Source organism: Accipiter gentilis, chromosome 10, assembly GCF_929443795.1.
Source record: "Accipiter gentilis chromosome 10, bAccGen1.1, whole genome shotgun sequence".
Lineage (NCBI taxonomy): Eukaryota > Metazoa > Chordata > Aves > Accipitriformes > Accipitridae > Astur > Astur gentilis.
Window position 1 is genome coordinate 37487396 of NC_064889.1, and position 288358 is coordinate 37775753.

Consider the following 288358-nt stretch of genomic DNA (forward strand, 5'->3'; position numbering starts at 1 on the left):
ACTGAGTGACAACCTATTTCTTTCTTTTCTCATCTCTCAGGTGTATTAGGAGCACGGTAAAATATTTCCTAGTTATAGAGCTGAATCAGAGCTTGATGCTGTTATACACTGAAATGTGGCAGAGGTCCTTTGGGATGTTTCATGGGTTTTGCCTCTTTTTTTCTTTGTATAAATAAAAACTTCTGCCTCAGCTGGAGTGTTTGCTATCATTGTTATTTTGCAGATTTTGCCCTTACCATCAGCAACCGCTGTGGGAAATTTTGAATATCACTTCCAAAAAGTAATTCACATTCTTTTGAGTGCATCAGAACAATTCTCTTGTGTAGGCAAATTTTCAGTCTTCGACTGTACACACAAAAAAAGCAGACAGACTCAGACTTTGAAATAGAAACAAAGCACTCAAACGATGTGGAAAAAAGAACAAACCTCTCTTGTACCAACTAAACAAGACAGCCTCTATTATTTATTTAGAGAAACATGGCAGACAGGTTTGTACGAAACAAAGTAGGTGGTTTTCGCAATGGCCAATTGACCCTGAAATTCCTTGCCCACAAGAACCAGCAAGAACCAGTGCTGGTGCGGGACACTTACATGGGCTCAGGGAAGTGAGAAACCTGGGAGAGACAAACATTGGATGTTACTAAACACAGACCACAGCTGGCTCAGAAAATTTCCGAAATGGAAAGTCCTCAGAAAGCGAGACATTCTTAGAAGGAAGTATCATATCCGCTTGCCTTTGTCTCACTTCTTCTCAGGTGTGCACCTCTGGTCCCTGTTAGGGACAAATCACTCTGGATGGGTTAGATGCGCCCTGCCTGAACCAGTACCACCACTTCTATGGCCTTTGTTTTCTTCTTTCATTAGAGAAAACATATTTACTGTATTCCTGCCAGCTGATGAAAAGTTACCCTCAAAAACCAGTTTTTTCCAGTCTTTTTGCATTAGAAGTATAAGCTGCGCATGTAGCTTTTAAGTTTGCGGGTAAAAGGAACTCTGTAGGTATGTCCATATGCAATCCCTTGAAGAGTAAAATCCGTCCATCAAAAACAGGTTAGGAGAGCAGAGTCACTACAACATCCTGAAGCCTTTTCCCAACAGTCTGCTGGAATCTCCAGTTTGCTTTTCTGACACAAAACTGGTACAAATGGAAATTACTTGATGCTGCTCGATTGCTGGAAACCATCAGTTTTGGAATATCAGTATGTCTAGCATCAGATAACTCCTGATATAGCAGGACAATCCTTACAGCTTCTTCATGCTACTTATGGGCCATGGCACATCATCTCACTGACCTGGAATTCAAAGTGAAATTTCCCACTGTTTCAATGTGAACAGAAAGGGGTGGTCTATTTTATTTACCATATTCCCACAAATCTTCTATTGAAAGGGATGATAATTTTGCAAGAGTAAGCTGAGTAGAATTTTGCCATGTGAAGATAAGCTGTAAATAGATATTATATATATTGTACTTCAAATTATTATTTTTGACAGTTGAACATCATTTGTCACATATACAAGGAATAGTAACTTTCATGTTGCATTTGGTTTATTCTAGAGAATAAATGTGAGAGGAAAACAAAGTCACATCAGCTGGAATATACAGGTTAACAACTTCTTTTTTCTGTGCCACCATTATATTATGGCATGTTGATGTAAAGAAAGCAGAATACCATTTTCAGTGGTATGGTTTCCAACTATACCAAATTCATCTGTGCTCTGCACCAGTGTTTACACTTATGGAAACACTAATAATTGAAATGACAGGAGTTTGGCTGGACAAACACAGCTTTAAAATATTTGTTTAATTTAGAGGAGCTGAAAAGAGAAAACACTGACGCACAAAACAAGCTGACATTAATTTCAAAAAAACCCCATTTTGAAAAGCCAAAGTGACAGTTATCTGAAAAAATGAAGTGTAGAGAACCTCTCTGCCACTGCGATGTAACACAAGGAAGGATTCTGTTTTCTTAGCATTTAACATTCATTCAACTCCCCACTGGAATTTTCATATTCCAAAAAAACCCAGAAACTGTCCTTTAATGACAGTATAGACTATTTTTGGTCTTTTAATCCAGTATTGTGGATTAAAGACTGAAAAGATTAGCAGACTAATACATATCATAACAAAGGAACATCTCCTTAGGTTGCACTAAGTAAGTGTCATGCTACCATTCAATTTCACAAGGTACGGTGACCTTAATAGCCCCAAATTGCTATTTGTGTGTAAATAAAATGCTACAGATGCTCTTTCAACATGAATTACATTTTAAAATAGTTTTTTTCCCCAAAAACATAATTTTAAAAATCAGACATCTCACCCGCAATGCTGCTAAGGAAAAAACAAAACCAAAAACAAACCCAGGGCATCCCATATGCAAAGGCCAGTGGATTTCATTCCAGATGTATTATGTCATGTCTGTGAGATAAGAGCTAGGCAGCTTGCTTTAAAAAGGTTTGGAACAGTGGTTAAGCCAACTTGTACAATGGACTAATATTATTCAACTTGACTATACTCTGAAGTCCATGGAAAAACAATGACCCTCTCGTTAAGAGCCACATGATTAGGTGACATGAGGGAGAAAAATAAGGTGAGGGTTTTTTTCTACAAATACAAAAAACCCCAAACAAAATATGTAGCGAGCATACATACACGTGCTTTCTGCGCATTTTCTTTCTGCGCATTTTCAACTCGTACCATAAATATTTTGCACTTTGTAGAATGCTCATGATCTGTTCTTCCCAAAACATCTGGACATCTTCTCTTTTCAAAACTTAAATTTACGAGAATGTCACTGATATCAGTTCTGGCAATGTTGGAAGGATTGCAATTTTATTTCATTCTGTTGCCAAAGTGCTGGCAGCATCTCAGCATCTCCCTGGGCAATTCAAAATCTCCATGTGCAACGAATAAAGGAAAATTGACCGCTGATATTTATTTTTGTCATTTTTACATAAAATTACAAAATAAATGCAAAACTCTAAGAAAAACCTGGCTAGACGATGATGCAGATTACAACACTAGAACCAAAAATTTTTTAAGAGATATACACACATGTGGAAATTGTCAAAGCAGCCAAGTGGCCTTCTGGAAATCAAAAAAGCGCTACCTTTTCCAAAGTACACAATACACCAAAAATTTACTTTAATAAAGTGAGCACTTTTAAAAGCATGGCCTTCATTTAGTTGCCTAAATAGAATTTGAGCCCTTTTGAAAATCTGATTCCAGTTATTGATACTGGCCCCTTCAAAATCTGCTTCCTCTTAGAAAGGCTTCGCCCTGGATTTATTGCTGGAGATTAGGGGCTGTCACAAAGTGAAATTAGTTTATTGATATCTTCCTACTCTCTAATGGTCCACACTATAAAAGTACCATACTTTGTGGTACAATATGAGTCTGTTAACAGGATCCAGACGCAGAAAAATGCAGTGTCATGAGCATCAGACACAGGCCACATCGACAGAGGTGTACGAGGAAGCTTCCACAGCAGCACGATTCTAGCAAAATGACCAGCTCAAGACAAACTAATATTTCCTATCGCATTAGCCCTAAACTCATCCACTTATGTTTGAATATTCAAGAACACACTTAAAAATCAGCTTGTAAAAGTCAATGGCCTTCCCTCTGGATCCAATGTTTTGTGAAATTTTCAGTTCTGAGACTACATTTTTAGCTTTTTCAGACTTGTCAGTCAACAGTCAAGTGAGGAATTCCCCCTTTTGGAGTAAATTTGCTAAGAATACCAGAATAAAAATATATGAGAAAACATTACAGTCAACATTTTGTGTTGATTAATAAAGATCTGTGAAAAATTCCCAATCTTTTGTTAATTGTATATAAATTGATTCAAATCAATCAACTTGTGAAGGTTTTGGTTTAGGCCATAAGTGAGATCAGTATCCACTTTCTGGTTATGCTGTGCAGGAGCTGAATCACAAAGGTGGATTTATTAATCTGGAACACTCTGGACTTCTGCCCAGAATGAACTTAACAGATGATATCCATGGGTTAATAGAGATCATAGGATCTATCTAGATTGAAGCTGTCAATTTATTAGGTGATACTAACGGACACCTCCAACACAGCCAAAGCGCATCGGTTCTAGGCTGCTTTTAAAGACACAAACTTTTTAATGAAGTTTTTAATGTGGATGAATATACCAAACGGCTTCTTCATTGTTGATCCTCTTACCTGTCATTTGGGAAAACCAAAGAACGGGAGTAAATAAAGCTGGTGGTAGCTGGGCTTTCTGATAGTATTACAGCTATGTGCCAAGGGAGGCACAGGCAATTTAAGAGCGTTCTTATTTACCCAGAGAAATTCTTTAGCGGAAGGGATGGAGTCTTCCTAGGATGGAAACTAGCAAGGATTGCTCCGCTGGATCACAAAGTGGTAAAATGCTAACGACGATTTCAATGTACTGAAAGTGTAAAGTGCATTCCCGCAGCAGTGTGCTTTCCTTGGAGAACTTGCATCACATCCTGACCAGGTCTGAACTCTCGGCAGCTTGTAAACAAGATGACAACCTCAGGCAATACATACATATATATATATAAAAATAAAAAAACAAGGGCAGATGCTGCTCTCACAGAAATCTGTGGCATCTGGCTTAATAGAAAGCAGAAGAAAAATGATGAAAAGAATCTTGAAAACTTTGTTTCAAGCTTGGTGGGAGAAGAGAAACAGTTTGGCTTGAGCGTGGAGAGCGCCCTGTCTCTCCCGACCTCTCTGTTACCATGGCTGGCTTCTTCCTTGAATGCAATTGTGTATCTCTACTCCTGCACTGAAGGAAAAGGCAAAAAGGTGGGACAAGGCAAAAAAGGGCAAGAAGGTCTGTGGTTCCATACTGTGCTTTTATGTCAACATCTTAAAAATTGTCCCTTGCGGATCTCTTCACTGCAGACTCGAACTCTCAATAGAGAATAATTTGCCCCAAGGCTTTGTAATTTAACATTCCTGATGAAGAAATTTAATGCAGGATTTTTTAGACAGAGTTTTGATGAATTTATCAGAGGAACAGACTGTTTCACAATATTTAGGTCACAGTAGAACTGAGAGAGAGATCCTCTGCATTTTCTGTGCAGGAAATAAGAAGGCAGAGAGGAGGAAGTAGCTTTAAAACGCTCTCTGGTTTTGTACGCTGGGTTTAATGTATGTGAAAACTAGAACACTTTCATGCCTCTGCGAGAGAGCATAGGCCTGCTACCACCTGGAAAACTTGTTAGTGCCAGCCCTCTGACATCTCAGATTAATACAGGATTGGGTATTTCAATGCTACACTTCCTGCAAACTGGTGGGTGCTTAAAGCGATTTAAGGTCTAGGACTAAAATGTTAATTATTTTGCTAACTTCAGAAAAACCATTCTGAAACACCAGAGGTAATTAGGACTGCAGTTTACCCCCAAAATATGCTACGAAGTGAAAATACTCTTTTTAAAGAATTATATAGACCCTGTTTACTTCTTACATCACTGAGGCATTCTTTCAGGTCAGTATCTGTTACTGTGTGTTTCCTGCCAACATCTCCAAACACATGAAGTAGACTTCCAGTGGAAAATAATACACTGCAAATGGATCTTGGCTTCTGGCTGGCTGAATATTTTGCTAATAGTGAATGTCTACACCCAAATTATCTATACATTAAATATTAAATGCAACTGATATATAGGAAGTCGGAATGGTCTCCACTTGTCCAGAACTGAAAGCAATTATTTTTCTTTAAGGCTAAAAATGACTCAATTTACCTTCTTACTTTTTATTTCCTATCTCTTCAGTGCAATGGAGCACTCACTTCAATATTGGATGTATTGAGTAGAGGTGATAAAAATGTTTGTGCAGTACATAAATGAACTTTGAACAAATATTAATAGAACTATCTTGGCAACATGAAGGGCAACGATTGGACCTGTGACTTAACACCTGCTCCCGCAGAGGAACACGGATACATCCATTAGCCATCTGACCAGCACCTCGTCATACTCCGGAGAGAGGAACGGGTGTACAAATGAAAACCCAGTTACCGACAGGTGAAACAAAAGGAACAGCATGAAGAAAGCTAGAATCCAAATACCTTATCCTCGCAGGAAAAGGATGAGATTCTTGGTCCAAGTACAGTCCCAAGGCCAGTTTTCATGCCAGAACGAGTGTCTCGGCAAGCAGGTGCTGGCACATAAGGGAGGAGTGCATTCAGGCCTCTCTTCAATATTCTACCTCAATGTCCCTAATCAATACATTCCTTTTGGTTTGAGAAACATCTGCATCCTGAACTGGCTGTGTCATGCATTTTCTTGTTGAAGAACAGTCATAAAATCTTGGGAATGGTGGGTAATGCAGACCCAACACTCATTGTCCAGAGGGACCAACTGCCAAGAAGTCTGCGGCAGGATCAGAGGTGTGACATATCCTACAATATCAGGGAAATGACAGCATCAACTAGAGCAGCAGACAGACAGATCAGAGGAAGGACATAGGGTCTGGCTCATGAGCTGGGGAGCTGTTAACTCTCACTGACCTTCAGTCTGTCTAGTTCTTGCAAACTGTCTGCATAGTATCTCTAGGAGAGACCAATTCCTGTCTGAAAGTCTTTGTCTACCTTCCCATTATCTTCTGTCCCGATTATTACAATGTCTTTTCCTATTGTCATGACAGTGCCAGTTGGCCCCTGGTGTCAATGAAGAATGCTGCTGTATAGACTGTTTTTCATCATCATTTTTCTTTTAGCATCCCTCCACTATTTTTTTTCCTCCTTCTCTTCCACGTGACATTTTTACCTTCACTTTTAAGGCCTTTGCTGGCTTATCCTCTTCCCCTCTCTTACTCCATACTGAAATCACTCTGATCAGCCAGTGATACCAGCCTCCAGCATTTAATTGCTATCTTTTCAAACACACACTCTTGATCTCTGCTATGCTGCCCTTCATATTTTTGTCCGGGCAACACCACTTCTGCAAAGCCAGTTTGTTCACATTCCTCCTGCACGTTCTCCTTTCACGTTACGCTAGCACAAAACCAGGTGACAATCCGACTGCTCTGATACTGATACTCTGCGTATCATGCTGGCCGATATCATCTCAGGGTGTTCTTGCACCAATTTCTCTGCTTGCAGCTACCATTTCTTTCCTTAGAATATAATACTATTTGTGGTAGAGACCACCAGTCTGCTCTGTATTTATGTGGTCAGTAACGAAACAAAATTCTGCTTCATGATCAGGTTTACAGGAGCTATAATAATAAATAGAACAGGTGTGAAAGGAGTGGGTTGGATGTGATGGAAAATAAGATTATATATATGTTTGCATACTATCACCAAATACAGGAAGAACTAGGTTGGTTTGCTCATGCTCTGTCAAGGTGAATCCACACAATAATAATCACATCTTCTCCAGTGACTGGAAAAGACACAGTTATTTGTAACATACATTCTAATGTTTCTTATTGCAGAGAAATATGTTTTCAAAAAGAATCACAAAATTGGCAGTTATTACGCAGTTGTGTGAAATACATACTTAAATATTCACTCTTCTCTCAGTTTTGCATGCAATTACTCAGTTTTACTTCCAATTTTAAGAGCAGTAAAGTTACCACCGACAAAAATCTATGGAAAAATTAATGTGCATATAATTTACCCCCCCAAACCCCCCTTTTTTTTCCCTCTTCTTAAAGTAGCACAGAAAACTTCCCAGTTCAGATTTGTATCTGTGTGGTATTTGGTAGAGTACATTCTGCCATCTGCTGAGCACAGTGAGAAATGCTCACATGGTCAACGTTGAAATGGGTAAAATTGTGCCCATCTATTCCTGTGCTATTTTAAACACAGAAAAGAATGTAATCAAAATAGCAAGCAGATCTAAGAAGTATTTAAACCAGAGGCAAGAAAGTTCATTACAGCCCTGCAATGTGTTGGGAAGGGAAAAGGTACTTCTGAAATTTGGTAGAGAAAGAGAAGAGGAAGAAGCAGGCTGTGACAAATGGAAAAATAATCAGAGGGAAATACAGAAAATGAAGTCAATTTTTTTCTGTTGATTTAGCAGTGGTACTTTGCCCTTTAGCACTGTGTATTTGGTAAATATTTTGAGCAGGACATTCACTGCATTTTCTTTCTGAGAAGAATAGCATGTTCCTAATTGTTTAATGTTGTGGCTAAAATTTGTGTTTTAAATGCAAACAGAGAAACTTTATAAAACAAAAATAAACAAACTATTTAAGATCACAGCAGTAATAGAGTTTGACATAACCTAGCTTCTCGTTAGAGCTTCAAATGTCCCTCACTCCCCCTCACAGGCTGTGAGTCAGCAGGGGAGGAGGATACTTAGATTAGAAACACCAAACTGTGGTACAATGATTACACAAATGTTATTTTGGTTGCACTTCAGATGCTCCTGCAGTTAAAATCTGCTAAATTAGGAGAACTGCAGTGATCAGAACCTCAGCTGATATCTGTGGAGTTTTGACTTGATGACCCCCAATCACAGCACCAAAACGAGTTTTTATACCACCCAAAAATACGATTTAAGTTTGCCCCCCTTGTCACAAACAAGCACAGTCAGAATCATTATTCCACTTTTCCTGCTGTGCTGGCACTGTGAGCCCCATCTCTGGTGCTTTTAGTTACCTGTTAATTGAAAGATGCTTATTGACGACATGAATCTGACCAGACTAGCCCCTGAAGCCTGAAGTCTCAGGCCAGATCATCACCTAGCAAAAACTGGCATGATGTTGGTATCATCACTGGAGGCATAAGACAATACCAATGTCACTCCAACATTAATCATTTTGTCTTAAAAAGATTTTGTTATAACTCTCAGGACTCTTTGGTACACAGAAATGTACACGCTGGTGTGATAAACAAAAGCTTCTTGGTGACAGTTCTATTATTTGATCCAATATTGTATTCTAAATATCCTCAGCCTCTAAAGATGCTGAGAAGATAATACTGTTTTTGAAAAAACATCAGTCCCAACAGGAGATGCTCTGCAGAAACAACCAGAGACATTTTCAGCAGAGATCGTGATTTGAATTCCTGCATTATGTACAAATGCAACATGTGATGGTTGTTTCATCCTTTATTACAAGCAACACAAGGAACCTTCTATCTTCTGTTTACTGGGTTGGGAATAAATACAAAGAGTTAATATGTAACCATCCTTTTGCAAATGCCCTTATTTTTTAAGGGAAGAAACACTGGACCGAGGGTCATTTGGGAAGCTCGGGGACTGGCAGCGATGTACTCCCTGGCACTGTTCACATGCGTAGTTGCTCTGAGCCACTGGGCTCTCGCAGCAAAAGGTAAGCGTCTTCCACTTTCTAAGGGCAATACTATCCTGAAGTGTGAATGAGGGAAACTGAAGAAAGCAACAGGATTTTAAAACCTTTAGACAGTTCTGGTCAAGCGTTTTGAAGGGGAATTTTCTCTGAAAGCTATTTCCTCTCTTTTTTCCCCTCTTCCATTCCTTCCTCTGTCTCTTCCTATGGTGAGGTGAATTGCTGTATACAAAAGCATAAAATGGAGGAAAACAGAAGAAATACTGACAGAAGTTGTGGGAACCAGGTTGCCTGCATGCTGGGGGGTATTGCACATGCCAGGAGTTAACCTCGCTCCATCCCTCTGCCCAGCTCCCCGCTCACCTCGCTTTCCCCCCCGCCGCAGGGGCTGCCTGGCACAGCTCTTGCCTCGCTTTCCTCCTCCTTTCCCCCATGCCAAAGGCTTTGAGCACTCTTTCATGTACTCTCTGCCTTTGTTTGCCGTTCATTTCTACAGCACAAGCTTTGTGTCCCGCTGTTCTCTCCCCACAATCTCCACAGGAGCCTCCCTCCATGTCCTTTGCAGGAGTGCAGTCTGCACCCTCCGTTCCTCCCTTGCCGCTCCCCTCCTGTTCTCACTCTCCGGGTGCTGAGTTGTTCGTGCTGTCAATATGTTAAAGCTCTTTTGGAATCAGAACTGCCTAATGTAACAGAGCGTTTGCCCCACTGAACAGAAAAATCGGGGAAACCAGAGAAAAAGAAATTTAATAATAATACTACTAATAAAAAAATCTCATTTCAAGCTGACCCCATCAAACTAGTTTAGATTAAAAATGAAATGCGTTAGTTTGCTTCTAAGTCTCACTTTTGTCCAAGGTAATTTACCATAATTGACTTACTTTGCAGAATACCTTCATGAATCCATTTTGAAGCAAAAGTAAATTTTAGTAAAAAAAAAAAGCGACATGAAATCTAACTGGGGCCATTGACAGAGCTGCCGAGGAGAAGAGGAAGAGCACACTTTTTTCTGGCTAGTACTTACAGCAGCCATCAGCTGCCTTAGCAAGTTACATACCTATAGATTACAGGACAGTTTAGCTCAGTGCAGGAACATGCTCTAGCCGATGATAATACAGAAATCTGTGCTTCCCTTTGAGTAATAAGAACAACTCCAACTTTCTGCCCAATTTCTTGTAAAGTGTCTCCTTTCCTCCAGTCTGTCCCAGGCCACCAGAAGTGCTATTTGCCACAATTGATGTAAACAAAAGCGTGTATGAAGTGGGTGAGCAAATAGAATATACCTGTAGGCCCGGGTTCATCCCCAATAATGGCCAAAGGAAGTACAGCTGCCTCCCGACTGGCAAGTGGCCTCTCAATACGCTGTTATGCCTACGTAAGTAAAACAAAGTAAATCCTACTCTTAGATTTTATGCCATGCATTGATCTGAAAAGGATATTTTATACTCCACGTGAGAAATCTGATGTACTTAAACTGATACACTTCTGTTCTCCAATTATTCTTCCCTTACTCGTTGGAAGACCACTGGGTGTGGGGGAGAAGAGGGGCAAGTAACAGGGGAAGTATCTTCCCATACGTGTCCCACACTTTCCCTTAAGCCTCTGCTCTCGGATGATGATGGAGATTGGACCCGGACAAGGTGAACCTTAATCTGATTCAGCCCAGCAATGCTTATACTCTAATGACGTATACTGCTTGATAACACCCGCGCTTACTGTATCCCTCATTATTAATTTTTATCATTTCATTGCATAGAGGTTATTTTCTTCAGACAATCAAATGTTAAAAATTAATTAATCACAAAAGCTTTGAAACAACTATATTTTGATAGAAATGTAGAATAGTTAGACTTATGAAATGTAGTACACTGGAGTGGAGAAACATGAAAGACACTAGGACCCCTTTATGATCAACTCATTTCCATTATCCTAGCTTCAGGCCTCATGAAATAATATTATCCTTTTTTTCATCTTTAATTAACAGCAAAGAGATGTCCCAGTCCTGGACCCTTGCCCCATGGAAAAATTGATTTTATAGACCTCCACTATCAGAGTTCTATAAGTTTTTCATGTGAACCAGGGTAAGCGTTCCCCTCCTCATGCTGTTAAATAAGTAACCTAAATCACAATATTATATTCTAGAATCACCTGCTGCAGTATTGCAAGCCAGGGAAATTTTAGGAAACTGCACATAAAAGCCCACCTCCACTTCAGAAACTAAAAAGAAAAAGTGTATTTGGTAATCCTCCTCTGTTTGGTCTTGGCTATAACATCCTGGAGCTTTGCGACTCCAAAGCAATGTCTTACAGATATGGAAACCATCAAAATAGCAAAGATTTTATGCAAAGATTTATTCTGGACTGCTTTCCCCTGCTTTTTAAATCCTCTTATTACATCATGAGATGAAATCCTACAGCAGAGAGAAGATAATCTCCATCTAAGTTGTTATGCTGTTCTGCTCTGGAGACTGAAAATTTTGTTTCTGTGCCTTTCCAAGCACAGGAAATGAAAATACAAGGTTAATCCTAATTTGGTCCCTAGAGCAAATACACTTTTACTCAAGGCTACTTGCTAGTTTTTAGAAATGAGGATGCATTTAAAGAAAAGCAGTCATGGTAAATGCAGGGAAATATTTGCTAATAACATCCAGTTCATTTTACTTAGGTAATTAATTAATAAACAGTGCTTACCTGGGAAGGTCATAGGTGAGACATAGCCTAGAGTTCACTGAAGAGTGTCAACAACCTCAGCTACCTCCTTCTTCCACAAAACAGGAGCAAGATAAGGGATAAATAAATTCAACTATGACAGCAAATGTAGCAATGGGACTTGATTTAATATTGCTAATTATAATTTACTGGTTTTCAGCTGTGTGATATTGAGCTAATAGATACACAATGAACATTCCTTTAAAACTCTTAAGTGCTAATAATATAAGCACAGAGGATGGGAGAAAAGCATTTAGAGTACATATGGAAATTAAATTGGGCTATCTGGCATTAAAATAAAACAATGTGCCTCGGCAACTTTAGCTCTTAAGAGTGCTGAGTTCTTTGCAATAGTTTGATCCTAATTGCCATAATTAGCTAGGAACTCCTCCCAAGAAACTCTAACATTTACATTAGCTATCACAGATCAATGCTCACTACAGCGTTAATCAGTTGTAGAAATTAGCATGTAAGAGAGAACATATAGTTGAAATGGCAAAACATCTTGTATCAAGCCTTTTGTCTGGATACTTGCAATACTTAAATGCTAACAATTTTTCATATTTGAATCTGAACTTCCTTTGAGGTTATTAAGTGCTAGAACTAGAGAAGGATTTCAGAACTAGACCCTTAATTCTATTAATGAGAAATGGTAACCTTTCTTGCAAAGAACAAGATTCTTCTCCGTGGTCGTTAAGCTGTATGATAACCCAGCCTTTTTGTTTTCAGTTACAACCTTGTTGGGACAAGAACGAGCCAATGCATGGCAGATGGAAAGTGGAGTGGAACTTTTCCACAGTGTCAACGTGCGTGCTTAAATACTAAAGAACTACTCTAGCTTTATTCTTATTACAGAAAGATTCCTTTACATTGCTCAGAATTACATATACTCCTATTCAGAGGCCTCCTATAGTGCTGTGCAAAAAACGGTTAGGAAATATCAAGAAGAATCCTGCATGTTTGGTTTTAGATGTGTGGGTTCTAGTTTTAGAGAAATACAGTTTAAAGGTCTGTACAAAAGGCCAGGATCAGGGATGCTATTTACAGCTGAGGGTAAGATGCTTATCCACTCAAATTCATTCTCCCTGTGTATAAAAAGAGGACATTGTCACGACTTTGCAACTGTTATACATGTTTTGGCTATAACCTGCCCTGCATAAACAATTTACTGAAAAAGCAATATACTGCATATTGTCTGAAAAATATAGCAAAAATAATGAATTATGTACTCTAAGGCTCCTGCGACTTTGAATCTGAACATTTTGTTTTGTTAGCTATGCTTCTGTAAAGGGTGGTAGGTTAATTTGGTTATAAGCATGTTGCTCCTGTGATTCTAGTAGTAATTTGATCTCTAATTTCTATGAACGTTGTGCTTTTCTAGCGGTGACTTGTGCACCTCCCTCGCTTCCTGAGTTTGGAGTCCTTTCTTACCGTCGCTTAAAACCTGGAAATATTTCTAATTTCCTGGACACAATTACTTTTGAATGTGTACCTCCTCTTGCACTTATTGGGAATGAGACAGCTACCTGCATGGCTAATGGGAACTGGAGCACCATTCCAGAGTGCAAGGGTAAGTTATTTTCATCAACACCTAAAAATATTCCCTAGAATTGTATATATAAAACTATATGAACAACCTTAATAATATTTTATTTTTTTACAACTGCTACTGCAAACATACAGTAGAATTATTCTGAAAGTCAGACTCATGCATGCAAGGTGATTGCTAACAAGATTGCACACAACATGGGATTGACAAAATATTTGCTGCAGGTATAAAGGTTATATAAACAAGACCTGCTAAACATAGTTTACAGTGGGGAATGAGAGCCTGGCCTCCAGAGCACAGCGACTATTTTATTCTGCTAAGTGCTAGGATTAATCTAAGAAGTAGACAACCTTACCCTTAGTCCAGAGAACTTCACTGCTTTCAGTGAAACTATGCCACGTTTCAGTAGTTTTTGGATATAACCACAGATTGCAATCGATGTGTATTTAAAACAAGTAATGTTTGTTTGTTTATTTGTTTTTTAAACTATCTTTCCTCGGGCTATATTTTCCTATGCAAGAGGCTGAAATGAACCACTGTGAAAGTTTTATGTATTTCTCGAAGTATATAGTGTGTCTTTTAGAACCGCAACATTGATAAAGCTGTTTTTGTTTTTTGCACCGCAGTTGTCACATGCCCCACTCCAACAGGAATAGAAAATGGATTCTTAGAGTTTGCTGTTCGTAGAACCTATCACTATAACGAAAGCGTCAGCTTTGGCTGCCAGTCCAGCTACGTGCTGGACGGACCTAAGCATTCCCGATGTGAAAAGACTGGAAACTGGTCCACAAAGCCAACCTGTAAAGGTATACACACACTACCTGTTAGAAACCATGTATCAAACTGAATTCTCCTAAAAGACCACTGCTCTGATTGTTAATGAGCTATTACACCTCTGTGCAAAAGCTGTCCTCAAAAGAAAACCAAAATAGTAATTTCAAGGCCCTGATAATCTAAGGCCACTCCCAACATTGAACATTGTATGACATGATGTATCTGAACTGACTTCAGTAATCAGCCACATAAATTTATTTTGTCTGAGTATTTCGTCTCCTCTTCCTATTTAATATAATTAGAAATTTTACTGAGGCTGGATTTTCACCAGAAACTTTTGACCCTATACTTAGGGGTCTGAATTTCTTCAGCATTGTAATACCAGTAGAAGTACTATATATGTGTTGGACACATTATTTTTCATTCCCAGATGTCACCGATACAGATTTCTGATGGGATCTGATCTACTCACTTTTCAAAACAGAGTTCTAATTATCCTTACGTGTTGCTTATAACTGGATTGTTTTACAGGACCATGTAAAATACCAGTTAAGAAAGCTGTAGTATTATACAACGGTGAGAAGAAAAGAGTTCAGAATGACCTCAAGGAAGGCATTCAGCATGGTGAAACTATATCCTTCTTCTGCAAGAATAAAGAAAAATCCTGTGCCTACACTGTAGCTGTTCCATGTGTGGATGGCAACCTTACTCTCCCTGCCTGTTTCAAAGGTATGAGCCAGGCTAACCATAAAACAGCTTCTGTTGGTGGAATAACGAGTACTTCAGAGTTGGGGGCAACGTGATAATTCATCTTTGAGCTCTATTTGACTGGCTAATTCATCTGCCTTGTACTAAAGTTACTGGTATTTAGGAAGAAATCGCCTGAGAGAAAGAGAGAATGCACAGCAGACTTTTCTTTTGGATAAGTCAGAGCCCTGTTCTGTTCTTAGAAGGTGTTATTTAGAGGTGGCCTAGCCCAGACAAAAGGCCATACGTAAAGTATTCCAGGATTTCATGAATCATTGGATCAGCATCTTCTACAGGGGAAAGGAGCCTGAACACGCTGCAGCCTTGAGAACCTGACTCCTTCGTTCACTCCCATTCTGATGAATTATTCCCATGTTATACTGATTGGTAACACGCTGGTCTGACTTTGGACCAAGAGTGTTTAAAAAGCAGCTGATAGCTGATACCTGTAGTGAGGAATTGATGCTGGAGGAACTGGTTCACAGGCACACAGGTTTTTAGAATAAACAAACAGACTAAATACTGAAGTTTGTTAGCAAGAGGAAATGCTTTGCACTTGTTTTATCAATATTCCTTGCATAGAATATTCCTTGTAAGTTTTATTTTCATTTGTAAGTGAAGGAAAAAACACAGCCTATGCATGATGAAAACATCTTTCCTCACATTTGGCTTGGCTTCTGATGGATATATCTTGGCTTTCACTAAAACAGAAATCAAAACAGTGTATTTCCTCTAATAGTTTTACTGTGATACAAAGATTGACTGCTCACCTAGCAGGGTCCATGAGATACTGTTTTCAGCTATCACGTTTCAAGAATTTAACGCAAGTTCTTAACTTGTTTTCAACAGAACGTGGCTTTTTTTCAACTCTTGTGAAGAAGGACCCATCAGAGATGAAACCATGTGAGGATCAAGCATGAATCAGAGAAGTAATACAGTACTAAATTTCTGCCTTACTGAGACAAAACATTACATATAAGGCAGGAAAACTTAGGTCCTGTAAGTGTAAATTTCCAGCCAAACTCCGGACTCTCTGCGAACAGACTCAGCTGTTTTCCCTAGCACCATCCCTACCAGCCTCTTTCACAAGCTATGGCACATTATTTCAGCCGTTAACTTTCACTCTCTTTTCTCTGCCTTCTTCAAAATCCCTGCAATACCACTTCTGTTTCCATATTTCCAACATTTATGCAACTGCAAATAACCTTCTCAATAGCAGTCCCTTTACAATAAAGTAATTTTCAGCCAATATTGTGTTCTTATTTAATATTACCTAATCATCAATCAAATCCTTTAGCTCTTAACTGATTTATACAGAAAGGCCTTCATCATTAGTAATTAGCTGGGTTCTGATTCCATTACCGGTCCCCTGTGATAGGGAGTAGACCTTTAATTATAGATAAACAGAGGGTCATCAGCCTAGGATTTTCCAGAATTTACGTACATAGAAAGACTGAGATTTCCAAATGAATTTAGAAGCCAAGTATCCAACCATGGTTTAAATATCAATAGCATCAGATAAAGGGTTCTTTTACATTTGCTAAAGTTAATAAGACTACTTATGTTTTTGAGATTCTAGCTTCACCTGAAACTGTTGGTTTAAATCACTGTTAATTTTTACCGCTGTTTCAATATTATGCAATGTAACCGATTCCTTTCAAAAAAAAGAGAATTGTACACCATTGAGCAATAGTAATGATTTCTGGTCATTAAGTCGCTTTGAAGTAGACTATTCTTCTGATTTATGAAACAGGTAGTTCACTGGTATAATCCAGTCTGGCAATTTTTGCGCCTATGTCTGTATTTCCATTCAGGAAAAAATAATTATAATTTCAACATACTACAAAGTGACAGAGAAATATTTGTTGTACACTTACGATAAATTGTCATGAGTCATATGTGGTTCCCTCTGAAGTACAAAAGCCTTCTCTGTGATTAGAAGTGGAAGTAGGCTACACAGTAAGCAAGCTACTGTAGAATTTTTTAAAAGGACCATTTAACATTAAGATCAAACTACTTGTAAGATGCTACAGCTACCATTAAAAAACTCTGAACATACTCTCATCTTTTTTTGAAGACTGCACATGAATATTTTAATAGTATGACTGATATAATTTGTTTCTATACTTCCTATTTTTAAGGAGAGATGGAGGCAGCTATTATTATTTAATACTTTGTACTCATCAGCAATTTAATTCTCTAATGTAGAGACAGACAGACAAGTTCACACTAGCAAGCAAAGAGGGTATTTCACTGGTACAATGTGCACTGTGTTTTGGTTCCTGACACGTTTAAGGGGGATCCTTGAATGATGTTTGACTTACAGGCCAAGGTATCTGTAACTACTTTTAACACATACATAGATCAGCTGGCAGGAACCCATCTGTTTGGAAATCTAGTCTAAATGTTGCGTGGATACATTTCTGGGATCGGGATGTTCAGGACACTAGCTGAGATACCAAACAGTTTAATATTAACTTGTCTTTCACAGCAAAACCTTGTATAGTTGGTGTAAGTAAAGTTAGCAATCACTGCCACAGAAGCGCTACTCTTCCCTGAAATGATTTGTATTTTGCACAAAAACAGCTGCCTCGGGAACATTCAGATTTTTCTAAGCAAATTTTCTCAGTTCTACTTACCTGTGCAGCAGGATAACTGATCATGTCAGCTAGCCCTGCTTCCTAGCTGGTTATGCAGTATTTGAATACTTGAAAGAATCACCCTTAGGAGCCAATGTTCATATGCTGAATTTATTATCTAGTCTCCCGAAGCAAGAAGAGGGAGAAAAAAACTGTGACCTGGTAAGTCTTTGAAGTAGTGAGGTATTTGTGAATCACAACTTTTCAGACATGAAAGGTTTGCTTAGAAAGTCTGAAAAATAATGTATTGCAAGTAGAGGTGTTCCAAAGGCTGGTACGAGTGAGTGAGTGAAACCTGTCTTTTTTTTTTTTCCTCCTGAAGATGTTTGAAACAATGCCTTAAGCTGTGCTCATGTTACTTGTGGCAACCTGCTGAGACAGTTCCAGAGATAAGAGAACATGGTAAAATGAGATGAAAAAAAAGTACTGAATGTGTTTTACTTAAATGAACATACTTTTACAATTCAAACTGGGAATTTGTTATGTATTCTGGTTGGGATATCTGTGTGTTCTATAACGGTGTATCTCTAGTGGTTTCCTCAGGAGGGTCAGCGCACTTCAGTACTCATCATGTCCAGGTTGCAGCTTTGGCTGGAGACAAGATCTCAGTCATTTCTTGAATCTGTAGTTTTTTCTTTCTTTTTTGGACAGAAGTTATGCAATTGTCAAATCAATGCAGGTAGGCTTCAACCTCTCTGGCCACTCTGCTCTGCAGGGGTAAGCAGACCCAGAAGCTGCATCTATTCCCTCAGGAAATTTCTCCTGGAGTACTGGTTCCAATTTCATTGGTTCTGCTCTGCCTCATGTTCTTTTTCACCATATACCAGCAAATTCAGTTTTTCAAATTATTTTGTGATGAGCACGACAGAGATATATTCAAATCTGAAAGCAACGTGCAGATACAAATCAATGGAAAACAACATACAAAAAAGTTGGCTTAGAAATTCCAACCCTTTTCAACTGTCAAAAAGCAGATTTGCAAGGCTGGGCAGAAATGCAAACCTCTCACCCTATCACCTGGCCAATATGCTGATGCTCTGCCCTTGAAAAACCTACCTGGAAAGAGTCACGTTGTTAAGTCCATTCAGCTTTCCATATTCTACCAACCCACAAAACTGTTGTCTGTCTCTTGTGATTTGGACTGACTTGGACAGGTTAATTTCATAATGATTACAAAATTCCCCATGACAAATCTGGGTACCTGAAGCGGTGATTCAGAGGTGAAAAGTTCAGCAAGTTCAGCTATTTGAGCAACTCAGCCACCCAGAAGTCTTACTGTGTTGCAAGACTCTATTTTAAAACAGATTAAAAGTAGCCATATCTTCAAACATATATTAAATGACAATTATTTAAATTTTGGAGTTTAAAGATAATAAATAATCTCTGTAATCTACTCATGACATTCTACCATGGATTAAATACGCCGCCACTGATTTCTGCACAACTTCTATGCACATGTTGATTTAATGAGCTATGTGCAACCTGAGCAGGCAAGCAGTGTAGCTGTCATAGGTATCACCAAATGAGCCCTAACGCAGAATCATTTCTGCTGAAGATTAGCTGAGAAATCAAAGAAAACAGCCAATTTTCTACTGTACATTTAAGAAATTTTTGTTTGATGTATATGTGCACGTGAATCAAGCTTAGAAGAGCTGAACAGTTTACTTGTTCGTGATAAAAGCAGTTTAGATGCTATACACACAGTAAAGCCAATAACAGATTTTGGGGAAAGAGAAATGAATCAAAGAGGTCAGACACTTGATTTGGGATCATACACACACACAATCATTTCACTGACTCCGGAAGAGACTGAAGAGCTGAAAAGACTAGGAGATTTCTCTAGTTGTTTTGGATTAACCAGTGGTTTTCTTGACATGGCTACAAAACAACCAGTGTAACCTACGTCTTTTGTGTAGAAATGTCAGGCATGCGCTTTTAAATTTTTCTGTTCCACAACACCCCCTCATATTCTCTTACCTTGGGATAGGACATAAACAACTCATGAAACATGAGCAATATTGAGCATATTAAATGTTTTAAGGTGAACTCAGAATCACTCTATTGTCTACAAGGATATACTTGAACAAACTTTACTTAGAAATGCTCAGAAACTGTGGATAAAATTGGCTCTGCAATTATTCACCCTGCACCTGCAATTTCGGTCTCATTTGATCCGCTCGAGTTTCTGGCACCCACTATGGAGCCACAAAAACATTGGTCAGACTCAAAAGCTACTTCAGGTTTATTGACCTTTAAATTCAGAGCGACAAATACTTTTCACTCAGCCTTGAGTGGAAGCATTTTTCTTCCCCAAATATTGATCATAATGAAGATATAAAAATAGATATAACCCAGATCCACCTAGCAGCAATTAAACCAAAGAAACACATCCCAAACAAGCCAGGGTTCTCTCCTCCTGCTTTTCCACCCTCCCTTTTCTCGTCCAGGCTCTCCCGCGGTGCTGAAGCACCGGGTCCGGAGGACCCCGAACCGACCCTCATCGCATTTTTGACATCTCCCGTTCCTCCCTTGGTGCTCCCTCAGGCTCCGCTGGGCCCTCTTGAGGTTTTTAACGGGCATGCATGACGGAGTGTACAAATAAAGATTTACCTACGTACGTTTTACTCTCTCTCAAGCCCAACAGTTTTTTCCATACCGCCTTCAGAGCAAGAGAAACTCCCCAAACCCACCCAGCCCCCCCCCGCCTCACGCCTCCCCTCAGCGCTCTCCTCACGAGCTGCGCCACAGTCACCGGCCACCTCAGGTTTTCCCGCCCTGAAGCCGCCGCCCGCAGCCCGGCCCTGCCTCTCGCCCGGCAACCGGCGGACGGCCCACGGAAACGGAAACGCGCGGGGGCCGGCAGCCGGCGAGGGCTGCCGGGAGACGGGGGTGGGGTCGGTTTGAACCGTTAAGCCGCTCGGGCCGGGCCGGTTCTGTGCGGGGTGGCCGGGACCCGCCGGCCCGGCCCGGCTCGGCTCGGCTGTTCCCCCGCTCCGCGGAGCTCAAGCGTGGGCGTCTGAGGAGAGTTAAGGTAAAGGGGGGTGTCCCGGGGAGCGGGGCGGCCTCCCCTGTGGGAGAGGGGCCGGGGGTGCGTGTGGGGTCTGGTGGGCGGTTTGTGGTATTAAATCCCGCAAACTTCCTCACGGACAGCGGGCGGCAAGGGGGTCGGGGTTGCTTCGCTGTGGTAAATCGCTGCAAATCGGTGCCGGGCAGACGCGGGTCTCCTGGTAAAGCGGTTTGATAAAGCAGCTGAAGGAAGGGAAGTAGGAAAAGGCTTGTTTTCGCCCTGCGGGGGGGGGGGGGCTGAAGCTCGGAGCCGGGCGATGGGCGGTGAGGGTCCCGCTGGTCGGGGAGAGCCGGTGTGTGTGGGGGGTGTGTGTGGCCGGGGCTCGGCGTGGGACCGGGGTTGGGGGGATAACGGGGTTTGTCTGTAGGGAAAGGCCCCGACGGCTTCAGCAGGCTGCCTGTTGTGTTCAGCTGAGGTTGGCAAAGAAAGGTGCTAACTGCAAGCTCAAATGTACAAAACAAGATGCGTGCTCCAGCTGGGAAGTTAATGACAGATGACCTTGGATAAAGAGCTCGTTTGGCTTTCTTTTCAGTAGTCCCTCGTTAAAAAACAATTCTGACAACGTTTGTTGGTTCTGTTACTTTTAGGTCTATTTGCTCTTTTCCCTCCTTTTCTCATGCTTCTAAAAAAAAAATAATAATACTAATTCTAAGGAAGAAAAAGATGGGAATGGGGCTATGACACAAATGCCTTTAGGTGTTTTAGACAAACTGTGTGTAATTGAATACATTTTTGCGTGGTTGACTACTGGCTTTCAAATCTAAACAAACGCATTCTTGTAGATTACATTGAATATCTGCTGTTTGCAAAGAATTGCTCTTATTTTTATGTTTATTTGAAGATAATAAAATACCTAATTTTATTTTCCATATTGTTCCAAAGCACGTCTTTGCATGGCCTGAGATGAATAGAGGCTAATGTGTAGTGGTACTTCATCTTTTCTACTTCAGTGTGAATAATTTTGCAGGTTACTTTGTGTTCACCCAAAATGAATGGTGAAGAGGAAATATGGGGAAAACTAGACGCTGAATTTGATCACTGTGTTGTGGATATGAAGCCTCATGTTCTAAAACTGCAGCATCGGTCAGGTAAATATGGTAAAATGTGCATATAGAGAAATGCTAATAACATAATTTTAGGTTACTGATAATTATGTGTACTTGTATCATTTTATCCAGACAATGTCTGATGTCACAAGGCACTGTTTTGAGTGTGGGGGGGGGTGTGTGTGTACAACTTCTAAAGCTGGATTTTTTTAGGTACCTATTGCTATTGTTTGAGCTTATCTGTCTTATCTTGGTGATATAAATGTGCTTTTGCATAAATACATTAATGTCTCTATTTAAAAAAATAAATTCAGTAGAAACTAAAAGCTTCTAAAAGGTGTTGTTTTTGAGATTGCAAATATTTTTTAGAGATTAGGTTTTAAAATCTTGATTTAGGAATGTGTAATAAATGATGTTTTATAAATCTAGTTATTAGAACAAACTGGTTATTGTTAAAGGCATGGACCCTACAAATTAAGACCTTGCTTTGTAAACATTTAATCAAATGAATAATTTCATCATCTGGTAGCAAAGCTTGTGTAAATAGAGATTTTTAAAATGAATGAAGATTTACTGTGTGTTTAAAATATTAACACTCAGGCAAGCTGTATGTTGTGGTTAATGGTGGCTCTTGCAGTGAGTTCAGAATTTCTGGTGACTTATGTGTTCTGTACTTATTAGAAACTGATTCCGAACATGCTATTTCCAGAAGTCATGTAAACTTCCGGTAAACATGAATTTATAGACAATATTTCTGGGTGATGTAAATTTGAACTATTGTTAAAGACTTATTTTTAATCTAGGTATTTAACCATTTTTTTCTTTTGGTTCAGTTGTTTGGGGTTTTTTGGTTTGTTTTGCTTTAAACTTTTGGATAGAAGAGAAGCATCTAAAAAGTTGGTGATGAGTAACAGCTTCTGTTTTTTCCATGTGTTTGATTTGATCTGAAAATGTATAGTGATTATGTATATCTATACTTTTAGAACGACAAAGATGTGCACTATGGATTAAAAAGCTATGCGAGCCCTCAGGAGCAGGCACAGGAATAGCGGGAAGGAAGAATCGGAACCTATATGCAAAACTTTTGCTCCACATGCTAAAGCGAGGTGTGCTGGAAGGTCCTTTTACCCATAAACCAGAACCGGGCATACTGAAAACTTTACCTTCATACATGGTGGGTGTAACTTCTTTATAAGACAAACTTGCTTAAATATATTCTGAAAATACTTTTAAGTCTTTGGTTTGGCATAAATGAGAAAAACAATTCTGAATGAACTGAGTGGAATTGCATGTGGTAAATACGGGCATTTATGTTGCATATCTTGTAACTGGTGTTGGAAAAATCTTTCCGTGTGAAAAACCTTTTATAAGACCTGTTTCTTCTTCAAAATTTGGGTTCTAAGAAGGCTTATAAAATAGTTGTTCTGAAGGAACAGAAAGATAATTTTTGTCTAATTCTTTGAAAAGTTGTAATAAAAGACTCTTGAGGCTATGTTTTGTCAGCAGATAGTTCTTGTGAAAGGAAAAATATGCTTAAATGAGGTGACTTTAGTAGTCTATCTTTCTATGAAAGAAAAGATAACAGTATTTCATATAGATATTGTTAAGCTTGCAGTTTGTTTTCTGAAGACCTGAATATACTGTGTCAATCATTGGCATCAGCTTTAGTGAGATAACAGTCCTAATTGATGCTAAAATTACCCATACTGAAAGAAGCAAAGTACTGGAAAACGTTTACACCATTGCCTGTTGTACTAATTTCCATGGGTTGGAAAGGTATGTTTGCACACCTCACTGACTTCATTGGAAAAAGAATTCTTATACTGCAGATATTCATGCAAGAAACAACATTAATAGTGTAAAGGAGATATTTGTGTAAATATATTCTAGTGTTGATTTTGCATTTATTTCAATTATAGTCAATTTATTTTGATGAACCAAATTCAACAAGAGTTCGGAGTAGTAGCCCAGACTGCTTACCTGACTGGGTAATGGGAGAACTAGGAAACAGTGAATCTAAGCAGGAGGAATCATGGAAGATATCTTCTAGAGAGGAATCCTCTTTAGCAACACCACTTACAACACCACTTACATATGGGTAAGATTTCTGTATTTGCTTTATTCAGTATTTGATTCATATTTAATAGTTGTTTGATTTCATAAGCTCTGTATGTTTCAATTTGTATGTATGAATTTATTGTACTCTCTCGTGGTCTCATCTTGAATACAGCATTTGTACTTAATAAACAGAAACTCTGGTAATGGCTTCTAACCTAATAATAACTTTTATACTTCTCTGTTATTACATTCCTCCATCATGTAATCTTCTCTAGCTTCTGTAAGTCTTCTTCCATGTCCTATAGCTCTATCCTCTTTCTCTTCCTCTCGTTCTCCTTGCCCTTTCAGTTACAGACACTTAGCATGGAAAATCAATAGGCCAAACTGATAGTTTCAGAAATTCAGAAGCAACTGAAGAGAGAGTTTTGGAGGTGATTTGGACTGGTGGTTACCATGGGGTTCTCGTGACTTGCACAAAGAGCCTGTTTGCTAATGTAGGAATGGTCACGGTCCACTTTTTTGCACCATTATCTCTCTTCATGTTAATACTTTCTGTAGACTTAGAGAGTAGGTAATAGCGATTGTTTTGACATTGTAAATACCTATCAAATAAGCTGGTATTCTGGTTGTGTTTTTCAGACCTCGCATATTATGGTGGCAAATCACAGTGGTCACAAAGCAAGAGGCAGAATTCATACAAAATTACTTAACTGGGAGAGGGAAGCACAGAACAAATGTGGACAGGCAGTAAGGAAGAAGTGATGTGGTAAAAGACTATGTAGATGCAGAAGACTCTCAGGCCAGATTTTTCTTAGATCAGAACAGTTGCTGTCCCCATGGAGTTCCTGTGCAGTCCTGTTTTCTGCATGCTGATGTATGGAAACTGGAAAGAGCTATTAACTAATGAAGCTGAGGTGGACTAATCTATACAGTTTCTATACAGTTCAAAATAAAAGGAACATACAGTAAGCAAATGACAAAAAACATGTGGAGAGTAAACATGTAAAAAGAAGAGTTGTAGTCTAAGGTCATAATGCTGAAAGGAGCTTTTATATCAAGTAGTTTTTAATGGCTTTTTTTCTTTAGAGAATAGAAATATAAACAAGCATACAGCTGGTAGATTTAAAGGATGTTCTATCACTGTTGCTCACAGATTTTTTTTTTTAGAGGAAACAGAATAGTGGCTCCCTGCAGATAACCAAGTGTTGCTGTTCTGTGACAAAGGAAGAAAAGTTAGATGCGTACAAAGAAAGAGGGATTTGATCCATCTTTTTGCGAGCATGTTAGTTCTTATTACACACTTATCTGCTTGGCTTGTGTTTCATCGTGGCTTCTTTACGAAATAGCAGCATTTCTTTATATTTCCTGTAAGCCTCATGAATCTTGGATTACAGAAGGTCAGACTGGACCAGCTATACTTGTTAAAACTTACGAGGCTAAAAATCAGAGCTGCTGCCTGTGGGATACTCTGCCATGTTGTTTTGTTCTCCTGTGCGGGGAGGATTGTTTGCAATGACTCTGTCCTTGTCTGAACAATCTCTCTGATTTAAAATGTTTTGATTTATATCATGCTGTCTACTACAAATACATGTGCTTTGTTGGTGACTAGCACCCCCTATGCCTAGATCCTGGATGTTTGTCATTAGGATAACGCAAACATTTAAGTATTGCTCATTTGCAGCTGTACAGCAGAATCTTGAGTATCTGTAGCTGCAGCTTGTTATGACAATCCATTGGACAGTCTCTCTCTGTACATTTGCAGGAGCCAGTAAGCTTAAGCTGCATCCTTAGTTCTAATCAGTTGGGTATAGAGCTGTTTATAGAGCAGGTAAAGGGATGAAATGTATCAGGTTATTAAGGCTTTTTTTCCTGTTGGCTTAGAAAAATGTCCCTGCAGTATTGAAGGTGTGCCAAGCTTGTCAGTTAGATGCTGTTGAGAATCATAGGCTTTTTTCCTGTCCTATTTCGTGGGAATCTTAGGTAAATTTTAGTTCAATCTACATTCTGTTCTTAAGTATTTACTTTCTTTCTAGTTTTTCTTATGCAGTGCAATTTTGCACTGATTATCAAGACCTATGTTCCTTTTTTTTTTTAATGTGGCTGCATTTCAATCATGGATGGAATTGCCACTGGTTTGCTCATTTTGAAGTTTAGTTAATGTTTAAATTCTCTGAAATCCTTGGTGAAAAAAATAACTCTTAGAGGTAGAGCGTGAATATTATTCAAAACTTAGTAGGCTCTGTACAAGAGGAAGTAAGTGTTTGCTCTACTTCTATATGAAACATATGTTTTGGTTTCATTGCATTATAAATACGCTCACAGGTTTTGTTTCAGAAGTTTAATGCTTTTTTTATGCGTTCACTTATTTTTTTTCATAAGTGGTTATCAGCTGTTCTTTTTATTTTTTAGGCACACTGATGTTTATGCTATATATCATAGTGCAGTCTTGTTTTCTAATTTTTCATCTGGGATTTGGATAGATGACAGATAGGCACTGTTGCAAGTTACATCACATTGATACTGAGTATTGCGAAACTTTTCCTCTTATGTATCCATTAACTATGTGTAATTCTAACAGTCATTTAAAAGGTTGCTCTTAGGACTGAGGCGTCTCCTTTTTCTGAGTCCTACAGTGTTAATACTTAGGGGTCTTCTGGTTACTTACACTCAAATGCTTTGTCTGATATGAGCCTGTGGTTTTGATAGCAGACTTGTGGTGTAAGAAACAAAGGTGGAGAGTGGAGAAATTGCCAGCTGTGTTACTATATTACTGCCTTAGACTTGGTGTTACAAAGATCTGTTGAGAAGAGCTGTCCAAATACCCTCCATTAAAAAAAATTAGGTTTGACCTTTTGAAAATAAGGAATGTATTATGCTTTGGAAATGCTTTTCGAGACCTCAGCTAAATCTGTGTTAGATAGCATTGAGCCATGTCAAGATAGCCGGCATAGATCTGATCAGATTTGTCTTGGTTGCTGGGAGTAGGACTATCATAGTAAAGTATCACTCTGGGTATTAGAAGCAATAAAGCAATATCAGCACAACTTTTCCCTATTAGGCCCAATCTAGCATATTGGTATCTCTGCAAGGCCGTATTGGCGGCATGAAAATACACCCAATTTCTCTGAATTCCTTACTTGTTCTCTCAGCTGGGGTGTTACTTGAGTGGGATGAGGCAGCATACTCCTTCCTCTGCATCCAACTGGTGCTTGTCCCTCTTTGAGGAAGGCTGAGATACCATTCTGCCTACTCTGTCCCTTGTATTCTTTGCCATATTTTTTCTCTCTTTGCTACCTGGATTATAGTAGAATATTGGAAATCTGACCCCTTTTCCCATTCAGTATCTGAACCTAAGATTCAGCTTGGTCTGGAAAAGTTCCCAAAGTCATGGATGGGGTAGTGAAGCTTTATTTCATTTACTTTTTTGTCCTGTGGGACTGCAGCAATACCTACATTGGTGATCAACAGATGGTTCCCAAGGCTCTGGTGAGTTCTCTGGAGACCCATATTGCATGCTATTTCATGCCAGCAGAAGCAAGTAAACATGATGGAATAAGTTACTGGTTTAAAGAAATCTTGAAGTGAAATTGAACTGTATGGGCATGGCTCTGCTAATGGGTACTCGTACCAAGAATGAGCTGTGTCTAAGGAAATCTGAACTGGTGTTGGCAGTGAGAAATTTTGGTAGCTCTGTAGATTACATAAATGAATCTTCACAGCTATGTGAAACTAATGTTAAATGTGTGAATTATGCAGGAAGAAATATTGAAGGTAAATGTTTCAGCTGTTATGTTTTGTAGAAATAACTTATTTAATACTTATTTACATGTGTCTCTATTAAGATGTTAGCTATACTCAACGTATAGATCCTGTCTGTTTTTACAGTTCTGAATGAGCTATCAGTGCAGGTAAAGATGTAAATATTTCTGGAATCTGCAGTTTGTAGAGAGAGCCAGCAGGTGGCGATCTGGTTACATTAGACTTGCTACTCAGCATGTGTATTAGGAAAACTGTCTCCATAGGCATGCAATATATGTAGTTAGTTGGATAAAAATTTTGCATTCCAACTGCGACTTGGTTCTTACAGACAGATTGCAACATTTTCTCAGGGCAAAATAGATAATGCCAGTGAGAAATGTTTGAGTAATTTTCTGATGTTTATTTATCTCAAGATTCTCTCCTTTAAAAGAAGCAAACAAATGGAAAGTTTTTTACATAGTTGTTTTTATCTTGCAATACATACTTCTATGTATGAAGATTTTGGATTTTCTGTAAGAAGTTTTTTATCTGGCTAAATAAAAAGTAGATAGACAAACCTTACTTGCAAACTAGAGTGTAAATGAATAAGCCAAGCCAGCTGGTGCTAGAAAGGTGTATCTTTATTTTGAAACATGAGAAAATTGGTTTTAGGAATGTGTAGTTTGGTTTGAACAGAAACCTGGTCTTTCTGACCTCATAGGAAAACTCTACCGTATGTTTATAGATTATGCCCGAAAAACATCGTTAAAGGTTAGTGTGTAGCTGTGCTGTACCAGGAAGAACCTGTGAGTTTCCCTTACTTTGTTCCTAGTAGGAAATTATTTACTAATCTCCTTTTATTACCAGCAAATTGCTTCCTTCTCCCATGCTAATTCACTGTTTTGGCTGAAGGAGGAGGTCACAGGGCTGGTGTCAAGACTCTGACCATTCTCCACTCACCTGTCATGGGAGGAAAAAGAAATAATCTTGTGATTTCTGGAGCCTGAATCATATTAGCAGAAGGCTGGAAGAGGGAGTGAATGGGTAGTATATGCTTGGTATGAGCAAAACTGAGGTCTATCCTTTACAGTCTTTTCAAATGCTGTTTACAGAGTCAAGTAAAGGGACTTCCTTTTCAGTTCCTCTTCAAAATAGCAAATATAGAACTGAGCATATATCTAGTCTTTTTTCCCCTATTTTGTTGATTTAAGAATACTACAGGTAACTTGAGTTGGTTTGAATATTTATTGATATTCCTTAATCTCTTAATCATAGGGGCATGAATTCTGTTTTCTTTCATTTTAAACAATTTGAGCTTTATTGAATTGTTCGGTAACCTGAGTATTGTTCAGAAAAGAAATCTGATAACAGTGCAGATTTACTGACAGGCAAAGATTTGTCTCTTTTTAATGGAAGATAACTTTGTGTTAAAAGAAATCTTGGTAAGAAATGCATCGTTTGGAATGCTAGAGACAGTCATTGTATTATTGTATTTCTTTTGATCTTTTTTTTTGCCTCTAAGACTTTGCTTATCTAAACTATTTACTGCTTTGTAATTGTTATTTTGCATCCATATATGTTGTTGGTATTTATTGGTGCTGGAAGGAAAGGTATGCTCCCATTTGTTATATTTCACTGTTCCCTGCTGTTTTGATGAAAGCTGGGGCGGTGTGCTTTATGAAAAGTTTGTCTGTGTTTATCTTCCTAGAAGTGACTAGTTTACATTGTACATGCAACAGTTGTCTTTCTGTTCATAAACACTTAATTTGTCTCAATGTCTTTTTGGCATAACTTACTGTCTAATTTGCTGCTGGATGGAAGGAATGAAAGGTATTTTAATGGCCTGAGTTGGTTTTAATACATTATAGCTAGTCATAGGAAGGTGAATGGGCTAACAGGAGTTTTTGATTGCTTTAATACGTGTCGATTTGACATTGGAGTATATGCTGAAGGGTGTTTTGCTACTGTTTTGGATCTTTTGCTATATCAACCTATCTAATAAAATCTTACAATTTTTATTTTATTTTGTTCTTTTCTTTCACTGTTTTATGGTTGAGAAAGGTCAGTTGACCAGGTGGATCAGTGAAGGTTATCTTCACCTATATGCTATTCTTAATTTCCTTTTGTTCCTTGTTTATGACAAAATTTTTCCAGAAAATCCCTGTCCACTCTTTTTTTCTACTGGACAGAGTACTTGTTCATGCTGTACTTGTATCCTGTCTTGTGGCCCTTTCTTTACCATCCTGCCATATATACCACTTTAGTCCCTAAAAGAGAGCTGAAATGAAATGCAACTAATACAATCTTTATGACTTGTTTCTTTGACATGTTATTCTCCACCCTGGCCTTTCAAGTCATTGCTTTTCTTCTGAGCTGTACGTGCAGTTCTTGCCCTTGTCTTCAGGTTTGTATGTTATGTGAAGATATACCTTTATTTAACCTCCTATTTTTTTGGTCTTAAAAGTCTTCTCCCCTATGCTGTGGCCAACCATCACCTTAATTCCTTTTTCTTTGAGTTGCTGGACTTTATCCTATGCTGTCTCATATGCTTAGCAGTTTTGTTTCAAAAACATTCTCCTAGATCAGCCTTGGATTTATTCTAAAAATCTGTTGGGAGATGTTGGGTCATGTGGTAACAGGAATGCAAAGAACACCTTTTAATATACTGTGATGTACATGATATTTCTGGTGTTTTTGTTGGTGTGGGGTTTTTTGGGTGTTGTTTTTTAATGGAATGCTGAAGGCTTTTGTTTGCCTTTAACAAGAATTTTTTCTTATTCTACTATTTTTGGTCTTTACAACTTGACAGTTATTTTCTCTTGTATATTTTAAAAGATTTTATATTAAGATTAACATCCTATGTGTGCCACAAGTTGTTGAAAATGAATTCTTTTCTTTCTGCTTAATCTTTTTGTTAATAACAGGGAAAGATTCAAGTACAATGAGAAGCCAGTATTAAGATCACATTCTATGAGTCCTCCTCACCGGACAGATGAAGATAACCTAGCCACACCACTGTCTGTAAGATGCTTCTCCTTTTTGTCATAAAATTTGCTCTAGTTTCAATGAATTGTTTTTGTATATCCCCATAAAGCTGTTGTTTCTAATTGCATGAGTCATGCTCCCTGTGTACAAGTGCAGACATTTGGGAAGGAGTAATAGGAAGGACTAAAGCTCATCAAAATCTGCCCTCTGCAAGTGCAGGGGAAAAGAATTTCTTGTAGGATGCTCTCAATTCATCCGAATGGTTGACCTCTGTTTAGTGTAGTGTGTTTAATGTCTGCTGCACTGTTTTCCGTAGGCTTGGCAAACTGACTGTATTGACATCATCTTGTATTTTGCAATAATAGATTAAAGAAAGCTGCATAGATGTATTTGGCTCTGTTTTAATGATGGTTGACCTCTGAAAGAGTGAATTTTGGATAGTTTGTTTTATCAAACTTTCCATAACTAGCATTATGGCTGATGGAAGGACACTAAACAGACTTCATGTAAAACGCTTTTAGTCCAAAATATTTAATGATATTGTATGTATAATTGCAAGCATTTAAACTGACAATTACTCCTGACAAATATGTGTTATCAACAAGTATGTTGTTTTCCTTTGTGAATGTGTTCTGTAGCCTTGTAGTGTCCAGTCTTTATTACTGGAAAGGTCTGTCTCTTGTGGTTCCTTCACCGTAGCCAGTGCATCTATAATAGCTCTTGTTCCTCCATGAAACACTGAATTTGCTGTATGTACGTTGTAGGTCTGCCCACAGTTATTTTTGATTGTATCAGAGGAACAGTTTAGAGAGACTGCAGCTGCAAGTGGGCTGTTGACACCTGAGCAATTCATATAGACTGTTCTTACCCTTCTTACTGGGCACAATCAAGAGCTTACGAGGACATGAAATGCAAGTGGGATAAACTGGAAGCTTGCTTCTGAGGTCTGTCTTTCTGAGGAAACTTGTGTTCTGCTATGCATTTGGAATAGAGGACTAGCAAGGGGATGCTTTATCATGGCAGGCTACAAAAGGTCTATGGGCAAAAATTGAATGTCTCTGCTCTAGGCTCTGGTTGGTATGGATGTACTTATGTGTGTGTTGATTGTATATATGCAAATGTAATTTTAAAAAGAAATGCCATAATTAAAAATAAAAAATAAAAACAAATGCTGGATTTACTAAATTTCTCCTTATTGGTTTCCCGTTTGTTTTACTTAAATATTTCTTATGGAACAGTTATTGTAAAGAAAAGAATTCCCTTCAGTTGAAACCTGGATTTGGGGCTTTAAAGGTTTTGTTTGGTTGGTTTTGTTGTTTTGTTTTGTTTATTTTTTTTCTTGTTCCTGGCTCTGCCACAGGCTTCCAGGGCAATGTTAGACAAATCATTGTGCTTCATAGTTCTTCAGCTCCGTATACTGGATTCTACTGTGATTACAGCTTTAAAAGGGCTTTTAAGTGAAATAATCCTCTCTTGCTTTGCCAAACGGTTTGATGAACGTTTGGCTGGCTGGAACAAATAGTATCTTGTTCTGTTGTCAGTGACGCACAGATGTTCTGGCATAATTCAGGCTCAGGTAGAGGAACAGGGAGTCTTTTAAGAAATGTTAAGATCTGCCTCAACCAAGTGTTGATTAGCTGAAGTCAAAGCTCCATTCAGTGTATGTTCATAATGAATGAACAGATTTAAAATAGAGGTACTTGCATGCCAATACACAAAGCTCTTGCTAACAAAACTTCATGAGACAAAGTAATTCATGCTTCAATGTTCTGTTTTTCTAAATAGTGTTATGTCTCAGTTAAGGAAAACTTTCTGTACCAGCTCCCCTGTTTGTTACATTAAATACAATCAGTAGTTACTGTTATCCTACAGGAAAGACTTCTGAAAGACATAGCCTTGAGCAACAGTAACTACAGTCTTACTGAATGTTGGAAATTGTTTCTGCAGAGGACCAATAGCCTTGAGCTGGGCAGCAGAAACTCTGTCCTCTGCTTTTGCAGTTTTGCCTACTGTAACTACCCCTGCCTCGCTGTGGTTTCCCTTATTTATTTATTTATTTATTTGGAGGCTGATCAGGTGATCTCTGAATTCTGGATTAGCCCCAAAAAGGTACTGTGGTGATGGATCATCTCTTGAATAAGTATGTTGCCAGAAGAACGGAGTATTTTGATTTTTGTTTAGTAAACTCACCCTTTGTAAAAGAGGCTGTTGCTTTGGAAATAAGTAAAATAAAGAACAACATTGAAGTGAGGAGGCAGGCTAATTTATCCTCTGAATTACTTTCTTAGCACAGTATCCTACTGGTAACTGAACTATTTAGATTAAAGCTGTCAGAGGTATCACAACACTGTTAGGAAGTGCAGTGTAGGTATGGCCAAGTCAATGAGAAGTTTTTGTGGTGTTTTTTTTTTGTTTTGTTTTGTTGGGGTTTTTTTAGACTATGTATCTGCTAGCTCTTCTGATATTTTGTTTGACTTTTTTTATGTTCCAGGACCATCGTCATAAAAAACCCATTTCTTTGGATGACAGTGACCTTGAAGCACGTCTCAATAGTTGGAATCTTGGGGTAAAATAAACAGAGTACATTACTTATTTATTCACTTGAAATGAAAACTCCTTAGTAATGTAGTCTGCATATCTGAGTTTAGTCAACAAAACTTCATGTAGGAATGAGTGTTTTAGAAATGAATTGCTAAAGCTTAGAAAGGTTAATTACAAATACATGTCATCATAAGAAAACATTAAAAATGCCTCATTTTTAAGCAATACTAATTTTATTGTATTTAATATAGTTACTGATAAATCAAACAAAATAATAATACCTGCTGCTCAAAGCCAACTGTCTTACTCTGGTAGAAATTCAGACTGTTTCTTGGTAACTTGGTAACATTATTTTGAATTTATGCTTGTATAAATGAAAGAAGAGTTTGGCTTTCTGTATATTTTTTTTTTTTTTTTAAGGAATACAGAGTTTGCAAGCCATTAATACAACTCAACATTTTTTTTGCCAGTTTGCCTCCTTTTGGAAGTGTTCAGGAGGCTTTTCAGTCTGTTAACCTCTTACCTTCCCTTTTAGTAGTTAGAATCTTTAGACCAGCTCTGTGGCTCTTATGGAAGGAATAGTGTGTCTTTGCAAATTTGCTTTGCTGAGGAAAGAATCTACCTTTGTGGAAGCTTCTGCAGTACTTTTGGCCTATGTTTGTGTGTGGCTTTGGCTTTAGAATATGTTTGTGAATATGGTACTTTTGCTACAATGCTGAGATTTGTCCTGACTTCGATATATCAAAATTAAAGTTTCTGAAAGAGAACCTACTGTGGGGATGGAACGAGGAGGAGTACTTTCTTGGACAGCTCAATAACTTCAGAACTAGTATTTATTGGATTTCAGAAAAAATGTAGAAGATACCTCCCCAAAGCTTTCCATATTTACAGCTAGGAGGACTTTAATCTGTATTAAAAATTTTTTTTTAGACTCTGCCATGATTTAACCCCAGCCAGCAACTAAGCACTGCGCAGCAGCTCGCTCACTCCCTCCCCACCCAGTGGGATGGGAGAGAGAATTGGAAAAAAAATAATAAAACTCATGGGTTGAGATAGGCAGTTTAACAGGACAGAAAGGAAGAAAATAATAATGATAATAATATGATAATAATAATAATAAAAGAATTGGAATATACAAAACAAGTGATACACAATGCAGTGCTCACCACTCTCCAACTGATGCCCAGTTAGTCCCTGAGCAATGATGTGCGTCCCTGGAGGCCAACTCCTGCCAGTTTATATACTGGGCATGACATCACATGGTCTGGAATATCCCTTTGGCCAGTTTGGGTCAGCTGTCCTGGCTGTGTCCCCTCCCAAGTCCTGGTGCCCTTCCAGTCTTATTGCTGACTGGGCATGAGAAGCTGAAAAATCCTTGACATAGTATAAACACTACTTAGCAACAACTGAAAACATCAGTGTGTTATCAACATTATTCTCTTACTATATCCAAAACATAACACTATACCAGCTACCAGAAAGAAAATTAACTCTATCCCAGCTGAAACCAGGACAGACTAAACCACTTTTGTAAACACTTCTGTAAAATCAAGTTTATTTTCAAGCTTTTCTTGGGATTTGAACATATTGTCTATATTTTTGGGCTGGTGTCACGCAAGGGGTAAATAGAGTGAAGCAGTAAATGTATTTTTATAAGGGGAGATTAAAAAATTGCTAGCTAAGATTGATGCAAATCTGTGTAAACTTGGATGTTAGCATGTACAAATTTAATATGTGGGGCTTGATCTATGTGTTGTCCCTGAGCAGTTAAACAAGTATCTTGGACCTAGATATCTTAGATGAATTTAAGTTAAATTTTAATTTAAAGCTACTGTTACAATAAGACTTTATTCCCTTGGATTTTCTGTGGTATTAGTCAATGACGATTCTAAGGTCATAGTGAAGTTCCTTCTCTCTGTAGCTATATGCCATTGTATATTGTTGTGTTGTTTTGTCTTTTTTAACCCTTTCCCCTGTACCACTAAATCTTTAACCTATTTGATTAGGATTAATGTCCTCATAATGATTTAATTTTATTAAGATAACTTTTATTTTATGAAAGAGGTCTTTTCTCTTTTTTTCTTTTCTATTTTCTGCTTGTTCTCACAGGTTGAGAGCTCACTCCGTTGTGTTTGGGAGAGAGGGCAGCTGATAGGAGGGGTGTGAGAGCTAGTTTCTAATGAAATACTTCTGCTTTGTTTTTTTAAAAATAAAGTGATGTATTTTCATGTTGTCATTTTAATCAGTTACCAAATAATCAGCCGTCCTACACTATTGTCAGTCCAGAGGGATATGACAGCATTAAAAAATCATGCTTAATACACTTAATGTTTTGCATTGATGGCTAAGTTCTCTTCAGTAAAAACATAAATGATAAGACAGAATGTTAACTTTTTTGTGTGCTTCTTGGTGTTTCTCTTGCTGTTTTGGTGCCTGTTAGCATTCTAAATGTAAATTGCTTGCTTGCTTTACTTCTGAGAGAGAAAGAAGTCTTGATGTTGAGACAATCTGGGAGCTGCCTGGCTGCTTTCTCCAAACTGAACGTGGAGATTAGTAAAAATGTTAGTCTGGGTGCATGTTACTGCTCCCTGGAGCTCCTTATCTTTTATAGAGTAATACAAGATCAATTTCTAGGACTTCCAGACTTAGCTGAATACATTTTTCAGGAACCGTAGTTTTGTAAAGTGGGGAGAGAGGATCTTCAGAAAGCTTTTCAATAGCAGTCAACTCCAATTTGCGAAAGTGCTATGCATGTGTCTGAAACAAACGTGCAAGCAGTCACTTGCAGATTTTGGATATTTGGGCTGTATAAATACCTGGATTTTATGAGCAGATGGTTGTAACACCTTGAGCTTTTAAAGCTGATTTAAGGGGAAGCTTGCTCATGGCCATTTTACAAATTGTTCCAATTGATGCTGACAAAGAATCTCTTTATATCCAGCATTTTTATATCGGTGTTGATCTGCCTGCTTACTTATCCCTGATTTTATTTGTTTTTTTATTTCTTTTTCTCATTGAAATTCCAGTTTGTAATCATGTTGTGTTGATAATGGATGGTTATTAAACTGTGATGATCCTCCACTGATATAGGAGCTCTCTTGGATAACAAATTGGCTACCGTGACACAAATCAGTTTTTCAAGTTTCTTCTCCAGGGATGGTAATTAAACAAATTGCTAGTGAGAGACTTTGTTTGCCTGGTAAGACTTGTTGGGATTTACCCGAGAAAGGGGACTTGAGGCTGTAAAAGAGACTTTTACAAGCGTTTGCTGTTGAACATTTTTTTCCTGCTATGGATTGTGGCCTCCAATGGGTTCTTGAAGGGTCAGGAAGTTTTGAGTAGAGTTTCATACTTAAAGAATAGTAATTATTAAAAATAGGAAAAAAAATGTTTACTAAAAAATGGCAGCACTTCAGAATCTGTAAGGTTTGAGTGTAAGATATGACTGCTATTATTTGTAAGCGTTTATATTGCCATAGGAGCATCTAGCTATCTTTTAATTACTAGCTGCATTTGCAGACTGTTTGAGAAAATTTATAAGTGATCCTACCTCACATACAGAAGACCCTTGCCCCAAAAGAATACTTCAGTAGCGGAGGAAAGTTAGGAAAGGAAATACAGAATGACTTTTACTTTGAACTGCCTAATATAAAGAACAGTTGTTTTTAAAAAGCTTTTCAAAATTTCCTTGGGGCTTTTTTTTTTAGTTTTACTTGTGTATCAAGGAATAAATGGTGAATCAAGATTTCTAGTCTAGCAAAGAATGTGTGCTTCTGTACATTTTTCTTGCAATGATGGGCACAGAGCTGATCCTGGGAATTTTGGACAAGTTGTTATACAAGGATTTTTCTCGGTAAGAGTCTTTGAAATTTCAGGAAGCTATTCTAATTTCAAGTAAGTATATATGGAGAATGTGGGTTTATTCCAGAATCTGCAAATATCTATATAGGTGCTCTACATAAAGGTGAGAAAAGCTTAGCATCTTCCAGTTGCTAAGGCTTCACTGTTCCAGTATAGGCTTGTCTGGATCACAATGACCGGTTATAAACTCTTAATTTATTTTTACCCTTATCTTTTGGGCTTCTACTTCTTTGATACATTCTAAATTTCCTCTCCTTCAAAGGTCATGTATTTTTAAGGTCACATACTGAATGTGTTTTCACTTTTTATGATATGCTTACATCAGTGGCTGAGATTTTTTTATCATTATTAAAAATATTGTGAAAATTTTGGGGAAATAATCTTATGATTTCTCTACTAAGCAGAGAGGTCAAACTTAACAGACTGTAATATGGAAGCTTCAGATATTTGTTAGTAGTAGTAAAAACATTTTCTACATAAGAAGTAAGACTGTTGCATTACTTTGCTAATATTTTTGCTTCTCATGAGTAATAAAAGAATTTTTCCATTTGCCTTGCAGCATTCCTGATTATCCCTATCAAACATTTTTTTGTTCAAGTTCTTTAGATTCTAGTCATGCATAGGTAAATGTTTAGAAAAAAAAAAGTTGAGTTTTGATTGTGATAAATTTGCCTTTCATACATGGAATACTAATATAAGCTAATTTTAAATACATTATAAAAATGTGGTTTTCTTAGCCCTTATTGACTCTTATCTAAACTGATGTGGGGACTATCCTTTATTTAAGTCCTCATGCCTTGAAGTTGCATTTGCAATGTAGGAAAGAAGAAATCCTTTTGTATTGCCATTTGAAGGGAGAAGTTTCAGAGCTAGGAGTCTAGACAAATGCAAGTAATCTTTGGTCATGTTGTTACTTTGACCTTTCTTTGTCATTCTTTAGCTATTTTAGAACATAATAAAAATCCCTAAACTATCTTATTAACAGCTGTCAATAAACTTCTGCATGTTGTTGCAAATTTAGTAAGCTTCATAAATGGGACATCCTCATCTTCCCTTTAGTTATGTCTCAAAAAATAATTGAATATTGTGAAATATATGTAGTGTCAGGAAAAGAAGCTTGCTGGGTAACAGAATTAAACCTACTTTTTTTTTTCTTTTTTTTTTCCTCTTGTTAAGCTTTTTAGATTGTAGACAAACACAGTTTTTGGGTAGAAAATCTAAGTTATGTAAAGGAACAATGATGAATTAAACCCCTGCATATTCTTACCTGACCTGCCTATATTATTTTTTTATGATGCTTCTGATACAGTTTGATTTGTCACTGAATTGTAGCCAATTTTAGGTGTGACAAAGCAACTCTTTTAAACATCCCAGGAAATTCAGCACTTCATTTTAGGTAGAAAGCATACAAAGAGGCTGTAACCTGGAGAAATAACAAAGGATTTTTTTATCAAGGAGAACATAATTTTTCATCACTGGAATTCAGCCAGGACAAGAATTACCTCTTTAGCTTTTACCACAAGTGACGTAGGATCTTCAATACAAAGAACTTGGACACTCAAGTCTTGCCCAGAAGAATTTAGCATGGGAGATGTTACTGCCTAATAAAGGTTTTAGAGAATTTAGTCCAGAGAAATTCCATGGTCAGTGGCTTGCATTATGTTCTCCTTTCTTGGAGAAATTATATGCAACACAGGGTTAAAGCAGATGCAAGCATGGAGAATTCTTGGGAGGCTACAGCAACAGTATATGTTATGCCTGTTTTGTGTACTTGGCTCACATCTGCCTGTGTCTTTCCAGTCTAGTTAAGCTCAACCATTTCTGTACAAACCATTTGATTATCTTTTGTTTGGTTTCTTAGTTTGCCTGCTTACTATAAACATACCTACTGTATATGTTGTGGCGTTGGAGGGCAGCAACACTGTAAAAACTTTCCCACAGTGAACTCCAAGTGGTGTTGTGACTTCAAAAAATAAATTCAACTTCCATGCTGACAAACAATCTTCATGTGCTTTAATGTCCTTCCACTAAGACTGCAGAAGCAGCATTAAAGTGAACTTCCCTACAAATTATGATGTTAGATAAGAATGTCCTTACTCAAATTTCCTGAAGCTACTCAGCAGTTATTTCTGTAGGGAACATGCTGGCTGGCTGGGTTTGTTAGATTAAAGTAAGAACTTAGGGCAAGGTTCAGTTTAGTTGTTTACCATTTCAAAATCTTAAGTGTTCTTAACTCTTTCATGTGTGTTTTTTCCATCCTTGTTTTGAAAACAATCACATTTTGTCTTTGAAGAAGCTTAAGGGGGAATGTGCAACAAGCCTACTGATCCAAATGTGGTTTTTTCCCTGAATCTTAATATATACAACATACCTTCTGACTCTGTTGCTGAACCATAATAAGCTACAGTCGTGCATTATTGAAGATAAGTATGCCTTGATAAACATCTTCCAAAGAATGAAATGTGACTTCGGGAGAGGTAGAATGGAAGCATAATATTAACATTGTCATTGTTGTGGTATTTGCTGTGTCAACAGACCAGAAACTTTGGTATAGGTTTCTGGACTATGACAGATATAATGCCTGTACACTATTTTCAGCCCGAGGGATGAAGTATACTTGATGTCTTGAGGATGAGTCTTGTAGAAGTACTTAGTGCTCCAAATTGTGCTTTTTCTGTACAGTCCTTGCTTTTGGCGTAAACTGTTTCAGCTCGTTTTACTTTTATCAATGCTTCACTCATTGCTTGCATTGGTAGCTTTGAAATTATATACTTCAAAAATGTTTAGTTTTGACTGCTTCAGGTGTTGTTAAAATAAATAGAAATTGAAAATACTGAAGTTAAAAATAATGGCTAGTTTGCCTCAAATTCAGTATTGGAATCTGGGTGTTTATGCAGATTTCTTCCATACCTTTTTCAACTTGGGTAAATAAGTATATTTTCATGAAGTAGATTATTTCAGTTAAGTAATAGGGATCTGTTGGTGGTGATCTGATCATCCAGAGCCTTCCCAGCTCTGGTTTATGAGGACTCAATTACTAGAAGGTGATCATGCCAGTCCTCACAAATTGTACCATGGTTTGTTGTCTGTTTGGCTGCCTAATAGAACAGGAGAATCCAAAATCTTTTCTACAAAGAAATTCAAAATGCCATTTTTGTTAAGAAGGGGTATTTACGAGTTACAGTTCAATTCTAGTTCAAATAAAGATGTCTTTCATGATGACATTTATTTGGTTCATACTCTTAAAAAAGCATGTGATTTACTGTTCTCATGGCAGTCCTTCAGTTTCATACATATGTATTTTGGTTTGTCTTTGACCTTTTGCTTATTATTTTTAAATTTGCATGTTTCTCATAAATACAAGCTTTTTTCTTTTTTCAGCATTCTTTATTGTGATATTCCCTCTTTAATGTGGTATAATTTTGAGAACAAGAAGTTTTGCAGAAGACCAGCATGAAAAGAATGAATGTTGAGGCATTAAATGTTTACAGATCAGTTTAAGTGGATGTAATCCACAACAAGTAACAAAGTGGGAACATCTAACTTCAAAGCACATATGGCTGCTGTTACAAAATCAAAAAATGCAAGGCTTAGGCCATACAAAGTATTAGAGACACACTTTCCTTATTTCTCATAAACAAGTAGGATATACCTTAGCTTTTTAGATTGGTTTTGAAATGAAGACTGTAAACAGCTTAATTTCATGGTCAGATAAACTATTTGAATTAATTGTAAATATTTACAATAATTTTTAGCTTTAAAAAAGCAAAACTAAAGGGTGATTGTATTCACTTTGCATGAGAGAGAAGGCTTTTGGAAAATAATGAAGCCTTTGAAATTTGGTTCTGCAGCCTTAGCTGTCTCAAAACTCCACCAGGTATTGGTGAAGGCTTTCAATGTTATCTGCTGCTTGGTTTTCTGGGGAGCTAGGTCAGGGTTCTACCTTGAATTTTTGGCAAGCCACCTTCAGTCCTGGGTAGCTGTACAGGTGATGATTAGGCATGTGGGATGGATGGGGAAGCAGGCGAAATGAGCTAGGAGGAGGAGTATACTACTAGTAAAAGTAGAGAATTTTTGATAGGAAATACTATTGCAGGTACAAATGTGTAGGACAATGAAAATCCTCCTAAATTTTTCTGGTTTAGAATTTCTGTACTTTCTACTCTTTCTCTCTTGATCCTCCCCCCCGTTATCTTCTGTGGATAATGCCCCATGATATTCTCACTCCTGTATCTTCTCCTCACTGATCTCCTCTTCTGTGTTCAAAATTATTATTTTTTTTTTTCAGTAGGTGCATATGGGATTCGTTTAGTCACTAATGTCTACCTGTGTTTTTTGAATGCCAATAGTTGTTGCATATTTAAAAAAAACAAGACACCCTTCCCCCCCTCCCCCCCAATAAAAACAGCCCAGGATGCTTTACGTGGAAGAAAGTTTAATGTATCTGTTCTAGTAAACTCTCTGACAATAAAGAGAAAGAGGTTATTTGTTAAATAATTGGTTTTATTATATTTTCAGCTATAGTATTAAAATATTAGATGATACTTTTCATTGAAATTGAATGTATGTGTTAAACATGCAAATATCTACAACTACTTCTGGGTGAGATATGACTCTTCAACAGCATATAGAAATCCTATATAACCTTTTAGGACAGGAAATAAATAATAGTACTGTATCAAATTGATATTTCAGAGGGATTAAGCTTCTTTTTCACTGATAAATTCAACACACAAATTTATTTAATAGGACTTGAGAAAGGCCGAGCATTTGATATATTTGTTATGCCTCATAGATCAATTTAATCTTAAAAAAAAAAAAAATAGACTAAATGTTGTAAGATGTGTATTGCAGTCACATTCTTATTCCAAATCTCACTGCCACATTTTACAAGATTATACCCTTGAAAGCTTTTCTTGGGTGTTATGCATTCTCTGTGATATGATGTTTGAGCCTCATCATCTGAGAAAATTAAAAAGATATAGCTGTCAGATAGGGGAAGTGGGTTGTGAACAATGTTTTGTATTCAGTTCTTAAAAATGGCAATTAAAAGAGCTGCTTTAATTATACAGTAGTGTTAATGAATTATTTCCTTATGTTTTGTCTCTATGGCTTACGTGTGTGGATATAGTTCAATGCACTCAACTATAATTTTTCCAAAATCACTAGATTAAATTCATTGTAATCTGTAAATTTATTCTAGCTTTGCACTGATTTAAATGAAAGTTTATCCAATAAAGTTGGAAATCTTTTGCTTAAGCTATGTATTTAGCTGCCAAATTCTTGTAAAACATGCATTGATGGAATTTTTACAATCACAGGAGTTTGGGGAAAATAAAGTGCAATTTTTGATCCATTTGCATTTGGAAATGCTAAGATTTTAAAACTTACTGAGTAGGTCATGTCCAACAAAATGATCCCTTATGAAGATTTGCTATTTCTATAACTTATAAAAGATAGTAGTATGTTATTGGACCTTTGCATTCTGCTAAGTGCTTTTCTTAAGGATCATTGAAATCTTCCAAATGACAAAGAATTACGCACAGGAAAATTAGTTTGTGTGTTACTTCTAGGTTACAGCCAAGTATCTAGAGATGGTGCTGTTTTGGTGACTTGCAGATAGTCAAATTTTCTAGCGAAAAGCAGTTCTTGAACTGGTCTGTATGTCCAAAGGCAAGCTTAAATCTGTTCTATTGTTATTCTTCTCATTGATGTAGTTAGTTACTGTGTTAAGTATACCCTCACTGATACAGATTACCTCTCAAAGTATGCACCCAAAGTTGTCCTTGCAAACTTTTTGAATATTTGCAGATATTTCTTACTGTTTGTAAGAAATAATAACACATTGCTGACATGATTACTTTTTCTCTAACTCGTTGTTTTTCAGTTAGAAAATCCAAGATATTTGCGAGAAAAAACTATGCCAGTGTCTTTGGTAGGTATTTATATTCCCTTGATATTTTATAAGGGTTAACAAACGTGCTTTATATTTTTCATTTCTGGCTAGGACTGATTTTACTTGGAGTTACTGCTTTGAACTTAATAAGTTGTTTTGAACTTCTCATTCAATAGATGACGCCCAAAATTGGCCTAGGAAAAAGTAGCACTTTTCGTGATGAACAGGCACTATTTCAGATGCATGAAAAAGAGGTAAGATTTTTTCAGTCATTTTAGAAAAAGAAAATTACACCCCAATTAGTAAGTTAGGGCGTTTTCTTTGGAAACTGGATATTCACAAAGCAGTTTGTTATAGCAGAGGATCTCATGTAAGAGAATTTTTGCTGAAGTGACAGGGCTTTTCATTAAATACTTAATGTATTTCCCAGTTACTTAGGGAATAAAAAAGACTTTCTGAACACATTTACGGTTCCTTTGAAGGAGTTTTTAGTGTAGAAGAGTTTGAATTCTAGGAATTTTCCAAACTACCTTTTAACAGAAGCAATGGAACCCTTGATTAAGTGAGGATTTTTGTTTTCTTTCTACATACCTTTAAAAATCTACAGATCTAGACCTTATTTCTATTAGGACCTACATTATTTCTATATTTGCCTCATTTAACTCCAATCCTCTTTTCATATTTTTTTATTACTTCTTTTGAACATTGTTAATTGGTGAGATTGCTGTCAAAGCTTGCCTATCTAGTTCTGTCGCACTGTGCTATTTTATTTTGAACATGTACAAAAGTAAAGTTCTGTGGTCATTTTCATGTTTTTCATAGTTTAAAGCAAGTTGAATGCCTATGACATTTTTGTCATAAATTACTCAGTTTATTTAAAACTTCCGTCATGAGATAAAACTCAGATATACTATGTTTAGCACATAGATATTTCAGATTCTTCTGAAACCACGTAGGCATTACATGTGTTTTTTGGGAAAGTCAGCGAATCAATGGTCTGGTGGACCAGATGTCAGAAAAGAAAATTCAACACGTATTACGAAAACAATTAAAAAAACCACCCAACCAAACCCAAACAAAACAATTAAACCCCCAACACTATTCTGTGCCTGCCCTTCAAATTTCTGTTTTCAGCCATATGCTCTTGGAAAATTATACCTACATAGGACTCCAAATATATACGAGTTGGAAAGGAAGGGGCATCAACTGTAAACCATGAAATCGTCCCTCCTTTTACATGGTATGTTGTAAGGATGTATATGAATTAGAACTGTCCTAAAGTTACATTTGAGACATTTCAGAAGACATCTTTAACCGAGATACAGGGGAGGGAAAGTTTGGTTTGCAGATACTTCCATTGTTAATAAAGTAATGTGTATGGAAGTCTGCTTTATGTTGATAGCTGTCAGTCTAATTTGATGTTTAAACAAGCAGCCTGACATGGCAGTTGCACGGTACCTGTGCCTTTTACTTTCTCTGCTCCAGTCTAATTTTGACTGTTCTTTTGTATTGACAATATTCAAGCCACCATTGCCTCAGGACGACGTGAGGTTTCATAAGATGTGAAAAATAGACCAAAAAATAAATAAATTGAAAGCACAATGTTGTCATTTAAATAATATTTTCAAATTAAACAAACAGGAATGCATGCCAAGTAGCTACATAAAATACTCAGCAAATACTTTGCTAGTTCAGTGGAAAAATCCTCTAAACCACACAGTACAAATCCAGTATTTTTTGCTAATGGTACTTGACTGTGGGCTAGTTTAAACTGGAAAGGTTATAGACAGTGTTTCACAATCACCATGTGTGTGCTATTAAGTAGAAAACTTAAATGTGTTTTCATCGTATTTTGTTTGTGAGGCTCAATTAAGAATAAAGCCTTTCTGTTTATAGAATGTAAATGTATTAACAGAAAAATAGTGCTGTACAAAAGGGTTTTGGTAAACCTTTAACTGTTTTCGACCTCTTTGTAGTAGAATGGGAGAACATAAAATAGGATAACTGTGGTTTTTTGCTTTTAACCTTTAGACCTTTGTTCATAAACCATTCCTGCACCTGTTTTGACTCTGTAATGCTAAACAGATGGCCATTTTGAATGATAACCACATCACAGATTTATGAAAATGTGAATATCATCAGGCAGTGGTTTTTAGTCATATTTTCCCCAAATACTTCTGACATGGATTAAACCATTTGGGAAACTGTCATTACTGAAAAGCCATGGGTTCAAACAAGGAAGATGCAACAAAACAGGAATAGATCAGTTTTCAGCAGTACAGCAAAACAGAACAGATGGCATGACTGGCTTATCTTGATAAATAGGAAAAAGCATCCCTTTGAACTTCACCTTTGGTCATCCTGAGTGCCACCCAATACTCCACGGAGCGGGGCGGGGGAAGAAGTTCATATTTGTGGTATTTCAGAAAACAGAACCAATACCACTGCTAAGATAAGGGTTTGAAATTCTTCTGGAATTAAAAAGCAAATTTTTAGCTATCTTAATAAAATATGATGTTTTGTTATCCTTTCTCTAACAACTAGTTTATCTGATGTATACTTGAAAGAAATTTTGTTGTTTCTTTAAAGAAGTTGTGTTTCTTAATTTTTCATTTTGTCAGTCTTAATTTTTCTTAGCATTTTTCTCGATTTCCTTCCATTTTATTTCTGTAAGCAAAGATATTTATTTATCTAGACTCAGCAAATGAAACCTAAACAAATCTGAGGCAAGAGTATTGGAAATAATTTTATCTTTTTTATTTTTTTAAATTGAAGGTTATAATTAACACCAGGAGTAAATTTGTACTGAGCCTATATACCAACTTTTAAATAAATTTTTTTATGCAAACTGGCAAGCTCGATGCTTTGTGCAGTAACTGTATTATAAAGCTTCATCTGTCTGGGTTAACTGCGAACATTGTGTGTTTCCAATGCTTTTGTTGACTGTTCTCCTGTCACTTTTCTGTTTTGATTTTTGGAAATCTAAAGTCTTTGGACACTGGAGCATGGGTGCTTTTCTAGCTTCTTGTATACAAAGGCAGTCCAGCAGAAATAGTTGTCTTTCCTACAGTCAGCTGGAGTAGTAGTTAGTGCAGTGCAATGGGAGGGAGGAGTACTTCTGGAGAAGGCAATAGGTGAATTTTCAAGAGGATACAGAATACCTGCAGGATTATTTCCACCAATTTGTCATGTTGGAATGAGGACTGAGGAAGAGAGTGTACATACCCAGGGAAAAGGAGAGATGAGCTGGGTAGTGAAAGATAACTTAGAGTGTAGAGAATGGGGGAACAAGACATCTTTTTCCCCTGAAAATGAAAATGCATTTTCATGGATTGAGGACCAGAAGTAAGATGAAAAGGAAGAGTGTTGGGATTTTTTTATGTATTCAAGAAATCTATCTTGAATATGCAGCCCCTTAATAAAACAAACCTATTTTGTTTGTAAAGATCATCAAGCCATAAATATAGTTTTACTGCACCAAAAGTGTTGGGATCTAGTGATATATTTACGTTAAGATAAAATCAGTGTGCTGCAGTGATGATGTTATAGTTAAGTCTTGGTCTGGCTAAAAGTGTTCAGAATTTAAGGTGTTGAAAGCAGCAGATTTAATGTGCTTCTCACTTATCTGGCAGGAGATTATAACTTGAAATGGAGAGAATTGCATAAGGGCTGTGATATAGATTTTTCCCCAAAAGGGACCATACGTAGAATGTGGAGGAAAGAAAGCTGTAGAACTTGGTAGGAGAATGAATAACACTTGTTGGTCTTACCATAGAAAAGAGGAATAAAAAAAATAGAACACTTGAAGATAAAAATATGTGTTCCTGCAGTTTGGAGGAGATGGTGATCAGTGAGCATTGCCCCTTTGGTTTTGATTTCTTCCTCTTAATTGCTCTGTTCTATAGCAAAGTATTTAAATACATGAATTAAACGTTTAACGCATGCCAAATTAAAAGCAATAAATAAAACTAATGGGGAGACAATATCCTAAAAGGAGGACTCTTGTAATTAAACTGAGCTTTTACCAATGTAAAATTAACATTATTGTGCTTTTAGCTACATCATGGATTTGACGTTTTTTTTCTCAGTGAAAACAGATATTTTGTTCATATCTTCCAAGAATGGTGACAAAATATATCAGTATTGTTCTTTTGTATATTATAATGAAATAAAAGGGTTTGTGTGCTCATGTGTATGTATGTCTCTACAGTTTAAATCTACTTGGTAGTTGGATATAGATACATATGTGTAAGGAATTGGGAGAGCTGAATACAGCTAAAGGAACCTACTTAGGCATGTAATGGGGCTGGTGATCCTGTTTATGCTTTTTAAGCTCAGAGGTATTTATTAATAGTAGGAGGAGAACGTTTTTGATGGAATTTCTGAAAGCATTTGAGTTGCAAAGGCATCTGTAGGTGGGTCCAAAACTTGAATCTTACAGTAACAGGAGCTTTGTGTGTTGGAAATTTTTTTTTTTCTGATCCCTCTGTTCCTTACTTCCACTTCTTTTCCTTTACTGTTCCCATTCTTTTGCTGTCCTGTTCATCCAGAACTGAGTTGTACTTCTGCTCATAAACATCTTGCTGTTTTCCAAGGGGTAAAAATTGTTAAGGTTTTTAATTCTGGTGAATATTCTTGTTAAAATGTAAGCATGCATGTTTGAATTCTGTTCACAAAAGTGTGGCCCACCAGAAGGGCAAGAAAATGCAAAAAGGCAGATATGACATAATTATTGCTTTCATAGTGATTTTCAGTTTTCCGTAACTTTTTTCTTGTGACAACTTGGTTCTGAAATACTGTTTTATTCCCTCTAAAAATATTCCAAGCAGCATGTATTATGACTTTGAATATTCTCTGGTTCATTTGAATTTTCTCCTTTTATCTACAAACCTGATGTCTATTTTGAATGCAGTGTCTGATTTATATTGAGAATTCAGCTGTAAACTGATTTTTCACCACCAAGTAATCATTCTGAATAGTAATCTGTTAGTTCATGTTTAAAAACGCAGCAATCTTGACTTCTGTTAACAAGATTCCTGGCTGATTAATGTCCTGTTCCTAAGAACACATGCAAGTTGTCCATTGTCTTCTGTGTGAGGAAATCGCATCCTGTCTTGCTTTGATAACTCTTCAGAATGTAATGTAATAAAACCCAAACCTTATTTTATTGCTAGACTGGTGTGAGACATACAGTGTATGTCAGGATGAGACATGTTTTCATAAACTGACTTGTGATTTATAATTTCCAATACTAATTGGTCTGGTCATGGAGATATATACGTACATGCACAGATACTTATTTTTTTGCAATAGTTTGTGAACTATGTCTTTAATTATTGCCCATATGTGCTGGAGACATTGAGAAAGATCAAAGAGGTAGGTTAGCAATTCAAACTAGTGTTTTAACCAGTAGAATGTCCAGATGGTTGCCAAGCAGCTGGGAATTAATCTTTTGCTGCATGATTAATCTCTACCTCAAAGTGTGTGTGTGTCTAAAGTATGTGTGTGTCTTTTTTTTTTTTTAAAGTTTTATTTTTTTATTTTTTTTTATGTGTATAGATCCTGGTTTTTAAGGGAGAAAAGACATTAGGAAAAGTAGGTACTATACACTGCTATTGCTGCATGTTGCACTGGTGAAATAAAGGTAGTACAGTTTTAGTGACTGTTTTAGCAGATCCTAAAATGAGTGTAAAAAGTTCAGTAGCTGCTGAAATACAACATATTTAAAGAAAAAAAAGGAATATCACTGGGGAAAAAAGTGTTGACGACTCAGTGTATACAGACTCATTTACTTCATTTACTTTCATTTAAAAAAAGACTATTTACTTCACTGGACTTGGCACTATGCAGAATTATATGAAGTTTTCAAGTAGTATATTATTTTATTATATTCAGATTTTACTAACTCCCTTTGAAATCAGTGTGATTTCTGCATGTTCACAAGGTTCAGCTGGGTTCAGTTTTCAGTGCTGGCAACTAAAGATGCAGTTTGCATTTTTGAGCTGTCTTTTATGAAATGGCATCTAGTAAGTTATTACCATGTATAAGCTTTCACAATTTCTAAACACATTTTCAACTTCTTTTGGTACTTACTGGTGTTAGTCTCTACTACTAGTGGCAGACATATTTGTTACATATGGAAGTGGGACACTTGCCACTCCAAATAAAGCTGCTAAGTAATATGATGTGCTGTAGTGCTAATATGCATGTTATGTTTATTAGCTATATAAAACATCCTTTAGAGTAAAAATACCATTTCAAGTTATTACAGTTGTTGGGATACAAAGCTGTACGCTTTTCTCCCTATTCCCACCACCCCCAACTTGGAAATCTATGAAAAATACATTGTTCTCTCTTGAAAGAGACTAATGACATTTACATATGAATAAGAACAATTGTCCATTCAATTATTTTTCTGTATACAGCAAATGTGTATTAATATTCAGTGTAATTTAAAAAGTCAGACTTTTCTTGATGGGATAAAACTGGTATGATTTGATTTAGGTCAAAGCCTTTCATTTTTAATGCCTAAAAAAGTGGGGTGGTGCCGTATTAATTTTTTTACTTAAGTGAATATCTAATTTCTCTTCAAAGAGTACTCTGTTAGAGATATTATAACTCAAAGTAGCAGTTGTACTATTTTTAAAGAGTAAAGATACAAAGAAAGTTAGATATGTGGAGAGAAGTATAAATGTTTGTTAGGTGAAATAATAAAGTCCAGATCATAAACATAGACTTTTGTGGAGGAACCTTTGAATCTGGGCAAAATGCCATGTTTATAAAGGGTCTTTTTACATTTTAATTTATGGCTTGCATGTTTCACTTGTTTGATACTGCTTTTCTTTCAGTCTGTCTCTGGTTTGTCCAGACTGTAAGCTCTTTGCAGCAGAGACTTTACAAGACATTTATTTCACCTAAGGCATTGCATTGGATGAAATATTGATGATATTCAATACAGAATTTGGAGTGGTTAATAAATGTTCTACTGTTTCAAAATGTAGTTATAAATTTATTTATTTTTTTAAATTTCTGTGTTACACTCGGAGGATGAGCACAAACGTCAGGAAAAAAGCCCAACGTTAATGTGAATCCCAGGTGGAAAACTTGCTTTTATTGTGTGCAATGTTCCACTAGGAAAAATATTATTTATGACTTCCTTTAATTTATAAGGTTTGTTCCTGAAGTCTGATAGAGCCTTGGAAATTCCAATCATGTAAAACCAGCTAGGTGGCAAAACTACACAACGCCATCCATCCTGCCCCTTCCAGGATATTTTTGGGAAATGTCTGCATCTGAAACAGTGAGAAACAATGACCCTTGCTACTTAAAAGAATCTCCTTTGCATATCACAAAAATTCTTTATGTCGAATACTCAAAATAGTCCTCCTTTATTCTATAGAATTCCATTTAGCAAGGGAACCAAGCTGAACCTTAGGGAGATGCAGCAGATAACTGCTTCTGTATCTAGAGCTCCTCTTGAAATCTTAACTTGTGAAGAAAAGCAAACTTCTCAGCAATGTAATTTATTTTTTTCTCAACAAAATGTTCATCCTTATACCTTGCTTTTTTGTAAGAAGTTTTGGTAGGGCTGCAAGCTTGTCTGTAGACCTGCACTGCTTTACCTTGCCACAGCTTAAATGTTCTCCTGGTTTTAGCCTTCCTGGTGTTTTATGGTGAACTCTTACGCACAAGGTCATCCACATCAGGTCTGGTGTTTTGTTCCAGACTTGAGACTTTTTCACCTGTTATCTGTCAGAAAGGTTTGTTCTAAGAAGTTTAAGTGAACAATGCAGGTTTGAGGGTCTTAACTCTTCTAGAAAATAACTTCTGCCTGTCTTCTGGACATTGATCACTAAACACTCCTGTACAATGTGCTCCTAGAATACCATCTGCACTTGCAAGGAAAGCAAATCCATTTGTGCTTTTAAGACCTGTGGTTGTATTTGATACTTTGCTTATGATATCCACGTTTCACTTTGCTATAGACCCAGAACATCTCTCCTAATGTACTTTGCTTGTTTTAATTGTCAAGATTTTTCCAGCTCTTGGCTGTCATGAGAAGGGAATACGGTGACCATGTTCATCAATGTGTGAAAAATGAGGTGTATTTCTGTATGCATCTTGCATGTTTTACCCTTCTTGCTTTCTTTTCATACTATAATGCATTTCTCTCTTCAGTTAAAAACACTTCAGGAGTAGATATGGATCTTCAAAATTGTTTGAGCAAGTGGGTAGAAGCTGCTTATTAAATACAATTTGCAATATTAAGTTATATGTCATGTGACAAGTGTGCTGGTTACAGACATAGGAATGCAATGAAGTTGGAAGTGAACAGTATTTTTCTGCATACTGTAAACTCAGTGCAAGTTTTTCAGCAGTTCAGTTTTGAAAATGGAAGATAAGTTCCAATATGATTAGATATTATATTTACTGTAGAAATTCTATTGAAACAAATTGTTATAAAGTATGAATTTGTTTCCTTTTTTTCACCACCAGTGGTTTTCTTTTAGATGTTTAGGTGGTTATTCTGACTCTTAAATTGCTTTAAATGTTACAGGTATTAATATACCTCAAAGCTGATCTTAAAAACTTTTGAGGGTACAATATAAGATAGAATAATAACGCAGTGAAAAAAGATAACTTGTTAATTATGATGTGAGATACACTATTCCAAATTACTCTTGTCTGAAGTCAGCATGTCTTTATGTATAATAAATCTTGAATGTTTTGCAAGTACAGTATCTCCTGCCTTGGCCTGCCTGTATAGTTTAAACCACTGTATAAATTATCAGGATTTATTTTTTTAACCCTGGATGTGAAAATTGAGTAAACACGATTTGGTAGAAAGTTCTAGTTGTTTGGTTTTGTTGTTTGTTTTGTTTGGTTTTTTTTTTAAGAAACTTTTTTAAGAAAGCATGTTCTTATGTGAGAATATCAAAGCTTTGCATTGTGCACTGATTTTTTTTTTTTAGCAGCTGCATAACAGCAAGACAAATAAGTTTTGTCGTATATTGTAAGATATACAAGTCATTGTTCTACATTGTTAGTTCTTACTTTGAAGTTCTCATTTATTGTTTACATCCTTCTCCCCCTTCCTCGCTTCCTCCCTCCCTCCCCCATATATTCATAGACTTGGAAAAAATCTGGCAATCAACAAGTACTGTTTTGTCAAATATCCAAAAAAAATCTCTGATGGATGTTAAACCTTCAGGATGCCACCTCTGGCCTAAGGGTTATCCCTGTAATGAAGACAAGTGAACAGTGATCAGTAGTTCAAAGCTATCTCTGATTAATATTGTTAGTCTACTTATTGATTTACTTTTAAATTGAGTATTTAAATATTTCTACAAATTTTTGTATATGATGACAAGGCAAATGTTTGTCTTCTGTCATGAAAAACTGAGATGGCACTTCCCCCGCCCCCCCCCCCCCCAAAGATTTATGACGGTTGCAGATTAAACTCTATTGGTTTAAGTTTGACAGTTATTTAAATTTTCATAGCACTTAACCTGTGCTATGAAAATACAGGATAGTGATACGATGAAACCCCATTTTCAGGTAACTATTTGCTGGTTTTGGTGGTGTTTTGTTTTTTTTAATTAGGAAGAAAGTGTGACTAGGCACATAAAAGCAGTTCTGTTGATACCACCCTCCATGGCTTTAAATAACAGGGACAGCACAGATGTTTGACATCAGTATTGTTTACATGGCCTTAGGGTTTAATTGCCTCATACTCTTTGTGAGGAGAATAAACAATGACAGAAATCCAAAGGAATGATGTTCAGGCAACAGCAAGGGCTGCATTTCATACATAGTTGCAAAGTTCTCAACTATAGCTAAATATCTACACTTTTTTTTTCTTTTTTTTTCTTCTGAATGGTAACATGCCATAAATTTAATGTTCTCTGCTGCCTCTTAACTGGTAATAAAAGGTATTAAAACTGATGAGCATAAGCACAGTGAATTGCTTCTAACAAGGTGAATGACTTTTCTAAGTTTTATCTATTTCTCTAAAACTTATGAAGGTCTTTGATACTGTTGTAGGTTATTTTGTTTCTCAATATGTGTTTAATAAATAAAGTAAAGCTGAAGTGCAAAGGGCACTTTATAGAGTCACAGCACATAAAGTTACAAAGCACTATTCCACAGGAAATTGAGACGAACTTAGCAAATGAGGTTTGACATTTGGTAACTACAGATATGTGGTTGACTCAGTTTGCACGGTTTTAATTTGAAAGATACTCCTTTATTGAAATTAGTATTTAATAATGTGTTTAAACTTTGAAATGGAAGGGGAGAAATTTTACTCCCAGTTGTGCAGTGATGAGCCCATTTGCTTCAACCCCAGCCTTAATGAGATCACTTTTTAAAATGTGTTTACATGACTCAATTTTTTTATCTACATATGTGGTGAGATTGGAAGTCTGCCTTACACAAAGGGTGGGTCAAAAAGCAGATTTATAAATGAAACCAGTACTCTAAGCTTTGCTATATGATGCTGTTTTGTTGTTGTTATGCTTTCTGGCTCTTCCAGCAGTTTTCCACAGAAGGGATTGTTAAGTGTAGGATTTTTAAATCAATATATCTTTATTTTTACAGCAAATGCTCAGATTAACACTTCCAGAAGTTGTGATGAAGATACATGTGTATCTTGGAACTAGGGACCGTTATAACATTTAAATGTTGTTGGAGATTTTTTATTTTATTTTATTTTTTACGTGTTACTCATTACAAACACAGCTTTCCTCTTAAGACTAGCTGAAAACTCCGTGTGCACATCAGCTATTGAATTTCAAACGCTTTAGTATGGGGCTTGTCACATTTATTTATATAGTAGGTCCTGAAGGGACAAAATTAAGTAAGCTGTGAACAAAGCAGACAGGGCAGGAAAATGTCTGGGGTGCTGAAACTTCAGAATTTCATATAGGTTTATAAAAGTTGAGGACCTTGAGTGCTTTTGAAGGTATCTCCTTTTCAGCCCTCAACTGATGAGAAGTTGGTCTTTGGGATTTTTCAACTAAGAGTTTTTTGTTTGTGTTTTTTTTTTATTTTACTTTTTCTTTGAGTATTAAAAATAATCTATTTTATTATTACAGTTTATGCCTCCATTAAGAGCTGCCTTCTGTATCTTGGATGCAATTTTCACATTTGTTGTTTGGTTGCAACTAGCTCTCCTTTTTGGCAAGTAGTCTCAAAATCTGTGAAATTTTAAGGGATGTCTGTTCTACTGGAAGTACTGCAATGAATTAATGAACTAAAATTGAGAACTAGTGCAAGTGCAAGAATGGTGTTAAGTGAAAGATTAATGACAAGGAGTGGGAGCCAATTTCAAGTACAGAGATTTCTACTGTCAACCTGTGGGAAAACAGCCTTGTGGCTGAGAACAATCACCGTCCCTTAAAAATATATGTCCATGTTTAATATAAGACAAATTTTAGAGTTTGATTTATTTTTATGTTCTTTCAACCTACAGTATAATAAAACGTAGACCAGATCTCAGCTGATGCAAACCGCCAAGGATTAATTTACATCAGCCAAGAAATTCTTACTTTATTAATGACTTTTAAATGTAATGTGTTTGTGCAGATATAATAGCTATATGAGTGCAATAGCTATACATCAGTAATTCATAAGCTCTTAATGTAATTCAAGTAGACTGGACTCTCTTTCATGTTTAGTTTCTAGTATTTGTGTTTTTACAAGACCTTCATTTTTTTTTTATGGAATGTCCATAGACTGTCTGTCTGGAATTGGATTACTGTGCTGCTTGCCTTTTTTTTTTTTTTTTTTTTTTTTTTAATCAACACTTATTTATCACCTGGTGCTAAGATTTTTCTTCTATAACGTCACTTTGGAGGGATATATACGTATATTTCTTTTCATATATACATATGTGTATATTTCATGAATAGAACATGTTTTTTTATTGTGATGCTTATTTTTGGATGATAAAAGAGATGGCTGACAGCTGAGAATACTGTCTATTTTCCTTGGATTAATTGCCAATCTAACTTTTTTTCCCCTGATGATTTGCATAAGACTGTGTACCTATTTAATTTTGGGAGATGGGTAGCCTCCTTGTATACAGTGTAATAAGCAGGCGTATACTTTGGGTATCAGTGGATGTGGAGATATCAGTGGATCTGGAAATAAAAAAAAAGGATTTTTGTAGCTCATGTTTTTAAGTCACAGTAATGTAGTGACGTTTTCAAGTCACAATAAACAGAAATATATAACACAAAGTTAATTTTTAGTGTGTTTATTGTTTGTATATATTAGATAAAGATTCATGCTTGAATGACTACTTTTGATAAGTCAAAGAAATAAAAATAGAAGCTGAATGAATAATGCTTGTTAGTTCCTTCACAGTTTGTCAGTTGGGAGTATTAAAAGTCAGGTTCTTAGCTGAGCCAACAAAAAGTGGAGAACTGAAAATAGCTGGATGGTGATGGGAGTCCAGTGTCCAGCTCCAACGCAGGTAGACCTCAGCACTATGGGCTCTTAGAACATCCAAAAGGCAAATAATTTTTTTTCTGTTGGCAGCAGACCACTTAAAGTTGTCTTCTGGTGAGATTTTGGGAATCATGGTCCAAGGATTTTGGTCTGCCCTTTCTAAAGTAATGGGGGTTGTTGGGACCCGTCACTGTGGGGAAGCTTTTCTGTCCACTTTGCTTTCTGAACAGTAGAAACGATTAAATGTGGAAGTGGAATAGCCTGAATCTGAACTCGAGGTGTCACTTCTGTTTTGTTTTTTTTTAGAAAACTCTGAGAAACACAAGATACCTATCATATTTGCAGAGTCCTGAAGACAGTGTTTAATGGCATAGTGAAACTATGCGAGAGATTTAAAAATACTTTAAAGATGAAAACTTAGACTATAAGTAAGAAGTGGCAACGTGTTGTTGTGCCGAAGGGGTTCAAGTACGCTACTTGGGACAAATAAAAGCAGAAGCAGGAAATGTATTTTAGCAATCAAATTCAGCAGGAATATCCTTAATCCCATTCTAAGTAACCTTTAAAAGGAAATGTGTTTATAATGTGAAATCTCTGAATAATAGAAAACAAACAAAAATAAACATGCGTCTGGGCCAAAGGACATTCTTTGTATAAATGTAACACCTGCCTAAAGAATAAAAGCAAGTTTACCACACTTGGTATATTAACAGAAATATTAAAAGTTTCATTCTTAAGTGTTTATTTAAATAAAGGACAATAGCTTTTTCTGGGCAGTAGCAGTTGGTTTTATTGCCAACTAAAACATCTTATAAATTCATTTTCTAAATAAATAATTTACGTTGAGATCTTTTCTAACAGTTTTATCCAATAAATATTAAAATATTGAGAAACTGAATATAGATTTTTCATAGCAATTATTTGTGACTTCCCATTGCCTTCTCATAGGCATAAAGGATTAATTTAAAAGTTATGCAAAGTCATCAGTGTAATTTATTCTTTAATTTGATTAAGATTAAGCTATATATCTGTTTATTTTGCTTTTAAAGTTGGACATGAAAATGAAAATAGCAGAAGGTAAATTTCACGAAGAAAAACTTAAATTACAGCAGAAGCACGATACTGATGTTCAAAAGGTAAGAAGCGTTTGCATTTTTTTCGAAGACAGTATATAAAACAAAATAATAGAGAGTCTGATTACAAAAAATAATTTGCATTTGTACTTTAATTTCTTCACAATTGCAGTTAATGTTCCTTTAAAGTAGGATTGTAAGTAACAGTTTGCATAAGCTGACAGGAATGCAAAATATTCTATGATAACATAAACTTAGGAAGGAAAAAGCACTTGCAGAAAGCAGATGAAAATACAAGGTGATTTGTTTGTTTGTTTGAACAAGACAACTTATTTTACCAGCTGAACTACTTCCATGGATCCCTATGCTGATGAAATCATAAACTTATGATTCTTCTTTTAGAGAGAAAACACTTACATTATAGAAAAATGTGAACAAAAATACTTAAAACAATTAAATGTTTATGGACAAAATGCAAAAAAAAACAGTAGGAAAAGCATCAAGTATATCACATGTGTTCCCACTAATACAGCAATAGTGCTTGCTCTCGTGTCTCCATTTTGACACTGTATCTTAAAGCATAGGCTGGTCAATAAACAGTTCGTTACTTACGTTATTGCATTGTTAAAGCTATATGTGGCTTTTAATTCTTCACAGCAATAAAGTGACACCAGATACACTTCCTTTGGGTTAAGTTGGATTTGTCTTTATTGCGTTGCGTAGCGCCACTTTTGGGAAGATTACAAAAAGACTATCAAAGACCATACTGTTACTTTAATACCATGTTTTAAACATGTGGGGTCAAATTCTGCAAGGTACTAAGTGCCTTCTGAAGCACTCTGATCCCAGGAACGTAATGGGAGTTAAATGCTCAGCGTTGGGATTGTGGTGACTTATCCTACTGTAAGCTTTGCATTACTGAGTACCTCTGTTTTGTTTCTTAAGACTGAGTCACAGACTTGGAGGAAGTTAGTTGACACAACACTATGACACATCAAAGCCTCCTGAAAGGATGTTAATATTTGGTCAGGTGCATATTTGGCTCATCTGTTCTCAAAGTCTGCAAGCATAACTAGCTAGCAAAGCTGAGAGTCTAAAGGAAACAGCTTTGTGAGAATGAGAAATAGTTTAAATGCTTTCTCATCCCCTGAGTTGTCATCCTTTTCTAACTGATGTTAGAATTCCGTCTTTTGAAGTTGTTTAATAATGTTGGATATTTTAGAAAAGGTTAAATAGTGTCGTATTAATCTTTAAAGACACAAAACATTTAATGCAGATGGAGTAATATTGTTTTAAGATGAAAGCTTCTGTTTGATGAGAGATTTGGGGCACTTATAAAATTTCTGTGACTTTAATGTTTAAGATAAACACGAAGTTTAAATTAAAATACTATCTCAAAGTGTGCAAATATGGAGCTTTTTTTTTTTCTCCAAAATCAGCATGTACAGAAATGTGGATGTAGTTACACCTCATATACTTGCTCTATTCTAACCCATTGTTTCTTGGAATACGTGCAAAGAATTGCAATTGGTGAAGTACAAAAGAGTGTAATGAAGTTCACCAATTACTTAAGTATTTCTTAAACCTGCTGAGAATTTTAGATGCTTTTAAATTGTATTAAGAACATAAACATGAAAAGGGAAACAAATCCTTCTATTTGCAGTAGTAGCACTGTGAAACTTCCAAACTCAACAAAAGCAACATTGGATTTGTCCAAGTTTAAGAGAAAACAAAAAGACCCCCCTAAAACATGAAACTCCTTTTAATCTACTCTACTGCCTACATTTATCTAAATCAATCCTTTGTTTATGACTTGGCAGTCTTAGCTGTGAAAATTACTTAGATTTAATCACTTAGTCCTTCAGGACCTAAGCACTTCTTGAAGGCAGCTCCTTTGACAGAGATCAGTGTATACTATTTTGTGCACTGGTTGTAGTTTCAGTTTTTTGGACTTTTGTTAAAGTATTGTGCATTTTCCCTACAGATTTTGGATAGAAAGAATGATGAAATAGAGGTATTGAAGTCCCTCTACAAAAACAAACAAAATGAAGCTGAGGAGACAATTAGAAAACTGGAGAAAAAAGGTGATTTTTATCTTCACAGTTGTTGTTTTCTGCGTGGTGGTATTCTAATACATCTTTCTTGTGGCTGTGGGCTTACGTGTTCCTTCTAGGTGCAGATGTCCCTTCCCTCCTTATTTGCAAGTCTTGACCTAATTTTTACTTTAGATTTTTTAGACGCTTGTCCAGTTGTCTTTGCTGTCCAGTTTCCAAGCCTATTTTTCCAAGAGTCAGTGTAATCTTATGTTTAATACTCACAGGTTTTATGAGAGTCACCAAGAAAAATTTCTTTGATACCGAAATATTTTGACCACTTATTGCAAACTTTTTGGAATCTCTGGCGCAAGGTTAATTTATTTTTGCATTCAGTACATTTTAATCAAACCACAGTGTGTTATTTATTTAGGACTATTGCGGCAGGAGATTTCAAACATGAGTAGTAGTCTTGAATATGTCATAAGTACGAAACTTGGCCTGAGTGTGGCTTGTCAGCAGTTTTTGAATGTTAGTTTCTTCCAGAATTCCTTGGAGTCCGTTTACACTATGAACTAAACCACAGTGTACAATAATACACAAGTTTGGTAACCTACATACAAAAAAAGGAGAGTTCCATGTGTATTGTTTCCTGCTCCTTGGCAAAATAAATTGTCTAGCAAGGGATCTGGTGCTTCTGTTGGTGGCCTGGTGGTTGCGCTCAGCTGTAACTGGTTGTGTTTGTCACCTACACTCTTGCTGGATAGTGAAAATCATCAGTCACTTTTGAAAAGTGAATATGCACCTGCTTTGTTTTCCACAAAATTTGTCAGACTGAATTCTTGATGCAATCACTTGCAGTTTAAGTTGGGGAACTTAATTTTGTTGTAGATCTTGGGCATTCAACCTTCACAAGAACCTCTCCTCCTAAGGGTGCACGTAAGCTCAGGTTTAAAATGTCTGTTTTCTTTAGGTTACAGAATTTTGTTGATGTGTCTTTACTGCTTCAGTAAGGAAAAATGACCATGAAATATTTTGTAATTGAAGTGGAGAAGAGAAAACACCTTGTAATATTTTAATGACACAGAATTTAAGTGCTAAATTTTAAAGAAACATGTGCATTATGTATTTTTAAGAGCCAAAAAACAGGAGAAAGCCAGGTCAGTTGGAAAACTGATGTAATCTGATTGTATCTGTTGCCAACACTGAGAAATCCCAAAGGTATCTCTTGAATGGTTGTTTATTTTCCCATTTTTGACAGTTCAGACCCTTGTTCGTGAGTCACAAGTCATCAGAGAAACAAAAGAGGAGCAGATTGTGGAGTTAAAGAAGATGTGTGAGCAAAGCAATGAGTCTTTGAACAATGAGTGGGAGAAAAGGGTAATGAATAATACTTGCTTTCTTTGAAAGACTCCTACAGCATATATGTGGGATAATACATTTTGTCACGTAAAAAAAAAATAATATAAGGAACACTTTCAATATTTTTTTTTCTTATGCTGATTTTATTTTTTTCCTGGAGTAATCTGCAAGACTTTTTTGCTGATGCTTGCACACCCACACCCATCCAGCTGGTCTCTCTGTTTCTGGGGTTCATCTGGCCCTCTTGGCAAGTCTCTGGATGTAATAGGGAAGTGTTTATTTCTGGTTGACCTGACATGGAATTTTAATCTCTGTAAACCTGCTGCTACCTGCTGCCACGGTGATTCCTTTGAACTATTATTTTTGCATTGGGTCATGAATTCTTCAATGTATTTTTATTTATTGTTACACTTAAGACAGCAGCAAAGCAGAGAGAAAAGCATGTTTATTGAAAGACAGCTTCACCTTTGTCCAGATTATTGTCAGTATTTGTCTTGCTTACTCCTCTCAGGATAGGGAGGGTCACAAAAAGGGCAAACCCACCTCCCTTCATAGATGAAGTATGCCATTAAATTAAATTTTTTTGCAGCCCTGCATCTGGAAGTGGTATTGGTTTTAATTCTTGTCTTGTAAGAGATAAATCATAAATCTTCTCCTTTGTGCTTAAGACCTTGAGGCTTCACTGTTAGGTGGGGGTTCTTTGTTTTATTTTTGAGAAGCATTATTTTCAGCCCGAGGTCATCCCACTTTTTGCAGTTACCTAGCAAGTGCTGTTCCTACAGATGTAACTGTCAACAGTGATGCCAGTGTGCAAACAAGAAGGCAAATTAAAATGCTAATATTAATTTTAACTTAATGAAATTACAGAATTGAAATTGGAGCATGTATCTTATGGAAAACTGTGGTTAGTGGGAAGTATGATAGAAATATAGTAAAAGTTAACAGTGCAGTATTTTTATACTTTATATGCTACTACTTCTGTGTATTTTTTCCTTTGAATAGATGCAGGTTATTTGAATAGATGTTGCTGACAATCATGCAAATATTACTACAGTCAGTTGTACAGGAGGTAGAGACTCCCAGAATTTTGGGTTTTATTTATATCTTAACGCACCTGGAGATTAAATATTTATTTATTTATTTTCCCAGATTATTTTTTAAAGGCTCTCAAATTCAGCAAATCTTCTGAACATGACAGTATGTACGTGATACTTATAATTTATTAGCATTCTTTCCTTTTGGATGAAAAATTTTGTTAAGCTACTGCACACTGTTGAAGTCTGTTAAATAATGGTCCGGATTCACAGACACCTCCATGATTTTGCTAGTCTATATGTTGGAGAGAAAAAAACCCATACTTGTGCAAATTAACCTGATTTTTAGCAGTGTGTTTAGAGTGATGCTTTCATTTTTTTTATATGGCAGCTTTCTCCTTCAGCTGCGAAATGGATTTGTTAGAAACTTGAGAAATACATAATAGCTGTTATACAACCAATACACCACAGAAGTTTTGTATGGTAATTTGACATGACATTATTCGTTACTATTGTACAGACAGAAAATTTATATTCGAGGCTGTTTAACTAGAAAGGGAGGCCACTTGTGTTCAGAATATAAATCAAGAGTTAGTAATGACACAAATAAGCCTTTCATTAGACAAGTAGATAGTCAAGACTGTCCAACTTCTTACAAAGTGACAGGCAGATAAACTGGCAGTGTAAGTATCTGGAGAGAGTATTAGTGTTTCTGTAATAGAAATTAATTTTGTGCAACAGTCAGTCAGTTTAAATATGTAAACAAATAGAATAGCAGAGAATGGCAAAAATAGGTATGTGTTTTAGTATTCTGCGTAGATAAGTTATGTCCACTATACATTTTTAAATGACTTCTAAGTTACCACTTTATAGAGTCATAGTACACCTAATCAGTGAGCGAATGATCTAGTTTTGTTACAAAGGACAGAAATGTTGCCTGCACTTGTTAGTTATTCTATTTATGTACTATAATAATATAATACTTACAAATGCTAGTTTTATATGCCACTCATTTGGTAATATTTTTGTGATGCAGCTTCACAATGCTGTGGCTGAGATGGAGAAGGAGAAGTTTAACATTCGAAAGAAGCACACAGAAGATATGCAGGAACTGCTGGAGGACACCAATGCTCGTCTTAGCAAAATGGAGGAAGATTATTTGGAACAGATAAAGTCAACTGTAAGTTTTTTGTAAATATGTCATGACAGCAAGTGTCTCTTGCAGTATTCAAATGTCATGCATTTGTGCAAAAGTGTACATAAATACTGTTAGGCTGAGAAATATTTTTGGTAGTGCAATGCAGTTGCTCTACCTTGGAAGAGAACAGTATCCTGACAGCCAGTCCAACCCTGGATTTTTGCCCCTGGATAAAATTCATCAAAGTACAGCCCTTCAATGAATATTACACAGATATGTATTTGTATTGAAGGACTGTTTCTAGCATTTCTCACTGTATTTGATTTGAGTTAGCAGAACTTTTGTCTCTATAGGTTTGTAGACTATAAAAAAGGATTTATATAGTACATCTATTTTCATGGCTACATGTGACTTCTTACTTACCCACCTCTTCTTCAAATGATCAAATGCTTCTCTTGGATTAAAGATTAAATAAAAAAAGATATTTAAAATAACTGTTGTATTATTCTAATGTATGCCTTTCTTTCCTACAATAATTAGAAACATGTAAGCAGGTGTAATCTGAATTTTGTGTCTGCCGTGTAAATGATGAAAAAGCAAAAAAATTAACAAATATCCTCAAGAAAGCATACTCTACTTTTTATCAGGATGAAGTATGAAGAAAATTCAATGAGTGAAAAGACAATGTCAAGCAAAATTTATTCCTTTCTTAATGAATGTTGAATTTAAAAATTAGCATTCAGATCATGTCATAGGTAACAGTAAATACAGAGAAAAATGGACACAGTCTGTCAGCGAGATTGAATTTAAGAACCATCAAAACTAGACAGATCTTGCTGAGCAGCTTCTGATTTAATAATTAAACAAGGTAGAGTTCAAGGCAGGGCTTAAGATGAAAGACTAGACTGTCACTGGAAATTAGTTTTCTTTTTTTTCTCTCTTTCTTTCTCTCTCCTGATTCTTTTTTTTTTTTTTGGGTTGGTATTTCAGAGTTTCCTTGTTCAGAGTTTCACATTGTCAAGAATGCCATTGCTGCTAGCAAGTGAAATTGGCTGAACAGTTTAACTAATACCATAGACCTGATAAGTGGGGTTTTGTGCACTGAACAAGTATTAACTTCCTTGAGGGGTGGCGGGCCAGGGAGGAGTTATGATATTTGGTGATATGTCTTTTTTTCTTTGTTTTTTTTTTTCTTTTTTCTTTGTTGTTGTTGTTGTCTTCAAAAAAAAAACAAACAAAAAACCCCCAAACAATACCCCCCCTAAAAGAAACCCTAACAATAAAAAAAACCAACCCCAAACCCAAACAACCCATACTGTGCAGCTGGCTTTGCATTGATGGAAAAATTTGCTGTACTCTGTTTGTGAAATATCTTAAGCCAGCTGACAAAGTTCAGGTGAGCATTCTGGCTATGGGATGTTCTTGCATTTGTTCAGGCTCATTTAATGATTCTGTGACAGTTGGGGCACTGACTTGAGATGACAGACGTTTCAGTTTTAATTTTACTTCAACAGAGGGTGAAAATACTGTTCCACTTCCCTCATCTTTGGACCTTTGTTAATATAAAAATAACGATGATATGTACATCCTGGAAAGACAGCTGTGTCTTATTTTTTTTGCTCCAGCCTCCTGAGGAGTTCTCTTATTTCCGTGCACATCAACATAACTTTAGGGAAGAGTGGGAATTAGTAGAGTAGTCTCGTGCTACCTGCCTTTTCCCACTCTGCTCACTTTTAAATTTGTTTATATTAGGAGATGAAGTTCTGGGAAAAAGATACAACTTTTGATAGATGTTTGTAATTAATTTATTGAACAGACATCACTGTAGTTAAATGATTTGGAGAAGTGGATTAGGGAAAGGTATACCAGAAGAATGCACTCTCTGTCTTGATATGGATTTGCTGTATTTCTGTGCACAACACTTTCCTTCTCCGTGTGCCTCCATTTTCCATTAACAAAATGGAGATGATATACTTACCTTACAAGAAGATTAGTGAATTATTTAGTTAGTAGTTTTTAATTGATTTGAAATACAACTAGATAGCATTCACACTGTTAATGTAGCATTTGTATTCTAACGTTCTTATATGCTCCAAATCCGTAGCAGATATTACTGTATCTTATTGTTTACATCCTTGGATATGGTTTTGCCAAAGTGCGCACAGAAAAGGCAGTTATTTAAAGTCTATAATTCTTTAGAAACCTAAATGCATTGCTCCTTGTTTTAGTTGAAAAAGTTTATATATATGTATATTTTATGTCTGTAAACATATGATGGTTGTAAAAGTATTCGGAACACTATTTTAGCATGAATGAGCTACAGATTTCACTTGATGCTATACAGTTTAATATGTCTTCTAGCTGACTTATAGCTGCTCATCACCATAATGTTCAGTAAAATCTTTATATATAGGTATACATACATACACACACATATATATATTTTTTTTTTTACTCAAATACTCTTTTCCCACATGTAAGTTGTACATATTGCTAGTAACACACTTTTTGGTTAATGGAAGATCTAAAAATGCTTTCCGTGTATTAACATCCATTATAGTTTTCTATAGTAATATCTGTCATCTCTCTCATTTTAAAAGATTTGTAGTTTAGTAATCAGTTGCACATATTGTTTTGCTTACGGGAGAAGACATGTTACTTTGGGCGGGGGGAATAGACATCCATATTTTGAAGATTATTATTTTTTTTTTTTTATATATATACAACATAGAATTTACTGTCATGATTGATGACAGCTTTGCTATTGTGACTCCTGTGTCTCTGGACCACCAAAGAACCTTGTTGCTCTAGGCTACTGAGTAACAACAGGGGTATACCCTAATTTATTCTGGTGTTTTCTCAACAATGACTTATTCTTTTAGAACCAGACGGTCAAAAAACTGGAGGCTCGTGTCCAGCAGTTGACTGTTGAAGCTGAAAATAGTAATTTACAGCGTCAAAAATTATCTCAAGAAAAGACTGATGCAGAACAACGTTACCAGGCAGTATGCTCTGAACTTCAGGAAGTGAAAGCAAGGTAATTAAATAGCAGTTGCTGGTTTTAACATTGAAGAATATGGAATTTCCGAAAGCAAACATTTATTAATTTTATTTCAAGAACTCAATGAATGGCAATTGGCATTAGAAAATTGTCACAAAAATGTGTTGGTGTAAAACTCATTTTGAAACTGACCCAAATGACCATCGTAAGGAGCATGTTATCTTTCCACTATTCATGAGCATTTCATTCTGTTACAATGAGCACGTGGTACAGGCAGACTTGCATACTCTGTAGAATTGATACTGAGCAGGTAAGATGCCAAAATATGAAAGTAATTTCCATATTCTGTTTGCTTCCTACTTGTAGGCATAGCTCACTTCAGAAGGACAAGGACCGTATTATACAGGAATATGAGGAGAACATTCAGCAACTACAAAGTAAATATGATGTTGATATAAATTTTATAAAGCAGGAACATGCTCTCTCTGCAGCTAAGGTATGCTTCCACCTATAATAGGCATTAAAATGTTGTTTATTTTTTAAGTGGTCTCCTCAATATAAATGAAATGCTTATGAATAAATCCAAGAAACTGTTCAGTTCCCCAAATTACTCATGTGCATAAGTGTAAAAAAACCCAAAAATTGTGATTTAATTTTTCATTCCCAAATTTGACTGAAGAATCATCTGAAGTTGACTGATAAATTCTGGTGTGTATTTCCATAGTTGATTCAGATAAGGTACAATTCATATGCTGATTTTGTTTGTGTGTCTGTAAAATTTCTGAATACCAGAGGACTTTAGCACACTTAAAGACTTAATGTTTTCGTAAGGCCTCTTCAATGAGGGAAGATATTTTTTCTAGAAATAAACTGTCTTGCAGGCCCCTTAATATGGAACATTATGTTAAAAATTTATGTGTTTAAGAAATTATTTTTAAATTCTGCAAGTGTGCATTCCACCCAAAATGTAATAATTCTGGTTTGTTTCTGTAGAAACATCTATCAGGTTGATATCTACCAATATGCATAGGTAGATTTATAGAATATATTTAACATAACTTTCAAGTTAAATAATTGTAGAAAAGGCTCATGTTTTGAATACCATCTGCTAATCCTTAGAGCCATAGGACAAATGGGGTCTTTTGCATTTATTTACTGGAATTCTAGGAGCTTTAGTGATACTAAGTTTAATTTACAAGGTATTTTTCTTTTGATTCTTAGTGCCAAGGATTTTTTTATTAGTAGTTATTTTTTTGTGGTTTTGTTTACATTTCTAAGTTAACCAGACACAGAAGTGATGTATCTGGAGTTGTAAACTCATACAGGTGGTTTTTTTCCCAAGATGATAATTTTTCTGATTTCCAGGCACCTTTGAGAAATAAATTTAAAAACGCAAAAGATGTATCTGTAAAGCTAATGAGGAATGCAACACAAAAGTTCCTTTTTCTGTTAAATCCCTACAGGCATCTGATGTGATTGAAGAATTACAGCATAGCGTGGCTCTATTAAAACAACAGTTACAAGATTCAGAACATCAAAGACAGCAACAGCAGAGGGTGAGCCCTGAATTTCTTACTTCTTTTTTTTTTTTTTTTACTTTTTCCAGTGATTTGAATGTTTAGATAGCCATACTAAAAAGCACTCATATATAACATGCATCTTTGTATGTATTTTATTCATAGAAATATATAGTGTCACCTTATGCTTAAAGGTTGATTTAGAAAGTATGACTAAAAGAGATCACTTTATGGGTAAGAGCATAATTTTCACAGGAACTTTTTCACTGTTGTAATTCACATGATAAAACAGTATAAACATGTATCAGTGGACTATAGAGAAGCATGTTGAAGAACTCAGAGTATCTTTTTCTTCTCCTAAACTGCAAACGTTTTTAAGTGATTTGAAAAAATGTTTTTATTTTTCTTGCTTTTTAACAGTTCAGTTCAATATTCCATTTTCTCATAGACGTTAATCCTTCTATCTCAGGATAATGAGTTACACATCTGTGTCATGTATCAATCCTGGTTTGAGTTTTGGCACCTATTTTTCCTCCTATGTCTTTCATTTCACAGTTGTGGTACAGAATGGCATTTTAATAGCTCAGGAGAACAAGTTGGTTTTTTTCCTCTTTAGAAAACATGAGTCATGACTTTTGAGATAGCTGGTTTTGGTTTTTTTTTTTTTTTGTGTGGATATTTTTGCTTTTGGTTGAATTTTTTTTATATGTCAGATTTTTTTAATGATGATATAAAATGGATTTTTAATTTTTATGGACTGCTCTATATAGTAGCAAATGTGTGTGTTGACTGACTGCTTTGAAATGAAAGAAAAACGTGATTTGTCTATTTAGAATACACATATTTTTCTTTGCAGGATCAAGAATACAAGCTTCAACAGGACAAACTTCACTTGGAGCGTGTATATGAGAAACAGGTAACGTTTTCAGGAAAATATATCATCTTAGCATATTTCAAATTTTGTTGTATACAGAAGCTAAAGGTTTAAATCTTGGAATCCAAGCATTTCACATGGGTTGGAAAAACAATTGGACAAATTCAAGGAAGATTTTAAGTACAGCTATTTAAATACAGAGATATCACCTCTGATTCTACGTACGCTTCATCTTGAAGCACTTTCCAAATACTGCCTGCTCTTTTAGACTTTAAACATCACTAGGTTTCAAATTAAACTTCAATTTTAGTGACTTTATATGTTCAACTCATGCAGTGTTTAGTAAGAGGGTGCGTTGGGTCCCTATTTAATTGAAAGAATGCTACTCAAATGTGTAATTTCCAAGTGTGGCAAATTTATAAAATAATGAATTGTGATCATAGCTACTTGTCACTTGGTAACAGCATTTGCAACATGAATTGCAGTGAGTTTTTGGTTGGAGTTCGTGCCTTCTGCGGACTTCAATTCAAATACTTTTTCATTCCGAGATATGTTTTGGTCTAATCTTAGCCTGTATTTGTCTTTTTAGACAAGTCATGGTTTTTATGAACATCGGCCTCTAGAAAAGCATAGGATTGGAATAATATTGCAGGTCTAAATAAAAATATATTAGCATAATTTTGATATCTTCTAGCTATTGAAGTATAGTGGACATTGATTTATTGCGATACATCGCTTTCTCTGCAGATAAGTACAGATTAAATGTGGCTGGTAATGTCCAAGTGCCATTAAATGCCTCACATCTACGCTATTAAACTTTATGATTCTGGACAGTAAGGTGGATGCCTCTGTATTACTTTTATGCAGTAGTGCCTGTCCTGTGTGAATCTTGAATGAGGTTTGAGGATCGTTAGCATGGGCTAAGAGCATGTCAGCGATCATTCTACACCAGTAAGCATGGATACTTAAGTTTAAACTCTGTATCAGTAAACAAGAAAGTAGGCCCTTTATTTTTAATAGATAACTTTACAGCAGTTTGCTTATTCATAGATTTTGATATAACTGTGTTTTTAAAATCAAATCTTTGAGAAAGGAGGAGGAAAAAATACACGTGAACAATGTATGGATATAAATCCATAAAATAGTGTAGATTGGCCCATAAAATACTAAAACAGGCTTGCCTTCAAGTAAAGGAATCATGAAGTCTCTGGTGCAATCTGTTCACTTAAGAACCTACCCATTATCTAATAATCTTTATTAGTCTACAGTGGCTATTGCCTGCTAGGATATTTAAACATCAAACAAATAATAGGTAGTAACCCTAAATGTCACTGTTTGATTAAATGTGCTTATCTTCTGAATCAGGAACCAGTTAGGCTAAATGGTTTTACAAGCGAAGGAAACACCTGCTTTTTATAAATAATCTACCGCTTGTTTTCCAAACATTCAGCTAAGCATAAGAACAGTGACAGATTATTCCTGAGAGCCATTCTCAAGCCAGCTGTTAAATACATATAATTTTACCAGGTTTGGCAATACCTTCTTTATCTTTACTCTCCGATGGACAGACAATAGGTTTTGGAGGCTCTTTCAGACAAGCTAAGTATTCAGACTTCCATGTAGTAAACATGCACACGGAACTGCTTACAGTAGAGAATCTCTAAATTTGTTTTTTCATTGGTCTATACTCTTATGCTTCTGGCTAAACACTTATTAAAACACATTTTTCTTCATCATAGTGACTTAATAGCATGTAACATTGCAAATGACTGTAGGTGAATAAAGGATTTCCTGTGCTCCCCATCCGGTAAAGAAAAACATGCTGAGTACCTCACATCACCACATTGTTACTTCAGCAATCCTAAAAGCAAAACAAACTCTTGTACTTATCTGCCTTCAGCAAAAAACCCTTATGGAAACCCATGGTATGGACCATGCCTGGGAGGTTGCCAAATTCTGAAGCTACTTTCCTGTCTTGATCCAGAAGTACCAGAGAAAAGAATTCTTCATAAAAATGGCTATTTCTGATTAGTGAATTTAGGAAGTGGGAGTCAGCTTTTGTTCAATGTTTTTTTGTGACTATATTGCTTTATAGGGAGAGAAGCAATTTCTCAGATTGCTAGGATATGTTCTTTGTGAGGTCTTGAAAGTTGCCATTTTCATTCTGTGTTGATTAAATACTGATAGGAATGAAAATAGTATTTCAAATTTAAATTGTAACTAAAATATACTGGGAAGAATGCAGATATTTAGGGGAGAATTAAAGGGCCTCAAAGTTTTTTGTAAGTGAGTATTTTTAGGTTATTTATGCAAGAGATCTGTTTGTCTCACGTCTGTGTGCAAATGTCTTTTAAAATATGTGTGTATAGATACTGCCTGGTGTAATGGCAGTTACATGGAGGAGATCTACTTGGAAATGCGCAGTTTGCTTGGGGAAAGGGAACGGAAGAGGGATAAGCAGCATGGCCGAGCAGATGAAAATGGAGAGAAGTGTGGGACCCCATGATGTTAGACGGGGTTATAATCCTCTCCTGTGTACTGAGGTCATGTTTAGTAATGAGGAAGATTTTTATACTGCAAGGTCATTCAAAGTGAATACATATACCAATGCTGATCTAGGTAAGAGATGAAGGGGAAGAGAGAGGAGGATGACGAGGGCAGCTTTTTTCTGTTGTGCGAGGGTGCAGAGGCTTTCAGGTTGCGCTAGGATTGATTTCTTGCTGCATCCATTGGGGTGACAGTTGACTTATTCTTCTGGATAATATAAGCACTGTAATTATAAGCAGCATGTGGTCACAGTTTACTATGGAATAATAATTGTTAGCTAAGATACTCTATCATTTTAGAGGTGTCTGTGTGCTTTTTGTGGGTTTGTTGTACGCTCGTACAAGAATGCTGTACCCCTGCATTTCCAAATGGTGTTTTTAATGTCTGGATGCAAAATGGAAGAATGAGAAGTTTTATATGATGATTCAAGCACTCTGGTTTGATTTCACCGGGTCAGGAGTTCAGTAGGAGTAACCCACTTTTCCTCAAAGTTTTACTTTTCTTAGGAGTATCTACCCTCAGCTAGTTAATGTTTGAGTATGTGTTATTCTAAAGTAATGTTACTTACTATCATTACGTTTGGTATTTTTATTGTTGTAAGAACTGATAAAAAGTAGTCCACTTTGGGTATTTACAATTTGGTAAGTAGGAACTCTGCACCATAGAGAATATGTACCATTATTTTAGGCAGATTTCTAGATGCTTTCCTGTATTATCCAAAGAAAATCTAGTTCCTTTTTATGTAATTACTGATATTTCTTTATTCTAGAGAATAATATTCATTTTGAGGAGAAGAATAGCTCTATTGGCTATATTCTCATACTTCATCTCCTCGTTAATCCTTATTGCATTTTATGTAATTTTGAAAATATATAGATGGTTATTTACATCAGTGCAAAAGAATTATGCAAAATAAATAGTTTTTATAATTTTAAATAACATTTTTTAAAATCAGACTTTGTTTTAGCTAAAATACGGTATTTTTTTTCCTTCAAATGGTAGATTCATGGCATCCGGAATGATCTTGATAAAGAAAGAGGGGATGCTCAGAAGAAAATTCGCAAACTGGAAGAGACGTTGAAGTAAGTGAATATGGAATAATCGTTGAGCCATCCCCAATGTTTTAGTCAAATTTATTAAATAAACTTATGCTTTGTCTCCTCTAGCTGCCTTCCTATAATTTGTCTGGGTTATCTTCCCATTGTAAAGCTGCATCTTCAGGGTTCTAGTCAGCCATAAAAATTAAAGTAAAGCAAGAACCAAGCCACCCAAATGGGTTGACTTTCAAGTGGTAGGAATAAAACAGAATTGAAGTTAATGATGTCAGCTGGTCTTGCCCTGTCAAATAAATGAAGCCAGCTTCAATTCAGAATGGATTCATAGTAGGCAAATAATCCAAACTAAAGACTAGTGGCTTTGGACTATTTTAGAGGAAGGGATAAATTTGAAAAACATTATTTATTTAAATTATATTTTAACTTGATTTCGTATATGATGTTTGAGATTTCTTTTTTTTTTAAATATCCATAAATTACAACTTTAATGTAGATTTTTTTTTTCTCTTTGATACCACATTTTTTGTGTGAACACCGGTTTTTCAAATGTAACTAAGGCTTGGAGAAATGATCTGCAGAAAACAGAAGACACTTTTCATTAAGTAACTTGGAACAGCTTTTTTGCTGACTTTGTACTTTAAAAAACTAATCAGAATGCAGCAAGTTTTGATGTTTTCTGAGCGGAGGAGTGGTTTACATACAGCAGATGCACATGTGACAAGATAGGCTCTTGTTATGCTGCTTCCATTTTTGATTATGTAAAATATTATTTCCATGGGTTTCTCCAGTTTAAATTCAAAGTTATTGAAATAATTTCTAGGGAAAACAGATTATTCTGAAACAAGCCAGAAGTTATTTGCTAAAACCGCTCAGTTAATTGTTACAATGTGTCTTATCTAGGCTGATAGAGGGTTTGTGAAGATACTTCTATTCAATAAAAGTCACAGGGCTGAAGTCTGTGTTCCTTTATTTCTATAATCTCTTAGGTATTTGGGATAAATAGAGACTATCTTAAATCACTACAGGCATTAAAAAAAATATCTAGCTTTTAATCTTCAAATTCTTTACCCTGGCTATTATTTATAATTTTGGGGGAGATGGAATTGTTATCAACTAAACTTAATCTTTTAGTATTTTAACATCTGATTCATTGATAATTTAGTTGCATTAATTATCTTCCATATCTTTCAAATAAAATGTCAGATTGCACTTACGTTAATAAAATAAGTCTGACTGTAAAGTCCACTGGCTGCTCAGAATTTATGCGCCATGTGGGTGCTGTCAGTGCAGAGCAAACATGGTAGTGCTTCACTTCAGGCGAGTATTTGTAAAGTGGGTTTGTGTGCTGTGGGTTTTGAACTTACTTTTAGTTAACAGCTCTGCACTGAGAAGCTCTTGCAGATAGCTGAGTAGGTCCTCATGTATTTCAGATATTCCCTAGCTGTACTTAAGCTTAGGTTTAACGTTTGGGTTAGAGTAAGGATTTGAAAGACAAAAGTTTCAAGACTCCAGTTTACTGGTAGATGTGTCAAGGCCCGCAAATTAAGATGACGTTGGCAGAGGCCAGTCCCACCCTTGTACTTTGGGTGAGTGGGTCCTTTGGGCAAAACTGAGGATGGGTCAGCCTCTGGGATCGCAGAGCCCCGGAGACTGCATGACCAGGTTACAAGTATGTCTGCACTATTTCCCCTACAGCAAGTGATTAATACCTGTTCCCAGTTTTCAAAGAGTCTTCTAATATAAGCTGCTTCCACTCACCTTTTCCCAGGTTCACTTCCATGTCCTATGGCACTCTGTTTCTGTTGTGCTTTTTAAAATTTTGTTTTCTTGATACAGGGTGGTGAAAATAATGTAGGGATTTCTAATATTAAATGATACATCTCTCTCCTAATTTAAAATGGAAAATTTTTTAATTTTGGAGATAGCTTACTCTAATAATGAGTCTATACTACTCTTTTGGTTGTTTTATAGCAGTGATTTGGGGTTAATTTTAAGATTAGTAATGGAATTAGTAATGCTAATAAGTAATTACTTTGTAATTGAATAGAAATAAAGATTAGCTTTCTTCTGTGTTTTTGTCTGGATGGAGACAGAAGTTGGCAGAATCATCAGGGTGGATTTATGCTCCTGAAGATTAAAAATATTGTATTTTCAGAAAAATAGTGCCCTAGTCTAAGCCCAGCATATATTCTGCTGGAAGGTTGTTTCAGGTTTCAACTCTGGTGCAAAACCTCCGAGTCTTGCATCGATACATTTCTGATCACAGATGTGTTGGTACACAGGACTGTTAAGAACAGACTCACATGCCCAGTATAGAGGAACTGCTAATCCTGCAAGGCTGACTTTCTGGAAACCAAGCCATTAATTTAGTACTGATGTTTCTGGACAATATTAAGATTTTACATGTATGTGCTTACATATGATATATACGTAAGTAATACGTAACAAGCAGTAATATTTTTGTGTCAGAAATGGATGGCTTCCTTATGGCTTTTTTTTTATTGCTGCAAAATTTAGTCCTTTTAACAATGTCTTGCTGTTAATATGAATACATAAGATCTAATGTCTTATGTGAAGATGCTTTATTTTGCTGTATTTCTTCAACTATTTGCAGAATCAAATTAAGTAATTACAAGCTAAGGCAGACACAGTAAACCTTCAGAAAACAACCTTATTTTCCTTGAGATGGGTGATAATATAGTTCACCATCTTCAATAAAAATGATGCCTTGTGGAATTGCAGCTCAGAACCCAGTAGGTGCATCAGTGATTTCTCATAAACTACTTTGATCTGAATGCACTTTGATTCTGAAATGGCCACAGGATTATATCTTGAGTAGCTAGTCAGCTGCAAACACATAGAAAGGGAAGTAGCAGGCATTTTAGTGGGGTTTTTTATTATTATTATTATTTTTCCAGTAGTGTGACAGCAAACAGTGCTATTGCAGTTTCAAACATATCCACACAGATGCATAATGAAAGTGATTTGAGATGTTGTGTGGAATAGTACAATCCACATTTCTAAAAGTATCCTTCCCTTCAAAAAAATAGTGTTGCCAGAGTTTTAATGCTGAATAGGGGCTTACATAGAGTATGGAAGGGTTTTTTTTCTTCTTCTGAAGTTTATGGTAGAAATATCTGTCAAAAACAAATCTGTTCCAAAAGAACTGCTCTAATACTCCTGACTATTGCTGGTGACTTGTAGATATAAATTTTATATTGAGTTTAGCAATGCATGTCATAGGTATTGCCTAATAGCAAAAGTCACTATAAGAAGTGCTCCAAGGGTTTTTCTAGAATGTCATTTAAACTGCATTTATAGAATAACAAAGTGTTCTTGAAAAGCTTCTGTGTAATTACTTGAGGGGGAAGATTGTTTCTCTAATCCCTTTAGTTTGTTTGCATAAAATGTGTCATGAGAGTGGGTTACAAACAGGCTAAATCTCTGCAGTTCTTACCTCTCTTATTTTAAGTAGAAGAATAGGAAATAAAGAGGTATAGTTATATTACAATTTGTCACACTACAGACTGACATGAATACAACAGGGGAAAAAAAAAAAGGAAAAAAATCTGTACCCACGTGTTGCTGAAGAAATTACATGGAAGAGAAAGAAAAGGTCTTCCTGTCTTTGTACAACACTGTTATCCCGAGTAGCTCTCAACTTGATCAGTTGTGTCTTGCTTTGTGACCTTTGGACACATATTTATTAAAAATATTTATTTTGCCACTGCTAATATTTTATCCGATTCTTTCATAATTGTAATTTACTAGGTTGTAGGGAAATACTTCCCATTTTATTGAAGAATTGAAATGTAGAAGCGTAGAGACTTGTGGCCATTTAGGGAACTGGAAATAGGCATGACCTTGATGTGGTGTAAAAATGAGCCTAGGACATGTATGTTAAAGACTCTTTGACCGTTTTTACTCTTACTTCCATTTCAGTGATTATCTTTGAAGCAACATTGCTTACCTGATCTGCACTTGAGTAATGCTCCCGACAGTTGTATTGCAGGTGGAGGATTTATGCACTTTTCCTAAAGACCTAACAAATGGCTTTTTTCCACAATAAATAATTGTGCTAAAAAATGAAATAAATAAAAAGGAAAAAAGGGGGGAAAAAGTGCTTTCATTATGATGGAAATTAAAAATTATAAGGTTAGACTGTAGTATTTATCACGTACCAATAATTTTATCAAGTTTAAAATGTTTCAGTGGTTGTGCTTCCTTCAGTTTGGACCTGCTCTGCACATTCTCTATGAAGATTCTGCTGTGTCTATAAGTAGCAGGTTTTAGTAAATATCTGTCTTAACTACTAAAGAAAATTGCATCTAACTTGTTTTCATAAAAAGATGCAAACATTCTGAGCTCTTAATGCCTTAGTCAGTTTGACATGTCAATCACAAATATTAAATTACATCTCTTTTCAACAGACGGTGCACTAAATACTGATCTCTGTTGATATTAGCACTCAAAATAAAGAAGCTGAACTCCAGGCCTCTGACTATAGAATTGTTTGAAAGCATATTGGAAGGTTCTGTTTCCTTAAAAATAATACCTTTCCTTTTTTTACTGTTTCTTTTGGTTCCAAAATAGCATTGTAAACGACAGACAACCATCTTCCTAGTCATTGTGAAAATTTCAGAAATAATTATAGTAGTAATTTCATGAACCATCAGTGAGAGTGCATGTTCAATGAGCACCTTGGAGATGATAAACTTATATTATGTTCACAAGTGAAATATTCAGAATTTAATGTTAGCATGGTAGTCATAGCAATGATCCCAAAGGCTTCCTGTGGAAGTATTACAGTTCTGTGCCAGGCATTATTTGCAGCCAGCAGAAGTGCATATACTTTAAGGCTGGCCTTGTTTATTTGCTGACAGAGAAACTTAGAACATTGTTGCTTAAGATCAGAGGTAAAAATCTCTTCTGTGATCCGAAGAAAGAACAGAATGGGCATGTTCATTATTATATACTCCATCACTGTATGAGGTATAACTGCCAGCTTGACCTACATCAAGGGGGATATCAGGTGTACAGGAGGAAACGTTTGTTTTATAGCATTTAGTTTGAAGTCAATTTGTATGTTACTGGAATCAGAGAATCATTTAGGTTGGAAAAGACGCTTAAGTTTGAGTCCTACTGTAAACTGTAAAATGTATTATTAGTAATAATATATAAAAAAATCCTAAAGATGAAATATTAAAGAAGGGAGGATTTGATTGTATAAGTAAATCGTTAGATTTACAGGTTTTCCGGAGTGTGAATGCAGCTTATATTTAGAGCACCTCCGTTGTAATGTGGTTTGGGTTTTGCCACTTCATTCTGGAGTCCATAATAGCTTTATGACTGCATAGATGCATAAAGTTTGTCTGTCTTGAGGTGGAGATTTTGGACTAAACTATAAACATGCATAAGACCCGAGCCTGTTATCATCTGTGACCTGCGTGGAAGTGCAGATCCCCTTGCTGCTGTTGGCTTGTCAGGATAATGGTTGTGATGGTTCTCCCATACTGGAAATAATTACAGGATCTGATTTAATGCTTTTTGGTTTGCGTGTCTCATACACAAATGAGTATTTCATTATGCTGCTGAAATATAGCTTTTCCAAGTTCTTATTCTTCTGTTCTGTAGTGTGATTGAAGGAAACAATTTTTAAAAAGTCATGTTAGGAGAAATGAAATGAACTGTTGCCTCTACAGGTGCAGACATTGTGACTGAACATTGAAGTGTCACAGAATGTGTGCACACTATCTACAGTTAAATGCTTTGTAACATTCTTCCACTCAATCTTTGCCCCCCCCCCCCCTTTTTTTTTTTTTTTTTTTTTTTAAAACCTGCCTATGGAGCCAAATCTCAGCACTTTGCAAGTGGTGGTGATACAGAGCAAATGTTTAGCAGCTGGTTTATTGAAAGTCACTTAATAAAATTGTTTGTTTACATAAGAAACTAGCAACACCTCTTTTCTCCATTGCTTCTCTACCCTTCATCTGAACTTGTTTAAAACTGTTCTGGGAAAGAAAGAGGGGCTAAACTTTCCAGAAACTAGCAAAGCTGCTTCTATGTATTAGAAAATTTGTATTTTTACAGCAGTTTGTAAAGCACTCATATACAGTTTTCACAGTATTTCGTGATTTGTTTTAGATGGTAGACCAAAACATTTCAAAGTCTTTTCAACCAAAGGCATGGTGTGAATGTGGTACATGTAGATAGATGTTCAATAAAATACAGAAATGAAAATCATTTATGTTTATTTTCCCATATATACTTGTGTATGTGCACGTTTTCTCTGGGAATCAAGGAAAAGAAGCTGATTTCTCTTTCGGGATGGTGCTGTGTAGTTTCTTCACTGTAGACTTACAAAGACGTATTTCATTGCTTTTCCTTATTCCCAATATGATAGCTGTGTCAGTTCTTTATACCTCCACATGCTGAGGTATTTCTAGAGACTGTCAAGTGTGGTTCAGTGATACTAATTTATATTTGAAATTTCAATTTTTGTGTATAGTACAGTTGTTACTACTACAAGGTTTTGTCTCATAGAAAGTATCTGATAGAAATGCATTTGCACTTGTATTTACTAAAACAAGTTGGAAAAATGCAGTTTTGGGAAGGAAATAACAATTTATTTTTTTTTTTACCAGTTACTCTTCTTAAAACCTTAGTAATTTCTTATTCAAAGGGCTTCTACTTGTCATCTCTTACTATGGTCTGCCAGTCATTTGGTTATTCTGAATCATTTGTTCCCTACCTGACATCGTCACCAGATGTATGGAGCAATGGAGCTGGAGTTCTTCTCAGGCTTGTCCTGAGGTTTTAAGCTTAGTACTGATACTTGTAAAGCCTGAGGAGAATGGCTTTGATGTCACACGTACTCAGAAGCAGAAGCTAGTGTCAGTACATTCTGCAAGAAGAAATCTAATTATAATTGTACTGCAACTTCAGCCTGAATCCCTGACAAAAGGGGCGCCTGGATTGCAGCTATGCAGAGGTTCAGTACATCCCCATCTTCTCTCGTTTTTACTTCCACAGGGTTTCCATCTGGTTTGGACTCGGGTGCAGGGGAATGATTTGAGTTTGTGATCTGCTGTTATGCTGCCATGAGTATTTTTGGTGAGGGTTTTTTTGGTGGGGTTTTTTGGTTGTTTTGTTTTGTTTTGTTGGGGTTGTTTTTGTTTGGGTTTGGTTTGGGGTTTTTTTGTTCTGAGACTGCTTGTCAGCCTCCAGCAGGCATTCTGCCTGGTGTTTTCCACAGTTCCACCTGTGTTGGTGAAATGGGGACAAGACAAAAATGGGAACAGGGTGAGATGGTCCTTTGCAGAATCTCTGTTCTACTTTTTCCTACAGCTGTGGCTGTGTAATGACTCATTTTCCACTGTATAGTTTTCTTTGATATACAAAGAGAAGGCCTGGATTTGTTTGGTCTGAAAGGCTCTTTTTGCTTTGTTCAGAATACATAAAAATACATCAAATTTTAGCACTAGAAGTTTTATGTAAGGGCCTTCTAGTCTTTGAGATTACTAATCTCTTGCAAAATTCCCATGGTGTTTATATAGTTTTTCTTTTCTCTGTAATATCATAAAAGGGACAATGTAAAAGAAATGAGGCTATGTAACTTTGAGATAAATAAATGATGTACATAATGATTCTGAGCTAATAAAGAGGGAAACAAATAAAGGGAAGGATAGATAAAAATGTGACGATAGATGGCAGGAGATAGAATAAATACCAGTGAATATAATTTTATTTTGTTTTGCGGCTTACAGTTGCATAATTGTTGGATCCCAACATTTAAAAAAAAAAAGTTAAATTTGGACTTTTCAAAATATACAGAAATTATATTTTTAAAAAACCTATGATTTACAGTGGATTTTGACAATTTGATTATACCAAACCCTTTGAGAACTTTATTTTTAAACAGCTTGTCCTTCAGAATACTATTGTATGGAATGTATTGTATGGACTTCTTGTAGTGGTGCATGTCATAAATGCCACTGCACACAGAAAAATACAACTGCGTGATAATCGTCAATACAATGATAAATAAATGACTGGAGTGACAGCTTTAACCGCAAATTGATTTTTTTTATTCTGATTTTTTTATTCTTTTTTGCTTTCTTGCTCCTCCAAGTTGAATCCAGATTCTGAATAACTGCTTGTTGTTGTTAATATTTTTAGGATAATTGCTTAAGCGTAGCTGTTTTCCTGTAGTTAATTCCATTTTTCCTTGAAAATGAAGTATTTGTGTGTGGAGAAATTCTTGTAGGAATGGAAAAGCTATTACTATTTAAAGCCGGAAATAATTAAAGAAATATGAGAAGGCATTGTCTTTAATTCCAAATGTTGCAATAAAGAACATTGTTAAGAGTTTATACTCGTGTTCATTGTAGTCATCATTCTCTTTTATTAAAATGTTTAGTGTTGTCTTGTTGCAACAGTTGCAATATGATGAAAAAAGCAAACTTTGTGATTTAAAACCAGTGGTAATGTTAACTGGCTGAAGAGTTGGGATATAATTTTACTCTTTAAAACAGGGCTGTGTTTTTTTGGTGGTGATTTTCCCCCCCCCCCCCCCCCCCCTCCTCTAAGAATCAGTGGAAAAACAGCCAGCTGTTCTCCACTTGGTGCTCTGTTTGAGCATCTGAAACCTTTTAGAGCAAAACCAGTCAAAGTTTCCAGCATATTGTAAACATTCCTTTAGCCCCAGTGAACATGCTGACATAACCCTCACTCTAGGGGGCACAATGTAAAGTATCAACAGAGGACACAAAAATGTGGTAGCTTTATTTAATAGCCTCACTTAAAAGAAAAAATAAAGTGTTCTGTTAACTATTTACAGCCTTTCATTTTCTTTCAGCAGTTTCTCTGGAGACCTACTGGCAATAATGAAATATGTATTTAAAGGAAAGCTCCAGTTGTACGAAAAAAGTAACAGTTGATTTTTAATCCTTGTCTATGGGACCATTATGTCCCCTACAATGGTTATAGAGATACCATATGACAACATCTTAATGTTAGCAACTATGAAAATGCTTCGATGTAATATCTAGCTGTATAAAATGAAAAGTATTGCTTTGAGGTGAACAGCATCAGTGTATCATGCACTTAGGTTACCTGCTGTAAATTGCTATTCTAATAATTAACGTAGTTAAAAGCTATAGATTTTGACCTCACTAAGTGAGTATAAAAGTAGTTAACGCAAATGTCAGACTCGTTCCCTTATTATTCCAAAAGGCTTCCCTTTCACATTAGTGCATCTTTTAGATTCAGTACAGTGTATTTCAAGACTATATAGTGATGAAAGAAGAGCCTTCAGTTGGCTAAAGAAAGTCTAACAGATGATTGAATTTAATAACTGATTTTTAATAAGCATAAAGTGTTTCAGGCTGTCACCTTTTTGGGGGTCAGTTAAAAACTATCTACAAAAATAGTACAGGGAATGACTGTTCTTTTTGTTGTTGTTGCCAGACGATTATGATTGCTAGACTTCAATTGCACTTGGTAATCTTAAGTTTACTTTTTGCTTTTTATGTACTTTGTACAACTTTCCCTCAGCTTCATCAACAACACAACCAACCTTCATTGAGGAAATAAAGTTAATATTTCAAACAGTACTTTCATTGAAAAAACAATGTGAAAATCCATGTCTACCTTACCAGCCTCTTAGAAAGAAGAAACTGATGAGCTGAGTAGATACTCATCATTCCTCAGTATCGAGTTACTATATTGTCCATTACAACATGGGTATTATTATTCTGAATCCTAAACTATAATAGTACAATTATTATAGCCATAAAAATAGTTACCTTAAATATGTAGAATGACAGAATGAAGACTGTATCCTTGTACCTCCTTGCATAGGTGAGTGATATAGTTGCTTTTTGGATTCTTTACTTGCTTAGTCAAAACTGGTATTTGGTGGTGTAGCCATCATTGTCTAAGGGTAGAATAGAAACAGGATTGGTGGGAAATAATTTATTTTATTAAAGGCTTTTTGACCCAGGCTGTTTTTATCGGCACCTCTTTGAAATTATAAACCTGGCATGCTTTAAGCTGAAGTAATTAGTTAGAGGTTTGATTTAGAATTCTGTTTTGGAAAAATCGGAGACAGTCTTAATACTGTTATTTCATACTCGTCATCTTTCATTTGCCATCCACTGTCGGCTCTGTCACTCATAACGCATCTTGGGCTGTTCTTTGTTAGTGTGAAGTGACTCTTCTTGCCTGGCTCTCCTCGTCTGCCTGGTGATGTCTCCCATAGTTTGTCCTTCAGGTGCTTTATTTTATTCGTCCTCCAGCTTTCTGTGCCACAGCACTGTTCTCTGATTCCTGTCTTTTCCTTCTTTGCACCTCTTCTCTGGGTATCTCATGAATCTATTTACTATCTGTGCTGCTGACTTTCTGGTCCACCTTTTAATTACAGTCTTGTCTGCTTTTATCTAAGCCATTATCTACACCTGTCTCTCTAATTCTCCCCTCCATGTTCTCCTTGTTGAGGTTTAGCTGTCATCTCAGCATGTAAAAGCCATGACTATTAATCTCCGTTCTAATCCTCCTCTCTTGATAATGGAGCCTCTGTGGCCTTTCATATATGTGCTGTATCTAAATGTTGGAGGCAGTTTCTGCAGCATTGAGCAAAACTATAACATTTTCCTTTCCAGCCACATTTACAACGCTTGCCCAGCCTTTCAACCCACATCTCATTCATCATTTTGCTGTTGCTGTTTTTATTCTGTTTACATAGCAGCTAGCACAACAGTACCCTGTCATTATTATAATGAGAAATAGTTATAATAATTATTAGTGTGTTTAACCAATGTCTATCTAATTTGTGAGCCATTAATTTTGAATGTAATGCATTATTCTTCTTATTTCACAGAAGTGTGATACTACACACGTGGAATATTATTTACTCTAAATTAATTAACGGCTTTAAGTAGTGGTTTAGCTTGTTAATGTTATCTCATGATTTATTTAAAACGTAAGTATATAGTTTAAAATAATAATTGTATCGTAAATATCGTTCATTGTTACAGCTTACTTGAAGGAATGCAGACCAGCTTTTTGATGTTAACGTCTTGAATGATGGAAACTGTAAACAATTTATAAGTGGATTCATGCTTTTTCTCATAAAGACGAGTTCATCTCGTACTTAAAATCGGGGAAAGAAAGATAAAATTGTTTGCTACTTTATATTTTTGGCTTTATTTCTTTGAAATGATGAAACAAGTTAGAATGCTTTCTAACAACTTCGAAATATTAAAGTGCCCAGGGACAGGATAGGGATGATGTTTTGAAGGCAATAAATATTTCAGCTTCACATTTCAGTCTTTCTTCTTCAGTCCTTTGATCTGGCTTTGGTTTAGTTATCATTCCGCTTGAATGACTTCACACTGTCTTTCTTCCTCTCCACACCAAAAAGAAGTGTTCTGCACATATTCCATATGTTTGGGCGTTCGTGTTGTAGGAGAGCCCTCGTTGTTCCTCATTGTTTGCTGGTAACCATAGCTAAGATGGGTGCATTTAGGCCCAATATGTAATTTACACAGAAAGCTGTTACTTAACCATCACTATTTGTTAAAAACAGTAGAGCAGGAAAAGTAATATTGTTTTTTGTGTATTTTAGAGAATTGGTATTACTCTGGAAGCATTTTTCTGTAACAATAAATAAACCAGTAACCCCTTCTTTCTACAAATACATGGTACTTTAGGCCTTAATACATTATTGATGTAGCCTGCATTCTAGAAATTAAATTAGAGGAGCTGTTTGCTGGGGTTTTTTTTTTAGCAGTTATCGCACCCAGCTAAAAAGTGGTGTCATGGATCTTGCATTTGGCTATAAATGGATAAACCGCTGCATTCATGTGGGGCCCTGCCAGTATCGGGACACCTCCACGTGAGAGTTTCTCTGGGATCAGGAGCAGGATTGTGGGTTCCCTTACGTTTCCGTATACAAAATCTTATATATGTGTCCATATACTGGATGGGTACTCATGTGTCTGTAGCTTATACACAAAAGATATAAAATCATAGAACTTCCTGAAATTTGCTTTTGTATGGAAAGATTGTGCATGTTTTGATGAAGGTTATGTTTTTAGCAACTCGGTAACGCTGTGTATTATGTTGCTTAGCGAGTTGTGTTCTCCTTTGGGAACATGCATTTATATAGGTTTTTCCAGATCTAAACTGACTATATAAATGGTGATAACTGATTTTGTTTCAATACAGATTAGTAAACGAGTAAATTTTTTTTATTTCTTTTGTCAACAAACAAAAAAGGAAGCTGTTTAGAAACAAACCCAGCAATATCCTTTTTCAGGTGCCTTCCAGCAAGCGAATAGTTTGCAGTTTGGAAGGTAGTGAAGCAGTTTTTCCTCAGAGGTATTAATATTTGGGGAGGGGAGGAAGGAATGGGCAAAGACTTGTGTAAGTACAGCGAATCTAAATACATAGGATCAGCACATATATATATGTGTATATATATATGTATATATATATATAAAATGTGGGATCATCAGGGTAATCGGCAGGAGAGCCTGGCCTTTCCGAGAAGAGCTCGGCTTCATCAGCAGGACTGAAGGCTCAGCCATTACTCTGCTTTTCCCATACCTCAACCTTTTGCAGCAAGATTAATTTCTATCTACAGGCATAAACCCAAAGTCATACTAACCTGTGATAGACTTAGACAAGAGATGAAGCCTCTCCCTCTTGTGGAGTTCATCAGAATCTAAGTTCCAGAAGCTTATTCAGTGGCAAAACGTATCCTTACCATAGAAATTCCTTGCTCTGCTTTTGTGCTCCGGTACAGTTAGGAAACAGTGGTCTGTTTGGAGACGAGTGGGTTTTCACTGCTGCCAGCAGTATGTGAAAACCTGGCAAAGAAATCACATATTCATGAATTAAAGCATGGTATAATTTTTATAAGAAAACATCAGGACTTTCGTGATACAGTTATTTTTCATACCGTGGAAAAGCTTTCCACACCCAGGGACCTTGTGTGCGGATTTGCTAATGGGATGTAAAACTCGCTGTCCACAGGAGTTGTCTACGTGTAGCTCACAGAGGTACACGCTTTGGACATGTGTATGCTTACATGCAGTCTAAAATGTTTTAATTTGAGGAGGCCGAGACCAAGACAGGTGTATCTCCTGCTCTCGTTCGCTGTTGGTCAGCCTTTGCTTTTGTACAGGGAAGGGTGAGAACCCTGCGAGTGACAATGCTGGTTCATACTATATTTGCTGGGACATCTTGGGTTTATTTAACCTCTCCTGTAAATCACTGGATTGCCCCGTGTTTTCATTAACTTGACTTGCAATGCTATAATGTCTTGCTGTGTTTAGTTGTTACCTCTTGGAAGACATTTTACTAAGCAAGGAAAATATTTATGATTAAGCATGAAGAGGAATGTTTATATTTTCCATTTATCAGTACACTTCAGAGTGCTGCTTTCTGAAATTGCAATTCTGGACTTCATAGTCAACTTTCACTGAGATGGTTTGTGCTGTGTAAGATTGCTAATTCTGTTGCTATATCCTTTACACGCTGAAACAAGGGGAATTTGCTGCTTTTTAAATTGGGGCTGAAGACTAAATTCACCCAATTTTTATACTCAAGCCGGCTCAGCTTTAGGGGATTTAAGTGATGTAATTGTATTGTATTCGGCCCCACAACTAGTCCGACTGAAAAAAATAATCTTCAAAGTGAATATTTTAGTGCTTCATGCAAGGCACATTGCTCAGTGTCTTGGGAAAAAAAAAAAGTAAAGCTTTTCTTATATTTGTGAACCGTGGTCCATTGTTGTACAGGTTTTCTAAGCTTCTGTACAAATCTTAACTGCACAAAAAGTAGAGAGAGCTGGCTCCCTCATCCTTAAAAAATGAAGTTTTATTCCTGCTTATAATGAGATGTTGCATTTATTCATGGGATTAAGTCCTTAAAAGAAAGGAAGGTGCATAAAACCAGGTTCCTAAAAGTTTACATCATAACATTTCAAAATAAAAGTATATTCCTCAGGAAGAAGATGCATAAATTCGGAGGCTCACTAACAGCGCAAGGACTGACATCTTGTCCTTTTATGTTTAGATTTGTTGCATTTCCATCTGACTGGACCAAAAATGTTGGTCTGGTGTCTCTTGACACTTATCTTATCCCTTATGTGGATATGTTTGAATAAGCTTCGGGTTTTGGTTTTGTTTCCAGTGTGGAGTGGAAGTATTAGATGTATTTTGCGGGGAGGGAGATTTGTTACCCAGTGCCCATAACTGAATTGAGGATCTTTGGGAGGAGAAGTTGAGGTTTTCCCCTCTCAGTGTTTCTTCCAAGGTAGCAGATGTGGATAGCGGTCCGTTGGTGACCGTGCTGCTGCCGGGCTCTCGTCTTCTCTTTCAGGGTGTTGAGCCATCCGTAGGTCTCAGGAGATAGCTCAGCCTCTTACATATTTTCTGCGAACTGCTGGTAGATTGTGTTGTGGGAGAGGGGAACGACATGCTCACTGTAATTCAATATCAAACAGCTATTAACTTAAAAAGTTCTATATTCAGCAAGCTCCCTAGTATGGAGGTTTCAGGGGGGTAATTGAGCCAAATGTCTTTGCAGCTAGAGCCAATGCATAACTAACTCATCGGGTAGTTCATATCATTTTTAGCCCTGGAGGCATCCTTGGTGTGCCCATTCTGCAAAATGGCTGAGGGTTTTTGTGCTTGCAATTTTGATCTTTTGGATCCTTTGTAGGTAGAAATTTAAATCCTAAATGGTCTTCTTGCCAGTTGAATTAAGACAAGGAAAAAATGTTGATTTTGGTGGTGTTGGGTTTTTGCTGTGTGGTTTGGTTGGGTTTTTTGTGTTTGTTTTTTTTTTTTTTTGTTATTGTCTCATAACTGAATGGAGAATATGGTAACTTAGATTAATATACAGATATGCTTCCCCCTCAAAGGAGTTTAGAAAATGGAATTGCTGAGGCAGTAGAAGTAAAGCATATCTGTGTAGGTGTGATGGATGCTCTCTAGCAAATGTGAAGAAAATTTGCACACGGTCTCTTATGAACAGAGAACCAAAAACCCCAAACAATTATCACCAAAATGTGATACAGGATTTTGTTCTATTTTGCTCCAGTTGCTGCTGGGTAAGAAAGGTATTTTCCTTCTTCTGTAGTGAAAATAGCAGTCTCCTTATGTCTCAATTATTCCGTCAGCTGTGAGTAAGGCACCAAAATAAAATATTTTTTAAAAAATCTGCATAATGAAAAAACTATAAAAGTAAACAGTAATATACTTAGGGCTTGTGGCATTTCTTTGATCTCTTTGCTAATAGAATTACCCTGCTCTCCTACACTGCAAACAGACGCTTTGTGAAGATGTAGGATTATGTTCTTTGTCCCATTGTCAAAGTCTGGTATGAAAACCACAGAAGAGGATGTGAATACTGTAACTTTGGGCTTGGCAGCTTCCTGACCTTTATAAAAGGCTTGCTCAGTGCTGTAATAGCTAGTTCAGTGCTGGCAAGGTGACAGACTAGATGAATTAGCTGGTCTTTTCCGTCTCCTATGTGTCAGATTCTTTGTTTTATATGGAAATAATTTCTGTCAAAATGGGAAATTTATCATGAGGTACTTCCCCTGCCTGTAAAATGAAATGTCAACCACAGGTCTGTGTGAATGTGTCTTCTGTTACAAACCACTGGTGGAGCCAGCTTTGTCCATTGATACCACCATTGTGTTCCCCTGTGTTTTAACACAAAGTCAGGCAACGCCACTGACCTGCAATGATAGCAACGTGTAATAGAAAGCAACGCTGCCTGATTGTCTTCCATGTGAGGAATCATATCAAAATTTCTTCAATATTTAGAGGTTATTAGGTTTTTTCTCTGTGATGTGTCAATATGGTGGATGCGTCCGTTTCAGCTGTGTGTGTGTGTATATGTATGTGCATCTATGTACCTAAAATGTTATTACATGCATTACTATTGATATACTCTGATGTCTTAAGAAAGCCAAACCAATTTCTATGTATGTATTGACTTTGGTATGTCAAATAGTATAGGCTGTTAATATGAAATATCTTTGCGTAAAGATTTAACATCTGTCATTACTTTAAAAGCTGAATAGATATTACGGCATTATGGGTTTCTAATAGATTAAGAAGGTACCATATGTCACGCATTACCCTGCTTTGCATTTTGATATATGTCAAGCAGTGAATAATCCTGCATATTGTCTAGGCAAAGATGGCACTGGGATAAATTTTTTGTTTGGTTTTTTTTTGTTTTGTTTTTTTTTTTAGTGGGAGAAGATGATAGTGCTAAAAGGAATTCATTTAAATATTGAGGGGGGCAATATACTTTTAAAGGTGAGATTAAAAAGGGGCGGTTATAGGGTGTGCAGTGAACCATTCAAGTCAATGCAGACTTTGAAGATGGAGGTATTGTTGCAAGCTACGAACATGGTGTTTAGGCGTGCAAAATTCAATGAGAGAAAGCGAAAATAACTCTTGCCTTCTATTCCCTTCTTCAAAGTATTGCTAAGGGAAGTTTGGCAGAAGCTGGGACAGGAAATTGAAATCTGAATACTATTTTAAACTGATAGGGTTAAAGGCCTCTCTTTTACACTAGCACACTTGTTCTTTTATTTGATACTTGAACTCTGAAAATTTTCTGTGACTTTCTAGGGAGAAGGAGGAGCAGCTGACTCGGGTGACAGAGGTACAGAGGCTGCAGGCCCAGCAGGCAGATGCTGCCCTGGAGGAGTTTAAGCGGCAGGTGGAGCTGAACTCAGAAAAAGTCTATGCTGAAATGAAACAGCAGGTGAGAAGGTCACAATGCCAGCCTTTCTGAAACTCTGTCTCAGTAGGATAGCATATTCTGATCTTATAATGCCAGAAACATGCTTCACTTGAGAGTGCTACATCAAAATCTTTCACAATGTAGTGTCTTTGCTAGCAAGTCAAAAAGGGATGTTAGCAGTTGTTTCATCTTTCTAACAAAGCCAGAATTGTCATTGTTATAAAGATATCTGCGGTTATGATACTGATTAGGGATTTTTCAGGAGTGAGAGTATAAAGTGTTAGTTTATACGCCCCTATGGAACAACGTTTGTAATTTTCCACTTAAATGTGTGTCTCTTCCTACTCTTTTCGGAACGACTCTGTCTTCCGTTAATGAGGTCTTGTAATCAGTTGGAGCCTAAACAGGGGCAGAGCCATTGTGGCTGCTGGCAGTCATGTGCAGAGGACAGAAAAATCCAGTTTTCTGTCCCTGAAAATTAGTAGCGGGAATTTATGTAAAAGATTTTAGCGTCTTAAATTTCTTATGGAGCAAACAATAGTTAAACTGTTGTCCCTGGGATTTTACAAATCCAGTACAATGAGCGAAATAAAGAACAAGCGACAGGTGATCAAAAAGAAGGGGCGAGAAGGGAGTATTTCCCTAACTTGCTCATGTGGTTGAAATGTCTCTACATATTTCAAGCTTGTAATTCTACCTGACCATATACTTGGTTTTCCAACCTCAACTATCATAACCAAACCTTGCTGGTGACAGCAGGATGCTGCAATTTGACATTGTAATGGATTTCTAAGAAGGTTGGCTTATAACTTAACAAATTATCTTTTTGTTGTTCTCCTGAAGATTTTTTTCTGAATATCTTCAACAAAAGTGAGAAATTAAGTAAGGCATTGCTGATATTTTTAAGACCCGTGCAGACCGCAAATAATAGAATTTGGAAATAAAAAAGCAAGAACAAACTTATAAAAGCAAGATTTGTTCTGCAGACTAGACCCATCAGGGCAATATGACATATCCTGCAATTTTAATCTAACATTTTCTCTGCTGTGAGATTGTTCTCCAACTTCTTCAAGATGTCTTAAAATAATATCTTATTTCTGCTCCAAAAGGGATATAGTCTAATTCTAGAAAGACTAATAATAGTTTCATTCACTTAAAAAACCCCCAGCAAACAAGACCATTCCAAAACAAAAAAATGTGCAAAAGAATTTGGAAAACTTGAAGTCAATCGTCATTTAAAAATGGCTGCAAATTTCTTTTAGAATATTGCTGCGTTCTGGGGAATTTTGAAAATAAATTTTGCTGTACTCCAAGAATCAGCCATGGGTTTGTTGTGTCCCTACCTGCACGCTAAAATATAGAAATAGTAAATGATATTGTACGATTGAGCAGTACTGTTCTACAGGAACCAAGGTTCAAGGAAATACATCAAAGAAACACTACTGAAGCTGTCTTCATAGCTTTGTCCTTTCTCATTCTTCTGCATGCACATACTCTTTAGATAAATCACCTGTTAGATTGTAACATATTGGAAAATTCTATTTTTTTCTGGTTAGGTAGAATGTATTACTTACAAAACAAAAACTGTAGTAGCTATAGCAACACTGTGCTTTTAACTACACTAGAAATGTTGGGCCTCTAAAACCAGTTTTTGGTGTGTGGTAAAGTTAATTATGGACATAAGTAGCATGGGGTCTGGCATGTTCCGTTCTTGTAATCAATATTTGATTCATTAGTTTGGATCTGTGGTATCTTTTTGCCATCTGCTTCCTATTTTGTCAAGCTTGTGATTTTTAAGAGTCACCTGATGCCCACTGATGGGCGAGCGGTGCATTTTTAACTATAAGACCTGCATTTTTTTCTAATAGTAACTAGCAAAAAGAGAAACAATAAATAGACTATGTCATGGTACTTTAGATCTAGTGTTTCCTGGGTTTGGCAAATGATGATCAAGAGCTGTTAGTGCGCTTGTAGGAAATCTGTGAATGTGACCTAACAAGTAAAGTGCAAAAGCCAGTAGAGTTAAAGCATCTTTGCATATGGTTTTACTATTTCACTTTTTAGAATGTTTTCATTCTCTTAAAAATAAAAATCCTTAAATAAAGTAACAAGATCTTTTATTTTTCTGGTTTTTATTGAGCTGAGTAAAAGATGGCTATGAACATACAACTTGAATAAGTTTGGAGGCAGAAGAAATTATTCATAAAATATTCATTGAAGTCCCTTTTCATAATAGCAGATAGTAGCAGTGAGGTTCAAGAGCTACTGGAGGGATAACTTGTTGCTTTCTATTCTATTTTTCCGCTTTCTATCTGGCCAACTGTTCCTAGTCCTATATCTTCTTCTCTTGCTGCAGTATTTTCCAATAAAATGCTTTTCCCACTCCGAGTACTGCCTTTTCTCCTCTTTTCTTGCCTTAGAAGTGATGTCCAGGCTGCTTGGCAAAGAGATCTGTTGAAGACAGAACACTCCCTTAGGCCAAACAGGATTTTGGCTTGTGTTTCAGGAATTCACGTGTTTCTTCTTTTGGTACAGCAGATGGACTTGTCGCAGCGCTGGTCCTCCTGACAGCTACACCCCTATTTTCTCATTCTCTCTCTCTCTCTCTCTCTTTTTAAGGAAGGCAGTTTATTCACTGCTTGTGTTGGGACCTAGATCTAAAAGTAATTGATGAGTACGCACTGCAGCATAGTACTCTGTGTGTGTGTGTGTGTGTGTGTGTATATATATATATATTTTCCCCTGGAAACATGCCTGATGTACAGCTAACAGTTGTGCGTTTGATACAAAAGCCTTTGTTAATTGAGTTATGAAATTGCTTCCTTGATGCTGTGTGCTGGAATCTGTGGGACTCATTATTCATAGGCGATGACTATCTTCAGAGAACTTTACTTGCAGCCAAATAATTCTCTTTTAAGTTATTTTACTGATTTAATGTAAACTTACTTTAAATGTGTAGTTTGTGCACTGGCTCGTACATGATTTCCCTTGAATTTCCACAGGCAATCTATTTTTGAGTGAAATATATTTGAGTCTTAAATATTGAGTCTAGAAAAATATTCACTTAATTTTGATGGGATGTGCACTACTGTCAAGTGAAAAACTGAGCCAATACTTTGTAATCAGGGAGTGGCATGGCATAGGTGATCGCTGTATCCTTAAGTAACTAATAATCCTGTAGTGACTGAATATTAATTTTCACTACATACAAATAGTGTAGTTATCATTCTCAGCAGGTTATATTCGCCTCTTTGATGGTTTGCAAACAACTGTAGAAACGTCAGACTGTTTCAAGCTATGCCTTTTTAAAAAAAATTAAATATTCCCTTTCTTTTACCATGTAGATGGAAAAGGTTGAAGCAGATCTAAGCAGATCAAAATCGCTCCGGGAAAAACAATCCAAAGAATTCTCCTGGCAATTGGAAGAGCTCAAGCAAAGATACGAGCAACAGGTCAGTCGGTTTGCTCCTTCAGGTGGAAGGGAGCAGGGACATCCTTTCATGCATCTTTTCCCGTTCTCACTGTGCATTGCTGTTCTTTGTATAAAGACAAAATTTATAGGTATGCAGAGTTTACACAATGGGGGATTGAGGGGGAGAGTCTATATAGAAAATATTTTTGTTTCCTCTTCGCAATCCTTTGTACCTCTGACTCTTTCAAATTGTTTCCCAGGCTTACAGGTGGCAACACCTATTTTCATAACGGCTCGATGAAATTATTTAATGCGTTATCTGTTTTTCTTCTCGTCAAGAAACAGCGTTTTATCCTTTTATCGTTTTTAACATGGGGAGTGTTCGTATGAATGCTTGTTTTGGCCCACTGATAGTGATTTTCTTTATTGTAGTGTAATTTCAGGGTTGGGAAACATTCAGGAAACATTTGGGTGGAGACAAGAAACTTGAGGTCAGTAGTGTTGTGAAGTGTAAAGGGAAAAAACAGAAATAGAAGTAGACAAATTATTGCATGATGTTGGCTTGAGAGCTACACAACTGAAACAGTCCATCAAACACTTGCATAAGGTGGTCCTGAAAGGTTGTCATGAAACTGAAGTGGCATCTGTTTAGTAACACCTGTTAAAGGATTGAAAATTTTTTTCTGGTTACTTTATAGCAATCATACAGTTAGTCCATAAGCCTGAAGTTCTCTCTTATCAATGTTGCATGGATAAAAGTTTAGATTTCCACCAGGGAATGTGATTTAATTTCTGTTTAACTTCTGTGCTGGTAAGAGGATGAAATACTGCAGTTGGCTTGTGGTACGAGATCTGCTCTGGTCTGTCTGGAAGGGGCTTTTTCAAGTAATTAAGGAACAAGATCACTTTGGTAGGTGTTGAGAGAGACCTTTGCCTGTGCTTGGGCAAAACACAATAGTGTTTTGTGCGTGGCTCTGAATAGAAGAGAGTTTGTTGGTTCAGATCAAAGTATTTTCCTTATCCTCACTCAGAATTGTCGACATTACTAATTGGGTTGCCATCTGACAAAGGGTGAGAAGCTGTCCTGTGTAATACTGAGATACGTCTGTGCAGGTGTTTTGTTCAACTGGGTGATATTATTTATGATTCTTGTATTTAATGATTCAGGAATAGTCTGGGTTACAGAGATACTGCGGGTTTTGTTTCATGCTTGCATTAAGGGTGAGGAAGTTTGACATGTCAATTAAAGGACATACTGGAGGGAGGACAAGGGAAAGTGTTGGGGTTGAGCATCCGCTTGAAGGTGGAATTTTTTATGGAATCTTACGTTCATGTCGTTTTAGTGGTATGGTTGGTTCGCTTTTTTCTTTACAGTTCTGATAATTTGTGGAGCATCTTTAAAGTCCAAAGTAAGCATTCATTCCAAGATTTTGTTCCCAGGTTTAGGAACACGATCTATACAGATAGATACTAATCTGCAGTTCATCAGATATAGGTAGGAACAGGAATGTCAGAACAAATGGTATTGCTTTTGGTGTACATGGTAAGATTTACCAAGCCATAGGTACAATCTTCTGCCAAATACTTGCCTGGATTTATGCACTAAAGGCAAATGATAATGCCTAGTAGCGTCACAGTTTGGTTTTTATTTGCTTTCTTGTATCATCATGCCTATTATATTCAGACCTTCTGGAGATTGGACAAAAAAAACCCAAAAAACAAACCAAGAAATGAATGTGATGGTTAAAACTCTTTTGGTGAATCTTTTTACATTGGTATTCTGTAACAATGTCGATATTGTGGTAAACATCAGTGGAAGCGTTTTCCGCTAAGAGGAGGTGTTTACTGCTTCACTTCTATTTTATTTAAGATAGCTACTTTTTACTCTAAGAAAGAACAGCTATATTTTATGAAACGTTACTGAAACCCAAGGAAATGCTTTCAGCACCAAACAGCTAAACAATGAGAGCCTCAGAATAATTTTTGGAAGAATTCTGTTTATGCCCTTTTTAAAAATTTATTTCTCTTCAGACTTCAATTGGAAAGTTCTTTGAAAGCTTGCAAACATGAAAAATATGTGACCCTGCAGATTGCAATGGGTTATCATTGTAAACGACATTCTTTTTGTATTGTCATTTTTGCAGTACAAAGCTCCTTCAGCCCAGCCACAGAGCAATATGAGCTCAGTTCTTCCACTCTTAAAATTTCCTTTCAGTAGTTCCAACTTCTGTTTCTCTGTATTACTCTCTATTTATGCTTCAGAACTTCTAAACCATTTTTAAAGCAGACTTTACCTTGCCTTGCTTTACCGCATATTTCTTTGGTTGTTACTTGGGGAGGAATAGACTAATTTAAACTGTTTAAACAGAGCAGTAAATTAGAATTGGTTGTGCATTTCAGCACGGCTCTAGCAGACTTCCAGTTGGGAAGCAGACACCCAACCAAAAAACCAGATACTTTAGCTATGTGAGAACTGTAGTAATTGCTTTGAGATGTTCTGCCTCAAGTCTCTGAATCTAATTGTCAAATGGAATTTTATACACAAAAGGAAGGCAAATTGATCTTCAGATTAGGTTGGCATGGTGAGTGGCAGAGGTAGCACTGACAGCATACTGGACCATTCAGTTGCCCATAAATTTAATCAAGTTGGTAATGAAGAACCAAATGAACTGATGTGTTATCCAGTTCTCCAATCTGAGAAACATCTTGGAAGTGTAGGGACTTGAAAGCTGTGGTTATACCTCTCTGCTTTATATGAATGGTTGCCTGTGCTTCACAGGACCCTCCTTGAATGTTGATTTCAAAGAGACTACTGGTGTGAACATGGACCATTGGTTGTGGGCCTGAAAGATTGCTCTGCCTGCAGATTGGACATACAGATTTATTACATATTGATATTTATCTGATACGTATATCAATAAATAACCTGATATATATTCATATATATAATTTTTATTTTCCTTGAAAAAGAATTATGACAAAACCCATACAAAACTATGGCAGTTAATGTTTTGTTAACTTTTCAAATGCATTGGAATCCATTAATAAAGCAAAGAAGACATTTCGGATCTTGCAGTGTTTGGTATCAGCTGTCAGGTGTCACTCCTGGTTCCAGCTTCATCTGATTCAGTGCCACTTTTCTTTTGAAGTATCCACTGAGAACACTGTTAGAGAGAAACTGGTGGCTTTTTTTTCTTTAAATATACTTTAGCTCAACTTTGTTCTACTTGCAGCTGTTAGATTTGAAAGTATATTTTGAAGAAAAAAATAACTCCAGCAGCACCACAGTTCCTATCTGCTGGGAGCAGCTGCTTTCGGCACTTCAAAGCCAGTGGACACCACAGCGAAGGCCTCAGCCTTTCCTGCCTTTGAAATGGTTGCAGTATCTATAGTTGGGCTTTATGGCACCGTCAGCACAGGAAAAAAGGTTGTTTGGTTTTTTGCACCCCCTCTCTTTTTTCTTCTTTTTTTTTTTCCTACTTTCTAATTACATCCTCAGTTTAGCTCAAAATACCTGGGAAGTGTTCCTGCTGAAATCATTTTCCACAAGCCCAAATGTTTGAAAGAGCACGTGCCCAAACTTTTCAATAATGGATTTTAGGCAGGCAAATTTGACAAAGTTAATGAATTTGCTTTTTTTTCCCCCATATCCACGTCTGTTGGGCACTTTCTGAGAGCTCATCTCTTGGGGCAAGCCGTGGTACCACGGCACAGCACTCGTGGTGGAACAGGGCATCATGCAGGGCCAAGTATGTACTCACCTTCATTTCAAGCAGATTTTCATAAATTGTCATGAATGGAACACTTTCAGTGAACTTTTGGAGAGCTTAATGTTTAAATGGTATTAGCTTGTCCCTTTTTAAAAAAATACAATAATAGATCACTCTGATCACTGTTACACCCATTTTTTGTTATAAATATTGGCTGAAGTGCTGTGACTGAGTGAATGTGAAAAGAATGAGATGCAAGATTAGTAAGAGAGCCAAAGTCTATGAAATGTCATTTTCCTAGCAGGGAGAACGCACTATGAAAAAGTGGAAGAATTACTGTGATAGCAGGATGGTGTTACTTGCTGAGTTATGTCCATACTGTCTGAAATTAGATGCCAACCTGGATGTATAAATAAGCCTTTTGTTTTGGTTCATCTTTTCTTTAATGGTGTTTATTCCATTTTAAAATAATAATTATTCATGCTTCCATAGCAAAGTGGAAAGCTATTACGTGATAGCTGAAGAATCTCCCTGTATCTCAGGAAATCCTTTCTTGTGACATTTATTGTTGGGTTCTGACTTCTGTAAAACTCTTGAAGGAATAATTAGAGTTGTCGTCTTGTCCTATTTAGCCAAATAGGGAAGAAACAGGACACTTTCAGAAATGTTTTATGGGGTATTTAACAAGATCACTTTGAGATGATGTTAAAGGTGAGAGAAATAGTCTACACTTTTAAGTCTGGAGCAAGACAAGGGTGTGGCTGAGCTTAAATATGCCTTTTATATTAAAGAAAGAGGTAAAGTGCAGAATCAGCTGGTTAAAAGTGAAAAAAGCATGGCTGTAATCTTACCTGCCAGCAGCAAGGACAAGTATCCAAGGTAGTGTTAGGAAATTGTTCTTATTTTAGCAGTGTGCTGGAGGAGAGGAAGATATTATCAGGAGGAGAGGAAGAATATTATTTAGGTCTTTCTGTATGTCTTTTATAACTTTCTAGTGAGGTTACTTTAAAGAAAAGAGTGGGGTTATCTTAGGTAAAATATTAATTTTATAATCACAACCATTGTTTTTATACCTAAGTGTGTATATTTAACAGCAAACATCTTGTTCAGTGCTAGCTTAATGTTAAGGTTCCAAGCACAATCTCATGCTCAGTTGCTTAAAAGTATTCTAAAGGGTTATTTAGATTAACATTTAATGGTTGGGCATCTCCCCTGATAATTTTTAACTGTTTAACTTTGTGCCAAGAGATTTTACTAGTGTTTCGATTATCAAGGGTGAGATGACGTTGTTTTGCTTTTGCTTAAAATTGGAGTGATAATTCCTTGAAATGCTGGAGGCAGGGTATTTTTGACCTGGGTGTGTTTTTAACTGAAGGTAGGATATTTCTGACCTGGGTGTGTTTTTTATTTTTTCCCTTGAAGATCTACTCAGGTGTATTTAGATAATAAACATTGCTTAATTCAGATATTCAAGAGTTCAGCAGCTAAATGTTCTGAAGAGTCTCACTGAGAATTTCCATGTCCTTTCCGGTAAATGGAGCCAGGACAGTTTGTGTATGAAAGTATGGTGTAAAGGCTGTGACCTCGAGAGAGACGGGGAAAATACAGTGTAAGTAAGGAACAGAGTAAAAAGTGGGGATTAAGCATTAAACCAAGAAACTGCTGTGACTTGGGAATGGGGCTTGGAAAGGAAGCTCCTCAGGGAAAGTAAGTACTGTCCGTGAAAAGAATTTGTGAGCAGCTGTGAAAAGCCCATGCAATGGAGCCTAGAGGTATTTAGGCTGAGAAATGTCATTTAGTCCCATGGATGAGGAGCACTGGAGAGCCAAGTCCTGCAGAAGGGGTCAGCTGGAGATGGGACATGGGCCGAAGGGTCCACTGAGCATGAGTGGGGTCTCCAGGAGCCAGCCTTCCTTATTACCTCCTGCTTTAACCGTGGCCACTCTGCCTTTCTGAGGTAGGAAGTAGGAAGGATAGATGCTGCTTCTACGCTAGATGCCTTGACTTTACAGTCCTATCGTGTTTATTTGGCATACTACTTTTAGCTCAATTGATCTTCTAGCCGGTAGTCTTGTCTTCAGAACTACTATAAACATCATCAGTCCTATCATGAGACACAGTCACCATATGTGCACCTTAAACTCTGACTCCAGTGTCATGCTCAAGCCTTCAGAGGCATTCAGCTGGACACACTGATAGAGGTAACAAACTTAACATTCAGCTTGCTTTGTCCCTGTACCTTTTCTCGGTTAGAGTTCCTGCCACCACACTTATGTCCTAGCTTTTCTTCTGTCCACATTCTTTCTTTTCTGTTTCTTCTAGCTTCTTTTTGGCTGCTTTGTTACCCACGCGAGTGAAGAAAACGTTTGCAAAGACGTGCTTGAAATATGGTATTCCTCAGACAGACCAATGTTCCAGGCGTTTCTTAGCTGTACTTTAAACAGTCCAGTTATATTCAGAGATTCACGATCCATTTTTAGTATGCTGGTTTAGTTATAAGGACACAGTCTTTGTAAAAAGCTTTGTTCCTTTCCTCTTTGTCTATAGTCTAAGATAATTGAAATACAGTCTGTTCTTGCATGGAGGCCAAATGAGCACGTTAGCAGAGGCTCTAAATTTTTCATGTCATCAGCAACAAGCTGCATAAATTTCATTTCATAAATTAATCTAGGATGCATAAATGTTTCCTTTGAACCATCCTAACACACAGATGAATGCCATTTGCACAGAATATCTGAGGAATAGTTTCTTCAATCAACAACATCAACTTTTCACTTTATGATATAGCTAAAACTCACAAATGGGAAAAGGATACGAATTTAACCTCCAAGTGAAGAGTGGGTGGAAGTCGTCTCGCTGTACCGTTGCTGTTTACAGAATTGTTAACCAGACAGATGGGTATTTACACTGTCTCCTTCAGGCATCTAACTTGTGTGTGATTCAGAGTTAAAAGCCTGAGCTCCCTGTATAGTCAACAGAATCAACTTTGCAGGGAGGAGGGAAAGGGGAGACGATTCCAGGAACATAAATTGGTGCCTGCAGTAAATAGCAAGTCAGGCTGCGAATGCCTGTGAAGTTGGTTCTCAGTGTTCAAAGGAGGTCCTTGGATAAACTCTGAATCCCTAAACAAAGACTATGTACAGTAAATCCTGTACCAGAGCCTGCTACAAACAGGCATTTGCAATGACTCAATGTATGTTAGTTTGAAAGAAATATTGCTGTTTGCAGACCGCGTTGTCTTTACTGGAGCAGGTGGGCTGGAGAAGGGGAGTGGGTCTTCCTGACATCGATCACGGCACTAAGTGTGATTTAATCGCAGGGATGCAACTTCATTGCCAGTATGTTGGTGATTTAAAAACAAATTTACTCATGGCAGGAGGATTGGGAAGATAGGAGGATTGAGGTGAGGTTTGTGCTGCCCATACTTTAAAAATATTAACATTCTGGAAGGCCTTTGTAAGTAAAAATTTACAGATCAGGCATATCGTTTTATATACGTGGTGAGACCACTCAGGTGTGTTGTTGTAGTGGGGAGGATAAATCAAACTGCAGTATGGATAATAGACCAGATTATGTCTTCTAGAGAATTTCTTGCAATACTTAGTTTGCATTTGAAATACAGTTATTAGTGGTTGATTATAAGGTAAAGTATAACAGGGAACACAGTCATGCCAATTAAATTATTGCAGCCTGCAATGAAATAGAAAGTAAAATGCATTCGCTATGCATGTACATTACCCTATATGCATTTGCTACTTCGGTGGTAATATGTGGTTCTGCACTGATGTATTTTTCACTGTCCCATTTGCCCTCGGCTCATTACAGCCCTTTTATCTTGGGAGTACTTTGTGTTCCAAATTATAGCAAAATCTCAAAAAAATGTGTACTTTTAAAATCCATTTAATTCATCTGCTGCAAAGTAGTTCTGGTATGCTCCCTTGCCTTGCAGTGAAGATTCCTCTTTTCTGTCCAAAGTTATGCTAAGCCAGAGCCCAGCATGATTAATACTCGATCCTCCAGCCTGTTATATCTGATTACTTTTAGAAGCAGTGTATTTGCAGAGATGGGTAATCCCCATATCCTCATGAAACACGCACATTTATTTATAGGCTTAGGAAATGGAAAATGCTAGATTTTACCAGAGTTGTAATTTGGGGATAGATCATGTGTTATATGCTGTGCTGGGCAGAGGTTAGGACTAGTTTTGAGCAGAGCAATGATAATGAAGACACCTGATTTACAAACACTCTTAAAGGCTTATAAGATGGAATTGCTGAGAAATAGACATGCTAGATGCATGCTGTAGGAGTGAGTTTAGTTCAGTTCTTTGCCATGACATGTGTAACTCATTGGTGGCTTCTCCAGCCCTTAGAAGTTCAGTCACGCCAAAATAGCGCTAATAAAATCATCCTGCCGTGCAAAACTATATTTTATATAGGTGTTACTTACAATATTTCTGGAATTGTGGACATAAATTTACATGAATTTTCATACTTTGGTGTCAAATGTTTATTGTAGCAGCTACATTTTTCAAAGAGGTAGTGAGCTAACTAATTTCCTTTCCCTCCTTTGGGGACTATAAAAAGAATTTCAAAGGCATACTTGTTCTTGAGAACAAGTTGAAATTGTTCTAAAATTGAAAAGCCTAAACTTAGTGTGTGATGTAAAAGCAAAAACTGGATAGTAGAAGGTCTTGTCTATATTAGGGACTTTAAAAAGGTATTTGCTGACGTTGATCATATTACAAGTATTTGGCTTCTGAAAATATCTTCTGCAATCAGTAGGCTGTTTACTGTAGATCTCTGTTCTTCAGATGTACAAACTGAACCAGCGTTAACAGCGGCATGATTTCACTTTAGGTCTTTATTGGATTGTCTCTCATTTTAGCAGGTTGTTCTAAAGCACCTCCACATTTGGCTGCAGTTAAGTCTGTCTGTGTTCGAAGGCCACCGCTGATCAGCAGCTGTGGTTGTCGGTGTCCTGCGTAGGGTGGGCATGATGGACATTGCCAGATTTGTTTGGCAGTCTGTGTGTATGTGTGTATTTATGCTAGTGAATAGCAAAAGGTGGTCACAGTTCTTGGATTAATCTTTTTTAGCTTTTTGTCAAGAATTTTGTCATCTTTTTTCAATTCTTTTCTCTGCAAGAGTAAGGAAATGTTAAATTTCAGGTAAAAGCAGAGATTTAAAAATAAATGGTGTAATTCTGGTGATGGCTTACTAAATCAGGTATTGGCTATGGCCTTGAATATGGTTCTATCATACTGGTGTGGAAAGAATTAAAAAATGGAGGATTCAGGCAAGAGGAGATCATATATTTAGAATACTTGTGCTACTTCGTAATAATAGTACTTCACGGTATAGAAGACCTATATGGGGTCAGTCAGTCCTGCTTGTTTTAGTGTCCAGGCCACAGCTGGAGATAGGAACAGATGCGCAGAGAAGAGAATAAGAGAATCTCGTCTTTGGGAGGGCAAAATGAGAAAACATCTAAGCCACAATGAATACGATCTGATTATGGTAATAGGGCGCCCACTATTATTTAATGAATACATCTTTTCAGCATCGCCCCTAATTCCCATTGTGAATATCGTGTTGCTTGTCTGAAATGTATAGCACCTAAAACTGTCTGTCTTCTAGACACTTATGTACTGAATTTGAGCGGACATTTTAATGTAATCTGATGAAGTGCTAAGCATCTAGGGGTAGATGCAGAAAGATCTCAACACGATACAATTTTTAAAGGAGGTGGTTTTCTTACATCCCTCAAAAAGGCACTTTCTACCTTAAAGAGGAGAGAGAATCCATACTGGTTTATGAAGAATTAATATAGTGTTCATGCAGCTTCCTGTGATGAAGTCCTGTTGTTGCTGAAAAACAGCATGGTGGTTGTTTTTTTTTCTTTTTGTTGGTATACATTAATTTTTCCCCCTTTAAAAAAAACCCCCAACAACAATACAAGGACGAGAGAGGGAGGATTGGAAGAGAAGCTGTAGTTCTTGGCAGCGGCTCAGAGAACAGGAGGTTCAGTGAGTGTTCACCAGTGCAGTCAAATGGCTACTCCATCACTTCACGTTATTTATACAGGAAGGCACGTTTTGTTGGTTACAAATGTGGGGTACTTGTTAATATTCACTAGGGAAGATGGGTTTTCTACGTCTTTGAACTTGAGGGAAGAAAAGGCTCTCATTCTCATCCTTCCCTCTCCTGTCTCTCCACCTCTGCTCCCTGCCAGAAATCTCTAAAAAGCAAACCCAAAACATCATGGAGAATACTTTGCTTTAAGCGGTGCGGTTTTTTTCTTCGACAAATTTGCCTTTTATAAAACGGCTCCCCTCACACTGCCATCCTTTCCCTTCCCACTGAGCAGACTGGGGGGATGCCCCTCCTGCATACAGAAGGACTGTTCCCTTTTAGCTCTTTCCACCTCTTAAATTCAAAACTGTTGTGTCTGTAATATAAATGTTGTAAGTGAAGAGATTACCAAATAAAACTAATTACTTTGAGTAAAGTGGAGACGTACATGTGTATCATGTAACTGGTTGAAGAAGCAGGATCTGTCCCTTGCCCCTCTCAGGCACATATTCCCTGTCTGCTGCCGTTTCTCATCTTCAGTTAAAAAAGTGAAAACCTCAATAATTGAAGTTCCTCACAACAAACTGTTGTACCCCAGACCTTACATGGCACAACCAGCTGAAAATCCAGCAATTAAGAAAAGAAAATGTTTGAATAAAAAGACCTCTCTTGATATGATTTCTTTTTAATCAGGTCTGATTTATGAAAAACCGCTAAACATTTTTTCCCTTAACTCAGGCAAAGGCTTTACAATTATTTTAGGAAGCAAGAACTGTTTCCTTTAGGCACACTAAGGACACTTCTACCATCTGAAAAGAAACCAGTTTTGTACACAAACCTTGGGCAAAAAACTGACTTAAAGAACTTCGTGTAAAGATCCCAGGCCCGGTACAGATAATGTATGCCTCCTGGGGGGTTAACTCCTGCAGGACGTCTCTTAATAAGCTCTTGAGTATTATTAAATAACGTAGCTATGTTAAACCGTAGAATATTGCATCTGTTCTACTTGCTCCGTTTTTGGAAGGACGCTCTCGGCTGCGGCACAGGTGACACATTTTACTTTTAAACCTGGAATATGCTGATCCATAGTTTGAGAAAGTGCTTTTTTTTTTTCCTTTTTTTTTTTTAAACTTTGCTTCAAATTTTAAACCCAAAAGCCATGCAAACAGCTAATATTATTCCAGAATTGAATGCTACAGCTTTAAGATAAGGTGCCGGGGCGCTCTCGGCGCACACACAGCCGCCTCCTCCCGTTCGCCTTTTTTTTTTTTTTCTCACGCTGAAAATAACCCACCATATTCACGATAAGAGCATTTTTTCTTTTTTTTCCCCCCTTTTTTTTTTTTTTTTTTCCCCTCCTTTCCACCCCCCCCCTTTCCGAAATCCACCAAAACTGAAGAAAAATCCAAGTGACTGTTCTTAGCAGCTGTGTGGCCCGGAGTTCAGTGGGGAAGCGGCTTCCTGCCGTCCCTATTCATCACCTGCTTCAAAGGCAGGCTGGCTGCTCCAGTGTGCAGGCCAGGTAGGGTGCCATTGTGCGCAGGCGGGGAGGATTAGTATCAAAGCTGCGGCAACCAGGCCCTTGGTCTCGGGCTGCCATTCAGTCTAGCGGGGAGAGGCTAAGACTGGCCAAGGTCACAGCATCCAGTGTGGTGCGGACTGGGAAAGGATCCTGAGAATAGAGGGCTTCTTATGAAATCATGGTGCAAGCTTGCAGCACAGCAGGTGCCCTTCTGGAACACATACATCTGTTTATGTTGGGATAGCGTAGCTGACAACGGGATAATAGAGCTTTGTTTTTGATAATTTTCTTTCTTTTTTTATTAAAAAAAAAAAAAAAGACAACTGTATACGGCAGCGTTGAGGAATATTCAAGGAAGAGCTTTCGCTTTGGAAATCATAAAGAAATCTTTAAAAGATTTAATTGCTGGGGTGGGGGGGTTGCGTGTGTATACTTAAGCGAAGGGGAGAGCAGGCTGCCTATTAACCATTTAGGATCCTCAGCCCTGCTGATGAGCAGCAGCAGGGTACGGGGGGACCGTACACAGAATGCGACAATGCAATTTTTTTTTTTTTTTGTACGCTCCGACATTTGTATCAACAAATTGGTTAAGGATGCGCTGGATTTGCTCGGTTGTCTCCATTGTTGGAATTGTCTGGAGGAATTCTGTCACGCTAACGGTGGCTTTTTAAAAGGTGAGGTAATAGTGACGTAAAAATAAAATTGCCAACTTGATGAAATTAAGGGGAAAATTAAGCTGTAGACGAGTTGTCATGACGACAAGGATGTTCTATTGATGAACTGTACTCCTCACTGTCCAATCAGATAGTGGAGCTGAAGCTGGAGCATGAACAGGAGAAGACGCACCTATTCCAGCAGCACAACGCAGAGAAGGACTGCCTGGTCCGAGACCATGAACGGGAAATCGAGAAACTGGAAAAACAGCTTCGCGCTGCCATGGCAGAGCACGAGAGTAAAACTCAAGAATGCAGGAAACGAGACGGACAGGTAATGATCAATAATGTTTGAAAGGCGTACGCTTATTAGAAAATGCTAATAATTAGTGTTTCCTGTTTGCCAGCATTGTTGGTGATGCACGCTGTGTGAGCATTTGCGAAACTGGCACTAAAACGTGATTTCGTTTTTTCTTTTTTCTTTTTTTTTTCCCGCTTTCCCCCCTCCCTTCCCACTGCTGAATAGGGCTTTAACTGCAAAAACCACAGGTAGCCAGATTAAAAATCCCATGGTGCGCTATAACTCGGCCTATTTATAATCTTGTCTCATTTTCTTTCATGATGGATTTGTTTAAGAAAAAAAGGTATCTGTTCTTCTCCCCCCCCCCAGCCCTCACACTCACCCCTCCTTTTCTCCTTCCTGGGCAAATCCATATGAATTATATCTGCTTCACTCGTATGCTTTTTTTGTTTTAAATCTCTGCAGGTAACTCACAAATGGCTTTATTTCATTTTGTTCATGTCTTTTTGTTTCAGTTTTGTATTCTAGATTTGCATTGTGTGTTTGGCTACATATGTCGGATATTTGATAAGATGTGGGTTTGGGGTTGCTTACCATCACGTTTATTTTCCTACACACACACGCACCCCTCCCATCCTCCATCTCTGTGGTCACTGTTGGAAGCCATTTGGCAGAATAACCCCCAGCTGGGGTAGCGTTTGACTCTTCAAACTTCTGGATGAAATGCACACTGTCAGCATGGAAAATGATCTTTATGAGTTTTCAGTTCAAAAAAACATCTTACTGCATTTTTTCAATGTATTTTATAAGGATGGCATGGTATATTTTCCTAAGACCCTATATTAAAAAGGCCTGTAATGGCAATATTTAAAAAATTAAGGTGACTTTGTAGTTTAAAGAGTATTCAGAAAATAATCTTTACTAATCAGCATTAGAATTAGTTATCGTGCATGGATTATTTTATCCCAAACCTGGACATTTTGGTAAGGCATCTTGAACGACATATGTTTTCCGCGCACCACCGCCTTCCCTATGAGATGTAAGACTCTGACATTGAGGCATTTTCACTTTACTTCCCTCTAGACTAGTAGGGTGTGTCTTTTACTGGCAACTAAGTGTAGCTAAGTGAAATTGAATATTTAATTTTTAAATTAATTTTTTTAAACCTTTGGACGACTCAGATTCTATCGAAATCTTGCTTAAGTAAGTCTTTTGGAAAACAAACGGCTTGTTGGGGGAGGATGGAGGGATATATCGCAGAGTCAGGACTTATTTCTCCATTTCCACCATTATGGTTTTCCAAGGAAAACAAGAGATACTTGGTGAGAACGCTTGGGAAGAGGAGGTTCAGGTGGCTTCTGAAAAATTAAACCTTGCCCTTTATTCCCCAATTTATTGTAAGAGTGAACAAAGACTTCAGTTGTTAAAGGGATTGGTTTTTATCTTTGCATTTTTTTTTTGGCCCAAGACAGATGCATCTTGTCTATATAGCTATTTGCGAGTGCCTTTTCAAAGTTGTATCATCCTCTCACCTGCCTTCCTGATGTTGTGTCTGCATACAAAGGCAGAGCTGTAGCACTCAGATTAAAAAACAGTTTTAGAATTACATAGATTTATTCTGTCTACACGCCAGCATTCATTACAATTAGTGTATTGCTCTGTATAACACTGAATACAAAGGTAAAGGGACTATCTTAGGCAAATTCAGAGAATCTGGGAGGTGCCTTGTAAGTATATCTTTCTATTTCGTTCTATTGTGGGTCATTTCTGGCAAAGATTGGAGCCCAAAGTTTGGTTGTGCTTTCTCTTTGCAATGGGATATATAATGCTGCTACAGGTGCTATGTAGAAAGCTGGAAATTATCGCAGCTATTAGGAAAATCTGAACAGTCTGAATAGCAAAAACTTTGGCCTTTTTACAGGGCTTTTCTTTGTAGTTTGAATATCCCTATACAGTCATTTGAACATTGCTGCCATGAGAATGGCATGTAAATCAGGGAAGAAAATGCCGTTGCTTTTGACTAGAAGAGCTGTCGTTTATTTAAACTCTGGTAAGAATCCATGAGTTTTCAAGGACGCATATTTTTTCCATTTTGGAAAATAAATCGCTTTTCGTTCCTTCTCTGGTCTTTGTATTAGAATTCACTTTTGTCTTTGCAGTGAGCTCAACAGACAATACTGGTGTTTCTTATGGAATTATGGCACATATGTTTAATAAATTTTTTTAAATCTTTGCATATGTTTACTAAAATGCGTGTTTTGGACATCTAACATGACTAATGGCCAATGTCCTTTGTGAAAAATTTGGCAGTCTCTTAACAAAGATATCGCAGTGATTTAATAAGTTTATGTAGACATAGCTTTTTAAAAACCTGTTAAATTTGAACCATGTTTGACATCAATAATTTTTAGGACTGCTTTATATTACAATGAAGGTGCAATGAAACAAGAGAAGAGGCCATTTTGCTTCGCTAAATGAAAAGTAGATTTGCTGGGTGTTTCAAAAAATTTAAATAATAATTAGTGTTAATCACATACGAGTAGCTTGGTTTGAAGGACCTATCTGTTCAATGTTTGGTGATTGATGTGAAAGCACTGTTATTAAAGGTACTCACAGTTATTCTTTCTTAAATTCTTTTCCGTATGAAAGAGTGGCAAATGTTTAAAATACGTATTTCTTACTATATTACTATAAAGACAGCTATGACTGAGCACTGCGGAACAATTTATTATACTGCTACTGGAAAGGTTAATTTATTTCTTTTTATTGCATATCCAAGGTCTCTACTTTCAGGTAGGTTTTCAGCTACTGTGAAAGATAGTATACAAAATGGTTAGATTTTATTCAAATATGAGTACATTTCTTAATGCTTTAATCAGAACTAAAGTATAAAAATTAAGTTCATTTCCAGATTTTAATTAAATCTAAAATGTTACTGTTTCTTTGAAATATAAGTTTAATATATTTTCAGGAAAGGAACTTGATTTAAGTGGATCACCTTTTTGTATTGCTGATGAATTTCTGCATAACAATTGCATTCCACTTTAGCTCTTGGATTTATCCATTTCTAGGAGGCTTGCTTTGATTTTTTCACCTAGGGTTGTAATGCTTGGGGAGGAGTAAATTGACATGTAGGTCAATAAAAGTCAAAGTAGTACAAAGGCTTTTATACCATGCTGTGTTCTTGTAGTCTTTTAAATCCTATACATTTTCTATGAACTGCCATAATATTGTTATTCTTTAAATAGTAGCTAATAATACAGGATTATTTTTTTTTTAAAAAGGGTAGTTTTGAATCACTACTTCTATTTAAATTACATCTTTTAATATTATCTGGATTTCCTTTAGGAGCATTTTTAAGCTACGGTTTGGTTGGTCATTCATTTGCCACCTCCCTAAATAATTTTAGTTTATACATTAGTACACAAAACGGGGGACTCCTTGGATGACAGAGGTCTTCCTTTTGTTTTAGTAAAAACAGCCTTGCTGCTGAATCGGCGATTTTCTGAAGCAAGGCTTCTGATTGCAGAGAATAATACATCTAGTTTGCTTCTGCGAAATAAGACACTAAAGTTAGGAAATTTTAATAACCGACGCCCAATGGGCTGTGGTGGCTGTGGTGCCAGTTATGCACTTATATTTTCCCTTTATTGTGCGGATGTCATTCTCTCCCCTGCATCTGACACATGCCCTCAACCAGCTCAAAGATTTTCATGTTCCAGCTGCTGTATAGAGTTGGATCATTTTCGTGCTTAGTCTTTGACCGTTGACCTTCGGGCAAGAAAGAGAAAAAAAGGTACCCCTGTAACTTCAAATATAGCACTTTACACTAAAGCAAGAGGAAAAAAAAAGTTTCCATGAGGAAACTGAGTTCTCTCTCCAGGTTCTCTTAGAAGATAATTGGCAAGTCCACTGTTTTCATCCATTCCTAATTGGGTCAGGAGTAGCTCAAATGCTGGGGCACATTTTGGCAGTATTTGTCCCTGATGTCACAGTATTTAATTTTAACATATAATGTTTATGCTCTCAGAAATGAGGCTGCTTTAAGGGAAGATCACTGGTGTTTGACAATGTCTTAGGGCTCTCAATAAACCATTATTGGTTGGGAAAGGAAAGCTTTGAACAGTTCTGAAGTCACATGAACACGCACATTGAGAATGGAGGCTGTTACAAAAAAGAGCAGGCTGGAGGTGGTGAGAAGAGTTAACAAGGTCTTTTTCTGTGGCCAAAGTATCCATTTCCTTTTTCCTCTCTTGCTTTTTGCACTTCCCATAATCACGTTGGCCTTTACCATCCCGGTTTGCTTTGCCTTCTCAGAAATCAGCGGCTCTTTCCCTGGTGCCCGATGCATAGGGCACCCTTTCACTTCTTCTCTGGCTTCTCCTCTTCAAAAATTTGCTTCTTTGTACTTGTAAATGGTTGTCTTTCTGCAACTGTTGCTTTGTGCCTGGTTTTGTTTGAATTAATTCCAAGCTTTTTGAGCCTGTGGAGTTAACGATAAAAAAAACCCAGTAATGATCATTATTTTCATTCCAGCAATGATCATTATTTTCATTCCAGCAAATCCTTGGTATATGTTTATGGTTCTGTATAGATAATTACTGTATCAACAAAGTAGGAGGGACGGAAGAGATTTATCTTGTCTCCGTATATGCAGTCAGTCTGAAGTGGTACTGTGCTGATACGTTTCACTGATGGAGAGCTTTACTAACTATTGACAAGAGAAAATACAGAAAAAAAAATTAATAGAAATACTGTGTACTTGTTTAATGGTAACTAAATACCCCAACACATGCACAATTTCTGTCTGTGTGTAAATATTGCTGTAGCAGTAACTTTTCAGCACTATACTAATATAGAAGGCTTGCGGGAGCGTTTGTTTCACAATAGGAGACTTTCTTAAACTTTGATCTGAAAGAACCTGTTGTTACTGTACAGGTAAATCACTGATCAACTCTTCTGCTTCATGTGGTTGTTCTAGTATCTCCAAACACCAGTTTCCACAGGGTTGTTGTTCTGGTATCGGTGGAAGCAGTTTGCTTGATCGTGTCTGGAGGGTACGGATAGATGTAGCCTGTGAAACATTCAAATGTTGATGGTGCTACTGCAGTCACTTCTGTATACAATTTTGAGTAAATAAATTCTATAACTCTTTTTTTTTTTTTTTTTTTTTTTCCTTTGACTTCTTTTCTCAATAGAAGCTGTCTTTGGCATGAGAAGAAGTGCATTGTTTGCTATGCAGGCTTTCTCTGCAGACAATGTAAATCATGGAGTTGCAATCTAAATATTTGTTTGTTATATTTTACTTGGAGAGTAGCTGTTGGGCTGACAGTCAGACTTCTGTAGACAGACAGCCGTTCTCTTTTAGCCTTTTCTAAACAAAAGCTTTTGGCTATATTGCAGCATGTTTAATTTACCACCAATCAACCCAGGGTAATGAACATGACTGTTGATGTAAAATATTTAAAGCACCAAATATTTGTTGAAGCACTTGCGTGGTTTCCCTTGGTTGTTTATAGTCTGCTGACTCAGGGTTGGGATGGATCCCACTGATGGAGAATATCTACTAAAATCAAGGACCTGATGATTGGTCCTATAGAGACATTCAAACTGGACTTCTAACTGCTAGTACTGCTGTGAAGTTGAGTATTCAATGAAATGGCCAAATGCGTCAGTTTCCTGGGGAAGTATTCAAATACTGTCTCATACTGGGCTCTGGTAATCATCAAAGCTAGTTTCAGCCAGACTTCAGTAAACGTAGAGGAGCTATGGGAAGAATTTGGGCTGTAGCATAGACCTAATCTTTGAGATTAGAGGAAAAAAATGAGCCTTTGCTCTAAACCCGAAGCACACGGTTCAGGCTCAGGGTTCCCTCCGTCGAGCACCCCCATCAAGATGAGGGTCTGGGCCTCCTGTGCACCTTCCCCTTCCCTGCTCCCATGAAGCCACCTTGCCACGTTTGTGGTTTTGTGTCAAGCACTCTTCTGGTCCCCCCTTCCAAGCTGCTGCTTCTGTTTGAGATGCCTTTCAAAAGACTGTTGAACAAGCTATAAACATCTGCCACTTCCTCACTTAATGGAACCATCAGGAACCATCAAAGTGTTCTCATGCTCTAGTGGGTGATCATCTATGATCTCTTCCACGTTTTTCCTTGACTGTCACTTTTTACGATAGGGCCGAAATTAGATAGTGAGGAATTCAGTGCAGGAGGTGTGACTTTACTTGCTACTCTGTACTTTTATACTTCAGGCTGTTCAGCATTTGAAATATTTACTGAAGACATTTTTGGGAGCCATACATAATGGTGCATAAATTATCATTTGCTGATTAAAAATGTAAAGTTAGCTTAGGAGAGAACTGACATTTTGCGCTGTCTACAGTGTATGTAAAAGAGAAAGCAGTTGCTATAGAAACTAGCTCATCACTAATACAAACTCTGATTCTGAGATGGAGTTCTTTTCAGCAAAATAGACTTTCTGTTTATAGAATATGAAATTGAATATATATGGTAGTTATTCTTACATTGTAATCAACATTTTATATTCATTTTTGTTTTAATTTTAAATATTGGCAGCTGAAAAGGTAGAGTATATAATTTCACTTGTGTAGGGGCAGGGTATATATCACATGGCAGTAATTTTATTTTATACCAGTACTCCTTGTTTAGGAAAAAGTGATTATTTCCTGCATATAACTGTTAATAAATACAGAGTAATTTCTCTGAGGAAAAAATGAGATCAGTCTTGCTCATCAGCAGGGTAAAGGATCTTTATGCCAGTTTTTAACACATACACTAGGTGTGGCTTTGTGTGTGATGGTTACAATGAATGATTAACACTAAGAGACAAAAAGCTATACATGGTGTGAAATTATTTTTAAAATTAAAGTTAAATAAAGGAATACTGAAGTCAGAAATGATCAAGTACGTTAGTAAATACAAAACAGGTGATAGTAACTGCTGCATTTGAGATGGTGTAACATAATTTCTAAGCAGAGAGGCAAAAAAATTGTGTTACTCTGCAGAAATGGTGAACTTAAAATATAAGCTCTTGATTTTGAATAAAAGGAGCATGCGCTTTATGTAAAGTTCAGTGTATGGCAAAGCCAGACTCTAAAGTTGCTTATTGATATTACTTCTAAGTGTAAGAGTCTAAATCATCTCTTTTGAAATAGTTTCTGTGATAGTAGATTGTTCCAAATATTACAACTAAACTTGTTTCATAAATGTCTGCTTTACAGAGAAGGGGATGCTTACTCACGACATTCATTATTAATGTTTTTTAGTTCTTTTGAAAATTGCTTTTTAGTGTTATGTTGTAATTCGTTTGCGAGAGTTGTTGAATAGGAGGAGGTTGACTTAGTCCATAGAACAAGTACGGCAACTTGGAAAACAGCAGTGATATCTACTTCAAACGTTCCACTGAATGGCTGAAGAGACATCCTCTAATGGGAGATCAGGATTCATATTGAAGTTTTTTTCACAGCATCATAGAATAGTTTGGGTTGGATGGGCCTCTGGAGGTCATCGTGTCCAACCTCTTGCTCAAAGCAGGTCTAACTTCAAAATTACATCATGTTGCTCAGGGCCAAGTCCAGCTGAGTTTTGAAAATCTGCAATGATGGAGATTTCACAACCTCCCTGAGCAACCTACGCCAATGCTTTGCTAATCCATTGTGAAATTTCTTTTCCTTTATATCCATTTGGAATATCTATTGTTACTATTTGGATCTGTAGCTTCTTGTCCTTTCACTGACACCTTCAAAAAGAGCGTGCCTCTGTCTTCTCTATAACTGCTTACACTTAGTTGAAGACAACAATTAGATTTCTCCTTAGTCTTCTGTTCTCCAGACTGAATAAACCTGGTTTGGTGAACTTCCTGAAGGTCCTAGTGGCCCATTCCTCCAGCTTGCAGAGTTTGAGGTCCCTGTGAATGGCAACCCTGTTGTCCACCATACTGACCACTTCCCCCCAAGAGATGCCAGCCGCAGTATGGCACAGGGTTCATTGTGTCCTGTCATCCAGGTCATTGGTGGAGATGTTAAGCTGTATCAGCCCTATCTGAACATTGAGAAATGCCACTTGTAGCTGGTTGCCTGTTGACTTCTACTCTTCAAACCCAGTGGTCCGGTTAGTTCTCCACTCAGGTTGTAGTAGGCCCTTCTGTTCTATGTCTCTTCAGTTTGATTGTACAGATGCTGTAAACGTCTGTATCAAAAGCCTTGCTAAAGTCAAGATAAAAGACGTTGACAGTTCTCTCCTTTCCACAAAGTCAGTCGTTTCACTGTAGAAGACAATCAGTTTGGTTAAGCATGATTTGCCCTTGGTATATGCAGGTTGGCTGTCCCCAGTGACCCTTTTATTCCTCACGTGCCAGGAAAGTAATTTCATGGACTTTTACTCCACAATTTTTTCAGGTATGGAGGTTAGGATATCCTGCCTGTGACTACCTACTAAGGTGCTATGTATTGCAAATTAAGTAGTTAAATTTTTTTAGTGTGTGCTTTTTCTCTTATCCTTTTCTAGAGAAAGATTAGCCAAAATCAATTTAGTCTCTCTTCCTTAGGTCAGCAGATGTTAATTCCATTCACTCACTGCCACCGTAAATCAAATTTTGAACAGTAGTCTAGCTGTTAAATGATTTATCTGATAGGAGAGATTTTATGATCCATTCAGTTCCTCAATTCAAAGGTATTATAAATACCAAATGAAAGAATGAAACACTAGACGAGAAATTATGACAATCTGTAGCTTGGAATGTTAACACCACTTGTTTTGGCAGCATTACTGGTCTTAAAACAATAAGATCCATATGGATGCTAATTTTCCCAATTTTGAGTAATAAAGACAACCTCTTTATGGTTTAAGTAACGATATTACTCAATACCACTGCAGGGTCCAGTAGACGGTTTCATGATGAGGTAATAAATAGCAATTTTGGAGAGCTGATTATTTGTATTTTTCTTTTATGTGGTTTCCGATGGGGGAAGAAGGAATCACAAAGCCAGTGAAAAGCCTTGCCCTCTCCTGTAGCTGACATACTTTGGCTGAAGATATGTCAGCTGAGAAATATGAGACCATCCCTAAAGCTCCGCATGCTCCCACATTAAAGTATTATAGAGAAACCTTCAAGTGGAAAACCAGTAACAAATTGCAGCTGAGATGCTTATGGCATACTGCACTGTCCTGGGTGCCCTACCACTGCTCTGCTTATTCCTCCGTATATTGCTTTAGTCAGGAATTAAAACGGAAGACTTCTCTGGTTTTCCTCTCTTTCAAAGACAGGAGCTATGAGGGGGGAAAAAACCCCCAAACCCCTATGATGGGTCATCTGTGGATCCGAAGATGATGTTACTGGCACAGACACAAGGCTGAGTACTTTACTGTTAAACATCTCTGCAGCTGTTTGCCCACTGGCCCAACCCTGGTGTCTGTAGCAACTCTTCGAAGTCCACTTCTCTGCCTCAGATGTTAGGAACTGGCTAACCCATCGGCTGGAGGGGTAGCCAAGTGCTCTGCACTCTTTCTGCACCGCTCCTCACGCCGGTGCTGTGCTCGGTGTGTGCTCTCCGCTCCCTCCCCTCGTTTCAGCTCCAGGAGGCAGTTTCAGATCCTCCCCTTCCCAGCTGCTCGATCTTCTTTTCTGCCGAAGCACCGACACTTGGCACGCCACCCCACGTGCGGTGTAGGCTGGGGTTTGTTTCCTGACGGTTCTGAGCAGTGAGTAACAAACGCGTCCCGGCGAGGGTCTGCCAACTGGGCTCCATGGGACGAGCAAACCAAAGAACCGGGGCAACGTGGCGCAATGCAAGGAATCCTGTTGGACCTGGGTGGTGGAGCACGTCGGTCACTGGTCGTGTGCTCTGGTCAGCCCCAGCGTGACCCACCTTCTCCAGGGAGTCAGCCCAGACCGTTGCCTGTCTCTCCTTTTCAGAACTAGGACTCTGTGTTTGGTCCTCGGGCAAGACCAGCTGCCCTGGCAGAGCCTTAGGAGGGCCCATGTAGTCTTTTGCGTTACTCAACATTTCCCATCCTGATTCATTATCTATCTCCTTGTCTCTTCTGCTGCCATTTTGTTTCTGTTTTCCCTCACACCCAGGTAAAAGCGGGGATTTTAGGTTCTGCATTTGGGGAAATTCCAGATAGAGAAAGTGTCATGTGTCCTTAGCTATAGGCTTTGGACATGCGCTAGCCTTGTATGTTCAAGCTTACAGAACTGTATGTGCCTTTTTTGCAATTTGTCTTTTTTCTTCTTGCAAACTTTTTTTTTTTAAGAAACAAATTAGAAAGAAAATACATTGTTTTAAAATACAGTGAATATTTTCAATATGAAGTCAGACAGCAGCGCTGTTCTTTGGTCCAGTCACCTTTGAAGAAATGATTGTCAACTTACTTTCACAAATACTGTTTCTTCATTTTGAAAGAGTGGCACAGACTCTGTCAGTGATTTAAGGTCTTTAGTGTTGATTTCATGCAAAAAAATATTTTTCACAGTATGACTTTAAAGTAGACTTTTTTCCCCCAATTACTCTACATGTTGGCAGCAAATTAGCTTTGAGGAAATATTGTGCACATCCTAGTTCTCTGTTGATGTACTGGGGAGTCATTCTTGGATCTTTTAGCTCAGTCAGACCAATGACTGACGTTGTTCATGTCTTCCGTTTCTGTAGATTTGAAAGACTTTCTTTTGACAGGGAAGGTGATGTGGAAAAAAAAGAAGCCAAAGTACAGGAAATGATTGGCAAAGTGATGATATCATCAAACGTTCAAAGACTTTGCAAATTGAAGCTTATTAGGCTGACATTTTGTCTTCTATTCAGCACTAATTAGAATCATGCCTGCGTGCATGATGTGGAAGGTACTTAATACCTGAGTGTTTATCATGACAAAATGACAGAATTCGATGTCAAGGATGCTGTAGATTTCTGTTTAATGGAGAAAACAATATATTTCAAACTGCAATTACATATCTCATAGTAATTTGTATTCATATGTATGAAAATCTTCCTGAAATACTGCAAATCAGAAAACTTTATTTTTGGCCCCTAAAATATTGGCCTGATTTGTGAATATTCCATTTTCAGGTTTTAAAGTTGTTCTTCAGAGTTTATAAAAACACTCATGTAGTTTAATAAAAAAAGAAGACAAAACCACCTGACACAGTGTTTTTACTTGAAACAGATCTGAAAATCCCACGAAGAGTGAACTCTGTCTCTTGCACGGGTGATACAATTCTTCTAAAGTTGTCTCTGTCAGCTTGAATTCTTTTGTAGTCTGTGCTTTCTGCTGTATTGGCATCTGTAAAATGAATTTAGAAAAGAGAAATAGCGAGAAAAGTGATTTTTGGAAAGGCAGCCGCTGCAAACACAGAGTACGCTGGAATATTTGAAAATAGCTGTGTGTTCTCCTACTGTATTTGGTATCATTAGGGATTTCCAAGTTCGAGGTGCTTGCCCTTGTCGAGGATGCATGCGTGCTGTCTGGGATAGCACACGTGACCAGTGTGGTGTTCTACATTTTCATCCTGGACCTTATGAAGTTGAATTCAGATCTTCAGTTAAGCCTCTTGTATAATACAAAATTAATATTTATTCAACAGTCCATGAAAACAACCAGCTGTTGGTTGAAATCATTACCTGAGTTACGGTTTCTAATGAAATACAGATTGATCATTGCAAAGTAATAATATTTTAAACCAAAACAAAACATGGATGCTCATAGGCATTACTGGTCGTTATGTGACTGATACAGCTGCCTGTGTGTTACTGTAAACTCCAGCAATCCTGTAACTAATAAGATGCTGACAAGTGGGAGTTTAGGGGCTGATGGTAATTATTTGTGTTGCTGGAATCCTCTCAGGAGTCTGAGTCTATGTTGCGTTAGTAAAAATATATAACAACAGCCAATTCCTGTCCCAGTAAGCTCACAACATAAATGTGCTTACAGGATATTAGAAGTAGGTGCAGCAAGGTTGAGGACCCGTGATAAACAATGAAGTTTATCAGCAGGTTGACATGGTTTGAGCAAGAAAGCAGAAGACACAGCACATGAGCTGCTTCCCTCGAGTGGCTCTACTAATGACATAGTAAAAATGCCTTTCCATGATTTGTCTGTAGCATTAAGAGACATCTAAAGTATATTGGATACTTGCCATGTCTGCAGTTGCTGCTGTTATCAAAGGTTTCTTATGTGACTGAATAGAAAAGTGTTTGACTTTAGGTGGGAGATGAGCACATGAAGAATATTCTTGTCTGTTCAAAGTTTGGGAACCCTTATAATGATTTACGTGCTTATATAAATACTAGTCGTTCATTCTATTCAAGCTACATTTAATGACAACTAACTGTAAGCCTTCTGAAACTATGTATTGTATGGATTTCTTTGTAGGAAAGCAAATTTAAAGAGTAATTTGCTATTGTAACTTTTGATCTGTTAGATACTGTTGTTGGGGAGTGGAGGGGAAGAGAATGGAACAGGACCCAAGCTGTCAATATACCATTGGTAATATTAGAGAGAAAATACTAGAAAATACTAGTTTTCCTGCTAAAGTCAATTGGGGGTGCGTGAGAGAGTTTGTGTGTTTGTATGTGTATATATATGTGTGTGTGTATGTATTATTGCCCTCTAATGGATAGAATCTGAATGGCTCAGCTTTGCATGCTTATATGGGTTTCTGTAGCACAACATTATTTTCAGGGTGTCTGATATTTCCCAGTTTAGAAGAATCTTGTAATATTTATTCATAAGTCCGGTACATCTTTTGTGGCTAACGTTCCTTTAGTTTGTAAAATTAATTTGAAATTCAGTAGAAAGTCCCACAGCTTAGAGAAGTGCTTTTTCTTTGTTCTCCGAAGTTTTATTTCAGCTGAATTATAACTGCTTAAAATTCACTATTTTATTTTCCTATTTTTACTATAGCGCTAGAATAATAAGTGAATATGAACAGAAAGTACCACGTGTGTGTACAACTGCAACATCAACAGCCTTTGAAGAGAAGTGGATAAGTAGAGCTTGCTCCTCTTGCTTTACTACATCCAGGGCGTGCCCCCGTCTCGTAACGCTCCCGCTGAGAGCCCCACATAACCAGGATCTGCCAGGCTCCTGAGAAGTGGGTGGGAAGTGGGAGTGAGCTCTTCATCTCACTTCTCTAGTCGACACCCCGGCTGCAGCGGGTGTTCCATGTGGCCACTTCCACCCCATCCTGCTGAGTAGCTTCCCGGCTGCTCGTGCATGTAGTTAATTTCTAGGAAAAGTGGCAAAAGTGTGTAATGTAATGTTCATAGGTTGAGGTTTCCAATCTTCACAAGATTCACGATAAAGTCGAGTGCTCTAGTGATGCATGGTAGATTAGGTTTTGTTTTGCTTTTTAAATAAAACTATCTTTGAAGGTAACTTTAGAATAACCTGAGAAGGAAGGCTGCAGGTTACTTGGAAATTGGATTTACAATTATTTGTACTAAAAGTAGTCCACTTCTACGTGTTCTTTATAGTGGAATCCTAACATAGTTGTATTTTTTCCTAGCAGGACTCTGTTTTCATTCAATAAACACCTTTGGGAGAATTAAATTTCAGAATTACATTTCTTCTCTCTGCAGCCATAGACATTTCCTTTTCAAAATTTCCAGCACTTGCTTTTGCAGTTGGGTAACTATACAGTGTTTTGAACACATAGCAGAACATTTGTTGCCAACAGCTTTCTTCATCTCCAGTTGTAAATGCGTGCGATTTCAGCATAGCAGTGAGTATCTGACAGTTATCTTCCTCCCCTCGAGAAGGTTCATGATGGTGGTGGTAGGCAGCACGGTTATTACAAAGAGGTTCCTGATGGATATAGATTGCAACGAGCCAAATATTCATACTTACAAAATCATGTAAATGTTCCAGGGAGACCAGCAACTGATTTCACAAAGCTCTGCTAAGGTACCTGCGATCTCTCTGTACATTAAGTTTTAGCCGAGTCCATCATATTCTATTTATGATCCCATTAACAAGCTGAATCTAGGTTGGAAGAGCAGAAAGAACTGTACATTAATCAAATACCCTTGTAATGACCGTGCTTTCATATGAATGACTTCTCTAAGATGTGATACAAGGCAAGGCATGCAGTACTGGCTTTTCCTGGCCCTCCCCAGGACTGGGGTGCTTCCCTGTGCTCTGCCTGCTCAGCTCGGCAGGCGCACTTTCACAAAAGACTATTGTAGTGATCTGAGAGCTTACTCCTGGGAGCAAAAGAAATTGTCCCTGGGCTTTGGGCTGCTACATTTTCCATTCGCGGTGAAAATAGAAAAAATTTGCATATGTTAACAGGGAGATGAAGAATATTGCAGGAGTGTCTTCTCAGCCCAAGATGGGGACTTTATCTGCATTTATAAATATTGGTGTTTTTCTTCTGAACGTGTTTCCTAGCAATAGGGTTTTTTCCAAGAAAAGTTGTTTTCCACTTACAATACGCTGGCAGCCATTGTTTGTATTGTTCAGGATCAATTGAGGAATTTTTCTAAATGTTATTTTGATTTGATGACTTTGTTCATCAGTGAATTATGAAAGCTCTGATTGTTTAGGGCACAAGAAGGCTACAATACATTACTGGGTCACATGCTCACTTAATGCATGCACATTGTGATGGCAGTAGTAATAGCACCATTAAAGAACAAAAGGTAGCAACACATAGTAGCTCTGTATCTGGCCAATCCCCTCAAATTACCATAAATATTTGAGCAATCTGAATAGTTTTGGACTCTGTAGTAAAGCTTTCCTGTTCTTATCTGGCACTGAAGGAATGTGGAATAAAGTATTCATTTAACAAAGTATAAAAATATGTATGCTATGCAGTTATAATCATATGTCATTAATCAGAAAATACTGCAGAAACTCTGACAAATTAAAAACACAAGGATGTGTCTGCAAGGGCTTTTTCAGTCATTAAAAAGCTGCTTCACCTCTCAGGCAAACTATTTAATGGCAACTTCTTGCTCAGTGTACTGACATCTTCAAAGGCTCTGACATCTGTCGGCCTTTGAACTACCATTAAAAAATATTATCCCATTTCCATTCTTTTATGCCCATTTTTTTAATTATAGCCCTTCTTTCAAGTTAGGAACATGGTTGGTTTAAATGATGCTGTCCTTTCGTTTTCAGCCACCCAGCTGCGGTTTGAATAAATTGATGTAGAATCAAAGGCGGGACTTTAAAGGGAAAAGGTTTGATGGACTTGGACTCCGAACCAGATGAGGTTTTATGATGAAAAGGGTTTAATCCCAGCACAGGCATCGCTTCTATCAGTCGAGCAGTACAAAGCGATTCATATATATAGGTTCACGAGAAATGATCTATTTTTTTTTTTAAACAGCACAGATCTCTTCAGGACTTGCAAATGTGGCATTAGCTAATATTCAGAGAGCTGATTTCCTTTCATCCACCAGAAGCTTATGATTATAGTACAGTTCTCGAATTGGAAATGAGAGCTGCAACACAGATTTAAAGCTATGCTGTCTGATTTGTATTCAATATACATGTCACTGCGGGACAAGCTAGTCTAGGCCGAGCTGGTTCAATAAAGGGAGAAGCAGTTTCAGCATCTGAAATTCTGGGGTGGGGGGGAAGGTACCAATTAATTCTTACCTGCTGTACCTGAGTATTGTGTCGGATACTTAGTAGATTACTATCATTTCTAAAGCTGTGCAAACAAACACTTGTGATAACGTTTCTTTGGCATCTTTTGCATCAGAGGCTGAGAGAAAATATGCAGCATTAATCAGTAATGGCTTCTAATGTAGTCATTTATATGGAAGGCAATGTTTGTTTTTCTGTGCATGAGTTTCAAGGAGGTTTAGCAGAGACAGCCTTGCTATTCCTTTATAGCAGTAGCCTACATTAATGTGGTAATTAGGCATGCGTATGAAGAAAACTGAAATCTCTGTCTCGACAAATGCATCAGATGCCATTTGTCAAGAATACCACCTCATGGTTTTTCAAGAAATAATCTTTCTAAGAGTTGCCTGACCTTTGTGCTTCGTGTTAGCAGAAATGTGGTACGTAGTCACGATTTCTTACTTTTACACAATAAGATTGTGTCCTTCGAAACAGTGATGCTTTCCAGAAAAGTAAAAGCAGTAGATTTCAAAAGTCTGCAAATGATGTCCTCTTAAAAGACTGTGCTTCATTGCGGTGCAGAAAGGAGACTGCTCCATTAGGTGCTCTGCCTCCAGTCAACAGTTTCTCCTTCAAGCCCTTCCTACAACGGTTGTTCCCTGCCAGAGTATTCGGTTTAGGAGTGATACATGGCTCCTGATCGCTTAATGCAATTTTGAGGTTGGTTTCGTTTTTGCGGGGGCTGGGGTGGGGGGGCGGATAGTAAATATAAACACTGACCTGTATAAATGCATATATTTTATGAGTTATTTTATTTTACTGGTATTTCATAGAATTTGCATGTTCAGTATGTATTTAGATTTTACATTTAAACTATACATTATTTATTCTAAGTACAGTATATTAAAAACAATTGTATAAATAAATCTGAAGAAATTCCTGCCCCAGGATGCAGTGGCCTATTTGTCATTCAGAAAATGAAGTGGCATCAACTGAATTCAAGGACAAACTGAGGAGGATGAAAAGGATAGAGATCAATGTAAAGGTGCCAGAGGAAGATACTGAGCCAAAAATACTCTCGATTCCAAGAAGAGAAATGTTATGCACACAGTTTTCATTTATTTTGTACAGATCCTCCTATGATTGATCTTGTCTTTCTGAACTGGTAGCTGTGGAGCGTGGTGCTTCCAAAAGGTCTCTGAACTCAGAGGAGCCACTGTCGAGATGATGGGTATAGCGCAACCAGCACTTGAGGATGAAGGTGCAGAGAGGGAGACTAGAAATGGCGTCAGCTGTATGTGTGTGCACAATGTACAGAACAGGTACCATCAGCTGATGCCTTTGACTCCAACCTAACACCTAGGTTGGACTAAAGACCTCCTTCTCTAGGAGTTTCATCCTCAGATTGAGGTGACAAATTTATCACCTCCTTCTCTAGGAGTTTCATCCTCAGACTGAGGTGACAAATTTATATGTTTGATCTAAGGATTGACACTAAAGATAGTCAACTAGAATATGCATCTTCCAATTAGGAGTTCATTTCAAAAAGGAGAAAGTCAAGAGCTACACATGCACGTCTAATTCTGCATCTTATTTGTGTAAGCACCTAATGTACAGATAAGAATTTACCACAGCTCATTGATTAACAGAAATACTGCAACTATTGTTACTGCCTTGCAGAAATGAGGGTTTTTTTCAAAGTTAGAAGCTGGTTATTTCTTCAAAATCTTAACCTGTGAGACAGGTTTTATTTCTGAAGCTAGTGGGTTCAGGATTTCTGCCCACACATATTGCCATTCATGACACCAAGAATGAGGACTTCATGCTTGGTTAAAGACTGTCATCTTCAATATAGCAGCATGACATTAGTAATGAGAGAGTTTCCTGGTGTATTAGGTTCTTTAGTAGAGCAGAACACTACACACAGGCTAGTGCATTTAAGTCCTCTTTAGTCATTGGCTCAGAGGATAACAGTGTTAGGTTTCTCAGTTGGCTTCCTATGATTATGCTAGCGTTTTGAAAAATTTATCTTTTTCACCTTGATTAACGGTCAGGGCAAAGCTTGGACAGTAGCATGAACTTCGAGTCTTCCTCAAGGCCCTCAGTGGCCTTTTGAGGAAATGGATAGTCATGGCAGATGACCTGAATGGGAGTTAGCATCCAAAGTTTGCATTTCTACAAGTATTAACTTCAGAACTTGAAGATGGGAGATATCTTATGCATGAACAGCTTATTACTTAGGCTTCGTATCTGCATCTTGTCTTATGTTTGTCCTGTCAAGTTTCACAGCTGATGCTGTTTCCATTACAGTCACCATAAAACCTTTGCAGGATGTGTGGGGTAAAACTTCTGGAATATTCAAAAGATGTATGCGTTTCAAGCAGTAATTTAAACAATTGCATCCAAAGAAGAAGCGTGTGATACTTTTCTGGTGGTGGTTTTCTTTTCTTTTTTTGGGGGTGGGGGGGTGGGGTGGGGGTTGTGTTTCAGCTTTCTTACTTACAATGAAGTCTTTTCATTAGTTGACAGGGCAAAGACATTTCCCATAGACAATACAGCCTGTACCTCTTCTGGGAACAAATTAGGAATTAGAATACATTTAATTTTGCTGCCTCATAGAGATGAATGTCTGTAGTAATCCTTAAATCTGTAATACATCATGTCTGCATTTAAATCAGAATTACATGTTGTTCAGGAAATGCTAATGCTTTTAAATTTAATACTTGGAAAATTTAAATGCAAAGGACACAGAAATACTCTCAGATTGATGGGTAGTTCTTCCCAGTCCGCTGCAGAGATCTTTAGCCTCCATTTCTGTACTCCATTGCAGAAAAGTCCTATCCTTCCTTAAATATCAGTAGCTTTTCTTCACTGTCAGAACAAGCTTTGCTCCAATGTTATTTGATACTGAATGTATCTTTAACATTCATCCAAAAGGAATATTTTCCTTTCAAATCCTGAAATACAGAAAAGAAAGCTTTATATTTTTCCAAAAAGGAAAACAGGGAAGACTAAACATACGTGTTTGGTGTAATTTTCATCAGTCATCGTTTAGGGATGGGTTGTTACAGTTTGTATGGTGCAGCAAACCTGGTATTAGATACAGATTTTTATTTATTTTTTTAGCCACTCTCTATTTTATCTATATTCTGCACTCACAAGTCATTTTAGGGGATCACTGCATTAAGCAGGTATTTATGGCTGATTTTTTTTTTTATCTCTATCATATTGAAGTTACATTAGTACAGTTATGTAGATTACTAGGTGCCCAGCTGAGTGTCTCCGTTAAATTTCTTAGAAGAAAGACACAAGGAAACGGGTCCTCCAACTAGTCCTTTCCGGGTAGCTTTCTTAGTAGTCTTATTTAAATCATTTTGTTTGTACAAAGAGAAATACAAATGTAAACACTTATTTCATCAGATAGAAAAGAAAAGAGAAGAGAAAGAAGGCTGGATGTTTTAGGTTTTGACTCACTAATCTATTTCAAAGCAAATACAGTAAATCAGGTAATAAGAAACTGTTCTGGATCTGTCTTCCAGGCAAGAGGGCCAAGTGTTTTCCAGGTCTTAGAACTGTTAAATGGAATTTATTTACATTTATCTCAATTTCAACTTGGTAAGTAATCCTTTCACTCACCAGTGCACTGTATTGTTTAGTTACACGTGTAGGCTTGACGTTCTTCATTTGACTAAAAATCATTTTATTAGGAAGGCAGTGACAATAACCAACCTACATGAAGTTCTGCTTTCTAGCCACTGTTAACTAAATTAGAATCAAATGGATTTATGTAAATTAAGAAATCAAAATAAGCTCTGTTAATTTTAAGCTCTTTGCGGAGCTGTTCAAATGGATGTCTGATTTTTTTTCTTTCCCTCCTCCTGCTTCCCCCCTCCCGTCTTTTTTTTTAAAGCACAGTTTGTAGCTTAAGTGCCATTTACATTAACTGGGATTTAGGCAGCTAGCTGGCTTCTTTAAAAGTCCAGATCTATTTCAGTGTACTCCTTTTGGAAAGAAAGATCAAAACTTGTGTTTTTCTTGATATCCTGTCACACACAGATTTTGAGAATTTGCTACTCCTTTCTCGCATGTACTCAGAGGTGTAGAAACAAGAATGGTGCTAATATTTTCAGTGTAACTTCTCCTGCTGGCATTTTGATTCCCGAGTCTTCCATATTTCTTTTCAGCCTTCAGAAGTACATGGCAAAGTTAGTGAACAGTTTGGGGGTTAGATTATGTATGGAAATAATGCCTAAGCATGTTTCTTTATAGGAATGACATGGATAGACTCTTTTAATTCATTTTATTGAAAATGGAGCTTAGCAGAAGGTAACTTCTCTTTATTGTTCTTCATGAGTCAACACTTCCATGGTGTTTCAGGAAAATGCTTAAGCTGTAGAACAGTAGTAAACAATATGCAGGAAGTGCCTTACTAAGAAAATTTAAAGGGTGCTGGACTTTTTGGGGGACTATGTTAAGTGCAGGGGAAAAAATGAAGTTGGTGATGGTTTGAATATGAAGAAGAGAGTGATGTTTAGCCTCCAGTAGCACTGTACAGGTAGGGTGGTGTTAAACCTGCCCCCACCCCTAACTAACACGCTAGTAGATACAAAATAAGCAGGGTTAGTAGGAATATACTTTTATCAGATTCATAAATGTTAGAGGCATTTTTCAGAGCATACACAGTGCTGAAACAGTCCAAGTAAAGAATCTTACAAAGGAGGTTTGACACTTAAAAGCAGCTTAATGCTGTTAAAATTAATAGAATAAATATGTAAGTTAGCAGCTCAACACCTCACTTTACAAGTCTTAGTGGATATTTTCAAGAGAGATGTCAGAGGTACATTTGCAAACGTGAGAAAAACTGGGATAGTGTTGAGATGGAGTTGATACACCTTTGCGTAAGCCTTGTAATATGGGGGTTCAGATTTTACACTGCTGAACAGCTAACATTTAATGTTAGTACTATGGTTGCCATCTGCACTGCTTTTGCATAAGTTTTTTTGACACTGAACATTCATCTGAGTCTAGAGAACTGCCACCCTTTGTACGCTATGCAAGTTAGTGAGTGCAACGTTGGTTTGTGTAACAGTTTTCCTACAAGAGAATACCTCAACTTGATATTATACAGCCTAATTTATAAACTGTGAACATTTGATCAATGAATGCGTTAATAACTTCACCCCATCACTGCAATGTAGTCATATATAGGATAAAGATGTCTTCTAGTTAGGATAAAGATGTCTTCTAGTTAAGAAGTTGTGCAATAGCACCAATGTTATGGACAGAATTTTTTTCCCCTCAAGAATGAGAACATATAGGCATGCACAAAATACTATATAAGCATATAATAAAATGCATCTCTTTGAGTATTGAAGTTTTAGCTTTGCTGATATTTTAGAGTTTCCAGGAAGTACTAGACCACTGATCAGGACTCCTTGTAATTATGGTGGTGCTAGCAGAGCTCCTGCACTTCCCTCATTTCCTCTGGAAGAGCTTGCCCAGCCCCATGCTTTTTGGAAGATTTGATCAGCGCTCTTAGGAGGTGAGACCAACCTGTTGGTCATTGAACTCTTGTTCATTTTCACTTCATTTCACACCATTTCATTTATCTGCTCCCTTAATTACCATATTTATGGGCCTATGTGTTCTTACCCAAAAGGCATTTAAACTTGACACTGTAATAGATTGTGCTGTGAAAGCTAAATAGCTATTGATTACTTATCCCTGCTAATTTGCGCTCTGCCACATCATTACCCATGTGATAATGTGTGTGACATTTGAGGAAGTAGTTTTCTTTAAAAATCGAATCTATCTTTTTAAGGATTCATAATATTGACAAATTGCTGATTTGACCAGTCACAAGAAAAATTGGATAATCAATTCTTAATGTCTTTTAATTGAAGTTGCTATGGTATAGAAAATGTTTTCAATATAGTTGGTTAAAATGGACATAGTTGTGTTAATTACAAAGCTTTATTTAGAAGACATTAAAAACTTGAGTTACTAGATTTTAATGACTCTTGCTAATTCAGAATTCTTTTAAGGTATCGGTTTAGATTTGATATCTCTTCAGGGTTAGATTGTAGCTTAAACAAAAAGATTCCTCTTTCAGCACTGCTGTGTACCCTTTGTATCGTTGTCCTGTTACAAAGGAGCCACAAATACAGCTGCCAGCTGGCTGAACTGGACAGTTGAAATTCATCTGGCATGGAGAAAAGCAGGTATGCTGGAACCAGTGAGTCCGACTCAACAGGATGCTTTGTGGACAGAAAGATCAGCGAGCTATTAGGACTGTGCCTTGGTACTGCGCTTGATTGCCTAACTCTTTTGTGTCTTAAGAGCAGAAATCATGGGGGTAGTTCCCTAAAACCGGAATGAGATCAAGTGTAAGACCAATTGTTGTAACTTGCTGAAACTGTAGTAGTAAGACTTGTTAATATAAACCAGTTTTGTTTTAAACACAAATCAACATTACGCATCTTTGAAGTTCTTACAGCTACACTTTTTTCTAAGCTTAGAGCTGCAAACAAATAATAATTGTTTACTTTTTTAGCATTCTTTTATGTTAGATGCATTGCTTATTTTTGTGATGGTAGAGAAACTTGTATTATCTGTTTCTCAGCACTTTATAAACCATTGTTTATTAATAACAAAGCTAAAGTAGTTCAGATTCCCACTTCCAACAGATGATCCCTTCTAAGGTATTTTACAGTAAACGTCACCAGTTGCTCTGTGACTGGGATGGGATACTTCATCCACCTCTTCCGAGATGTTGCACTCATCATGGGTGAAAAGGGACTCATTGTCACCACTGAATCACTGGGTGTTTCTACTTTGTTCCTTATTTTCCTTTTAATTCTTCATCATCAAAGTGAGATTTGTTTTTACTACAGACTTCCTTTCCTTTGACTGGACTGATCTCCTTTCAAAAATAATCCACCACCCGATAACAAATGTTATGTATACCTCATCCATCTCTGTCACATTGCGCCAGCGTAACAAGACACAAAGAAACAAATCTCCCTTTCAGAGGGGTTCAGCTGATGGCTTCACATCGTGCGCTGCTCAAATGCATGCACTAATTTTAATGTTCTTCCAGTTGAGAAAATACTGAGGAAGTATTGGCATATGGAGGCAGAAGCTGCATATCGGTGGTTCAAATAGGGCTGTTGCTTACAGGCTAGTATTTTAGGTTATTATCCTAGAAAGGATCATTGTGATCATCTAACTAAGCAGTTCATATCTGAGCTAAATCCGTGGAACTGCTCAGAGGTTCTTGGGTTGTTTTTTGTTTTGTTTTGTTTAAATGTCACATGCAAGCAAAATTAAACACAGCAAATTGAGACTTATGCGGTCTTCTCCAACTGAAGCCAAGGTAGCCCAGTGCAGAAAACTTTTGAAACTCAATTTGAAGACTTGTCATGATCCACTTGAGACAAGCTGTGGTCTTTAAAAGTGATGCACTATTTCAGCCACCTGAGTACTTTCAGCACTGAAGAGCAATGAAGAGTTATTGCAGCTTCATCTGTTGGGAGATGTTAGTCACTTACTGTAAAAACGGCTGAAGCAACACCTAAATGACTCTCGATCTGAGCCTCAGTAAGTTAAGAGTGGATTTGACCTTAACTCTGCATTGCCTTGTTTTTGTGACTTTAAAATGCCCTCAACATGATTTGAAGCTGAATATGGTGATGGGGTGGATGTGGTTTGGTGTGTAATACATTGGGAAGGAGACAGTAAAGTCCATGTATTCCATCACTGTGAGTATAAAAGATGCAGTCATGCTCCAGCCTCTTCCTTAGAAACTGATCCAAGTAAATGCTTCATGGGGTTGAAGTAGGAGCTCCTGAAAAATAAAGGGAATGTGTATATATATTTATTTTTTTTTTAATTAGACTGTAGTCATTCAGTCCATTTCTCATCGCTGTTGCACGTAATTGTAGCAGAGTTTCAGACATCAGCAACAAATTTTAATTTAAACTTTTTGCCAACTTTATATTTTCTTATGCAATTTACTTTTTAAAATTAAGAGCACATGTTTTCCTTCCAAATAACATGCAGTACATTTATTGGCATTTTAAATAGGCCAAAGTGAGTGAGCAACCTTCTTTTTTTCTTTCAAGTCTATTTTTTCCCTACAGGCAAATTGCTGTGGGCTTATGACCCACCCTTTTTATGACACTATTCCAGCACAGATATTCTTAGTTAGAATTCTAAGTTACTCCTTTGAAACAGAAATAGAAATCACCATCTCGGCTAGCAGTTTCTTCAGCTATGGGATTGTCATACATGCATACACAGACATACAAGTATGCCATATAAATTAATGTGAAATCTCTACCCTGTCACACAGCTTACGTATTTGTATTTTTGTTCCATTTGGGATACTCTGTAAGCTAGTGTTTTCCTTGGTTTTGTTTTTCTGTATGTGGATTAATAGTCATTTTACAAAATACTTTCTTTTTTGGGGAACGCCGCTATGGCATGGCCATCCTGTGGAATCAAAATGAACTTCTGCATGCTTTGCAAAAAAGATACAGATCTTTCTTTTACTCATACCTATACTTTCTTATACGCATACTGAAATAGAGACTATAACATTTTGATCCATAAAAGGCAGCAAATAGCAATAAACTTTGGACCTGTTATATACTGTGAAGTCTTTATTTCTTATGTTTAAGCCTTATGCTTAGCACGAGAATAATTTGCTGTGGTGGGGTGTTTAAGATGTGTATTTCTCACAGCAGCTCTTGTACTCATGTTACTGTTTGGACCATGCAAACAGTTTGGTAGGCATGGTTCACAAACAGATTTGAGCAGCCAGGAAAAGAATTTAAGAACCAATACTGAGAAAGAGGATTCAATTTTACAAAGAAACCAAGCAAGCATCATACCTTCAGATCTCAAGCATGAGAAGTGAGATTTTGTAATTGCATCTTTTGTTTTTCCACAGAATCATTAAGAAAAGACAGTTGCTCTTAAATTATATATTTAATGGATTTTTCACAACTGAGAATTATGTCACCTTGGTTTGTTTGGTTTTTTTCTAGTAGTACTAATTTGCCTACATTTAAGTGTAATAATAGTTTATTAAACCTGGCATGTGGAATAGCAGAATCTTAGTGATGGAGACTTTGGGATTCATTTCCTTTAGCAGTTTGAAGATATCTATGTCACACAAAGTTGTCTTATGCAGCAAGTTGTTCGGTTGTAAGCTGCTTCTGCCAGTGACTTTGTTTGTGGGAAAAAATAATCTGGCTGTGAGAACTAGACTTATTTTAAAGTAATTGACAAGAACTGTGTCTGTGATCCCCAATATAAGCTTTTTCCAGTCACTTTGGGGAGATTAGATGTTTCTTAACATCATCTTACTAGCAGTGAAGTTGCTCCAAAAGGACTCCTTTAATCATATTAGTTTCGCTGCCATCACCCTGTCTTCAGATTCTTTCTTCTTTCCTAATAGAACCAAATCTGCTTTTGCCATCTACTAGGTCCAACATTAATGCTCCTTTGCATATTAATTACTGTTACTTTACCTATAACATTCAGCCCACTGTCTTTTGGCTCCCCAGTTTTGAATCTGAAGGCTTGGAGCTGTTACTTTTTCCATGCGGCTGTAGAAAACACTATATTGTGCTATTTGATTTTTCTAATGGCTTTGTATAAGAATTATTGAATATAGAATGAAGTAAAGCAGAAAGGCGTAACAGTTGAGTCAGGAATTCATGCAGTCTCTATTTTGGCTTGTAATATGATTTATGAATGAATTTTCCCTCTATTATAAGAAGTTATCCATGGCTTCTTATCCTAAATATTTTATCAAACTTTTTAGGAAACTTCTGAGCAATGTAATGTCTTAGTTTCAGTTATACGGGGGAGGACCGAAAGTTTAAGAAAGTAGAAAGTTTTTTGTTTTAAAAAAGGAGGGGTGGGGGAATGGAAAGTGGTGGTGGAGGGGGAATGTGCTCTCAAAAAGAGATCTCGCAGATTACAAGATAATTGTTATTATTCCAAGCAGGACTTGCACTGGAACAGCTATTAAAAAACCCAAATGCTACATACGTCAGTTTAGAAATCAGACCGTGTCATCCTATAGAAATTGTAGCTGTTATCTTAATTGGCCTAGCATTTCTTTGGTTAAGTAAAAGCCAGTTAGGCTATCATTTTTTTATGATCTTGAGGTGAAATTATTTTCTGAAAGAATTATAAAAATATATTGTAGATTATAATTATATACTAAAATGTACTTTACATTTTTAGTCTGTATACAGATTTAATAAAAAACTAAACGTGTAGAGGAAAAGGTCAGGAACGGAAGGAAAGGATCTAGTGCAGATTACGCTATATGAAACACATGTTTGAGATAATTCTGATATAGATGAAGTATGTGGCCTGTGCTGTACTTCTGTATAAAAATGATGTGCTCATTCCATCTCTACACATACACACACAAAATTTTACCTTTAACATAGTAGGAAATAATGCCAAGGATTAATTAAGAAAGCATGGAAGTAAAAGTCAGTCCTGTGATAAGTTTCTGAGATGGTTAATATTATTTAATACGTGTTACAGCTGTGATAGTTGAAGGACACAGCTGAAGGTTTGAGGGGAGACAACATGTCTTTTATTACACCATACAGTTCAAACAGTTTGAAAAAAATAGGCAAACTTTCAAGCCTTGATTTTTCTCTCTCAGATCACAGTGTTTATAACAATCTGTCTTGGGGTATTAATGTACAAGGCAATATATCTGATAGTCATTCATTCCCCCACTTTGGTCAGAAATGAATGTTTCTTTTTCAACGATTTGTAGTACTGTGGTGCTCAGAGACTGCAAATAGGTGGTTTAGCTGAATAGACAGTATATTAAAAATGTCTAAAGAAGAGAAATAGTAGTTGGAGAGAGAGATCAGTTCAGAGCTCTAGAATGAGCAACTGTGTTCCAGGGCAATGGGATCATTAAATATACAGTAATTTTCATCAGATTTTCTTGTGAAACCTTTAATAAGCCTGAGCTGAGTCACCTACATCTGTTTGGTAGAACATCAGTTTCTCATCTCAATATTATCACATCCTCTATGAAAGAATTCCACAGAACCACAAAGTTTCTTGTGAAGCAGGGAGGAAAAAGGAGGAACTACTGTGTGAGGTTTTTTAGTGCAAATGCTAATTTTCAGAATTATATTTATGAATGAAAACTTACATGTGCTTGCGACATCACGCACTACAGTTAGCTGTAAGCACAACGGGTTACGTCCCAGGTACGATGCTCCTATATTTCATCTAAGAAGCCACAGAAGAAATGCAGTTAGAAAAGTAACTATATAAGACTTATATGCAAGTGTGAATCTAAAGTAATAAACGTATACTCTTACTACTCTGTATTCTGTACACTTGAGGAGTAACACAGCTTTACCACATATAACTTTCAGTCCTTACCCTTTCAAGTTCCCCCGCGGAAGGCAGGCGGTGAGCCGACTCCCTGCTGTTCTGCTGCCGCTCCATAGTCCCTCACTTCTGATGCCACTGCTGCCTCGCACAACATATTTTGCTCCTGAGGACTGAAGGATAATCTGTGATCACATAAAAGAGAGTTGTGGATTCTGAAGTCTGCGTCTTGCATTTTGAAGGTCGTGTGTCTTATCTATACTGTGTTTGCAGAGTCTTAAGGGTTCTCGGCGTCGGCCCGTGTCGTCCTCTCTCAGCATGCTCTGGTTCCCTCACCCGAAGGAGGACGTTCTTTGATATATTCCTGGTGCACGTTAGCACGTTATGACGAAATACAGTCTATAATCTGTAGCAGTGATTGATAAATGATTGGCGATACACTGATAGATCATTAGAAGGCAGCAGGTCATTTCTTCAGGAAAAAAAAAAGAGAAGGCATGGACATTGCACATAGTGATTACATGCCACAAACTGTATTTCTTCACCTAAGGGGGCATCCCCTCCAAAAAGGTAAATCTTGCTCCATCCGTGCTGTGGGCAGGGGGGAGCTGTATTCATCTGCACATAGGAAGAGAAGGGGACAAGCAATAAAAGAGGCCAAGAAAAGGGACAGAGAATCTTTTGAGTCTGCTACCTACGCCAGCTAACAGCCTGTCTGAGAAAATCAAGTGGGTTTTGATTTGTGTGTTTTTGTCGTGTGGTGGGTTTTGGTTTTGGTTTTGGTTTTGGGGGGGTTTTTTACTTTGTTTGTTCTTTATTTCAGGTTATCTGTGATATGGAGAACCAAATCCACGTGCTGAGGGAAGAGCTTATTCAGGTAAACGCTCAGCGGAAGCAGCAGCTGCTGGAGCTGAGCCATCAGTGGGAAGAGGAGAAGCAGAGGGCAGCTCGAGACCATGAGACAGCAGTGAATAAGCTGAAAGTGGAGGCTGAAAAAATGACATTAGACCTCAAAAAGATACATGTGGCAGAAACAGAGAAGGCCTTGGACAAGGTAAGAGGTTTGCATAGGGCTGCTTCTTGTGGCATGGCAAAAGGGGAGCAATCGCCCCAAAAAATCAGAGAGACAAAGTTTCACTGAGGTAAAATGTTTAGAGGTCACTTGAGTTGAAAAAACAGACGTATGCTGTAGATCTGACATCGGATGCCACAATCACGGCACGAGTATGGAAAGTTTTGTGGTTCTGTAATGAAAGACTTCTCTCTGAACACGCAGCGGCAGTGGTTGCTGCTGTAGCTGTTTTCCCGGAGAGCGGTGCCGGGACAGCCGCTTCCAGCCCTGGGCAGTGCGGAGCGGGGATGTCTGTGCGGTGCTCAGGAGCTGTCAGGGCTTTAAAAATCGAGAAGATTTCAAAGGCAAAGCCAGCCAAGGACTAGCCTACTCACTTCTTTGCTGGAATAGGTAGAGTAGAAAGGGCAGTTCCGTCTAACCAAGCTTTTTCTCCCTTAAAAAGAGGGAAAGTTCTCAAGGAGAAAAAAGTTCAGGCTAAAACTGCAAGGAAATTGGGTCTAGTTGCTAACAACGGCTGGTCTACTTTTGCCTGTGTGCATCGGGTGAGCAAGGACTCCGTGAAAGGCTTGAAAATAGAAATTAATGTTTCAGATACATCAAGGCTTCCCTCCCCATTCTGTTCAGTGGGGTCACTGACTGCACATCAGTGCTTGCTGAGCATCCCCTTGTACCGGTGTCTGGAATTCAAGTATTTCACCACATTAGGGATGATATGAGCTAAAACACGCGAGTTGTATTTCAAAAGCTAAACTAAAATACCCTACTTAACATTTATGGTTGATGCTGTGTATATGTAAGCAGATAGTTGTTGAAGTATCTTTTACATGCATTAATGTAATAAATCATACTTTTTATTGCAAAGTGATGTACAGTGGCACAAATTAACAATCTGCATAGACTGTTTGAACAGCCTTTGTGAAAGTGACATTTCATTTACCTGCGTCAGGTTCTTGGTCTGTAATTTTAAACAGCATTCGGAGGATTATGTTGGAAATCAGCCAGCCTGAAGCCATTAAAATGGCTGTGATCAACAATTCAGAATCTTTTCTGAATGTAAGGAAAGCTCCGCTTGGCATAATTATTTAAAGCCAAGGTCACAGAAAGTATTTAAACCTTTGAAATTCATCATTAAAGGATTAATTTTAACTCAGGAAGACATTGTCATTTTTGCTTAAAAATGGAATTTGAATCTCAATTCTTTTCTTTCTTTGATCTTTTTTTACATGTGTAGTATAGCAAAAGAAAAGTTAACTTCTTTACATCCTCAAATTAAAGTTACAAATAATCCTTCATAGGGCAATATCTTTAATAGTCTTGAATTGTCATTTCTGTCAGAAATACTATTTTTTTAATTTGTTGGATTTTTTCTATTTTTCAAAAAAAAAAAAAATTGCTAATTTTAAGCTATATTAGCTGCTATTGAAATTTTTGTTATTTAACCTACTTCCCTATTTTTTACCTCTAATCAGAAGAGCACATGTTGAGTAAAAGATAGGAGGGGGGAAATAGAAAGTATCTCTGTTGGGAAGTCTTTCACAGAGATGTGAAAATACCTTGCATTACCTTCAAATCTCCATTTACCATTCTGCTTCGTTTCTGTCTTCTAAATGTAGAGCTGTGGAAATGGGCCACAAAGTCCAAAAGTCAAAGTAGCTTAGAGGGCAAACTCCATTTAAAACTGGAAAGTTACAGTTTCAGCTAACTTAGTTCAAATCTTGATCCTATTAAGGTCCACAGAACTTCGATGAAGGAGATTTTATCCAAGGGGAGGGGAAAAAAAAGGCATCTTAATTGCAGCATGAGTCTTGAAACTTGTTTTTAAAGTCTTTTTATTTTCCTAGCAATTCTTGTTATCTTGAAATTTAGGACAATATGGGAGAAAAAAATGTCCTCTAAATTTACTTTTTCCTGCCAATTCTATAAAATTGCTTAAAAATCTGAGGGGAAGCTGAATTTCACTGTTTAGGCTTGAAACATCTGACTGTTGAGATTTTCTGAAGGCCAGTCCATTCCCAAGTGAAGGATCTCATTCCTCTGTAGTCTGTTTTGTGAGTAATACTGATTTCTGTGTGGATTGCTTTGTGTAATTGTGGACTATTGTTCACATGAACATGATGAAATACAAAAGAAATGGCTGTCAAGTGAAAAATTGAAGTAAAAATGGGCAGCAGGAGATATAGGATTCCTATGGTATTGCTCTCCCCATAACCCTGCTGCAGTGGGGATGGGAAGGAGGAGAGTGGGGGGCAGAGAGAGAAACAGTTTTCATTGCAAGCGCACTGGACATTTAAATATTTGATGGTATTTGGAGACAGCTTTTTTAATATTTAGGGACACACAATTTACTGAGGTCTTTAATTTTCTGTTGCTTAAAAATCTCAACTTAAAATATTACAATAAACAATGCATTATCTTTAATTTGATTCATTTTTGTTAGTGATTACAGCATACAATGCCAGAAAGTTTCTCGATAAACGTAGTACGGTAATGTTTTTGAACCTGTGATTCTAAAAGCAAGTATCTTTTGACAGTTATTGCATCTCCCAGTCACTAGGGAATGATGAGCGGGAAAATATTTAACAGGTTCCAAAAGACACTGTATAACCTGCACTATAGGAAAAATAAACATGGCATCTGTTGTTGTGGAAATAATAATAAAGGTGTATTGGGTTTGCGTGGCAAGGTTTAGGTAGCAGGGGCATTACAGGGGTGGCTGCTGTGAGAAGCTGCTAGAAGCTTCCCCCATGTCCGACAGAGCCAATGCCAGCCGGCTCCAAGAGGGACCCGCCACTGGCCAAGGCCGAGCCCAACAACAACGGTGGCAGCGCCTCTGGGATAACAGGTTTAAGAAGGGGGGGAGGGAAATCCCTGCATAACAGCAACTGCAGCTGGAGGGAGAAATGAGAATATGTGAGAGCAACAACCCCACAGACCCCCAGGTCAGTGCAGAAGGAGGAGGAGGAGATGCTCCAGGTGCCGGAGCAGAGATTCCCCTGAAGCCCGTGGGGAAGACCCTGGTGAGGCAGGCTGTCCCCCTGCAGCACATGGAGGTCCACGGGGGAGCAGATCTCCACCTGCAGCCCAGGGAGGACCCCACACTGGGGCAGGGGGATGCCCGAAGAAGGCTGTGACCCCATGGAGAGCCTGTCCTGGCGCAGGCTCCTGGCAGGACCTTCAGCCCTGTGGAGAGAGGAGCCCACGCTGGAGCAGGTTTTCTGGCAGGACTGGTGACCCTGCGGGGGACCCACGCTGGAGCAGGCTGTGCCTGAAGGACTGCAGCCCGGGGAAGGGACCCACGCTGGAGCACTTCATGAAGAACTGCAGCCCAGGGGAAGGACCCATGTTGGAGAAGTTCGTGGAGGACTGTCTCCCGTGGGAGGGACCCCACGCTGGAGCAGGAGATGAGTGAGGAGTCCTCCCCCTGAGGAGGAAGGAGCGGCAGAGAGAACGTGTGACGAACTGACCCCAACCCCCATTCCCCATCCCCCTGTGCTGCTGGGGGCAAGGAGGTGGAGAGAACTGGGAGTAAAGTTAAGCCCGGGAAGAAGGGAGGGGTGGGGAGAAGGTGTTTTAAGATTTGGTTTTATTTCTCATTACCCTACTCTGGTTTGATTGGTAAAAAATGAAACTAATTTCCCCATGTTGAGTCTGTTTTGCCTGTGACAGTAATTGCTGAGTGATCTCTCCCTGTCCTTATCTCGACCCACAAGCCTTTCATTCTATTTTCTCTCCCCTCTCCAGCAGAGGAGGGGAGCGATAGAGCAGCTTTGGTGGGCACCTGGCATCCAGCCAGGGTCGGCTCACCACAAAAGGGACAAGTCTGTAATTTTCTAGTGACCTTCCCTGTTGCAGGTCTTATTTTCAATTAACCACCACTTTCTTACAAAGCGAGCTATAGCTGACCTAAATATGCACATAACGAGTAGTGTTGAACCCGCTGTGGCCAAGCTGGGCACCTCTATGACTTCCCCGTGCCGAGAGCTGCCCCCTGAGCTGCGGGAGCTCTGGAGAAGGTGACGAGGGCTCTACCTGAACCGCAGTTGGAAGATTTCGGTGAGCCAGGTCCTTCTCACCAGCCTGGTCCATAGAAACAGAGTTGAGGTGATCCAGGAGCAGCTCGGCGTGTGCTGGGCTAACGCGACGCAGAGGTAGCTGTTCTTGCTGGGGCAGCGCAGCGGTTCATCCTCAGCCTTGCTTTTTGCTAGATGAGGTGCCACAGCCCGATCACACTTAATCACCTTATTGCTCACCTTTTAAGATGTAACGTGGTAGTTCTAACAGAACACAAACCCACCTTATCAGATAAGGATAACAAATTTTAATGTCCTTAAGGCCAGATAAGCCATGCTGGACATAAATCAGACAAAAATTCAAGATGATTGCATGGAGAATTTGAAACAGTACTTACCATGTTCTTAGGACTTCAGTACTTTCATAATATCTGTTATCTGCCTCTAACATAAAAATGACTTGAGAATATCTCCAATTTATTTCTTGTCTATTAGTTAAGGAATCTTAAATACCATTTCAGAAGAACACTTGTATTCAATCGTAATGATTTTTATTTACTTTTAAAGTAGAGATTTAATTTGCTTGCATTTCATTATAGTGATTATAGCATTTTCTGATGTGATGGTAATTTTTTTTATTTGAAGTCATACCTCATTATGATGAAATGAAACAAACTGTTTAAGAAATAAACATATTAAAGAATACATAGTACTGTAGTTAGGCTCCACTAATGACTAATTTCAGCAGAGAGACAGGTGTGTTATAGGTTGCATCAGCAGTACTTATGGCATGAACACTAATCAGCCAGGTGTAATGGACTGTACAAAGCTTAGGAACATTTTCAGGTTTGCCAGAAATTACTAAAAGCAAGAGACAAACTGCATTTCTAAGTGCGTGCAGATGTGAAGCTTGGCTAACACAACTGTTTGTAACATTCATCTGTGGTATTTTCTTGGCAAAGAAAATGAGCATGCAGAAAGCATGACCCGAGCAGATCAGTAGACATGCTAACAATGCTCCAAGGAAGCAACCTTAGAACGCTGAAAATACCTCATAAAAAAAGCTCTCTTTGAGCAACGCACATGACTAAATTGGAGTGGGAGAAAAAGAGTTTGGTTTTTTTTCCTCTCTACATAATTTTCAACATTTAGCTTTTTGTTGACTTATTTTCTATACTTAAATAGATATTTTGACTCATCCTGTTAAATCTTTATGCAGGTTCCAGGAACATCTAATTCTTTTTTAGTGCTGCTTTTCTTGTGGAGAAGTAATTTACATTTTTGTGTATTGACTGTACTGAACGCACAAGAGATTTGATTACAGGATGAAGATGTAGTAAAAAGGAAAAAAAAAAAAAGAGAGAGTCAAACACTTTAGTTTCTGGACCGCAATTCTTCTGATTTCAGTACAGTTATGAAATGGTTCACTCTGGAGAGGTGGGGCTCCAAGATGCCATGCAACCTGGCCAGAGTCATGCAAATCGTGCTTCTAGACTTTAATGATGTAGCAGTTAGTTGTACTCTGAGATTTCTGTTATTCTAAATAAGATTTGACATTTACAATGTTTTCTAGTATATATCTGTTACAATCTCTCCACCTACGTCTGGTGAGAAGCCCACATAAAACTGAAATGCCTGGGGAATTCAAAGTTAAGGTCATTGTGTAAGTGACCACTTCTCTAATTAAGAATAACTATTCTATATAGTAGTTATGCTGTAATATAATGTTTTTGTGACAGGACCTTTTTCAAAAATCTGTAGACAGTGTCCTATAATTGGATGCTTCATTTTTTCACAACTTCTACTTGCATACAGTTTGCAAATAAGGGACTGATAATGTGCCCTAGAGAGCATTTTGGTCCTTCCTTTAGCGTCAAGCTTTGTGATGCTGGATTAATTAACTAGCAAATACAGCCCTAGGTTGCAGTCCAGCTGGACATACTCATTGGGCGTATTTTCACACTGCATATGTAGGAATATCTTTAATTCACAATATCTGTTCTGGCACTATTGTCAGTACTCATACAGAGGATGTCATACTGTTCAGCACTGGCAAAGAAATAGAAGATGAAGGGAAAGAATATGACATTTTCAGAGATTAAAGAGATACTCTATTGAAAGTATTGAGATTCCCCTACACAGTTAAGTTGCTTCTGCTCATAAAGAATAAGCATTGCATGCATTAGCTTACGTTGTTGAATACCGTCTCTCTAGCTGTATTTCTTTGCCAACTCTACATTTCATTAACTACCAAAAATGGTTCCATCGTTGTATCTAAGACCTTCTGGCAACTGGACTATCTCTGTAGCAATTCTGTAGGTTCCTGCTTAGACTTCTTAGCATAATGGAGTCTTTGATCTGAGTGACACCTTTCACTTGATTAACTTGAACACTAATAGCCATACTATAGCTAGCTTCATTTCTGTGAGCATCCAGATGAACTATTTTCACACTCGTTGCAGCGATGCCTTGGTTATTTACATGGGGTCAAATATGTCAACCATAAAATGTGGACATGTATTCTTCCCGAGTATAATGATATCATTAAACTGGTATCTAATTATAATGTAGATGTATGTTTTTCTCCTTGCTGAATGCATTCAAGTTCTCCACCAGTTGTTGTATATGTGCCATTTTTTAGACTAAAATTTTTAAGCGTTTGTTTGAAACCATTACATAGATTCTTTTGCTTAGGCCTTAGCTATGAATAATCTAAGGAGCCTCTAATTCTTACCAAGAAGAGTTGGATGTTTCCCAAGTCTTTTAATTTTTTTCATTATAATCCAAGAACTATTGTCTATGATACTATCTCTCTGTTCCAGAGTAGTAATATTTCTGTTGGGTTTGTGATGTAGAGCCTGTGTACATTTACTTACATTTGGTTCTTGAACATTTCTGACACAGTGATTCACCAACTAATATTAATAAAAATGAGCATAGTACTTTGGCTTTGTTGGAGAAAATCTGCCAAAAGCCTAGAAGATCAAGAAAAAAGAAATGTACTTCAAAAAGAGAAAAGATTTGCGTAGCAAAGTTAGTCTATGTTACCACAAGAAGTGCAGGTTATTTAATCTGTCTTTTTATAGTACCCTTACAGCAAATCTTACAATAAAATTTTGCTCACAGATGAGGGGAGAAAATGGATTTCCTTTCTAGTGTGTCCCCTTTTGCACTGCTTCTCCTTATTCCTCCACAGAAAAAGAAGGAAAGATGAGAGTGGACCAAGAACATGGTTACAGGAATTGCATCATCCCTTTGGAGAGCCATTTGGAAGAGTCTTCAATCAACAGAGCCAAACATGAAGAAAAATATGGTAGAATAATCTCAGGGATATTTCACTAAAATGAGACTGAACAGAATTTATGGCGCTCTCCCTACTGGAGATATTTCAAAGCAATAGTCTCAGTTATTGACAGAGAGTTACTGTGCTTTTACCTCCTTTAAAAAAAAAAAAAACAAAAAACAAAAACCAAAGGCAAACAACTCCGAAGAAACAAACCAGAAAACAACAGGGAAGATTTCTGCTCGTCAATTGTATTTATAAATCTGGTTCCAGAGGTAACCAAGAATAGTTGGTATAATGTCACTGTGGAAAAAAATATGCATCCATGAGCATTAGGCTTACTTTTTAACATCTTCATTAATATTTGGAGAGATCAAGCACCACATTATTTGCGTTCACAAATAACGCCATAGGGTTAAAAATGAAAATGACTGATGCAATACTGTTAAGAAATGAGAACCAGACAAGAATAAGCATACTTGAGCTAAATGATAAATTATGACAAAATACAGAATTAAAAAGATAGCTTTCAACAGGGCAAGGACTGATATAATCAAAACTAGAGCTCTATCATACGGCCTGTCTTTCAGCGCACTTTGTTCATTCCCTGTAATGTTAATTATACTTGGTTAGTTGTTTGAGAAGTTTGGGTGGGTTTTGAGGGGTTTGGGTTTTTTTCAACCAACCGGTATTAATCTAAGGTGTCTAAGAAGTATTCGCGTGTGGGGTTTTTTTTGTCTTCTCTGTCTCTCAGTCACAAGTCTGTGTCCAAACACCACTTCTAGTTCTGCCACACCAGGGCACTCTCTGCTTTTTCTCAATTCTATAACTTCCAAGTTGTAGCCTTTGGTGTATGTTCATAAGACCAAGACTCACAAAATGATGAAGATGGTGGATAAGGTGAATGCTGAATTGTTATTTACCACCCAAGAACTTGGGCGTAGTTGCGGGAAACTAATAAGAAATTAATTTAAAACTGGTGAAAGAAGGTACTTCTCTAAACAACAGATAGCGAGCTGCTTGACTTGATTTTCATGGAGGTTGTGAAGGCAGATGTTATCAGCAGGTTCAAAAAAGTATTAAACAGTTTTAGAAGCAGCATGTTCATAACCAGTCACTAATGGGAATAAGCAGGGATTTAACTTCTAATATCCCCGACATGGGTGCCGGGGGAGTAGAAGGGGCCAGGTTTGTGCAATCTCTGCGAGCAGCACCTGGAGAGGACAGCGGGCGCGGGGGCCCCTCGCCCTGCCGCTGGAGGACATGCCTGATGTTTGTAGTACAACTGGTGTCTCAATCTTAACTTTCCTGGTTACGAAGTGCAGGAGGCTTTTCCAGTGGCAGAATGACTGTTCTAATTATTTTTTCAATAGTTTCCTGAGCCTTTCTCCACTATCTAAACAAACTGTAACACACCAACTTTATCTTGTAATACACAATTGCTTATTATTTTAACTTTATTTGATATTTTTTCAAGCCCAATTGAATCATTACCTCATTCTCTCCTTATTTTTTTCCGTAATACTATGTGTCTTGGAGAAGGCTGATTGCATGTAGGTTACAGTTTTCTCTAATTTACCAATTTTACTTATTTTTACATCCCAGGGTTCATTATAAACATGAGGAAAAACAGAAAAAAGTTGGCTATTTTCCAGTATGGTAGCCAATTGTAATTTGAGATTACTTTTTCTTTTCTTTTTCTTTTTCTTTTCTTTTTTTTTTTTTTTTAACAACTCAGCCAATTCATTCTTAGATTCTTTCAGAATTATTGAATGAATACCATCTGGTCTGGGTGCCTAGCCAGGGGTGAGAGGACAGATCCTACAACCAATGGATCCGGTACTGGCAGCGATCGCTACTGATTTCTTTGGGGCTTGTTCATGGTTTTGTTTATACAAACAGCAGTAACTGGTGTTTGTTACCTGGAATTAGTAAGTACTAAGTGGAAATTTCTCCTGCATCCCATGGCACGAGCTCCACGTTCTTACTTTTCTTGAAAGTTTCTGGGGTAATGCATCCCTCACCCAAAGACTTTCTCAACTCCCCCAAACCGAGAGTCAGCACAAGCCAAAGCAAAAGCTGCCCTATGGAACGTGTCCATCCCATCCCCGCTTAGGTCAGTATTTGGAGATCTGAATTTTTTTTACTATAGCTTTATTTAGAAATAATGCTCAGTTATCAAGACCAAACTAATATAAAACATCCTTATTGCGTATTTAAATTCTGGCACAATTTGAAGACATTGTTTACACTTATTTGCTCTTTCTTTACATCTTTATAATAGAGAAAAGCTGCAGGTGGCTTTTTTTTTCTTCTTTTTGGAGGGGAAGGAGCGTCTGGGAAATAGGGAAAGGGTAAAATGTTATTAGTCCTTCAGAGTCTTTAATGTGAAGAAACAAGTGTGTTCCAAAATGACTTGCTTACAGCTGCAGAACGTATCGTGGAGTAAAACCCACCTTCATTAAATGGGTGAGAAAGAATTCTAATTGTTTTGAAGTTCTTATGATCAGTCTGCATATGCTTCATTGTAATGTGATACTAAAGTGCCTCAATTATGATTTGTATATTTTGGTGCCAGAAGGTTTTTTTTCTTATGCTAAATTATTAAGTTCTGTCAGCTGCTGGGCTGTCATATAGAGATACAGTAAATCACATTATATTTTGTCATGGATTACACAGAGCAATAAATTTGGGAACAGAGATCAAAGTAGTTTCACAATCACATCTGAGTGTAGGAGGGGTGTTTAACTTGTAGAAAATCTGATTTAGGTGAAACTGTTGCAGTTCTTGTGTGAATTTGAAATGAATTTGAGTGTTTGCTTGAAAATGAATAAGGTACAAATCCCCAAAAGAGTTCTCCTGTATTTAGTTCAGAGGAGTTAATCCTGACCTACAGCTGCAGGATGGAGAACGGATAAATAATTAAACATTGGGAATGTTAAGAGTCTCGCAATGTCTTATTTATGTTTTTAATTGCTTTCATGATTGAGCAATATATTCCATTCTCTTTTTAATTGGGACTTTGCTGGACTTGCGCGTAGTTAGTCATCGGTACAGTAATGCTTTCTGGCTCCGTGAAGTTGTCGTTCTTTTGGGGAAGCTTTGTTGTATTTAAAACTACAAAAAGTAATCCAGCATAATCTTGCTAAGGAACACTGATTGCTTCAGACCATAGATTTGTTAGGGGATTTTGTCGTATTTTCAGTGTTTGTCTTTCCAACTGTAGAAGCTTAACTTTTGCTGGGCTCTCATCTAATGATGTAACAGTAATGCCGAGTTAACTTAGTAATACCGAGTCCGTCTCTTTGTTTCCCGTTTTCCTTCTATTTAATAAAAAAGGATCTATCTCAAAATGATACATACGTAGGATTTTTTTTCTAGTCATTATCTTCTTAACACTTGCTTGTTATTGCCACAAAATTCAACTTAAAACAGCAGTGGAGAATCTAAAAAATAAACATTGCATTCTTATCCCTTTACAGTCCTTTCAGGAGCCTTAGAGTCGCTCCTTGGCAAAAATCAAGGCATGTAAACATAGCTGATATATAATGATAAAGTGCATGGGTCTCAGAAATCTCCGATTTCTGAAAGAATCGTGTATTGTAAAGCTCAAATTAAGTAGTCTTTAACTGAGTCAAATCATGGATCAGTGTCACATCTTGGTACCGTTGCCTTCTATTTGTGGAGGAAACTTTAGCTTTGACTTGCATCTTCAAAGATGTTTAGCAGCCTATCCCTTCGTGATTTTACTGGGTGTCAGCTGTTTGGGTACCAAAACCATCTGGGGCTGAGTGATACAAGCTATTCTGTAAACTACTTTATATTAGAGTGGGAGAGAGAGACAGAGTGCACATGAGCAAGTGAGGTGCCTGTGTAGCAGAGGTGCCCTGTATTTCTGATGAATAATGGCAGCTTGTAAAAGCTCAAATCATTCCCGTTGGGTGCATGTTTTATTTGTTAAGGCTCTCAAAAAGAAAATGCCACCGCTTTTTGATAGGATGTCTTAAACCCACTTTAAATAACCATCTTAATTTAGTTGGACAGAGCAGAAGAAAAGCAGGAAATATTAAAAATCATAATCCAGGAATGTATTTGTGCTGTACCAGATTTAGGCATGTCGCTGCGGGAAGACTATGCTTCAGTACCCTAATGTGGAGGGTGTTGCAGTCTCAACATCTAGGTTTACTCGGTTCATCTTATTTGAGTGTCAAGCAAAAAAAGGAATCGTGCCATAACGTAAAAGCCACCTGCCTCCGAACTATTTTGGCAAAATGTCACAGTACATCTTCAGATTAAACTGTAATTTGCTGTCTGTCCTTTAAATGCCTGCTGCGTGCATCAGTACTGTCTTGTTTAAAGTAGAGTTAAGGTATTGAACAATTTCATGTGGCAAAGCTAGACTATTAATCTGCTGTTAAAAACTTGTGTTGTATACAACGCTTGCATTTTAGGCCAAGTCATGCAGTTGGTTTTAAATAAGGTGCCTGGCTCACTGCAATATTGAAGCGAAATCAGTATTAGTGATGCTGGGAAATAGGTGCTCAGTAAATCCATTTAGATGAAGCTAGTAATTGTGTACTAGTGTCAGGATGGCGTAACTTTGACATCAGTCACCATGCAGTTGGAGTCTCACAGAAGAACTTTTGCAGGAGTTTAATGTCTGTATTTAATTTCTCTACATCATTTCAGAATGATTAGAAATACACTGTTGGTTTAAATGAAAAGGACTGGAAATCAGTGTTTTCCTAAGGCACAAATTGCCAAGCAGTTTTTCAGTAGGCCCCCATTAAGCACAGAATTGCAAAATACTGCAGAGAGGCACTTGTCCATACAGTAGAGTGTCAAATTCATTTCTATTCATTCTTGGGCTTTTTTTTCCCCAATGAAAAGCACTTAGGACATGAATGAAAGGGGTTTTTTTTTCTCCTAAAGATGTATGTTTAAAGAAAGAAAAAAAAAAAAGAAAAAGATTTATAGACCTACAAAAGTGGAATGTAAAATAGAATATTAATAGGATTTGTGGGTATGACAGATTGGGATTGCTATCATTCATTTTCAAAACCCTTGAAGTCATTTGGTACTTGACTAATTATTCTGTTAACATCATTTTGGATATTGAACTATTTTTAATGGTCTTTTGGATGGCTCAAATTACATATTTGAACTGGTGTGCTATTTTCACTGTTACACAGAGATTTGGCTTTCCATTTGGTATCTGATTGGTGGGGAGAGCAGTAGGAAGAACAAGAGTATTGGCGTAGGAAGTCACCCACTGTCGGTATTAGAGGCATATAAAGAAAATACATGTTTCGGGCTTTGAGGTCAAAATGAAATTTTTATGTAGAATCAGGTGAACTTAAAAGGTGAGCTGCTAATCTCTGAAGTTTAAACAGATACTGTACAGAGTGTTTTAACATACTTAATAACAAAAATTGCTACAGTTAGCCATTCTGAAGGTCATTTTCTTTTGACATCTGTCAAATTACACAATCTTGAATTTTGCTACAAAGCATAATGCTGTCAAACTTAAATAGAAATATTCCAGAATATTTCTGTTGTTTTTTAAGGTAAATGGGCCCCATTTACATTAGTGCTTTGATGTTAAATTCTTTGCTGCACATCAGAGAACAGTTGCTTCTTCCCTGGAGCAAGTTTTCTTTCTTCTCCTTCCCCCACCCTTTGATTTTTTTTTTTTATTTTTTTTTATTTTTCTTTTTTATCTAACTAATTATGGAGGATCAGCTTATGTATGGCCATCATTTAGTTAGTTGCAGGCATTTTGAAAAATGATTACTTCATAGCTAGTACCCTAACCAGATTTCTTAAATCTACTTTTCTATTAGTGAATATGGGTGTACATATATAAACCTCTATTCTAAGAGTTATGTTTGTGGGGCTTTTGTTGTTTGTTCTTGTTTTGGGGAGAGGGAAATCAAATTGAAACACTACTGAATCAGTCAAAAAACTGTAAATCATATATAGATGAACAGGATTTCACTATCCATCCTTAACTCTTACAGATCTATCCACGCTTACGTTTCAACGTTTCAGGAGTTAGTTTTCCTATTAATTTTGTAGCATAATTGCAATCTAAGTCTCGATCCAAAAATCACCATTCTGAAGCTGGAAGATATGCACATATTTGTACTGTTCCAAAAAATTCTTAACGGTTGCACTTTTGATGAAGATTCAAGATGTCCTTAACGCCTTTACGGACGTTGATGGAAGGTGAAGTTGTCCGTGTGCCTGCCAACCCCATAGTGCAGCTAAAGTTGCTGTCGACACTGGAGGTGGCCGTACTGGTGAGCAGCCCCCAGGGCTGCTTAGGGCATGTGTTCCGTCGAGTGGAACTAGAGCTAAAAGTCCCCTCTAATACCTTTTATGCCTTAAAAATAACATATAAAAACTTTGTACTTAGGGTAGGACGCGGTATGCTTTTGCGGTGTGGTCCCATCGTAGATCCTTTGCTCTTCTATTCTTAGTAATGGTGTTTCATGAAAGGAGAAAATGCGAAGCAGACTGTGTTAAAATAGCACCCATTAATTCAGATACTACATCTGTAGTGCTAATACCATTTTTAATTTTTACGTGAAATGTTTTGATGAAGTTGGTGCAGTTTTGCTCAGCAACCACAATATGATGCTTTAAGGCTTGTTATAGAATTACAGTTGGTTTTTAAAACCAATTAACTGTAACAAGGACATAATCTTTTTAATGCAAAAGTCCTCACTGTAATATAAAATAACTGCATGTAAAATTGTCGTAATCAGATAATTTTAGCTAAAATATGTATTAACTGTGTGAAACTAAACAGAAGCTAATTTTTGAATCAGTGGAATTCATCTATGGCTTATCCAATTTAAACCTTTTTATTATAAAAAATGGATATTACAATTGATATTTCTGACAAGTTTTTGCCGAGTGTGAATTTCAAGAGCTACCTCTCCTACATGGAAAACTAGTTTAAGACCATTAACTATATTTGCAGTGCTGCCCATTGCTATAAAAAGAGTTAGACTTTAATGAATACTGGCTGACCCTCCAAATGTTCCCCTTCCAGTTGGATTCTTACTCATTATGTTTCTGAAATAACATGTAACCTGAAAGTGAGGGAATGCCCTTAAAATAATACAGAAGCAGCTTATGCTTCATACAATGGACGAGCTGAGCAGCCTGTTATAAAAGGAGCAGCCCAGGAAACTGCTGCTTGTGTACGCCATGCCGTTTGTAACCTTCTCGTTTGTCAAGATAAACGTAATATAAATCTTCCACCATGTTCACTGTACACAGCTATGCGTATTTACTTTGCTGTAAGTCATTCCTTAAAAAAAAAAAAAAAGTAAAAAGGCGCTTTTTTGTGTGTAGCAGTGCTATATGTGCCCCAGGGGAGTAGGTTTATGCCTCCCTAGGCTGCAAAGCAACAGCCTATAGTCAAGAGGTGTTAAATTAGTTTAGTCGCAGGTTTTAAAAAGGGAGAAGTTTTATATTTCTGCAGTAGAAGACGACAGTGGAAAAGAGTGTTCCTGTGCATCACCATGAATTAGATCTTTTCAGCTGACCAGTGTGCTATAACGTGTAGAAACCGTCTTCTGCAGAGCTTCGCTGGTGCTACCTGTGCAGTTTGTGATGATGCAAGACCTGTACAGTGTTACAGATGTGGAGAGAAAAGCTGAAGTCAGCAGGTGCCCATGGTTTTTAGTGCCACAGGGTCGAGATAGCCGGTTGTAGACACCTAGGGCCGGTCTGAATGTGGTTTTGCCATCTCCGGTGAAAGTTTTGGTAGCTCAGTACTTCTGAAAATCAGACCCCCCAGATAAGGATGTTTGGGACTGGAAGTAAATGCAAGAATTTGTGGTTTGTTGATGACTGGGAGACAACTTATAAATATTTTTGCTAATTGGAATTTTTTAAAGCCATTATAAAATAAGATGTTGTAATTGCCTTTAAATAAACCATTAAGATATACTTTCTTTGCCTTCAGTTAGGAATAAAACACTCAAATTCAGTATATCTTTCTTTTGGATCGCCTCTGTCATTTCTATCAGAGGTCATCCTGGTTCTACTCAGTGTGAATAAACAAGTTCTAATTTGTTTATGGAAGTTATAAGTGTGTTTTTAATTATTTATTGGGATTTCTTCTATGGGTTCAGGAGGTTATAAAGCTGCTTTTATGAAAGATGAAGACTTTTACCCCAGGCAAGTTGAGTGAGAGCAGCTGTAATGTGATCTTCTTAGCAGTGCCTTGCTGACTAGCATCTCTCCCTTTCTGGGAGTAACAGTAATTTATACTATTAGGGTAATTTATTTTTTACTTTTTTCCCCTAAAGATAAACTGGCAGTTTCAGTCACTTTATGATATGCAGTGGTGGTAAAACGTAATCTGAAACTAGACAACAATACAGTGGAAAGAGTGTTAGCATGGGTCAGCCCGAGTACAAAGAGAAATGGAGCATGCATAGAGCTGTCTGGCATAACTGCTTCTGTGTTACTGCTCTCTTTTTATTTATGCAGCCCCACAATATGCCCTTACAGTGTTTGTGGCACACTTTAAATGATAAATGTAGAAGAGGTGGAATTTAATTTGTCTGGTGCTCCAGAAGTCTTGTATATGCTGTTTTAAACCAGTATGTAGTGTGCCATTATCTCCGTTTATAACAAAAACCCACCAAAACATGTGTTCTCAAAAATTATGCAAAAATTTGGTAATTGGTTTTGGTTAACTTTTTTAGTAGGTTTCTTAGTACCAAAAAACAGATGAAGTATAGACCTCCATATGTTTCATAGTCTTGGAATTTGAAGGAATTCAAGATCTTCAATTGCAGTATCATGTAAACTTTAAGATTATTTTTAACTGGCTGTAATATACTTATATTAAGCTGCACCATCCATAAGTGCCTGGATTGTATAGGATGATTTGAGCCCTATCATGCTTGGTGGTGATTTGCAACACTCTGCAACGTTAAGCTCCTAAATTTATAGTCCAGTAAAATCAATAAGACTATTTGCTTGACTGAAACCCCTGGTGTTTGCAGAAACGGAGTTTCAGTCTTGCAACCGGATCCAAGCAGGGTTCAGAGGCTTCGGGGGGGGGGGGCCGTGGCTTCTGTGGTCCCCCAAAACAGGCGCTGGCACACAGGCAGCTGAAGGAGCATGTGTTTGTGTGCTGGACGCTGTGCCGTAAAACTAAGGACGACAGATCAAAGATTTGAACACGAGGTCAGATAGATTTTGAAAACTTAATCAGCTTAAACTTGCTTCAGAACTCAGCTTCGTAATATTCTGTCCCCCTAAGAAAATATTTTTCTTAGACACCTGTCCTCAAATTTTAGAGCCAAGAACGCGAGAACGCTTAGCAGTTCATCTGAGGACAGCATTTTGAGGCTGGGCTATCAGTATAATACCATGGCACTTTGCAAGAAAAACGTAGATCAGAACTGTGTCCTGAAATTAAATTGTATTTATTTTTTAATTATTGTTGTTATCGAATAACTGCTGAAACTAAATTATTTGAGGAAAAAACCTTAAGAGGTTTTTTTCCCCAGAATTGTAGAAATATTTGCTTATTGGATTCCAATTAGAGAAATATTTGCTTATTGGATTCCAATATGACAAAGCAGCCTTGTTTTCAGTTTGTTTTATTCTTCATCTTTGACTTGTGGGATTAAAAAAAAAAAAAAAAAAAAAAAGCTAGGAAAAGGAAGGAGCGGTACGTCCAAGAGCTCCCGGTTGGTTCAGCTGCGCGCTGCGTCGATTTTCAGTGTAATCACCACCTTTAAATAGGAAGAGACGTGCAATGGGACAAAAGGCAGTTGCAGACACCAAGCCAAGACATGAAGTTGTGTCCTCCATGTCGCGTTGTACCCTGGCAGCCTGTGCCTGGGGCTTTCTCCTTGCCTTTTCCCTCCGTTCAGAAACAAAGTCACCCTGATAAACTCATGTGCATGTTGCCTCCTTTCCCTGCCACGCACACGCTCACTCACTCATTTTTTTCTTTTTTTTTTTTTTTTTTAATCCGCAGAAGTCTTTATGTTTTTCTAATAATTGGCAGCAGAGGTACAGTTTCTCCCCTCTTTTAAGTGATGAATAGTTGGCCTGAGATCAAAGGCAAGCCCTTGCGGTTTTTTGGCTGCCACAAAAGGGCGTTGGAGTTGGCGCGGGTCCCAGCCGCTCAGCGATAGGCATGCGGATGAGGTGCCAAGCGGAGGGGTCGGTGGCAAAGTGTCTGTACACGTTCTTCGTCTGAGCTAATCTGGTTGCCTTTTGTGTGTGTTTCAGGCAAACAGCCGGCTGAAGCAGGCTGAGAAGGAGTACAGTCAGAAGCTGGCTAAATCCTCGCAGGTAGGTAGCGAGAAGGCAGGAACCTCAGGTGACGCCATTTGTTGAAAAGTGTAATTACTTCTGCTCTTAAGCAGAGGTCTTGACGAGAAGAGATGCCGTAACCGTTTCCCAAATCAAACATCCAGTGTCTTTCTTGCAGATTTTAACCTTTCAAAAACCACACAGCGTTAAGCTGACTAGAAGAAATGGGTGGGGATTTTCTTCAGTTCTAAATTTCATCTTTTGTATCTAATTTTTCATCTCCCGAGGACCCAAGAGGACCGAGTCCTCCCTCAGTCAGTGGGAAGGGAAGGCGAGGTGCCCCGTCAACCAGCACAGCTCATAAAATCAGGAGCAGTTGCACAACAAGGACTTGCCTTTCGTGTCACAAGGCGGTGTTTGCCCACACGGCCGATGGCAGGATGGCGGTCCCAACTGTGCCATCTTGGTGTTTATCGTTGCTCCTAGCCAGTTCAACATTTCTGCCCAAAATAACACCCTGAAGAGTGTCAGTGTCCTGAAAGCAAACCGGTTTTGACTTGAGTTTTTGTTCTTCAGAGTAGTCTTTTGAACATGGCAGATGAAAATGTGTGTTGAATTTACATGGATGCTTAAAAATGATAAGATGGGACAATTTTTAAATATTTCAGTTTTCAGTTTGATTGACAGGTAGTACTGAAGTGTGAAAAATGATGGAGATGCAACCAGAAGTTAAGCTTTTAATAATAAGAAAATTGCCACGAGGATTTATGTGGAGGTGTCATTCTTCTCATTCCTCCCAACCACAGCAGAATGCCTGCCTTTCACTTGCAAAGTGCCTTTTCAGCAATAGTAATAACTATGTAATAATACTCTTTTAAAAAATCAATAAAAACGCTGCAAGGAATGGTTTAGAAGCCTCCAAACTAGGCAGAGATGGTCAGTGAGATGATGACAAGAACTTGCGAACTTTATTACAAGCACTTTAAAATATTTTAAGCTCCTGATTTTAGCTTTTCAGCTACCATTGAGTCTCACTGTCTGTAAAACTTGTCCAAAACTTTGGCTTTAGTTATTTCAGTGAAATTTCATTGGACTATCACAGTTTTTCACACCACATTTTTTGAGACTCCATTTGTCAGAATCATTGTTAAATGTATTTTTACGTTATATTTCTGAAACCTAACGTGTATTTCCTGCACAGTTGTTTGCATACAGAGAGGTTGTGGCATCTCCATCCTTGGAGATAACTCAAAACCTGACGGGACATGATCCTGAGCAACCTGCTCTGGGTGACCCTGCTTTGAGCTGGTCCCTTCCACGATTGTGGAATTTATCACATTCTGTGATAAATCAGAGAGAGTGCTCTCCTAAATGCCTTTTTAGTAATTTGTTGAGAGCCTTATTTATAAAGAAAGAAAGAAGCAACAATAACAAAAGAAGCCCTGTTTTTTTATCTTGCCATCTGAACCTGAATAGCAGAAAATTGATAAAGCTCAAAAAGTAACATTTAATGCATACCAGACCTTAAGGAAGAGATCCCTTTAACTGCTAACTCTATTTTACCTTTTGTCATTGTCATTTTTATGCTATTGTCATGCCTAGTGAGTGTAATCAAAAGTCAGTCTTTCTATGCCAGACATAGTTTACTGTCAGAACAAAAATGGGTCTTGGTCCATTCGTTAAAAACTGGTGGAATACTTTAAGCATTTCTGAATTTTTAAACAAGGGGTGAGGGAAATTGCTTTAATTGTTATAGTGGGAACACCGAGGTAGTGTAGAGCAAGGTAAAAACTATTTAAGCTGGATGTCATAATAAATTCTCTCGGACTGAAATCTATTACCCTGTAAAATAGAAAAATTCTGAGACTTTTTTTTTAAGCTAGGCATTGCTGTAGCTAATACACTGTTCTCTTTACTAGGGAGGGATGGACCCAATGACCAGAACTGGCATTTCTCTGCGCTTTCTGTGGCAGACACAACACATACATCATATGTCAGGGCTATTTGGCACAATAAAGGAGTTTCACCCTGATGTCTGAATTTCTTTACTTTTGTGGGTTTGAATCAAATCCCTAAAGTTACTTGAACATCGGGGTTTTTTGTAGCTCAGTATTAATAATAGGTCAATTGCAACTTTTCTTGTGGTCATGTTGCTGACAACATCTGTCTAATCTTACTCTCTGTGGCCTCTTGGAACATTCACTTTTAACACCCACACAGAGAAGATATTTCAAGAAATTTCCTCTGAAGTTTATACAAAGTAAACAGATTCTTTTCTCTGAAAAGTACTGTACAAAGCAGATCTTTCTCCATCGATTCATGCTGAAATTTCCTTGTATGCATTTCAGAACTCCTATGCTAGTCCAGGGTCTCTTACCCAGTAAAAGCTTTAAATTTCACTTTTGTGTTATATTAAAGGGCTTGTTATTTTGTTTTCTTTTTTAAAAAGTGACAAAATGGAACATACACAAAGTGGTAGAGGTTTGCATGGCTTCAAGTTGTTATCTTAATAATGTGTATGATCCATCGCTTTCTCCTGCTTTCTCGCTGCATGTGTTACACACCTAGCAAAGCCAAATTTGTGCAAATTGTGTGTCATCTAAATGATGATCTGAATTGCAAAACCAGTGATACTGCTTAATTCTGCCTAAAGAGTTTCACCTATCCAGATAATCTCTAAACTTTGGCCCATTGATCTCATTAAGAGCAAATAGCCTTCCTTTTGACTGTTACATTATCTTTTTTAATATGTATTTGTTTTTAGAAAAGAAATACAGAAATATCCATGTAGGTTTTACTCATAATCTTTGTTACTCTCTGGGGTTTTCAGGTAGTAAAATAGATAAATAAATTTAGAGTAGAGTTTTAATCAGTCCTTTTCCCCTTCCCCAGTGGTTCTAGTACTTTCATTTGTAGAGTATTTCTTATTACGTTAGTCCTAGCCTATTAGCAGTTCTAAAAAACCCCCCATTTTTTCCTAAATAACTGTGATGTTAATAGAGTTAAACGTTTCTCTACTGATCAGGAGGCCATGCAAACACACAAGTCTGAGCACTCTGGTAGTCTCTCCCTGAACTCCCTGTGCGCTGAAGTGCTTTTAGACCTGGACTGTATTATGCTGTTGCAGCAGCTTAACCTTAAGCTTGAATACATACATTGAAGTCAGTGACTCTCCCATATGTTTAAGTGCTTTGCTGGGCGATGACTTACATGTCAGCATAAAATTCTGTAAACATGCCTGAAGGATCAGGTTTAGTTATGACTTTCCACAGTGATAAAAAAGGTGAAACAAGTACATTTCAACAAATCACGAGCAAATCATGTAAAAGGTCTAGTTTAAGGGTCTTGGACACTGAATCAGGTCCCTGCTGATTTGTCAGCAGAATATGCTTCTCTCAGCGGCTCAGAAATTTCACTATGAAGTTTAAATTTCAGTCCCGTATTTAAATTTGGGTTTTTTTCTCTCTGCAGTATCAAACTATAAAGAATCCTTCTAGAAAATGAACTCCACCATCACTATGTAAATTTGCAGTACTGGTTCCAGTGCAGTGGAAGACTGGAAACATGCTCTATTTTGAAGATCACAGATGTGCTTTGTTCTCATGAGTAAATATTTTGGAATGTCATAGTGGAAAACCCTTCCAAATATTTTGTGTTCAGCAATTTTTGTCATTCGCAGCCTTACTATATTCCTTTTCTCCGCGTGGAATTTCACGCTTGCCAGTGTATAATTTGCTAATTTCAAATATTTAGCTTGCACAGCAGAGTTTGCCAATGCCATGCTTGTACTGACCATAAAAACATGCAAAATACATGCCTTTTACTGAAGAGAGATTTAGCATGCTGTTTTCTTTTTAGATCATAGCTGAACTTAAGACAACCATTTCCTCTCTGACAGAGGAGAACAGCCGGCAGCAGCTTGCCGCCGAGCAGCGGCTCCAGGAAGTTGTACACAAGTTTGAAGATAAGAAGCAGCAGCTGATTACAGATAATGACAGAGCAATCAAGGTAATCTGGGGATTTTAGTCACTGATGCTACTGGCTGTTTGAGTGTAATTAAAAGTTCCGCAGTGGGCAGATGAATGCAGGTATCGTTCCTGTTCACACAGCGCTCACTAATTCCATTCGCTGGACTTTGACTTTGATGTAGCTGATGACTCAGGCTCTCCTTCCTCTGGCTGCTCATATGCCTGCATAAAACGTTTGGGTTTGGCGAGTCTAATCCATCCACTTCAGTCAAATACTTGAAACTTTCCTGTTCTTTCTTTTCATATTGACTCAGATATTTTAATGTATTTTCAGCACTTTTATGCAGCGCTTTCGGTACTTGAAAAAAAGGTGAAAAGTAGGAGAGCCGAGTTGCGGCACCTGAGAGCCAGCAGTATGGCACGGGCTGTGGCTTGGTTTTCACAAGACATTCTCAACTTTCATGCTTAAGGAAAGTATGCTCTTAAGTTCCATTGAAAACTATATGCAAAAATCTGTGCTAAATATGAAGGGAATAAAGTATTTTTTTATTTGTAACTTTTTTCCTACGTATTTTGCATCAGAGTTGCATTCTCTGGCCTTTTTCAAAGAAGCTTTAAGAGGCTGTGGGTTCTGAATATTCAAACTCTTCCTTGCTGCTCTGACACCCCAATTCAAAGTGGCTGCAGAGAATCCCACCTGCAGAAGAAAGCAGAATTATTTTTGAAAGCATTTTTCCTTTCAGAGTAGTAGAGCGCAATGGAAAAATTCTGAAACGATGTAATCTGCTAGGGTTGACAACGAAAACACTTCATTAAAAGTTGTATAGAAGAAGGAAATTCCTTTTTTTCTTCGTAGACGTTTACTAGTACAAAACAAAGAATTACATTGTTAAATCTAGAAACTCATGAAAAAAAATGAACTCCTACAGTTTTTCTAACTTTTTGTGCTGAAAAGAAACCATGGGAGTTTTTACATGTTAGAACCATCTGATGTTCAATTATGGTACAGTTAATGTTGTCCTCTATACTTGAATGATTTGCATAATGAAATTAGGTTGACATTACTATCTCATCATCTGCAGAGTGTTCTTTTTCCTTTCTTTCATAAATTCTTTAATGATTGGGGTTTTTTTCCTTAAGGAAAATGTCTGCCTTTATTTGTGTGTTTGTTGAGGAACGGAATTTTCTTTCCAATCATTCTTTAGTCTCTTCTGTCAAAGGTATAACCAGAAAAATGTTGGCTATAATCTGTTACCCAAATTGAATCACCAGGGGTAGTTTTTATAATCACTAGGGTCTGCAAATAGAAGGTAGTTAAATCACGTTATTTTGGGGTACAGGTGGATTTTTGCCACTTAGGAAAATGTACTATTTGTAGTTCTCCACTTTTCCAGTGGTCATCTAGATATAGAGAAACCCTGTGACAGTGGAATAGTCTTCCATATAGTCAGAAATATGCTGTAATTCAAGTTATCATGCATGATACCTTCTTGAGTTATATATTTGAAAAACATGGTTTAGACTGTTTACCAGCTTTTTTCTTAGCACCTGGTGCAAATGCTACTGTTGAATTTATGGATTCACACAAACTATGTTCAGTGGAAATAATTTGGCTGTTGGTAACAACAGTTTTTGAACACTAATGATTATAGGTTGTATGAAAATCCTTCTCCATGTAAATCTGTGTTGAGCTATTGTAAACTTAATTTTGATGTCATTACCTCACAATGTAGTGAAATACATAAAAACCACGGGGGACTTCTGCAGAGGGTTTCTGAGCAGCATCCCAGAGAGTTTTTAGCACTGGTGCTGCGAGTATGTTTTGTACGAGTTGGTCAGCTTAGGGAAGAAATTGCAGGAGCTGTTATGCTTGAAGTTCATGAACTTCATTTTGTATCATTAATATTGTACTTTTAAAAAAGTCTTCCTTTGAAATCACTGATTTAATGGAAATTTACTGAAAGCCAGATACCCAAACAGAAAATTCATAGGAAGGTGAACTGCTGTGTATACTTCTGGAAACAGAAAGAGGTGGTTTTAATATTTAATCACTAAGTATTTTTAAGAACCATGCATACTTCTAGATGAGCATATGCAGGAATACTTTGCTTTTTAATAGCCTGGGGCAAAAAAAAATTGGTGAAAGTGGAATCCTAGATGTCCTGTAGATGGGGAACATCCAACCTAGGGCAAGCTGAAAGACCTTCAAGGGATTATTAAAGAAACATTCTAAAAACAAAGCAATTCTTAATATAGCATAAGCCTTTGAGAAGACTTAATATAGAATAAGCTATTAAAAAGACTATCGTTAAAAAACGGGCATTTGCTAAATATAACATTGATTTAAACTAACATTGAGGAACAGATTGCAATTTCCTTTATATGGTATTGGGTGACTTCCTGTAAGACCTTCCAATTATTATTTCCTTTCAAAGGGAGAAATACATTTTTACAGAAACCAACTGGCTCTCAGAGAAGCTTTGGATTTAGTCACTAAAGTGATATCCAGATGTGGATGCCATAATAGATGATTTTGATGTTAATTCAAATTCCTGACTCTCTTTGCTAGAGATTTCTAAGTTGTTATTATTTCAGAATTGTATCTATCTCCTTAATCTTGATTATTTTTTAAAATAGTATCTTAAACATTAGTGAAAAAGAATAAATGAAACTTTTAAGAACATTTTCCTTCTTTTGATGACCTAAAACCCCAGTCTGCACAACCCTTTTTGGCTTCAGATGGCCTCAGTTTGGGCCAGTTTGAGACAAATGCTTAAAGTACTTGGCTTAAAGTACACCGTGATTTGTCTGGCCCAAGGGCAAGTCAAACTTTGTGCCATCAGAGTCATAAAATCAGGATAAAATTTTGGCTCATCACATTCCTTTCTCGTGGCTTATAAGGTAACCAATTTGGATGCCATCGTGTCGCAAAGTCTAATAGCAAAGACCTTGGCAGCAGCGCTCTGACAAGGCATCGAACAACCGAGCGGCTCCCGTCGCTGCCGTTCCGCTGCTGTTGAGTTTGTGCCTGTTGGGATTACGACAGTGTTGGCACAGAGAGCGATCCCAAAAGCACAGCTCACCCTTCAGTGCCGCATAGATATCTTTGCTTTGAACTTACCAGGACTTGTATTCTTTGGAGCAGAGTACAAGGACACTGCAATTGGCCTGGCGTGGGGCAAATCCAGCAAAGCTCACCTGGTCCCTCTGCCGTGCCTCGCCTGTGATGTGCTTACACTTCAAAGATCAGGAACCATTGGTTTAGACCATGGGATTAGTTGAGAGCACAATTATATTAATGCCCTGCAGATGCTTGGAAAAGCGGCTTAAATTGCCATTTCTGTTAACCCATTTGTGATGCTTCAGACCGGGATTTCGGAAGGCACCCTCCAGTAAGGGTTTGGGTGCTGAACTCCTGAGAATGTCTATGCAGGAGCTACGCTGGTCACTGAAGTGTAGTGTAAACTTATTAAGGCTAAATTTAAACTAGCTTTCTTGCAATCCGATAGCAATCTAGCCACAACAACCCGAAGCTCAATACAGTCAAACGGTCAGAGCATTTACCTAACTTTGCTGCTGCTTTTGGCAGTGGTTACTGGCTGGGCTTGGCGCTAGCATAAAGTTGATTGCATTGTAGAGATACCTTGAGGTTATTTATGAAATCCCAGCCTTAGTTTTTTTTTATGAAATCCTTTTGGATTCTGGGATTGAAAGTGCAAAACAGTTCCTGGGATTGGAACTGCAAAACATGTTCAGAGCATTTTAATGTAGAAGTTGATGGCAAGTGGGGACTCCACATCAAAAAGTAGATTCTGGAAAGAAATGGATGATGGAGAGCACACAGTGACAAACCCACAACAGAAAAGGGAGAAAATGGTGCTTTTTTGCCAGCGGAACCACATTTGTTGTTTGGCTCATGTTACAGATTCTAGGATTCTGTTTTATCCCCTGAATTAACACCAAAATTTCATTAGCAAAACATGGTTTGAAGATGACATATTTCAACACTTTGTGTGTCAGCCAGCTTATGATCAGATTAATTCTGTTAATAAATAAAACTTAAAAGATTTCTAGGAAAGAATGCCATAAAATAATGTTCCCCTTCGTGTGAAAAATTTCAAAACAGTTGGTTTTCTTTGTTATGTTTAAAAATGTTGAGAGGGGGAAAAAAATCAAAAGTGTATTTTATAGCCATAGCAGAACAAAGGAGAAAACTTCTGGTTTTAAATTGTCTGGGCCTATGTGGGCATTGAATATTCTCAACATCATCATATATTTGTTAGATGCTGTTGTATCTTGGAGCAAAAAGATAATTTCCTCTATGCAAAGTTTGGACTGAGGGTTTTATCAACACAGTGAAATTTTTCAACGCAACTATAACAAAATACTTAGGCTGCTAGAGTTATGCTTGAGTCAGTCCTTGTGTGGGCTACTCTGTTTCCTTTTATTCTGGAATACTGTCTCCACAGGGTAGGGCTTACACTGATATCACCCTACCCGTCTGCCACCCAGCCCACCTCTCCGGGCTGCCCGTGTCCCGCTGCACCAGGGCAACGTGCCCGGCCGTGTGTCCTTCTGGTTTGATTTGCATAATCCCCCCTCCCTTTCATGTTTGGTTCCCGCTAAAAGTAAAACAACTTATTTTAAACCTTGGGATATTTTAAAGCATTCAGAACATTTCTTTAAGGGCACCTGATATCTTTGTTTCCAGAAAGTAGCTGTCAAAATATACTGATGGTATTTACAAACGTCTCTAAAATGCAGTGTTTCAGAAAAACTGTGGTTTTAAAAATCCCGTGAACAAGCTAATTTTGTGTGTAGTTATATTTTATTATCAACCATGTTTATTAGCAAATTCCACTTGTAATTACAAATAATATTTTGTATTAAAAGAAAAAGCATGTTGGAACTATGGGAACACTAACTGAGTGACTGTAGTCCTGCCGAAGTATTTAGTCCATTGTCCTCAAAATACCTTTTGGAATACCACCATTGTACTCTGCAATAGCCAATGTTGGGTTTAGTAAGAAATAAATAATACTGATTTGTTGGTTTAAAAGTCCCAAGCAAAGCTAACTCTCAGTCTTTTAGATGTCCTTAATAGTGCTTATTAAAGGAGGAGAGGCATCAGAGAGCATACAACCTAAATTGAGCTGATCTAGAGTGAAGACAAGAAGCATTTTTGGTCCTGTCTTACAAAGGGGACACTGGAGGGCAGAGCCTTGAATTTGTCCCACGTTTGTGGCAAAGATAGAAATTAACTCAGGACTTCTAAGCTCCGCGTCCGTGCGTCAGTCGGTGCATCAGCCCTTCCACAAGAACAGTTTCAGGATCCAAACAGTAACAAAACCGTACAGTGCTGTATGGTTGGAGTGATTCTGGGAGCGAGATTGCCTGGTGTTAAAGCCACATCTGACAAATACACTTGCAGTCTCGTCAGACCCTTTTGAGAAAGCTGGGCCAGTTCAGTTCTTTACCTTTTTGTTAAGGCTGCTGACAAGTTTCCAAGCCATGGCAAATAAGGGGGGAACAATTTACATGTTCAGCACTTTCTTTGTATTTACAGCGGAAAGACTGTAATGGCTGGTTGTTCAGAAGGCTGTGACCATGTGTAACTGATAGCACAGAGGATGTTAATTAGGAAAAAAAAAAACCTGAAAGCTTAGTGTAAACTAAAAATGAAAATCTAGAACTTAGGCTAAAGTAAAGACATATTGCTTCAAGGACTTTTTGTTAAATGAGTCTTGACTTGCTGCCTTCTCCAGCGCAGATTGATGCAGTAGTGTTAGCTGTTATAATCTAGACTACAGTTGAATAGCTGCGTAATAAACTTTTGTCAATAAGACCCACATTATTTAAGCTTTTTTTATATAAGCTTTTTTTAAAAATATTTTATTGTATTTTTTATTTTAACTTGGTTGAAGGTGGGTTTTTTAGCTAAGAGCGCCTGTAAAAAGGAGATGAGCATTTCACTGTTGAAGCTGACACTGACTCATGTCTTACAAGACATCTGGTCAGAACATGCATTAGTGTTTGTGATGGTTCGATGGCCACAGACATGCCAAATTCTGTCAGTCATTGAAGATCTTCAGAGATGCGTATGTCACAAAGTTCTCCAGAGGGATGTCAAATCCCTCTAATTGCTTCTGTGGCTAAACATTACCATGATAAACTACATGGCATGGTGAAATAAAGAGTTTTAAGGGACTATCTTTGATGTTAAATACATGGAGTCATTTTTCATGGATCTCTGTTTGTCGCTGACTTTATAATATTACTAGTAACTCTGCAGTGTCTTTTATTAGTGGGGAATGACAAGGCACCAACATTTGTACCTTAGCATTGTAAAGCAGACATTAACATTTACCAGGCAAATAACATTATCTTGCTCATAATTTCCTATATTCTGTTTGATCAACAAAGGAAGTGGTGTCTTCCAAAAGGATAGGTAAATGAAATCTGCAGGTCTTTTATAGTTTTGCTTTCTCTTTTACATGGGGTTCAAAATCTGAAGCACCTGTTTTTCACAGTCTTTGTGTATATGAATACTGGTTTCACCCACATTCTGTCTGTTAGAGAAATGAGGGGTTAGCCCCAAGCTTTTCAACTGTTGCTCCTGCTCTCTCTCTCTTGATTCCATGACACGGTTATCTTTAAAAGGCTGTACGGACACATTCATTATAAATGATAATAAAAATAGGCTGGCTCTCCTGTTAAGGCTAGGTAGTTATTGATCACAAAACTTCTCTTTCCTTTTCAAAATCATATCTCTTTTTCTGTTGCCACAGAAATTATTTCATTGTCTGAAGCATAGTACCTTCTCTTCAAAATTACAGGGTTTCAGATGTTTGGCCAATCAGGCAATCCGAGTGGCTGAGCATCTGTAAGTACTTTATAATATCTTTGACATGCTTTGTGAGACAAAGAATTGAGTCATCTTTTTTTTCCTGCAGCAAGCTTTGCACTCTGGCATTTTTCTTGACTTTTCATGTCTCGACACATTGAAGAACTTACCATGGCCAACAGCAAAATCATACTTACAAGTTTTATAAAAGACTAGAACTAGTGCTTGCCTAGTCCTCTGAACCGCAGTCTAGTTTTATCCAGCACTTTTAAAAGTTTGTATTTTTACTTTTCCCTATGTTATCATTGTTGTCCTTGGTGTTTTGCTTTCCTTCCAGAAGGCACTTTGCTGCATAAAGTCCTTTTTATTCATTTTTAGCCCTAGAAGGGATGCCACCTTACCTCTACCAGTCTCCAAATTATGGAATTAAGAATTCCATAAATGCATAACAAAATATAAAATCTTATATACCTAAGTTATCAGTTTCTTCTAATGAGGTGGACTACACTAATTTTGCACTGGAAAAAATGGTGAAAAGGAATTCAAAACAAGCCATAAAATTCACTGCTTTTAGCTGACATGACAAGACAGGAGTAATAACACTGAATGGGTCCCTAGGCAATTAGAAAGGTACAGAGAAAACACTCTTATTAGTAAGTGTTAAGTAATAATGACATAAGTCTACACAGCTAATAAAGAAGGGCAGACAGTGTTTATAACTGATAGAAGAAAATGAAAATTAGCTTTTTTTTAAGGCTGCTGTGATGGTTACAGTTCACTGTTGCATTTCAAAGACGTTTTACTCTCCAAAGAGCACAGGGACGTTTATGTGGAGGAGAAAGTGGTGCTTAGAAAGGCAGAGCTGGGGAGATACCCAGAAGTTACGAGGCAGACTGCCTGGGAGGAAGAGCCTGTGCTCAAAAGTCTGGGACTTTACTGGAGAGGGAAGAAAAAAAAAAGAAAAAAAAAAGATAAAGATAAAAACAAGTGTCTAATGTCCTCCAAACACAGGGCATCTGTAAAACAGTCTGTGCATAGGACTCTGTAGACTTTCCAAGGGCTGTTCTTTGTTCCAGTTCCAGTGAGTTCCTGGAACGCAGCCTCCTTCCCTGCTCCTGGAACAGCCTTGACTGCAGGGCTTCTCCAGCCGTGTAGGTGGAAACACAATATGTGTGAACTATATATTCAACCAACAAAAGATTGCTGGAGAAAATGACATCTTCAAAGCAAACCTTCCGTAGTCCACAAACATTTATTACTCTGTAGTAAAGATTTTTAAAGCCTGGCACAGTAACACAAGCTGCAGGGTTTGGCAAATAGAGATTTGGGGATGTGGAGCTGGTCTACTTATCAACATGTATTTCCCTTAGATATCTTTCTTACGGTGTGGCTCATCCCAGGAGTGTGCCGAAATAGCACCGGATTGCACTGGCCGATTCCAGCGTGCCTACACAATTTCCAGTGTTTGTGTAAACATTTTTTTGCAAAACAGTATGTTTTAATATAGGTTGCTTTTGGTTTTGCACTAATCATGGTGCTGGCTGCTCTGGGGATATCAGCAGGAGAGACTCACTGAGGATTTCAGCTTTATGCATTAAAATGCTCTTGCCAAAATGAGTGTTGACTTTAGAAATCTTCAGATTCCATTTAGAATTTTCTGCTGGCTCTCCAGCTTTACATGTAACTGAAACTCAAGCAGATCAAATATCAGAGTGTTTTTTAAAAACTGACTGGCTAACACTTTTGAATGGCAGATCACAGTGAAATAGAAATATCTTTGTTAAACTTACCATTTTCATAATAGTTGGGCTTTTCTTAAGTGTAACAAGAGAAACCTGCTGAATCCGATACCTGCACACGGTAACTATTTACCAATATTTAAAGGCGGGGTAGCAGTAGAATCGAGTGGTCAGTAACACTCTTACAGTTTTTGGAAGGCATTGCCTTTATTTTCTACGACTAGAGTGGTTTTTTTCCATACAAAATGAAAATGCCTATTGTTTCCTTAGCATTAAAAGATTAGTGACAAAGAGCTACTAAAGGAAAGCAGCCAAAGCTGCCATATTTCTGCCACTTTCTTGCATCAGTGGAGTTGAGAATAAAGGAACTTTCCAAGTTACAGTACTGTACTTGAAAAGGAAAAAAGTATGCGGTGACTTTTATCTGTGTATTCAGTAGATCAGATGGCAAACTCACCCAGACAGCCTAGCAGGGGAGCAGCTTCTGCTTTTTTCAGTAAGCCCCGAGTGGTGTGAAGCAGCACCAAGTACGACATCAAAAGATACAAATCTGCATCGAGTGTAAAGTTTGGGTTTTCCAAAACATCTGTCTAATTAGCACAACTTGTATATTTGCGAGTTCTAGCTCTGACTTTCTCACAGTTTCATGCTGTGGCTTTTTCATCTCACAAATTTGTGTAAGAGGTTAAACCTACAAATACTGTCACCAAACCTGACCCTTCGGATCCTTGATATAAAACCTATCCTGTTTCCTTCTAGCATCAATCACCCCATTGTGCCCAGCTAGAAAATGTGAGATGTAGCTGTTAGCCAAATTTTTTCTAGAAGAACGAGATCATTTTAATTGAATGTTATTATCAGCCAGTTCTTGTGGTCTGACATGGATTCAAAATGAAGCAGTTCATCTGCTTAAAGAATGCGTAGGCACTAATATAATAACCTCAGTAAGTTTTCGGATGCCTCCATCCTAAGGGAAATCGGTTTGACTTGCCCTTCAGTGGAAATTTTGTGTACTATTGGCAGCCAAAATAGCACTAGAGTCCAGAAACAGAAAAAATTCTATTCCTGTGTATTGTACTTTGCTGCTTTTCCCATTAAAATTTGTATTGTAAACATTTTCAGTTAGGCCCAGTACACCTTGTTGCCTTGCCGTCCAAGGAAACTGTCTCTATGTGTTCATATAGTACATGTGAATATAAGAAGGTGAAAAACTGGTTAAGTTTTATTGAAAATATACATTATTCTTTGAGCCCTTTGCATGTGGATTCTGCACTTTTAATGTGCGTACTCCATCTTGCACTGGAGTTTGGGATGCCTTCCACAGGAATGGTTTATTGTTGCCGATTCACGCACCGTCTACACTGCGCTGATTCTCTTCATTGATGAACAGTATTTGGTATAGTAAATATTTCATTTGTTGACCCTTGAAAACATGCATGAAGAAGACGGAGGACTTGAGGCTGAAGCTTACAGCAAAGACTGGGAACCTCAAGGCTGAAGCTTTTTCTTAAGCTCTTCTGTGCAGGCATCAATAGTTTTGTATCTTTGGCCTCTTCAGAAAGGTGTGGAGGTCCTCCAGCGAGGACACTACTTTATACAGCAAAAGGAGTTTACCTGTTTTCTTCTTCAGAGGTCTGTCTATGAAATTATTCCCAGGAAACTGAAATACGTGTTGCCTACAGGATAAAATTTAGGACTCTAAATAAGCTTCTTGGCAACGTCCTCTTCAGAACTGCCAGATAACAGAGGACTGGAAGAGCAGTAAAGCAGGGATTAGTCAAGCACAACAAAAACCTTACTCCTCTGACACAACCACTTTTTAACTTCTTCTGTTACTAAAAATGTCTCTGCTTATTTTTAGTTCAAGCTTTCACAGCACTGAAGTCAATAACTTCAATTAAGTCAATATGTTCATAATTACGAAACCAAACCCTTCAGCACTGATGCATGTTCATGTATGAATCTAATCCCTGATACAACACAGTTATCTGTAGTAGTGGTGAAAATGCCTGTTGGAACTGCCTTCACCAGCTTGGCCAGCCAACCAGGAGACCCCAAATTTGTATTTCTGATGTTGAATATATCTCCTGCGTTTAGGACCTCAAGAGAAATACATCCTCAGTGAAAACCCCAGGTTACCAATTATGAAGAGTTCATTAAGATCTGCTGAAGTTCAAAGCAAAAAGGCCAGTTCCTCGCAGGTCAGGGCAGCTCTTTTAATGGTTCCTGCTTCGCCTCCAGCAGCAGCTCATCTCCAGAACCTGTTTATTTTCCTGCCAGGACTGTTGGCAGGTGAATAGAGTCACATCAGATCACCTCACGAGTATTTTTATGCTGGAAACCTATGCCCTGAATATGGCATTTTCCTGGCCCGGCATGGCATGAGATCATGGGTTTCAAGCCTGTCCGTGTTGGCCTTAGAAGACAAAACATGCAATGTACCGTTCATTTCCCTTTTTGAGATCTGCCATAAAGTCACTGCTCAGTTTTGCGCTGGGGTTTGCTCTCTTCCAGTTTAGACCATCGCAAAGCAATAATGTTTGCTGTGTGGGGAGGAAGGAGAGCATTGCTTGATCGTGTCCTGAAAACAAATCAGATCATCTGTGAAACAAAACTGAATGAATGCAAGTTCTTCTAGAACCAGATGAGGAGAAAACAAAACAAGTCCCTTTTCCTGGGAAATAATGAGTTAGGACATGTCAGCACCAAAGCTTCATGCAGATATACTGTGGTTTAGGAAAGCACAGCATTTGTGCTCTTGCCAAATGGGCAGTAGCGCTAGTCCAAAATTCGTCCGGGTTCCTGAGAGTCACTGTCTCAGGAGTGCAACATTTTAATTTCAATAGAAGGTTGTACTGGCTCTCTGTATTAGAACTGTTGAAAAGACAGTAAATCCTGAAGTGCTGTAACGTTTCCCTTTGTATTTTCTACACGACTGCTCAGGGACTGCCGCGGGTACCCACATGTGGTACCATGGTCCAGCCTGGCCTTTTTATTCCTCTTGCCAGCGTGACTCCCTTCTCACCCAGCATCAACCCTTCTACCGCCGGGATCTAACCTGGAGGAGACAGGGGAAGAGGATGCGCTTATTCAGGGAGGGATGATGCCCGCGGGCGAGTGTCCGATCCGTTGCACCCACGCCAGGAGCCCCTGGCGCTCTCCGTGCTGCTGCTCTCTTCCAAGCTCGTTATGTAAGAGAGGGTGAAAGTACAAACAAGAGAAAACTAAACATGGAAAGTGAGTTTGTTTGCTTACCGAGAAGCTTGGGAGTGGCAGAATGAAACTGTATAAACACAAATTCAGACTACCGAACGTTAGATACCTGCAGGAGCACCTGCACACTTGGACCAAGCCAGAACTCTGGAGGCAGCTGGAAGGAGAAAACCGAGACGTGTATTGGCTCTCGCTGGCTTCAGAAAAGAAAGCATTGCTTTGCTCGATATGTCTATATTTAAATGTCTTATATTTTTGTTCCTAATGTTACTATCATTCATATCCTTTACAGTTTTGCACTTGTAATTCAGCAAGGTAAAACAGCAATTACTGAAGACTATGTAATAACTTGAATCATATCGGTGGGTTTTAATTGTCTGCATACCTGGAAACACCTTTGACCACAGCTGTGCTCTAAGCCCCAAGGAGCAATTCATACCTGATATATTGTTTTCTTCCTCCTACCAGAATAACACATCACTTCTGCTTACGTTTGTGTAAATCTGAAAAGCGGGGACGACACAGGAAAATGTGAAGTGATTGATGGGCACAGAATACAGGGAGGCCTTTGTCATCACTGTTAGCATTTATACTTGCCTTAAGTGTTTACATGCTGCTTTCTCCTTTCCACTGTCCTCTACTGGGTCTCCCCTCCGTCCTGAATCGTATGGAAATGTGCATTTGCAAGTCAAGTTTGGCATTGCTGTGGACTCATTTGCTAGCACCTGTCTCTAATAATCCAGCCTTCGTGGTGTATGTGAGAAGGCTGATGTCTCTCCCCTCTCTCTAACTTGCTGTTTGCGAAACCTGCCTCTGCAGAGGACAAGCTTATTTGTGCTTCCTTATCAGATTCTGAAACTAGATCAAGATTTATGCAACTTTAACAATACTGGAATTCCTAGTTCTTTCCCACTGCACCATGTATTGTTTTTCCTGCAGTTTATGTCTCATTTGTGATGAGGTAAAGTGTGTGTGTGTGCACAAAGTGCCTGGAAAGCTCTGCTCTTTGTGCTGCGCAGGTCTAATGAGAGACGTTAGTATGTAGCTGCACAAATGAGAAACCGGTGGTGCTTTAGAACTTGATCTGTTTTCTGTTATTTTTAATGCTTTTGCATTTTAAAAATGTCATCCATATAAGAATATTTGGAACTACTTACATATATAAAAAAAAAAAGAGAGAAAATGAAAAGAGCCTGCCTGCCTTTTAGATGTGCCAAACAGGTTTGGCAGTTGTTCACTTAGCATTGATCAAGCATTCCTCAGCCAGTCAAACTCTTGTAGCATTTTCTACCTGCGCAGAAACATTCTCACCAAGCGTTTCTGAAACCAGAAGACACCGATTGGATTATTTTTCTTGTTCAGAGCATTTTGGATGATGACTGAACTGTATTGTGGATATTGACACTTTGGATTGACACTTGTCATTCAAAAGCCTGAAAGTCCTGTAGAAGATAAACTGCAGAGATTGTTTTGGCTCAAGGAGAATGGAAGTGGCTGTGCTGGGTCAAACTCGAGTCTATCTCTCTCTGTCTTCTGGGACATGGGATCTGATAGGAGATGCCCAGAAAAGAGTAGCAGAACAGGCTGAAGATTTAGGGACATTTCCTCAATAGACTTTCCCATTCTCCAGCAAGATGCAATTAAGGGAGTTGCTCTCTGAATTTAATAGTCTTTGATGGCTTTTTGTTCTGTGGATCTGTGTGGTTGTTCCTTGAGTCCTTGTCCCCTTAGCACTCATGATGGTCTGAGGCAAAACGTTCCCCTCTATATAGTTTCTGGGCTTGTTGTACCTTTTGGGAGTATTTTAACTGCCTTGTCATGACCTTGTGGAACTCCTTTGGAAGGAAAAGCAGAGGGATATCTTGGGGATGCTCTTTAGCTTCACAAGCAACTCAACAAAAACTTCTGCTGAGTGGCGCTGAGGTTCTCTCCTGTTCGTGCATTTCCACATGAGACTTTTCTGCCACAGTAGAAAGATCCACTAACTGAATTAGCACAGTCTTTCAGCCATCATTCAGCTCAAAACTGGGTCAAAAAAGACTTAAAAAAAACCCCCAAAACAACCAACCAACCAAAAAAAATCAACACACCATTGAAATCAGATCTGCTTTGTCACAACTGTGATAAGAGCTATTGACATTCTGTCAAATTATATCTAAGACACAGCAATAGCTTTGGCAAGTGTTTTTCCCCCCTCCCATCCTCTTCTTAGTTTGCCCATGTATAAATTACACCTAATTTGTTACCGGCATTGGTGAAATTATCAGCGTCAAAAGCTCAAATGTTGAGTGTTTGTTTCAAGCGCGGCCAAGCAGTTGCCTATTGCAGTGATGCTCGTATCGGGGAGTCTACCAGGGAGTCCGCAGTCGGCTCTTGCCAGGGCTGGCTTGGAGGGGCACAGACCCGCTGGAAGTTTGCAGACCCAAATCGTCCAATATGTATCAGTCCTCAGAGGTGCAATGAGTGTGGCTTGAATGTTTTAAATGATTGCTTTTAAGGGAAGCATAGACAATAAATTTAAACTAGACAAATTCTTCATTCTTTACTGATGATTCTAGTTCAGCAAAAAAAGGTTATGTTAGAGCTGAAGAAATAGGGTGGTGGGTATTCCCAGAGATGAATGATGCAGGAATTAGAGTAACACATTTTGAATAAAAAGCTATCAGAAACATTTAAATAGGTTGCGGAGCCTGACATTGTTCTTTGCTGCGTGTGTACTTGTTTGTCTACGTAAAATATTCTGTACTAGTACTCTAGAGCCCTAAAATAGAAGAAAAAACTTCAGAAGAAGCTGAAATGGATCTTACCCATGTCTAATTTTGAATAAAATGTGAACTTAAAGGATTTTAGAAATGTTTAGAAACATTGGCATTATGACAGCGAGTGTCTCTGTCATAACGTCATATGATTAACTAGATCAGAAACATTCTGGGATGTTCTGATCAGTTATGTTAATGCCTCTTTTAAAAAGTATAAAGCCAATGCTCTATAAAATAGATACTTGAAAAACAGTTTTCGTTTTCCTCAGGCTAGTGAGATTAGAGTTTCGTAATCTGTTTGACCAGCTGCAGAGGACATTCTTTTTCATTTTTTTCTTTTTAAGTAAATGAGCTTCATCTCAACGTGATTAAAAAAATAAAGAATCAAACTTCAAAACGTTCAGTTGTCACACATACTTTTAAATAGGAGCAATTGCATTATGATGTCTTGTTGCAAATATAATTGGGTTGAAGGTCATTAAAGACTTTGAATAGAAGAATTTCCAAGTTTCCAAGTGTGCATCCTCCCCTGTCAAGAATCATTGCATTTTTGGCTTACAGACATAATTTTAGAAGATAGTACTTTGCTGCATCTCACATTCTTACATGTATTGAGTGTGCAGGCACTGTTGAGTCAAGCTTGCTCTTGTTCAGTTCAAAAAGCAGTGGTTTGTCTTGTGAGTTAGTATGGTTGATTAAAGTTACTTTGAAAGGTGTAAAGACGTTATTAGATTTCTTCTTGTGCGTGTGTGTCTGTAAGAATGTGTGTTATTTTATGTAATGGGAGAACTCCAGCAATACTGGGCAGTCTGCTAGTTCATTGCACAAAATAAATAGTTTTTCTTTTGTTCTTACTGGGAATCAGATTGGCCTATTGACTAGAAAAATCTGAGCTTTTCATATTTACTTTTTAAGAGAGCATAGCAAAATAAGATGCTTTGTAAAGCCTGTTAGAAATGTTTATATTTCCAGGTCTTCATGCATCTGTGACAAGGAATGCATTTTAAGGAGACATTTGTAGAGCACAAGGGATCTACTGGAACCTCTGGTCTGTCTCCAGGTGTAAAGTTTCCGAACACCCACTTAAAGTGGCAGTTTGGTGATAAACCTCGTTGGGAATGAAGCCCCCGGCGGTGAAAAGATTGCCTTGTTCAGCAAGTGATTGATAAATATGCTTTATCATGAGTCAGGCGTTCCCTAAATCATTGCAGGAAATTCTGCTCAAACCCCTGATGTTTGTTTTTGCAGAGCTGTTGGTAAGAATACAGCAAGCAGCAAAACCAGATGTTTTACTACTTAATTTGCATTCACAATAGCAGTTTTTCACTAGCACAGCATACCCATTGATGCAATGTTCTAGACATTCTTATGACATTGCATCAAAAATTCAAGAAGTTGTCTGAAAATGTTGAAGCCAACATCAGGACTTCACAGGAAACCTGCTCCGAGAATGGCAGACTCCTTGCCGGTCCCTTTGATTGCCAAGTGTTTAATAAAAAGCAAATTAGGAAATGAAAATTGTCTCGTGGATCAATCAGGAGCAGCAGTTATGCCTGTTCAGCATTATCTGTCAGACATTAACCTGATTGGGAATGTTTTATTTTGTGTAATAGTCTCAAAATCAGACTGAAAGGTTGACTTAAAAAATACCTGATGTATTTTGTGTGTGCTCTGAGGCTGATAACAAACTCTGCAGTTCAAGTTTTAATAACTAGGGGGGAGCTAAGAAACTTCAAAAGGTTCGTGATAAATGTTTCTGACAATGCGTCAGCTGAACATTAGGCAGAATCTTGGTAAATCCTCTCATAAGTGGTTTAAAATGGAGTTTTGAACTTTTCCTTCATAAGAGTATGCTTAAGATGTCATGGTATCTTTGGGTTTAAAAGATTCATTTTATCTGGTATATGTGAACCATTGGTGTTTCTGTCTACACCTCCGAGAGTGCAAGAGGGAAAAAGTTCAGCACTCTTCTCCTTTTGGCAACCTCTGCCCCTGCTCTTGACCATGAAACTCATGGAGGCTGGAAAAAAAAAAAAAGCCAGTTTTAAAGGATGCTAACAAAATACTCCACGTAAATATTATAATAAATCTTTCGAGCTGACAAGCTTTCTGAATGACTTCATCGTGACAGCCCTAAAATGTCCTGATAACAGACAAAACAATGCTTGCACATGGCAACTGCTTGTTGGGTTTTGTGGTTCATTGAGAAAAGCAGATGAAAGCACGTTTATTACTGCTCTTTGAACCTTGCTTCCCTCCCCCTTGCCTATCACCTGAGCCACTAAAAACAAACCGAACACGATTCCTTCCTTGGCTCCCCATGAAAAAAAGCGCCTAACTTTACAATTTACACTGCTGTTTTCTTTGCATTTTTATCTTTGCAGGCCTTCCTCTGCCTTATGACATCCTTTGTGTTTCAAAAGAATTGAGTTTATAGTGCCATGCAGTGAAGCCCTGACTCAGCAAAATGCTTAGTCCCTTGCCTAAGTTTAAGCCTACAAATAGCTCTGCTGGTGCTATCAAGGTGTTTTAGGGATGCATGGCTAAAGACTTTGCAGGAAAACGGTCCTAAAACTTTGGTCAGCTCAACTAGGTATTTACAGAAAAATTCTGAAAACACATCAGTATTTTATAGGAACAAAGCAGGAAAAAAATATGCACGTTGACAATCCTAACAGTGCTCAGGGAATCTCCAAAAGACACCAATCCAGAAGAAATCTGATCCGAAGTGTTAAGGGACTGCTCAGGAGCTAATGCTGATGATTCAGTCAAGAGCCAGAGCATATAATGTACTGCCGATCAGCCTCTTGCCTGTAAGTCGCAAAAAAATGAAAATAGTGTAGCATTAGAGCCTACCACACTGGAAAAATGTATGCATATATGTTTCTTTTACGTTAAGTGACCTACTTTAAAAAATTTTCACTACTACTAGAGAGACTTGATTTTGTTCCTAGAGTCAAATTATTCCCTTCCTTCCTGAACCCCTTTCTTTCTTCCCACAGTCCCTCAAGGGAAGAAATTGTTATACTTCACAACGGCATCTCCTACTGGCAAAGCTCAGAAGCAATATAGACTGGTGCAAAAAGGAGCTGCTTGGCTTGCGTGAATGGGCAAAGCCCATGGCTCGGGTGGTTTTGCAAGATCTCCACTCCCATTCTGAAATGTCAGCAAAGTGGGCCAGACTTCCAAATGTGCCCAATATGTGGGAGTTCACATTATTCCAAGTGGGAGTTGATGAATTCTGTGCCTCTGGAAATTACCTCTTTTATCTGATTCCTGACCAAAGAAACCTTTATTTCATAACGATAGCAGAAAATGGACAACCAGCTCTTTTAGGCACACATTTAAAAAGGTATTACCATTTGCATTTTCATTCCACGTTGTAATTCATGTTCACTCTTCATGAAGTAGTGTTTAGTGGTTAAAATTATATATTAGGCATGAAGATTCCCAGATTTGCTGTTCTGTCATTGCATAGTAGGACACCGTGCAGACTGGTCTTTGCAGGACTCTCTACCACCCGTACGTGGTTGTTAGCAACTTCAACCAGGTAATGAAGTTGAACTGATGGTGAAAGGCTTAGGAGGTCAGTGGAAGGAAAGTGTTAGAGAGATGTAAAATATGGCTTAAGGTGTTTTACTTTCTCTTCCTGAGTAGCAATAAAGCATAAATTTTCTGTACAGTCATAATAGTAATTGTAATGTTACCTATAGGATGGAAGAATAATTTGTGTTATTAAACACCGTAACTATTTTCAGTATAAAATAATAGAGATATTTTCTTTTCTGTTGCAGTAATGTTGGCCCCTGCATATAGGTTGCGGAAAACTTTGTTTGCAAAAACAAAGCTATTGTTTTAACAAAAACCACAGAAATTTTGCCTTTCATATTGAATCAGTAGCATAATGAGTAGTGGAGCAATAGTTCAACATCAAAGGAGACTTCTTGGATATATAGTGTGTTGCAACAACAGCGAAAAAGTTCCCACCAGAAAGGAATTTTGCCATATGTGAACGGCAAACATATGTATTAGGTTAAAACCATAAGATTTCCTTTGCTTTACACCAAAACCAAGAGAGAACTGAAGTACAGAGGTTTTCAAACAGTCATGCGCTGGAATGCAGCACGGAGACCGAGCAGCGTCCGAGGTTCGGAGCAGTGTCAGTGGAAAAAAGCTCGGTGAAAACCCAAAAAGCATTGAGGATGCACCAACAATTTGGCTCAAACATCAGTATTTCACTTTTTAAAAATACACTTGTTTCGCTCTGACTCGTGGCATTACGTCAGTGGTCTTCCTAGATATATTTTCCCAATTTATTTATAGTAGGAATGAACCCAGACAAATTTACTTATCTCCATAAAATATTTTACTTTAAAATTACTTAAGTTCTGAGATTAATTTTGATGGGATACTTGGCCTGCTTTCTTTGAATAGGAGTTGCATTTGACTCTGTAAATTGTGAGAGCACCTAGCATAAAGGAGAAGTTTTTGCCCAGCCAGCACATACTTACAGCTTCATGGAGAGATAAAGGTACTCAAGATTGAATGTTTCTATGACAAAGTTTTAAAGCATCTCCATATATGTTTCTGGAACAAAATTTGCTTTAATTTTTGTTAACATTCGCATGGATTTTCTTTAGAGTTCCAGAGCTACGTTTTCTTCTCATGAACGGGGAGAGAAAACACATCAGTGGATGTAATTTGAATTTAGAAGGCACTTGAAGAGGGGCCTGTATTCAGGATTATTGTTGGCACATGTTTTGAGGATGTAAAGTGGAAGCCTTCCTCTGTGGGCATTAGTAAGGAGATAATTAAAACTACAGTGGGTAATTATGGTAGCTTTTATTACTGCATCTTTCATTAACTAATTATATTAATTTGGTAACGTTTGAAAAATTCTTTGAAGATGAAGAGTGCTCACTATTACTACCTTTAGTTGTTGTATTACTCTCCACTGGTCATAAATATTGAGGTCTTCTCTTGATACAGATGCACATCCATGTGTGCAGAGTTGCTGGTACAGCCAAGAAGAATTACGTATGTATATCAAAAAAAGACTCTGCCATTACCTGGCATAATCTGATCATGATGAGCAGGGACTTTCCTGCTGACACTTTTTGTTTCAAAGTGAAAATACATTGGGGGTTTTAACATTTTCTAGAAGGTTTTCCTTTCCTTGTGAGTGTCACTTATTTGTTCAACCCTCAGTACCAGAGAGATAAATCATTGTGATCCCAGACTTGCCACTGATGTGATGGGGGCAGGAATCAAGCCCTGTCTACTCTCGGGAACACACCAAAAGTAGGAAATTATTTCAGATTCGAGAAGCAAAACATCACACCTTTGTAAATACAGTATCTTCACAGTAATAATCAATACCAAGTAATTAAAGATAATAATGGTTTATGTAATTCTTCCAGAACTGAATTTTTTTTTTCAGGGAATCCAACACTTCTTTTTAAAAATATCCTGTGGGTAAAGGATAATCAAATCAGTTTTCATATATTAAAGACTAAATCCTTCATATATTCCTATTTCATACTTTTCTTGTGATTCTTAGAACTCTTTCTCTTACCAGCTTTCAGTTGATTTAGATTAAGCCCTGTAACTAATGCCAAAAATTTACTCCTGCCTTGAAAAGGGATTTTGTAATGCTGGCATCGTACCTTTTTGTCTCTCTATGGCTCCTTGTCAAAACTATATGCTTTACAAGTTGTTGGGTTTTGTTTTTTTTTTTTAAAAAACACCCTCTTTTGCAGCCTCAGTCTGGCACCCAGAAGTCAGGCTGAATTCCTCGGGTCTCGTGCATCCTCCCAGCATCTCTGTGAGCCGCACAGGCCAAACTCCGCACTAATTCCACATGTGCTACTCAGTTGTCTCCAAAGTGCCCCAAGTTACTATGAGCAGAGTTGGGTTTGAAATAAACTTCATTAAACTTTTTGCTGATGATAATCAAGCCACAATAGAATAATAGGGGAAAAAAAAAAAGTGCCTACCCAGAAATGCAGTTCAGATGTTCCTTTCTCCTTTCATATCAGCCAGTACCCAAACATTTCACGTATCTCAGTGACAGTGATGGACTCGTCCACCAGCTCCACTTGACGTCCCAAAATCTGGCCGTAACGTTTCAGTGGCATCTTCTCAAAGCTGTTACTTTTCTCTTCCATTCTTCTCGTGTCTCTCGATGTTGTATGCCACCAAAATGTTTACAATATGATTTTATTTTAGGATCCTTTCCATTTTTATAAATAAATCAAATGAATGTTCCTTTTATACAGCTGTAATTCACCCACATTGTTGCAGTAGAGCTTATTATCTCATTTACATTTTTAAGTGCTTTTCAAAGTGTAGGATATCTGGGCTGGAAAGCAAAACATTTCATTTCTTTGTTCTCAGGCCAACACAAAGCACTTCCAAGGTCAGGTATGGTGTAGACTTTCAACAGCAAACATGTTTACATGGCATTTGAAAGCCAGTTTAACTGAAAAAAACCCCCTGTCTTTATAATAGTGATGTAAGTCAACTTAGCAAAGCTGAGGGACAGGGATTAATTCTGTACCTGGAAAAATTTAACTAAATAAGTTAGTCTTTGTTTTCCGTTCAGGGAAAAAAGCCTCTGACACTTAAAAATTGGCCTGTTTTTTTTTTATTTTTTTTTTACCCCATTTTCTTCATCTCAGCAGTTATTAAACATAAGCTCTGTTACTCTTTGGGCAAAATCTGACAGTTTGAAGCTGTAGAATAAAAACTGCATTTCTAAACAAAACAAACCCCATTGTTGAATTTTACAAAAGAGATGTTCTGTGGTGTACCTGGGGTAAGTCGTCTGCTGTTTTTAAGAGTATTCTACATGACAAAAGCTTCTCTGTCAGATACAGAAAAAGATTTGAGGGTACTGAGTAGCTTCAGAAACAGCTATCAGCATTCAGGCTCTGGCCACTGCATATGAAGCTTTTTGACAATAGAGAGAATTTTCAGTGTGATCTTCAAAAGGGTGCATTATTCATGACATCCATCGTGATTCCTCCTAGAAAATTAAAATCATGGGCAACAAACTTGCTTACTTCTAATTACTATTTTCAGAGGTAATCATATGCAGGAATCTATAGCAACCATGAGATTTTGATGTTACTTTTTTTTTTTTTTTATGGCATGGCTTTGATCAAATACTGATCTTTTGGTTATACTTTTTTGTCCTTGTGCTGATAGGAAAGCTGAAATACCCAAATGAACATTAATTACTCATGGAACATCCTTTATACACAAAACTAGATTCTACAAAGTGACTGGCAGGAGAGCTGGCGTGCAACACAGCAATAGTCCAAAAATGGTCAAGTTACAGGTATTCATGATTGATCAGAGGAGTTAGTCTTTTTTTTGTGCTGTCCCAATGCAAAATGTGCCACCAGCCAGTTATGATGTGATTGGAAATGTCTGTAAACTCATATGGTATATTCTGGTTTGGACAATTGTTGAATGGATAAGTATAAGACTTGATCGTTTGCTACACTTATATGCTATAGTAAAAATACCTAATTTCTAAATTGTACTTAAGACATTGTCTGCTCTCATAATTAAAAAAAAAAAAAAAAAAAAAGGTGTGTTCCACGCTGGCAAGCACTATCTAAAGTAGGTGGACCTAACAAAGACTGTGTTATCTGAATTTCCCAAATTAAATTACTTTAAGATACATTGCAAACCCTCAGATTTAAAGGAACCTCTCATTTTATGCTCTGCAAAATACGTTTGTCTGTTGTAAATAAGGAAAGTAAAAATGGAGAAATTAAGGAAGATGACAGCGGTGCACCAGTTCTCTCCTTTGCCACCATGAGGTTGCTGTCTTTACCAGGAACAAGTTGAGATCCTGTTTTGTTTTCAAAAACTTGCCAATTTGTGTGATGGAGTGTGATATAAATCTGTTCTCTAAGACAAATATGTACATATATATACATTCGTACATATACGTGCTATCTCTTGACCATCTTCAAAGTCCTGTGAAAGAGTGAAACTTGCTCTTGAGCACAAGGAGGGAGTCCGGGTAGGACGACTGATGTGTAGCGAGGTTTTCTCCTTCCTTATTTTTCACCATACCAAGCTATTTGGACTGTGTAAGCTGATCCTGTGGAAATAGCAGGAGAAGACAGGTCATACTTTGTAGTTTATCCAAAATATTCCTGAGAGTCGTCCTGTACTGGTTATGTCTGGACATTTTGGAGTTACGGCAGGACTTTTGTCAAATTAATTGGGTCTTTGGTGACCTTTCTGGTACGTGGAACGGCTCTGCTCCTTATCACATTTCTGCGTTGCATGACCTGATCATTTTAGTTTTTAAATCAAACTATGCTTGTTTGTGTTTTACCTCACAAAATTAGATGTACAAAAAGAAAACAAAAATCCCACAATTCACACATACATTTCATTATATTAATGCAAATTCCTGGTACTGCAAGACTTGTTGAGTATTGAAGACTGGTTATATATTCAAAGCCTGGATTTCAAAATTTCTCGGAAGCGGTGATAGCACAAAAGTCCCTGGGCAGATCTGAAGTTCATGCTTGGGTCTGGTTAAATTTTTTGGCATCAGAACATGTAATAGTTTTATAGCTATAAGACTTTAAAGTTAATGCCTGGCATCACTTCAAAACAATGTGCAAGATCTATCATAAGTAGTCCTCTTATCTTATCTCGATAGCAATTTTATCCTGTAAATGATTTGAGAGTACAGTATCTCAGTGCTGTGGAAAAGAGCGGGGGGGGGGGGGGGGGGGGGGCCTGTCTGTTAAATCTTTACGCTGCAAGTACTTTTAATGATCCTGGTTTATGTACGGGTGTTCTACTTGGAGGAAGCAAACGTGAACTGTCTCGCATGTTCTGCAAAGCACACGAAGAGTCCATGGGCTCGTTGGTCTCTCCTTTGCAGGGCACTCTGCAGAAGGTCTCTGTGCAGCTCAGGTTTTTAAAAAGCAACACTGGAGGCATCTCTGGTGTCACTTATAGTGTATCTGCAGTGCGAGTCCCCTCCCAGGGCCAGTCCCGACTCTGTGCCACGCTTTTCAGCTGATGGGTAGCAATGCCCTGATTTCCTGGCGTACAAAAGATAACTCAAAATATTCCCTTTCTGCTGCCGTAGCCGCCTCTGTGTTGATGTCAATCTAACATCCACATTGTGCACTTTGCTTCAAGTCAGCACTTGCGGTTAACAATGCCTTTATTCAAGCTGACAACATAACTAAGCTTTTAGTAAATGTGTAAGTAAATGTTAAGTGTGTATTCAAACATTCAACAATGACTAGGAAACTTTAAAAAAAAATCTTTGAAACTTTGTATTGTTTGTTTGGTGTGTATCTGTTAGAAATAACATAGACTATCAGTTCCTTGGGGCATGACTGTTCTTTTGTTAAGCATATAACAAAAAGATCAAGGCTCTGAGGGACTGCCGTAAAATAAAAATAAATATATAAGAAGAACAATAATGACAGAATAAATTTGTCAATGCATTTTATGAGCTTGGTTTAGAAGTGATTATTTCTGAACTAAATAAAGACTGGATAGTTGTGGTAAAGTGACATGATCATAATACTTTTTATTTATTGCTATTTATACTTCATTTGTAGATCACATGCTACACTTTACTATGGGGCGGGAGGGGAGCCCCTCATCTCGGCGAGCATCCCATTTCAATAATATGGAATAAATTTTCACTGCAAATTCCAGACATGGTTTTCCAGAGAGAGGATTATTCTTCTGGCTTAAAGGAAAAGTTATTGGTACGCTGCAAAAGTGTCCTTAGGAAGCACAGGTCATACAAATAAGATGAAAACAAAAATCGGAGACAATTGCAAATGCAAATGCAATTGTTGCAATTGCAACATTTCCATTTCCCTTTCCATCTTTGCGGATATTTATTACATTTTTAGTACGAATTCTTGTAGCCTATAGTAAGATGGAACTACTAAGACTTAACTACTCCTGTTCAAGCCATGGTCCTACCTGTGCAGAAGAGCTCGACTCAATAAGGGTGGCCAAACTGGGTCTGTCGCGTCCTAGCAACTCTCATGTATGGCTGGAAGCAACTGTAGCTGAAGAGCTGTACTGATACTGCACTGTTTTCTTAATCAGCTCATTGAACGACATTACCCGTAAGTTTTTCTGCCATCCCGTGCTTCTCATGCGTGTTTTGCATCCGTTGGTGTTGTTTCAGGCCTTACAAGATGAAGTGGAAAGTTACCGCAATCAGGCGCGGGCTGCAGAGAAGAAGCTGCAACGCTGGGAGCTGGAGACCCACGAACAGGTACCGGCTGCTGTCTCCCCTGTCCTCTTCCCTTGGGCAAGGAGGTTCAATGTTTAAAAATAATATCTTGCTTCAAAGCAAAAGCACATATTTCCCTGCAAAATTTTCAGCTAGCTTGCTTTTCTGTTTTTTTGGTAATAAAAGAGAATTAAACTGTCTGAACCCTACAGGCAAATACTTATCTCATGCTCTCTATTTCAAGTTGGTATTTCAACTATTCTAGCTGTTAAATGATGCATTTATTTTGAACTGACTATAGTGTTTTAATAGAGGTTTCTGAGACTATTCTAACCTGTTGTTTAATGGCTTGTCTGAAGAGAATTATAATTGGGCAAAAACTGAGCTAAAAATAATCTCTATTCCTGATCTTATGCATTCATTGTCCTAGCATGTTGTCTGTAAACAGTTCCATATGATTAATAGTGCTAAAATTATTCTGGATACTTTCAGTGAAGTCAGAGATTTAGTGTGCTTCAAGCAAAATAGTGTATGTAGTTTACAGACTAGTATTGAAACAGAAAGTCAATGATCTGCATTCGAACCAGATTAAATTGAAACATTCAGGAAAATATACAGGTGGTGGATATCTGAATCACATACGACTTCACAGGTTTCTAACACAAATTGGGTTTTGCAGCATTTGAGAACTTTGTTTGGTGCTGAGTAAACTTTATCCGTAACAGATATCCTATATAAAGCATTTCTAAATCTATACCTGCAGGAATAGTAAGTTGGGGTGGTTGTAGGAGAGTAATAATCATTAATTTCAAATATTTTTTTCCCCAGTTGTTGTTGTCCTACTTGCACATGGGACCTGTCATTCCCCCTGGGTGTTTATGTTCATGTATTTCCTCTCAGGAGAGTCGGTGATTAGCTGTTCTGCTCTCTTCCCCCTCTGCCTCCCAAATCCAGATGTTGGGCCAGGTTCACCCTTAGCTGCACTGCTTGCAGCATTGGAGGAATTTGGTGTAATGAGTGAGTTGGCCTGCAAGCATTGCATTTTGGCTTGAAAGAGTCTCTGGAAAAGAAGGAGGAAAATTAGCTATTTGGTGCACGGTTGTCCCTCCTGGGGAACAGCACTGGCCTGCACACTATGAGAATCCTCTTCCAAATCTCTCTTTTTTATTATGTTTTTCTTTAACCTTTGCCACTGCCATTTTGCTTTCTTCCTGATCCATTTTGAGAGAGAATCCGGAAGAAGAAACAAAAAAATGACTTGTGAAATACAGAGGTAGAAGGCTAGACGTGCAGATTCACAGGATGGTCCCCCCTTTCTGCCTTCAGGGTTTTTTCTTACGTGAGCACCTGGTCTAAACTAACCTACAGCACTATGATGAAGGACTAGCTCAGCTGGTAATGTCCCATTCCCCCGTACAAATGGAACAGGAATGTCATTTAAATGACATTGCACCATCCAGCTTAGAGCTTTTCTTGCAATGTGGTAATATGTTAGCAGACTTATGGTAACGCTCATATCTGAGTTTGTCAACGGTCTCGTCTCTGCCATTCATCTGTTGGGACTTTCTGAAGAAGCTGGAGCCATCGAGGATGTTTTTGTTTAGGTGGCTTTGGTCTATTTTGCAGACAAACATTTTGGAAGTTGTTACTGTGACTGGTTAATCCATTAGTTATGCTTATCTTTGCAGCAGAAAAATGCAAAAATGACAGCTCTGACATATTTCCAGTTATTATGTCTTGGCCAGGCTACCTGTAAACATGTTCATCAAGTATTAACAATGGCTAACAACTCATCAGCTGATCAGGGAGTTGAAATGTTTAAGGCAGAAACTTAGAACTTGCTTTCTGCTTTTACCAAATATTGTCTGAATTGGAATTGCATAAAACATCAACATTTGCACGGGCGCTATTACAAAGGCCACTTTCCTGAGCTTTTTCATGTCTATAAATAAGGAGGAGAGAGGGTTAAACAGCTTCTGGTTTTCATTAAAAGGAAAAATCTTGTGTTTTGATTCTATAACAACAACAAACAAATGAATGAGACATGAAAAAACATTTTGTTGTGCTTTTAATTAAAAATAAAAAGCTGTTTCTCGTTATGGCTTGTTGGGTGGTATCTTAGTGCTCCATGTTTGTCTTTTTTCAGTGCAATGTCCTTATAACTCTTCGGTCTCTAGGAGTGACTGACAGATCCACAAAGCTTAACTCTTTGTTACAATAACCCTCTGGTGATTGCACAGAGTTAACCTTTTTTTATTATAATTCACTAGGGAGACAAACTATCCTATAAATAAGGGGGGGAAATACGTTAGAAGGACTCTGATGGCAAGCCCAGAGCTGTCTGGAGGCGAGCGTGGTGCTGCAGTTGAAGACGAGCTGTTGTTTTTATGGAGCTTTTTCATTCCAATACTTGGTGTTCTTGTATGAACTTGTGTTTACTCCTGTTTACTTCGTCAATCCTCTTTGCTGTGTGAGTAGATGCAATCACGTTATATCTGTGTTGTTTCATCAGTGGTGCAGTATGGCAACGTTATCTGAATGATGAGTTCCAATCCTGATGAACGTACGTTTGTCAAAAGTGCCTGGAACTTCTCCCACTTTGACTAACCTCATTAATTTTATCTTTTCCATAAAGGTTGTCCTGTCTCTGCTAAGCATGGTTTTCTAGGACAATGGTCCATGTGTTCAGTAATGCTACACTTCTAGATTGTAGTCTCAGAACTGTATCATCTTTCTTCATGTTATGATGCTGGATGTTTCCTTCAAAAATTAGATGTCCACCTTCTTAAGACATATGTAATGGTATTCATGGCAAGTGGCAAACCAGCAGTAAATAAAGTGTAACTCACACTTAATATATAGTTTTTTGTATGTAGGGGGTTTGATATATAGTCCCAAGACAGTTGAAGCAGTCTGGGAAGGTTCCAACGAAATTTGGGTGTGTCCAAACATTTTCCTTGCAAAGCAATGTTGAAGGTTCTTGTATCTCAGTGCTGCGTAACTCTGGGAACCGGCTTCCCATCAACTAATCCCATTTAGGTTATGTTCCTGTATCATATACTCTTGTAGTGCATCACTTGGTTGTCTCTGATACATGCCTAGATCTAATGTAAGACAAGATTTCTGATGGAAAGACCTTTCATTCTACTAAAAATGTTTCTCTTTCTTGAGTCATATGGCTTTGTGCAGTTGTCAGTCATAGTTAAAAAATCTAAATTGTTCATACAGCAGACTTTACATCCTGTGAATGTGTAATTAAAAATGACGCACATCACTGAGAGCTCAAGCATGTGCCTTAATGAATCCTGGAATTTAGGCACGTGCAACAGATTTTGCTGAATTGGGGCCTGTATAAAAGTTAATGGTAGTGATCGTCTTGCTTTATTACCCAGATTTCTTTAGACTACCTCATTCAATTTCATTTCATGTTCCTTTTTGTAAGGGTAATCACCCCAACACAGTATACTAAAAAGCTCCAAGAATCTCTCTTTCCAGAATTACATGCAATATTTTTTAATATTCCCCCCCCCCCGAGAAAAAAGCCCCTGTTCTTTTAATTTCTTGTTCTGATGTTTTTAACTACAGGGGTGGATTGAGTGCAGTGTAAAATTTCTAACTGGGGATAATAGAGGGAAAACTGTTCCTCATGTTCACAAACAACTGAAGTAGCAATGCTACAGATACTCAAATCACAGGAATACTCCTCCAAGCAGTCAAGTCACAAATAGAGTCTTAAAGGAGAGAGATTCTCTGAAGACAGAAAATCAATTATGTTCAATTCATGAATATTACTGAGGAAATGAAGGAGAATTCCAATGCAGACTTCCAGCCCTTTAATTTCTTTTTTCTCAAATAAATTATAAAGAGGGGAGAAAGGAGTTATCTGAGTAAGGATATTGTAGAAGTATTTGGAATAAAATGGAACAGCTTAGTTTGTTAAGTGGATTTCACTCATGTTCAAACGAAAAAAGAAGTGATAATTGTAAAAGAGCTATGATTCAAAAGCATTCAGCAAGTTTTCATTTTTAATGTTTATTATTCTGACTTGCTCAATTTTTTATGACTGCTGGATATTTACCACATTCAGCCTAACTTACTGTTTCCATGCCAACTAAATATATTTGTTCTCAGACGAATGCTGTGATGCATCATCCTGAAATTTTAGTTGCCGTGTAGCACAGAGAACTTCTAACATTTGCCACACCTTCTCCTTGATGGGAACAGTGCTACTGCCTGCAGATTTGTGGAGCTGGGAGTAAAGAATCAGTAAGAGAGAGATGAGCGACATGTGCCTGTGTCCAGGGTATGGTCCCAAATAGTTCATAATACAATGACGACTGGAGGATTTGCGGAATATTAATGTCCCTTTAGTTTAGGGCTTTTGGTCCGTGTTTCTTTTCAAACTAATTTTTAAAGATATCGTGGAGTTTTAAATGCAGTCAGATAAATTCACAGAAAATCTTTGCCCTCACTTCCATCACCCTGCCCTGCTATATATGCTCTAGGAAAAAACACGTGGAAGCGGTGGACTTTCCTCTGTCTGGAGGTGGGTGAACCACTGCAGGAAGGTTGCTGCAAACCCAACCTCTCTCCTGCTGCAGGTGCCCCAGGTAACCGCGACAGCCAGGCAGAGCTTCTGGGGCCCCTGCCTTTAATTTCCAGACTTTCTCAGAGGGTTGTCTTTCTCAGGACGTGTTAGAGTCATCTAAAATCAGGCTAGAAAGCTCTAGGGTAGGCATTTAAAAAGGAAAGCTTTGCTTTGTGGCCAGCTGCAGGTGAGGAGGATTTAGGCAGCCTTTGGTGTGCAGAGCCGAGGAGCACTTTGGAAACCGAGAAACAAACAGTTGGCGCGCGCTGGAGGCAGTGATGAAATTCTGCCATTTGCTCTGGTTGCTTCAACCCACGTCGCTGAAACGCTTCCAAAAATTTTCCCCCAGAGACCCATTTCTGCTCCCACAGAAATGGGAAGCCGAGTCTGGATTTGAATGATCTTAACCGCAGAAGTGATTCACAGAGAGCAGCCCTCGCGCTGTCACTGCCTGCGGACCGGGCGATTAACCCCTTGGGCGGGCAGCGCTGGCCCCAGGGCTCAGCAGGCTCTGGGGCGATGGGGAAGAGAGGGAGAGTCGGAAAGAAGTTTCCACCGTGACTTTCAAGAACGGCGACACCCAATCTTGTCATGTTAAAATAGTTCCTGCGTTTCTCTATGCGACCAGCACGGACCGCAGAGGATGTATTTGAAGAGCGCTTGTTTTTTCTGCAGCTGTGCGAGGGTGAGGAGGGTCCTTCTCCTGTCCATCCATTGCTCTGCCGACCCCCCACGCCCTGGGGTCAGGAGGGTACTCTGTACTTCAGCTGCTTTCCTCCCGTAAAGCATTTCATACGTGTATATATATATTGATAAAAGTGTAGGAGACAAACAACCCCCGGCTGGCAGCTGAAAATCTGCTGGTTCAATGTCTGCAGACAGCACAATAGAAAATTCCCTTTCTAACTCCTTACGGTGAACAAATTTCAAGTTTAAAACATTTTTAGTGAAAAGAAGATGCTGGAGAGCCACACAGAAGCGGTGAAGAATCTGATGTGAGTCGGAGCACGCTGGCCAGGCTGTTTGGCGTACGCAGACCAAAGCATCCATTTCTCAGTATGATATTCTCTTTTCAGATTTCCCAATCGAGGCTGATGGGGAAAAATCAGACTGATTCTGGTTATATCTCTCTAAGGGACCTTTCATGGATATAGGTGCCCCTATAGGTGTATGGCAATGTTGACTTAGGTACCATAAAATGACCACCGACATTATTTGGAGCCCAATTCTACCACTTTTACGTTGGTTAGTGTCTACCATACATGCAATTCCATTAATATATTCATTAATCACGTTAATACAAACGTGCCCCCCAATTTTTAATTAAGACTGTTACAATAAATCATAACTTCGCATTTTGACATTTTATAATTTGTGTAGCATTTTCTTTAACAGCCTACTATGGAAGGAATGCAGAGTTAAAGCGAAAATAGTAAATTATACTGTATAGCATGAAGTTTCAGATTAGCAGAAGGAGATAGAAGCTGAGATTCAAGCACAGAAAAACAGATTTGCAGGTGGGATTTGAAAGGAGCTGGAAATCAATGGAGTTGAAAGTTCCCGGGAGCTCCATATGGCAGGAACTGCGGGAGAGAAGGCTCTCACTAACTCTGCAACTGTCAAAGGGAAAAGAGGAGGATGATGGTGATGTACGTGTGGAAGTCAATGATCAAATGTTAGCTTTGGTAATCAGACACAACTGGAAAATACACAAATATATGTCTACTTCATAGAACAGAATGAATTACCGGAACGAAGTGGCCAGCTGGAGAAAGACAGTGAAACAGAAACTACAGAACAAATAGTTAAAAGAAAAAAGGGATTTTTTACCAAAAAAAGAATAGAAGCATATGCTGGCATGCAGGAATTAGAGAGTATTTAAAAATGTCAGTTTTCTAGCTCTTCGGCTTAAATGGTAGTGAATGAGAAAGAGATCTTTCTTTTAAGAGAGCAGCACATCATTTGAGAGCATCTGTGATTCGCTTGCGTATTATCAATTAAGGGAATTTTGTTCTTTCAGAAGTGTTTAAAGTAGGACTACAAGGGACAATGATGCTGGTATTTAATGCAGGGAATTAAAAAAAAAAAGAAGAAATGGGAATGCATGGAGGAGCCAGTCAGATGACAGAAGAGAAGAGCAGAGACACTTCATCTCCAGTGTGGGCTCTCAGCGATGAGTGCTCAATTAGTGAGCTGTGCCATTGATTTCTTCTAGGTGACAAGGTGCCTGGATGGAGCTAAAAAGGACTGGAGAAGGCCAGCTTTGTGCTGATCTTTCACATGATTTAAATGCGAAAGTATTATTTTGATTGCAATTTAATCGGCACCAAATGCCATCCACCAGAAGTCCCTCAGGGAAGCGCGGCCAGGGCTGTCTCCAGCACTACCCACCCTCACCCACCCATTTGTCACCCCACTCAGTCCAAAGCTGAGCAGACTCTTACCAACCGCAAAGCTTTCTAAACCTGACAGCTTGTTTTCCACTCGAGATGCTGGTTAGATTTTGGTTCTTGAAAGAGGGGAAACGGTGATAGGAAAAGTAGCTTCTGATTATTATCTACAAAGATTTGCTTGTTCACACAGTCAGTGTGAAAATACTGAGCCTGATCCTGCGGGCTGCTGAGTTTTGTCAGCTCTCGCTGTCGTTAGCGAGCACTCAGCACCTCCGCGTATCACGCACTGAAACCTTGACTTGCCGAACCACCCCGGGATGGAAAGGATTATAGAGAAGGTAACACATGCTGGAATGTAAAACTGAAATACATAAATACATTCCAGTGGTGGTGTCAAGGATGCTTATAGCTTTATTTCAGACTTAATTATCCGGATAGCGTATTAGGGATCGACAGAGCCAGAAATGAACACCATGTGTTTTCAGCTCTGGCCCGGCAGCGCTGGTTAGTGGCCAGACTGGTTTGGGTTTTGTTCCTCCGGGTCAGGGGGTGTGAGCCGTGTCTCCGCGTCCCCTTCGCCTCGCGGAGGGGAGGACCCTCGTGGTGCAATAACGACCTCTCCGGCCGATGAAAGGACGGCATCGACAAGAGCTGAAGGAAATAGTGCTCGGGGACAAAGATGGCATCTGCGATGAGTCATTTGGAAGGAGGGGGAAAGAAGTCGGGGATCCTCCAAATCCCAGCTGGAACAATAGCGGAGCCCTGGAGAGGGGGAGGTTGAGAGAACAGCGTGAATTTTCTAGCCACAGCATTCCTGGTTGTTCTATGGTGTTGACAGTGAAAGCTTTTATTCCTCTCCAACTCGCGTAATCCCAAGAATGCCGTTCTTGCCATGTGCAGCCCACTGGTGTTTTTTTTAAAAAAGCTTTGCTCGCCTTCCCTTCCTTTGCAGCTATGAATTATATAGACTCGGATTGCTTAACTACAAACAGAGGATTTTCCAGGTGGGAGATCTTGGTTAAGAAAAAAAAAGATATCGAAGTACGAGGCACTGAAAGAGTAAGGCCTCTTGGATGCAGGTTGGGAAAAAAAAAACGACTTGGAGCAGAAAGCTCAGTGTGCAGCGAGCAGCTCGGCGTAAGTGGAGGTCCCCGCGGATTAGTGAAACAACAAGGCAAAAATGTTTTGGACGCTCAGATGGTTTACTAGCTAAAGACAGAAAAACAAAGAGGACGGCTAAGCCACCAATTTATGTTTTATTGAAACTGTCAGAACAGACGAGGTTCTCCAGCAGTATTTTTTCAGTGGAGAACAACATGGTGTACACTTGACAAAATAACTTGCTCAGCTGATCTTGCTTAGTTACTGTTTTCAACTGAGCCAAATTCATGCAATTTATAGCATTCATTACTTCTCTTAAGAACTTGAGAACATTTGTATCAAATTGCATTCTATTTCTCTAAATCTGGAAGAGCAATATTTCAATGTACATTGCACAGTAAGAATAGCAATTCCCACTGCCTGAAATAAGAGAGTATGTGCACTAAAAAGCAGCGGATATTCGTATTTGATTATATTGTGAAATGACAAATGTTCAGACCTTGCTCTTCGTTGAAAAAAAGGATACACCGTTTGATCCTTCGTTAGGAAAAATTGTTTCAGAAGATTTCAAGCTCCAATTAAATATTCTTTTACAAAAGAAACCTGAGGGATCTGAAATTTAAGGAAATTGCAGTTACAGACATTGCCCAGCGTCCCCCAGGCCAGCTGATGGAGGAAGGGGCCCATATAGACTTGTAGCATTTTTCTGGGAGTAGGGCTACGCTCACTTTATGTTTAGGAGTGCTGAGAAGCAAAGGAGGAGTCGCTGCAATTAGGGAGAACACAAACATGCAGCGATTAATCATTACTTTGACATTCTTCGGGTTGTTGTTCGTTTTTTTGGTTTTTTTTGTTGATTGGGGATTTTTTTAATTGGGGTGGCATCGTAGTAATTTGTCCTTTGCTTGCCCTTTTCAAAATGCTTTCAGAAAATTAATTCAGCAGTCTTCACACCACCTGAATGAAGTTGACCTATGCAATATTATTCTTATTATTATCCTCCTTTAGAAGAACGAGACTTTAGTCTGAGATTAAATGATTTGCCTAAGGCTGAAGGAGTTATTTTTACCTTTTTGGTACCCTAACCTGTCTTTAGATTTATTACAGCAGATCTTCCGTGTCTTCTTTCAGAGATGTGTATTGCAGAACAGATGCGTAACCTTTTTAAAGAGATTCCTCTTTTAAACAGCATTATAACATACCGTTGTTTAAATAATACAGGAAAGGATTTGAGAGAGACAGGAAATCACTTTTCTCATCTTACTCCCCCTGAAACGTGGAGAAAATTTGATAATTAAATTATCCTAATTATGCCTTTTGGTCACTATCCTAGTGTTTCCTGGCACAGTTGGAATTATTATCCTTCACAAATATTATAAACAGGCAGAAATTAAGATACTAAAAAACCCACAACACCTTAGTTAAGTGAACTGCCTTTTGATTCTTATCTGACATAAACAAAATGTTAACTTCATGCCCTTTGAGACAAGATTTTTTTTTTTTTAAAGGAACTTGAACAACTCTTCTGTAGTCCCTTCATTTGCTTTGGCGATGTGTACTTCAGAGGTTCTTTTGCATTTTCATTATGCTCCTCCGGTCCAAATAAAGTAATTTACAGTTGAGAGATCTGGAGAAGATTGCATTTGTTTGGGTTTTTTTATTTATTTTTTTTTTTTTTTAATGAGACGGGGATTTTGCACCAGGGCCAGTGTGTTCTGGATGATAAACCTAGCATCACAGACCTCTCAGAAGTAAGAAGGGGAGACCTGGCTATCAGGAACCTGAATAAGATAAAGCATGATTATGGCTGTATAGCAAAGTGTAGAAGAGAAGCAGAATATCCTCTGCTTTGCAGGCTGTTCTTAGCACATGGACTAAAATGCATCTGGTCATCTTGAAGATACTGTATTTCTCCTGGATGTGCTGAAGTTGTGTCTTTCAAAAAGGAAGGAGAGTGACTACAGTGCAGCTCCGTCCCAATGGGACTTGTTCCTGATCGGTCCCGTGCTCCCATCTGCTTCTAAGCCAGCCCCACAAACATCCCTCTGGAGCTTTTAGAAATAACGAGTCGCTGCAAAACTGAATTCTCCCACCTGAAAACTCCTTGAAGAAGTAAAATTGAAACTCATCTTACGCTACTGAAAAGCGTTGGGCCAGGCCTGACCACTTGGTTTGGAAAGCTCAGGTTTGGATATTTTTCTTTTGGGCATCAAAGCCAACTTTTATCTCTTTGGAGAATGGTCAATGCCCAACTGTGACAAGATCTCATTGTAGTCTGTGAAATTATAACTTCCCTGGTTTTTGCATCACTTTGTAGAATTGTGTGAATATTTGTCTCCTTTTTTCTAATTTATTGTGTGACTAAGCATACGTGAGCTATGTGTGGCAACTTCAGCTTTCAGTTGTTTCTACTGACACCAAAGATGATTGATGGCAAAACTTTAAACCTCATATGTTAGCCACCAACCTGAATAAACAAAGACCAGTGTGGCAGCTTAATATTAAAAGCTATAAAACCTTCCTGGGGGTTCATGGATTAAATCAACTCACCAAAATGAATTTGCAAAAAAAGCTTTCTCAGGACTGAAGAAAAACGAACACAACAGTAAATGAAATGGAGCTATCCTCATCCAGCAGACTAAAGCCCTCCTGAGGGCTGAAGAATTGCAATTTTAAACATCTCTCAAGAGTGCAAGAGGAGACACAGTGTTTGTGGATCCTAGGGAGGCAGCTTGAGGCTATAAAAGAACAAAAAAGCCTTTAAGGCACACACAAAAAAAAAAAAATCCCTGCAGACATAGCTTTCATTGGTCAAAAATAAGCGTTAAAAATAAAAACCTTCCCCCATTAAAATTAGTATACATTAGCCCACTGTATGTTATTTTTCAGTTATAAGAAGTGATTTAGATTTTTGCCATGCACTATTTTAATCTCTTGGGTCAATAAACCTTGATAGTAACTTCAGCCAAAAATATCAGCATGTTGTTTATCATAATATGACAGGAAACAGCTGGGATCTTGTTTTCATCTTATTGTGATGCAATTATTAGTGAGCACAGTTGAAAGTAACGTATTTTGTCCTAGCAAGCAAACAAATTGCAGTTGTATCCCAAAGAACAGTTTTCACTGAAAAAAAAGTGCATGTCTTCTCTCTGCAATAGAGTAAGAAATCAGCCCCAAGCAATACTTCAGCTACCAGGGCTTGTTTCTCATTTTCTTTCTCCATTTTCAGCCGACCCAGTAATATATATCCATACTTTAAAGCACAGAACATATTTCTTCCTGACTTTCTAAGAAACACCTTTGTCAAAAGGCAACAATCCCCTTGCTGCTCTGCAGAGTTAATAGCAAACATTAACAGCGTTGTGAAAGCATGTATTTAGAGGACACTTGCAGATTAAACTATTAAAAGCAGTGAGGGGTTGAAAGAAGACTGTTGCACAATTAGAACATTATTATTTCACTCACAGGGCTGTATTAAAATTTTTGTTGCATCTACTGAGAATGAAACTTTCTTGACTTTCCTCTAGGGAAAATTGTAATAAGGGGCTCTTTCTCTGTGCCTGGCACCTGAGGACGCCGGTGTGAGTCCGAGGTGCTCTGCAGGCATGGCTAGATCGTGGTGTAAGGAGTTACATCGGAGTCCAGGCTCAGCTCCTGACACCTGCATCACCTGTAAATGCAGAGCTTGAGTGCGAGCCAGGCCCCTGCGATGGAGTTCCTGAGCTGGTTGGGTCACCCCACTATATTGGCAAGGTGATCATCCAGATCCTCTTACTCCTGAAATAGATCTTTATTATTCAAAATTCAGGAAATGAAAGCATTTTGCTGTTCTAGCTGCCTCTTTCTGCTCCCGTCTCACCAAGAACAAATGGAACATGTTTAATTAACTGAAATATATGTTTCTGCTCTATCAAGGTCCCCACCCAAATGAGCTGTTGGCTCAGAAAATATTTATCCTGGCAAAGCACCTATGCATAACTTTGTAAGCCTTTATAGAAATAGTAGCGTAGATTTATCGGCGTAACTTTCAAAAACATAAATTTTGATCACTGGCTTATATACAAGCAGAGTTCAAAAAAGGTTTCCTGTCTCACCATTTTTTTTTCTTTAGATTTGCATAGTGGCATCACTTACTTGCAGTTCACGAGGAAAGCGTCTAATTGCCTCTTTACATAGAGATTTGGAGATTTATTCTGCATGTCGGAATGGCTCATAGACAGAATTTTCCTAAAGTTTCATCAGATTGTTTTATTCCTTTCGTATTGATAATTGTATTATGCATAACGCATATTTTGGCATGACCTGCTTTTTCCGTACGATGGTAATTGGCACATCTTGCAGTGAACTTTGTGTTTGGTTCTCACGTGCGTAAGCATGTGCGCTCCTTGCAAGCTGGGAGCTGGAAGTTGTAACTCGTGCCTTCTTCAGATGTAAGACTGAGGTTTTGATTCGTGGTTGCAATGGTAGATTTAAGCAATTTGGTAACTAAAACAAAATTAGCACAAAATGACATTGGTGTGTAAATCATTGGAAAAAAGATTCAATTTGGAAGTTTAAAGATATAAGTTAATCTGATATTGAATCCCTTTTATCCTTTATTTACATATTCAGCTGCTAATCCAGAAAAACACCTAAGTACTTGCTTAATATGAATTAAGCGGTTAATCCTATCGGAAGTTAAGTACAAATGTGAGGTCCTGATTCAGCCAAGTAATAAACTGTGCGAGCATTCCTGCACAACTCGATGGACAGAGCTGAACCAGGGTCTCCATATTTTTCCTGGGTCAAGATTCGGCAAATACAACCACACTGGAGAGATACGAAGCACAATCCTTCCAGCTGATCTGTCTTCATGTAACACTGCTTTGTAACTGTACTGTTTACTCAGCATCTGTTGAGTAAGGTGATGGACTAAAATCTCCTCCTCTAGGTATAACCATTTTAGTGTGAACATCCAACCTTGTAACGTGTCTAAGATGCTCAAACCTATTTGTTGAAAGTCCCATAGCCTCAATGAAGTTGAGGAAGACACAAAGTGCAATGAAAAATAGTTGCATGGTGAATAAAAAAAAGTCCTTAAAAGCACCTAGAAGTTGAGAAGTTTTGTTAAAAAATCTTGGGAAACAGTAATTCACTTGTCTAAGGGAGTAAGGGGCAGATATCAGTCTCCTGACCTGGCTCAGATCCCACCAAAGACAAAAAGAAAACTTCTGACCATCTGTTGGCAAAATGTATGTCTGTATAAATGCTCTGTTGAGCTAGATTTAGGAATGATTATTGCTTCTTCAGACCACGTCCCAACAAATACCTTACTCTTGCCTTTTAATGATTTTTTTTCCTCCTGTCCATATATTCTTTATTCTTATGTTTTCTTTTCCCTTTCTTCCTCTTTTTTACCTCTTTTGCTCTTTACAGGTCTTTGCCAAACTTTCTTCTCTCTCCTTCCCTTTCCCTTGATATCACAATTCTGCATTTACCTGGAGTCCAATTTGGGCAAAAGAAGCAAAAAAGTTACTCACCAGCTTCCAAGAGTAGCCATTCATATATAAATTTCTTTTTGTTCTGTTACAGATGACCCATGTACGACAAGAATATGAAACCACACTCAAAGGTTTGATGCCAGCATCTTTGAGACAGGAACTTGAAGACACTATTGCGTCTTTAAAATCTCAGGTAAATTCTTATTATTCATCTTCAACTTTTTAGACTGGATAAAACCCATGTCTTCTAGACAAGATAATTTGACTATCTAAAATTTGGCCAAGAGTACTGAGTAAGTCTCAAAACCGAATTATGGCAGCACTCACATGCTTCTCACTCAGTCGTCTTTCACAAGGCTTTTCTCTAGTTTCCTCACCTTGAAAGCTACCATGTTGTATCTTTTGATCGCAGATTTTGCTTCAGCTGGCAGTTGAAAGTAGAAATTATGCTGTACTCAGTATTTGGGTTTTTTTCTCAACCTTTCAAATATAGCACACAGTTATCTCTCATCTTCCTTTCCCTGTTTCTCCTGAAGGAATCATTTAAAGGCTTCATGTAAAGGGTACAGAAGAGAATTAGAATAATTTTGTTTTCTTTCCAGCCTATGTAATAAAGCAAATGGGATATTTCTTTTTTAGATACTAGTCCAAATGATCATTGTGTTACTTCTACTTTTTCCTATATAAAGAGGCTTTAATATTCTGTAATGCTTTGTCTTTAATATGGCAACAAACTAGCTCATCTAGAACAATGCAGAGTCAATCTTATTTATATGAAATAGACTCTTAAACTGGCTAATGGAAATATCAAAATGTCATTGTAAATAGGGAACTACTGGTCAGTTGGGTGTGTTTCTTGTACATGGTTGCCGCAGAAGTTATTTGATGCTTTTATATTCAGTATATTAGGAGCTGGAAGAAAACAAAATGTCATCATTGCCTGAACTCACATGAGGAATGATAATTAGCAGTAAAGAGGGGTGATCATAGATGTGGAATGATGGTAATCCAAAGAAAACACTGTCAGTGTTCGCATATGGCCCAGTGCGGGACCGTGCATTTAAACGTGTTGGGAAGGACTGGGATCTGTCCTGGGCTGAACGGAAGAAATGAGAGAAAGACAGGGCAGTGCTGGTGACTCAGAGCTGCCCATGAGCTCTGGGAAGAGCAAAAGCCCTGAGGACACGGCATACTAGTTTAGGCTTGATACCAGCACACGCCTCATACCAATTTTCAGGACCGTTTTTCAAGCAATTATAGACCTACGAACTCTCCATTTCTCTTTCTTAGGCAATCTCTCTCCGTGGAGATGGTTGGTAATTTAATATACTTGGGGTTTTTCCCCCCTTTTTTTTCTCTTTACAGTGCATAAGGGTTATTCTGTAGCATTTTTTGCTATGCATGAGATGCTTCCCCTGGCAAAGTGTGCCCTTAATAGAAGTAGGAAATTTTTATAGGGAAAACTTTCATATTCCTATATGCTAGCAGTGACGCAACTTCAACACTATGGTTGTAAACACTCTGCTTACATATCAAGGGATACCTAATGGAAGTGATGCTCTCATTTAAATAGTAGTGGGAAATAAAGAGTTAAGGATCTACTGGGAAAATCTATTTAAAGTGGATCGTAAAAAGCTATTTTTAAAGCGTGGTTGACTATTAGCACTATCTGGTAGGAAGCGTAACTCTGGAGCTAATATAGGAATACCACACCTTTTAATGAGTTAAAAAAAAGTAGAATCTGATATCCACCTGCAGGGCTTCTATAAGCAGCAGCAGCATTTCAAAAGAGTAGAAGTAACTACACACATTAAAACCTGGGTGCTATCCCAGAAATACATAGCTGCTGGCTGTATTTCCAGCGGTACGCTGTCGTCGCAGACCACTCAGTAAGCAGGGCTCTTTCTGAAGCACAGGTGTCCTGGTCTTCGAAAATCATTGAAATTCCTGTTTGAAAACATCAGACAAGAAGGGCAGTGGAATCTCTGCACCTGTCAGGATTATTTATTGTTGGAGGAGGATGAAGAGGAGAGGCTGGGTAAAAGCACCGAGCAGTGATAAAAATAAACAAGAAGAAAGAAAATACTTGGGGCTTGGGCAAAGTTTTCTAGAAACGTTGCTAAATATAAAGTACGCTGCCCAATTGTCTGCTCTTGGTGAGTGGTCCCAAAGTGGCCACAGTGTATTAATAAACATTAATTTTCATACACTTGAAGAACAGGTGAGTACCTTCATCACGAGAGTGAAAGTGCAGGGATCAGAGCACAGGCATCATATGGGAGTTCAGAGTAGAACCGGCGCTCCCAAACCCATGCATAACCCGTACGGTACCACCACCTGAGTTTAAAAACTGTTTTGACTCTGTTCCTAAAGGGGTGGACAGTGTGCAGCTGGAGCGGGGCCAGGGAAGCCAAGCTAACTACCTTCTATCAATCAGTAATTCTAGTGTGCAGCTAAAGTGTTATTGCATTTTCTTTAGGCAGGATACACCAGAAAAACACCTTTTATGATGTGAGTGCAAATGTATTAATTTTGTACACCATTTTCACGTGGGTTATATTTTACAGGTAAATATTCTGCAGAAAAGAGTCTCTGTCCTCCAGGAAGAGCTGAACACCTACCACACCAGAAGGTACGTGATTATCTTTGATCAATTTGTACCATTTCACACCTGTGGATCCCAGTTATTGAAGTTTTACAGCTTAATTAAAACACTCAAATATGGTTGCCGTTTTAAAAGATCCTTATTTTCAGTAAACAAGCATCTGAGAATTTTCCCAGTGCTTAGTCAGTACTATTAGAGCAAGATTAGAGAACTTGCAGGTGCATTACAAGTCTGGGCTTTGCCTCGACGTTCGTGATGAGACAGTGGCTTGGTGCACAGCTGCAGCTCTGCGGTGATGCCACCCCCTTTTAAGATAGAAAACAATGATGCAATGCGTAATATTACAGATCACATCTTCAAAGTACCGGATCTTCATGAGCCTGAGCTTTTTTTCAGACGTTTACACCCTCCAATATAAATTATGGCAAGGGCTGCAGCAATAAAAAGCCTTGCTGTGCCTTTAGAGTAAGTGATTCACATGGAGAGGTGAGTATAAGGAAACTTCCTAGGAAAGCCACTCCATCTTTTTTATATTTATAGACTTTGATGATACTTTCATATCTCACATGAGGGTTTCTGCAAATAAGAATGTGTGCTTGTAAAAATAGGGTAAAAATTTGTAAGATATTTAAACATCTGTAAAAATGTTAACAGTGTGAAAGTTGTCTGAAAATATTAACCCTAAACTATTTGTTAACGAGAATTAGCTAAAGCTAATTGGAAACTGAAAATGCCATAGATTCTTGGTAGTAAGTCCAGCGTGGGTAACTTTCTTAGATAAATATAAAGCTGTAATGTAGGCTCTAGACTCTCTCCAATAGTAGCGTTACCAAGGGATGCATTTTGTCTCAAGCTTATTCTGAATTAGTTAGGAAAACAGCTGTTTAAAAAGACGAATAATCACGTAGCATTAGATCAGGCCAGGCCACAAATGTCGAAACCCTGGGGGTGGAAGGAGCCCCAGCCATATCCTGACGGAGAGGAAGGGCAGGGACAGAGCCAGCACAGCACAGAGCAGCTCCTCTCCCGGCCGGGCTGCCGCGGCGTTCGCTCATGGACTCGGAGAAGCTTTTGTGCCGCTTCTGTTCAGGGAAATCACCTTCCGGACCTGATCTTTTTTCCAAGACGACATTCACATTAAATTTTGTGTTCCCATTTGCCGAAATACTGGGGTTTGCCGCTTTCCCACACAGGCGCGCGCCCGTGGCTGCGGACGTGATGTAGCTCCTCGGTGGCACGCTCCTCCGCGCGCTCCTGGACACCCGACGCAGCACCGGTCGCGGCCGTATCCAGGCCTGCTGCCGACCGGACCCAACCCTGGTTTCAGCCTGTTGTGTTTTTACAGTAAAAATAATCAGAGCTAACTAATGAGAATCTCTTCATTTTCAGGTAGCTGCCGGAGCTGTTGGATTTCTTCGATTGCCAAACGGACTGCTTTGAATAGGTTTGAAGATTTGGCTCTTGTAAATTAAAATGCAAAGATCAGTGGCTGTTTTGTTAGCACGTAAAATGTAATGAAGTTCATGAAAACACATCCATTGCTCATGACAGCATGTTTTCAGTTGTATCTTCCTTCCATTATTTTTTTTATCATTATCTTATTACAGACTTATGCTTTCGATATACTGCGTGTTTGAGACCGTGCTGAGCTTGCTTACTGAGCGAGTAGAGTTTCCTCTACTAATATTTTTGTTATTACTTCCTAGTACCATTCTTTTCACTTTTATACATGAAGAAAATCCCATTTTCTATTATTATTGTCCAAGATATTTTAACATATTTTGACATTGTTTCGTGTCCATGTGTTTACATAATATTAAAATATTATTATTTTGTACTCTTTTGTTTTGACATTATTGTCTTGCTTGGGCATCTCACTCACCTAAGTAGCCACAGTGCATATGAGAGGGTTTTTATGGCTTTGTTAACTGGGAAAATATTTTCGTGCTGTGTTTCAAGGAAAAGTTCTCGAAGCGAGAATGAAAACACCATGATGACAAATGTAGCCACCGTTGCCAGTTATATCTATCGTTGGGGTTGCGTGTGCTGGTCACAGGAAAGTCCTTCGTCATTTACTGATAACACAGTTACGGGGCGTTATTGAAGAAGAGTTGTAACCGATACGGCCTTGATTCTGCGTGGGCGCGTGCAGGCTGTCTTGGATGACCCCGGTAAATCTAAGCAGATTCCCGAGGCTTTGCAGGGATGAGGTTTGAGCAATGGTGGAAAGCCAAAGGACCCAAACAGAGAGTCGTCCTCGTAGCTGGCTCTGCCTCCCGGGCATAGGAAGGCTTCCTTATCTCTTGGCCATCCGCAAGCTGGAGTGTACATTCATACATTCGTAATCTGTAAATTTAGATATGCCGGATACAAGAATAGCTTTTTTTTATTTTTTTCCCTAGGCACCATCCTGCCGGCTGTGTTCGTATCAAAGCACAGTTAACGGTCTGAGTGCTTGAGAGGAGGCCAGAAATTCCTCTCTTCTCAGTCCCGCTGCGGCACTGACAGCGGCAGCAAGACCCTCAGTATCGCTGCTGACGGGGACGGCCACGTCTCCTCCCTCGCCCCAGTGCCACCGGCGCTCAACGTGCCGCGCACCGGGCAGAATTCAGAGGGTTCTGACCGCTCGAGTGCCCGCGGCTCGACGCGGCTGTCCCGCTGAATCCCGGCTTGCCAGCTGCGCTCTTATCTCTCCGCCTGGCGTGGAGATCAATGAGGAGAAGCTTTGGCAGGCTGGGCTCCATCCCCCCCCACCTCCTGGCAGCGCCGGCAGGGAGCTCCTTGCCAAATACAGGCTCCGAACTTTGCTGGGTGCTTTGCCGATCGTCAGTCCGGTCTGGGCCTGGGCAGGTTTTCCACCTTCCTTGAATCAACAAGTGATTCTTCTAATTATAGATAAGGGGTTGTCACGGCTCTGATAAAGCCCCGCCTGGGGCAGCGTTGAGTTTTAGTAGGAGGAATTTGTTAGGATGCGTTTAGTTAATGGTGGGCAGTAAAAGGAAATGTGTTTACTCAGAGAGGTGGGCGGCAGCGGTGGTCGGGTTCTCCGGGAGAAGCACCGAGAGCTCGCCTGGCTGTAGGCTGCGCACGCTGGGATTTACCCGTTGGAGATCATGCCCTGTGTCCCGTTGGGACAGTGAAATCTCTCTTCTCGTGTGTGAAGGAAACGAGGTGGTTTTGATACTTCTGCTTGTGTTTTTGCATGGTATCTGAGTGGTTATAGTGCTTTTGACAGCAGCAAGGGGGGTACGTCCATAAACGCATGGACCCTCTTCTAGCTAGTTGGATTCAGGCCTGAATTTCCTTATTTTTGGTGGAACTGGGTTGCTGATGTCGTTGATGATGAAAAAGCAGCTTGAGAAAAGTAGATCTTGGTCAATCTGGGAGTTTTAAAACTCTGGGAAACTCTCCAGCATCAAATACAGTGCGAGGACCATTTTGAAGGTGCTTATAAACCTGATAAATTAAATTGAAGGTTGGTTGGAGTTCTCTTGTAGTTAATATTTCTTTGATCATTTTTGTAAGAAGTAAGAGTTAGAGTCCAAATTACAGGATTAGAAATGTTTTCACACATATTACTTGCTCTCTACCTCTCTTTTCACCCGCTAGGTAAGGAACTGCCAGCTGCCAGTAGTTGGCTTCATTGCCCATAAAACAAGCTCTGGTGAAACCAGCTTAAGTACAGTTAGGGCTTTATTTGTACTTTATTTAATTTTACTGACTTTTGCTGTGGGAGAGAAGATTGTTTCACTCTCTATAAAACCCCAGAAGAAAAAGGCATCATAACATTCACCCGTATCAAGGGAGGTGACCCTTATCAAGGTGACACTTTATTTCAGTGCCACTCACAGTTCTTGTGTTACACGTAACAAATATGCTCATTTCTGGTGGAGTTGGAAGAAAAGGGATACAACCTCCCTCCTTCTCCCAGCCCTCTGCTTTCTTCTGCAACAGTGCTTTAATTGTACTGGTGACAGCAGATACTCCTGTTACTTGCCCAAATCTCTCCTGACTGTGGTTTCAAACTGAGAAATGATTTTGCTGCTCAGAAAAAGATTTTATTGGGACTGGAGGAAAACATTTGCAATCACTAGAATATCTTACAGTGTTTTACTGAATTTTCTGAAAAACATGCACAGCTTTGATTCTAATGAGGAGCAGTCTTGATAGACAGTGTATATGGGATCTGATTTATTTTTTTTAATTATCTTAATGCACTGCAAGTCCTTCCCAAATCACAAAATGTACTGGAGGCACCACACACTACTAAATTATACTTGGTCTCGTTCCGAGGGTACAAAGGAAAAGTAAGACGTCAGATATTGTATGAAAAAGTTTCAGAACACAAGGTCATTTTAATTCAGACTTTTTTTCAAGGAACTATCTTTTCTAAGCTTTGATACTTTGTTCAGAGAGGTCATTTCTTTTAAGCCTTTGTCATTAAAGAAGGCTTGTTCTTTAAAGTGCACTATCAAAGAGTGCAGAAATTGCAAGTTGCTGAAACTAAAACGCATGATCAACTTTAAGTCTGCCAACTAAAGCCCACTTAAAGTTAGATGTGCGCTGGTACTGGTGGCTTCTTTGATAAAGCCAGTGGAAGATATGCAGTTGGTCAATTCAAACAAAAAAAAAAGAAGATAATTAAATAAAACTTTTCCTCCCTAAATTAGAAATAATTTTTTTGTGAAAAAACATTGAAAGAACTGAATAAGCATCTGATCCTGCAAAAATTTCTCTTGTGTGACAAAAAGCGAGCGTGCTGTGTTCGGGAGCAGTTCGTAACACTTTTACATAGCAATTATGCAGCTCTCTATCATGTTATCTGACATTTGTAATAATGTAAATAAGTCAAGCCCCTGGACAAAATATCATTTATCTACCATTTGCTACCACAAGGTGATCTTTCCTTCACCGACAGACAAACATGGCAACAGAAAAGAGTGAAGACCTTGCGTCGTGCCCTTGCTTTGCAGTCCCCGATCCTCATCTCTGCTGATGCAGCCTTTATCCCATGAACCTGACCGTTGGTTACTGGCTGTTAAGTGCTGTGCTTGCTTCAAGGTGTCCTGGGGAGAAGAGATGTTTTCTTTCCTAATGGTTCTCCTAATGCTGTTGCTAGCAAGGGTAAACCTTAATTTTTGTTTTAACCCAGATATGTCCAATATTTAAAGTAGTATTTTTGGAAGAGCCTTGGGAAGCTGGGCACGCAGCTTGCCTCCACACAAGGAGGATTTAGAGCTGTGACCTCCTTTGAGCAGCTCTCTAAAACAATTTTATCTGCAGAGCTGGGTCCCGACAGCCTGTTTTGTTTCGCATGCTCTATAAACATATAGCTTAGTGGAAACGGAGATGTGCTTTATATAGGTCAGCACACGTATCAGACTTAGTCTCAGTACTTAGGACTGAAAACAAGGAAATGTGTGTTTGTAGAATGAGCAAAGTAAAGGAATACCTTTATCTCAGCTGGCCAGTTAAGTTATATATAACACAATACTTCCAACTTCATAACATTTATTCACCAGATTTATACTTAAGGCCATCATTTCAAAAGAAGGTTGTGGGTCCTAATTCTGCAGTTGTCTTATTCAAGCCAAACTAATATTGAAGTTAACTTTGTCCAGTTTTGCCCGAAGAAAGGCTTCAAGGAATTTGTTAGAATTCTAGACCTAGAATCCATAAGAAATCTGTCTGTCAAAGTGATCCTGAGCTGAAATCAAGGACTCCTGGAGGGTGCAGGACATCTTTAATGAGATTTAGCTGAAAATCTGTAACACCTGAGAGGTAGCACCTACCCCATAACAGACAATACCGATGCAGTTGTTGACCAGCTTGTTTCCTTCCCACCGAACTCCACCATTAGCTGTAGCACGGACTCAGTCAATTAATGGGGCGCTGAAGATGTGGCTGGTCAGTTTAGGGAGGTTGTCTGCAATGGCCTGTGGATTCAGTTGACCAGTCTTCTTCCAGAGCAAGCATTTTTAGAAAGGGATTCCTCAGAAATGGCACTTTCTCTTTAAATTCAGAGCCCACCTAAATCTCAGTAAGTTTTTATACAGTCAGGCTCTCGTCCTGCGTCTAAGGGTGGTGGAAACACGGACCTAAGAAGGCTAATGACTCCATGTGGATTTCATGAACAGTCAAAGCCTGGATGTTTGTAAGGCTGTGTTTAATTGCGCTCAGGAATGATGTTACGTCTTCTGAGACTTATCGACACTTGCTTGTCATCATCTTGTTTGTTCATCGTTGTTGGATGAGGTCATTGCCTGACTAATTTCAGTATAGATTTGAATCCATAATGAAAACTCTGAATAAAAACCTCTGATTTTAATCAGCTCTTCCTCCCGTCTCCCTCATCTTCCCTGGGCTGTAGTAGACGAAACGCCGCTTGTCCCAGGTTCCCGCTGGAGGGGCGCGCAGTGGGGCAGTGAAGGGACGGGGGGTTGGCACTGGGAGGCAGGAGCTGCTCCTGGCAGGAGCTGCGGCAGGGTACGTTGTGTAGCCCGCTGACAGAAGGTGCTCTCAGCCTCTTCTCTGGAGAGGTGCTGAACTCGGGTTTGTAAAGCTTGGTTGCATGAAACCTCAAAGCGCTAACTCAGCTGCGTACGTAATTGATGCTCACAGACCATAAAGGATATCTTGGATGCTTTATTTAGCATTTCCATTTGACCTCGCCAGCAGCCTGAGAACACCTCCAGCCCACAAAACCCATGTTTTCCTTTCCCCAGTTGGCCGCACGTCCAGGAAAATGCAGCTCTACCACGGCACCGGCAGCGAGCACTGATGGCACTCGAGTGCCGGCGAATCCTCCACCAAAACCACCCAGCCCATGGCTCATACAGCCTGGACAAGCTCAGCGTCCCGTTCCCGTCAGCCATAAATATATTTACATCAAAACCGCTGTGCAGAAGTTTGCAGGCAGAGGAGGAAAAGATGCTTCCCCTATTCCTTTTCCCCATTTGCTTCCTTCGAGAGAAATTCAGAACTCAAATAGCAGAGCAGAACAGCAGCTGGCTCTGTGTGAAGATGCTTCGGCGAAATGGAGTGAGGAAACTTGAGCTGTGTTTCTTCAGTCCTCTGCTTAACCCAGATTTTTAGCCTACTCGTGTAAGATTTCTGCATCGGTCGGGGTGCCAGCCTTGGACTTTGGGGAACTGGGCGCAGTTTGCTGTCCTGCCACAGCTCAGGTAACAGTGGGTGTAACATAAAGCCCCGCAGGCCTTCAGACACCTGAAACATATTGTAAATTCCAGGCTAGCACTATATGGAATTTAAATACCTCTCCAAAGTCTCTAATGGAGTATTTCAGCAAAATGCCTACTTTAGGGCACTCTGAGCACCAGAAGCCCACGTTGTTTACAGAGCCCACGGTGCATTTCTGGCACCAGGAACCTGTTTAATGATGATTTAGCCACTGGGCATCCAGGCCTCATCCAGGCACAGATCTGGAGCAGAGCAAATATTCAACAACTCCATTTACCGTTAATTACTGCGTCTAATAGAGCTGAATATTACAGCTGAAATTGTCAGTGACCTCTGCTGAGGAGATCACGCTTTGTTGGTTTTTCCCCTCTTACAGAGCAGCAGTTAAAGTTGGTTGTGGAAACATTTCTAGAAGTCCTAAAATTAGGTTGTGTGAATTTATCTACACATATATATTTCAAATGGAAGTGGAAATAACCCAAAATCAAGTGCTTTGCACTTGAAATAATTGGAGAAACATCTTCCATTTTATTAGATGTTAAATGAGTAAAGGCAATGCGCTCTGACCGAGCAAAAACTCTCACCACGTCCTGTAACTCTTTGTAAAGCAAGAGGGAAGAAAACCTGCCACCCATTAGGAGACAGAGAGTCCTAATGGTTTAGTGGGAAGCTGAAGTTGCCAAAATATAAAATGAAAAGTCCCACCCTGGTTTCAGTGTAATGAGGTGATAAAACCATCAGTAACGGGGATTCAGCTCCCAAAGTGAGACACTGGCTCCTCCTCAGGCAATTCTTTTCCTTTCTTTAAAGGCTCTTTATCAAAGTGATGGTGCCAGAGGGGTCACCCCCACAGAGCTCCTGCAAGAGGGAAGATGTTTCTAATGCAGGCATCTGGTAGCTAAAGTGACGGAGAAGCTGCAAAGCAAACAGGGTTAGGTAGAGGCGACAGGCAGGTTGCAAGGGGTAGCCGCGGTCCTACCACCTACTTTCCCCCTTTCTGAAGGATATGCATGTGGTTTTGAGTAACACACCATAAGCAAGTCTCCGTTTTCTCCCCAGCTTCATCACAGAGACCTAATTTTGTCTCAGTATTTGCTATCTTCATGTTTAAACCTTTCCTGCCTTTACTACCATGAAGCTGGACCTAAACCAAACCCTTTAAACCCAGAACCTTTCAGGAGACTGCAGCTGGCTCTAGACCAAGCCCTGTCGGTTCATGCCGGAGGACCACCGCTGGTACCGACATCTGCGGAGGGTACAGCGAGCGGGGCAGTTTGCTGCTGCTCCGCTCGGGAAATCCTAGGAGATGCAGGATTGAGCTGGTGTGGGTTTGGAGACTCGGAGTTGCTCTCTTGGCTTCTCCTCTCTTGGCACATGAGCATCGAGCGGTTTTGTAAGATGCGGCTGCCGCATATACGAAGTGGACACGTCCTTCTGCTGGAGGTGGACACAGAAATGCACGTACTCGATTTGCTGCCCTGGGCACAGCTGGAAGGACACCCATTTGTGGCTGTATCTGAACAAGTGCATGGCGGTAAGGATCTACCATGAAACAGTGAACGACAGGTCCTCTGGGCTGTCATCTGCCCGTCTGGCCAGTTGGTCCAGCTCCTGGGGCTTGTGTCACTCAACCCATCCAAGCTCACCTTCCTCTGGCTGGAGCTTTTAGCATAGAGAAAGGGGATTTGAGCCTCCTGAAGGCACAGAGATGGGGCACGTAGGGCTTCACGTGTTGCATTGTCCCCAGCTCGCTCCTGAGTAAGGAGCGGCGGGACCCATGGCTTCCCACCTAGAGCTAACTTCAACCTCCAGAAAGTTTACAGGGTTTGGATGAGGCCCAGCTTCCTCGCTGTAAAGGCAGGAGAAGTTTAAACAAGAGGACAACAAACACACAGACACCCCCCCCCTCCGCCTTCTGCAGCAGCACAGAGCAGCCGAGCGGAGGAGCATCTCCTGCCAACCCCGTCCCCACAATTCGAGGTTTGCTGCCAATGCAGATGGTGGCCCCGGGATGCTTCAGTGCCTTTTTTTTTTTTTTTTTTTTCCCAGACCTTTGACGTGGTTCTTCCTGCCAGCTCTATGGGTGCCATAAACCACTAGGCTGCTACGCTACAGTTTGAAATACAAATACTGGGCAGAGTAAAAAAGTAACCAGCCACCTGCAGAAAGGCTCCAGTTACAGCAACAGGGTCCAGCTGCCCCAGATGCTGCCCCAAAACCAACAGCGGGGCTGGAGTGCTTGCACGTCATGGACAAAAAGTAGTGGGACAAACCAGCCAGTTCCCGGCTGTTGGGTGATTGTAGAAAGGCTCGTGTGAACATCTTGTCAGCGAAAGGACGAGTGAAGGTCTCGCCCCGCAGTAAGTTGGTGGGGTTTTCTACTGGTGGAAGCAGCTTCCCATAGGGGGTGGGTTTGTGCATCAATAGTACTTCGTGATACGTTGGTGGAGTCAAGTTATTTAACCTTTCTGATGGATCTAATAAGGGCTGTGGACTATTTTCTTTCATATCTTTCTGGTGAGGGTTGATCCTTTCTCTCCAGACGATGCTAAACCGTGTTTTAGGATACATGCAAGAGCTTTGCTCTCGGGAGCGAGCCTGCGCTGTTGGTACAAGCAGCACTAAGTTGGCCTGCAATGCTGAGCCTCGTGCAGGATCCAGCCCGCTCGTGATTTGGCGTGATGCCACCTCGACAGATGGGCCTGAGCATCCCGAGATGCGTGTGAGTGCTGGGGGCTGGAAAACACCCCCCCGGGTCCCCCTGCGGGGAATGTCCCCGCCGGGAGTGCGGGTGAGCTCTTCCCAATTCATCGCTTTTATCTTCGCGGAGGCTCTTTGGCAGAGGAAGAGGAGTGCTCTGCTCGTGTTGAGCCTCTGCTACATGCACGTGGGGTTTTTTGAAAATTACAGCTGCTGTTATATTGAATTATAGGATGGGAAGTGCTTGGTAGGGAGGGACCGATGGTCCTTCGCCTCCAAGGGCTGTTGTCGCAGAAGATGTTGGGTTTTGGCCAGATAGTCGTCGTAAGGTACATAGCTGTTGTAAGGAAGAGGGTGAGAAATGCCAAGCTTAAACTGAAATAATAGTTTTGAATTCATGCGACTGCTAGAAGCTTTTGAATTGATATGTGCAGATCTCTCTGGATCTACAGACCCTTATTCCTCTCTTTTTCATATGACAGCCATTTCCAAGTAAATGTACACACGCTCATATGAGTGCTAAGCTGTGGAATAGCTGCATGGGTGCTTAGAAACTTGTATTTAGAGATCTAAAGACCAAAAGGGACTCAGGAATGGCCTAGGGACACCATTCCTAAAACTTCCCTGAATTAATGTTCTGCTTCAAATCCAGTGGGCTTGGGTGAAATAGAACATCTCTATTGGAAAAAGAACTACTACCCAAATATTATTGAGATCCTCTTCTACATTCTTACTGACTATGATAAGATCCCCCCTGATTAAACCTTTTTAAGCAGAAGAGAGCAAGTTCCCTCAATCTCACAACAGGTTGTAATTTCCTACTTTCAGTCACCGTGTTTTTTCTCTAAAACCTCATGAAAAATCATACCAAGTTAATTCAGTAGGACATTAGTAAATACACTGGCATTAATTATAATGCATTCTTTTAAATCTTTATTTCTTGAGCATCAGTCTTTTATCCCATTTGGAATTAAACTGGAGGCTTAGGTCAATAATAATGTGGAACATCCCACATGTCTTTAGATATTGACACAACCTAGCTGCTTTCTGTGGTCCCCCAGATCTTCCCCTCTGAGCAGTGCCCATTCTTGGGCAGCTTTGCCGATAGTCATGTTTTACTGTAAGATGTATAATAGATTCTTATGTTATCTTTTGCAATAGAAAGGTTTCATCTCCATTCTATTAGCTTACCTGCCTTTTTCCCAAATACAGAACACTCTTGACTTTTCACCCTTAGTCTACCATTTTGATCTAGTAGTGGAAAAATATCATGCAAATCATCTTTCGCTGTAACATTTTCTTAAAAATAACTGTCCTTTGAACTGTCTTTAGTTCTGCCAGTTGTAGATTTTACCATGTCCTGTGGCTTGATTTGTAATTTCTCCCCTGAATTTGCTGTATATTAATTACCTTCTCTTTCTAATTTGTGATTATTGGTTTTTTATTTTACTTTTTGCTGCTTTCACTCCCTCTTTGCACACTTTACTTGCCTGCGATACTGTTCCTTCATCATAAAAACATATATTATACATTGGTTTGGTCTAGCTAAGAATATTTTCAGAGGTTGCAATTATCAGTCACAATTTTTTGACAAAAGTTTCTTCCTAAGTTGACTTTTCTTCTAACCGTTTCCAAGCTGGTGAAAAACAATTCTGTAAAACGCATCTCGGGCGAGTGCAGCCTCAGAGCTACGCCGCATGGGCACAAAAGATTAGGCTTGGGAGAACAACAGAGAAAATACAGCGGAGGAGACATCTCCCTTGCTTGCCTGTGGCATGGTGGCTACTTCCAGGGTTTGGGTGAAGGCTGTGGTGAAAGCCTCGCCGAAATCGCCCTCCGTTGAGTCTGGGGGCTCCTGCAGATGTTTGTACCCCCGAGGTCGCAGCCTTTGCCCTTGCGCGCAGCCGGCTTTGTGGCGAGGAGCCCTTCCAGGGCGTGTTATTTACTGGGCAGGCGGGTTAAAGCCTTTCCCCTCCACAGGACGCATTTGAAGCTGTGTTTTCAAAACAGCTACGGGTTTTGATGCTTGCCTTGATTTGAATGCCCTAAGGGCTCTTTGACGGAGACTCTTCGCAACCTAAATGTTCGCCAAGAAACCCAAACACCCTCGGTAATTAACGATGTGCAATTACGGATGGGTTCATTTGTATCCCGACCTGTCATCTGGGCTGCGTTTATCGCGTTGGAAGACTAGAGAGGAGATTGGGCTCAGGGATGGGTCTGGATCCTCCTCCGGGGATGGGACTTTTGGGGCCACGGCTGAGCTTCGGGAGGGGATGGAGCAGAGGGAGAAGGTGTCGCACCCCAGCCAAATTCACATTTCGCATCCGCAGTCACGGTTGCTTTTAACCTTTTCTTGCCCATGGAGAGATGAAGACCGCGTGCTGGCAGGGTCCCTCTTTAAGTGCTCAGTGTCTGTTATTTTTCCTCCCCAGGCAGAGAGGTATCAGGGTTTACAGCGAGCAGCTGTAGCTCCAGAGGAAAGCGGTGACGAGACAGAGCATTACAGGGAGGACGTAGCAGCTGATGTATTTACAGTGACGCTGCTTCCTCGATGTTCCTAAGACACAGATGAAAGTAAAACTGGCAGCCGCTCCACGCGATGCAAATCGTGCGCCGCTGCAGCGGCGGCCCCGCGGAGGTATGCCATGTTTAACCGTGGTTATGCAAGACGCCGCTGCCAAACCATGTTTTCCTCCGTATGTGGCTTGACAGAACATTGTGTTTAACCTCAGACTAGATGGGATAAAACACGGTTCTCTGTCAGGACTGCAAATTCATGTTTCTGTCTGCACCTAAACTCTATCTTCCACTCCTAACTGTGGCTGTTGCCATCGTGTAGGCAGGTGGAATATTTTCAAGGGGACGTAGGAGCCTAAAATCTTGATCTTTTTAATCTGAATTGGGTTCCTGACTCAAGTGAGAGCTTTGAATTTATGCAGCCAAACCATTGAAACACTTTACAAAAGTGCTTTTCAGTCCCTGAAGAAAAGCCCTTGCAGTGGCTCATCAGCTCATCAGCTTGGCCCACATCTGCTCGTACCCAGATGTTGCCCCAGTTAAAATCAGACTTTGTTTACTACCAAGTGTTACATACATGTTCGAAACGTTTCGTAGAGCCCTGCGTGGGGGTTAATGTGTAACAGGGCTCTCGGCTCAGCATCTCTGAAAGATGTCCAAGGCAAGCCCATCCCCAGCGCACGGCTTTCCCATATGGAGAAGGAGAACAGGGACCCAGCTCCGTCCCGTGCGGTCCATGTATGGAAAAGCTCGAGTGCTGATGGTCTACAGAGCAGCTCCCCAATATAACGGTGTAATAATTAACAACAGCCTCTGTGGTTATATGGCACCTTCCATCTGAGAGTCTCGCAGCACTTTACAAGGCTGTTTCCCTCAGACATGTGATGCTGGGTCCAAGAGCCCCATCTTGATAGATGATCTCCTCGGGGTGGATTTGTGACATGGAAGATTTGTTGCTCGTGCTTTGACACGTCTGTTTGAGAAATCGGATCCGCGTTTCCGCTAGGTGCCAAGAGGCAGGAGCTGCTGAGAGCGCTGCTGCAGATCTCGCCCTGCATGGGCCAAGGCTTGAGCAACGCTTTGTCGGCATCTCTTTATTGCCGACTCTAAATCTGGCCCTGCTCAGCCGCTGCGGGAAAGAGCCTGCGACAGATAACATGATCTATCTGCGCTCAGCCTGATGAATAATTAGCCGTTTGTACGTGGAGCCAAGCGCGATGCCTTCTTCTGGCTGCAGCCTTCTTGAAGTGGTTTGATTTCAGGGCTCCTCCAGGACAGCGCAGAGCAGCCCCCGAGCGTCCTAATGAGCCCCCTAATGAGCTTTGTTCGGGCTCTGCAAGCACAGCTGCCGTGGGGACAGCTGGGAGACGCACGGAGCTCCTGGGCCCTCCATATGGATGCTCTTGACCTCTGAGGCCTCCAAAACTCCATGTGGCTGCTGAGGACACTGGAAAGGGTCAACCCCCTCTCTACACCCCCAACAAAAGGAGATTTTTGGTAGATGTGGCCAGGACCAAGCGGCGCAGGGGTCTTAGAGGGAGACCGGGGAGGGGGAAACCGCTGGTTTTCAAGGGGCACGGATTTGCGGCGCAGCAAAATTTGCTTGTAAACCGCCGGTTGAAAAAAGCCGGCTACCGCATTTGCAGCCCTCGCCGGGTGCCCGGTAAACGAGGCCAGACGGGTCGAACGGGGCTCGGATCCAGCCGCCGCTATCCCGGGGAAAGGCTTCTTGCAGTTCGCCCGGGCGGCGCGGGGTGACTTTGAACCCCCTCCCCGTCCCCGGCAGCTTTGTTATCGGTGCTATTGTGGGGCCGGTGGAGCCAATCCCCGCCAGCCCCGATTCAAAGTCCAGGTGCCAACCAACTTGAACTCTCCAGCATCCCCGCCGTGAAGCAATTATTCCCTCAGACACATTCATTGTTCTCATTACACCATAAATTGTGAATGAATTAAACATGCACTTACCACTATGCACCACAGCTGTCAAGGAAAATAACGCACAAATATCGCACGGGGCCGGATCCCGCTCCCACTCCTCTCCCAGGAAGGTTTGCTCCTCGCAGGGAAGGAGGCGGCAGCCAAGCTCGCTGGAGCTGGTATTTTCTTTATGGCGAGGCCAAATCTCTGTTCTCGCTTACAGCAGCGCAGGGCAGGACTATCTCTATCTATTGGATTTGATATTTTATTTTAATCGGGGGGGGGAGGGGGGGGTGTTTTAGTTTTTTTTCTTTTGGCCACATTTATATCACTGTTTCACAGAGGGAAAACTGGCCCCTGAGCTCAGATCCCACTTTGACCGTCTCTTACGTGGGGCACAAAATCCTGCCATGGGTGTAAGAGGACAAATCGGGTATCGCTTTGGGCTGGCAGGAATGAAACCACCCAAACCCCCTGTGCCACCAGCAGCACGGTGCCTGGCCCAGAGCCCCCCCAACCCCGGCGCGGGGGTGCTGAGCTCGCTCCCGCAAGCATCCCAGCCCACGCTGGGGGATTTCATGGTGTGTGACCGATAGCTGGTAAAAGAAAGGTAATTCAGAGCGCCCGACCTCATTTACAGTGCTCTATATATATACTTTCCCAACAAGAAGCATGGGCGTTTATTTATTTTCTAATCTCTGTTCCATGTCCATGGAGCTTATAGAGCCGGGAACAATCTCCTAGCGTGTCAGCAGATAAATTCCCCAATTGTTCCTGCTCCAAAGAGGGGACCTGGAACTCGCGGCTACCTTGGGGTACAATGTCGGGATTCACCAGACAGGATTACAGAGGGGGCTTTTCTTCTGAGTGAGGGAGCTGGAAGTTTGTCTGCATTTCTCTTCTTGCACCGCATCTCCAAGGAGGTTTTCACTTTCTAAGAAGGATGTTACCCACTGAGCTATTCATAGTAGTTAAATGAGAAAAGGGGTTAATAAAATACATGCTAGAAAAAAGAAAATAAGATTAGAAGGACTGATGTTTTGGCTGTGAGGCCTTCTGTGGGCTGCGGAGAGAGGGGGAAAAAAGGAACAAGATTATTATTTTCTTTTCTCTAGCTCAAAGAACTTCATGGCCAGAATGGCACCACTAATCCAATTTTCTTTCTAACAAGTATTTTATCAACACCTCTTTCTCCCCCCCGCCCCATTCTCTTTCCCCCAGTCTCTGCACTGACATATGATTAGTTGTATTAAAATTAAAGTTTCAACTACAGGCTGTCTCTGCTCTGCAGAAGCATTAGCAGGGCTCGCAGGAGCTGGAGACCCCTGAGACTCTGTGCACGTCTTCCCCCCGCACACGCATGCCCATGCACACGCAGTCGTTGCACTTTTGGGCACCTGGTTTTCTCTCGCCAACCACAGAAAAGTATCTTTTACAGCCGTTCAGCGCCGTTTGGCAGAGGATCAGATAGCAGCTCCACTGAAAGCAAACAGCCGCCTTTCCGAGGGAGTAAATATTTCGCAACGTGTTACTTCAGTGTTATTTATTATGAACATATTTTCCCTTTTATCCGGGGATTTGCCAACTCTTCGGAGTCACAAAACCTCGCCGCGGCCTCGAGAAGGGCGGCTGTGCCTCTCCTCCCCCTCCTCTGCCATTTTGGGGGCATCCAGCAAGGTTCCAGCCCCAGCTCCCCTCCGGGAGAGGAGGATGTTTTGCAGGAGCCTGGGATCACCCCCTGCTCTTCTAAAAGCAAGGGACACCTGAGATGGGAGATTTGGTTTAAGCAGTGGCGGTGGGTCACATATCAAAGTAAGGAGAAGTTCCAATAGGACCAGTCTGCCCCAGTACGTACATGGCGCAGCGTCCGGGGGACTTATTAGAGGAATGGGTAAAACATGGGGAGAGGAGTTGCGCTCTCTTGCTATCTGTCTTCCCTCTTAAACATGATGGAGGGAGAAAAAGGGGAAGATGCTGGAGGAGGAGTGGGTGAGGGAACAATCAAGAGGAGACCCAGGAGAGGACCGTTTATCTTGAGTGGGGGAGAAAATTAATTAAAGCCTTAAAAGGACCTAATTGATCTTCATTAGCTGGTGACTCCTGTCTGGCTGTGGGAAAACTGCTGCTATACTGAGTTCCCCCCTTCGTGGAGGTATGATGGGGCTGGAGGTCCTGCAGCTCCAGGCACTACTCCTTTGAATATGTGGTTTTTTGGTGGCACTATTTTTTCCCCTCTCTCAAAGCTTAAGGAAGCCGTTTCCTTCCCTGCAAGGTTTGCTTGGGTCTGGGGGAGGACCTGAGAAAGGGCTTGTCCACCTGCGAGCGCAGCAGCAGCAGCTCTCAGGGGTGCAGGCACCGCTGCAGCCTTTACCCGGGTCGGTCCCAGCCCTCTGGGAGGAAAAAAAGCCCCGTGCATTTATCAGAGGCTCGGTGCAGGGAGCAGAGCAGCGAGCGGTGTGTGCTCGGCCACCTCCGCTGCTTTGCAGAGGGATCGGGATGGTTTAGAGCGAAGCGATCTTCTCTACGGTCTTTGATTCTGTTCTTTGATATAGGGAGCTGGGGGGGGAAAAAATTTAAGTAAAAATCGTGGTGCAAGAGGGTACGTCGCTGCAGTCAGCCCTGTCCTATGGGATGGGGCTCAGCCCTCCATGGGATGAGCCCGTGCTCTCCACGACACAGCCGGCTGGGATTTCCAGCAGCCGAGGAGGCTCCCCAAGAGCTGGGCTGTACCCCGACTGTTTCTGGGCAGGCTGTCTAGCAGCAGCGTTATTACAGAAGCAACGAGAACTTGAAAGTGTTTCTTTCTTCCTTCATTACCTTCTTACATTACCTCCCTCTTGCCTGAGTATCCAGGTGCTGATAATTGGCCAAACATCAGAGCAGCTGGAGCGGGAGCGAGCGGCTCAGCCCCGGCCTCGCCGCCACAATTCGGGATTTCTGCTTGGCCAGGAATTAGCTGGGACGGGAGTTCTCCTGGTCCTCCTGGGTTCATGCACGAAGGGCTCTGGAGGTAGAGGAGCAATGACCCACAGTGGCTCGGTGTGTGAGGAAGCCATTCGGAGTGTTCCCATTTGTTTCTAATCCTTCTTGGCACTTGTCTTCACTAGAAAATTAGACCGTGTTGGAACATGACTTTGCTTCAGCATATTAATTACTAGGATGATTAAGATAGGTCAGCAGTTAAGCGTAGACAGGCACAGTCATGCTCGATGTCAGGTGATGGGAGTTAATCCTGTGATTCCAATAAGATTCACTCAGGACCAGATGGCATAATTACGACCAACTGAACTTTTTTAGTCAAATTTGGATGGGAAATCAAATTTTCTACAAACAGAGCTCAGTTTGTAACTCATGCTTCTCCCCCACCCCACCATGGCAAAGCTGAACCTCCAGGGCCGATTTCAGCCAAACCCCAGAATGTGTAAATTCCGAAATGCAGCAGCGATCCGTAGCAGACGTCATTATGTGGGGTGCCCAACGCTGCCATTTCCCAGCCGCACGTGTGCTCCTCTGCTCCCCTACACTCTCCTTGTCCAAGCACGGAGCCCAGCCTTTTGAGGGAGATGCAGTCTAGGGCTATGGAAAAGCATAGAGAATGAGACACAGAAACTACAGCTCCCATGGTGTATCGCAATTCAAAAGAAGCAGCTCTTTGGTTGCAGTATAGGGTTTATCAGGATTTTTTTTTCTTAAAAGTCAGCTCAATCTTCTTTAGAAAACCATTCCCGTCAGTCATTTTTCAGCTGGTTCGATGCACAAAGACCAGCAGGACCCCGTTTAACCAGCAAATAACCACCCGGTCTGGGCTGCAGCAGCACGAGCATCCTCCCGGGGCGCGTCGGCCGCCGGCCGTGCCCTCCCTCGCCCCCCGAGGCTCAGGGCTCCGCGTCTCGCTGCGCTGCTCTCAGAGTTTTCCTCATCCCAGACGTGGGATTTGATGTCCCCGGCTGGTGTCACCTCTTTCCCCAAACCTCCTGGTCTGGACCCGTGGTGCCACAAGCCCGTTCCCCTCGCAGGGCACGGCTCCCGCGGGCGCCCTCCTTTGCATCGCGTGGAGGCTGTCATTAGCGTTTCTCAATCAACGCTTTCTCGTTAGTGACTGGGGCCAGTGGGAGCTTTTGAATGAAGGTGGAGCTAAGCCAGAAAAAGATCCTCTCCTGAAAAATTATAATGAAAGCAATAATGGTTGGGTCCTTGAGCAATGCCTGCGTATGACAATCGTTGTCTGGAGGCTACCTTAATTACGAAACAGTGTTCTCAGCCTCAGGCTTCGTGGTCTTGGTGCCTTTACTCTCTCTTGAGCAATATTTTATTGCTATTGTCCTCAACCTATTTCATAACAAGTTCAGAGTATCTGAAAGTTATATGAAATATATATTTGTTTTCTATTCTATTTGCACAAATTTCTTGGGGTTTGTTGTTGGTTGTCTTTTTTTTTTTATCAGTGTCTGAAAACCTAAAGCCGGGATTATCTAAAGGATTATAGGAGAATTAGGCACCCAAAGCCAATTGATTTTTCACTGTGAATTAGCCAAGTGCATTTGGAGGACTGGAGACTTCGGTCTGCGCTCCTGGTTTCAGGTCTACCTTGTGCCTCTCGGTAAAGAGACCTCAGTACCTCTTGGATGGCCTTAAAAAGGTGCCGAAGCAGGAGCAGTCAGTAAGAAACTGCAGGTACGAGGAGGTAGACGTGGCCCTGAGACATTAAACTGCCTTTGAAAATCTCCTTCTGACTCCCTTAGGCTCTTTTGAAAATGCCACTCTAAGTTACCATCAATTTCGATAATTAAGCACTGATTTAATTTTAGAGTAACAATAATTGTCAACATTTTCCAACCCAAGCACCTTAAATTAGACACGCAGATCCAAACGTTGGCACCGGATCAAAGCGAAGCGGTGCGATTTTCAGAGATGCTGAGCACACGCAGCTCTCACTTGACAGTGTTGTAGGTTGTGCTCAGGACTTCAGAAAACCAGGCCATTTGGACTTGGTCCCCTGCCAAACTCGGCGTGCTCAACATGCATTTCAACACCTTGCTTTAGGCACCTCGGATTAAAAAAAATTAAAAAAAAAAAAAAAAAAAAAAAAAAATTGGCCGGGAGTATTACACCAATTTTCCCCTGACGGAGTGAAAGCGGAGGTTGGCTGCCTCTCCACGGGGAAAGTGCTGGGTCGCACGCCGGCGTCCTCACGGGCTGTGACGAGGGATGTCCCCAGCATCCTCGCTGCCAGCGAGTGGGCGAGACCAAGACAGCAGCCAGGTTAATTCTCTCAGCCCCCTTCCCCTGGGCCTGCCTTCCTCCGAGAAGGGATTCCCGCGTCCCGCGGCGGCTTTGCGGTGGGTTTGGGGAATTGGGGAGCGCGGTGGCCGAGGACATTCCGGGGACCAGCGGGGTGCGGGTGGCAGAGATGCTGCTGGTCGTGGGCGAGGGAAGAGACCCCCTCGGTGGAGCATCCTACGCGGGTTGGGACGGAATCGCCCGTATCCTTCCGTACATCACCCGGTGCCGACGCTCGGCCTGGGGACCGCTTGCTTTGGGGTGGAGGGGTCTTTGCTAGGGGTCGGGGAGGGCAGCGGGACCCCAGAGTGGGGGACCCGTCCCGTCTCTGTCCCCGCGGAGGCTCGGCAGGGTGAGGTGCCGTGGTCGACATCAAAGCCGTGATTAAGCCAATACTTTAATCGTATCTCCGTGCCTCATTACTCGTCCCGCGCCTTTGATGAGGGCTTCACCTCTCCGTGCTCTCCCCACTCCCAGCCCCACCCTGAATTAGTGCTTTTGCTTTATTTTTAGCAGTGATTTGGAAATTGCTGGGGCTCCTTTTTTCTTTCTTTCGTTCCCCCCTTTTTCCCCCTCTTTCTTTCCTTCTTTTTTTTTTTTTTTTTTTTTTAGGATCATGCCAGAACTCAGTGTCCCTCCCAGCCCCTCCAAACCCCCAGCCAGCCGTTAAGGGAACATTCACACCTATTTTCCTTGCCTTGTCTCCCCTTTATTCTTATGAAGCTCTCATTGATTATTGCCCTTAAATTCCTCAGACCGGTCATAGATAAAAGGATAACCACTTCAAAGCAAAGTGTTAAGAGTTTAACCTCGAGCTAAAAGAGTGGACAACAAGGTAATTGAGGGTAATAACTGATCACAGACCTACTTTCAAAGGCACATGCAAGCCTCACTTTCAGATGGCTTTAATTTTATTAACATTTGTAGCAGCTCTAGATGCTTTTGAATCATTACAAACTTCAAAGCTCGAGGTAACACTCCAAATGGAGAACCTGACACCAGGTTTTTTGTTCAGACCCACATCATATTGATAGTCTCTGTTGCAAGCATGTAACATCTCTTCTCAAACTATAAAAACCTAGATGAAAAAAATATTGCCAATAGAGAAGATCAAAGCCTGAACCTCCCTTTGAATGATCCCAAAGAAGTCAAAACAGAAAACAACATGGAAAAAAAAATGTATCTGTATTATTCCAACTATCTTTATCCATATTTAAACTTGTCTGCTGAGGTGGATGGATAATTCTCCCTGAGTTTTATCAAACTATTTGGCTAATCATCTGTTTCTCTCTGGGCATTTGGAGCTGGCCCTTTTGCTGGCTGCGTATGAGGCATTTGAACCCAAGGATTTGGAAATAGCACATAAAGGAACAGCCCTGACTCAGCTGGGAGGGGAGCCACGTGAGGTAAACATGAAAAATACATTTATAAACTGAAAACACATGAACTAAAATCAAAATTATAAGAGCACACGAGAGTCCTCCCATCTCCAACCCCTGATAGGCGTAGGAAAACAAGTCATCTCAGGCTGTCAAGCTGCTTTACAGCTAAATGGGGTGTCCCCAGTATGAGAGGGCTGTGCCCACCGTCACCCCAGGCTGGGTTTGCTGGGACCAGTGCAGCCCTGCGGCTCCTCGTGTCTTGCCCCAGCGCAACCCTTCCCGGCCCCGCGCGGTGAATCAGCGCGAGGAATTGATCCAGGGTATAAATAGCCTTTTCCTTTGTCTATTTTTTTGTGCGGGGGAGGGTTATTTTTAACTGGGTGAGTTCCCTGAGCTAATGCACCAAGCATTCACAATGAAGGGGGTGGCCCAAGGAAACGGGCTGCCCCCGCTGCCAAAAACTACATCCCAGCTCCCCTCTGCAGAAAGCCTGCTGCCACTTCAGGCTGGTGGTGTCAAGGCTCCATGCAACTTCAAGTAGTCAGGGAGAACCTCCCCAGCTGCTTCAGCCTCCGTAAAGTCATCAAGAGGAGAAAAATCACTTGGAACTTTTTTTTTTTCTTTTTCCTTACTGGTTTATAGTGGTGTGCAGCAGGATTTATACTGGTGTAATCCTTTCCTTCTGATTTGCATCAGCGTAATAGCGGAGAGGAGCGTTAGGCAGATTATTTTTTTTTTTTAGCGCACTCCAGGACAGAGGGCTGGGTTCAGGTCCAGGATATTTAAGTGTCTCAGCTGGTGGCCGGGGCCGTTCCAGTGGTCCTCCCACGACAGCCCACCCCTGCTCAAAACTCTCCGGCTTGGAAATGCAGAGCCAAACCAAAGCACGGTGGCTTTATTAAAGCTGTTGAAGGGCTCGATGCTGATTAACCCCAGGTATCTGGCCCACAGGTTTTTGTCATTTTACTTGCAGCCAGGCATGACAGATCAACATTTCCAGTGTTGTCTGGTGTCAGGTGTATCACATAAGAGTCTCATTATCTGTGTTCACTTCAATAGCAGATGGGAATGTGTATAAGCTTGTGGAAACTGCATACTTTTAAATGTATTAAATAACTTCGCTTTTAGCCTGCACTGATATTACATTCTTTATGAACTGAAATCAATTTAATATAAGCTGTTCTCTCTGTTCTCGTGTTAGGTACGTGCCTGTGTAATGAAAGGACAATGGTATATTGGTTAACTCTATGGAATTTATGTTATTGTCTAAAGTTATGGCTAGAATAATAAGCAGTTATTTCAGCATTTCGGTTGTGCTTTTAATGAGTCTATTATCAGTTGCACAGACGGGGTGGATAAATGGGACCCAGCACTAAAACATATGTTACAAGTGCCCAAGGCAAAGCCCTGACTTGCAGCTCTGGATCCGTACAAAACGTGCTCAGAAATCCCTGCCTCTGGTGCCGGTTTGTGTCCGCCTCTGCCCGCTGGAGCTGCGATCCATGCCACGCCATCCCGGGGACGGGCATCCCACCACTACCCCCTCCACGTCTGGCGGGAGCGTAGAGCAGGAGGTGCCCCATTTTCCCGAGAACTGACCGTCATCCCCAACTCACTTCAGTGGGAGAAACGTATCGCGGCAGCGCTCTCGTTTAATTTTACCGACCAGGCGTGCGAATGGGGATCGCGGTCATCTCCACGGTTGCAAAGCTCTATTTCCATAATGCCATTTCCAAGCAAAACCCTTCACGCATGGTTAAGATGATAGGAGCGCTCTCCTTTCAGTTCGCAAGGGGCTCGCGTGGAAGCTCCCATTTACGTTAATGGGAGTTACGGGCACGGAGGTAAATAGACCCATAAAGAAATCGCTAACAAAATCCTCAAACCCAGTATTTTTTTATAGATTTGGAATACTGCAGCAGCGTAGTTGTCCTGTAGCCCTCACAACCTGGCTCTGCATGGGCGGATTTCAGCTTTTACTCCTTTCTAGGAGTTTTTAGAGCTTTCCCCCAGGTGGAAATGTTCCCGTTACAACACAAACGCATCTCGGGAAGAAGCAACTGGGACTTAGGAGGTGACAGCAACCTCCTGCTCCCCTCAGTGGCCACCACCATCCCCTATCGGGGGCTCCCGCTGCGTCATCACTAATGAGCTGATCTGCATGTTTTATTAGAAGACCTTAGAGGGGGACATGGGACACGTGAGAGGGAACATGCTGGCCTTTTCCAGTGTAATTATAGCAAGCTAGGAACCGCTTCAGTCCCCACGGGACCCTCATGGGGAATGGGTTACGTCTTGTAGAACCCCCTGAACTGGAAGGGCTCTTGGGGGGACAGGAGGACCACGGGGAATGGTCATCCTGATAAACGCAAACGCTACGGGAAAGGAGAAGGGGAGTTGTCAGGGGTGATGTGAAAGGGGCAAGAATATGCTCTCAAGATAACAGGACGCTCAAGTTAGATTTGTTTTCAAAGGGGAGACAAAAAAAAAAAAAGGTGTCTTAATTTCAGCCACGTTGGGAACAGAGGGAGAAGCCCAGAACCTGGTTTCAGTGACTATAGCTGAGGACTGCAAAAGTAGGGATGTGGTCTAATAGCATTTCAGTTTTTCCTGATTTTCAACGATATAGCGAGGTTCCCAGTCCCCCCAGTTCCTTATGGGGAGAAAGGATACTGGGTAAGTGATTTCCAGGCTCCTATGAAAGGATTAGAAAGCATAACTAGCAAAAGGAGAAAAGATTTAAATAATATTTTTATGGTCTCTCCCACAGCATGATGATTTCCACTAAAAAAAAAATAAAAATCATTAATGACTCTTAACGAAATATATGTCCAAACAGCCATTTTTGGGGTCTAGTCTGGAGAGATTGACCTCACGCTTCCTGAGCTTCCCCTACATTTAATGAAAAGGGGAAACAAAGATGCCAATATTTATTGTTTAAACTTTCTTGAAAGGATTACAGTGAAGGTTCCCACAGGGGAAGAAAACACCTTTTCATAAAATCAATAGGGCTTTGGCAGAAGAAGAGATGACCTACTAAAAAAAAAATGTAGATCAACTGGGAAAAGAGGGAGCCGTGCAATCCGATACTAGATGAAATGGTACCAAAAATTTGCATTTTGTGCTCCTTGGGCAGAAAGGGCTCAACAGGCCCAGTGCCACAGCATCCAGGCAAAACTCTCCCAAACACCATCCAGGTATTTGCTTGAGAGCAGGATGGTCCCACGGTAATAAATACGTTTCTGGATGTTGCTGCCCCACTAGAGGACAAGGGCTGGCAGCTGGGTGTATGTTGTGCCCCAAAAGCACAGGGAATTTTTTTCTGGTTCTAGTTCTAGAAAATTACGTCAAGAATCCTGTAAATGCTCCTGATGCGGAGGGTCAGGTCCTACAGCACAAATCCTGATGGCCACTCGGTTGCTGGTTTGAGCAAAGGTGTATGTCAGAGGCAACATTTAGGGCTTTTCCTTGGGTTCGAGGCAATGAGGTAGAGCTCGGTACTCAGCCTGTCTCCGTCAACCTGCCGGTGGTGGCTTTTGTGAAGGAGAAAGGCACTTGTTGTCCTTTGGGGACTGTGCTGGTTTTCCCTACGTGATGGGAAGTCCCATGCCAGGTGTCGGTTCTTCTTTTATTTTTGTTAGAATTAGCTATCCACTGTTTCCTGGTCTAACTAAAAAAATCTGCCTTCTGGTTCCTCTCCAGTTATTGTCCCCTCTGGCTGATAGATACTGGGGATATTTTTCTCAGTGCTGTTTCCAGCATCAAATGGGCTCAGGTACGGGACTTGGTTGCGCAACTCCTCGTGTACAGGAAAATCCAGTGACTTGGGGGGCCAGGTCTGCCCCTGAGGACCCAGTGGGCAACGTGGAGATGAGGTTTTTCTCCACGCAAAGTCTTCTCTCTCCAGTCTGTATTTCACACCTGGAAATACAGGCGTCCTTAAAAAAAAAAAAAAAGATATTTTTTTTTGCGGCCTCAGTACTAGTCCAGCTTTTGAGGCAGAATGGAGGCATCATCCAGCTCCTGACAGCACTGCGAGGGCTGGAGTCTCATACCCTTCACTGTCTTCCTTGATACCGAGAATTGAATCGACAGGCAGAAACAAACCAAACCAGGTATAATTTTAGGGTACTCAACTTTGACAGCGCACCGAAAAATAACTGTGCATAAAGGGTTTGGGTTATTTTTTCCCCCTGGAAGTGAAAAGTTTTATTTGACTTTGTGATCTAGAAGTTTTCCACTAGTCAGGAAAGCCTATTCGGTCGTAACAGTTGTCTCTCCTCCTGCTTTTTCCATTATCAAGATGCTTTGAGGGCTGTGTGAATCAGGAGACTCGGGGTCCTGCTGTATGTGTGGGATGCCCAGTAGCAGGCAGGGGGGCAAAACGCGCTGTGCCAGCCGAGCAAGCACCCTGCTGCATAGGAAGGGTTAAATTTCATGCTGCAGCTGCAAAGCCCAATTTCTTTATTTCCTGTTAATGACATTATTGCCTACATAAAACCATTGAACATGTTTCTTTCATTTGTTTAATTTCAAATTCTGAGCACACTAGCTGGAAACTATGTTTAATAGTTAAACTCAAAACATTTGGATTTCCTTTCCTCGCTGAGATTTGCAGTGAGTACACTTCATACTTAGTTGAGTTTTTAAGTAACCATTTTTACACAGCTATAGAAGCCAGCCAGAAAACAAAAAGGATTATATTGCAGGATCAAATCACATCAGTTCAGGCTAGTAACACATCATATATTTCACTTCCTCCGCAGTCGTGCCAAGATACCATCAGACCCAACTTGTTACCAAGCGGGCCATGTTCTCTTCCAGGAGCGTCCAGCCTTTGCAGAGCGAGAGCCAGCACACCCCGCTCGCTCTGTGCACGCAGGAGGAGGACTTCCCTGAGCGTGCATGGAAAAAATGTTCCCGTTTCCATGAAAAAAATAGGATGGAATCTACTTCAGGCCTTGCTAGCACTGATGGTCCTGTCACCTCCCCGTGTTTCTCCTACAGCCTTCTGCTGAACCTGACGTGCCGGGTTCTTGCAAGGGCGAAGTGGGAGCGCAGAGTAGGCAGGATGATTGCACGTGTAGGTGGCTCTGAACCATCTCAAATTTGAAGGGAAGTCCTTAAATCTGAACAAAAATTTGGCAGATAAAGATCCAAGCTGCCAGAGACACGTTATCCGTTGACGCTTTTAGCAAACTGCCGCAAACGCTGCAAGGAGCAGGGGGGATTTAGCCCTCTCAGGGTGATGGACACCTACAAGCAGTTGTTGTGTAAAGCTTGACTGCTTGCGTGGTGGAGCGTCTAAAAGTCACTTCATAAGCACTCACAGGATTAGTGCATGGAGAAACCCAGTGAAAACTGGGCTTTGAACCACTTGAGAGTCTCGTTGGCACACGCATACTAAATATGAAACAAGCCCAGCGTTAATATTATGCCTAGCAGAAGCAGTGAGCAGAGATGGAGCAAGGAGGAACGGGACCCTGAACGGGACCCGATCCTGATGAGAGGACCACGCTCGGGGCCTCTGCCACGGCATCGCGGATATGCCCCCAGCAGCCACAGAAGTGCTCAAGTTTCCACCAAAAAAATCCGCATTTGACTAAAAAATTTCAGGGCTTCAATGTTACCTTCAAGGGTGAAACCTGGGCTCTGTGTTGCCTGCGAAGAGCTCGGCTGCGAGGACCAGAGAGCGCAAAGCACGGCTGCAGCCCCTAGCCATGGTGTTTGCATCCCTTACTGCCATCCCAGCGGCACGCATCCAGGCAAGCCGTTGCCCATCGGAAGTCTCGTAGACCTGGTCTCCTATCGGCTACTTAAGCAAGAAGCTAGCAGAGAAAGTGATGTCTCGTTCGTGCGTAGTAAGGAAGGGGTTGTGGAAAAAATAAGTCATGGGAAGTTGGTCATAAATATCCTCATTTGCCTTTTTTGCCCCCACCCTCTTTTCAATCGCTATTCCGTGCAGGTGAAGGAAGCCGTTCAGAAATGTTAATAGATAGCAAAGTGCTTATGTGTGTTTTATCAGCTCTCATTGAACGGTTAATGCTGATACGGTGCCCCTTTTAAGTCTAAAAAATCTGGCCAAGCGTGTGCAGATAGCAGGGAGTGCGCTGAACAAAACATCAAGGAAAAAAGTCTGTAGGGGGGAATGGAAATGTTAAAAGGATTATAGGAAGAGAAAACGATCGGACTTATCTGGCAATACTCGGTAACAAAAGTATGTCGGTTTATGAAATGAACTTCAAATCCCATAAAACTAATTGTGTGTTTTCTTGTCTTATTTTTGAGTATCTCTGGCAGTGGTTTTTTCCCCCACTGCAAAAGCAGGTCTGCATGTGGATAATACTCTGTGCTTGCAGTATATAGAGAGATTATACAGCCGATCAGTTTTATACCTCTTAAACTAATGATGTTAAACTAGTTTATTAAAAAAAAAAGAAAAGGGAAGAATAACTTCAAAGGTTCACATGTGGGTTGCAAACCTCTCATGTCTTCTGTATACAGGGCCTTCCTCTTATTTTGATCAAGACTGTTCCCAGCACTTCTGTTGAAATACTTGCAAGCCTTTGATCTTGTTATCAACATGACCACCAGTGAGAGCACCGCCGCTTGCCGAGCGTATGACAGAGCAGATGACGTCAGTCACCGTCTCTGACTAACGCCGCTTTTGGGTTTAGATCGTACTATCGCGCCGGGTCCTCCTTGGGCTGCGCTTATCGCCGAGGAGTCTTCCTGCCGGCAAAATGATTTATACCCCGAGACCTCAGCCCACCGTAGCTATGCATTTCGCCAAGGTGGGAAGAGTAAATAGCGCTGCTCGCCCTCCTCTCGCTTGGCCAGGGAAGGGGAGGCAAAGGGATGGAGCGGGGAGAGGTTGGAGGGGTCTTGGGGGGGGATTTGGTCCCGCGTGGGGTCCGGTGAGAGGCGTGCATGGAGAGGAGGGAGCTCAGCACGCGCGTTTCATCCTTCCTCCGTATTTCCCACCAGTGTCCTTGTGATCTTACCAGGGGAAAGATCACGAAGGGGATCTTTCAGGGTTTTAGCAGGGGAAGCCCTTTGGAGTTGCAGTAGTAAAATCCGTGTCAGGCAGCAGCGGCGGGGGCTGCCCGGGGTCCAGGTGGCATCTCTTGGCTTCGTCACGGCTTTGGTGTTGTCCGTAAGGAAGGCGCTTCCCCGGCCTCCCTGTGCTCAGCGAAGGACGCCGGCGCTGACCTCTGGTGTAGGACTTGTCGTTCACGAAGAGCGCAATCTAAAATTCAGGCGTTACTATTATTTGCTGAGGCTGATGGATTCGATTGCGCTCCTCGTACCGCCGTCCTCTCCACAAGGCCGCAGATAGGGACGAACCGAAGAGCCCTGGGGTAGTCCTCAGAGCCTTGACATTCCTGGCGTTTGACCTAGTTTTTTTGCAGGAAGGCAACAACCTGGAGACCTCTCTTTTGGAGCAAGACACCAGCAAAATATCTGCCTTGTGGGCAGAGAAGGCAGGGAGGGAGCCAGGTTAAGCTGGGCGCAGTTGGGACGAGACGGGGTTTTGCATGACGAGCCCAGTGAGTGTGGACTGGCATATCTGCCAGCGATCCTCTTAGACCGGCACTCGAGTCCTTAGTGGCTCCCACTGCTTTTTTCTCTCCTTCTTTTTTTTACTACCTGCTCTAAAAAAGCTTTCACAAAAAAAAAAAAAAAAAAAAAAAAAAAAAAAATTCATTTCTCGTTATTATGTAGCTTCACTGTGAACTGACTCTTTTCATCTAAAATGATTCCTTTTTGGTGCCACAATCTGACTTCAAGCTTCTTTGCGCTGCCTGGGTACGTGATGTAGAGCAGCAGCCACCAAGGAGAGGATGCGTCCGGCCTTTGCAGCGGCACCATGAGGGCATTAGCACGCCTGGGTGACGCTACTTTATACAGCTTTTTGCAATCATTTTCTCACACATTTACTGATTTTTTTATCTAAAATGCGGAAGGGCTAACAAATAAAACATAAATAGTTAATTTTCCTTCTGTTCAGCCTGGGAATTCAGATTCAAGTTTAGACTGGAAAATCAGAAGGAAATTCAAAGATACTCTGCTTTCTTGATGACTGCAGCTGCTACCTGAACACAGAGATTCCCTGTAGATCTACGAACAAGGACTTCCAGAAACTGATAAAGATGAAGAAAACTCTGGAAGACCTTCTTGTACCTGCCACCGCCTGCCTAGTTCATCGGATTACTTTCAAATCTCAGGCACTACGTGACTCTTCCCCATCGGCAGGAGGAGAAAATAGACTCCCTGACTGGACGTGCAGAAAATGAACGGGGCCACCGCAGCTTTGGGGAGGACAAACTGCTCCACGGGCACTTCCAGACAAAGCCACGTCCCCAGGGGCTTGCCCTCCTCTGATTTTGTTCCCAAAGTATCCCTTTTTTTGGTGACTGTCATTAAAGAGGATGGTGGGCTAGACAGGTCTTTGGGTGGGCTGCTCTTCTGCACGCGCGGTCCCAAATAATGCGGTAAATTAAGTACCTGGTTGAGTTACTCGATTTGCTTGGTGCGCTCCCAGGGCACCGGTGCAGGGCAGTATTATTGCACAACGGGACTTGGGGAAAACGAATTGGTTAAATGACATTTTTATGAAATACAATGAGTGATACTTCATGAGATTTTCTTCCAAAGTGGAAAAGTCCAAGGTTTTTAGCCTCCATTATAATGGCTTAATTTTCCGTGCTAGAGTAGTCAATGGGACTCAGAGAGCGTTTTACGCCAACATCGTTTCAAAAGCAAGTTCCAGATGTAAGTAGCAATCGGCTTCAGATGGTTGGAGGTCCTGGGCTGGAGGTGTTCTCACTGTCACCGTCGCAAGGGGCCCAGGGGACACGAGCTGTTCATTCTCCCGGGAAAGGATCATTTCGTATGGCTCAGTAGCGTCTGGCATAGCGCCATGCCGATACTTGGCATCAGCAGCAGCAGCAAAAAAAATATTAGTAATTTTAATAGTTCGTAACTGCTTGTTGTGCCTAGCAATGGCTTCTACTGCTCGGCTCGTGGGTTTGGCAGAAGGTTTGCTTTCCGTGCCCAATGGTAGCCATTCCCAGGCCCGAAAAATGTGTAATTGGGCAGCAACAACAAATTCACCCGCGTGTTATTTTATATTATTAGCCCAGTCCAGGCACTTCGTAACACCCACGGTTAGCTCCTCGCTGCTGCGCGTAGCTCTCGGATGGATTCAGCCACCGCGGAGCCGATGAAATTGCAGCTTCAAAGGATGCCACGTCCAAGGCCACCGCGACACACGGCGTTTTGCTTGTCATCTCGGTGGAGGCGGTGGTTTGAGCAGGACCTAGAGGAGAGGAAGAACCGGGGAGCTCTTCAACGCGGGGCGAAGAAAAGCACCGTGTTTTAGCGACGTCGCAAACCGGTTGCTTTTTTTCCCAACGGCGCGCGTGGAGAAGGCGGCTTGGGTGGGAAGGGAGAGGCGCGGGTTTACGGCCGCGACTCTGGTTTCTGTCCTCCCGTTTAGGATGGGGTGAAGTCCCCAGGACCAGAGTTGGCGTTTCCCCGGCGTGCCCGCCGCTGGGGTCCCCCTGCGCCCCGTCGTTCTCTTGGGGTTTCACCGCGGGGTCCCCCCTCGCTGCGGAGGCGCGGGGGGGGATGGATGATGGCAGGGCAGGAGGGAGCCGGGTGAGGCTGACGGGGACGAACCTCGGTGGTGGGAGCAGGGTCCGTCTCTGCCCCGTTTCTTGGGGCTGTGGGTGTTTTTGGTGGTGGGCAGCTCTGGGCTCCGAGGTGGAGCGGGGGGACAGGGCAGGGTGTGAGCCCCCGCGGGGTGCGGGCATGGGGAGAAGGGCTGGTCCCATGACGGGCTGCACTTCCCTGTTGCATTTCCCGGGAGATGCCATAAATGATGTTCGGGCACACCAAAAATGGAAGGCGCCTTTTTATTTTTTTTTTTTTTTTTTTTTTTTGGCCAGAGGCATTGCCGTGTGTGCTGCCCGCACTTCCCTGCCCAGCCGCCATCACCTTCCCGGCCCCGTAGGCAACGCGTGCAGCAGGACCAGCAATAGAGGGGAAGCGGGCTCATTTTCCAAAGGTTTTTTTCCTAAGAAAAGGGGGATTGTGGGGTGCTGAGCCCAGCAGCGAGCCTGGGTGCAGGGAGACATGGGTCTCCTTAGGTGGTGGTGCCCGCGGTGGTCCCTGCCCAGGGGCTTGAGGACTGGCACGCGGGGTCTTCTGCTTACGGGTAGAAACGTTTTCAAGACTGGAGCTTGATCCCAAAGTCTTTGCTTAGGGATACGGTAGAGGGAATCCATTCGGGGCCTCTAGAAAGACTTGAAATCTAGGAATTACTAATGATAATAATGATAAAACTAAAGCAGAGCTTGACTTCAAAAGCTCGCCCTACTCCGGCGTTACCCTCCAGCCTGCTCTACCACCCACTTCGGAGCTCTGTGCCTGCAGACAAAGCTCGGGAACGTTTGTTGCGCTCCGGGAAGAGGGAAATGGAGTCGGAGGGCTGCGGTGGGTGATGACAAGGCGGGGGGCAAAGCCCAGCCAAGGTGGGCTCCCACCGGCTGGGCCAGGAGGGAACCACTGAGCCCCCCCACGTCCAGCCTCGGAGCAGGACGGGGAGGAGGGCAGGAGGCGCCTTGGATCTGGAGGACAGGTTTGGGGGCCAACCCCTAATTAAAACCTTTTGCACGAAGTTAAAAAAACCTCCATTCCATGTCTGTTTAATATTTAACAGATGGGGAGGGAAGATGTGAACACAACTGTGGACGGAGTTTTGCTGATGTGCCAGTTACAGTGCAATCAGATATTGTTTAATTAGCATGCAGAGCGAAAAACATGCCTTCGGATTATTTATTTAAAAAAAAAAATAAATAAAAAATAATAAAAACGGGGACCCGCCCCGTTTATCTCCCCGAGATGAAAACTTTTCGCGAAGTTTTTGATGCCTGGCGGTGACCTCCCGCCCTGCAGTCCTTCGGCCGGCCGGGGGGGCAGAGGCAGCGAGGTTCCGCGGCGGCCCGCGGTGGGGGGCGCGGAGGGGCGCGGAGCGGCGCGGAAGGGAGAGCCTGCGCCTTTAAGGCGGCGGAGCGGCGGCTGCCGATCGCTTCCCTTTGATAAGGTCCTGGCAACTCCGTAACCGCTCCGGGATGCCGAGAGAAGGGGGCAAAAAATTTAAAATCTCTCTTCTCCCCTCCCCAATAGAATTATTTTATTTTCCTCACGAAGAGTGAACACCCCCCCCCACCACCACCACCTCCCTGCCGGGGCAAGAAGCTTCCCCCCCCCCCCCCCCGCTCAGCCCTCGTAGCGTGGATGCCCGGGGGCGGGAGAAGCGGGCGGGGCAGGAGGTGCTCCCCCTTCTTCATCTTTTTTATATTTTTTAATTTTATTTTTTTTTTGGCGGGGGGGGGAGGGGGGAGAAACCTCTTGTGTGTCTACGAGCTCGGCGGACGGCGCGAAGCCGCGCTACCGCCCTTACAGGACCGCTCCGCCGGCCTCCGCTTTGATGCGCGCAGCGCTGGCGGGGAGAGCCCAGGGGCGCGCGGGGGGGGGGGGGGGGGAAGGGAGGCGGGGAGGGGCGGGGGGACGGGAGGGAGGAGAAGAAGGCGGCGGGGGGAGGGCCCAGCGCTTTTGTATTTAAAATAAATAAAATAAATAACCAGGGGAGGGAGAGGAGGGAGGCGCGGATCGCAGTGGGCTCCTTCCCTCGCAGCGCCCCCCCCCCCCCCCCCCACACACACACTCTTCCCCTCCTTTCCCGATGCTCTCCGATGCGGTTGCACCGCCGGGGAGGGGAGGAGGAGGAGGAGGAGGAGGAGGAGGAGGAAGGACGGCGGGGGGAGCGGGGCCGGCCTGCGCGCTGCCGGCGGCGGAGAGCGGCGGGGCCGCGGGCGCGCAGCGAGCTCCGGCTCCGCGGTGAGTGGGAACTTCGGGGGCAGCGAGCCGCGCTCCCGGCGGCTTTTTATTTTTTTTATTTTTTTTTTTTTTTATTTTCCTTAAAAATACGGATTTTCAACCTCTTTAAACAATTTTTTTAATTTTTTTTTTTTAAGATTTTTTTTTTTTTTTTTTTTTTTTAAAAATCCTGGTGTGCCCGCTCTGCGCGGGACCTCCGCGGGGGTCGGCTGTTGCTCAGGGCTCGGAGGATCCAAGTAGCTCCGGACTTCCCCCCCCCCTCCCCCCCCCCCCTTCCCCTCCTCTTCCTCCTCTTCCTCCCCCCCCCCCCCCAGCTCCGACCTCTCTCCTCCCAGCCCGTCGCCATTTCTGGAGCAGGTTTTGATGATGATGATGATGATGATGATGATTTTGCACTCCGGTCCAGCTCCGGGAAGCCGGCTCGGCGCCACCCGGGGGCTACCCCCCCTTCCCGACCCCCCCCTCACCCCCCCTCGGGTGCTCCTTTCGATTTATTTTCCTCTTTTCCAACGCTGGGTTTGATGATCCCCAGCTCCGGGGGGGGGACACACACCTCTACCCCCCCCCCCCCCCCCCGGGATGCCCCGCTTCGCCCAGGTACAGCCAACCCCCCCTAGATATTTAATATTTTTTTTTTGGGGGGGGGGGGGTCATTTGCTCCAGCATCTTGCAGAGAAGCGCCCCAAAAAGCCCTTTTACCCGAGGGGGTGAGCCTCGGGGGGGGGGGGGGGGGGGCACACACCCCCCCCCCCCCCCCCCAGCCCTGCGGTGCTGCTGGAGGAGGGAGAGGGGAGAGAGGGGCTGGGGGGGGCGAAATGGAAACCAGATGCCGGGGCTGGGACGCCCTGTGCTGCCGTGAGCTGTCGGGGGGGGGGGGGGGGGACACAGCTCGCCCCCACCCCCAACCCCCCCCCCCCCCCCCCGCCCTCACGGCCCGGCCCCGCTAAAAGTGCGCCGGGAGTTCAGCGGAGCGGATCTGATAGTCGCGATCGGGCTGGCGATAGAGCCGGGCTCCCTCTTTGCCCTGCCTTTTTTTTTTTCTGCTCTCTCTCTCTCTGTCTCCCTTTCTTTTTCTTTTTTTTTTTTTGAATGTGAAGAGTTGAAAAGCCTGTTTACTTTTTGTCTTTGATGTTGGGAGGATCTGGTTTTGATTAGATCAATACTCCTTTTTTCTCTCTCCCCCCCACCCCCTTTTTTTTTTTTTTTTCTTTTTTTTTTTTTTTTTTTTTTTCCCTTTGCAGAGAGGAGGCTCAGAGGATCCCCTGCTGACTCCAGGCAGAGGAAGGCAGAGGCACAGGCAGCTCCTGGAGGAACTGGGAGCCCCTCTCCCCGTCGGGCTCCGGAACCATGAGCAGCGCTGTGGTCCTCACCCACCTCCCAGACCCCAGCAGCAGCTTTAGGGAAGACGCCCCTCGACCCCCTGTCCCTGGGGAGGAAGGAGAAACACCATGCCCGCAACTCGCCAGCTCGTTTCTCCCCAAAAGCCAAAGCTTCAAGGCCATGCCGGTGCCTCCTGCCCCGCGGAGGAATGAGAACGGACTCGGGGAGCCGGAAGGCAGCGCATCTCCAGACTCCCCGCTGGCCAGATGGACCAAATCCTTGCATTCCTTGTTGGGAGATCAAGATGGTGCCTATCTTTTTCGGACCTTCCTGGAAAGGGAAAAATGTGTGGATACCTTAGACTTCTGGTTTGCCTGCAATGGCTTCAGGCAGATGGACCTTAAGGATACCAAAACTTTAAGAGTAGCCAAAGCTATATACAAAAGGTACATCGAGAACAACAGCATCGTCTCCAAGCAGCTCAAGCCTGCTACCAAGACCTACATAAGGGATAGCATCAAGAAGCAGCAGATAGATTCTATCATGTTTGATCAGGCACAGACTGAGATTCAGACCGTGATGGAGGAAAATGCTTACCAGATGTTTTTAACTTCTGATATATACCTCGAATATGTAAGGAGTGGAGGAGAGAATCCTGCTTACATGAACAGCAATGGACTGGGGAGCTTAAAAGTTGTCTGTGGCTATCTCCCGACCTTGAATGAAGAAGAGGAATGGAGCTGTGCAGACTTTAAAAACAAAATCTTGCCTTCGGTAGTTGGGCTATCCAGCAAGACGCTGAGGGTTACGGCGAACGTGAGAGCTACGGAAACGATCGAGAACGGCTACAGGTAAGGGAACCCCTGGAAACGGTGGCTTTGTTTTAACTTGAAGGACTCGAGAGTGCTTTTTGGAAGGCTGGTGGCGTGGCGTGCTGGGGAGCTAGCAGGGAGTTGAGGGGAGGCCGGCCTTCCCGTGGAGCTGGGGGCACGGGCGCTTCCCCGCACCTCCGAGCGCTGGAATTTAGGGGGTGTTGCCTGGGTTTGGGGGGTTTTTCCCCCCTCCGTACGGAGGAGAACGAGATACTGTGCTCTTAAGCCCTATTGGCTGTTTCGGTTCTCTTGCAGATCAAAAACTTCATAGCAACTATGTCCTCCGGACATACGTTAATTATTGGTTCGACTTTCAATCCTATTAAGAGCGGTAGTAGAGTGGATCGTATAGACGCATGAATAATGTAACCTACTAGTTCCCCAACTCCACCATCAACCAGTGTTTTAACTACGTTGGTTATGTGGGAAGCAATTGTGCGGTCATGCAGGAGGAAATGTGTGCGCTTGCTACATCAAACTCCGCAACTTGCGCAAAATCTGCTTTTATTTTGACTCCGCGTGTGTGATGTACAGCCTCTCCCATCGCGTTGGGTGTTGGTATCGTGTCAAAGCCGTTTAGGGTGGCTTTGAGCCAATGCATACAGGAGGATACTTAAAATTGAGTAGTTAAGGTAATAGAGAGGTTCCAGGTAGAGAGGAATCGTAGATCTTTGGTGCTCTCCTGTTGGCCGTGTGCTCAAAGTTAAACTCGTTAGGAGGTGGTCGTGTCTCGTGGCAGCTCCGGGGGATGCGGGGAGCGGTGTGTGGTGGCGGGGTCTTCTCGTGCCCTTGTCTCCGGGTGCGTCCGCCTTGCCGAACCCTTCTCTTTTGTTGGAAACGGTGGTGGCACGGCGGTGTGAGGGTGAAGAAAGTAAGAGCCATCTCCAGGGGAAGGGGGGGATGGGAAAGAGAGACTCCGATGAGCAAATGATGAGTTGTATAATCCTCTGAAAATGTATTCTTTCCTCTCCCCACCCTTGCCATAAATGTGGATTGTTGAATCAGGGCTGAGAGGAGAGGGCTCTGCTGGCAGATGGGAGCTCTCCTCTGCTGGCCCGCGAGGCTGGGGTTTGGTACGGTGAGTGTTTGACATCTCATTTACAGGAATTTTGAGAGGGTGTCTGTGATTCACGGACATCAAAGGGCATCAGGCTTCTCCTGGGGACGCTTTGCTGGAGCGCGCCCTCCTCTCCTGCCCTACGGAGAGCTTCCAGCTGTGCCGGGGCTTCCCAGTGCTGAGCTGCCGGGAGCTGGGAGGGTGTCCTTGTCTGGGAGGGTGCTGCTGAGCCAGAGACCTCTTCGGTCCTCTCCTTCTCCTGGAGGCCCTCCCTGGCAGCGGAGGGGTGATGGAGAGGGGTGATGGCTGTGGGCGCAGCCACCAGGAGGGATGCGCTTGGTCCCGGCGTGGCCTCTGGACCTCTCCTGCTGGGGGGCTGCGTGCGGTGTTGGGGTGGGGTGGGGGCACTGGCTGGCAGCTGGTCTGTGGAGGACTTGGGTTTTGGGATCCTCATCTCGTGCCTGAATGTTGCCGTCTGGGCATCTGCTGTTCTCCAGAACTTGGTTTGAACTGCTGCCCTTCGCTCGCTTTCCAGGAGGGGGATGTTTGATGCTTTTATCTCCCAGCCTTTGTTGGTATTCAGTGCTGGAAGGGCTTGGCTGTAATGTTCTACCAGAGCTGCAGGCCCTGCTAAAAACCCACATGTGCCTTGTCCAGGAGAGCTCTCGCAGAACGGTGGCTGCTTGCCTGATTAGTGCTGGGTTTTTTTCCTTTGCTGTTTTTTTTTTTTTTTTTCTTTCTTTCTTTTTCTTTCTTTTCTTTTTTTTGTCCGGGGATTAATGCAGCTTGCTCCTCACATGTCAGATCTACCCTCCTAGGACATTAGGTAGTGCATTTTGCTTTGATCACCTTCTGTTGAATTTCCAGGAGCTTTTGCTCTCCATGGGGCCAAGAGATCTCAATGCAAAGAGAGGGAGGTCAAGCTGAGATGCTTCTCAGTTCCTCCCCGAGCTATCCATTTGTGAAGCCACTTGTGCGTGCATGTGCGAGAAGCTGATGAGCATATGGATGGGTTATCTCTCATCACTCAGCATTTAGGATTGCGTTTAGGATTGGAGCTGAAGCTTGCACAAAGTCTTTTCTGGTGAGTGGCCAAACCACACCTCCCTCCTCGTGTGTGTGATGGAATTAAAGAATTTCTGCTTAGCGCGTTATGGTTTTGAAGTGCTGTGCAGGCTCTTGCCATTCGCTTCGGTGGGTTTCAATGGGATTATACCAGCGAAAGCCGGGAGCGCTGGGCTGAGCACACCTGATGGTGGGAGCAGAGCAATTTTGGGCCAGCCCACTATTTGGATGGGAGTTCACCTGGAAATCCCAGGGCACGGAGTCACGGCCAAAACCATGGCAAACGGGAGACCGCAGAAACCGTACAAGTTGAAAGTTTGGCCCCAGCATCAGTGATGGACAGGAACAGGAGAAGTCAAGTGAAAACACAGGGTTTGCACCTGGCTGCAAAACAGGCGTATGCATGCAAACTGCTGGTTGTATATTTGGAGCCCTAATACAGGGAATATTTTAAATGCAGAACCTCCCTCTTGTCCTTCAAAGCGACTCCCCTCCCCTGTAGGTTGTGGTTTGGTTAAAACTGGCCTCCCCACGCTGTGCTGGACCTGGCCCCATGCTCCAGGAATTCCAGCTATTATTTATACGCGCTTCTAAATTTATCACGCACGACTTTTGTGTACACAGAGAGCGCTTCTTCCTTTGCAGTGCTGCCGTGTAACGTGGTTTTGTTCGGTCCAAGGTGGACTCATCTGCCTCCCATTAAGCTCTATCATCAGTGGGACTGGCCGTGCTTTGAGAAGGCTGGGGTTTGCAGATGGCCTTCTGCCGGCTCCCAGTGCTTCCTGGCCTTTGAAAGGACCCGCCGGTGGAGCTCCTTGTGTGTGAAGTTATTGGAACCAAGTTTGGCTTCAATTATCAAAGTAAATGATGCCATTGTAAAGCTATGCTTGAAGCGGTGTTCTACAATTAAGAGCATGGAAGCTGTGATTAATGTAGTTCTGTTAAAATATACCTTTGTTTTTCAGGTTTGTGCATGTGTGTTGTTTTCTGGTTTTGCTTTTGAACCCATGATTGCCCAGTGATGTTTGTCCCAAGAAAATAATGAGATTCAATTTTGCCTCAAAACGCTCCTGGTAGATTTTCTTCTCTCTCTGTAGAAATCTGTGGTTTGAACTGCCGGAGTGTTTTTATTTCTAAGAAGCAGAGTTTGACAATAAAAAAAGCCCCCATGCTCTGAAATTGCACCCTCGTAACGGGGGATACAACCAAGAGCCCCTGAAATCTTCATGGCATTATAATACCTCTGATATGCCCATTGCCTAACATAGCATATAGAGAGTTACATGCTGTGTGTCATCGCATCAAGATAAGAATAGGCTGAGAAACATCAGACATTCTCCTTGAAGCTCCAGAGCAACTGCTACCTGACAGCTGAAAACACTTTGCATATTGAGTTTGGAGCTGGGGTGTGTGTTTGTGTGCGCAGCATCTGCGGCAGGAGACCACCGCTTTCCACTGGAATTTAAAACCCTCGCAGGCAACTTGATGCATCTGGGTGCAATTACTGTAGTAAGGTGGTCAAAAAAAAAAAAAAAAAAAAGAAAAAAATGAAACCTAGCAAAACAGCCCCCATTGGTTTTCTTAAAGGAAGAGGGGATTTCTGTGGGGTGGTGTGGTGGAGGTGGAGTGTGGGGGCTTCCTTTAAAATGTCACCTTTAGGGATTCCCCCCCCACCCCCCCTGAAGTGTTGGGAGGTGAATCGCTGCTGGAGTCCAGTACCGATGGGAAGATGAGTTAGTTCTGGCCACTTTCTCTAATTATATCTTTCCAAGGGCTGCGTTTGGACACACCTCCTCTCCCTGTGCCCTATTCATACGGACCCGCTGCCTCCGCCTCCACCCCAGCCTCTCCAGCAATCTGTCTGCTGGAAGAACGTGCCAAATCACCCCTCCTGGATGCAACCCGGGATGACACAGGCACCTCCCAGCAAAAGGCGGTGGTCCTGTGCTGGGGAGCATCCTGCACCCCTCAGCCTTGTGGTCCTCAGATGTGCTCTCAGGACCTGAGATGGTTTCAAATCAAATAGTTCTAAGAGCTGCATCCCTACACAGCCGCCCCAAAAGCCCACCAAGGACCTGGGAGGGGTCGCTTGGACTGCACATCCCCCTGAATCGGAGTAGAAGGCTGCATGGTTTTTAGAGGAACTTTTTTGTAGTAGTAGTAGTAGTAGGCTAACTTAGCTTTCACCCACATGTGGAATTAATTTATCTTTGAAGATTTAACTTCTTTCCTGTGGCATTCCTTACTATCTCTCTCCCCCCCCCCCCCCCCTCCTTCTTCCCAGATATATATTTTTTAACATCTTGATCTCCCCATCAGAAATGCCTTGGCCTCCTTCGGAAAGGAATGCAGCCCCGGCTGGGTTGAATACCTGCCTGCAGCCAGCCCCGCGCCTCTCATACCAGAGAGGCCTATCTTCCCCACCATGCTTCCCTCTCCTTTTTTTTTTTTCTTTCTTTTTTTTTTTTTTTTTTTTTTTTTTCTTTTCCCCTTTTTCTTTTTTAAACTTAAGCCTTTGTGGAGGCTCCTGTTTTCTTCGGTGCTGGCGGAGCAAGGAATGCGCGGGGTGCCTGGTTGTTTGTGAGGGATGGAGAGGACATTGCTGCTCACTTAAACCCAGCTGGTCCCCTCCAACCCCCCGTGGGGGCAGGGAGGTGGAAAGCCCATTAAAAAAAACCTGCCGAGCCTGCTGGCACATTCCTTAGGCCCCCAAGTCCTGGGTAAGTGGCCCTAATTATTAAAATCAGCAGTCCTTATCAGATGACAAGGCCTTTTGCTTTGATATACAAAGGCAGAAGCTTAACAACCCCATCTTTCCCTGGAAGAGGAACAAAATGTGCACCTTAACATGCGGCTTTCAAACCTCCCTGCATAATCCCCTTATCGCCTGCCGAAGAGATGTATATTGATCCTGGCTGGGAAGTTGGAGTAATGGGAGGTAGCGGGCAGGGGGATGCCCAGGTCCCCCCTGTGCGGTGACCCTGCCGGGGTGACCCCGCCACGCTCCGTCACAGCTCATGTCGCTGCCCATGAATTTTTCATGCGACCGCTCTTGGGTACTCAACTCACACATCCAGGCTGGGCTTTGGGTTTGCTTCTCCGAGTGAAGCCAAAGGTGTCGGTAACCTACGCGCCCATTAATAACAACCTGCTGCTCCTGTCCTCACGTGCCCCATCCTTCTCTTCGCCACCCAACCCTACGCACAAACCCACAAGTTGAACAAGTAGTAGGTTCTCCTAGAAACCGGGCATTTTTGTAATGCCAGGAAGATGGCACCCGTCTTTGGGAGGCCGAGCCTGAGACAGCAAATTCGAGCCCTGTCCGTGCCTCCTCTGACGCGTGGTGGTCCTGCTCCAGGAGTTCCAGGCAGTTCTCTTGTTTCAGGCAACACAGATACCGTAACTTGTATTCCCAAAGGGGCCCTAACTCCAGTCTTCAGAGTAGACTCAAGCATTTATTAGCTGGTGCCTCAATGGCTTTCAGTGGGACTGGAGCTATGAACTTCTTGATCTTTTGCCTGCTGCTGCCCAGAGCAAAACTTCTGCTGACCTCAGCAGTGCAGCATCAAGCTTTAAGGACCAAGTTTTTGAAGGTTTCAAAGTACGTAGAGATGCTTCCTAGGATTTTCTAAAGTGCGCTTCCAAAGTTGAAAGCAACATCTTTTAGAGTTGGACTTTGGGTGTGTTTAGAAAGAGTGTGTCCTGGTTGCTGCTGGTCTGAGCAATGGGTGGTTAGTTGCTTCTAAAGGAGTTGAGCAGCCAGCGTGCATGGTTTCCATAAGGAAAACGCTACCGTGAAACTTGTGTGCTTTTCTCTAGCCCAAGACTGGCTGGTAACTCGATTCCTGTTGTGCTTGTCCCTAGGTCCTTCAAGAGGAACGATCCCGTTAACCCGTACCATGTGAATTCTGGCTATGTTTTTGCCCCAGCAACCAGCGCGAACGATAGTGAAATATCTAGTGATGCCCTGACGGACGACTCCATGTCAATGACGGACAGCAGCGTGTAAGTATCTTGTGTTGGCTGGGTCCTTTGGGGATGTGCCATCTGTGAATCAGCTGCACCGATGCACTGTTGGGGCTTACGGGAGTGATGGCTCCAGGGTCATCACCCGGCTTCTGCTCACCGTTGACCGGGGGCTGCCGAAACTGAGGTGCGCGCCCGAACCGAGGGGTGTAGCAGGGCATGGTAGCCTCGCTCTTCGTGCAGTCGCCGGAGGTATCGGATGGAGTAAAATAATGCATCCCTCTATGGCCGTTTTGCAACTGCAGCTGAGCAAACATGTTTTCCCCTATGCTAATGGTGCTGCCTGACTAACCCAAGGAGCGTATCTCCCTGAGCCTTTGTCTTAAGGCCAGGCTTCCTTAACTAGTTATCAGTCATCAAAGAGGAGGAGATTACTTCCTGTAGGAAGTACTTTCTGTAATTAAGGTTCCTCATTAATGTCAGAACGTACATTAAGAGGGCCAGTGACCTGAAGGGGCAAATAGCTGCTCATCTAGTGTGGCTGGGGCAGTCTTCAAAGAGCCATGTGAATGGAGCTGCATGGATCAGGTCTGGGTGTTTCAGGAGCATAGGGATGAGAGAAGATGCCGTGGCTGAGCCCAGGGATTGCAGGATCTGTCTTTTCCTCCTGGCTCTGCTGAGAAGTGTGCAACTGGCAGCAAGTTGTTTGACCATTCTTCCTCAGTTTGCTTTCCCCAGCAGGAGAGAAATGGTGCTTTTGTGTCTGGGGGTAGAAGAGACAGTAAGACTCACTTAGTGCTCCTAAGGACCGTTTTCAACTGGGCAGAAGGCAGATGTTACCGTTTGTGTTTCGTGATCTTCACTTAAGTACAAGTGCTCTAGAAAAGCCCACCCTGCAGACAGAGCGCTGCATTGCCGGTCTTCGTCTCATAGGTGAAGCTTCCCCAGTGTCTCTGTCAGACATGGCCAGTGGTTACTCTGTACTCCTTGGAGAGGTTTGCATGCTGGGTTTTTAAAGCCAACGTGCGTGATGATGCACAACGGAAAACAGGATTTACCAAAAATCCTTGATGGGTAAACAAAAGCTTGCTTTTTTTTAATGCACATGTGTGTTTTGAACTGATATTATGGAAAAAAATAGTTTGTTGTCCCACCAGATTCCCTTATTGAACAATATTGGCATTAAATAAAAGAGCTGAATCATAGGGTGACTTCTTTATTTCTTCTTACTGGCTCTGGTTGTATGTGATCATGTGTCAACAGAGCATTCATTGGGTTAGTCATTTCTGGACCAGTGTAGGGTCACTTGGGATTCACAGGGCTAGGATTATACCCTCTCTTCACAGCAATGCCAATTGTGGGCCTTATACAGATGAGAGCACTGAGTGAGAAATAAAGTGCATGGTGGATGAAAGGCTTAACTGAATCGCTTTCAGCCCATTGTTAGTCCAGGGGAGCTTAGCGGGGATGAGAGGGCAGCAGCCCGCTTTGAAATTTGCTTGAACAAGTGAATAGGAGCTCCCCATAAAGCAGCGCGTGAAAGGAGCCTGCCTGTTTTTTCCTGCCATAACAATAGCCCGCGCAGGCTGTGAGAGTTTGGGGAAGCTTGGCTGATTAAACTGCCCGCAGCTCCAGGTTGGGGGGCGGCGGGGAGGGCTGGGGAGGGGAGCGGGATGGAGGAGGTTGGAGGAATATTTCCTGCTGCAGAGCCGGTCCCCTGGGCATCCCCGGAGCCACGCTCTGTCCGCGGGGCCGGGAGCAGGCGGGCACGCCGGGATGTTGGATGGTTTTGGAAGTGGGAGAGGTAAATTGGCAGTTTGGGAGGCTGGGCTTAAAGTTAAGGCTGATGTAAAACTTCCTTTGCAGAGGCGAAGGGCTGCTGCCAAGATTGCAGTAAAACATGTGGGATTTGCAGCCTCTTCTGGCACCTGGCTCTGCTGGTTGCTGAAGATGCTGTGAACGTGTTTGGGGCACAAACCTGCCGTGCTTTCACAGGCTGAGCCCGGGTGCTCTTCTGCCTGCGAGGTTTTACCCCCCTTTAACAGAGGACCTGGGTTTATTCTGTTTCGTCAGTGCGAATGCAAATTAGTTCTTTTGGCTTATATTGGTATCAACTGAAGAGGAAAAACTTGTTCTGGAAAAGTCTGTCAGACATAGCAGTAAAGTGAGGTTGGTTTGTTTGGGTTTTTTTTGTTGTTTTTTTTTTAAATAAATCTAAATCTGAACTATGCTGGAATTAGGAGAGGTCTCCAAATAATGCACAATCTGCCTTTTTTATTTTGTTATAGATGCTAGGGATCAGTCTGTCTGTGTATATTTTGTAATAGCCACAAAGCATCATGCAAATTTGTATTTCCATTTCTTGATTGGGGGGGAGAGGATAGGGGATTTTTTTTTTTTATTTGCTTATATCTTATTTATGGATTTACTTTGGACACAGGGGAATGCTGCTGAGCAAACTTCAAATATTACCTTATCTTACAAACCAGGCTTTTGATGTTGGCAAGATCAGAGGCTTGTTTCAGAGCCGTTGCCAAATGAAGATGGGAGTGAATGCATATGCGCATGAGTCTGATATTTCAAAGCAGCAGTAAAACTACATTCAGGTTAGGTCAGGCACATCTGAGTCAAAAGGCTAAGATAATTGGCTCAGCTTAAATGGCAGCTGACTGGGTAGAAGACTTCAAACTAGTGTTTCCCCCAGAAACAGATTGGCTTAGCCCCAGCCTGGTTAGCTGAAATGTTTATAATTAAACTCTACTATTTAGTGCCTAAACCCTGTAGCTCTTCAGCCCGCAGCTTTTAGTAGCCAAGAAAGTGAGTGCAAATGTTTGCTGCTGGAGCAAGGGGAGAGGTGGCACATGGAGAGCTGGGGTTAACCCTTCTCCTGCCCCAAAACCTCTGGCCAAGCTCAGCCTTCTCATTTCAAAGGTACTTTCTCCTCGGCCGGCGGGTCTGTTTCAGCATCAGGGTTCCCCCCACACCCCCGTATCTCTTGCTGTACTGACCCTGGCTCCCGCTCCATCCGTCTGTCCCTCCTGCAGTCGGGGATCACCCGCTGGTCACCCCTTCAACCCCAGCGTTGTCCATTTCCCCCCTGTTTTATATGGAAGGCCTAGGTTTGGCGAGCACTCATCAAAGTGGCTGTAAAAGTCCCTCCCCAGTCCCCAGGCTGACTTTCCCGAGCTCCTCCACAGCCTTCCCATCCCAGTGAAATACCTCTTTTTCTTTTTCTTTTTTTTTTTAAAAATCTTTTTTTTAACTCTGCACATTGTTACAAGTTGTAAAACTCTTCTGACGAGGCAGGGCTGTAGAAGCAGGGAGCAGGAGGTTTGATGTGGGGCTCTGTGGTGCAATCGGAGGAATTTTAGGGGAAAAGACCAGCTTTCGTACCAAGCTGAACGAAGGCAAGTCTTAAATAAAGTGAGGAGGTGTGCTGTTGGGTCAGCGTTGCTTTTCCTCCTCTTTTTCGAGCCTCTCTTCATGGGCATAGTGTGAGTCCCCGCTCCCACTCCGTAGCCTATCCCAGGACCATCCGTTTGGGCAGAGACGGACCCCCAGAGCTGGGAGCATGGGGACACCCCGCAAGGAGATGTCCTCCCGACTCCGTGGCCGCAGCAGAGGGGTTGGGGATGGCATCTCCGCCTTGCAGACCCGGAGAGAGGTGGGGAGCACAGGAGGGCTCGCTGTTGTCTCTTGGTCGTGTCCTTGGGTACCTCGTGTTGAATGCACAGACCTTCAGCTGCTTCCCCGCTCTTCCCCATCTGGCCTCTTGGACTGCCATTTACAGAGGACACCTCCTCTTTAATTGAATATGTTAACGGGATTAGTCCTGTATGTTATGTATGCGCGTAACGTGCTCAGGCTGGCAGTTTTACTTACCTTTAAAATGCCTATTTTACTTGTTATTCCCTATATTGAGGGTTTTCCCTAAGAGACCCTTATCTCAGTAAGCCTCACTGAACAAATCCTTCTCTGAAGGTACAGATGATTTGGTTTTCACCTTAGATTTGCTTTTTCCTCATCCTCCCCCAAAGCTAAGCCATGTCATGTGCCCAGAGCCCTGTTGCCACATGGGTTCATGGAGCAGAAGTGCTGGGTGGCCACCAGCAGCTGCGGTTGGTGGCCGTGGCCGGCTGTGATGGCTGGTGCGTGCTGGGCCGCTTCCCCAGAAAGCGCTCCAGAGCCCTGTGTTGTACAAGGGGGACGTTAGGACAATTAGTTCCTTCCACTTGCAACGTAACGTGTGTTCGTGGACTGTGTCTAGAGCAGGCTGATCTTGTGGCATCAAGGACTTCCTTTGCGGTCCCAGCGTGCTCTCTTTTATTATAAAGATTTTTCCAATTTTATTAAGGTGAAATTGTTCCAATCTTTCACTCCAGTGCTTTGCAGCCTAATCTTGCTCATTAGGACAATTTAATGGCAACTGAGCGCTTTGGCCAAGATCTTCACAAAGGCCTGCGATAGCATGCTTCAAACCTTGAGCGTGGAGCGATGGCATCTAATCATCCTCCTCAAGGGAAGGGACTTGGCGTCTCCGGGAAGGTGTTCCCTCATGCCTCATCTCCAGCTACGTGTCCAAAACACGTTGATGTGTGTCCACCACCACCGTGGCCACAGGAGGTGGCGCGCAGGGATGCCGTGCCGCGTTGGCTTCTCCGGCAGCGGCGTGGGGCCGACCGCTGTCTGCTTGGCTGCCGCCGCTCCTCCTTGGGCAGGAGCTATTTTCTCCACTCAGGAGATGAGTCAGGTGTGGGGGCAGGTGGATGAAAGGGACGGGACCGGAGATCAAGGTTATTCAGCCAGTCTGAGGGAAGGGGTGGAATTAGACATTCAGGATCTCCAGGCATGCTCTTTCCGGCTGTCCCCACTGTCTGTAGAAGGCCCTTTAATCCTAACTGAGGTAATTTTTTGTGTGGCCGGATGAAAAAACCCTACGTTGCCTCAAGCAGGCTGTGCAGGGGGCTGTTCCCACTGGTGTTCCTCGCCTGGTCTTTGCTCATGGCTACTTGGCCGTAGGCTGGCGTGGCCAAGGGGAGCAACGTCGTGCCCGGAGGGTACGGCCCGGCTTTGCTCATGCCTCGCGGTGGCCTGCCTGTGCCGGCCAGCCTCGGGGCAGGAGAAACATCTCGGATCTTAAGCAGGGCTAGAGATGGGGAGCAGCCTTCTGGTGGCCATCCATCTTCAGCCTCTTCCTTCTTGCTTCCACTGCGCCAACGGTCCATGGGGCGTTTCAGACCTTGAGGAGACCTGTAGTCTTAAAGCGTGTAATTCGGTGGTGAAAAAGCAACAAAAACAAAGGGCAGAAGCAGAAACCTAGCGTTCGAAGGGCCTTTCTGTAAGATGCCTCAGAAGTGAAGAGGATGGGGTCTTTCAGCATGTTTCCGTACGGAGCTGCCTTCAGCTCGCTTTTCAGCTTTTGCTTAATTACTGCACCTCGACATAGATGGTGACACAGGCATTTCCCAAGCCCCCAGATGTTTGAGGCTTCAGGTGACGTCCAGAGGGCTCAGCACCTCTGGGAACGTGGCCCTGTGGCGTGCCTGGGTGGTTTCAGAAGTGACGATGGAGAAGCGTCTTGGTGAGAGCACGGGGAGAGCCCCGACTGACGGTGACCTCTCTTCCATGTGCAGAGATGGGATCCCGCCGTACAGAATTGGGAGCAAGAAGCAGCTCCAGCGGGAAATGCATCGGAGCGTCAAGGCCAACGGTCAAGTTTCTCTACCTCATTTTCCGGTAAGTTCAGGTGGGAGCTGGCAGGGGCCGGGTTGGCCATGGGAAGCGGTGGGACTGGGAACGGGCACGCGTGGAGGGAAGGGAGCAGGGGAGGTGAACGTTTCCATCCCTACGTGATGCCAGAGAAGAGTTGCTGCTTGGTGTTGGGCCGGAACCACGTGCTCTCAGCATCCTCGCCAAAAACCTGCTTGTGTACGGTCACGTTTTGGTCCTTCCCTGAAAACCAGGTGTTAATTAGGGCTTTTTAACGGCACTGAATTTGCCCTCCTGGTCTAAATCCAAGCAGAGATGCCCCGGTTGGGTCTAAGTGAGAGCCTTGGCTCCGGCCACCGCCCTGACACCTTCGCCAGGGCTTGGCCTCACGCGCATCGCCAGCAGCCTTCGGAAGCAAACCATCTGTAAGCCGGCGGGAAGCAGGATCTCCCAAAAGAGAGACATTTGCAGCAGATACTTGCCTTGCTTTGAGGGGATCCGATTCGCAGCATTGCTGTGCTCTCAAAAATTAACAACTCGCTGACTTGCTAATTCAGTTGACTTACAGACTCCCGATTCCTGCAGTGAATAAACTGTTTACACAGACAAGTATAAACTTATCTTGTCTTGAGATTAATATGCTAAAATTCCTCTTTCTGCTGTCTTAAGCAGCGAGAAATCATAGATGATATTTCTGGTGGAAGGGGGGGGTGGTTTATGCGGTTTTTCTTTTTGGTATTTTTTTTTTTCCCCTTCCTCCCTAAAGAAAGTTCTATAGCCTGAGCTTGTAAATTAGATTATTTTGTCCCAGGGCGTGCAAATCGACTTTCTCTGTAAGGCAGTGCTTTGATCAGGGACTGAATAGAGCCAGCTTGTGTAAGAGTGACAATTTCCAGCAGAGTGGCCTTTTTCTACCCTCACATCATTTCTGGAGCTAAGTGGTTGCCGGAGAGAGGCCCCACCTCATCTGGTGGGTAGTATGTGAAAGAGTTGGCAGTTCAGCTTTCTGCTTTCGGGGGCGGGGGGGGGGGGAAGGAGGGAGAGAGAGGGAGAGTGGGGGCAAAGAGTGGGGTGCGTGGGGGTGGCAGGAGGGAGGGCAGTCGGGTGGGTGGTTTCTTTTTCCTCTTTTTTTTTTTTTTCCTCCCCTTTTCCTGCCATGTTTGCTTCTTTTGGCAGAAATTCGCGTTTTGCCTTTTTATATTCTGCACTTGATTTGGAGATGTTCCCTTTTTCCCTTGATAGATCTGCTTGAGGCAGCCAAGCTCAGCAGTGTAGCACTGCTAGCCTGCAGCAGCTTTCTTCATTTTCTGTACAAAGAGATGGGGGGGGGGGGGAAGAGATCTAGGACACTGTTGAGACAACACTACCTCAAAGGTGCCCAGTGTGTAGCCAGGAAATAAATTACCAGCACTTCTCTGATCTGCAACCGTTTGACTTCTTTTTTTTTTTCTTTTTTTTTTTTCTCCTTTCCCTTTTTCTCCCCCATCTTATTTTTTTTAATTTCCAACTCCTTTCTGTTTATACTCACTTTATTCCTTGAGTTAAAGTCTCTCCCTCCCACCTCAGAGGTTTTTTTTTTTTTTTTTTTTTTTTTTTTTTGATGTTTGACAACAGTCTTTGAAGATTTTCTACTTCAGAGTAGCTACTGATGGGCTGGTTGTACTACAGAGAGAACAAGCGGGGTTCCTCAGAGTGCGACCAACTGCTCCTGCCGAAGGCAAACGCTGGTGGGGAGGATGTCACTCCATGAGGCCACAGCACTAGCTCATAAAAATCCAGAGCAGACCATGCCTAGTTGCGGTCGTCTTTTCATCCAAACATGGAGACACAACAAGCGTAGCGGGCCCGGCGATGCCGCTCCGGCTAAGCGCCCGCGTCCCGCACCGCCCGCTAAACATGCCTTGTGCCTTCTGTCCCCGCTCCTTGTAGAGGACCCACCGTCTTCCCAAGGAGATGACCCCGGTGGAGCCGGCTGCCTTCGCCGCGGAGCTCATTTCCCGGCTGGAGAAGCTGAAGCAGGAGCAGGAAACCATGGACAGTCTGGAGGAGAGGCTGCAGCAAATCAAGGAGGTAGGAGGATTAACCCTCCCGGGGCCGGGCAGAGCTCGCTGCTTGCCGCCCAGGTCGGGGGGGGTGAGGAGGGGGCCGAATCCTGCTCACGGGGAGGAACGCGTTTCGATCGCGCTGCGGTTCACGAGCCCGCGGGGAGGACATCCCGGCGCGCGCCTCGCCGGCTCCTCGTCCTCTTGCATTTATTCCTCGCCATCGCTTGGCCGGCAGGACGAGGAGAAGGAAGGCTCGGAGCTGCCCTCCAGCCTGCAGAGCAGTCGGGAGGTGGCGAACCCCCAGCATCCCCAGCACCCGCTTTCGCTCCTGCCCTCCGGCAGCTACGAGGAGGACCCCCAGGCCATCCTGGACGAGCATCTCTCTCGCGTGCTGAAGACCCCCGGCTGCCAGTCGCCCGGCATGGGCCGACACAGCCCCCGCGCCCGCTCCCCCGACCGCTTGCCGATGGGCAAGCTGCAGCCCGGCGCGGCCTCGCCGGCCTCCTGCGCCCTGGTGGGTAAGGGATTCGTCACCAAGCAGACCACCAAGCACGTCCACCACCACTACATCCACCACCACACCGTGCCCAAGACGAAGGAGCAGATCGAAGCGGAGGCGGCTCAGCGGGTCCAGTGCTGCTGCCCGGTGGGCAGCGACTACTACTGCTACCCCAAGTGCAAGGGCCACACGAAAAGCACGGACCCCCCTCTCCCTCCCCTGGAGCCCTTTGGGTAAGTCACGAGCATCTGGCTCCGTTGCACCCACCCCAAACCATCACCCCATCATCCCCCCCCCCGCCCCCTGCGATGGGGCTGACTGGGACAGCCCCGGGGCAGCGCAGGGGGCTAACGGTGGGCTCGTGTCCTCTTCTCGCCATCAGCAGGACGGGGACGCTGCCGAAGAGGCTGGGCAGAGGAGCGGAGAGCATCGCCCTGCCGGCCGGGGACGGGGGGCTGCCCGGCCCCGGTGGGGTGCAGCTACCGGGGGGCGAGGCGGACCGGGCGCAGAACGTCTGGCAGTGGATGCTGGAGAGCGAGAGGCAAAATAAGCACAAGCCCCATAGGTAAATACGCAGCTGTCTACAGCAATATCGCTCCCGGTAAATATTTATATATTACATGGGCTGTCTATTTTTACAATCGCTAAAAACAAATGAGACTCTTTGCTCCTCCGGTTTAATATAAAAGCTGTTCCGCAGAACCAGAAAAACCACAAAAATGTCATGTTTTTGGCAATAAACCTCCTTTCATGTTATGACAGACTTTTGAGAGGGAGCGAGCAGAATAGGAGCTGCTATTAAAGTCATATTTTCCAGCTTTTCTAACCCGACTTCTTCCCCTCCCCAAGCACACAAAGCACAAAGAAGGCCTACAGCTCCGACTTCGCCAAGGGGGCCCCCGGCCGCCACCACCCGTGGGGGACGGGCAGCCACCCGCGCGGGGTGCAGCCCGCCCACCCCTTCGTCCAGGACCCCGCCATGCCCCCCCTCACCCCACCCAACACCCTGGCGCAGCTGGAGGAAGCGTGTCGCCGGCTCGCCGAGGTCTCCAAGCCGCAGAAGCAACGGTAAAGAGCCGCGGGAGGGATGGTGAGGGTCCCGCGGTGGGGTTTGGGGGGAGCGGCAGGGGGTCGGAGGGGTTTGCTGGGTGCCGGTCGTGCTCGTCTTCAGCCAACGCTTGGGTCGACGGCGGGCGAGGCGGTGGGTTGACGCTGATGGCGTCCTCCCCGTCGAGGGAGAGGGGCAGCCGTGGGGGCCGATCCATGGGGACGCGTGACAGCACGGCTTTGGCCGAGCCCCAAGGATGAGCCTCCTTATTCCGACCCCACCCTACCCCGGCGCAAATAGTTTGAGTCCTAGACTATTACTTCCACTCTTTTGATGGCTGTAATTTGCCCATTTTTCCTCTGGGACGGACTCCAGCTACATACCAAGTGGAGAATTGGACTGGTTATCGTTCATTTGGGTATGGAAGGATAAATTAGCCCACAGCATTTTTAATTCTTCCTTTGATTGTTTACAACATGTGAGGGTTGATACAAAGAGCGAACTTAATGACCCACAGGAGACTTCAATTAGGAAGACTGTATTTCAACAATTTTTTTAAAAAGTTTTTTTTTTTCTTTTCTTTTCTTTTTTTTTTTTCCCCCCTTCTTCCCCACTTGCCCTCCCCCTCTCCACTTCAGATGTTCAACCTCAAATCAGCAGAGGGATCGAAACCACTCCGCTGCCATTCAGGGGGGAAACACCCCTTTCTGCAATGCAAGTCTAACGACAGAAGAGTGAGTATTGCACACACAGAAAAGGATTGGGAAATATATGTATATAATAATTATATTTTCATTAAATGGATTCCGCTTTGAAAAGAGAGGAAATTCTTATATCTGAAATTCCGTCTTTCAAACATTCTTCTTAAAGAAAGAACAAAACATTTTCAAATCTTGTCTCTGGCTCTTTTTAACTTGCATTCCTGTAAAGTGGACAAAGATTGGATTAGTCTAATTACAGGATGGTTCTTTTAACAAGAAATCTGCTACAGAGAGGTCTAAAATGGCCTAAATAATTAAAGTTTTCTTTCTTACCCTCTTCATCTTAAGCAATGAGTAATGTTTGAAGTCCAGACTGAGCCACCTGACTAGAGCCTTTCATTTTTAATTGGTTGACCTTAAGTCCACCAGCTGTCTTTGCTAGCAGCTTTTTTTCTGAAGCCACTCTACAAAGACTTAGAACAAATTAGGAAGACTAAATTACTGCGGACTAACACTTTGTGACCTTTTGACATGCCAAGTGTACATTGCCTCAGAAGCAGTTGTAGATTTGGCTGCATGGTATTCACTAGAGCGTTGCCATTTTGCTGGGTAATATTGTTTTAATTATTCTTTAAGAAGGGTTTCTTAGTGCAAATGACAAGATCCAGTTAATTTTATCCTCACCGGGAAAAATAAGATTACCTGTGTACTTCAGGTGAATAATCTGGCGGTGGTTTTGCTTTGTTAGCTGTTGGTGGCTGCAGGTGGTTTTGTGCATGAGAAGAAAGCTTGGCAGATGCTTCATGTGAAGGCAGATGAAACGAGCCTTTTAAAATCAGAGGTGTACAATGCTGGGGCTCGCTAGGTAGAGGTTGGTAGCCCATGGTGAGCTCTATGCACGCTTACCTGGCCCATGGTCCTGCTCTCATGCTTCCAGCAAGCATCTAACCTCCATCCCTCGGTTCTCCCATCCGTAAGATGGTGCGAGGTCTCTGCTGCCTGGGGCTGGCCGCTTTGCGATGCCGCGATTCCCACCATCACAGCGAGCAGGAGCTGTTCTGGGAGCCTGGCAAAGGGCTGTGCAAACGCACCATGACAAATTCAGGGCAAGTACAGGAATATCTGACTTTTCAGGTCACACCCAGGGTATTTCTGAGCAGCATTACGTGTGGCAGAAACACTGCTGGATTGAGTGCGGTGAAACGGCCTGTTCTCAAATGGAAAAATAGAGGGGGTTTTGTGTGTTTTCTGTTTTTCAGTCACAAAGAGCCAAAGAAACTGCCAGTTGTTCACACCTCTCAGTCAAGTGAGTTGGTTGTCACTTATTTTTTTTGCGGAGAAGAAATTCCCTACCGGAGGATGTTAAAGGCCCAGAGCCTGACACTTGGGCACTTTAAAGAGCAGCTGAGCAAAAAGGGAAATTACAGGTAAGAATCTATGATATGTTTGTTCTTTAGTATGTTTTAATAGGTCAAAAGAATCGGCAGATGTTTGGCAGGTCTACCCGCAATGACACGTTTACCTTGTTTCTCAGAGGCTGTAGATCTTTCTTCTCGCTCAAACCAAGAGCAACTTGGGGATGGAGAAAGGGGCCCTAAGCTGCAGCTTGGTTGGGGCGGGCCACCTCCTCTCCATCTCCCTCCCCAGCCTCCTCCCCCAATTGCATAAGGATGCAGGCGTCATGCTCCAACCCTTCTCCAAAAAGCTTGAATATGAGGAAAAGCTAGGATGGCCTTGTGGTGAAGGCATGGTGCGGTGGGGTTCGGTTTCCAAACCGGGGTCAGCATTCATCTTGGTGCTGGCCTCCTGCTTTGCCTACTCATTTACTTTTTTCATTTTTAATTTTTTATTTTTTTTTTTGCAATGGTGTGGCCGTAAATGGGGTCAGTGAAAGGTTTGGATGTTGTATCTAAGTGGACGTGTAGCTGAGATGCAGAGAGCTCGCTTTTCATTAGGGAAAAAAACCTCTGCCCTGCAGGGAAAGCTCCATCAGCGATACAGAGTTCCTCCTCAGAAACACCAACAAACCCTGCCTGTCTGGCTTCCAGAGCCCAGCTCCCAGTTTAACCAGTTTGCTGCTTCTCCTGCTCTTCTAGTTCCCATGGCAGTAGCTTCATGTTGGCTGTTTTTGCTGTACTTTCCTAGCGGATCTGGGCACTAGTGGGCCCATCCGTTGGCCACTTCTCCTGCAGGGTGAGCGAGAGAGGGCTGTTCCAGCTTTAAGTTTTGAATTTGCGTTGAATTTGGTGGGGCTTCAAAGAGCCCAAAGGCCTGTCCTGTAACAGTCAGCATCTGATAGAACCTCCAAATGGTCATCTGGGTTTGGTACAAGGACTTTCCAGCTGGTGTTCCATCACTGGCCTGTCTCCAGCTTTGGAAAGTCCACCTGTGCAGATCAGAAGTAGGTCACCCAAGGGTGCTCTGAGCCTGGGGGATACCGAGCTGGGGTCTGTCTGTGGCTGTTGCACAGTGGGGCTGAAATAATGCCAATCTTTCCCCAAAACCATCTTTGCAGCCCGCCCAGCTGCCATCAGATGGCAGCAACCTGCAAGTACACCCAACCTGGACAACCTCCAGGAGAGGTTCCTGGGCTTCTTGCACCGTTGTGCCATTTTCCAGCCCCTAAAACTTCCCCTGGCCCGCTGTGCTTCTCTGCCGGCTGCTGCAGGCTCATGCCCTGCTTGCAGACCAGTTACCCTGGCCTCACCACTGGTCTGCCACTGCTCCAGTGGCTGTGTAGTCGTTGTCCCCCGACCCACCAAAAAAAAAATCCTTTTTTGTGTTTGTTTGTTTTCTGTGACATTTTTTGTGTGATGCCCGAGTGCAGGAATAGGCTACTAAAACCTCTGTGGCCCAAAAGCCCCTCCAGGTGCAATTATTTGTGCCTTGTCAGAATGTAATTACTTTAGAAAATGTTTTTAAGTGACTGACAAGGATGAAACAACGTTTTGCTTAGATCTCACCCCTTTACACCTGGGTAAAGACAATACAGAAATTTATAAAAGGAACTTGGGTACGTGCCCAGTATTTTATCTTGCACAGACACAAGGTGAAACTAATTACACAAATGTGTGTACCTCCAGGGAATCATTTTGATCTAAGCTTTGACTTTTGGCTGGACTTTGAGTGAAACTGCGGGTGACCTTCAGGGAAGAGGTCCGCAGTGCCCGGAGTAGCGTGTGTGTTACGGGGAGGCACTAACTAGGCTGCTTTGGTCACATCTGGCATTGATTTCTTTTTAAGGCACATTTAATAAGCATGTCTTTGAAGCCGTTGCCTTTCATTTAATGCACAAAGACATGCAGAAATGCTCCGCTCTCCAAATTCTTTATTGATTGGATCAGTTTGCGAGGCGGGTACCTCGGGCTCCCGTGATGCCAGAGCCGCACGGCCGGCCCCGCCATGGGGCAGCCGCCGGGAAATCGCCGCTTTGCTTTCCTTCCCGCCCCCCACCCCCCCCAAAAAAGGAGGAATTAAGCAATGATTTAATACTGATGGCGTTAACAAAAAACAAACATACATGCACAAAAAAACTGGGTGGTGTCGGGTAATCTGAAGATGGCAGCGGTTCAAAACAGAGCTGTAACGCCAGGCCTGGCCGCCTCGATTGGTGCCAGATGTCCCAAAAAATAAAAAAATAAAAAAAAAAAATTAAAAAAAGAGCAAAGCTTGCCACATAAAATATGTTTCAATGGAAAGCCCATTTCTGAGCAAATAAGAGCAGAGTGACTTGTTTGAAGATGTTGTGGGGGAGGATTTTTTTTTTTGCTTTGCCTCCTCTTTTTCTTTTTTTTTTCCCCCCCTTTTCTCTGTGAAATAAGGTTGTAATTATGTAAAAGGTCATAGCGTGTTTTCTCAAATAAAAATTTTGTAAACACAGCCAACGCTTGGGCTTGTGGAGGAAGTTATTGGGAAGAGCGACTGTTATCTGGAGAGGGGCGGAGAAGGGGAAAGGGAAGAGAAAGTTCTTTGTAATTCATTCAAACTTTCCTTGGGTTTTTTTGGTTTTGTTTCAAGGCTGCTGGCCTGGGGAATTGTGGCCTTGACCTGCAGCATGAAAGTTGGTGGGAGTTGGGCCATTGACTTCAATGAGTGCAAGCTCTGAAGGACTTAAATAAGACGTTTTTCCTTGCTGAGCCATTAAAGAAGCAACATGTGTCAATTCAGCTTGGACTGACTTTACAAAAATAAATCCTAACCATACCTTGGCTAAATGGAGCTGGTTTCAGCTCTTTGACTAAAAAGCCAGCTTTTATCCCCCTACCAAAATAATTTTAGTGTACCCTAAAAATAAATAGATTTGCAGGCTGTTGTTACGGAGTATTTTAAAAATGTGTAATAGAACAGTCACTAAAAAAAAAACCCACCCCAAACAAATTCTAAGGCCCTGCCGTGGCTCTTTCAGTTTTAATAGCAAAAGTGAGCTTAATTTGATCTCCTTTCCCATCCTAAAAAAATAACAACCGCAAACCCCTTTCCCCCAACAAACATCTGCCAACCCCGGTTGTCTGGAAACTACAGGGGAGGGGTGTGGGAGGGGTTAATTTTTTTTTATATTTTTCTTTGTAAGCCATCTGATGAAGGTCTTGCCATCCCTGGCGATCAGATGGCAAAGCACTTTTCCAAGGGAGCAGGCATGTCCGAGGAGGTGTGCGGCGGCAGACGGACAGGCTCCCTAAATGCTACCCCTCTGAATGGAAGCCCTTCATTTGTGCATATGCAATTAAGCAGCCTTAGAAGGAAGAAAGCTCCAAACGGGATAAAAGGAACCTTTAATCAAGAAGCTGAACGGTCTAATTCAGGATAATAGAGGGGTCCTTACTGTTTGACACAGGAGGGGTGGGGGTGCTTTTTGTCTCTGGGAGCGTTGGCTTCATGATCTAACGACCCGGAGCAAAAGAGCAGGAATGCAGGACACTGCTACTTGACCTCCCCGTGTCACGTCCCGCAGGCTGGACCAGGGCTGCTCTGACTGCTAGGAAGCGTCGGGAAACAAATACAGGAGTTTCTGTCACTGAAAATGGATATGTGAATTAGGCATTTGGTTGTTTCGAATGTGAGGCTCCCGGGTTGGTTGGTTGTTTTGTTGTTTTTCTTCAGGAGGCGTACTGCGGAGTTTCAGCTTTTGCATTGCAGGAAGCTGGGATGGTTTTCTTTTAATCCGTCCCTATGCCTAAAAAGCCTCTCCTTTTAATAACAGTTGCTAATTTTAATGTTGGGCTTCAGCTTTGAAACAAGAAAACACATGAAAGAAAGAAGGTGGGGAGAGAGGGGAACCTTTAAGAATGCTTTGCTTTGAAATTCTATTTATTTATTTTTTAAATAAGGTATTTGACTAGAAATCTTTCTAATTTTCTTTACGGCTGAGGATAGCCGCTGCCAACGCGTATAATTTACTCACTGTAGAAGCTGTTGTCACCGCTGAGGAGCGTGCACAGCCCTGCTCCCTCCATCCCATCACCGTCCCTGCAGCCCCGGGGATGCTTTCATGTTGCTGGACCTGAGCAGCCCTGAGGTTTTCCTGGCCGTGCTGGGCGCTGGAGGAGCATCCTAGGAGGGAGAGATTGGAAATGTTGTGGTTAAAAGAACTGCCAAAGCATCCTTTGCTTTACCTTTTGATTTTTAACTGTGTTTTAATTCTCCTTACCACAGATACTACTTCAAAAAAGCAAGCGATGAGTTTGACTGCGGTGCGGTGTTTGAAGAGATTTGGGAAGACGAAACCATCCTGCCGATGTACGAAGGAAGGATTCTTGGGAAAGTAGAAAGGATCGATTGATGGCATCTGTGTTTCTTAAGAAAAGTTAAGCTAGAAAAGTCTTTGGACACACAACAGTAGTGATGACAAGGAAAGTAAAAAAAAAAAAAAACAAACAAACAAACTCTGAAGGAAAGTTTTGAACCAATGAAGAAAAAAAGTGAAGTCTATGAAGACTTTGCTGAATTAGCCTTAGAGGAAAAAAAATGGCATTTATTATTCATGAGTTGGGTACTGAGATGATAAAACCCCTGAACTATTTATTAAAAACATGACCACTGTTGGCTATTGGAGATGCAGACCGTGTTTGAGAGACTTCCATACATAATATATGATTTCCTGGGGATCTGAAATGTATGGACTAAGAGAAACTGTGTATAGCTTACCTTAACAGTAATCCTTATTGATATTTATTGAACAGTCTGTTTTCCCTTAAGTCCAGTTTTTGGATATGCTGCTTTAACAATGGAGAAGAGAGGGGCTGGGAAGTGGGGTGTTGGGAGGAAGTATTATTTTATTTTTTTATATCGTTCCCACTATCTAAAATTTAGGAGTTTGGCTATGAGCGCATTTGTGATTTTTTTTTTTTTTTTTAAGGGGGAGGAGGGAAGGAGTGACATGCCCCATATTTCTCCGAGTGAAGATAAAACTTTTCTAAAGAAATAATAATAAAAGCCGAAATAAAAATACTGTCCTACCATTCATCTAGAGACCGGTGCATTTTAATCTATGCTGCTCTAATTTGAAATAAAGGTCTTAAGCGTTAAATATGTTAGATGCAATATAAGAACAGCAACTTGTTATTTTGTCCATGGATTTCTGCGGTGTGAGGTTTTTGCTTTGCTGCTGTCAGTGGCGAGGGTACCTTGTGGTGGCCAGTGCCCCTCTCGGTCGAGGCAAGGTAGAGCAAATCCCTGAGCCTGGGAGAGCTGTAGAAGAAGCCATCCAGTCCCCGTTTCCATACTTAGCACACCAAAAGGACACGCTGCAAAAGCCAGGTTAAAAAAACCCCGTATGTATTCCACATAGCTAGCTAATTTTTTTAGCCATTCTACTTCAATGTTAGCACAACTTGTATTTCAATGATGTGTAACTACGCTGGGGCATATTTTCAGATTGGTGTGGAGCGCGTGATTCGTTGTGTGGTGGTTTTTGGTTTGGTTTTTTTTGTTGGTTTTCTTTTTTTTTTTTTTGCCTTACCTTCACAACACCCATGTGAGCCCGTGGGAGATGTGGGCGAAGGCTCTCTGCAACCCTTGGCAGAGCTTCGTGTGTGCGTGTGCGTGGGTGTTGGGACAGAGCGAGCCTTTCCCGAGAAAGACCTTGCATTTCTACAGTTGGGTTTTGTGTTGATTAAGTTAATCTGTGCATTCTGTTTGCCATTGCTACTTTGTATAAGTCTGTATATATTGTAGAAAATGTATGGTGAAAATATTAATACACTATCTCTAGTGTTTTTAAAATTTAATCAGTACAGTACCTGTGCCTGCATGGTGTTACGAGACCATGCGTCGCCCTATATTCAGGGTTCAAGCTTTCCCTTGTTTGTTTAAGGGGTTTATGTATAAATATATTTTATGCCTTTTATTACAAGTCCTGTACTCATGACTTTTGCCATGGCATTTTGTTCTACTTATACTGTAAATTATGCATTATAAAGAGTTTCATTTAAAAAAAAAAAAATTACTTGGTACAATAATTATTGTAATTAAGAGATGTAGCCTTTATTAAAATTTTATATTTTTCAAATTAATATTGTCTGACTTTTTTTTCACCCTTAATGGCTTTAAAAGGTTGCTTCTCAGGTGTGGTGGTAGCTGGAAAGAGCAGCTGAGCTCTGCCCTGACCTCTCCCTCCCCTGGCAGGGGCTGTTCCTCCTGGCAAGCGGTTGCAGCTCGAGTAGGCAAGGCAAAGGCTGGGGCTGCGCTTCGGTGCAACGATTAAATCATTTGCAGCTCCTTCAGGTAACTCGGCTACAAATCTAGCATAGCCTTATTGCCCCGACGAGCCTACCTGATGGGGAGAGACCAGGCTGACGGAGGAGCGGGGACTTTTTCTCGCTCTTTACGTGGGCTAACGAAGCCAGGGTGTGATGTTCGGAGGGACGAGGTGGGTCCGGTGCTGGAGCTCTCCCGCAGGGCCATGGCATCGTTAGGCGATGGAGGGGTGTCACAGCCTTACCCTGGCTCGGTTGAGCTGGGACCGCTCACCCGCATCACCTGCCGGAGCAAAACCCAGCTTTGTAAAGTCCTGGATTAGGTGGCTGCCTTGGCCGAGACGAGCTGGGGAGACTTGATGGAAGCGGCCGAGCAGGACAAACGCCAGGGAGCTCTTGCCCGTGCACCTTCCCTCTCGCTGGTATTTACGGCACAAAACCTATTTTATAGCTGAACGAGCTTAATTTGTTCCTGAGGGAAGCTGCCCATACCAGGGATGGATTTGTCTCCCAGCTGTTGCCCAGACCTTCCCCGGCTCAAGCAAGTAACCCTGGGAAAGCAATTGTGGAAATGCTTTTGGTCTGTCCTGTTGGTAACCAAAGCCAGCCTCTTTTCTTTTGCTAGACCAATGGCACCAACTAGGGTGGTGGTTTTTTTTTTCTCTCTCCACCCTATTTTTTTTCTATGAGGCTTTAAATTATCTGGGTTATTTTGTGTGTATGAGAAGACTTCATTTAAAACATCAGTAAAACTTCTATCAAAGGGCTCAACTTCACACCGAGTACACAGAGCTCAGGACTGAATCCTGCAGTTCAAGGGAGCTGCAGGCAGTTTTACACATTTAAATGGATGGTGCCTTGTTTTAAAAAAACCATCTGAAGTTCATGGGGTTCATCTTAATTGATAAGCTGGACATAACGGATGGGTGTAGGGAGACTTCAACAACATAAGGGAAGAAAGATACATTTTTTCCCCCCTTCTCTCTCTTTTTTTAGTCTACCATCAAAGGTTGGGAACTTAGCACTACATCGTAGTATTATTTTTCTTCTGCTATTAAAATGAATCACACTGTGCCTAATTCTTCTTGGGAAGATGAATGTGTTTGAGGCAGCTTGAAGCCATTCAGTGCCTCACAAGCCTTTGCATCTTTCTATCAATGTTCCAAAATACTCACCTCTGTTTTTTGGATGTCTGTAGAAACAAAATATAAAATGGCTTCAAATACATGGCAGGCTGTTTAGCAGAGATGAAAGGGTATTTGAATAGTCTTTTTAAAATGAATGAAAAGTGAATACTCTCTTCTGTTTCAATTATAAGTGGGACATGGAGCTCGTTAGACGCCACCTTAATGTGTGACACTCTGAAAATGTTCACCTACCTTCAGCATTTCAGAAACATTTTGTTTTTTAGCTTGTCTCGGGATAAAGATCGTGATTACAGGTCTGGCTTGTCAGCTGCTAAATGGAGAGGCAGCGTGGGAAAGTTCTACTGTTACAGCTTAAAAAGTGTAACATCCAACCCATTTTTTTTTTTTTAAAATGGTACAGAATACGGGGAAGGAGCAAGAGCCTTATTTTGACCCCAGTGTTTTGTTGGGGTTTTTTTTCGGGTTTTTTTTTAGTTTAGCTTGAGTTTATTGGGTTTAACAAAAGCTATGTAAACTTGTGCTGAAAAAAAAGTGCCGACAGAGCCGCTTGCAGCGTTACGTTCCCTGCCAAAATGTCCTGGTTTGGGTCCTTCCAGAGAAGCGACATCAATAGCAAGTGCCCTGCTCCGCAAAAACAAACCTGAGCAGGGCTCGAGCGCTGCAGGAAGGACGGTGCGAGTGAGACCTAACCGCTCCGCACGCTTAAATCACACTAATACTTAACACTTAGAGCATATTTCATCTTCAAAGCACGCTGGAAACATTCATTAAGCCCCACAACACCCACGGAGGTAGGTAAACCTGCCCATGTTAGACCGTAGCACGGCAGATAATTGGCGGCGCGGCCGGGGCAAGCGGCGGCCGGGCAAGCTTCAAAGCCGCGTGTCTGCTCTGCAGGCTGGGTCACGGTCCAACAAAAACACCGGCCCTGGTTACTGCACAATTAAAACGCGTTGATGGACCTTTAACGGTCCTCGGGAGCGTTTGGGCCACGGAGCCCGGAGGGAGCAGAGGGCTTGGAATCATGAACATGCATCGCCTAGAGGGTTTTGGGGGGAAGAAAAACCACTTTCCCAAGTGTTTCACAGCTGGGATTTGTTGGGGGCATGTGGCAATGAGCAATGGTCTTGCTCGGTCCCAAAGAAAGGCTGGAAGCGGTTGGGAGCGGGGCTGTGCTGTGCTGGGGAGGGGGCAGCCACGGGGTCAGTTCTACTCTCTGAGTGGGGACAAGGACCCTGGAAATGTGCGTTTTGTTTCCCTCAGCAAAAAAATAGGCAGCATTTGGATGCAAAAAGCATCCCGGCCCTTGCTCACGGGCCTCTCTGCCGGCCCCCGCGCTGGCGGGTAGGTCACAGCAGGTACGAGTGACGTATTTTGTTCTTCTCTACCCTGAATGTTTGGCATCGCCTGGCTCAAAAGGTGCAAAACATCTGAGTCAGCATCCAAAAATCCACGAGGCTGCCCCCAAAATCACGATCTTCGAATAAAATAAAATATAAAATAAACTAAAATTACCAACTCCCTCAAGTCATGATTTCCATCTCTGACTTTTCAATTCCCGACGTTTGGTGTGAGAGCAGGAGGCAATTACGGTGTCAGTGCTGGAAACCAGTGATGACAGAGGGTGCTGACCCAAGCTCTCCAGCATGGGGCATCGGAAGAAGTTTGTGCCTTGGGAAGAAGTGGCCCAGCCCCGTGGCAGGGCGGACAAGCATCCCTGATCCATGACCCCACATCCACCACTGATCTCGATTGGTAAAACCAGCTCAACCCCCCGAAATTCCTGGCAGCCTCCCTGGTAGCTAGGAGTGGAGGAGGGATGCCAGCCGCCTCCCAGCCAGACAGCAAAAATTTGGGGATCCTTTCTCCATGAATCGGACGCACAAAGTGTCATGCCACCATCCCGCAGCCTCTCTGCACCATCCCGTCCTTCACAACGCACCATTTATACCATCGCAAGGCACACCAACTCTATCCGTACCCTTCCAGTGCCCTTCTGCAAACCCATTTCTCAGACGGCAAAACAAAGACCCCAAAACAATGACAAAATCCCCGCTCCCTCCATGAACATAAAGATAGACTATATGTTATTTTTAACAGCGCCGGTAGAGGGGAGGGTGCTTTGCGTTGGTGAAGTCCCATGAAAACTCCCTCCTTTTCCCAGGATCAGCAGGGCTACCGGTTCCCCCCAGCCTTTTCCAAGTGTCCCTGAGGTTGTTTTCTCCCCTCCACCGAGGGAGTTTATTCCCTCTAAACCCATGAGTCAGTCGTGCGCCGGCTGGGCCGGAGCATCTGCTGCTTCACGCTCTGCTTGGCTCGTATTGGCAATTGTATTCCCTTCCTCTTTCACCTTCCATTAACCTCATGTTCCTCAAACACCTTCATCCAACTACTCCACTCCAGTAGCAACCTCAGATTAATTAAAAAGCAAAAAAAGAAAGGAACACTCGGTCTTTAAATGAGGTTTCTATCCCATTGCTTTCAAACGCGCTCTCTTAATCACAGAGCCCAGAAAACACCCACACAGAGGAGGCTGGAGAATTATTTAAGGCAAATCATCTTCCTTCCCCTTCTGAAAAAAGATCAGACTAGTTCTGGAAGGTGAAAGCGGCTCTGGTTCAGGTCCTTTCCATTCTTCCCAGCAACGTCCCCGATTCCTGCCCGCAGCATTGCCCAGCCTTCTCGCACAGCCCTGCACACACACTCCTTTCCCCCTTGCCTTCATTAGCACATTACTAATCATAATGAAGAGTCCCAAGCTGAATTTTTCTAATATTTAAACCTTGGCATGCCATATGTTTTAGCCTCTCTTTTAAATTAAATGAGTGTTGTGATGCGTTTAATCTTCAGAGGGCATTGAACCCACATAGCAAGAGAGGAGGCTAATTTTGGACATCAGATCTAGGTGATAGCGTAATTTCAGACAATTTTGGCTGACCTCCCTGGGCAATGCCCTTCATCTCTTTCAGGAGAAGATCTATTTTTAGGGAAGAAAGCCTATTAAGTCTTGCCTTCCTTAATTCAGCGCTTTGCTTGATAAGATTTGACAGGTAGATCTTTTTTTTATTATTATTATTATTATTATTATTTTTTAAAAAGAAAACAGAAAGACCCTCTGGGAATTCTGGCTTTCAACATTTGTCACGGGCCCTGCAGGAGTCTGGAACATCTCTGAACCCTACAGTTCATCCTGCTTTGAAACAACCGCCTCGTCATTCCTCATGCACGTCGCCAGCGCTGCCTCTTCATCTGCAGTCACAGCACTCCCTGCTCCCGCTCCCACCGGCGTGGCAGCTCTCCTTGCCTTCCCCTTCTTCTTGCCTTCTGCTGTGCCAGCTTATTCCCCCCCCCCCCAAAATCCTTCGAAAGTCAAAGGATAAATGGGTTGCGTGGCCGGGATGCTCCTGCCTTGGCTCTTCCCTTTCCCCCCCACTTGCAGAGATATGAGATGTGCCGCAGCCTCAGCATCATCCCTGCGAGGGACCCCGGTTGATCCCTCAAAATCAGCCCTAAAATTTGAGCAGCAAGGAGTCCAGCAAAAACTCTCCACCCCTTCAAAGTATTCGCAGGTGGCTGCAGCAGCCTGGCAGAGCTCGGAACGAATGGTTTGTGCCTTTTCCAAAGCTCTTGTCTCCTAAAATCCTTACATCTCTGAAGGTTTCTGGTAGCCCTACAAACACAACATCCTTTCCAAACGTTCCACAGCAAGTTGCTAACCGAAGCGTCTCTCTTCTACAGTACAAATGTTAAAGGATTTTACACGGCAGGCGAGTGGTCTTTGCCTTCAGAGACCACCCAACCTCCCACCAGCCCCAGCAGGACGGAGGCGAAGGGCAGGATTTGGAGACCAGACACCGCTCCTGGGACAGAGGCTGTAAATCCAGCTAGTATCCCGAGATGATTCGGGAATAACGAGGGGGCAGCTGACGGAGCGTGTAGGTGGGGAGCCCACTCCAGCCGGAACGGCTGGGGAGGGGTTAAACCCTGCCCTGTGTTGTTGCCATGCAAAAACCAGGCAAAGCACCAGAGTTTTGCATTGAGATTCAAATGCCCAGATCAAAGCGGAGCTCCAGGAAGGAAGGGCCAATTTAGGTTGGAACCAGAGAAAACTTTCTCAGCTAACTTCTGGGAAGTGAAACAACCAGGTTTCAGAAAGCTTCCATCAAAAGGGCACCTTGAAGGGAGACGAATTTCCGCAGGAGCAGAGGAGGTGGCCCTCTCCCTCTCCTCCCAGCCAGGGAATTATTATTGGCCACCGGCTCGCAACACACCCCATCGCAATACCCGCCCCGCTCTTTGGAAGCTGTCACCAAAATGCCCTTGCTCTTCCGCAGCCTTCCAGAGAAGGATGAGCTTTGAGTCCTGCCAACCCCAGCCCAGCGCCGGGGACGTTCGCTTGGATGTTCGCGTTCCCGAGAGCCGCCGCGCCGCGTGGAGCCAAACGCCCAAAGCCTTCAGAGACGGCTTGTGTCCAAATCGGGCTTCACGGCCTTTTGGGATGGCCGCCGGCCCGTAATTCAACATTTGATGAAGTAGCCAAAATACTATTTCCAACTTTTTCTTCCTTACTGTTTATTCCAAAGCAAACAAACAAATGAAAATTAAAAAAAAAAAAAAAGCTTGAGAGTTTAACTTTGCTAATTTATGACTCTCTGCTCTGTCCTTTGTCCTTTGGGATTCGCTGCCCTGACCTTGCTTAAGCCGGGAAGAGGAGGCTGAGCTCGTACCTTGCCTGCGTGACAGGTTGCCAAAGTAGGGAGAAAGTGTCTACTCACTTATTCTAGTAGCATGTAGTGCTTTTGTGTTTCAAGTCTTTGTAGCTTCGCAATGCCTTTAAAAACCCTTGCAACTGTCCAACATGGGGTGTTTAATTACCAGGTAAAAGAATTTTTTTAGACTCCATTTAATTATTTGATTGCACAGTAACCAAAGAGTGTAAGAGGGCTGTAGCCAGAAGGCACTTCAAAGCAATGCCTTGATGTTTCTTAGTGGGCATTAATGGTTTCTGAAGGCAGGAGATTGTTTAAAAAAAATATTAAAACCCTCCTCATGATCCCGCCAGCAATCTCAAAAAAATGCATAAACACTGGAATCCTCTGCCAGGGAGGAAAAAAAGAGTTCAAAGGGATCTGAGAGTTTTCATGTAAAGTTTAGAGTTTAAGGCGTGACTGTTGGCTACGGAGCCCCACTGTTTGAACTCTTGTTTATTAAAAACAGTTTCCCAGCATTTCACAGGGTTCAGAAAGACAACAGTAAAGTGCAGCCTTTTTCACAGCGCAGTGTTTAAAGGCTCCATTGATTTCTACCTATATGTTTTATCTTCTCTTTTTTTTTGATCAAATGCTGAAGTTTAGCACAATATCCAAGAGAAGGCTGAGCTGGGTCTGTGGAGGAGAGAACCGCTCTGGAATAAGGGTTTGACTTTATTTTTTAAAATACTTTTTAACAGTTCACTCCAGACTGTTCAGTGCCCTAGAAGGCTGGATGACAGCAGCAGCAGTATTAGGAAATGACAACTTGGCTGGCCCCAAACTCCGACTGCCTTTTTGATATTATTGCCAACCCTCCAGCCTTTATCCGAGCCCGAGCTCTTAATCAATGTCCAGCCAAACAATCGGCCACTGGGAAAAGAAAAGTCTTTCTTTTTTTTCCTCAGGGTAGGAGATAATCTTTCAGCCTGTCTTGTCTGGGCATGCATCTTATTTTTGATGAGCCAACCACCACACCAAGAGTGGTCTCATTCTTTTCTGTGCTTATAAGTCTCTTTTTCCTGCGGCTTCGGCCAGCCTCATTTGCTTGAAAAATCCTACTTTTTCAAATCAAGGGGTTTTATCCAGGAACAAAGTGAAAGGGAATCTGCAGCATGTTGCAGCTTGGTCCTGTTGGCTGTGGCTGGGTAAGAGATGGGCTTCGGAGGGGACAGCAGCTGGACCTGCTCTGTGGTTCACAGCGAGATGCAATGATTCCTGCGAGGGCAAGGAGAGCAAAAAGACGCACGGGAGCACTGGGAAAATCCTGTCCTGTCCTGGGAAAAAAAGCTTACAGCTGAGTGTTTTAGCAAGTACTTAAGTCTAACCGGAGAGATCTGAAGATAACGCAGCTCAGAGCCGCCCAAGCTTTGCCTTTAACAACAGAGGCTATCATCCATCCAGTGCAGGTCTAGAAGTACTGCCAGAAGACATTATAAAAGGCACATTAGGAGCAGAATTAAAGTAAACATAAAACAAAACAAACAGAAACATCTGCTGAGCAGGTAGCCTGAGAATAAACTCCTTATTAAAGCTGCTCTCCAGGCTGAATCCTCAGCTCCAAGTCACCGGGGCGCTGCCAGGTGACACCAACCGAGGTTCTGACGCAGGAGAGGAAGAGCTAATAATAGCGTCGTGTCAAAGCCCGGCTTTGCCTTGCACAAACACAGCAAAGGGAAGGGAAAATAGGATGTGCAGGAAACAAAGAGGGGTTCGTTTGAGTCTCTGGGCTCGATCCTGCCAGACTGCTCTGCAAACGTGGCTGGGAGCTAACGAGAGACCACCGATGCTCCGGAGAACTTCTCCACCCTTGGAGGGCTGTAGGCTGGAGCAGGATGGGGAAGGATGGAGAGAGGATTTCTAGTAGTCCCTCGAGGGAAATGGGTGTGTGCGATGGAGTAAGGCAGGCTGAGGTGAGATCAGACCCCAGGCATTTAAATCACGCTCAGGATTTTGCACCAGAGGAGTCGCGTTCAAACCTGAGGACGAGAAACACCGTCCTCTTTCAAGAGGAGATGCTTGCTGTGAGAGACAGCACGTGAGAACATCTCACATGCTTTATAGCTACGGAGAAAAACTCAGATTTTAAATGCAGCAGGGAAAAGAAACTAAAGGAAAAAACCACCAAAAAAGTCTAAAAAGGAAGGAGCACCAAATTTCTTGCTCTAAGCAGCTGATGGCAGAGTGCTGGTCCAAAGATGCTCCTGCCTCGCTGCGACCAACCGCTAAGCACAGTGATAGCAGAGAGCTGAGGTTGTTCTCCTGCCATCCCCGCTCGCAGTAAAAATCTCCTCCTTCCAAACTTCAGGGATTGATGGAAAATATGAACTTAATTTTGGGTTCTGTTTTCCTTAAATCGGCGCAGTTCCAGTAAAATCAGATTAAAATACCTCCAGTTCCTGATGTTTGGGGATATTTAAAGTCAGATCAAAGCACTTTTAACCAGTCCTTTTGGTAGCACATTTGATGAGAAACACAGGTGCACTAATATATGAAGCTAGCAGCCGGGCTGATTTAAATGCTGCCTTGCAATTCTGCTTCTGATCCCCTTAAATATCAGCTGGGGGCAGGGGGAAGGAATGGATGGATGATGTTTTAATAGAAGACTACTTTTTTTTTTTTTTCTGGATGCAATTTGAGCTGCTTCACTTTCTGCATGAAAACTTTAACTTGCTTTTTTTTTTTTTTCCCCTCTCTTTAATAATTACAAGGAGAAAGAGACTGTCAGACAATGGAGAGCCACAGAAAGGTGGAGGGTAAAGTGATTTACAGGCCATAATCTTTGAAGCTCAAGATGTTGGCCTGTGCTTATGCTTGCAAGGAACGGAGCACAAGCTCCACGTCTCATGCACAGAGCCCAAGCAGAGACCTGAAGGTCTAACCCTGACATGCAGATGAATTTTTTATTGTTTTCATGCACGCATGCAGAATTATCTGGCTGTGGTGGCACTGGGGGGGTTGAACCCTGCCAGGTGGGTCTGGGTGGGCTCAGCCCCTCGGCCGTGCTCTCCAAACCCTGCAGAGCTTCGCGGAGGGGTTCAGGGATTTCCCTGGAGGCATTTAACTGGGAATTTTGGGGTTTGGAGATTAGAGAACAAAACCCAACCCAACAGTACCAGGCGAATATGAAGGGGTTTTAGATAATTCTCTGCAGAGTTAACCCAAACCCAAGCAGCGCTGGTGGTGTACGGGGCAGGATTCAAAGCGGAGCTGTTGCAGGGGCACGGATCCTTCCCCAGTATTTTGGGTACCAGAACTTGTCCGGGATTTTGAGATGACACATTTCACCCAAGAAGGTTTGGTTCTCTTGGGTCTTTCTTGTCCTGCCTCCAAACAGTACCTGCTCTGTTCAAAACACACCCTGTTGCCCCCAAATGAAAGCAGGTTAAACTTAACCATTTGACAACACCAATTAAAAGTTGTTACTGTTATACATCAGGAAAATCAGTGTGTTTCTTACACAGGGTTCAGCCCCGTTTGTTGACAAACGACATGACCTCAGCAATTCGTCCCCAGTGGGACAGGATGGGAAGTACTATAGGATTTTCTCTGCTGGGAGCTTTCAAGTTTTATTGAGTGCAATTAAAATGCAGATGAATAACATAGTAAAATAATAAAACGCTCCTCATAAAAGTGCCCCAGTGAAACAAAACTGTCAAAACACAAGAAGGAAAAAAAACAACAAAAGAGCAAACATTGCTTCCTCTCAAAAAAAAAAATAATGAAAGTTTAAACAAACTCATTGTTATCAGGAGATAGCAAAGTCAGTGGTTTCGTTACAGCTTCCCACCTGCTACGTCTACAGCGCCTCGAGAAGGGGGCTGGGGCTCGCAGCATCGCGTGCCCCATAGCTCTGCAAAAGATGGGCTGCCACGCGGGTCCCCGACCCCACGTTGCCCCTGGGACCTCTCAACCCCAGCAGCACCCCGATTGCGTACCAATGTCCCCACCGTTGTCCCCACCTGCACACCCAGGTGGCACTGCCGTGCGTTGGAGAGAAGCACAGAGACATCATCCTGACCCAGATCGAGAGCCTACTTGGACTAATCGCTTTTGCTAGCGTGCAACTACAAATGGCGCCTAAGATTCAGATTTGTGAACTTTTTGTCCCTTTTGCGGCGGATTCACATGAAAAGCGCGATCGAAACCTTCCTGGTACCGCGTGATTCAAAAATTGCTGCATTTGTGTAAGATATATTATTTTAACCAAGCTACTGTCAAGTTATTAAATAAAAGACATAAAAAAAGCCAGGCTTAGACTGTCAACTCAAGTGCTGGGAAGTCAGAAGATGCCAGATTTGTGGTTCCCATTAAAACTGAACGCGTGCACACAGAAGTATAAAGTCACGACACTGGCTGCGATACAGCCTGGGCTGGATGTGGCCATGGGGTGGGTGTCACAGCGCCAGGTACCTGGTGGGGACGCGGTCCTGCCAGCATCACTGCCCGGCCCCTCGTCACCTCCCGGCAAGTCACCTCCTGTAGATCCATCTGTCATCCCCCAAACCCCACCTGGACTTTTACGAGAACAGGTTTCACCCTGTGGTTTACAGCACTGTAAGACCCTAATAATAATTAATAAAATAAAAAAAAAAAGCGACGGTTCTCTTGTGGTAAATTACGGGGCTGAACAGCAAACAAGGCCAATAACAGAGAAAAAAATAAACAAGACACGCAGTCTGGACATCAAGAAGGAAATCAGATATTAAAGCTGAGTGGCAGCAGCTGCTTTGCAGTGCTCTCCTGGTGGCTTTGAGTCTTACAGCTGAGCACTGCCCCAAGAAACCCAGGCAGACCAAGGTGCAATTTGGATAACGTACTCTTGCGCGTTTCAGGTAGCTGATCTAGCAGCGAAGTAAAGAAAAAACCTTGAATTGAGAGCGCTTGAGGGGGATATGCTGCTGGGAGGTAAAAGTTTGCTCCAGTCTGTGTTTGTACGCTCTCAGGAGATGCTACGGCATATTTTGGGTGGGTATCGGAGATCAGATGATCATCACTGCTAGACTATCCTGCATTAGCTTCATCCCTGGGGCAGCTTATCAGAGCAGGTCCCAATTCTGCACCTAATTAACCATTAATGCTAAGACACAGGCAGCTATCGGCAGGTTCACGGCCTTGCACTAAACCCCAGGACAGATGATTGCTCCTCTGTCTTGCAGAGCGTTAAGGGAGCTGGAAACCTGAACTCTGAGCAGTGGCGCGGGTACAATCCGTGGCTAAGAGCATCAAGACACCCCATCACGTCCCCAAGGGCAGCGAGACACCCCATAAGGTCCTTTGGTCGACACGGCCGGTTTGCCACCCTATTTCCCCTTTATCTCCCCCATCACATCAGCCGCTGTCACCTGCACTTCCCAAACCCCAGACGCAGCTCTCCAGATTTACATCACTTGAGGATTTGTTCCACGTGGAGCACTTCTGAGTGGCTCCTGTCTTCCTCAGTGCCTCCTGCACTTACAGTTGTGATTTTTTCCCCTCTTTCATATGGTCATTGAACTCCTGTTATCTCCCTGAATTAATATTAATGGCCTCCTTTAAGCTTCTCCTTTAGCCCTCACTCCTTCCAACAACTTTTTGATGATTTCGATTCTCCCAGACTCCTTTCTTCCCCCGTCCTCACGCTGCTTGCCTGCCTCTAATCCGCAGCGTTTCCCCGAGATAGCATCGGTGACACTTGCTGCGCGGGTGACCCGTACAGGGGACACGGAGCACGGCAGGTTTGAGCGATGCCCTCAGGACTGGGATGAGGGGCTGGGAGCGATGCGGGGACAACACTGGGGCCATGTCAGGGCACCCACCGCGGGTGCAAGGACCAGATCTGAAGCCAACTCGGCCAAGTCACATCTGCCCAGGCTTTGGCCCTACGCAGCTAAATAGAGGGAGATTAAATTGCTTGGCAGATAACCAGACTCTATCTAGGCTTGTCTTTAACGTGGAAGATGTGGTGCTTCACTTTAAAGTTGGGGGGGAGGAGGAGAAATTCTTTTGTCTGCATTTCTTAATGGGCGAGATAAGTATGAAAAGCCAAAAGCAGTTCATCCCATAGTGTGCTAGCCGTCAGGACACCAGAATTTGAAACTAAACATCACACAAGAGAAAGGGCAGGAGGAACCGCTGACTATGAGCCCAGCTTTCCCCCCAAGAGCTTCGCCTACTGCCGCATCTCATCGTATTGTTTCTTCCACGATCTCTGGGTCTGAGGTTGAGAAGGCCACTCATAGACACCTCTTCGTGGCAGCTTTTCTAGACTTTTAGTAAGTGAAGATAAACCCAAACGGCTTTTTTGGGGGGTGGTTGCAACAAAACAGCAAAGCTGCTACTTTTGCATGGCCCAGGGGTCAGGAGCTGCTGCCACAGGAGGAGACACCAAGTGATGGAAGTTGTTCCCTTTCCCTCTACCCCTCCCAATTACTGCAAAAATATTGCAATCAGATGGGGAAATCATCTTAAGCAGGTTGTTCTGCCCCATAATAAAGTCTGTTGAGGCCTTTCCAATCATAGAGGGGTCTCTGTGTTGCACGGACACTGCCTGCATTGCTCTGCAGCCCCAGAGGTACATGGAGACAGATGCTGTGGTGGGGCCTGACCTGCTCCTGTATTCAGCCCTTCCCAGCTCCCTCAAAATGTGCTCAGCCCATGGACCACTTACACAGCATCTCACAGAGAGCAAGATGGTACCCGAATGATTTTTTTGTGGGTTTTTGTGGGGTTTTTTAAGCATCGAGCAATACCCAGGCATGTGCAAATCAGGACTTCTGCAAAATACTGCATCACGCCAACTTTCTGGGATGGAAACCGAGGATACTGACACTTTTGGTCCCAATTTACTGGGCTTAGCAATGCTTTTAACCCCGGCCCCTGCCCAAGCTGCAGCCTGCTCAGCCTTTCACGCTGCCAAGGGCTCTCTGCAGAAGCTCCTGCACAAAAATGCCAAAACAGAGGCCAAGCGAAAAGGCTTCAGGGAGGTTTTTCTCCTTGTACAGCCCAAGAGGGACGAGGCGATGCCAATCCAGGTTACTGCATTAGTCTAAATCCATCCTTTCACTGCTCTAAAGCGTTTGCTTAAGGCAGAGCCTTCTCTGGGGTCCAGGATCTCTTTCTTGCATTTTATGAGGTTTTTCCCTAATTATGGAATCTCTTTCAATCTAGACCTCCTTTGATCATGGCTGGCCCCAGAGAGAAGTCGTCTTGTCTGGATCGACTGAGAAAAGAAAGAGATGATAGGCAGGAGTGACCTGCCCGGGATGACTAAGAAAATATGTGGCAAAGCAAAGATTTGAACACAAGATTTGCACAGCCACAGCTGTAGAGAAACCACAGGACAAACCTTCTTCCTAGCTTGTGATCAATCACCACATCCTTCCAGGCAAACCACATTTCAAATGGCAACTAGAGGTGAGCAATCAGTTAGCACCTTCTGCAGCTATTTTGCTCCCCTGGTACAGGCAGAATGAGAAGGGACCATTTCTGGTGTAATCTGAGCATCCCAAGGGAATTTCTGAGCCAGGACATGTTACTGGTGCAGGAAAAAGCCATCCCAGTTCACCAGCGTAGAGGAGCCCCCGCTCTGATTCAGCTGACGGATCACAAAGGACTTCCTATAAAACTCGGTTAAATGAGATTTCTTCAGAAAAAGGCTATTTTCAGTGCCACTCTGATTATTTGCCCTCTGTTGTCTTCCATAAAGGATACTGTGAAGTTAATGATCCAGCCGTGGAATTTTAAATAGCTGCTTCATGACTAACAACATGTGCTCCGGATCAGCTCGAGCCTGTATTTACATATTTCCCATGATAAGTCAACATATGGTTCTTGTCTGTAACGTGGAGTTGCTCTCTTCACGTTATTACCTTTTTTTTTTACTTCTTTTCACGATTACAGGGGAAAAACCTTTTCTTATAATTATTGTTAGAGAAAGCACTGTACAAATAAGAAGCTATTAGGGCAACTAGATGCCTACTAATTGCTTTATTTTGATTCCCACTCGATCCTGAGCTGGCTTGTCATGCAGGGGCTCAGGGCTGCGATCATGAGCACCGTTGGATGCACAAGGTCAGCTCTCTCCCCATCACGCCACGGGATGGGGTTTCACAATTCTTCTTGACAGCTTGGCCCTGGCACTCTTTGGGAAACTTGCACTAGTGGTTTGAATTTCTTCCCTTTTGAATTTGCAGTTTTAAGTATGTAGATAATTTGTACAATTGTTGTTGGGCTTTTTTTTCCCTCTTCCCCCTCTATTTCCCTCCCCACATCAAAGCATCGGTTAATGGCTGGATATAAACATCCTAACTGCTCTCATGGCACAGCTGGAATCGCAGGAATTGGCATTTTCCAAACTCCCGTGTTGTTTTCCCCGGTTGCTCCGCTTCCCCAACTCCCCTCCAACGATTCAAGTCCTGAGGCTTCACCTATTTCCTTTGGGAGATTATTCCACATGGAAACAGGCCCTAACCATGAAGAATTTTTTCCTTCAACCCAGTCACAAAGATTATTTCCTTTATTTAATCTCATTACTCCCACTTGAACCAGCCTAAGTAATTCCCATCCTCCTTGGGTATTTACACCCCTCTCATACTTCCAGACAGATACTGTATCCCACCCTGAGTCATCATTTTGCCAAGCTAAACATATGTAACTCTTTTAATCCTTCCTCATAAATCAGTCCAGCCCTTTCATCGTTTTTATTGCTCCTCTCTGAATCCTGTCCAATTTGTTGACATTGTTCTGCTCTTTAGGTGCTCGGAGGATGGATATTCCAGGTGAAATTTCACTGGTCGCACGTCACAAGGTTAATTAACACAACCTTCCTCTCCGATTACCTGCACGCAGTTTGCAGGACTGAGGCTTGGTGCTGCAACCTCTACTGATACGGAAAATGACCCCCTGGTATCACTTGAGCTAACGAACAAGTGGTCCTGGGATCAAGTCTCCGTAAACCTCAGTTATAACCAGTTTGACGAGGCTCGGGGCTCATTTCATCCCACGGAGGTCACACGCGTGACACGACCGTCGGAGGGTGATCCTGCAGACGAGGCTGCATTAGGGGATGGATTTTGCTCAGCAATATTTGATGCTCCAGAGAGGCCAGGCAAGAGTTTGAACCCACCTAAACCCTACTGGGGGCAAATCTGGGCAGTGCAAATGTGTGCAGGGTCAACCCCATCCCATCCCATCCCATCCACCAGCAAGTCCTGCACATCGCACACGAAGGTGCTGCCACGGAGCCTGCAAGTGCAAACGTGCAACCGCGTTGTGGCTCACGGCTGCGAGCAGGGCATTGAGAAATAACCACTATTCCCATAAAAACGGGCCATAAACTCACTGCAACGAAGCGTGCACTCATGCCTGTGCTGTGTACGGAGAGCTGAGGGGCCCATCTGCCTAAATCAGGGAGCGACTGCTGCATTTTGGGGCCAAATAAAAAGGAGTAACGAGCCCTGCACGGCTTCAGTGTGAAACAGGGGAGATGTTGGGGTGACACATGGGTCGCTCTGGATTCACACTGGTTTAACCAGCACTTAGTAATTATTCTGTTCAAAGCATGAGTCTCCTGTGGAAGAAATTATTAGCACAGCTCAAACCCTGCTGACATCCGTACGGTGTTTAACGTTGTTTATGGGTTACTTGTATTCCATTAACAGTGACTCTGGGGTTTGGCATGGGGGCATCATCGCTTGTGGGGCAGAGGCTTCCCTTGGGCGAGGGGAGGCAGCCCGAGAGCCTCTGCTTATTTTCCTCTTCCACACAGCTGGTATCCCTGCTCTCCTCTCCTGCTGCTCCCCAGCAGCAGCTCCCAGTATGACTGGTTGGGGACAGACGGCTTTGTCCCCTTTTCTCCCTGCAGACCTCGCTGGCGCGGAGCGGCGGGTGTCTGCTCCCCAGCTGCGATCACCCCAACTGAAACCAGGGAATAGGGGAAAATCAGTTCACAGCCACTGTTGGTTTTTTGTTTGGTTGGTTGGTTTTTTTAAAAAAAGAGTCCATGCTGTGTTTGGCACCAAAACCTAATTTGCTGATTACGGCTTTGCATGGGGCTCAGGCAGAGGCACAACATCGGGGAGCCCCGTCCCTCTGACGCACCATCAGGAGGTGCGATCCTGCCCGGTTTGTGGTCCCATTGCCTTTCATCCCTCTTGATGAGGACCTGCACCCAAGGTCCTTCATGCTACGAAGCCCCAAGGCTTTCTGCTGTAAAGCTAGTCAAAATCAGCACAAAGTTAATTCTCCTTGGTTCTCAATGATGCCACCATTCATAACAAATAGTCCGTGATAATAAGTACCTCGGTGAGATCAAAAGATTCTTAAGCAGCCTTGATAATAAATAAATAAATAAAAAATCAGGAAAGCGCAATTTGGTTCTGTTCTTCGCCACTTTTCTTCTCACCTCTTCGCGGAAGGTGACGACTACGTAACTTTTACATTTCAAAGATCCACATCCCATTGTACGTAGAGAAGCAGGCTGACTGCTTTGTGTTTTCCTTAGTCTTGTCCAGCAGTTGTCCCGCTAACCAGCCTCCTGCCAAGGGAAAGGGATTTCTCCCTTCGCCTGCTGACAGCATTTTCGCTTTGAAAGCGAGAGTTGACTGCTGCTTAATTAGCGCTGTCATGAGCTGGTCACTAAGGGTTGGGAGTCTCGCGAAGGAGCTCGGCTTTGCGGCTGGCACGTCCCGGGGACGCGAATCCAGCACAGTCTCAGCTGCTACCGCCGGCAGCTCCTGGGGATTCTCCTAATGGCCCGATTTAAACCATGAAACACGTCTCAGAAGCCTTGCAAATAAACGCAGTGCTCTTTATAGAAAGCGTGGAGATTGATATGTTATAAAAGAGAGTTTCCTTTCAGACCCCAGGTATCCCGAGGTGCTTTAAAAAAATAATGTTCGGGGCCTGCCAGCTCGGATTTTGCCGTTGCAATTCCGCTCGTGAAGCCGCTTGCCCAAATACTACTCAACCACACCAAAAAAATTATTACGCGCTTGAAGAATACATATCACCTATTTGCGGAGGAACGTGTGAGATTATTACTATCGCTAGTATTTGTGTTTATTACAAAAGCACCTAAAGAGTCCCGGGCCAGTTGTTGCACCGCGGTATGTGCTACACAAACCAGAGAAAAAGATGGGACTATAAAAACGACAGCAGTGTCACCTCCGGGCCTGTCCTCCATCACCATCCTATTTCACCCATAAACTACAATATTCTACCAGCCAGCACACCTTTCATAACCAGACAAGTACTCCATAAAATTCCTACTTTTTTTTTTTCCTCTTAAATGATATTTTATCTCAAAAGTATTAGCAGCAAATAAAGATGGAGACTTTTTGACCAGACTGCGTTGCAGTCAGCATCTCTCCATCTCCATTAGTGCAGATTCCCATCTGATTACTGGGCTTACAAACATACATATTTTCCTTTGTGTGTTGGTTTGAATCCACACAAAATACAGGATAAATTTCCTTTGAAGAAAGTGGGAAAGCAGTATGGCAACAAGCCTAGGTAGGTATCGAGTTACTTTCTGTAATTCATATTTTCTCTAATGAGAGGCTTGCAAGAAAGATATTCCTCTGGTCGCTCTTCAAGTCAGACAGGTATAACAACCAGTACACCAGACAGGTATATGTAATCTAGAGATGGCTTTGAACCAGCTCCCAGGATACGAGCACTCCTGAACTTTAAAGGTATTTAGATCCAAATCTGGATCCGTGCTTTGTGGTTGACCATTTATCCCACTCCCCCACCACATTATGTATATATTTTATTTTTTTTTCCAACAATGCCCCAGATCAAAACCTGAGATCTTAACAACTTTTGACTTCAAGGCAGTTGTTGGCATCTCAGTTTTCTGACTTACGTTTGTAAAAATGAGAGGACTTACACAAATGTTCCTAGCATATGACTTGCAGCGTTTTTCTGAAAATATTACTCCATTTTGCAGATTAGCCCAGCTCAAAAGAGTTAGAAAATAAAAGAAAACACAGGAATACAGTAGGAACACATGTAGTAGATATAATAGCTTGTGTGAGTCCTGTGCCAGAGCACTTTATCAAATCCTTTATTTTTTCTGCTAGGATCAGCACAGTAACTTCCTAGTGCTTGAGACAACCTCCAATATGAGACTGGAGAAGAGACAAGGATCCTGAACAAATACAGGATTCCCTGATGTTAGCCTGATACCTTCCTGGGAAAATCAGAATTTCAATGAATTTATCAAGAGGTTTTCAGGCCAGGAGGGAAGGCAATAAAGATACAGAGTTCAGGCCAAAGCAGCTCCCCGAATGCAGTCCAATAACTTGCAGATCTCAGATGAGAACAACTCTTTTAATCTTTTGACGGCATTTCAGATTTATTACTCTACGGACTGACTGCAGATACTTTGGGTAGGTTCTGCCTGCGTACCTACACCTGCCTGCGCTAGCCACGTCATGGGTTTCTGCTCCTTGGCTGAATAAACTTGCAAATATCCCGCCCTGAACATTTCTATGAATTAGAACAATTACTTCCCATGAATTCATCGTGGATGCAACTTTGAAGTTTTCCTTCTGTGAGCATCAGGGTCATTAAGAGTCATTTGTTGTAGCGATTGGGGGAAAGGAGTCAGCATTCGGAGGGGTGAGGACAGCTGAGGAGTCAAGGTGTAATCTGTAAACCTGATAATCAGCTTAGAAGAAAGCATCCCACAGGATTTCGTGGCATCACTTCTGATGTTTTCACCGTGGGTTTGTATTACAAGAGTGGACAATGGGATCTCTAAAATCTTTTAGGTCTTTTATCTCTACAATTACATTTTCAAAAGGCTTTGAAAATACAAGACCTTCCACTAATTTTCTCTCTCAATGGCAGAAGCACCCATGAAACTTCAAGCTAAATTTGGCTCTTGAGCTAAACGTGGTGGCTCCCGCAACCTGGAAAGCCTAGGCTGTGCTAACAGGGAAAAAAAAAAATTCTTGGAAGAGGAACTTTTCCTTCTTTTGAAGTCAGAATGGATTTGCAAGGGTCTTATGTGATGAGGGGACAGTTTTAAGTAGAGGGGTATGTGTATAATTTTAACCATGTAAATAGTCCTTTGCAGCCTGGAAATCTTCAGACTTTTCAAGGCTTTAAGAAGTTGGCACCGCATACTTGTTAAAATCAGTTTAACCACTTGCCAAGAGGTTTAAAGAAAGACGACACCTATTTTGCATGAATAGTAATATTACTCTGATGACTTTAGTTATACTAATGGGAGAGCTTAAAGAATATGCTCCTGCCCATGATGGATTTTTTAAAGCAAATAATAAGGTTCTGGAGGGTGTAACCTAAAATAGACATTTCATAAAAGATTCATCCTTGAACAAAAATGTCATGAAAGCATGAAATGAAAAATAGACGACAATCAGAATTCCTCTTGAAGTGCTTTGTAGTAATTATTTTAAGAAATCCTCACAAAAGACTCTTTTCAATTGCAGAATAGCAAGTGAGGTCTGTATGGTTCAAGGCTAAATAATTTCTGCAATGGAAAAAAACCAGCTTCAGTTCTGATGTCAGGTATTTTAAATGGGCACGAGCTTCAATTATTGCTTTCTTTTCCCCAGCTTCTGTGGGACATGAATTGCCCACAGATAAACCCCCTGCTCTGCAAAGTGATGACCAACATCATTTGCAGCTCTAATGCTCCTGATTCCACAGTAACACCGAGTATCCCAGCCTTTGGATGAGGCTCAGGGGGCTTGTGGCACCACATATGGGGCTGGAGACCCCTCTTTGCCAGTCCCCAACTGGTCCAGTCATGCTGGTGGATGGAGCCTGCTCCTGGGTGACTTAGAGTAGACCACGTTGGGAAGGTTGGATCCTTTCCTCTCTCATATCTCCTTTGTGTCCCGCTTGCACCCTGCAGACCCCACAACCAGCTCTTTGCTCTTCCACCACATTGTCGGGGGGTGAGAGGAGGCCACAGAGGAGGGGAAGCGTTACACTTCCAGCTCTCGTCCTCCTCATTGATGCAAGGAGGAGGCTACGAAAGCAGCATCTCCCCAGCTCTGGAGAGGGGTGTCATGGAGAGAAAGATGGGACCAACGCAGATGCTTAAGAGCCAAGCACGGATGGCTAGACACCATGATAGTATCTAACGTCTGTGATCAGATGAGCATCTAATGACAGCGCTACTGATACTATCTTTCGATATCACCTTGAATTACTACCACAGTGGAAACATATCACCACCATTGCGGTGCCAGATCTGCTCTGGATGAAGACATTTTCCTATGACAGAATAGCACTTTTAAGTCATTCAAATTGTAAATGCGGTCTGGAAAGTGTCAGCAACTGGAGAATCAGCCAGGATTCATCCCATATCAAAAAAGTACTGCTGACCCATACCACCATGAGGCGGGTACACACCGCTTTCCCACCTCAGGTCTTAGCGGCAGCCCAAGTGGAAGCTGGTGGGAGCAATACGTCTACGAGAGAACCCTCAAGCAGCTCCAGAAGCCCAACTGCCAGCTGAGCCTACTGCGCTTCCCCTTGGAAACAGACCCATCCCTGCCTGTTTGGGGTTTCTTGTAGCGATGCCCAAACAGCACGAACGGGTGAGAATCAGTCAGTAACCCGCTGGCACGACGTAACCTCGACGTGCAGGGTCCTGCTCGGCGGGGAACAACGGCGAAGGGCAGAGAGAGCCAGGCTTGGCTGCCGACATCTCCCACCCATCCTTCCTCATCACCCAGGGCTGTTTCACACTGTCTGAGCTCACCACGCTTTCATCTCTTGATTTTTCCCTTCTCACGTCTCGTGCAGGAAAAGGCATTTCCCGAGCTGCCAAAACCCAGCCTTGCTCTGCCGGCGGGTGCTGGATGAGACCTCTGCACCGCGGGGAGCGAGCACAGACCTCAGGTGCAGCCATGATTTCCCAGCTCCGCAGCAGGGAAGAATTCCCATTCCGGAGTGTGCCTGTGTTCTGCTGAGTATCGAGACATGTTGGTTCCCAGCAAACGGCCATTCCCCTCTGTTTGGGAGGTACAGGATCGGTCCCCGGGGAGAAGAGGAGCAGGCAGAGCAAGACAAAGGGTTGACATTGCTTATTGTATATACAAATGTTGGTGTTTTTTAATGTATGCAGCTTCACTCCAAGACTATGCTGTGCCTGTCTTGCCCAGAAGAGCCAGGCTTTCTCCCCAGCACCCCCAAAACACGGGTGACAGGGATGTCATTCTTCGCTCGAACAATAGCGACTTGTTCACAGCTCGATACCAGGCTGGTAAAACTCTGAATTTTCAAGTGTGTTTGAGTTGAGGCTTAGCTAAACAAAACTCGTGTTCTAAGGCAGGCTGAGGGATTCTCACAAGCTGTATGCCTCTACAGCCCCAGCCCAGACCTGCTCCGTGCCGTCCTTTGCCCCAGCATCTTTTCCCCCCTCTCTTCTTGTTTATGCTGTTCGCCCCTTTGGTGATTCTAATTTTACACTGAAAATCCTCCTGGTCCTTCTTAAACCAAGGGCTGACCTGTGTTTAAGACTCCGGTGTTTGAAGCAGAACCTATTTCCCACCAGAAGATTTTAATTTTAAGCTAACTGCTGCACTTTGTTTCCAAATGCTTTATTTAAAATTGCTTCAATGTGTAGCTTTCCAAAAAATTATTTTCCTTTTCTGAGGCTTTTCTGGCTTTGGATTTTTCCCTCCTGATTTTCAGGACCTCTCTTTCTTCTTTCCTGAGGAAACACTACCCCTGAACCAGATCTCCTGTAAACTGCCTCTGGACTTTCCCGCCGATGCATAACCTCTCTGTGCCTCAGTTTACATAGACGTAAAAGCCCAGGGAACATCATTTCCCTGCCTCAAAGAAGTACAGTGAAACTTAATTAAACTAGCTAATGCCTACAAAGGGATCCCGTATCCTCAGGTGGACAATATATATGGAAAACGCACTTCTGAGAGAGTGCTATAAGCGCTTCAAGACGAAGAAATAACACCAGGAGATCACAGGGACTTGGCTTCGCTCCTCCTCCTCCAGCAAGAGCACGGTCTGTGCATCTGTTTCCCCCAAGGGACTTGTTCAGAGCCTGCACAGGGAGAGCACCGAGAGGAGCCGGGCGCCCGTTCTCACCCCTGGGATGCTCTCTGGCAGGGGACATGGGACCGAGCAGCGGTAGCAGCGCCTTCGTGCGAGGTTTGTGCTCGGCTTCGGTGGAGCTGGACCAGTGTTAGAGGACATGGCCAGCTCACGCAGCAGACCCTGGGTCTCCGATTCCTCCCGAGCCCCTTCAAAGACCTCAGAAACGAAGGAAACGCAGCGCTCCTGGGACGCGACTTGCAAGAGGAGAAGCGCTTACGATCAAGGAGGAGCAAGAGCCAGCGAAAGCGGGCAAGGTGCTCAGCCCGGGTTTAACGAGGGTCCTGTCCCAAAGGCAGCAAGGGAAGCTGTGAGATGGTGCAAGACCCGGAGAGGGACCGGGGACCGTGCTGGAGGCTTGTGAGCCTCCGGGGAGGACGAGGTGACCCAACCCAATGACAGGGCCATGCCGTATGGCACAAGTTTTGCCTGGGGGCTGTGCTGCACCCATACCCCAGCACACCCGAGCACCCATTGGCAGCCACCGCGTCACCTCCGGGCCCCAGGGCAGAGCGGCTGTGCTGTCACCGGTGCCGCCGTCCCCTCCGAGCATCACAGCGGGGGACAGTCTGACACAGGAGGAGGCAGGGTGCGACACGGGGCCGTACACACATACGCCGTTGGGTTTTTAAGGGTTTGCCTCCTTCCCTTGCGATGGGTTTTTTTGGAGAAGCCTGCTGTGCCTCGTACCATGGCACTCTGAGCTGTTGGGTACTGCTGCCCTCCTCCTCCTCCTGATGCATCAGGCATCTCTTCCCAGGGGAAGTTAACTATGTTAATATGTATGAACACAACCCAAAAGAAAAAAAAAAAAAAGTTACATTTTCTGAGAGACAATGACATACCTGCCACTCTCTCTAAGCAAACTTATGCTGCCTACGTGATAAACACAAGCCCATGACTCTTTGCAAGTACAAGGAAATGCATATTTCATTGCAACAACATTCCAGCCACCTACGACAAAAATAATTAATGACTGCTTAATGGCACCAACGGGTTGGGGTTTTTTAAGCATAAGAATAGATTAAGCTTTATTCCCAGTGAAAAGGAGAAGCTATACATCATTTTGAGCTGGAACAAATAGATATTATATTATTCACTGTTATGTATTTATCCAAGTCAGTAATTTCTGAATGACTGAAATAACCTTAACAAGTACTGTATTTTTCCTCAGTCTTTCCAGAAATGCTGTTCTACATTCTTCAGGCAGAAGAAAACACTATTTTTGGTTTAAAACAGTTTTGCGAGATGCCAGTGGAAAAGGAAGCTAAAACAACCCCAGGTGACAGGAGCTGTCTGCAGCCATCACCACGCAGCAGCTATCAGCATCCACCAGTACCTGCAGTAACCCCATTCCTGAACAGCCGGATCCGCGGCAAGAGCGGTTGGGATGCCACGGGATGAAAAAGGTTGTTGTAGATGCAAACCACCGTACTTACAGTTAGATGGGAATTTTGCACGTGCTGCACGTAGTATTGCATTCCCCTCTCAAAGGACATCATTGCCTAGAGAAAGGCTTTGCCGCAGCTGCTAAAGTCCACGGGTATGAACGCACCATCTTTGGCACCGTTAAGCCGGCAGTGGTGCATCCCACCTTTGGCCAAAGCTCAGCGGTTTGCCCCACGCAAGCCCAGGACACCACCGAGGAGCACGTTCCACTTAGTTGCACGTCCTGAGCCATCTGCTTGCAAACTTACGCAGCTTCATCGCTGCGGAGCTCGCCCGCGGTTCAGAGGGACTCGCTCCGTGCTCCCCGGCAAGCATCGTGCTGCATGCCTGCAGGGCCAGAGCCAGCACGAGCAGCATCGGCACCAAGGAACTGCCCGTTCCTCGCCGATTCGGTGCTGCCTACAACTAGATTTAGAGATAAAAACCAAAACGCTGCCCAAGCAGCTAGAGACGGACCAAAATGAGTGCAGGAATTTGAGCGGTCCTGTGTCCAGGCACCCCTCGTGCTTTTCTCCCTCTCCAAGCCAAGTGCCCACCATGAACTAGTAAAGACGCTACGCAGCAAAGCCAAACAGCACAAGCTGTTGAAGGAGGAGCAGCAGGACCACTGCTACATCTAAGCACTCAGGAAAACATTGCCGTACAAAAAGGATTGCTTTGCAAAAAGCCTGAAGGAGTTCAATTTGCTTTCTGGGTTCAGAAACCTCAGGTTTCCCATGCTGGGGCTTTACTCTGCCATAGCATCCTCTGCTTAACTCTTCCCACTGCCCTTGAGTGACAGCAAAACCCTTGGAGCCACCAGCCTCCCTCGCTGGCTTTTTAGGAGAGGCATCAACAAGAGTTTTCCCACGGCTCTTGGACACTGGTGTCTTCTTTCTTAATTTCTCAGTCCGTCTCATGTGATTTAAGCAAGATCTAGGCCAGCCGTATGCAAGAGTTTGGGAAATCCCTGCGTCTCTGTGCCAGGCAAGCACATCCCTGGTGATTGGGGATCACAGGTAATTAGAGATATCCGAGGTGCAAGAGTTATTGTTATGTGCTGCCAGTTTATTGCCAAGCGTTGCTACAATATTTATGAAGTGGTTTGCATTCCTGTGCTAGACTGACACATTTTGAGAAGTCATAAACAAATCATCTTTTCAAGTGGAATTTAAAGCTCTTTTGCAGCGTTGTGTTCTCTAACAGTCCCATCACTCTTAAGGCAGAAACGTTCAAAGTTCAAGTCCTGCAAGTGCATTTACTACTCCGTTACTACCATTAGCAGCAGTGTTACTCAGCTGCAGAACAGGTCTAGATCTCATCTCACCACCGGTACCACATCCATCCAGCCTTTTCACAAGCTCTGGTTTTAAACTTGGCTGTATTTCTCCTGACTGGATCGATCTGGGAAGGTGTTTCAGGACCTTACTTCCCTGAAGGCTACAAGCATCTTCTACATTTCAGCCTACATTTGTGTATTTTCCCTGCCCGGGATGAGCTGTGCTCTCTGAGCACATCCTCGCCTCTCCTTATTGATTTTCACCCTGCCTGCTCTTTCAACATGCATTTTCCTCAATTTACTGCTCTGCCCCCAATTCCACTCTTTCCTTCAGTTCCTACTGAGCAGGATGGAGACCTGGTGATGCTTTGCTAATTTTCAGCCAGCTCCAAAACTGCACATAAGAAACACACGAATGGGTTCAAGCACCACTGAGCAATCGCAGCGCTTAGCTCCAAATACAAGATGAGTCTCATTGGAAAGTTAAAGCTAGCAAAAAGCTCTTAAAAGGCATTTAAAAAGTAAAACACAAACTTCAAACAGTCACTGTGGGGATAAAATTTTCAAGTGACAGTTTAAACTGTCAAACATTAACATATGATACTATTTATTGCTTTCTATTGGCTACCTTCAGCACATCACCCATCACACTAATGGCCCTCCTGTTATTAACCATGGATTTCATGGTCATTAACTTGAGTTCAGCGAGTCACAGATGACTTTATTAGGCATGACTTTGATAATCACCATTTTAATTGCACAAGCTGTCCTCTATGCCCACCCTGAACACAAGCTATTTTTAAGTTGAAGCAACATTATCCTTTCTATTGGGCAGCTCAGCCTGCCGTCACACAGGGCACTTTGCCAGCAAAAGAAACTAAATAAAATAATTCAGGGTAAGAGCTTACCCATTTCTTTTGCTTTGAGGTACAAGCCACATCTGATAAAGTAGAAGTGAGACCACAAGAACCGCTTTCTGCTCAAGGTTTCAATAAAAAAAAAAACAACTAACAGAGAAAGGAGGGGAGATGGGGCTCAGTCGACAGACTGGATCAGGCTCACGGCCACCAAGTCCAACAGCCGGTCAACAACAGACAACAAACCTGTCTGCTTCAAAAAAACACAGGAAAAAAAAGACCTTTTGCAGGCAATCACGTAGCAAGCGGCTGCGCCAACCTACAGAGGTAGCGCAAGCAGATTGTGCCAGGAGCAAACACCACGTTGACGTCGCTAAAGCTTAAACTGTCCTGCTGCAGATTCCCCCCTCCATACACCATTACAGACCCCCAAGACATTGTGTCCAAGGTGGGCAAATCAACCCTCTTGGCTGGGTCTGACAGGAGAGAAGTGATCCCCTCTTTTAAAGAGAACATGATTTAAAACTAAAACTGAAGTGAGAGCTATGTTAGTCATGCACTTGGCCATCAGCTTTGGAGCTGGCCTATGCCTCAAGTGCAAAGCATCATCTCCCTGTGCGTTATCATCATTAAAGGAGCACGACTGCTCTTATTGCTCATCCTCTCCAGGTAAGATGTTCCCTCCTTATTCCCTGATCAGGTCTTCGAACACTGACCCTTACAGACACGGATTTCCATGCGAATAGGTGACCTGTAGCAAAAGACTCCCCCCAGCACTCTGCCCTCATTCTTTGCCTGCACTGGAGATAGTACAACTTGTTTCAGATATCAAAATTACAAAACAAAAAAAACGCCGCCTCCAAAAACCAACATTTAAACAAACAAAAAACCACACCCAAACAAAATGGAAAAAAAATAGTTCTAAAAGTTCATATTTTTCTTACTACACTGTAACCAATGCAGAATATGATTTTTGTGAAACTTCAAATTTTGAAGTGTAAGAAAAAGTGGATAAATAGCCACCAAACTGGATTCCACACCAAGCTAGGCTGTATGACCGGCACGGACAAATTCATTTCTGCATGAACTGCGTTAAAGCACATTGACATCCTCGGGGCATGCAAATGCGAGGTTACCACGCTGCAGCTGACACAAGCCCCGATATAATCCTCAGCTCCCAAAAAAAAAAAAAAAAAAAAAAAAATCTCCCAACAAGTAAAGCACAGCCTTCCCAGGTCAACAGATCTTTCCACAGGCACAGGAAGTCTTCATGGATATACTGCAGGACCGCAGCCTTAGATCTCCCATTCAATCACAGATGTATCGCTTCTGCATTTTATATAGACCCTTCCTGATAACTTTTATTGCACAGTTTGAAAACCATAATATAGCATGTGGTAAATAATTGTGTTAGCTCTGCATACATGAATGGCTTTAACTTGCAGCTTATACTTAGTAATGAACGTCAGAGTATGTGCTAATAAAAAATTAAATCACCATAGCGTGGTGTCAGGATACATACTTTTGTAACCTAATGCTGTTAAGCTTTCGTGTCATGTGAATGGTAATATACAGTAGCAAGGAACAGGCATTCCTGTTCCCTTTGGATTGTACAGATGTTTTGAGCTCCCAGAGAATATTCTAAAGAGAGATGTACACTCTTAGTATGTATCTATTATAACATTATTAGCCACACTCCTAATTAATCCTTAGGAATTCCAGGCATTTTTCATTTAGTTCTTAGCAAAGGAAAAAAAAAAAAAAGTGCCTTAACAACTATTTGCGTCGTAGAGTTCATAAATGAGCCCATCACCCTATACCAGAACTGCTATAATTTTATCGGAATGAAAACCATTCTCTTTGATCTCCTCCAGTTCTTAAATCCAGCAGTTGTGTATTCAAACATCAATGGAAATGTGGTTTCAAGCTTCCTCTTTCATTATCTTTCTCAAAGATAAAAAAGAGCAAAAGAAAAAAAAAGTTCTGAGCTTTAGAGATGAGGCAATATTTTTACAGTAATTTCTTTATCTGATTTCATCCTGTTTACAGAAGCTGCTGTTTGGAAGACTTCCCCCCCTTCCCCCCCCATTTTCGAGATGGCTTTTCTTTAAATAAACGTATATTAAAAAATAGAACAGACAACAGAGTCAGCTTCCTGCTTGCTCTTTATTGTAAAGGAGATAAGGTTGCTAAATGCTACGCTAGCTGACTTTGGTTCAGTGCGTGACCTACATGGATCAAGATGGAGATTTAATGATTAAACTTAACTCCTTTATCTTCAGCAAGGGGGGGGGGGGGGGAGGGGGAGGAAAGAGTACCCAAACAAACTACTTATGTTCTGGCATGATAGAATTACGGTTCAACACAATAATTAACTATCTGACACATTCCTGTGAGGCTGCAGATGTCATTAATGGCTCCGAAATGCCCCCTCTCTGTTGTCATAACCCAGAGCTCTTCTCAGGAGCCAAAACAAGCATGTACTCTGAAGAGGATCACGGCTGGCAAAATGCATTTCATCCCTTCTCAGCTGATTCATACAGACCACAGGTGCGTTTCATGGTTCATATACCACTGATAGAAAAATTTAGGAGCAAATTCAATTAAAACAAAACAGGTCCTTGATCTACCGAACCCGCAAAACCATTTTAATCTCTTCCGTCCAAGGCCCTGGACTCCAGTGGCCCTGCTAGCTTCTTTACAGCTCTTGAAACGTATCTTGATCTCTCACACCCAGATAACACAGCCCGTTTCGCTGACTGTTACACATCCAGTGTCCCTGAACAAACTAGGAGAAGTCAGAGCCCTCTAGGTGGTTCCCAGGCTGCTCCTCCCGTGCTCCATCAAGCCCTTTGCAAGTAGATCCTAAAAATCTTGAATTAATCTGCTACGATACAAACTTCAAAAGGGCTGGCACTTTAGTTTTGATGGGTAGTAAAAACTACACATACTTATGCATGCGACCCTCACACAAGAAAAAAGTCTGGCAATGAAACCCCCAAAACAAGCAAACTCAAAGTCCAACCTGGGTTCACCATAGGGCCTCCCAAGTTTTGTAAGCATACAGATCAAACTATGGACACTAGCAGTGGTTTTTGTTTTTGCATGAAAGCCACATGACAAGCAGCAAGTTTAATGAAGTTTGTTCTTAGCATTACTTCAAACCTCCAGGGCTGCTGTCACCCACGTGGATCAAAACAGCAGGATTTATTTGCATCAACTCCCACTGGAAACAAAAGGCAGCAGCCATCAGCCCCAGCTTCTGCAACATCCAGAAAAGCAACAAGCTCCCTGTACCTCCAACACCAAAAAGATGAGGATTACATCGAGAGCAGAATTCACGCTCCACCTTGGAGCACCAAACTCCATTAAAGGAAAGAACAAATTTAGGATCTTACCTTTCAAAAATTCCTGCAGAGCTGCAAGACCAGCTATTTGAGGTGCCAGAGGAGTTTCCCTGCCAGGAGTCCCAAGGCAGCCCCAGCAGCACTCCTTACCTGCCCAGCTGGGAGCATTTACCTTAATTAACGTACCCACATGGAGCTGAGAGAAGCATTTCTGCCCCCTCCTCCTCCCAAAGTGTTAGCATAAAAAAAACCCTGGCTGCCCCTAGCCAGAAGGGATTGATCAGTATGAAGAGGTACATAGGAGAACTGGTTTTGAGCTGTGCTGGAGTGGGGTGGGCAGAGCAGTTGTCCTTGCTATGCTGCTGGGTGGCTCTTCTATTTTCTCATAAGCAGTTTTGACGAAGAGCGAAGTCAATTTTCTGACTTCCCCGAGCACTTTTCTCCCATCTTTAATGGCCTTCCTCTGTTCCCTACCTCCCTTTGACCACGTAATAGTATACCGTCCCAAAAGTTTGACTGGGAAACGTAATGCCAGCTTAATCCTATAGACCATTCCCGGCTAAAAGTGTTGGAAGGAAGCAGCCTGCAAATGTAATGCTCACCCCTCGTCAGGGGAGAGGAATTTCATCCTGGAATGCCGTGAATGCTGTCACAGCCAGAAACCGAGTCGCTTCCAGAAGATGCTCTTTAGTACGGGGGGAGAGGCTGCAGCAGCGGCTTTCAGGCAGCTCTTCAGTTACGTTATGTTGGCCTTTGCATCGCTTGGTATTAGATCATTGTCTGTCTTGTTAGCGCTGAAAAGTTTGTAGCTTTAGATTCCTCCAGACAACCATCACAGCTTGACATTTTAGTGCTAAAGAATCAATTAGGTAGTGATGGGAAACCAGACTTTGGTATAAAAAAAAAAAAAAAGAGGACACGACACTCACTGATTAGCTCTATTGCTCCCACGTCTTGCTAAAGAAGTGTGGGAAGAAGAGCAGATTTAGGAGGATAGCCTGGATGGAGAGATGCTGTAATGAGCTAAAGCTGTCTTGGGCTGAGGGATGGGAAATTAAGAGTATGCCCAAGTCAAACTTCAGGGACTAGTTTCAGAGTCACACATGGAGTAGTGAACATGAACTACCCTGCTATTTGGGGACATCTGGTCTCAAAGCTGATTCAGTTTCTGAACGTTTTTATAAAGCTTCTTAAAAATTGAAGCATGAGGCATTTGGCAGGGGAGAGCCAGAAGAAGGTAGATTTTTCCAACCTTGTGGAAAGAAAAGCAGAAATACTTCCATGCTGCCACATGAACCGTGTTGCTTGTCACACTGATAGATTGGGGACGTTGCATGAAATAAAATAGAAAACAATTAAACGGCACGTGACTCCGGGAGGGGGTAGGCTTACTTTGCAGGATTTGCATCAACATTTTCTTTGGCTTCGATCCAGGCAGCTCAGCACCCCTTTGAGTCACTTAAACAAACCCAACTTCGAAAGCAAAACTCTGTCAGAACTTCTGAGTCTCACCCAGCTTCACGTTCACACCAGGGGAATGGTAAATCGCACGCGAGGTGGTCGCAGGGGCCACAAATCTTCTCTGAAGGTCTCTGCTCTTTTCACACACGTGAAAAAATTCATAGCAGTCTTCATGTGGTTTTTAAGCTTTGTGCTGAAGATTCAACACAGCCCCGTACAACCTAATGCCAAGCTTTCTGGACAGGGTTGTAATGGAGCAATAAAACTCAGCTCCACCTTCAATTCTTTGCTGAGTTTAAATGAGATAGTCGGATCAGGGATTTCATTCAGCACGTTCTAGAAGAAGGGTGTAGGGGGATCTAATGTTGGGTCCAGATGTGCCCCCCTTTGCCTGATGCTGAGCAGTCGATGGATGATCTAGGGCTTGACTTCAGACTCACCAGTGACAGAAGTTTTGGTGCACAGATAATAAGCAACCTGGTGCATATTAAAAAACAGCTATAGGTTTGTTCCAGCAGATAGCTATGATTTGTCTATTTTATGGCAAGGTTTGCAAGAGTATAGCAAACTTTTTGTTCTGTAAAGTTTGGAGCAAGCCGCTGGCTCACACTAATGACAATATTTGGGGCCTTGTGATTACTTTATTTAGAGCTTTTTTGCAATTAACCTCGGCCCTAAAAATCTTTCTGGTTTGATGAGGTTATTTTCATATGGTGCAAGTTGAAAGGGGGCTGTGACAGCTACGCATATGTATTATAATCATATTTGAGCCATTTTTGTTCCTCATCTGTTTAATGTCATCCACGCTGCCAAAGCAGCTAAGCTCCTTCAGGGCGAAACTGCGTAATGGGAAGTGACTTTCCTGATTTACTGTCTCTGTATGCAGCTATGTAAGTGAGGCATTGCTGGATTGATCTGAGCTCTTCTATCCTTATTACTCAATTACCGTTACTTTTACAACTGAATGTTAACCTTATGATAACCATTAGCCGTTGTCAGTTGTTGCATGTACACAACAGTCTCTAGCTGTTTAGACTGAAATAAATTGGAATTTGGTTCTGAATTTAAATCCAAAGTTGGATTTACTCAGCACTTGGAAAGAGCTATAAGGCCATAAGCAAGAAGGCTTCATCTGGTAAGGAACTGAGATGAGGAAGAGTTTGCATGGAGGCAGGTCCTTCCTCGCTGTTGGACTCAGACCCTTTCTTGGGGCATGGAGACAGACACCGCTCTCGCACCGCTGCTGCTCCAACCTCAACGTTTCAAGTCTGGATCCCTTTCACACATATGTGATCAAGCTGTGAATGTAGAGTTAGCTCCAGCCTCCTGGAAAAGATGGGTGGAAGGGGGTGTGTGGAGGGGGAGTTTGCATCATGTGTTCTGCTTTAGTCTTCTTCTCTTGTCAGTTAATAAACAAACATAAAAATCTGCCTCCAGAACTGCCTACACCCCAAAGTCGCGAGCGATGGACGACAAGAGGCTGGACTCACGGGATGTTGGTGTCTTGCGACAGATGGGTCTCTTCTTGCTGTCCTGCTTCATGAAGCCATCCAGGAACTTGCTTCATCTTGAAGCTGTTTGGGGGAAAAATGTCCTGGAGTGGGAGGGGGGAAAGTTTAATTTTGTGCCCTGACCTGTGCAGCAGATCTGCATTCGCCCCCGTCTGCACCTCTGCGTTCCCCTCTGCCTCCTTTGCTGCTAAGGGGACATTGACAATACGCTCTCGAACTTCAAAAACATATCCCAAAAATGCATTTCTTAGGTCCTTCTCATTTTCCTTCATGTTGCCTGAGTATAGACACACATTTCACAACCTAGAACTGTAATTGAAGCAATTAATTTAACACGGAGGCAAACACAGGTTCTAGCACCCTCCCAGAGAGGCTCTTAGTGCATTTGCTTAATGATTTTAATTACAGTTGTTAATATGACAGATTGATAAGACTTTTGACAGCTTCTGTTTAGGTTGGGATGTTCTGGTACTCAGCAAATGCTCCAAAGATGCTTGGAAGAAGCAGCCTGCACAGGAAGCAATGTTACTGAGTCAAAACCATATCCCAGGGCACTGTATCAAATTAAAATGATTTTTTTTTTCTTCTCTTTTCAATAGGGAGTTTTTCCTCCTTCACCTCCCAGTGTGAATGTGGATGTATGAGCAATGAACGGCAATGGGAAAGGAAATGCAGAGAAACCACACAATGATTTACTGGGGCTTTAGCAAAATATTATCATTCTTAATGTTTGTCGGCATGTGGCAATTTTCTTTGAACCAGGGATAGTTTAAATTCCTTCTTGCTTTGAAGACTTAATTTTCTCCTATAAAGATTATGGAGACTGTCTTGGATAATTTTAGGACTTAGGCACACTATTTGCTGAGCTCAGGCATGTTTTGCACCAGGTATATTTTATCTGCCACCTGCCAGCTAGTGTCCACACGTTCCCAAAGTCTAGAGGTCACAGGCAAATCCTGAACAAAGCCATTTGCTATGGCCCACACCCCGCGTTGGACGTGCACAGCCTGAGCGCCCGGCACGCACGCAGACACAGCTCAGCACCACTTGTTAAATAACATTTCCAGGCATGGGGAAAGTCCCAACCTCGCACACCGTGACACCGGCGAGTAGCTTTGCAGAGGGCCACGTGCTAGACGCATGCCCGCGTGACGAGGTGTTTCTCTCGCCGATGATGCAGAACCCCTCCAAGCTCAGTGAGTCGGGGTCAGCAGGAAAGCAGGGGACAAACGTCAAGACATGTCTCGGTTACTCTCGGTTACAGGTGGGGCAAGACCTCACCTACCCCCTGGTTTGGCCAATGCAGAAAGGACGAGAAACTTCTGGAGGTGACATGAGAAATCACCGTGCCCCAGCCCTGGGAACTGTTACTAAGCAGAAGATGGGGATGAGGCGTGAAGAAAGCACGTCAGTGAAAAATATACAGCTCTTTGGTCAGGAGGGGAACACACTGAAAAGGACTAATAGATGAAACCCGAGGCAGACAAATTCAAAATAAAGCCTGTAGACACAGCAGTCATTGTAGAGTATTTCTGAATGACTGTTGTGCCTATGTTTGTGTCTGCAGACGGTTAAGTAGAAAGAGATTGTTGTCTTTAGTCGCACACATTCCCTTGCCCTGAGTTAACTTCCTTGGGCAGAAGAGTGCCCAGAAATAAACTGTCATAACCACTGAGTTGAACTGCCAAGGGGTGGTGAAGTGTCCAGCTCCAATGTCTTCAATCAGGACCGGTTTCCTTCTTTGAAGATATGCTTTTGCCAAGCACAAGTTGTACGTCAGTCAGACACCAGTTATTGGACTTGATACGGATGAAATCTAATGGCCCATGAAATAAAGGTCAGCAGAAAAAAGATTATTGAATGGTTTCTTCTGGCTTCAAGTATATGAATCTGCAAAAGGTTGGCAACTCGTACCCACCGTCATGGTGTTTTTCATGGTATCCTTTGATAACGGGATTAGGAAGTACCAATATTAGTTCAAAAAAGCCGCTAAAAAGTCGCTGACATTTGGTCATTACCAGCCTTCAGTCACTATCGATTGGTGTCTGCACCGGAGCCGGTAATCCAGCACAGGGAGGGATCCGCGGCAGCTGCAGATACGTTGAAGATCGATACGGAAGCTGGCCGAAGGGATGCTGCTTGGCACTCTCCGGCGCTCCTGATGGGAGCCTACCGCTTGCTGTGGGTATTTTAATAAGCTACTCCTGTTTTCTGTTTTTTAGCAGATTATTCTGCCAAGCAGTTTGGCAGCATTCTCATTTCTCAAAACAGAGGAATCGCCATTTTGCTTCTCCTGAAGCGTTTACTATTGGAAGCGACTGCCCTACATGGAACAGCGTTCCTGAAGCATGAATATTTCATGGGACTGGTTTTGGGGAGATTACTTATGGTTGAGTTTTCATGGCCAATAACTAGATTTTTGTGACTATCAGCACTTCTTTGGTAATTTAAAATTTACTTGAAAAGAAAAAGAAGCAAACTGAGGCTCTACATGTACAACCAAGGTCTTGTGCTCTTACAAATGCCACAATAAAAGTATATTGGTTCATAAGAATACTTTGAAATATTTAAGAGAGCATCAGCAGGAAATATATACACATGTATATGTATAAAACTAACATTTCATGAAGTGTGTGGGAAGGAGAACATTTGGGAGTCAGCACATTTCTTACCAACTGTATTAAGTGCACCCAAGGGTGAATTTTTTATGTATTTGGATTTTTCTTTAGAACTACCCCCTACAGTGCTTTGGATTTCTGGACATGAAAAATAACAGCAAGCTTTATCAAACATACGAGTCACAAAACCACTGTCGATACGAAGAGGGTGCTGAGCCTGGCCGGCCCCTGCTCGAGCGGCTGCTGCTGCCCTGCCAGCCCCTTCCTCCAGATACAGCTGGGAGAAGGCTGGTCCCAAAAACCTGAGGTCTCTCCTCAAAACAGTCAGACCTGCCTGGACCTGACAGCTAGGGCAGTTGGAAGCTTTTCCTGCTGCTTCCAGGAGCCATCCCACTGTATTTCCCCCATGATCCGTGCCCAGTGAGAGATACTTATGTCTGAATTTTCAAGGCGAGAGTTCATATTTCATGCCAAGTATCATCTTTGTGTTAAAATCAGTTTGAAACACCCCTGGGCTTGAGTGGTGCGGAAAGCATTGACAAAATATTTGAACTATGTTTAGTTCCTTGGATATATCTGTCTTGCCAGAAACATAAAAATTTTGACAAAGCTCTTATTTGGAGAAATTTCTGAGCTCCCTCTCTTCTCCCCAAACAGAATAATTAATAAACCAGGAATACGGAAGACTACACTGGCATCCCAAAAAAGCGCTTTCCCTTGCTATGAGAAGGTGGCTTCTCCCAGTCTCTCCTATCAGTATTACTCCACTTTCAGAAATCATCAAACAGTAATTTTTTTCAGGAACCTGAATCCGATCTGGCCTGAAAGTGCAATCAAGGAATCAATCAGTCACAAAACAAGGGGAAGAAGATCTGCAGGTTTTGTCCTAGGGTAGGACAGTCAAATTGCAACTTTCTCTCTTTCTCGGTCGCGTATCGATGGTGCCCGCGGAGCTACTCCTGGTGGCCAAGGATGAGAAGTGTCACGAAAACAGCCCGGTTGGCTTCTGCCTTGCC

At 41.2% G+C, this 288358-nt stretch overlaps 3 protein-coding genes across 5 annotated transcripts; all 3 read left to right on the top strand.

The window, feature by feature from the left end:
* The first annotated feature begins 9168 nt into the window (after positions 1–9168).
* APOH (apolipoprotein H) lies at positions 9169–16283 on the top strand. Of its 2 annotated transcripts, XM_049811664.1 has the most exons (8): positions 9170–9283; positions 10455–10631; positions 11241–11337; positions 12694–12770; positions 13346–13534; positions 14140–14319; positions 14819–15016; positions 15884–16283. In XM_049811664.1, the coding sequence occupies exons 1-8, from the start codon at positions 9220–9222 to the stop codon at positions 15952–15954; spliced, it is 1053 nt and encodes a 350-aa protein (XP_049667621.1). In that variant the 5' UTR covers positions 9170–9219; the 3' UTR covers positions 15955–16283. The 2 variants fall into 2 exon arrangements, with proteins under 2 accessions (XP_049667622.1, XP_049667621.1); XM_049811665.1 differs by lacking the exons at positions 11241–11337; positions 12694–12770 and having other exon boundaries at positions 9169–9283.
* Positions 16284–20566: 4283 nt separating this feature from the next.
* Positions 20567–195777, top strand: CEP112 (centrosomal protein 112). The gene is made up of 27 exons (XM_049812666.1): positions 20567–20704; positions 21708–21828; positions 22770–22960; positions 23706–23884; positions 30507–30603; positions 33059–33133; positions 42857–42904; positions 43042–43119; positions 56368–56454; positions 58376–58475; positions 59686–59804; positions 61857–62000; positions 64841–64995; positions 65326–65455; positions 66423–66515; positions 67333–67392; positions 70900–70979; positions 87614–87749; positions 91073–91180; positions 103251–103433; positions 131201–131431; positions 149018–149080; positions 152900–153049; positions 177766–177855; positions 191470–191571; positions 193946–194010; positions 195373–195777. Exons 2-27 carry the CDS (start codon positions 21729–21731, stop codon positions 195374–195376), a joined length of 2868 nt encoding a protein of 955 aa, XP_049668623.1. The 5' UTR covers positions 20567–20704; positions 21708–21728; the 3' UTR covers positions 195377–195777.
* Positions 195778–226778: 31001 nt separating this feature from the next.
* On the top strand, positions 226779–252644 carry AXIN2 (axin 2). 2 transcript variants are annotated; one of them, XM_049812852.1, is made up of 11 exons: positions 226779–226889; positions 228131–229060; positions 235068–235208; positions 240803–240905; positions 242808–242948; positions 243159–243655; positions 243805–243987; positions 244272–244490; positions 245109–245204; positions 246431–246598; positions 250824–252644. In XM_049812852.1, the coding sequence occupies exons 2-11, from the start codon at positions 228237–228239 to the stop codon at positions 250948–250950; spliced, it is 2499 nt and encodes an 832-aa protein (XP_049668809.1). In that variant the 5' UTR covers positions 226779–226889; positions 228131–228236; the 3' UTR covers positions 250951–252644. The 2 variants fall into 2 exon arrangements, with proteins under 2 accessions (XP_049668809.1, XP_049668810.1); XM_049812853.1 differs by having other exon boundaries at positions 243808–243987.
* The last annotated feature ends 35714 nt before the right edge of the window (positions 252645–288358 follow it).

Bases quoted from the DNA above. Each gene is read 5' to 3' on its own strand.
- APOH (XM_049811664.1), top strand. From the start codon at position 9,220: ATGTACTCCCTGGCACTGTTCACATGCGTAGTTGCTCTGAGCCACTGG. The intron at 12,771-13,345 runs GTGCGTGCTTAA...GTGCTTTTCTAG, and splicing joins AACTTTTCCACAGTGTCAAC to CGGTGACTTGTGCACCTCCC. The intron at 15,017-15,883 runs GTATGAGCCAGG...TGTTTTCAACAG, and splicing joins TCTCCCTGCCTGTTTCAAAG to AACGTGGCTTTTTTTCAACT.
- CEP112 (XM_049812666.1), top strand. From the start codon at position 21,729: ATGAATGGTGAAGAGGAAATATGGGGAAAACTAGACGCTGAATTTGAT. The intron at 22,961-23,705 runs GTGGGTGTAACT...TTTCAATTATAG, and splicing joins AAACTTTACCTTCATACATG to TCAATTTATTTTGATGAACC. The intron at 91,181-103,250 runs GTCAGTCGGTTT...CTGTCCAATCAG, and splicing joins AGCAAAGATACGAGCAACAG to ATAGTGGAGCTGAAGCTGGA.
- AXIN2 (XM_049812852.1), top strand. From the start codon at position 228,237: ATGAGCAGCGCTGTGGTCCTCACCCACCTCCCAGACCCCAGCAGCAGC. The intron at 229,061-235,067 runs GTAAGGGAACCC...GCTTGTCCCTAG, and splicing joins ACGATCGAGAACGGCTACAG to GTCCTTCAAGAGGAACGATC. The intron at 244,491-245,108 runs GTAAAGAGCCGC...TCTCCACTTCAG, and splicing joins TCCAAGCCGCAGAAGCAACG to ATGTTCAACCTCAAATCAGC.